At 40.4% G+C, this 288,358-nt stretch overlaps 1 protein-coding gene across 1 annotated transcript; it reads left to right on the top strand.

The window, feature by feature from the left end:
* The first annotated feature begins 46,862 nt into the window (after positions 1-46,862).
* Positions 46,863-252,391, top strand: LOC133982539 (anoctamin-1-like). Its single transcript, XM_062421594.1, has 25 exons — positions 46,863-46,961; positions 57,499-57,894; positions 63,135-63,233; positions 85,233-85,384; positions 119,110-119,164; positions 126,838-126,886; positions 140,656-140,711; positions 140,916-140,957; positions 147,519-147,583; positions 152,628-152,762; positions 171,180-171,340; positions 176,309-176,391; positions 181,944-181,955; positions 193,960-194,034; positions 201,124-201,192; positions 201,268-201,469; positions 208,090-208,201; positions 208,348-208,405; positions 209,536-209,636; positions 210,291-210,433; positions 222,873-223,025; positions 223,250-223,302; positions 229,030-229,214; positions 243,079-243,184; positions 252,149-252,391. The coding sequence occupies exons 1-25, from the start codon at positions 46,863-46,865 to the stop codon at positions 252,389-252,391; spliced, it is 2,904 nt and encodes a 967-aa protein (XP_062277578.1).
* The last annotated feature ends 35,967 nt before the right edge of the window (positions 252,392-288,358 follow it).

The raw sequence follows: 288,358 nt of genomic DNA, 5'->3' as shown, positions 1-288,358 counted from the left end.
TTACTCCTTTCTCACTCAGCCCCCCCCCCCGGCCCCTTTTAGCAAAGTTTGTGAAAATCCCCATTTTTGACTTTTTCGACACTACCGGCCCTGTCTTTTTTTTCAAATTTTACCCGGTTTGGAAAATCCTTCACAATTTTCACAAAACGCCCCAACTGTGCTTGATTTTGCTCCCTTCTCACTCAGCCCGTCCCCTTGGCCCCTTTTAGCAAGGTTTGTGAAAATCCTCATTTTTGACTTTTTCGACACTACCGGCCCTGTCGTTTTTTTTAAATTTTTGCCCACTTTGGAAAATCCTTCACAATTTTCACAAAACGCCCTAACTCTGCTGGATGTTGCTCCTTTCTCACTCAGTCCGCCCCCCTGACACCTTTTAGCAAGGTTTTTGAAAATCCACATTTTTGACTTTTTCGACACTACCGGCCCTGTCTTTTTTTCAAATTTTGCCCGGTTTGGAAAATCCTTCACAATTTTCCCAAAACGCCCCAACTGTGCTTGATTTTGCTCGTTTTTCAATCAGCCCGCCCCCTGGCCCCTTTTAGCAAAAATTTGGGAAAATCCCCGTTTTTGACTTTTTCGACACTACCGGCCTTGTCGTTTTTTTCAAATTTTGCCCGGTTTGGAAAATCCTTCACAATTTTCACACAACGCCCCAACTGTGCTTGATTTTGCTCCTTTCTTACTTAGTCCGCCCCCCTGGCCCCTTTTAGCAAGGTTTTGGAAAATCCCCATTTTTGACTTTTTCGAAACTACCGGACCTGTCTTTTTTTTTCAAATTTTGCCCACTTTGGAAAATCATTCACAATTTTCTCAAAACGCCCCAACTGTGCTTGATTTTGCCCATTTCTGACTCAGTCCGCCCACCTGGCCCCTTTTAGCAAGGTTTGGGAAAATCCGCATTTTTGACTTTTTCGACACTACCGGCCCTGTCGTTTTTTTCAATTTTTGCCCACTATGGAAAATCCTTCACAATTTTCACAAAACGCCCAAACTGTGCTTGATTTTGCTCGTTTTTCACTCAGCCCCCCCCTCTGGCCTCTTTTAGCAAATTTTGTGAAAATCCCCATTTTTGACTTTTTCGACACTACCGGCCCTGTCTTTTTTTTCAAATTTTGCCCGGTTTGGAAAATCCTTCAAAATTTTCACACAACGCCCCAACTGTGCTTGATTTTACTCGTTTTTCACTCAGCTCGCTCCCCGGCCCCTTTTAGCAAGTTTAGGGAAAATCCCCATTTTTGACTTTTTCGACACTACCGGCCCTGTCGTTTTTTAAAAATTTTTGCCCACTTTGGAAAATCCTTCACAATTTTCACAAAACGCCCTAACTCTGCTGGATGTTGCTCCTTTCTCACTCAGCCCGCCCCCCTGACACCTTTTAGCAAGATTTTTGAAAATCCCCATTTTTGACTTTTCGACTCTACCGGCCATGTCGTTTTTTCAATATTTCCCCACTTTGGAAAATCCTTCACAATTTTCACAAAACGCCCCAACTGTTTGATTTTACTCTTTTTTCACTCAGCTCGCTCCCCGGCCCCTTTTAGCAAGTTCAGGGAAAATCCCCATTTTTGACTTTTTCGACACTACCGGCCTCGTCGTTTTTTAAAATTTTTGCCCTCTTTGGAAAATCCTTCGCAATTTTCACAAAACGCCCCAACTGTGCTTGATTTTGCTCGTTTTTCACTCAGCCCGCCCCCCGGCCCCTTTTAGCAAGGTTTGGGAAAATCCCCATTTTTGACTTTTTCGACACTACCGGCCCTGTCGTTTTTTTTAAACTTTTGCCCACTTTGGAAAATCCTTCACTATTTTCACACAACGCCCCAACTGTGCTTGATTTTGCTCCTTTTTCACTCAGCCCCCCCCACTGGCCCCATTTAGCAAGTTTTGGGAAAATCCCCATTTTTGACTTTTTTGACACTACCGGCCCTGTCGTTTTTTCAAATTTTGCCCACTTTGAAAAATCCTTCACAATTTTAAAATAACGCCCCAACTGTGCTTGATTTTGCTCCTTTTTCACTCAGCCCCCCCCTTGGCCCCTTCTAGCAAGTTTTGGGAAAATCCCCATTTTTGACTTTTTCGACACTACCGACCCTGTCGTTTTTTAAAATTTTTGCCCACTTTGGAAAATCCTTCACAATTTTCACAAACATCCCAACTGTGCTGGATTTTGCTCCTTTCTCACTCAGCCCGCCCCCCAGCCCATTTTAGCAAGGTTTGGGAAAATACCCATTTTTGACTTTTTCGACACTACCGGCCCTGTCGTTTTTTTCAAATTTTGCCAACTTTGGAAAATCCTTCAAAACTTTAACATAACGCCCCAACTTTGCTTGATTTTGCTCCTTTCTCACTCAGCCCGCCCCCCTGGCCCCTTTTAGCAAGGTTTGGGAAAATCCCCATTTTTGACTTTTTCGACACTACCGGCCCTGTCGTTTTTTCGAATTTTGCCCACTTTGGAAAATCTTTCAAAATTTTAAAATAACGCCCAAACTGTGATTGATTTTGCTCCTTTTTCACTCATTCCGTCCCCCTGGCCCCTTTTAGCAAGGTTTGTGAAAATCTCCATTTTTGACTTTTTCGACACTACCGGCCCTGTCGTTTTTTCAAATTTTGCCCACTTTGGAAAATCCTTCACAATTTTCACACAACGCCCCAACTGTGCTTGATTTTGCTCCTTTTCACTCAGCCCCCCCAATGGCCCCATTTAGCAAGGTTTGGGAATATCACCCACCCTTCCCCATTTTTGACTTTTTCGACACTACCGGCCCTGTCGTTTTTTCAATTTTTGCCCACTTTGGAAAATCCTTCACAACTTTCACAAAACGCCCCAACTGTGCTTGATTTTGCTCCTTTCTCACTCAGCCCGTCCCCTTGGCCCCTTTTAACAAGGTTTGGGAAAATCCCCATTTTTGACTTTTTCGACACTACCGACCCTGTCGTTTTTTTACATTTTTGCCCACTTTGGAAAATCCTTCACAATTTTCACAAAACGCCCCAACTGTGCTTGATTTTGCTCCTTTTTCACTCATTCCGCCCCCCTGGCCCCTTTTAGCAAGGTTTGTGAAAATCCCCATTTTTGACTTTTTCGACACTACTGGCCCTGTCGTTTTTTCAATTTTTGCCCACTTTGGAAAATCCTTCACAATTTTCACAAAACGCCCCAACTGTGCATGATTTTGATCCTTCTCACTCAGCCCGCCCCCCTGGCCCCTTTTAGCAAGGTTTGGGAAAATCCCCATTTTTGACGTTTTCGACACGACCGACACTGTCGTTTTTTTCAATTTTTGCCCACTTTGGAAAATCCTTCACAATTTTCACATCAACTCTTCTTGATCTTGCTCCTTTCTCACTCAGCCCGCCCCCCTGACCCCTTTTAGCAAGGTTTGGGAAAATCCCCATTTTTGACTTTTTCGACACTACCGGCCCTGTCGTTTTTGTAAATTTTTGCCCACTTTGGAAAATCCTTCACAATTTTCACACAACGCCCCAACTGTGCTTGATTTTGCTCCTTTTTCACCTTTTGGCCCCTTTTAGCAAGGTTTGTGAAAATCCCCATTTTTGACTTTTTCGACACTACCGGCCCTGTCGTTTTTTCAATTTTTGCCCACTTTGGAAAATCCTTCACAATTTTCACAAAACGCCCCAACTGTGCTGGATTTTGCTCCTTTCTCTCTCAGTCCGCCCTCCTGGCCCCTTTTAGCAAGGTTTGGGAAAATCCCCATTTTTGACTTTTTCGACACTACCGGCCCTGTCGTTTTTTAAAAATTTTGCCCACTTTGGAAAATCCTTCACAATTTTCACAAAACGCCCCAACTTTGCATGATTTTGCTTCTTTCTCACTCAGCCCGCCCCCCAGGCCCCTTTTAGCAAGGTTTGGGAAAATCCCCATTTTTGACTTTTTCGACACTACCGGCCCTGTCGTTTTCTAAAATTTTTGCCCACTTTGGAAAATCCTTCACAATTTTCACAAAAAGCCCCAACTGTGCTTGATTTTGGTCGTTTTTCACTCAGCCCGCCCCCTGACACCTTTTAGCAAGGTTTGGGAAAATCCCCATTTTTGACTTTTTAGACACTACCGGCCCTGTCGTTTTTGTAAATTTTTGCCCAATTTGGAAAATCCTTCACAATTTTCACACAACGCCCCAACTGTGCTTGATTTTGCTCCTTTTTCACCTTTTGGCCCCTTTTAGCAAGGTTTGGGAAAATCCCCATTTTTGACTTTTTCGACACTACCGGCCCTGTCGTTTTTTCAAATTTTGCCCGGTTTGGAAAATCCTTCACAATTTTCCCAAAACGCCCCAACTGTGCTTGATTTTGCTCCTTTCTTACTTAGTCCGCCCCCCTGGCCCCTTTTAGCAAGGTTTTGGAAAATCCCCATTTTTGACTTTTTCGACACTACCGGACCTGTCATTTTTTTCAAATTTTGCCCACTTTGGAAAATCCTTCACAATTTTCTCAAAACGGCCCAACTGTGCTTGATTTTGCTCATTTCTGACTCAGTCCGCCCCCCTGGCCCCTTTTAGCAAGGTTTTGGAAAATCCCCATTTTTGACTTTTTCGACATTACCGGACCTGTCGTTTTTTTCAAATTTTGCCCACGTTGGAAAATCCTTCACAATTTTCACAAAACGCCCCAACTGTGCTTGATTTTGCTCCTTTTTCACTCAGCCCCCCCCTTGGCCCCTTCTAGCAAGTTTTGGGAAAATCCCCATTTTTGACTTTTTCGACACTACCGACCCTGTCGTTTTTTTACATTTTTGCCCACTTTTGGAAAATCCTTCACAATTTTCACAAAACGCCCCAACTGTGCTTGATTTTGCTCCTTTTTCACCCAGCCACCCCCTCTGGCCTCTTTAAGCAAAGTTTGGGAAAATCCCCATTTTTGACTTTTTCGACACTACCGGCACTGTCGTTTTTTTTCAAATTTTGCCCGGTTTGGAAAATCCTTCACAATTTTCACAAAACGCCCCAACTGTGCTTGATTTTGCTCGTTTTTCAATAAGCCCGCCCCCTGGCCCCTTTTAGCAAAGATTTGGGAAAATCCCCATTTTTGACTTTTTCGACACTACCGGCCCTGTCGTTTTTTTCAAATGTTGCCCACTTTGGAAAATTCTTCAAAACTTTAACATAACGCCCCAACTTTGCTTGATTTTGCTCCTTTCTCATTCAGCCCGCCCCCCTGGCCCCTTTTAGCAAGGTTTGGGAAAATCCCCATTTTTGACTTTTTCGACATTACCGGCCCTGTCGTTTTTTCGAATTTTGCCCACTTTGGAAAATCTTTCAAAATTTTAAAATAACGCCCCAACTGTGATTGATTTTGCTCCTTTTTCACTCATTCCGTCCCCCTGGCCCCTTTTAGCAAGGTTTGTGAAAATCTCCATTTTTTACTTTTTCGACACTACCGGCCCTGTCATTTTTTCAATTTTTGCCCACTTTGGAAAATCCTTCACAACTTTCACAAAACGCCCCAACTGTGCTTGATTTTGCTCCTTTCTCACGCAGCCCGTCCCCTTGGCCCCTTTTAGCAAGGTTTGGGAAAATCCCCATTTTTGACTTTTTCGACACTACCGCCCCTGTCTTTTTTTAAAAATGTTGCCCACTTTGGAAAATCTTTCACAATTTTCACAAAACGCCCCAACTGTGCTGGATTTTGCGCCTTTCTCACTCAGCCCGCCCCCCTGGCCCCTTTTAGCAAGGTTTGGGAAAATCCCCATTTTTGACTTTTTCGACACTACCGGCCCTGTCGTTTTTTCGAATTTTGCCCACTTTGGAAAATCTTTCAAAATTTTAAAATAACGCCCCAACTGTGATTGACTTTGCTCCTTTTTCACTCATTCCGTCCCCCTGGCCCCTTTTAGCAAGGTTTGTGAAAATCTCCATTTTTGACTTTTTCGACACTACCGCCCCTGTCACCTTTTAAACTTTTTGCCCACTTTGGAAAATCCTTCACAACTTTAACATAACGCCCCAACTGTCCTTGAATTTGCTCTTCTCTCACTCAGCCCCCCCCCCCCCTGGCCCCTTCTAGCAAGTTTTGGGAAAATCCCCATTTTTGACTTTTTCGACACTACTGGCCCTGTCGTTTTTTCAAATTTTGCCCACTTTGGAAAATCCTTCACAATTTTCACAAAACGCCCCAACTGTGCTTGATTTTGCTCCTTTCTCACTCAGCCCGCCCCCATGGCCCCTTTTAGCAAGGTTTGGGAAAATCCCCATTTTTGATTTTTTCGACACTACCGGCCCTGTCGTTTTTTTCGAATTTTGTCCACTTTGGAAAATCTTTCACAATTTTCACAAAACGCCCCAACTTTGCTTGATTTTTCTCCTTTTTTCATTCAGCCCGCCCCCCTGGCCCCTTTTAGCAAGGTTTGTGAAAATCCCCATTTTTGACTTTTTCGACACTACCGGCCCTGTCGTTTTCTACAATTTTTGCCCACTTTGTAAAATCCTTCACAATTTTCACAAAATGCCCCAACTGTGCTTGATTTTGCTCGTTTTTCACTCATTCCGCCCCCCTGGCCCCTTTTAGCAAGGTTTGTGAAAATCCCCATTTTTGACTTTTTCGACACTACTGGCCCTGTCGTTTTTTCAAATTTTGCCCACTTTGGAAAATCCTTCACAATTTTAAAATAACGCCCCAACTGTGCTTGATTTTGCTCCTTTTTCACTCAGCCCCCCCCCCGGCCCCTTCTAGCAAGTTTTGGGAAAATCCCCATTTTTGACTTTTTCGACACTACTGGCCCTGTCGTTTTTTCAAATTTTGCCCACTTTGGAAAATCCTTCACAATTTTCACAAAACGCCCCAACTGTGCTTGATTTTACTGTTTTTTCACTCAGCCGGCTCCCCGGCCCCTTTTAGCAAGTTTTGGGAAAATCCCCATTTTTGACTTTTTCGACACTACGGACCCTGTCGTTTTTTTCAATTTTTGCCCACTTTGGAAAATCCTTCACAATTTTCACACAACGCCCCAACTGTGCTTGATTTTGCTCCTTTTTCACTCAGCCCCCCCCCCAATGGCCCCATTTAGCAAGGTTTGGGAATATCACACACCCTTCCCCATTTTTGACTTTTTCGACACTACCGGCCCTGTCGTTTTTTTAAATTTTTGCCCACTTTGGAAAATCCTTCACAATTTTCACAAAATGCCCCAACTTTGCTTGATTTTGCTCGTTTTTCACTCAGCCCGTCCCCTGGCCCCTTTTAGCAAGGTTTTGGAAAATCCCCATTTTTGACTTTTTCGACACTACCGGCCCTGTCGTTTTTTTACATTTTTGTCTGTTTTGGAAAATCCTTCACAATTTTCACAAAACGCCCCAACTGTGCTTGATTTTGCTCCTTTTTCAATCAATCCGTCCCCCTGGCCCCTTTTAGCAAGGTTTGGGAAAATCCCCATTTTTGACTTTTTCGATACTACCGGCCCTGTCGTTTTTTCGAATTTTGCCCACTTTGGAAAATCTTTCAAAATTTTAAAATAACGCCCCAACTGTGATTGATTTTGCTCCTTTTTCACTCATTCCGTCCCCCTGGCCCCTTTTAGCAAGGTTTGTGAAAATCTCCATTTTTGACTTTTTCGACACTAACGGCCCTGTCGTTTTTTCAAGTTTTGCCCACTTTGGAAAATCCTTCACAACTTTAACATAACGCCCCAACTCTGCTTGATTTTGCTCCTTTCTCACGCAGCCCGTCCCCTTGGCCCCTTTTAGCAAGGTTTGGGAAAATCCCCATTTTTGACTTTTTCGACACTACCGCCCTTGTCTTTTTTTTAAAAATTTTGCCCACTTTGGAAAATCTTTCACAATTTTCACAAAACGCCCCAACTTTGCTTGATTTTGCTCCTTTCTCACTCAGCCCACCCCCCTGGCCCCTTTTAGCAAGGTTTGGGAAAATCCCCATTTTTGACTTTTTCGACACTACCGGCCCTGTCGTTTTCTAAAATTTTTGCCAACTTTGGAAAATCCTTCACAATTTTCACAAAATGCCCCAACTGTGCTTGATTTTGCTCCTTTTTCACTCAGCCCCCCCCCCTGGCCCCTTCTAGCAAGTTTTGGGAAAATCCCCATTTTTGACTTTTTCGACACTACTGGCCCTGTCGTTTTTTCAAATTTTGCCCACTTTGGAAAATCCTTCACAATTTTAAAATAACGCCCCAACTGTGCTTGATTTTGCTCCTTTTTCACTCAGCCCCCCCCCCTGGCCCCTTCTAGCAAGGTTTGGGAAAATCACCAACCCTTCTCCATTTTTGACTTTTTTGACACTACCGGCCCTGTCACTTTTTAAACTTTTTGGCCACTTTGGAAAATCCTTCACAATTTTCACACAACGCCCCAACTGTGCTGGATTTTGCTCCTTTTTCACTCAGCCCCCCCCCAATGGCCCCATTTAGCAAGGTTTGAGAATATCACCCACCCTTCCCCATTTTTGACTTTTTCGACACTACCGGCCCTGTCGTTTTTTCAATTTTTGCCCACTTTGGAAAATCCTTCACAACTTTCACAAAACGCCCCAACTTTGCTTGATTTTGCTCCTTTGTCACTCAGCCCGCCCCCCTGGCCCCTTCTAGCAAGTTTTGGGAAAATCCCCATTTTTGACTTTTTCGACACTACTGGCCCTGTCGTTTTTTAAAATTTTGCCCACTTTGGAAAATCCTTCACAATTTTCACAAAACGCCCCAACTGTGCTTGATTTTACTGTTTTTTCACTCAGCCGGCTCCCCGGCCCCTTTTAGCAAGTTTTGGGAAAATCCCCATTTTTGACTTTTTCGACACTACGGACCCTGTCGTTTTTTTCAATTTTTGCCCACTTTGGAAAATCCTTCACAATTTTCACACAACGCCCCAACTGTGCTTGATTTTGCTCCTTTTTCACCTTTTGGCCCCTTTTAGCAAGGTTTGTGAAAATCCCCATTTTTGACTTTTTCGACACTACCGGCCCTGTCGTTTTTTCAATTTTTGCCCACTTTGGAAAATCCTTCACAATTTTCACAAAACGCCCCAACTGTGCTGGATTTTGCTCCTTTCTCTCTCAGTCCGCCCTCCTGGCCCCTTTTAGCAAGGTTTGGGAAAATCCCCATTTTTGACTTTTTCGACACTACCGGCCCTGTCGTTTTTTAAAAATTTTGCCCACTTTGGAAAATCCTTCACAATTTTCACAAAACGCCCCAACTTTGCATGATTTTGCTTCTTTCTCACTCAGCCCGCCCCCCAGGCCCCTTTTAGCAAGGTTTGGGAAAATCCCCATTTTTGACTTTTTCGACACTACCGGCCCTGTCGTTTTCTAAAATTTTTGCCCACTTTGGAAAATCCTTCACAATTTTCACAAAAAGCCCCAACTGTGCTTGATTTTGGTCGTTTTTCACTCAGCCCGCCCCCTGACACCTTTTAGCAAGGTTTGGGAAAATCCCCATTTTTGACTTTTTAGACACTACCGGCCCTGTCGTTTTTGTAAATTTTTGCCCAATTTGGAAAATCCTTCACAATTTTCACACAACGCCCCAACTGTGCTTGATTTTGCTCCTTTTTCACCTTTTGGCCCCTTTTAGCAAGGTTTGGGAAAATCCCCATTTTTGACTTTTTCGACACTACCGGCCCTGTCGTTTTTTCAAATTTTGCCCGGTTTGGAAAATCCTTCACAATTTTCCCAAAACGCCCCAACTGTGCTTGATTTTGCTCCTTTCTTACTTAGTCCGCCCCCCTGGCCCCTTTTAGCAAGGTTTTGGAAAATCCCCATTTTTGACTTTTTCGACACTACCGGACCTGTCATTTTTTTCAAATTTTGCCCACTTTGGAAAATCCTTCACAATTTTCTCAAAACGGCCCAACTGTGCTTGATTTTGCTCATTTCTGACTCAGTCCGCCCCCCTGGCCCCTTTTAGCAAGGTTTTGGAAAATCCCCATTTTTGACTTTTTCGACATTACCGGACCTGTCGTTTTTTTCAAATTTTGCCCACGTTGGAAAATCCTTCACAATTTTCACAAAACGCCCCAACTGTGCTTGATTTTGCTCCTTTTTCACTCAGCCCCCCCCTTGGCCCCTTCTAGCAAGTTTTGGGAAAATCCCCATTTTTGACTTTTTCGACACTACCGACCCTGTCGTTTTTTTACATTTTTGCCCACTTTTGGAAAATCCTTCACAATTTTCACAAAACGCCCCAACTGTGCTTGATTTTGCTCCTTTTTCACCCAGCCACCCCCTCTGGCCTCTTTAAGCAAAGTTTGGGAAAATCCCCATTTTTGACTTTTTCGACACTACCGGCACTGTCGTTTTTTTTCAAATTTTGCCCGGTTTGGAAAATCCTTCACAATTTTCACAAAACGCCCCAACTGTGCTTGATTTTGCTCGTTTTTCAATAAGCCCGCCCCCTGGCCCCTTTTAGCAAAGATTTGGGAAAATCCCCATTTTTGACTTTTTCGACACTACCGGCCCTGTCGTTTTTTTCAAATGTTGCCCACTTTGGAAAATTCTTCAAAACTTTAACATAACGCCCCAACTTTGCTTGATTTTGCTCCTTTCTCATTCAGCCCGCCCCCCTGGCCCCTTTTAGCAAGGTTTGGGAAAATCCCCATTTTTGACTTTTTCGACATTACCGGCCCTGTCGTTTTTTCGAATTTTGCCCACTTTGGAAAATCTTTCAAAATTTTAAAATAACGCCCCAACTGTGATTGATTTTGCTCCTTTTTCACTCATTCCGTCCCCCTGGCCCCTTTTAGCAAGGTTTGTGAAAATCTCCATTTTTTACTTTTTCGACACTACCGGCCCTGTCATTTTTTCAATTTTTGCCCACTTTGGAAAATCCTTCACAACTTTCACAAAACGCCCCAACTGTGCTTGATTTTGCTCCTTTCTCACGCAGCCCGTCCCCTTGGCCCCTTTTAGCAAGGTTTGGGAAAATCCCCATTTTTGACTTTTTCGACACTACCGCCCCTGTCTTTTTTTAAAAATGTTGCCCACTTTGGAAAATCTTTCACAATTTTCACAAAACGCCCCAACTGTGCTGGATTTTGCGCCTTTCTCACTCAGCCCGCCCCCCTGGCCCCTTTTAGCAAGGTTTGGGAAAATCCCCATTTTTGACTTTTTCGACACTACCGGCCCTGTCGTTTTTTCGAATTTTGCCCACTTTGGAAAATCTTTCAAAATTTTAAAATAACGCCCCAACTGTGATTGACTTTGCTCCTTTTTCACTCATTCCGTCCCCCTGGCCCCTTTTAGCAAGGTTTGTGAAAATCTCCATTTTTGACTTTTTCGACACTACCGCCCCTGTCACCTTTTAAACTTTTTGCCCACTTTGGAAAATCCTTCACAACTTTAACATAACGCCCCAACTGTCCTTGAATTTGCTCTTCTCTCACTCAGCCCCCCCCCCCCTGGCCCCTTCTAGCAAGTTTTGGGAAAATCCCCATTTTTGACTTTTTCGACACTACTGGCCCTGTCGTTTTTTCAAATTTTGCCCACTTTGGAAAATCCTTCACAATTTTCACAAAACGCCCCAACTGTGCTTGATTTTGCTCCTTTTTCACTCAGCCCCCCCCCCCGGCCCCTTCTAGCAAGTTTTGGGAAAATCCCCATTTTTGACTTTTTCGACACTACTGGCCCTGTCGTTTTTTCAAATTTTGCCCACTTTGGAAAATCCTTCACAATTTTCACAAAACGCCCCAACTGTGCTTGATTTTACTGTTTTTTCACTCAGCCGGCTCCCCGGCCCCTTTTAGCAAGTTTTGGGAAAATCCCCATTTTTGACTTTTTCGACACTACGGACCCTGTCGTTTTTTTCAATTTTTGCCCACTTTGGAAAATCCTTCACAATTTTCACACAACGCCCCAACTGTGCTTGATTTTGCTCCTTTTTCACTCAGCCCCCCCCCCAATGGCCCCATTTAGCAAGGTTTGGGAATATCACACACCCTTCCCCATTTTTGACTTTTTCGACACTACCGGCCCTGTCGTTTTTTTAAATTTTTGCCCACTTTGGAAAATCCTTCACAATTTTCACAAAATGCCCCAACTTTGCTTGATTTTGCTCGTTTTTCACTCAGCCCGTCCCCTGGCCCCTTTTAGCAAGGTTTTGGAAAATCCCCATTTTTGACTTTTTCGACACTACCGGCCCTGTCGTTTTTTTACATTTTTGTCTGTTTTGGAAAATCCTTCACAATTTTCACAAAACGCCCCAACTGTGCTTGATTTTGCTCCTTTTTCAATCAATCCGTCCCCCTGGCCCCTTTTAGCAAGGTTTGGGAAAATCCCCATTTTTGACTTTTTCGATACTACCGGCCCTGTCGTTTTTTCGAATTTTGCCCACTTTGGAAAATCTTTCAAAATTTTAAAATAACGCCCCAACTGTGATTGATTTTGCTCCTTTTTCACTCATTCCGTCCCCCTGGCCCCTTTTAGCAAGGTTTGTGAAAATCTCCATTTTTGACTTTTTCGACACTAACGGCCCTGTCGTTTTTTCAAGTTTTGCCCACTTTGGAAAATCCTTCACAACTTTAACATAACGCCCCAACTCTGCTTGATTTTGCTCCTTTCTCACGCAGCCCGTCCCCTTGGCCCCTTTTAGCAAGGTTTGGGAAAATCCCCATTTTTGACTTTTTCGACACTACCGCCCTTGTCTTTTTTTTAAAAATTTTGCCCACTTTGGAAAATCTTTCACAATTTTCACAAAACGCCCCAACTTTGCTTGATTTTGCTCCTTTCTCACTCAGCCCACCCCCCTGGCCCCTTTTAGCAAGGTTTGGGAAAATCCCCATTTTTGACTTTTTCGACACTACCGGCCCTGTCGTTTTCTAAAATTTTTGCCAACTTTGGAAAATCCTTCACAATTTTCACAAAATGCCCCAACTGTGCTTGATTTTGCTCCTTTTTCACTCAGCCCCCCCCCCCTGGCCCCTTCTAGCAAGTTTTGGGAAAATCCCCATTTTTGACTTTTTCGACACTACTGGCCCTGTCGTTTTTTCAAATTTTGCCCACTTTGGAAAATCCTTCACAATTTTAAAATAACGCCCCAACTGTGCTTGATTTTGCTCCTTTTTCACTCAGCCCCCCCCCCTGGCCCCTTCTAGCAAGGTTTGGGAAAATCACCAACCCTTCTCCATTTTTGACTTTTTTGACACTACCGGCCCTGTCACTTTTTAAACTTTTTGGCCACTTTGGAAAATCCTTCACAATTTTCACACAACGCCCCAACTGTGCTGGATTTTGCTCCTTTTTCACTCAGCCCCCCCCCAATGGCCCCATTTAGCAAGGTTTGAGAATATCACCCACCCTTCCCCATTTTTGACTTTTTCGACACTACCGGCCCTGTCGTTTTTTCAATTTTTGCCCACTTTGGAAAATCCTTCACAACTTTCACAAAACGCCCCAACTTTGCTTGATTTTGCTCCTTTGTCACTCAGCCCGCCCCCCTGGCCCCTTCTAGCAAGTTTTGGGAAAATCCCCATTTTTGACTTTTTCGACACTACTGGCCCTGTCGTTTTTTAAAATTTTGCCCACTTTGGAAAATCCTTCACAATTTTCACAAAACGCCCCAACTGTGCTTGATTTTACTGTTTTTTCACTCAGCCGGCTCCCCGGCCCCTTTTAGCAAGTTTTGGGAAAATCCCCATTTTTGACTTTTTCGACACTACGGACCCTGTCGTTTTTTTCAATTTTTGCCCACTTTGGAAAATCCTTCACAATTTTCACACAACGCCCCAACTGTGCTTGATTTTGCTCCTTTTTCACTCAGCCCCCCCCCCAATGGCCCCATTTAGCAAGGTTTGGGAATATCACACACCCTTCCCCATTTTTGACTTTTTCGACACTACCGGCCCTGTCGTTTTTTTAAATTTTTGCCCACGTTGGAAAATCCTTCACAATTTTCACAAAATGCCCCAACTTTGCTTGATTTTGCTCGTTTTTCACTCAGCCCGTCCCCTGGCCCCTTTTAGCAAGGTTTTGGAAAATCCCCATTTTTGACTTTTTCGACACTACCGGCCCTGTCGTTTTTTTACATTTTTGTCTGTTTTGGAAAATCCTTCACAATTTTCACAAAACGCCCCAACTGTGCTTGATTTTGCTCCTTTTTCAATCAATCCGTCCCCCTGGCCCCTTTTAGCAAGGTTTGGGAAAATCCCCATTTTTGACTTTTTCGATACTACCGGCCCTGTCGTTTTTTCGAATTTTGCCCACTTTGGAAAATCTTTCAAAATTTTAAAATAACGCCCCAACTGTGATTGATTTTGCTCCTTTTTCACTCATTCCGTCCCCCTGGCCCCTTTTAGCAAGGTTTGTGAAAATCTCCATTTTTGACTTTTTCGACACTACCGGCCCTGTCGTTTTTTCAAGTTTTGCCCACTTTGGAAAATCCTTCACAACTTTAACATAACGCCCCAACTCTGCTTGATTTTGCTCCTTTCTCACGCAGCCCGTCCCCTTGGCACCTTTTAGCAAGGTTTGGGAAAATCCCCATTTTTGACTTTTTCGACACTACCGCCCCTGTCTTTTTTTAAAAATTTTGCCCACTTTGAAAATCTTTCACAATTTTCACAAAACGCCCCAACTTTGCTTGATTTTGCTCCTTTCTCACTCAGCCCGCCCCCCTGGCCCCTTTTAGCAAGGTTTGGGAAAATCCCCATTTTTGACTTTTTCGACACTACCCGGCCCTGTCGTTTTCTAAAAATTTTTGCCAACTTTGGAAAATCCTTCACAATTTTCACAAAATGCCCCAACTGTGCTTGATTTTGCTCCTTTTTCACTCAGCCCCCCCCCCTGGCCCCTTCTAGCAAGTTTTGGGGAAAATCCCCATTTTTGACTTTTTCGACACTACTGGCCCTGTCGTTTTTTCAAATTTTGCCCACTTTGGAAAATCCTTCACAATTTTAAAATAACGCCCCAACTGTGCTTGATTTTGCTCCTTTTTCACTCAGCCCCCCCCCCCTGGCCCCTTCTAGCAAGGTTTGGGAAAATCACCAACCCTTCTCCCATTTTTGACTTTTTTGACACTACCGGCCCTGTCACTTTTTAAACTTTTTGGCCACTTTGGAAAATCCTTCACAATTTTCACACAACGCCCCAACTGTGCTGGATTTTGCTCCTTTTTCACTCAGCCCCCCCCCAATGGCCCCATTTAGCAAGGTTTGAGATATCACCCACCCTTCCCCATTTTTGACTTTTTCGACACTACCGGGCCCTGTCCGTTTTTTCAATTTTTGCCCACTTTGGAAAATCCTTCACAACTTTCACAAAACGCCCCAACTTTGCTTGATTTTGCTCCTTTGTCACTCAGCCCGCCCCCCCTGGCCCCTCCTAGCAAGTTTTGGGAAAATCCCCATTTTTGACTTTTTCGACACTACTGGCCCTGTCGTTTTTCAAATTTTGCCCACTTTGGAAAATCCTTCACAATTTTCACAAAACGCCCCAACTGTGCTTGATTTTACTCGTTTTTCACTCAGCCCGCTCCCCGGCCCCTTTTAGCACGTTTTGGGAAAATCCCCATTTTTGACTTTTTCGACACTACGGACCCTGTCGTTTTTTTCAATTTTTGCCCACTTTGGAAAATCCTTCACAATTTTCACACAACGCCCCAACTGTGCTTGATTTTGCTCCTTTTTCACTCAGCCCCCCCAATGGCCCCATTTAGCAAGGTTTGGGAATATCACCCACCCTTCCCCATTTTTGACTTTTTCGACACTACCGGCCCTGTCGTTTTTTTCAATTTTTGCCCACTTTGGAAAATCCTTCACAATTTTCACAAAATGCCCCAACTGTGCTTGATTTTGCTCCTTTTTCAATCAATCCGTCCCCCTGGCCCCTTTTAGCAAGGTTTGGGGAAAATTCCCCATTTTTGACTTTTTCGATACTACCGGCCCTGTCGTTTTTTTCGAATTTTGCCCACTTTGGAAAATCTTTCCAAAATTTTAAAATAACGCCCCAACTGTGATTGATTTTGCTCCTTTTTCACTCATTCCGTCCCCCTGGCCCCTTTTAGCAAGGTTTGTGAAAATCTCCATTTTTGACTTTTTCGACACTACCGGCCCTGTCGTTTTTTCAAGTTTTGCCCACTTTGGAAAATCCTTCACAACTTTAACATAACGCCCCAACTCTGCTTGATTTTGCTCCTTTCTCACGCAGCCCGTCCCCTTGGCCCCTTTTAGCAAGGTTTGGGAAAATCCCCATTTTTGACTTTTTCGACACTACCGCCCCTGTCTTTTTTTAAAAATTTTGCCCACTTTGGAAAATCTTTCACAATTTTCACAAAACGCCCCAACTTTGCTTGATTTTTCTCCTTTCTCACTCAGCCCGCCCCCCTGGCCCCTTTTAGCAAGGTTTGGGAAAATCCCCATTTTTGACTTTTTCGACACTACCGGCCCTGTCGTTTTCTAAAATTTTTGCCAACTTTGGAAAATCCTTCACAATTTTCACAAAATGCCCCAACTGTGCTTGATTTTGCTCCTTTTTCACTCAGCCCCCCCCCCCTGGCCCCTTCTAGCAAGTTTTGGGAAAATCCCCATTTTTGACTTTTTCGACACTACTGGCCCTGTCGTTTTTTCAAATTTTGCCCACTTTGGAAAATCCGTCACAATTTTAAAATAACGCCCCAACTGTGCTTGATTTTGCTCCTTTTTCACTCAGCCCCCCCCCCCTGGCCCCTTCTAGCAAGGTTTGGGAAAATCACCAACCCTTCTCCATTTTTGACTTTTTTGACACTACCGGCCCTGTCACTTTTTAAACTTTTTGGCCACTTTGGAAAATCCTTCACAATTTTCACACAACGCCCCAACTGTGCTGGATTTTGCTCCTTTTTCACTCAGCCCCCCCCCAATGGCCCCATTTAGCAAGGTTTGAGAATATCACCCACCCTTCCCCATTTTTGACTTTTTCGACACTACCGGCCCTGTCGTTTTTTCAATTTTTGCCCACTTTGGAAAATCCTTCACAACTTTCACAAAACGCCCCAACTTTGCTTGATTTTGCTCCTTTGTCACTCAGCCCGCCCCCCTGGCCCCTTCTAGCAAGTTTTGGGAAAATCCCCATTTTTGACTTTTTCGACACTACTGGCCCTGTCGTTTTTTCAAATTTTGCCCACTTTGGAAAATCCTTCACAATTTTCACAAAACGCCCCAACTGTGCTTGATTTTACTCGTTTTTCACTCAGCCCGCTCCCCGGCCCCTTTTAGCACGTTTTGGGAAAATCCCCATTTTTGACTTTTTCGACACTACGGACCCTGTCGTTTTTTTCAATTTTTGCCCACTTTGGAAAATCCTTCACAATTTTCACACAACGCCCCAACTGTGCTTGATTTTGCTCCTTTTTCACTCAGCCCCCCCCAATGGCCCCATTTAGCAAGGTTTGGGAATATCACCCACCCTTCCCCATTTTTGACTTTTTCGACACTACCGGCCCTGTCGTTTTTTTCAATTTTTGCCCACTTTGGAAAATCCTTCACAATTTTCACAAAATGCCCCAACTGTGCTTGATTTTGCTCGTTTTTCACTCAGCCCGCCCCCCGGCCCATTTTAGCAAGGTTTGGGAATATCCCCATTTTTGACTTTTTCGACACTACCGGCCCTGTCGTTTTTTTCAAATTTTGCCCACTTTGGAAAATCCTTCAAAACTTTGACATAACGCCCCAACTTTGCTTGATTTTGCTCCTTTCTCACTAAGCCCGCCCCCCTGGCCCCTTTTAGCAAGGTTTGGGAAAATCCCCATTTTTGACTTTTTCGACACTACCGGCCCTGTCGTTTTCTAAAATTTTTGCCCACTTTGGAAAATCCTTCACAATTTTCACAAAAAGCCCCAACTGTGCTTGATTTTGGTCGTTTTTCACTCAGCCCGCCCCCCGGCCCCTTTTAGCAAGGTTTGGGAAAATCCCCATTTTTGACATTTTCGACACTACCGCCCCTGTCACTTTTGAAACTTTTTGGCCACTTTGGAAAATCCTTCACAATTTTCACAAAACGCCCCAACTGTGCTGGATTTTGCGCCTTTCTCACTCAGTCCGCCCCCCTGGCCCCTTTTAGCAAGGTTTGGGAAAATCCCCATTTTTGACTTTTTCGACACTACCGGCCCTGTCTTTTTAAAAAAACATTTTGCCCACTTTGTAAAATCTTTCACAATTTTCACAAAACGCCCCAACGTTGCTTGATTTTGCTCCTTTCTCACTCAGCCTGCCCCCCTGGCCCCTTCTAGCAAGTTTTGGGAAAATCCCCATTTTTGACTTTTTCGACACTACTGGCCCTGTCGTTTTTTCAAATTTTGCCCACTTTGGAAAATCCATCACAATTTTCACAAAACGCCCCAACTGTGCTTGATTTTACTCGTTTTTCACTCAGCCCGCTCCCCGGCCCCTTTTAGCACGTTTTGGGAAAATCCCCATTTTTGACTTTTTCGACACTACGGACCCTGTCGTTTTTTTCAATTTTTGCCCACTTTGGAAAATCTTTCAAAATTTTAAAATAACGCCCCAACTGTGATTGATTTTGCTCCTTTTTCACTCATTCCGTCCCCCTGGCCCCTTTTAGCAAGGTTTGTGAAAATACCCATTTTTGACTTTTTCGACACTACCGGCCCTGTCGTTTTTTTTTACATTTTTGTCTGTTTTGGAAAATCCTTCACAATTTTCACAAAACGCCCCAACTGTGCTTGATTTTGCTCCTTTTTCAATCAATCCGCCCCCCTGGCCCCTTTTAGCAAGGTTTGGGAAAATCCCCATTTTTGACTTTTTCGATACTACCGGCCCTGTCGTTTTTTCGAATTTTGCCCACTTTGGAAAATCTTTCAAAATTTTAAAATAACGCCCCAACTGTGATTGATTTTGCTCCTTTTTCACTCATTCCGTCCCCCTGGCCCCTTTTAGCAAGGTTTGTGAAAATCTCCATTTTTGACTTTTTCGACACTACCGGCCCTGTCGTTTTTTCAAGTTTTGCCCACTTTGGAAAATCCTTCACAACTTTAACATAACGCCCCAACTCTGCTTGATTTTGCTCCTTTCTCACGCAGCCCGTCCCCTTGGCCCCTTTTAGCAAGGTTTGGGAAAATCCCCATTTTTGACTTTTTCGACACTACCGCCCCTGTCTTTTTTTAAAAATTTTGCCCACTTTGGAAAATCTTTCACAATTTTCACAAAACGCCCCAACTTTGCTTGATTTTGCTCCTTTCTCACTCAGCCCGCCCCCCTGGCCCCTTTTAGCAAGGTTTGGGAAAATCCCCATTTTTGACTTTTTCGACACTACCGGCCCTGTCGTTTTCTAAAATTTTTGTCAACTTTGGAAAATCCTTCACAATTTTCATAAAATGCCCCAACTGTGCTTGATTTTGCTCGTTTTTCACTCATTCCGCCCCCCTGGCCCCTTTTAGCAAGGTTTGTGAAAATCCCCATTTTTGACTTTTTCGACACTACCGGCCCTGTCGTTTTTTCAAATTTTGCCCACTTTGGAAAAGCCTTCACAATTTTAGAATAACGCCCCAACTGTGCTTGATTTTGCTCGTTTTTCACTCAGCCCCCCCCCCCCTGGCCCCTTCTAGCAAGTTTTGGGAAAATCCCCATTTTTGAATTTTTCGACACTACTGGCCCTGTCGTTTTTTCAAATTTTGCCCACTTTGGAAAATCCTTCACAATTTTCACAAAACGCCCCAACTGTGCTTGATTTTACTCGTTTTTCACTCAGCCCGCTCCCCGGCCCCTTTTAGCATGTTTTGGGAAAATCCCCATTTTTGACTTTTTCGACACTACGGACCCTGTCGTTTTTTTCAATTTTTGCCCACTTTGGAAAATCCTTCACAATTTTCACACAACGCCCCAACTGTGCTTGATTTTGCTCCTTTTTCACTCAGCCCCCCCCAATGGCCCCATTTAGCAAGGGTTGGGAATATCACCCACCCTTCCCCATTTTTGACTTTTTCGACACTACCGGCCCTGTCGTTTTTTTCAATTTTTGCCCACTTTGGAAAATCCTTCACAATTTTCACAAAATGCCCCAACTGTGCTTGATTTTGCTCGTTTTTCACTCAGCCCGCCCCCCGGCCCATTTTAGCAAGGTTTGGGAATATCTCCATTTTTGACTTTTTCGACACTACCGGCCCTGTCGTTTTCTAAAATTTTGCCCACTTTGGAAAATCCTTCAAAACTTTGACATAACGCCCCAACTTTGCTTGATTTTGCTCCTTTCTCACTCAGCCCGCCCCCCTGGCCCCTTTTAGCAAGGTTTGGGAAAATCCCCATTTTTGACTTTTTCGACACTACCGGCCCTGTCGTTTTCTAAAATTTTTGCCCACTTTGGAAAATCCTTCACAATTTTCACAAAAAGCCCCAACTGTGCTTGATTTTGGTCGTTTTTCACTCAGCCCGCCCCCCGGCCCCTTTTAGCAAGGTTTGGGAAAATCCCCATTTTTGACATTTTCGACACTACCGCCCCTGTCACTTTTGAAACTTTTTGGCCACTTTGGAAAATCCTTCACAATTTTCACAAAACGCCCCAACTGTGCTGGATTTTGCGCCTTTCTCACTCAGTCCGCCCCCCTGGCCCCTTTTAGCAAGGTTTGGGAAAATCCCCATTTTTGACTTTTTCGACACTACCGGCCCTGTCTTTTTTTAAAAAATTTTGCCCACTTTGTAAAATCTTTCACAATTTTCACAAAACGCCCCAACTTTGCTTGATTTTGCTCCTTTCTCACTCAGCCTGCCCCCCTGGCCCCTTCTAGCAAGTTTTGGGAAAATCCCCATTTTTGACTTTTTCGACACTACTGGCCCTGTCGTTTTTTCAAATTTTGCCCACTTTGGAAAATCCATCACAATTTTCACAAAACGCCCCAACTGTGCTTGATTTTACTCGTTTTTCACTCAGCCCGCTCCCCGGCCCCTTTTAGCACGTTTTGGGAAAATCCCCATTTTTGACTTTTTCGACACTACGGACCCTGTCGTTTTTTTCAATTTTTGCCCACTTTGGAAAATCCTTCACAATTTCCACACAACGCCCCAACTGTGCTTGATTTTGCTCCTTTTTCACTCAGCCCCCCCCAATGGCCCCATTTAGCAAGGTTTGGGAATATCACCCACCCTTCCCCATTTTTGACTTTTTCGACACTACCGGCCCTGTCGTTTTTTTTCAATTTTTAACCACTTTGGAAAATCCTTCACAATTTTCACAAAATGCCCCAACTGTGCTTGATTTTGCTCGTTTTTCACTCAGCCCGCCCCCCGGCCCATTTTAGCAAGGTTTGGGAAAATACCCATTTTTGACTTTTTCGACACTACCGGCCCTGTCGTTTTTTTTACATTTTTGTCTGTTTTGGAAAATCCTTCACAATTTTCACAAAACGCCCCAACTGTGCTTGATTTTGCTCCTTTTTCAATCAATCCGCCCCCCTGGCCCCTTTTAGCAAGGTTTGGGAAAATCTCCATTTTTGACTTTTTCGACACTACCGGCCCTGTCGTTTTTTCAAGTTTTGCCCACTTTGGAAAATCCTTCACAACTTTAACATAACGCCCCAACTCTGCTTGATTTTGCTCCTTTCTCACGCAGCCCGTCCCCTTGGCCCCTTTTAGCAAGGTTTGGGAAAATCCCCATTTTTGACTTTTTCGACACTACCGCCCCTGTCTTTTTTAAAAAATTTTGCCCACTTTGGAAAATCTTTCACAATTTTCACAAAACGCCCCAACTTTGCTTGATTTTGCTCCTTTCTCACTCAGCCCGCCCCCCTGGCCCCTTTTAGCAAGGTTTGGGAAAATCCCCATTTTTGACTTTTTCGACACTACCGGCCCTGTCGTTTTCTAAAATTTTTGCCAATTTTGGAAAATCCTTCACAATTTTCACAAAATGCCCCAACTGTGCTTGATTTTGCTCGTTTTTCACTCATTCCGCCCCCCTGGCCCCTTTTAGCAAGGTTTGTGAAAATCCCCATTTTTGACTTTTTCGACACTACCGGCCCTGTCGTTTTTTCAAATTTTGCCCACTTTGGAAAAGCCTTCACAATTTTAGAATAACGCCCCAACTGTGCTTGATTTTGCTCGTTTTTCACTCAGCCCCCCCCCCCTGGCCCCTTCTAGCAAGTTTTGGGAAAATCCCCATTTTTGACTTTTTCGACACTACTGGCCCTGTCGTTTTTTCAAATTTTGCCCACTTTGGAAAATCCTTCACAATTTTAAAATAACGCCCCAACTGTGCTTGATTTTGCTCCTTTTTCACTCAGCACCCCCCCCTGGCCCCTTCTAGCAAGTTTTGGGAAAATCCCCATTTTTGACTTTTTCGACACTACCGGCCCTGTCGTTTTTTCAAATTTTGCCCACTTTGGAAAATCCTTCACAATTTTCACAAAACGCCCCAACTGTGCTTGATTTTACTCGTTTTTCACTCAGCCCGCTCCCCGGCCCCTTTTAGCATGTTTTGGGAAAATCCCCATTTTTGACTTTTTCGACACTACGGACCCTGTCGTTTTTTTCAATTTTTGCCCACTTTGGAAAATCCTTCACAATTTTCACACAACGCCCCAACTGTGCTTGATTTTGCTCCTTTTTCACTCAGCCCCCCCCAATGGCCCCATTTAGCAAGGGTTGGGAATATCACCCACCCTTCCCCATTTTTGACTTTTTCGACACTACCGGCCCTGTCGTTTTTTTCAATTTTTGCCCACTTTGGAAAATCCTTCACAATTTTCACAAAATGCCCCAACTGTGCTTGATTTTGCTCGTTTTTCACTCAGCCCGCCCCCCGGCCCATTTTAGCAAGGTTTGGGAAAATACCCATTTTTGACTTTTTCGACACTACCGGCCCTGTCGTTTTTTTCAAATTTTACCCACTTTGGAAAATCCTTCAAAACTTTAACATAACGCCCCAACTTTGCTTGATTTTGCTCCTTTCTCACTCAGCCCGCCCCCCTGGCTCCTTTTAGCATGGTTTGGGAAAATCCCCATTTTTGACTTTTTCGACACTACCGGCCCTGTCGTTTTTTAAAATTTTGCCCACTTTGGAAAATCCTTCACAATTTTCACACAACGCCCCAACTGTGCTTGATTTTGCTCCTTTTTCACTCAGCCCCCCCCCAATGGCCCCATTTAGCAAGGTTTGGGAATATCACCCACCCTTCCCCATTTTTGACTTTTTCGACACTACCGGCCCTGTCGTTTTTTCAATTTTTGCCCACTTTGGAAAATCCTTCACAACTTTCACAAAACGCCCCAACTGTGCTTGATTTTGCTCCTTTCTCACGCAGCCCGTCCCCTTGGCCCCTTTTAGCAAGGTTTGGGAAAATCCCCATTTTTGACTTTTTCGACACTACCGCCCCTGTCACTTTTTAAACATTTTGCCCACTTTGGAAAATCCGTCACAATTTTCACAAAACGCCCAAACTTTGCTTGATTTTGCTCCTTTCTCACTCAGCCCGCCCCCCTGGCCCCTTCTAGTAAGTTTTGGGAAAATCCCCATTTTTGACTCTTTCGACACTACTGGCCCTGTCGTTTTTTTCAAATTTTGCCCACTTTGGAAAATCCTTCACAATTTTCACACAACGCCCCAACTGTGCTTCATTTTGCGCCTTTTTCACTCAGCCCGCCCCTCTGGCCCCTTTTAGCAACGTTTGGGAAAATCCCCATTTTTGACTTTTTCGACACTACCGAGACCCTGACGTTTTTTTCAATTTTTGCCCACTTTGGAAAATCCTTCACAATTTTCACAAAACGCCCCAACTGTGCTTGATTTTGCTCCTTTCTCACTCAGCCTGCCCCCCTGGCCCCTTTTAGCAAGGTTTGGGAAAATCCCCATGTTTGACTTTTTCGACACTACCGGCCCTGTCGTTTTTTTTAATTTTTGCCCACTTTGGAAAATCCTTCACAATTTTCACAAAACGCCCAAAGAGGGCAGAAGTGAATTACCTGCCCTCACACCCACATGGTGAAACAGATGACACGCTTGAGAATCTGAGACTTGACCTAATTGCAGCCTGTCAGAGAAAGGACTGTCAGAGAAAGGAGCATGATATCATGGCCAGAACATACAGTTGGAGAAGATTGGAAGTGGTTGCCAAGTCTCCTGGGGTGGCAGAATTTAAGGAAAGATGGCCTGCCCTCTTGAACCATTCCAGGTAAATGATTTATCATTCTATTTTTGCATACCAAGTTTCCATTGTGACTTGGACATGACATACTAGACTCACTTTTTGCCTGAAAATGTGTACTAAAGCCCTTAATATCAGTCAACATTTGCTGTCTTACAGATTAATGAAGAGTTCCGAAGGTGCACTGCTGTTCCACTGGAATCAACATTTATGTCCCAGCTGGACAGGTACACTCCAAAGCTCCTGGAGCTCTTCAATGCAAAAGGAGGAGTGACTGGTCAGCGCATTAAGAACTTGTTGATGGAACTGATACAGGTGGGTTAAAAGTGGTTTAAAAGTTTAAAACTGACTGTAATCATGCTCTAAATGAATAATGGTATCACAGATTTGGAGTAAAATTGACAACAAAATTCATTTATTTATTATTATTCTATTAAGACTAGGACCCAAGTGCCTCTGCAGTGATGAAGAGAGATGTGACTCTGAGATGCCTCATAGAGTACATGGGAGAGAGTGGACAGGAGCTAATCTCTGACTACTGTGTAAGTATTGTTTAAAAGCAGGTTTGGATCAGTCTGATGTACAAGCTTCAATTGGGTTGACTTTTATGTGAACTGACTGAACCAGCAGTTGTCAGGTGGAGGTCGAGCATGAAGCTAGTTGGCAGGAGCCCCAGGATAGCCGATTAGCACGGCACCACAGAGTGATGCTTTCCTGTCTTGTGTTTCTGTTTGCCCTAAAAAACAAACAAACAATGCAAACAAAAAATACTCCCCTTAAACAAGCATTAAAACATTTTAGTATTAGTGTTTGTTTGTTTGTTTTTTTAATTTCTTGTGGTTCTATTCAGGTTTTTTAAATGCAAATTAAAAATGCCAATAAAAAGCATGTGGATGGACATGCATCTATTGTATCAAGTTTAATGTACAAGATCTCAAATTCAAATTCAAAAGTTTTCAAAATGGTCTTCACAAAAGTAATCATTATCTGAATTAAATCACACAACTTATATTAAATATAAAATTAGATTTTTTTTTTAAATTACTGTTTTTGTATCTCAAAGGGCAGAGACCACTGTGAAAATGAAGAATATGAGCATCTACATCTGTCGTGAGCCAAATGCAGTAGGAATCATCATTGAGGGAGTACCAGTTCTTACTCATCTTGGAAACCTGGCCAAAGCATGCTGCCTACTCCTTGGGTTGACATATGCACTTAATCTTGAGTATCCGTCCAAACTTTCCAAAACATTTGAGGTGTTTCAAAGACTTTTTGTGGGACTGGACACACTGCGCCCAAAACCAACCCCCAAATTCATGACTCTCAAAAACAAACTTCTAGCTTAGGCAGTCAGCCATGAATGTCAGCTTGCACTTATGAACAGCTATTTTCTTGTCTGTTCAAAATCATTATACATTGTACACTGAGTGTAATTCTTCAGAATGTTGTAACTGTTTGTCCTGTTCAGGTTTTATACAAAGCTGCAAGTCATCGTTTCTGGTGTTTAAATTGTTAAGTTTTTTATGTTTTATACACACTAAACTGTGAAGCTGCAACTGGTCAAAAGGTGGGATCTGTGAGTTGTTTATATGATTGTACACAGTAAAAAAATGTACTCTGAATAATCCTTGCCACTGTTTGGATGGTAAACAAACAACAACAAAAAAACTGCTGTGAAGGCGTTCAAATGTTTTATTAATAATATGTACACAGTATAAAAATAATAATAATCTGCAGGTCTTTTTAAAAATGTTTTATACACACTAAATTGCCCCACTGTGAAGCTCCAGCTGGTCACAAGGAGGGATCTGTGAGTTGTTTAAGTTAAAATGTTTTAAAATATACACACTGAAAGACACTACTGTGAAGGTGTTCTGCTTGTGAATTGTTACAGAAGTACAGATAATCTTAATGTTCTAAGTAAAACTTGAGATGCTGAGGTCATGCATTCTTTTATGCACTAAATACTGATGTTCTTGACTGTTAATACTGTCCAGCTTATTGACACGGTTTGGATATGACTTGTGAAAATGTTTTAATAATATGTATACGGTTAAAAAAAAACTACTGTGAAGGTGTTCTATACAGCACTTTAAAAAGTTGAGGTCATGCATTCTATGCACTAAATATGGATGTTGACTGTTCATACTGTCGAGCTCATTGCCACTGTTTTGATATGGTAATGATTTAATAAAGGTTGGAATTTGATATGTCTTGATTTTTTTATTATTATGCTTACTAATTATTTTAAGCAGTTTTCATTTTCAAAACAAAGAAAGGGTGAATTGGTCAAAACTAATAAAATAGAGTACAAAAATTATTTTTTCATTTAAATGTTACGTATTTTAATTAAGCCTTGTGTGTTTAATATGCTGATGTTTTTTTACATTGATTTTACTCAATTCCTTGGCTTTTTCTGTAAACGCAACTTAATCTTTTTGCTTACCTCGAAATGCATATTATTAAGTTCCCCTTACTCAAAATACCAATTAGTTGACTAAACTTACAAAAAGTGGTTGGTTAAAAATGTTGCCTTATTTTTATTGAGTTAGATCTAGGCAACAGTTTTTGCAGTGTATATTATAGGGAATGCAATTTTGTTTATGGTGATATATCAGTTTTTAAAAAGGCAATAAATATAATTGTATATCTAAGTAAGTAATACTTTGGCTTGTGACTAAAGAAAATATATTGATTATGGTATTATTAAAAAAATACTTAGTATTGAATCAGAAATTTAACTTGAGAAACATTTTAAAACATACGTGTAACAGAATTACAGCAATTCAATTAGTTTATTCCAAAGTAGAATTTATAATTGGATGTAATGGTAAATATTAGGTTTTCCCAAATTAAAAAAATATACGGAGCCCGTAAAGGATCATTCAATATATTTTTAATGTTGAAGGAATCGAGCGCACGTTTTATTAACTCGTTCACACAAGTTAATAAAACGTGAGCACATTTAATTAACTCGTGCTAACGTTTTATTAAGTCGTGTGCACGTTTTATTAACTCGTGTGCACGTTTAATTAAATTGTGACAAGATAGAAATGCATAACAAAAAATGGGAAAAACTTACTTTTGAATGAAGGTATACTAAGTAGTTACTGTTGATATAATTTTAGTAGTTTCACATCCTTTTTTTGTTGTTGTTGTTGTTGTTGTTGTAGTGTTTTGTGTGTTTGTCTTCTGTCTGTTTGTGTATTGGTCAGTGTATTGTCGGTTTATACATTGTATATGCCTGTTCCCATTAAAAAAGAAAAAAAAAAAATTAAATTGTGGCCACAATATAGCTATACGTGCGCACAAAATACTAATTTGTGGCCACGAAATAGGTATAACGTGTGCACAAAATACTATTAATAATTAATTAATTAATTAATAATATTAATATCATTCCTGGACAGCTGGGTAAACAAATCGAGCACACCTTCTATAGAACCTTCAATACCCTACGTCCGGACCAAATTCTGTTCAGTTTCAGCTTGAAATTATCTTAAAAACCCTTTTTCACTGATCATCTCCTTTGAAAGTAGCATCATGTGTGTCAGACTCTCAGCTGAGGGAATACACAGGTTATATGAACCGCAGCATTTAATGATGGAGTTACAGTAGCGCTCCCTGTATGTATCACGTTGCCAAGGGAACCTATAGCCTATCAGTGATCAGAATGTAGTTTGTATTGATTTGCAGGTTGTTGTTGCTCTGACTGAACTACTGAATGTGTCTGTAGTGTTCTCTGGACATTTGTCCTTCAATAAAATCACAGAAGATTAAAAGTTCACTATATTATTGATCAGTCTGATGAAATGTGCTATAATTCCTTTAAACCATTATGTTAACACTTTGATGATGTTTTATGCTTGGTCCTGATTTGCTGAAGTCGGTTTTACACTGCTATATTACAGCTAATAGAACCCTGATTAGAAAATTGCACAATCCTTTATTACCACAGATAATATCTGATAAATAAAAATCATTCCACTTTGATTTGCCAAAGACTAAAGTGATTTCATAGGACAGTGTCAGAGCTTGAGCTTAATGTTTAAATCAGCTGCATCAAGTTTAAAGTTTCAGAGATCTACAATGTGCAGCTGTCACCAGAAATACGGGAGGCATTGAGAGTAAACCGAGCACCCAGGAATGATATTAATATATTATTAGTATTTCGTGCGCACGTTATACCAATTTCGTGGCCACGAAATAAGTAAGCTATAACGTGCGCACGAATTAGTATCTCGTGGCCACGAATTAGTATTTCGTGCGCACGTCATTGCTATATTGTGGCCACAATTTAATAATTTTTTTTTTTACCATGATCCTTCACGGGCTCCGTAAAAATAAGTTGTAAAAGTGAAAAAAAAAATAGTTTATGGTCTTTGTAATGAATAATGTTTTTACTTTAATTGAAAGCAAATTTTTTGTTTTGTCTTAAAATACAAAATGTTTTTACATTAAATCTAAATTTACGTATTCAACCGAATCATAAATTTAATTTGTGAAAAACTAATACATTTAGGTATAACAAATTACAGCAATTTTTTAAAGTTGATCAAAAGTATCACTTTTTTCAGTGTGTCTGAGTGTTTTTTTTACTATATACCTTCACTGTATCCTGAATAAAGTTTGATTGATTGATTGCTATTCAGATACTGAATTTTATAATATTATTATTATTATTGTTATTATTAATAAAAATAATAATAATTTGTATTTATTTATTTATTCAATCAATCTTTATTTGTATAGCGCCAAATCACAACAAAGTTATCTCAAGGCACTTTACACATAGAGCAGGTTCTAAACCGTACTCTTCAGGTTTTCATTTTAAAGAGACCCAACATTCCCACATGAGCAAGCATTTAGCGACAATGGCAAGAAAAAACTCCCTTTTAACAGGAAGAAACCTCAGAACCAGGCTCAAAGTGGGCGGCCATCTGCCTCGACCGGTTGGGGTAGAGGGGAGAGAGAGGAAGAATAGGAGAGAGAGAGAAGCACATAGAAAATAAACAATGAAGCTAGAAGGTCCGGGACTGGAATCTGTCATCCGGACGTCTACAGGCCCAGATTGCCTGTGAGACGAGAAAGCACAGACAACTCCGGGGAAGAAGTTTAGGTTATTGAATTCATTAATAGTACATGAATGTTATTGGATATAGATGGATGGATGGATAGAGAGAGAGAGAGAGGAGGAGAGAGGAGCTCAGTGCATCATGGAGGTAGGAGTCCCCCGGCAGTCTAAGCCTATAGCAGCATAAACTAGGAGCTGGCTAACTATAAGCTTTATCAAAAAGGAAAGTTTTAAGCCTACTCTTAAAAGTAAAGAGGGTGTCTGCCCTCCGGACCAAATCTGGAAGATGGTTCCATAGGAGAAGAGCCTGATAACTGAAGGCTCTGCCTCCCATTCTGCTTTTAGAGATACTAGGTACCACAAGTAGGCCTGCGTTCTGTGTTCTAGTAGGTACATAAGGTACTATAAGCTCTTTAAGATATGATGGAGCCTGACCATTAAGAGCTTTAAAAGTGAGGAGAAGGATTTTAAATTCTATTCTAGATTTTACAGGAAGCCAATGCAGTGAAGCTAAAATAGGAGTAATGTGATCTCTCTTTCTAGTTTTTGTCAGAACGCGTGCAGCTGCATTCTGGACCAGCTGGAGAGTCTTTAGAGACTTGTTAGGGCAGCCTGATAATAATGAATTACAATAATCCAGCCTAGAAGTAACAAATGCATGGATTAGTTTTTCAGCATCATTTTGAGACAGGATATGTCTAATTTTTGAAATGTTACGCAGATGAAAATAGGCAGACCTTGAAATTTGTTTTATATGGGAATTAAAGGACAGATCCTGGTCAAATATAACTCCTAGGTTCCTTACAGTAGTGCTGGAGGCCAAAGTAATGCCATCCAGAGAGTTTATATCATTAGATAATGTGTTTCTAAGGTGTTTAGGGCCAAGCACAATAACTTCAGTTTTTTCTGAGTTTAATAACAGGAAGTTACAGGTCATCCAGGTCTTTATGTCCTTAATACATGTTTGTAGTTTAGTTAACTGGTTGATTGCATTAGGCTTTATTGATAGGTATCATTGAGTGTCGTCTGCATAACAATGAAAATGTATTGAGTGTTTCCAAATAATGTTTCCTAAAGGAAGCATATATAAGGAGAATAGTATTGGTCCAAGCACTGAACCCTGAGGAACACTGTTTCTAACTTTTGTTTGCATGGAGGATTTATCATTAACATTTACAAACTGAAATCTATCTGACAGATAGGATTTAAACCAGTTTAATGCTGTTCCTTTAATACCAATTAAATGTTCAAGTCTCTTTAACAGGATTTGATGATCAATAGTATCGAAGGCAGCACTAAGATCTAACAGGACGAGGACAGAGAGAAGTCCATTGTCTGATGAAGTTAAGAGGTCATTTGTAACTTTTACCAGTGCAGTTTCTGTACTATGACGAGCTCTAAATCCAGACTGAAAATCCTCAAATAAGCTGTTATTATTTAGAAAGTTACACAGCTGATTAGCAACTGCTTTCTCGAGGATCTTAGAGAGAAAGGGGAGGTTAGATATGGGCCTATAGTTGGCTAAAACCTCTGAATCAAGAGTAGGCTACTTAAGAAGTGGTTTAATGACAGCTACTTTAAAGGACTGTGGTACATATCCTGTCACTAAAGACAGATTGATCATATCTAATAAGGAAGTGCTAACAGAGGGAAAGACTTCCTTAAGCAGCCTAGTTGGAATCGGGTCTAAGAGACAGGTTGATGGTTTGGAGGAAGTAATCATTGAGGTTAGTTCTATAAGGTCGACTGGAGAGAAACAGTCTAAATAAATATCAGGTTTAACAGCAGTTTCTAAGTTTCCTGTGTTAAAGGATGAATCAGTGCTTATTGAGGGCAAGAGGTGATTAATTGTATCCCTAATAGTTAAGATTTTATCATTAAAGAAACTCATGAAGTCATCACTACTGAGAGTTAAAGGAATACATGGATCAGTAGTGTTATGACTCTTTGTCAGTTTAGCCAAAGTGCTGAAAAGAAACCTTGGACTATTTTTATTCTCCTCTATTAGTGATGAGTAGTAGGCGGCTCTGGTGTTATGGAGGGCCTTCTTATATGTTTTAAGACTGTCTTGCCAGGTTAGGTAAGATTCTTCTGATTTAGTGGAACGCCATATTCTTTCTAGTTTTCGTAAAATTTGTTTTAATTGTCGAGTTTGGGAATTATACCAAGGAGCTGTTTTCTTTTGTTTAATTACCTTCTTTTTTTAAAGGAGCGATAGAGTCCAGAGTTGTTCTCAGTAAGTCTGCAGCACTATCAACAATACAGTCAATCTGGGTGGAACTGAAATCAGAATAAGTCATCTCTGTTGTATTGATACATGGCATTGAGCTCAACATTGATGGAATTTTTTCTTTAAATTTAGTGACAGCACCATCAGACAGACATCTAGTAAGAACATGTCTGTCCAGTGGTGTATAGTCCAGTAATAGAAATTCAAATGTTATTAAGTAATGGTCTGATGAAGAAGGATTATGAGGGAAAACTATTAAATGTTCAACTTCAATACCATATGTCAGAACAAGGTCGAGGGTGTGGTTGTAACAGTGAGTGGGTTCATTCACATTTTGAGAGAAGCCAATTGAATCTAATAATGCAATAAATGCAGTGTTAAGGCTATCATTCTCAACATCCACATGAATGTTAAAGTCACCTACTATAATTATTTTATCAGTACTAAGGACTAAATTTGATAAAAGCTCTGAGAAGTCAGATAAAAATTGGGCATGGAGGAGGACGGTATATTACAGCAAATAAGACTGGCTGTAAAGTTTTCCAGGCTGGGTGAGAAAGGCTGAGAACAAGACTTTCAAATGATTTATAATTAAGTTTAGGTCTAGGGTTGATTGTTAAGTCTGAGTTAAAAATGGCTGCAACTCCACCTCCTCGGCCGGTGTCTCGAGGGATGTGGGTATTAATATGACTGGGAGGAGTAGATTCATTTAGACTGACATATTCATCCTGACGCAGCCAGGTTTCAGTAAGACAGAATAAGTCAATATGATGATCTGATATTATATCATTGATTAATACACCTTTAGAGGAGAGAGATCTAGTGTTTAAGAGTCCACATTTAACTCTCTTATTTTGATGGTCCATTACTGGAGTGGTATTAATTTTGATCAGGTTTTTATGTATCGCTCTTCTATTAAAAGCTGTTTTAATTGGTTTAGGAGGTCGGGGGACAGACACAGTCTCTATATGTAATTGGGTGGGTAACTGCTCTAGTGGAAGCACAGAGAAGCATGTAAGACTGCAGCTCTGTCTCCTAGTCTGGACTCTGGGTTGTCATGGGTTTGGGTCAATGAATTCGGACATATTTCTAGATATGAGAGCAGCTCCATCCAAAGTGGGATGTATGTCTCTCCTAATCAGATCAGGTCTTCCCCAAAAAGTTTGCCAATTATCAACGAAGCCCACATCATTATCTGGACACCACCTCGACAACCAGTGGTTAAATGATGACATGCGGCTATACATGTCATCACTGATGAAATTAGGCAGGGGCCCAGAGAAAACTACGGAGTCCGACATTGTTTTAACAAATGTACACACCGACTCAACATTAATTTTAGTGACCTCCGATTGGCGTAATCGGATGTCATTTCCACCGGCATGAATGATAATCTTACTGTACCTATGTTTATCCTTAGCCAGCAGTTTTAAATTTGACTCTATGTCGCCCGCTCTGGCCCCAGGAATACATTTGACTATGGTCCCTGGTGTCGCTAATTTCACATTTCTGACTATGGAGCTACCAATGATCAGAGTCTGTTCCTCAGCAGGTGTGTTGCTGAGTGGGGAGAATCTGTTTGAAACATGAAGTGGTTGGTGGTGAACCGTGGGCTTCTGTTTGGGGCTATGCTTCCTTCGAGCAGTCACCCACCCACCCTGGTTTCCCTGCTGCTTGGGAACTACCGGGGGATTAGCAGTTATGCTAACACTGGCTGTAGGACGGCTCGCACCGGTTACTGGGGCCTGGCTAATAACTGGAGCTAACTGGCTATCCTTGGTGCGGAGCCGCGTTTCTAACTCACTAAGCCTCGCCTCCAAGACTGCAAACAAACTACACTTAGTACAAGTATCATTACCGTCAAAGGAGGCAGAGGAGTAGCTAAACATGTGACACAGCGAGCAAGATAGAGCAGAAGAGTGAGAAGAGGGGAGAGAAGCCATGGCTAACCGCTAACCAAGATTAGCTGTGGAGCTAACCGGAGCTAACAATAGAGCTAAAGCAACAGAAGTTTAAACTGTAGGTTTTAAGAGATTATTTTAGGCAGTATGTGGATGGTTTGGGTGGGAAGGATCAGATTCTGTTTCTCAAGTAAGAAAAACAAGACGCTGTATCTAAATGCATTACCTGTATTGTTCTATCTTTCTTCAATAAAAATATGGTTAAAAATAAATAAATAAATGACTTATGGATTGAGATACCCTAGATCTAAGCAGAGCCTTGAATACCATTGTATCCTTGGACCATCTTGAAACCTGTGTGGGTATCTTAGACTATGAAAGCACTTTGCAAGAGCAGCACCCCTGTAATTTGTTTTGGTGAACTGTATTGTTGTTTAACTGAAATCAGAATCAAACTATTTAGTTTGCTATATGATATTTCTTTTCCTCTCTGTATTTGGAAGAAAGGGTGACAGTGTCTTATTACCTGAATTTGTTCAAAAAGTTACAAGACTGGTGTTACAATACAATTAGTTTGAAAAATAAGGCAAAACATGACTGAATACATTGAGAAATCCCACTTACCATCACCTTACTGAATAAAATATGTTATTAAGACAGTTTCTCACCTTCAGTGTCGTAGGTGTGGGATTGTTTATTAAAAGTATTTTTCTCCACTTTTGTCATCCCCACAGGATACTGGGCATGATTTTTACAATGTACAATTTGGTTGTACTTCACAGGATGAATATTGTGGAGTAGTTCTGTAATGAATAATATAATGACAGTATTTCAATTAATGTGAAACGTGATTTTTATACACACACACACACACACACACACACACACACACACACACACACACACACACACACACACACGTACATCCTAATGTGGACTTGGTACCACTGGAGGCATTAAGTTGTCTAGTTTCATATAACATCAGCATCTTAAGTCTAGTTTCAAGAATGGACTGAGGCTGCAACAGCCCTGATTAACAGTAAAGTGTTAATTGTGTTAATTTAAAAAAATATATTATTTCCAATTATTTTAGAAATAGGACATGAGTTCTTATAGTATGATTTCAAACCTTAACTGTCCAAATTTGCCAGGTGTCCCAAATGAACAATACTCCACCAATATTGCTAAAAGGGCAGATTAAGTTACACAGACTTACCCCAATTTGATTGTCTTCATTGAAAATGTTAATGCTCATTATGGTCAAGACACATAATGACAGGCTGAGCTCTAAGCTGACAGGTATGTCACCAGAGTGAATTTGGTAGCTGTAATATTTGGCATTTTTAATAGCCAGCCATCCTGAATCTAATGATGTAGCACCAACCACAGTCACAGCTGCCATAGCAATTGCCACAACAATATTTACAGCCATAGCAATAGCCATGTTCTGTCACTGGGACAGTGAGCGCAGATACAGAGCTCACCTGCCATTAGGTTCAGGATGTGTTAAACACCTGTGTTTCATGTTGTCCAGCTGCTACACAGCTGGCATGTTAACAATATTTACAAGTAACACATACCAGATCTGAAATGTAAGCTTCCAGTCATTTCCAATGTTTTCACTCATGTGACTAGTTTGTAGAACATAAAACTTGAGTTGCAAGTCACTCAGAACACAGTGAGGATAAAAGGTCACAAATGGCTGACCTGCATTTGATGTTCATAAATCCAAGTCTCTTAAGCTTTTTTCTGAGTCCTGGTTTACTGCTTTCTGTGTAAAATGGTATAGGACTCAGTTGTGTAGGTCATTAATTAAAATCCATCCTTAGCCACAACGCCCTACAGATAAAGGTATTTTGAGATGGAGTTATTTTGTTTCACCTGATAAGAGCTGGCTGGAGTCTTTGTGAAGAATTTTATATTTTGTGAAAATTTGGATGATATCCTGGTGCACTGTTCTCTACTGATAGAGCCCATGTAATTGTTGTCCAGATTAGTCCGAATTTAATTTGATTGGTGTACAAAAGTATTTTGGCCATTGTTAGTAGCAGACCTGAGTTATGGTTATGTGAACTCAAACACCATTTCCTTTGATTTCCTGTGAGACTTGACATTTGACCCCCAAATCTTGCTCCCAGCATTGAGTCAGACACATACTATCCCCTGGGAGCTTTGCAGCCTGTGCTCTACAAGGTCCTTGCTTTTCTTTGCTTGATTCTCTGTATATATTTTTTTAACTCTTAAAGTCTAAAAATACACTTGAGTGCGGATGTAGCTGCTGTGTTATATAAGCTTATGGGATTGAAGTGTCAGGAATGAGAGGCTGTACAGAAAGTTTCAGGATCTTAGTTCTTGCAAAGTAAACAATCATGGAATAAGGACAGTTTCCTGGAACAGCTTCACAGAGATACTACCAAGAATTAACTTCAGGCCTCATCTTTTGGTTACTTACTAAAATACTTGAGTCAAAAGTTTCCTGAGGAGAACACTAACAGTAATGAAGTATGAACTATAACTTAATTTAGTTCTAAGTTTCATACCATAGTAGTGTGATCATTTATGGTAAAAAAGAAAAGAAAAAAAAGATACAATTGTTATCTGGATATTATGATGCAGCTGTAGGCTTAAGGACAGAAGGCCGTATTTTTATTGAGGGTGGTGGTGCACAAGTGGGAGGAGAGGCACAACAGGTGGGAGGCTCATTCAACTGAAGCAGCACACAGACAGGATTAGTATCTAGGTTGAAATTTGGTCCCAGATGTCACGCTAAAAACAGGCATCTCTGTCCATGTGTGGCACAACATCAATCCATGGTAATGTGGGGATTATAGCAGGGGATAACAGGTTTAAACTAAATACTTGCTTCAAGACACACTGAAACAACAGATTAAAGCATTAACAGATTAATGCTTAAATTATAAATTATTTATTGAATAAATAATTTTTAGAGCCGACTGATTTATCTTTACACTCTGTGTTATCCCTTCCAGAAAGAGAGGTTAGTGAAACTCTGAGTCAGTCACCATGGTAACTGACTCTGTGAACATAACCTGCTCGCTGGCAGGTTTTCTATAAGGGACTCTGAGTTTCTACCTATCTCCTCCCACCTGAAGCAAGCTGCCAGACATGGGTTGTCCGTTTCTTCGCAATCTGATAGATATTGAGGTAGAATTAATTTGCAATGACTTATGTTGGGAGAGGATTTTCCGAGCTCAGTCAGATGTGCTCTCATTCCGAGATGAATATCTGTTAGAACGGTATCGCTAAATCATCACACGCAATTATTTCTTAACATTCTCTGGCCATACAAATTGAGTCTCACAGCATATTTTGTGCATCGTTTTAATGCAAATAGGAGCTTTCTGTACAACATTGGCGGCGCAGAACACTTTGGCAAGGCAACGGTGTGTGGAGCAGTCAGAAGGAATATATATATATATACACACACACACACACACACACACACACACACACACACACATATACATATACGTACATACAGTATCTCACAAAAGTGAGTACACCTCTCACATTTTTGCAAATATTTTATTATATCTTTTCATGGGACAACACTATAGAAATGAAACTTTGATATAACTTAAAGCAGTGAGTGTACAACTTGTATAGCAGTATAGATTTACTGTCCTCTGAAAATAACTCACACACAGCCATTAATGTCTAAACAGCTGGCAACACAAGTGAGTACACCTCACAGTGAACATGTCCAAATTGTGCCCAATTGTGTCGTTGTCCCTCCCTGTTGTCATGTGACTTGTTAGTGTTACAAGGTTTCGGGTGTGAATGGGGAGCAGGGCTGTTAAATTTGGTGTTTTCTCTCTCATACTCTCATAATGGTCACTGGATATTAAACATGGCGCCTCATGGCAAAGAACTCTCTGAGGATCTGAAAAATGTAATTGTTGCTCTTCATAAAGATGGCCTAGGCTATAAGAAGATTGCTAACACCCTGAAACAGAGCTACAGCACGGTGGCCAAGATCATACAGAGGTTTTCCAGGACATCTTCTCGGAACAGGCCTCGCCAGGGTCGACCAAAGAAGTTGAGTCCACGTGTTCAGCATCATATCCAGAGGTTGGCTTAAAAAAATAGACGAATGAGTGCTGCCTGCATTGCTGCAGAGGTTGAAGAGGTGGGGGGTCAGCCTGTCAGTGCTCAGACCATACGACGCACACTGCATCAAATTGGTCTACATGGCTGTCGTCCCAGAAGGAAGCCTCTTCTGAAGCTGACGCACAAGAAAGCCAGCAAACAGTTTGCTGAAGACAAGAATTACTGAATTACTGGAGTAATCAAGATAAAAGCAAGTTTATCTTGGTTTCATCAGACCATAGGACATGGTCTATGGTCTGATGAAACCAAGATAAACTTGTTTGGCTCAGATGGTGTCAGCGTGTGTGGCGGCACCCTGGTGAGTAATACAAAGACAACTGTGTCTTGCCTACAGTCAAGCATGGTGGTGGTAGCGTCATGGTCTGGGGCTGCATGAGTGCTGCCGGCACTGGGGAGCTGCAGTTCATTGAGGGAAGCATGAATTCAAACATGTACTGTGACATTCTGAAGCAGAGCATGATCCCCTCCCTTTGGAAACTGTGCCGCAGGGCAGTTTTCCAACATGATAACGACCCCAAACACACCTCCAAGATGACAACTGCCTTGATGAGGAAGCTGAAGGTAAAGGTGATGGACTGGCCAAGTATCTCTCCAGACCTAAACCCAATTGAGCACCTGTGGGGCATCCTCAAGCGGAAGGTGGAGGAGCGCAAGGTGTCCAACATCCACCAGCTCCGTGATGTCATCATGGAGGAGTGGAAGAGGATTCCAGTAGCAACCTGTGCAGCTCTGGTGAATTCCACCAAGAGTGTTAAAGCAGTGCTAGATAATAATGGTGGTCACACAAAATATTGATAGTTTGGGCACAATTTGGACATGTTCACTGTGAGGTGTACTCACTTGTGTTGCCAGCTGTTTAGACATTAATGGCTGTGTGTTGAGTTATTTTCAAAGGACAGTAAATCTATACTGCTATACAAGTTGTACACTCACTACTTTAAGTTATATCAAAGTTTCATTTCTATAGTGTTGTCCCATGAAAAGATATAATAAAATATTTGCAAAAATGTGAGGGGTGTACTCACTTTCGTGAGATACTGTATACATGGCGTCCATAAAGTCTCTTTACAATTTAACAAATGTATTACAAAAGCAAATGAATAGACAATTATGTGGAAATTGTATCATTTAATACACCTCTATATGGGCACCATTAGTTGTACGAAGCACATGAAGACGGTACTCGATTTCTTGCCATGTTCGCTGTAGCATAGCCTCATAAATGGTGGCAATGGCATCAGTGATCTTTTGCTTCAGGTCGTGGATGTCCCGTATCTTTGTTCGATGCACGATACACAAATGCAACGTGATTAAAAACTCTGATAACCACTGAGTACATAGAACAAATCTGATGTACATATCTCATCAATTGCTTTTGTAATGAATTGTAAAGAGACTTTGTGGACACCCTGTATATATAACTGCCATCTGACGTAGGCACTTGTTAAAAAGTATTTTATTGAGTGTTCATTTCTAAAAATCAGTGACTCCAATATGTTTAAAATAAATAAAATTGTGTTATATAAAAGTGTGTAAAATTGTGTAAAATGTTAATCTACTAAGGATATTAGGCGAGAGGACGTGTGTTAAAACAGCATTCTATTACATTCTTTTGCAAAATATATGGTCATATTCGATATAGGCCTGCAAGAGGACCTCCAGTTCTAGTGGGGTAAAGTAACTCAATCTTTTTTTTCTCAGCAGTTGCCATGGTGAATCGAGGTATCGGGCCTCCACTGATGATGGCTTTTTATACTGGCCGTGCGCACGCTTAACTCAAATTTAACACACTCAGAGTTGATTGAACTAATTCAAATATGCTGTTCTGGAACCGGATACTCAGAGTTTCCCATCTCAGAGTCAACTCAGAGTTCAGGGTTAGGAGTTTGTTGAACCTCCTTTCTGGAATACCCCCTAGGGGCCTGTTTCAGAAAGCAGGGGCCTGTTTCAGAAAGCAGGTTTAGTGAAAACTCTGAGTAAGTTGACTAAGAGTTCAAGGAAACTGTTTTTTCGGTTTCCCAAAGCCAGTTCAGCTTAACTCTGAGACAGTTACCCTAGCAACATACTCCGTGAAACTAACCTGTTCGCTGGCAGGTTTTCTTCAACTAACCCTGAGTTTCTCTTCTTTTTAAGTTGAAGCCTGCAGACTGAAGGAGGTGTCAGACATGGTGTGTCCTTTTCTTAAAGAGTCAGTTAATATTGAAGCATAAATACGAAACAGAAATCTCTGTCAGAGGGGGATCAGACCCCGCTGGGATGTTTTATCATTCTCTGATGATGTTCTGTTTGAGTGTTTCCGTTTTTCTATACAATCAATTATTTGTGTGAACAATATTCTAAGCCCTTGTATCGTCTGTTGTGTTGCACTTTGGTTTTTTCTGGTTGCTGCGCATGCCTCATAGTGACAGTGCCACTGGTTCTATGCCAGGGAGGAACTTTTGCTGCATGTCTTTCCCCACTCTCTCTCTCTCTCTCTCTCTCTGTGTGTGTGTTTCCTGTCGGCCTCTATACCAGCTACTGTTAAATTAAGGTGGAAGTGCCCAAACATAATGCTTTTTTTAAAAAGAAGAAGAAATGTGACGCTTGCACTGAAACGTTTATTCTTTTGTTGTATGTAAAAAGGCATTTAGGTGTTGCTTTCAAAAAGACAATATTAAATTCTGGCAGTGTTGGGATAGCTGAAATAGCTTTTTTGCTTAGAAGATTTCACTAACTACTGAAACATATCACATGTTGAATGTAACCACTGAATGCTGTTTAATGAGGGCAGGCTAAACAACATCACAATTGCTTGTAATGAAATTATACCTTACTTGTTTGAGCTATATTTTTATATTTCATATTCAGTTGCTGCCAAGTAGGCCTACGTTTTGTACTTGTTGGGGTCTGCATGAATATTAAATGCGCTGCACACACATATATACATAATATAAATGTTGATTAAGTGGAACGCATTGACTCAGTAATTTTTCTGCCACACCAGCTCAAGTTCTTTTGATACTGCTACTGTGTTTCTTTTTTCCTAAATATATACTCATCATTTGCAAGCATTCATTGATATTTCTATAATATTAATATTTCTAACTCCACTCGGGAGAAGTAGGAAGACTGAGCCCTTTTTTTCACCTGTTGCCATGGTGAATCATGTTACTGTATCTGTGTTCCACTTGTAACGGAGTAGATTTGTGCTTGGTAAATTATGGCAAAAAAGGTGCAACACTGCCATCTATTAGCGCAGTGGTTGGTGTGGGAACTGCACAGAGAAAAGAGGAGTTCACTTGTGGCGCTTTTCCACTACACAGTTCCAGCACGACTCGCCTCGACTCGCCTCGGTTCTTTTTGCGTTTCCACTAGGGAAAGTACCTGGTACTTGGTACTTTTTTAGTACCTGCTCTGGTGAGGTTCCAAGCGAGCCGAGCCAGTACTAAAATGTGACGTCGACACACTGCTGGCCGCTGATTGGTAGTTGTCGCTGGAAGCGTCATGAGCCGTCCCACACAAGAATCAAACCCGGCATTTTTAAATACCGGCAGCAGCGTTACAACCATAGTTACAGCCATACGGCTCAAATTTCTTGCTTTGTGTGACAAAAAGCCTCATACAGCAGCAAGTACACCACTGCCTCAATGTCCTCCATGGTTTTATGTGTTTTGTGTCGCGTATAAAACAAAGTCATGGCAGTTTCGCAGAGCCGGGCTATGACGACCCCGCCCACGTTGAGTAGGTACTTTTTTGTAATGGAAAAGGTCTGTTCTGGAACCGTACCGAGTTGAGGCTGGAACTGTGTAGTGGAAAAGCGCCATTGGGTAAAATGTTTCTCTTACATGGTCCGGGATAATTAATGCTTTTCTTAAAAGTTTCAGATGTTCATATTTCATATTTTGCTGTGTAATGTATTCATTGAGATTTGTGCTAACTGTTTTGAGCACTTACTGTGATTTGTTAAGCCATAAAGCTACTTTTTGGAGTCTTGTAATGATGCTAAACTAGTTTAAATGCTTACCTTCATTTCATGTGTTGTTCAGATTATCCTGAGGCCGATGATAATTTTCACACGCTATTGCTGTGCTGTATGCTGTGTTGCAGGTAATATGTTGTGCATTTTGTTATGTTACTTTTCATGACGTTTTATTGTATATTTTGTCTGTGTGAGCTGTCCCTTGTTCAGCTTAAAGGCTCACATTCATTCACCTAACTCTGAATTTAGTGTATTTTTATACTTACCTCATGGTAAATGTTAAAAGTGTTATTAAAATCTATTTAATGTCACATAATGGATTATGTGGGGGTTTTTACTTATTGTTGAATAATAATATACACTACAACGATCACACAATGTAATTTTTGTTTCTGTTTTATATGAAAAGATGTGTGTGTATTTTGAGCTGCACAGAGAAAAGAGGACTTCACTGTGATTATCCTGAGGCCGATGATAATTTTCACACGCCATTGCTGTGCTGTATGCTGTGTTGCAGGAGGGAACTGTGTGTAATAAACACTCCATAATCCACCTGGTCGTCGTCTGTGGTCTGTTGAAGCGACAGTAGTGTGGAGCTGTACAGGGCCGTCGCAGGGGGGGTGCGAGGCCCTGTGCGAACTTGAAATGCGAGGCCCTGCTCTTTGACATGGATGCGTAATTGCGCATGAATAACAGTCACACGGACACAGCTATTCTAATTCTACTGCACGCATAATCGCGCTACAATACATTTTTATCAAGTAGAATAATACAGCATAATCATACACAGTCTCAGCTATGACTTTTTGCTATTTATTTCAAAGGGGGAAAAAAACAACTGTGCAACGAGTGGCTTTACATCAAGTCGGCTCAGTCACTTTATTTTTGGCATCTTGACATTTTAAACAAGTAGGTTAGGCCACTTCTCATTCATAATACGTTTATTTCATTACAACTATACACAACTCATTATTTACTGCACTGTAACTCTAACAAATGAGGTGGACTCACCATGCGTAAATTGCACAGAAACTGATCATGTCAGAGTCACTTTCCTTGCCTTCTTGGCCGCAAACACAGCAATACGATCTTTGTAATCCAGTTTGGATGCAATGTCCATTTCAATTGATAGCAGGGCATGCCCGCACAGTCTGTCCTGTGACATGGAGGTGCGCAAATAGTTTTTTATTAGTTTCAACTTTGAAAAGCTTCGCTCGCCCGATGCTACCGTTACTGGAAAAGTCAATAGGATCCTGAGTGCCATCTCACAGTTAGGGAAAGTTCCTTCAATCCCTTTGAGGTAACGAAGTGTCTTAAGTGCCGTAGTTGTTCCCTTTAGGATTATCTCTTGAAGTATCCTCAATTCCTCGAAGAGGTCCGGTGCATGTATATCCTGAGATTCGGACATGCTCAGAGCATCACTCAGTCTTGTCCGCTGTCTTTGCAGGTCAGTCTCCTCCATTTCACACAGTTTGGTCAGATCAAAAAGAAATCCAAACATGTTGCCAAACTCCTTCAATTTTTTAAAACGGGTATCGAGAGCAGTGAGGGCCTGGTCCACTATCACATTAAAATAGTCCGTTATATAGCTCACACCTGCTCTGGGTCTAAGTATATTCATTCTCATTTTCATCACGTTTGCGTTTCACTCGCCGTGTTGCTTTTATTACAGGTTCAGTGTCCATATCAGAAGAAATCTCTGTTCCAGTAGCTTTTGCAGACACAAATCCAGTGTCTGTATTTTTGCATTACGTATTAATTTACATGTGTTTTTGTCAGTTGATGTGTGTCGCAGGAAATGGAAGAGCCTCAGGAGCCTCAGGGACACATATGAGAGAAAAGAGTAAGCGATCTCAGCCATGGTTGATGATTGAAGAAGCAATGTTGTTGTTATCTAGTGAAAATGGGCGGGCTCGCTACACGCGCACATTTTACATTAGGCTATGGTCACAAAATGGTCACGCGTCGAAACTCGAGCGATAGCGCGACAGATTCTCATTTGTCGCGCAATTTTGTCGCGTTCATCGTGTTTGGTCTGAACGCGGCTTTATGCGCACTAAATCACGTGCGCATATTTGGACTCAATTCACCATCATGGTTTAAAAAAGTGCTGCTGCTAACACATGTAAGGATTTAAGGATATAGCCTGACTAACCACCCCAGGACTGTTTTGTAGCAAGAACACACTTCATCTGGGCTTGGCTGTTTTGCATCCAATCAGACTGTTTCCTCAAGAGGCAAAGGAGGGATTTTGAAAACGATGCAGTAAGAGTGTAGTGGAGATTTGTCCTTAATGTGACAATAAAATGTAAAACAAAATTATGAAAAATTAATAAATAAACTCAAAATCAAATGGCCACTGAGGCACCTCAGGAAATAATCTTAAACAGGGAATAAAAGTTAATTTTCCAGGCAAGCACAAAGTTTCTTTTGGTCTATCTTACCATTTTCTGCAAGCAAACAGGGGGAAAAAAACAATAGTGTCTGCCACCTCTCTGATCTAGGGGTGCAAATAGCCTTTGTCATTATTAAATCTAACAAGAACAAATAGCTCAAACAAAGAGAACTTAGAAGACAATGGCAAAAAATTATAATACAAACAGCATTATAATACACTTAACTAAATAATAAAGACTGTTGAATGTTCTTCAGCTACTTATTCTAAGTGTTTATGTTCTCGTTTTCTCTCATGTTCTTTGAAAATATATCATATTAAAAATATATATATTTTATATGTTATTATTCATGTGGGAAAATGATAAAAGAGGACAATAGTTGCCTTTTTAATAAAATAAAAGGAAATATCCAGCTGTAATAAATATACTAACTACCTCATCACACCAAAATGACAGTTATATTTCGCACAACTTAATGTTTTGACAAAAAAAAAATTTAATGCACTATAATATATTCAGTTAAATGACAATAAAATAAAAGATTCATAGATCAAAAAACAGTTAACTACCGCCCACTGCATGACGTTGTTGAACCAGGGAATCTTTGTGTCCACCATGAAAGAGGCTCCTCATTGACTTTACACTGGTATTGTTTCCGTGGTGAGGACACGTTAATTTTACAAATTACGTGCTGCCACCACGTAATTATGTGATAAGAAGTCGTGCCCCCGTCACGTATTTCTGTGAGATCAGGTTGCATGAAGCAACTCCCGCGCTACTGTGCTTTGATTGGATAGTACTAGCGGGCTGTGAGCCTGAGCAGCTGTCTATCAACATGATAGAAAACCAACCATAATATGATCACTGGTTCATCTGGTTTTGGCGTGAGAACTGTTCGGGCAGCGTGAGAGTGTGAGATTGAGAGTGAAAGTGTGTGTCACACGCCAGAAGCATGAGAGTTGGCAACCCTGAAATAACGACCCCATCAGTGGGACCCTTTTAACATTAAGTCCGTCCCTGTCAACCACCATGTCACGCATGCTTTTCATGTTTGCCATCTCAGCCAGCTATAGTGTTTCCCCTGAACGCGTCTAACAAGAAAGCTGGCCCCAACCTGGCCCCTCCATTAAAACTGGTCTAGAACCGCCACTACACCCCTCTTTTTGCAGCCTTCTGAGTACCTTTGCATAGTCATATCAGAGCAAAATTTGAGAGTATACATCAGAATTATTGCTGAAATAGCATTGGTCTGACATAATCATATAATTGACCTTACCAAATGCATTTCTTTATTTTTCATTTCATTTTTTCAGCAAGTAATTGATGAAAACAACTTCTTTATCAGTAGCTGTATCTTGGTCCATCTGCTTTGCATCGCTGTGCACCTGCTGTGCTTTGCAATCTGTGACAGACCAATTCGACCAGTGATGGACCCAGCAGAAACCCTTTCCCATCTTGTACTGGGGGCCCTCAATCAGCCTGGCAAGCCTCCAAGCTAGCTAACCTACAGCATTTAAGCCACTGGCATGCTAGCCACCAGTTGGTCTCTCCTCCTGCTAGCCTTCAGTCTGCTAGCCTTCAGGCTGCACTGTGGACTGCTCACCACCTGTGTACTAACCTGTCTCTCAGGTTCAGGTTGGTGAATCTGCAGTCTGCCGGTTCTGGGCCAGCTCCAGCCCTGAGCCCATACCTGGGTAGCCAGTATTCTTAGTTAGCTTGTGGTGTTGTGTACTTGAGTTTTGTATTCTGGGGCAGTTTGATTTATGTTGTTTTTGAGTGGTGTTGTGTTTTCTGGGTTTTGGTTTGCTCTGGTTCCCATGTATGTTCCTTCATTCCTCCTGTGTTCATTTGCTCCTCCTCCCACCTGCCCTGCATCTTCATCCACATGCTCAAAAGCCAGTGTGGACTAGCATATATTGGTGAGACCACAAAGTCTTAATCTGTATTGCTGTACACAGTTGTACTATTAGAAATAAGGTAACATCTAGCACTGTGGCTAAAAATACACAACACTTATACTCTCAGATATGTATGTATCGTGGTAATAAAACACCCATGCAGAGAAGGTGACACCAACTCTATGCTCCTTAAATGAGAATTTTTTTGGATACACACAAAGGGCAATTTGGCTCTTAAACGTCTTCATGAGGAGTTTGACAGCAGACCATTTCTGTGAAGGGATACTCTCTGTGAATATGTCTCTTAATAACAGCTATGCCATGATGTGTTGTATTCCTCATTTCTTGGACTGTTCCTTTATTACATTATGTTGACTATATGGTTGTTTTTTATACCTTTCATATTAGTAATGTATTTGTAATGTTTTATATGTATATATGTAACCAGTTTTTATGATATTTGTTTGCAATTTGACAGACAATGTATGGGTGTGCTATGTCATGCAGGTTACTATGCACTATGGGTACTGCTAAGTCTGTGGAAGAGCTTCCGCCCCAAACGTCACACTATTTCAAATAAATTCCTTTAAGTGGGAGCTATTTTTGGTGAGCATGCGTGCACACACACACACACACACACACACACACACACACACACACACACACACACACACACACACACACACACACACACACACACACACACACACACACAAGCTGCTATTGACATATTAGAGCGTTTGTTTGGGAATGTTTTCAGTTAGTCTGCAATGTTGACATTTCTAACATAATGCATCACATTTCAGCATGCAGTGATTAGCACCCACTGGCAGCAGGGGGGAGGGGGGGGGGGGGGGTACAGGATACTGGGCTTGTATAGGGGTGGTTGATCTTGGAGTGATTGCAATTGAGTAGAGACAGAGAGAAAGTGAGGGAGGGCACCTTGTGTTCATCAGAGTTTTATCGTTATCTAAGTTTAGATGTTGGCTCAGAGACAGCTTCTCAAGTAACAAGGCTGCAAGCTCAGTTCAGTCACTCCACACTGAGACAGAAACAGAGCTACACACAGAACTTTCAACTGAGACAAGCAAAGAAAAGTTTCAAGTCACAGAGAAGGGTAGGAGACGATCCTTGTCTATTTCAAACAATACAGGCAGACATAAATAGAGGAGGTTTGCTGCACAAACTGGACTATTCTGTTTGGTACCAGCTCTTAACCAGTCATCATTTTTCTCTGCTTTCTACCTGCCAGACCTGGACAATGACAGAGGAAGCAGAAGAGGAAATTAAATTATCTCCAAAGACTGAGCAGCAGACTCCACATTTTCTGCAAAATGTTATCTTCCATGGCAAGTTTAGGGTGAGTTCCCACATCACAATGTCTAACACATGGATTATTTTAAGCCTAGAGCCTATTTTAAGATAAGATAGCTAATACATTATATCAGGCTGAATCTTAGGGTAATAATGTATAAACAGATGTATGAGATAGATCTTTTCATGGTGAAGTGGCATAAGACAAAATGAATATTTCACAGAGTTAAGTACAACATCCATTACTTGAACAAAGTTAATATTCCTGAAGAAGGTACATGCCAGTAGTTCTTTTTAAGCATGACCAAAGTATTTTCCTTATATATCTTCACATCTGTACCTTGTGCTGTCACAGCTACCTTGGCCTATGAGGAAGATCAAAACAAAATTAATTCTAGTATTTACAGGAGAACTCACACTGCACCCAACCACAACTTATTTAACACCCCTCTCTGGTGGTCTGCAACACTAAGGGCTCATAAAAGAAGAACTGAATTAGAACTGCAAGGAAAGAGGGGCAAGAGGGAAATAGTGCCTCATATAAGAAAATCTTCATCTTGAAGGATTTGGCTGGTGATTTTTCAATAATTGATTTTTATTATTGTCAACGGATCTCATGTAAAGAGATAAACACATAATGAAATAATCCACTAAATATTTTGCATGTAACTAAAGCTGATATATCTTATTGCTCTGTGCTTTAGACCTCCATTCCAAAAACTATTATGACAAGAAGCACTGTATAAGCACTGTATAGAGACTGGGCAGAGCACATTAACCAGACAAGATTGTTTTTAGACATTATATAATTCACATTCTCTGCAACTGATAGAATCTGAAACGTTCCCTCAGATCTGTAGCAGACATTTTTAGTAGACCTGATTTGGAGAAATACTGTAAGTAGTCTCAGGTCACAACACGTTTTTATTCATATATATATATATATATATATATATGTCTCATACAGAATTTACTCGAATCATCATCAATCATAGTTTTCATTCATTAGGTCTCCATACCATCCAAATCCTTCAAATGTATAGATATCCAGAAGTTATACCACTAAAACCCCTAGATAGGGCACTGTTCCAAATGTGAACTGCACAACTGCTTTCACACACAGCAAGCCAACCAGCAACTGATAGCCTGCTTCTCTATAAGCTACTTCTATAAGCAATGATTGTATAATAACCTTTTTGTGCAGTGCATTACAAAGAGGAATAGGACAATTGGTGACAAAAGGCATTACCAAAACAAAAAAACAAACAAAACTATTAGATGGTATTAGAGCAAGCAAAGATTATGACATTTAAAGAAGTACATTAGAGTGAAATATCTAACTTAAGAAATTATTGCTCTGTTAATAAGATTGAAATACTTTATATGGGTCAGGGGGTTGAGTTGTGCTAGTGTTTATTATATGAAATGAGGCAAAGATGGCTAGTGAAAAATTACAAAGAAAGAAGGAAAGTGACAAAGTAGAAAGAATAATGAATAATAATTAGAGGTAATAATGATGAAAAACAATGAAAACAGAATATATGAATGATGAGTCTTATGGGGTTGTAATTTTGGGGGGACAGACCACAGGGCAGGCCACAGGGTGGAAGCTGGGGGCAGTATTTTAAAAAGCAATGCAAAGCCTGGAAAAAAGTAACAGAGTTGAGACAAATGTTTTTGTGGGTGTTAATCGTGGTGGGCCACTCCCAGACCCATTGGAGGTGATTGACTTGTCCCAATGAATATTTCCATAGTGCGCCCCAGCACCACTACGTTCATCATATTCATGGCCCGTGTGCTAACAGCACGAAGGCCCTCTTGTATCCAAAGGAAATTATTAGGGCCCGAGCGCTGACTGGTGTGAAGGCCCTATTGTATCCAATGGAATTATTATTATTAGGGCCCGAGCGCCGACCAGCGCGAAGCCCTATTGTATCCATAAGGATTATTATTGTCCCTTCTATTGTTTTCAAAGGGATTCTTGTTATTATTCTCCATTTTAAATTGCATTTTTGGCAGTCGCAAACATCATTTTTTAAACATATTTTTATTAAACTTTTTTTGCAAAGCAGGTGTGACAAAGACAATACAAAACATGGCACTAGCAACAGTGCACCAAATACAGGCAATAAGACCTAGTTCAGAGGTAGGAAAAACTAATCACAGAAGAGAAAACAAACTAATAATGATAACAATACAATAAAAAATAAATAAATAAAATGAAAATAAATAAACAATGAATAAATTAGGAGTTCAGGGAGTCCAAGGAGGACAGCATAGTACATACTACATGTCAATATATCAAACTATGGCTCTACATCTTTTGTCCAGGCCAGATCTATAAGCCCTGATCTCAACCTACAAGATGCAGTGGCACCCAAGTAGTCGAGAAACGGGTCCCAGATCCGATAAAATAAGAAGGGTTTATCCTTCAATGCTGTAGAGAAAGCTTCAAATGGAATGACATTCATTACAGTTTGCTGCCACTGAATGAGAGTGGGAGCCTTATCGGTGATCAATAAGGCCATGATACATTTCCGGGGAAAGTGCAGGAGGATGTGCAAAAAGTCTCTGTTGCGAAAGTCAGCAGGTAACTCATCATTTAGTCCCAACAGGCAAGTCCTTGAGCCCAGATGTAGATGGCGCCTAAAAATTACATTAAACTGTTGAATATTGTAATCCAGAACTGCTGGACGTGAGGACAGCTCCACAAACAATGAATAAATGATCCGACAGAAAATTGATATTTAGTACATAGCTCTGACAAAGTTGGATTCATTCTATGTCTGGCTTCCGGAGTGATATAGAGCCTATGCAAAATCTTAAATTGCCTCTCCCAGGCAGAGTTAGACATCAGGACACTGGAGGGCTGGCCACACAGGGCATTCCAGTCTTCAGCCTTTATTATACCCACGTCAGATTTCCATCTGTCTTTCACCTTGTCAGAATTATCTGCATTAAAATTACAGAGGGCCCATTAAAGCTTTTTGGTGAAGAATTTAAGTCGCATGTCATTTACCAATAGGGATTCTATAGGAGAAGTAGCCAAGTCCTCCAGTGAAATCTTTCAAATTACACAGAATAAAATTTCGAACTTGTAAGAATTTAATTAAATCATTATTGGTGATACCATACTTGCTTTTCATTTGTTGGAATGTAAGGATTGAACCTCCCTGAATCACGTCCCCAATAACTTTAATACCCTTGTGCCTCCAGGCAGCAAAACCTGCCTGAAGTCCAGGTTGAAAGTCAGGGTTTTAATGAATAGGAGTTAATAGGGAGAAGCAATTACGGTACCCTTCCAATTTCCTGACTTTACGCCAAATGTTCAACATATTCTTTAGAATCATATTGTCTTTCACTAGAGTTGCAACTCTGTCAGGAGAGATATATAATAATTTCTGCAAGGGGATGCTGCCTAAAGAAGCTGATTCGCAACTGAGCCAGGTAGAATTGCGGTCATCTATGAACCATTCCAGAATAAACTTAAACTATGCAGCCCAAAGGTAAGATGAAAATGATGGCGCTGCTAAACCACCACCTTAACAGGTAGACAGAGGAAGCTGTATCTTATCCTGGGTCTCTTTTTACACCAAATGAATGACATGATCGCAGTGTAAAAACTTTCTTTGACACCATAAGTGGTAACATCTGAAAGAAATACAAGAGACGTGAAAGAATATTCATTTTGATCAGATGGATACGATCTAGAAAAGACAGGGGCATGCCACACCATCTATCAAGATCCTGTTTTATAGTTTGTAAAAGAGGGTCAGCATTTAATTTATATAAACTTTTAAACACTGCTAGACTTTTACACCTAGATATACGAATCCTGCTGGAGACCATCAAAAAGGTTGTGAGACGTTTGGATTTAATGTTTGTGAGGAACAAAGAGGCATGAATTCACTTTTAGAAAAAGTTATTTTATAACCAGAGAAAGAGCCATAGTTATTAATTAGCTCCGTCAATTTAGGAATAGAATGTGCAGGGGAATTTAAAAAAATCAAAACGTCATCAGCGTACAGCGAAATTTTAGGCTGACGATTATTTACAAAGATTCCTCTAATACTAGTGTCTTGTCTAATGGTGGCCACTAAGGGCTCCATAGCTAGTGCAAACAATATCGGGCTCAGGGGGCAGCCCTGCCTAGTCCCCCGTTCGATATTAAAATTACTAGACCTGAGTCCATGTGTGATTACCGCTGAGAGGGGTGATGTGTACAAGATCTGAATCCATTTAGTAAATACCTCCCCAAAGCCGAATTTTTGGAGTGTGAAGAAAAGATAGGGCCTTTCCAGTCTGTCAAAAGCTTCGAGAGAAATGACCAAAGATTCTGCACTGTACAAGGAGGAATGCTGAATAATGTTAAGCAAGCGTCTCACATTATGTGAAGAATACCTTCCACGTATAAAGCCAGTCTGGTCGTTAGCAATGACAGTGGGGAGAACATTTTCCAAACGTGAGGCCAGGATCTTTGCAAGAAGCTTCAAATCTAAATTTAAAACAGATATAAGTCTATATGAAGAGCACTCTTCAGACGGTTTCCCCTTTTTTAGTACCAGTGAGATATTAGCCTCCATTAAAGATGGAGGAAGAGCCCCAGCAACAAATGAGGACTGCAGCATTTCAAATAGAGGGTTGCTTAGAATGGTGTTAAACTTTTTGTAAAATTCTGCATTAAATCAGTCGGGGCCTGGGGCTTTGTTGTTGGGGAGTAGCTGGATACAATTCCTAATTTCACTCAGAGTTATTGGTTTGCACAAATCGTCTCTCTGCCCATCTGTACATTTTGGTAGATCCACCTTTGAGAAAAAGTCAATCATATCTTGCTTTAAGAGTGGATTGAACTGTGAAGTGTACAGCTGCTTATAAAATATTTTAAAAGTGTCGTTAATCACTCTATTATCATAATTATGTACGCCAGTTGGGTCCCTGATATACAGTAGTAGCCACTTCAAAGTTCCCATTCAAGCTGAAAGCCAGCTGAATGGCAGCCGACTCCCAGCGGCTTGAGCAACCCCCTCCTTCTCCTGGGAGTGTCTATCTTTTCCTGTAAACCCACCTATTCATTGTAATACAGGGTATGACCAGGAGATGGTGCTTCTGTCACAAAATAGCCCACATTCTGATGTTCTATGAATTTTTACTGGTCATCCGAACCAGTAAACTTAACTTACTACCTAACCTAACTTACTGACTTTTTATATGCACGCACCACAATTTATAAAAAAATATTCTAAATTTCAAGGAAGACCATGACTGAGCAAACAATAGTGTCCCATAGTGGGGGCACAAACAGTGTCTTGATCTTCGGTGGGGGAGGTGGAGGTGTCCAGGTACATGTAGGTGGGGGGATGGTTGAGTGGCTGTTCCATTGTATTTCAAAGCGACAGACACCGTATGAATGATGCAAACTCACGGTGTGTGTGTGTTTGTGTGACTAGCGTGTGAGAGAATTCAGTTATAGAAAAAGAAGAAATTGCTCAGTAAATGAAACAAATTGATTACAGAATTGGTACAGAAATTAATTTTGACGTCTGCGAAGGGAAAGATAACTTTGCCCTAAATGTATAAAGGGAAAAAATAAAATGTTATAGCCTACTGACTGATTATTTTGTTATTGAAACTAACACAAAAAAAACAAAAGAAAAAAGCCTTTTCATATTTCAATTTTAGGCTCAGATCAATAATACGAAATGGAAAAATGGGCCACAGGACTGCTGTTGATAATACGCAAAGCAAGGCGACGCAGCTTTATTTATACAACGAAGGTCCCCCCACCACCAACACTAGAAAGCCCCTGCGCAAAACGTCGGCTGACATGTGAGAGGACAGCCGGTTTTCAGCCTGCGCAAGGCTGAGAAAGAGCTCGGATGCCGCGACGGGGGGGGTCCCATTGTCTTTCAAAGCGAATGCCCCCTGTCCCAGAGTTGAATCAGGACGTCTGCTTTTACAGTTTTTTTTACACAAGTATCTAGTACTGCATACTACATGACTCAGAAGAACAAGCTTGCACTTTTTAATCATAATGCGTTGTGTTAATTGATCGGCTGTGTTGTGTTTTACCGGCGCACAGCACGCGAACACACACCTGTGCATTTTTTATGAGAGTAAACTGTCTATATTATAATACTACGTATTAAATAGCGCGTCCTGTTTTGAATCAATTGCATCCTTCTAATGGATTAACTATATTGCACCCTTCATTAGATAGATAGATAGATATACTTTATTGATCCCAAGCTGGGAAATTATAGTGTAGCAGCAGCATTACACAGACACATAGTGACGATACAGTGACAATAACAACAACATATAGTATAAGGCTACTTTATGAAGAAGAATAGAAGTAAATACAAGTTATATTAGTGTATAAAACTAACTCGGGTCTCCTGCACTAATACCTGCGCCTCCCCGTGGAAAAATGAAGCATTGCAACTGGTTTTCACTCAGGCAGCTTAGGGGCGTTTCCACTGAAAAAATAGTCCAATTGTGTTTTTAGAAATTCCTCAAATTTGGGGTCATGATTCAGAAATGTACTGTATCTCCAAGGTCTATTCTGACACATCAGATTTAAGTTATTTATAGATGGGTGCGTGATCTGATATAATGATATCTCCAATAGTGCAGCTCTTAACATTACTTAATGCGACTTTAGGGGTGAGAACGAAGTCAATTCTACTGCATGTGAACCCCAGAATAAAATGTAAATGCTTTATCATTAGGGTGTAAAACACGGCAGGTATCTGATACAGCTCTAGCTCTCCTAGACATTGAATTTTGTACTGAGGGTGACTTATCCATTACTGAGGAAAAGTAACAGTCAAAATCTCCAGCTATGACTGAGTCTTCACCAATCCAGTCAGCAAATAAGGACATAACTTGAGAGATGAAGTCATTAGACTGTACTGGGGGAAAGTAAACATTTAGGAGGGATACCAATTGGCCATGGAGATGGCCCTTTAACATTACATATCTACCAGATTTATCAGAGATAGTTTGGACATCAGACAGAGGTAGATGTTTATTTATCAAAATGGCAACCCCCCTACTCTTACTGGTAAAAGACGAGTTAAAAAACATGCCCGACCCAGTCATGTTTCAGCTTTGAGTGCTCATTAGCAGATAGGTGTGTTTCTTGTAGGAGGGCTATATGAACATGTTCCTTTTTTTAAAACTCAATCTTTTTCCGCTTAATAGGATTGTGTATATCCCCTACATTCCAACTGCAGATTTTTTTCGTGTGGGTCTGTCAATGGTCATTTTGTATTAAGAAAACTATGCTGGCTACATGTGAATGAGAATACTTAAAACAACTAGAGCTCCCTGAAGCTAGACTGAGACACAAGAGATACAAAGAAAATAGAAACACTGCTTTGCTAACATTTAAAACATAACTATGTACAAAGAACAACAAGCAAAGATAATGGATGCACATTGGGGTCAGACTTTGGTCTGTTACACCCGTCAGGGGTGTGAGCTAACTTCCTTACTCAAATAAAGGAAGATGCTGGACCAGCTATTAATCTCCTTTCAAACCTTGAACTTGTAACAACATCTCAACTGCTGGCCCGCAGCTCTAATCAATAAAAAAAAAATTATAGTCAACAGTGACTGTTTTAGCAACCGTCTATTTTGTGAGGAAAAAAGAAAGAAAAAAAAAAAGAAAATGATCCACACTCCAGCAAGCATTAACCTACCGACCGTGTAGATACAGAGACAGCATTAGCTATATGACAAAGGATATAGCTATGCCAGTCCCAGTATCTTGGTGTAAAGTTTTATGCTCACCAGATCCTCTAGTAGTCAAACCTGACATTTTCAGAGAAGTTCAGTAGATGGTCATGGTTGCCTGTAGTGTATAAAATGATGGGAGGCTCTCAGTCAGCAGGGGTCATGGAGGGAGATCCTCCACACTGTGGCACTCTATCCAAGAAAGCAGCCACCTCTTTACGATGCTTGAAGAATTTCTCGTGCCCGTTGTGTTTAATCCTCAACACGGCTGGGTACAGCATGCCAAAGGCGATCCCTCTCTCCTTAAACTGGTTTCACCGGGTAAAATTCCTGTCGCTTCCGTACAACAGCTATGGAGAAGTCCTCAAATATCATGTTTGGGGCGCTGTTGTAGACTAGGGACTGCGCTTTCCTTGCCGCCTGCATGATCCAGACTTTATCCTGGAAGTTGTGGACCCTCATGATAACAGCCCGGGGCCGCTGTCCGGGGAGGGGACGGCGTGTGAGGGCACGATGGCAGCGATCCAGTTTAAGGGACCCACCTTTGAAGCTCACCTTCAATAGCTCCGGCAGCTAGGTTTTGAAGAAAGCAATAGGGTTAGTGCCTTCGCTGTCCTCAGGTAGCCCGGCGACTCGTATGTTGCTCCGCCGGCTCCTATTCTCCAGATCATCGATCTTCTCCAGGGCCGCCTCCAGCTTGCTCTCCACTTCAGATAGCTTAGTGATGTGAGTTGCTGCGGCGTCCTCAGAGTTTGAAATGCGGCTATTAGCTTCTGTAATTCGTGTATCCAGTTTGACGATTTTGGACGAGCAAGCCTCGTGTTTTTCTTCAAAACCGGGTCAATCTTTTTGTCAAATGAAGCCTCCACACCTTTGGCCACTTCAGCAGTTATTCTTTCCACCAAGCTGTTGGCGTCAACTTGACCCAGAAGTGGCGGCGTGTTGTCCGCCATGTTAGCTTGGCTGCTCTGATCTTCTGAACTTCTACAGATTTAGCGGATTTCGCAATAAGGTTGAGTTTTCTCTGAGTGCCAGGCATTGTCCTACCTCTAGACTAGGACGTCCGCTCACTGTGACTATACCTTCTATGAGAAAAATGACTATAAGGATACTGAGCTGCGGGAGCACAGACAAGGTGCTGCTACTCCGCCATTTGGGTCACGTGACCCCCCCCCCCCCTTTTATAGGTCTTGCAGTATCATCTACAGCAGTGAATTTTGATCCTTCGTGATGAATTATGAAATGGCCATAAATCCAACATACATGATCCTAGGAAGCCCACACTTCTTGTGCTTGATAAGAGTCCCGCCATGAACAGATCTATGTGTCAATACTGGCTCTGAGTTATAGCGCCACCTACTGGCAAAAGGATGTTGTGTGTTTTACACTTTGACGTCCTGTGGGTAGCATGTTGATCAGAGCCACCTCAAATTTAGTCAGCAAAGCCTCAAGACCTTGGAGATTGTATATTATAAAGTTGGTGACTCTCTGTCAAAAGGTGTTGCCATGACGACGCAACACATAGCCATAAAGTCAAGCCTTATAACTTGACTGCACCGCTCTAATCTTTCCAAATTTCATATGCTTGTTCAGAGTCCTGGTGTAAAGACATGTACAGGGTCATATTTAGTGACAGTCATAGCGCCACCTAATGGAGACAGGAAGTGACATGCGTCATTCTTTGACTAATAACTCCCAGAATCTTAAGTAGATAAACCTGAAATTGAAGCACCTAAAACATAAGACCTTGGTGATGCTACATTCTGCAGCTCATGACCCATAATCAAATACTGTTGCTGTGGCGACACATTCTACGCCATGACTTACGATGATGTTTTTGAGGGGCAAGGGATGCCTCTACAGTGACGAAACTTGACACACATGTCTGGAGTGGTGCCAGGTAACATCCTATATAGGTCAAATGCATGGGCGTGGCTAAACACATCTATGCTTCGATATTGTCTTTTAGTCATAGCGCCACTGACTGGACACAGGAAGTCAGCCTTACGTGACAAACATCATCAGATGTACATGAAATTCACATGGAGTGTTCTTCATCATACACTACAACATGACTTATGATTAGTGGCTGTGTGTGTTACTTTGTGGCTGTTTTCTAGCTCCACATAGTGAACACAGGAAGTGATATTTCACCACTTGATGCGATGTCAAATAAAAGCCTGCGTATGAAGTCGTCTACGTGCACGCCCTCCAACTGCACCACAGCCCGACATGCATGGGGCACGAGGGCCCAATCATCACTGCTTGCAGCTTGAATTGTATTTATTATTACATGCAATAATATTTATGAGCATTTCTTTTTAAACTGCATATGCTGGCAATGATGAGTGTAACATTTGTTTTGCTGTGCAGATGAGAGTATGAGTGAATGATTGGATGCATTTATTTATTTTGATTTATTCTTGTTTTATTTTTGATCTGAGCCTGGTCCTTGAGTGTTCCTGAATTTACAAGAAATAATCTAATCCAATGTAACCCTTATTATGAAATCAGGTGTTGATCCAAAGCTGTGGCACCAGTTTTGAATTAATACTGCCATTTCTGCAAACCACCTGATGCGCATGAGTTCAGTGCCCCAAAGCTTAAAAATCGTCCAGCCCTGACAGTATCAAAAATCTTCATCTTTCACTAGCTATAGTCAACAGCAATCATGGTGAACTTTGAAACTCCAACGACAAAAAAAGATGGCTCTAAATCCTGCAACCATGAAACACAACAAAAACAAAATTGCTCATATAAACTAACACACATTTCTGCATCTATATGTTTTTCCTATATCCTAAATCCTTACCCTTTCCTGTCTGTTCTCATGTGTATGTTGTCAGCTGCTGAAGGCTTTAACCCCAGAGGAAAATACCTGCTGTCAACATGGCCTCTACTTCCAGGATGGTCAGAGGCGTGTTGATTACATCCTGACATATCCTGTGAAGAAGCCAGCAGGGGGACGATCCAGTCGACAGTCAATGCACCTGCTCACTGAAATTGCTGGTGCCCGCAGCCTGCGCTGTTCCCCCTGGAGTCGTGACAAACATGTCCAATACCACCAAGCAGAAATGGCGAGAGACTCGTCATTATCTCCACCATCATCACCAGAGTCCAATGTGGAGCTGGGCTGCCCAGGAGAGAACTTTGATGGCCAGGAAGATCATAAGTCATTCAGGAGGGAAGAATTTGAATGGAAACTACGAGAAATGGGGCTGGAGCTAGAGAAAGACGAGGATGTGAGTTCTTTGTATTAGATAATAATTAATGTCAGAAAATATTCTCTAGGTGAAAACCTCTTACTCTTTAAGACACCATGCATTTAAGCACTGCAGCTAGTGCTGGAGCAACAGTATCTGTGTATCCCAGAGACATCTGTTCCAGCTGAGCAGCTGATCCAACCGATCACCATTTAGATAAGCCATGCATGTTATTTTATATAAAATCGGTAGAACTGAAATTCGGGAGTGGGGAGATTGGTCCATGTACAAAGCATAATTCATCTGAGATAGGTTGTCTCATGTATTGTGATATGTATGTATGTATGTATATATATATATATACACATATATAGATATACATATGTTTCAGAGTTTCCATTAGCCGTTTTATGCCGGTTTTTGGCCAGTATGAAATGTAACTGGCCAGCAGATTAAAATGTCCGGCAGGAAATACACCAAATAAATACATGTATAAACTCATTAATAACATATTAAACAGTAGTATTATCATATAATATTATGCAATATAGCCTATAACATATGCTACCAAGAACAACAAAAACAAAAAAGTTTGGTTTTCCCTCCGTTTCATTGAGGAATTCAGAGTGTTTGATCATGTCACTGAGTGCAGCACTTCTAAATCCTGCCACAAATAAATGTGAATAAAATGTAGAATTCGGACCAGACATACAACTACTATAGAATAAAGTCTGCATGTAATGCCAAGGAAGGAAATTGTAGTTATATCCGCAGGGTCGGTTATGGGCTTATGGGTTATTTAAAAAAAGCTGGATCATATGCAGCGGTTCACACTGAGCCAATTGGCTGTGTTTATGGGCTTACATCAGTGCCGGTCCTGGCCTCCCTGGGGCCCCTAAGCAAAATTCTGTCAGGGGCTCTGACCCATGAGCCAGCTGCCATGTAAACCTTGCTAGGCTTACTAGTACATTATTCAAATTTGTGTAAAAAATATGAAAAGCTAGGGCTGGGGTCGGCAACCCGCGGCTCGGGAGCCGTATTTGGCAGCCCCTCTGCAGTGGCACCCTGTAAAAATAACAACAACAAAAAAAAAGAAAAGAAATGTTTGTTCTGCGAGAAAAAATGCATACTGTCAAATCACACTCTTTAAGGCAGCATTTTTCGCTGCTGTAAAGAGTGTCTGCTGCACATGGAGGGCTCAGCCCCACCCCCGCTAAGAAAGATGAGAGAGGACGAGAGGAACAGTAAGTCTGCTTTGATTTGTGTAATTTGTCAGTTATTGCATTTGCTTGAAAGTGTCAAGCTGATGATGAGCGATAAAAGAACGATTTCGCTGCAGCTGAGCAGATCAAATATAGGATAGGCTACTTGATAGACAAATATGGAATTTAGTCATAACTACAAACTAGCTTATTTTTTATGTTTACTCTTAAGATATTAGGCTGTAGCTATATGTTTAATTAAGTCAGCGTGAGACCCTATTGTTTCTGAAGTGATTATTATCACATTATTTTATGGGCCCCGCAAACAGGCAGGGCAAAATGGCTCGACAGTGCCCCCTTGAAAATTGAGCCCCTGGATACAGATTGTCGTAGAAGAATATAATTTGGTATCCATATATATCATAATTAGACGCACCAAAAAGTCTCTGGAAGCCATACTGTGTGGAAGAATGTGAAAAATCTCTAGGTGTGGCAGCAAACACTTCAGGGTGTCGGGTCAGGACACTAATTTTGATTATTCAGGTGAGAGTGTGGGGGGAAAAAAGATGCAGAGTCCATGTAGAGATTTGACTGTTCATCTAGTCATTTGAATATGTATGTGTGTGGTTCTGCAACAACAGAGAACAGCAATACAGATTGATTAATAATTACAATCTGACATAAACAACAATACAAGACATAATTACGGATATATAACAGCTAATATCAGAACTGAAAGCTATTAACCTTAGCGTAAAAGATAAAATAAGTAACACTGAATAAATGCTCAATAACAGTCAACAGTGTACATTCATATTAAAACATAAAATAACAAATACAATGTACAACAGACTTAACTAGCTAGCATAACTCTCATTAACTATCATCAATTAGCACAATCCAGCAGCTAGCTCTTAACAATGAAATATTTTGGATGGAAGAAACACCAAATTACTCCTTTTATTGCACTCATGGCGACAAATAAGCTATCACACAACATAACAAACTTAAAGGACCTTGTAACTTAATTATTCATGGGCGCACACAACAAAAAAAGTCTGTTTGACGTTGCCGTGGTGAGAAACTAAGGTCCTGCAGTCCTCTCTCTGTCTCACTCGCTTTACAGGTGCAGGCACGCAGAGTGAGTGATGCATTCGTGTGCACAGAGCAGCATCGGAAATCAGAGACTCAAGCGAACGGTGCATGGGAGCACAGCCTTTTTTACACATACCTTAAGTCCAACATGAAGTCAGCCATTATGGGTCAAAGTGGCAATTTTGACGCTGTTTTGACCATTTCCAGTTCGCATATTTTAAGGAGCTCCTCCTTCATATTTGACCTCAGCGACAGGAAGTGTTATTTTACCACTTGGTGCAGTGTCCAATAATAGCCTGCATATGAATACGTCTACCTGAGAGCCCTCCAGCTGCGCCACAGCCCGACGTGCATGGGGCGCGAGGGACCGATCATCACTGCTTGTAGTGTTGCACGGTCTACCAGTACCCACGGTATACCGCGGTGCCAAAACGTCACAGTGCCTACTATACCATAATTTCTACACAACGGTACTACCGTTGAACACGGTGCCAGTGGGACCCATAGTTTCTGTAAAAACAAATCTGGCTTGTGAGCACAGCTGCCTTGTCCCGCGCTCCTGCACTGTGGCACTCACGCCACATCTCATCTCTGCAGCTGCAGTCACTCACAAAACACAGACAGTCACGGCAGAGGCAGCAGACCTGAGCGGCGGCAGCTCTGAAGATACAACATGGCTTAGTACAGGTGCTAATGGGACCAACAGTGTATCTCCTAAATTACCCCAATAATAATGCCTGGAATGGTATCAAACTTCTACAGTAGTACAAATATGGTCTTTACTCATAAATCGATGCATTGGAAAGTTTGTAAGTACACCAGGAGTTTATGAAAATAACACGTACCTGATGGCTTCTATTCTGCTGCTACTGCTGTAAACATCGTCGAAATCTCACGGGATCCCGCACAGAGCACGAAATCTATTGCAGGAGATCACGCGAGATTTCGACGATGTTTAAAGCAGTAGCAGCAGAGTAGAAGCCATCAGGTAAGTGTTATTTTCATAAACTCCTGGTGTACTGGTTGTTTCAATTCAAACTTAAATAAATGTTATTCATAAAAATATTGGTTTGAGTCTTTTTATTTTTTACTTAACCAGTAGAGTTAAAATGTAATGCATTAAATGTATGTTTATCATGCAACAAACAATATTAAGCAATTCTAACTTGTGTAAATATATTGCACGTTCATAAAAATAATAATAATAATAATAAAACAGGCTGTGGTATCGTGATACTACCCGGAACCGTGATACTTTGGCTGGTATAGTATCGTGGGTATTCATTTTGGTATCGTGACAACACTATTCTATTTTATCAATAGAAATGATAAATAAGAATTAATAATAGCAGGGCACCAGCCTGGAAAAGATAGCCAATTGATTCAGTCTTGTTGAATGTATTGAGCTTTCAGTTTGGAATGCTGGTTAATAAAGATCTTAATGACTATAACCAAATCCAAAAGCATTTATTTTACAAAGATAACAAAGCAAAACACACAACCGGAAATTTAAAATTACCTAAAAGAGTAAAAACACACCATATCGAATATAACTAAGTGTACCTATACACTTAGGTGTGTGTGTGTGTGTGTTTGTGTAACATGTAAACTGCAAATCACATGGTGACCGAGCACACAGCATGCAGGCAATATTGCAGAAAAAGAAAACTACATAGACAAAAGGCCAGACTATTTGGACTATTAAAACCATGTGTGCTGCTAGAAGCAAAACTGGGTTTATAATGTCGTAACTGTATGAGTCTCTGTTTAAGGCCAACTGGTGAGGGATAAAGGTACCATGTTAGTTGAATGTAAGGTATGAATGCATAGACCTTCAAGGCTATTTTTGATTGTTTTTTGTGAGGGACGTACTCGATAACATCAGCTTGACATTGTTAAAACAACAATTAAAACATAATCATGGATTATATATATATCTCACACCTCTACGCCTTGAAGGTAGTAACTACAAACTGATAAGTATACTGCCAGTAGTTTCTGTAGGCTGAGAACAACTGACAACATGTCTTAATACAAACAATTTTGAACTACATCAACTTTGCAATTTAGCTTAAGAGCAAATCATTTCACCAAAACAGTATGTGATCTGTGTAAAACGTTCAATCTTTCGATCTTTCAATATCAAAACTGTCTAAATTTTATTTCTCATCTAGAGCACTGGCATAGGTTTCTTCATATTTATCGATTAGGTTGCAATGTGTTAAGATTTTGTGACTCACTGTCCAGTAACATGAAGTGCATGGGTGTTCCCCAATATATTATTGATTTCCATCAACAGTGTTATAATGTAGAACTGCAAATGCATGTAGATGACACTGTTCTGTACACAAATGCAAAAACAGCTGAGTTACCAGCTGCTAACCTAACAATTACATTGGAAAGGATCACACATTGGCTTGATCAATCATGTCTGACATTTTACAGAGGTTTGCGAATTTTAGACTATTTTTTCAAATTTGTGTGTGGTTTATAATACCCTTTCTTTGTATTACATTTGGGTAGTCAGCATTCTCTGTGAAAGCCACAACTCAATGGAATGCTCTACCTGATGACATGAGGAGCTGCAGTTTCATCAGTAAACTACTTTTAAAACCACATTCAAACGTTTCCTAAAACCTTCTCAGCCGTGAAAGCACTGACTCTTTTGACTGCAACTTTGTATTTTGGAGATATCTTGTGTTTTTATTTTTTGTTATTGTGCTGTTTATGTTTTAATATTGACCTACTGAAGATGCAGATGAAAATTAGTTACGAGCTAACTACTTCTAGTACTACTGAAAGTTCCCATTACAGCATTTTAAATGAAACTGTGGCAGTGAAATAATGCAAAAATTGTTGTTGTGACCATTTGGAAGAGAAAACAGTGCATCAGCCATAGTACACTTTGTAGTACCTGATGCAACTCTCCTTGTCTCACTTGGTACATAACTTTTTGCATACATTGTGCATTGTATGTCTCAGGCAAAGATTCCAGGAGTGTGCTTTGTGAAGATCCATGCTCCCTGGAATGTTCTCTGTCGAGAGGCCGAATTCATGAAGCTAAAGATGCCCACAAAGAAGGTAAGAGTTACTGTCTCTCTTCATTATTTCTAGGATCTACTTTTCTTTTATCACTATTTGCATTACTCAACTTACTGTCATGGACTTTTTTTGGGGGCTTTTTGTGTTTTGTTATTTTGGTGTTACTATGCTACACTTAGATCTTCAGGTCATTTGGCTTTTTTTTTTTGTTTAATTGACTTCTCTTGGAGGACTTACTTGAACTATTATTATGAATATTTTTTTAAACTTTTTATTTTTTTTATTTTGGGACAGCAAAACACAGAGCACCATATGAAAACAGCTTTCTGCTGTCACAAAATGATAACATATTTGATACAATACAAGACCATACACACAATCAAAAACAAACCACAAAACACAACAGAAAAATATCCGAATAACTAAAATAAAATAATCTTAATTTACTCCAATACTTGTTATTGCTGGCCACTAACAACCAAAATAAATACTAAGGGGGTCACACTTTTTAAAAATCCTCTAGGGTTGCGTGCAGTATATGAGATAACCATTCATAATTTTCTCCATTTCCACACATCATATTTGAACTACTGAAAAGTTCATAGCAGATGTGGCTCCATATAGAAAAGTAAAGTGCATAAGATCTGATAACGGTACAGAGTTTACCGGGCAGGAGTTCCAGTCTTTACTAAGGAGTAACGGGATAAGGCATGAGACTAGTGCATCCTACTCACCTCATCAGAACGGAACTGCCGAGAGGGGTTGGAGAACCTTATTTGAGATGTCCCGATGCATGCTATTGGAGAGTAACCTCCCAAAGCAATTATGGACATATGCTGTACAGACAGCAGCTCAGATCCGTAACAGGTGTTACAGTAAGCGACTAGAGCAGACACCTTACTGTGTTTTCACAGGAAAAACACCTAACCTATCTCACATGAACATATTTGGCTCAGAATGCTATGCATACAAGCAGGATAAGAAGAAGCTGGATTCTAGGTGCACAAAGGGAATCTTTGTAGGCTATGATAAATATAGTCCAGCATATAACGTGTACTATCCTGAGACAGGAAAAGTCCTAAAACATGGGCTGGTGAAATGTATCACCAAAGGTAACGCAGACAGATTTTGACTTTGGGGACAACATTGAGTGTTATGGAGATACAGCACCAAAGATAGCCAACCAGGGTCAGGAACAACCTAAGGGGTGTAAGTCCCACTCAGACAGAAAATACTCAGAAAGAACAGGAAGAAAGCAGGTATCCTACCAGACAAAGGAAGGCTCCAGGCCACTTAAAGGAGTACCAGTGTAAAGCTGAGTGTAACAATGATGAGAGTGAAAATGTTGATTATTTCTACAGAGTGACTTATGGTGTACCAAAAACACTTAGAGAGGCTATGGACTCTAAGAAGTCAAAAATGTGGGCTGACGCGATGGAAGAAGAGATGAACTCTTTAACAGAGAATGAGACTTTTACTCTGACCCCACTGCCACAGGGCAAGCAAGCAGTGGGAGGTCGCTGGGTATGTGCAGTAAAAGAGAGCTCAGATGGATCTGAAACGTGTAAAGCCAGATATGTCGCAAAGGGTTATGGTCAAGTGGAAGGGATTGACTATAAAGAGACTTTTTCACTGACAGCCAACATGACCTCTGTCCGAGCATTGATGCAGGTGGCTGTACAAGAAGATCTCCTCCTACATCAAATTGATGTGAAGACTGATGTGAAGGTTTTGAAATCAAGTCAAAAACAGGGAACACTTGGTATGTAAACTCAACAAGTCACTGTATGGTTTAAAACAGTCCGGGCGCAACTGGAACATGTTACTGCATGATCACCTTACAGAAAATGGTTTTGTACAAAATGATGCTGATCATTGTGTCTACAGCAGAGAATCTGAGAAGGAGAAAGTGATTCTGTTAGTATGGGTAGATGACTTACTCATAGCAGCAAGTAACAACACCTCACTCGGTGATGTAAAAGAGATGTTGAAGAGAAGGTTTAAGATGAAAGATATGGGTCCACTTAAACACTTCCTGGGTATCGATTTTAAACAGAGCGAAGGAGAGATCAAAATGACATTAGAGAGAGCTATACACATGTCTTTGAGTGGGAGTGTTGAGTATAATACTGAATGGTGCAAAGCCATGTTTAATAGCCTATATTACGTCAGCGTGCGTGCCTGCGTGCACTGCTAATGTCATGTGAGCATGCGCAGAATAAACGGTCAAGTTGAATCCCAGACCAAAGTGATGATGGCGGCTATGTGTTTTCCTTCCGGTGAATTAGCCACTAGATGGTGTTAGCTAGCCACTTTGGATGACTGTAACTACGCGATAGACTGCTGCAAGAATGTCTAACGTAACAATCCCACCCACTTCAAATTGGCACATAATCATCTTGAGACAGCTTTTTCCCCCGTCATTCCTGGTTGCCGTGGCGACACAGCGAATTTCGATGTCTTGCCATGAAATTTCAAACCTTCATAACTTGACTCCACATGGTCTGAGCTTTTCCAAATGTCATATGCTTGTTCAGCGTCCCGGTGTGAAGACATGTACACTCTCATATTTACTCTGTCATGGCGCCAACTAATGGCGACAGGAAGTAACTTGCGTCACTCTTTCACTAATCTTAAGTATTTACACCTGAAATTGACTCAGCTGATACATAAGACCTTGGTGATGCTACATTCTGCAGCTCATGACCCATCATCAAATACTGTTGCCATGACAACACATTCAACGCCATGAAATACGATTACAGTTTTCAGGGGCAAGGGATGCCTCCACGGTCACGAAACTTAACACACACGTCTGTAGTGCGACCATTTAACATCCTATATACTTCAATGGGAAGGGGCGTAACTAAACGGCTCAATAGCGCCCCCTTGAATATTTCAAAATTGAACCTCAGCCTTCCCGATAGAAGAATGAAATTCGATAGGTTTATGTATCATCTCCAGATGCACAAAAACGCCATTTGGACCCATACCCTAAGTCCAACAGGAAGTCGGCCATCTTGGGAAAAATTCTAAATGTTGGCATTTTTTTGGCCATTTCCAGGCCACATATTTTAACGAACTCCTACTCTGGATTTTATCCGACCAACTTTAAATTAGCTCAGAAACATCTTGACACATAGGAGATGAAAAGTTATCAAAATCTTACTAATTACTTATTCTTGTTGGGCGTGGCTGTGCGGACAATTTCGATGCTTCGCCATAAAGCAAGAAGTCCTTATAACTCCTACAGACATTGTTCCATCGACACTAAATTGATCATGCAAAGGGTCCCGCCCTGAACACATCTATGCATCAATACTGGGTCATATCCATAGTGCTCACCTTGATACTAGCCTGGGAGACTTTTGGGTCATTGGATTCTATATTGCAGCACCTCTCTCGCTCGGGCAACTTTGAACTCCTCACTAAAGCTGTTAATCAGGAGTGTTAGCTTATTTGTGCTGTGAGCGATGCTGCTCAGGGTTCTTGGCAGTCCCAACGATTGAGGCGGTGTCTTTCAGAGTGTAGTCATTTGTTGGGATCAGATGGGATGCAGGTACCTCCAAGAGAGAATTGGAACCGTTCAATCACCTTCCCTCCCTTCAGCACTAGGGACCTGGATTTTTCCGGCTTGAAACACAAGTTTTTAAAGTGATTAGCCTCTCCAAACCCTGGAGGATCCATCTGGTTCCCGGAACTGACAATGTTGTGACTGTCAAGTCATCCATAAAGGCTCTTATCGGGGGCTGCCGGACTCTGCACTCTAGCCGACTTGACCAGCATGTTCATGGCCAAGGAGAAAACGGTCACCGAAATGGTGCACCAGGTGATGATCCCCTTCTCCAGACGGTGCCACCCAGATGTGACGGTCCCAGAGGTGAACCTCAGATTAAAATTCATATCATAATAATCCATGATGAGGTCTTTGATGTTGCTGGAGCCTCTCTGATCAGCTGTGTTACCACCCAGTTGTTCTCCAAGCATCCTGGAACCCCTGGGATCCAACATTTGCTGCAGGGCTCGTTGTCTATAAATGTATCTAATATATTGTCCATTACACAGTTCCAATCACCACCCACAATCATAAATGAACAGCTATATTTAAGCAATAAATCATTCATAGTAGAAAAGATGGATATATTTATATTGGGAGCAGCATACACATTAAGAATAGCAATTTTTGATTGATTGATTGATGATTCATCACATAGCAACCATTTGAGTCAGCCTCAAAGTGATCAATGATGAGCGGTCATTTTTTATGTATTAGTATTGGCACTTTCTCTACTTTTACTATTAAATGAATAAAAATACACTTGTCCTACCCAGTCTTTGTAAGCATTTTATGTTCTTCATCAGTTAAATGTGTCTTTTGTAACATTACAATAGAAACATTTTCTTGCCTGAAAATGGATAATAACCTATTTCGCTTAACTGGATTTTTACAGCCCTTAATATTAAGGGAGCAGATTTTAATAGAAGATTGAGATATTATCATGGCACACTGAGTGTAAAATATTCCTTTGACCAAAAGGCCTTTTGTAAACCATCTGGTACCAGTGATCCCAGAATGAATCTCCCCACCTCGGTTTATGTCAGCCGGTATATGGCTATTGTTGGAAGATTAAAGTATTGACGGCTATAATGTCTGGCTATAAATATACCAGATAAATGAGTTATAAACCCATTAACACCAGAAGCGCTGGAATTTCATAATTATAGAACTGCTCATTTTGACAGCTAGATTCCTAACTCTATAATCTTTCATAGAAATTCCGTAACTACTACCACAGAGCGAACAGTTTGACCCTTCTCAAAGCCTCTGAATGAGGCTATGACATCACCTCCTGCTCCCTCCCACCACACACACTCACAAACACAATCCTGTGTAAGGGCGATAACTATAGGCCTAAATGTACAGTTTTAATGTTGTTCTAATTGGAGTGGATGGAGGAGTCAACACCACAACTATAACGATAGAGGAGAACGAAATCGTTGGAATCACTTTCAGAGCGATTTGATGAACGATAAAAACTCTGACTGTCAATCAAAATCCTTATTTATTTATTATAATGCAGCTTTGCTCCTCTCTCACCACGGACTGATGCACTGTAAATTGGAGCAGGATGATAGAGGTGATTTCTTTAGAGAAGTCTTTATTATTACAAAGATGCTGGAACTTTGTTCTCTATTATTATGTTAAAAAAACAAAACAACATAGTTAGTGGATCTCTGTAAGCAGATCTGTGCTCATACTGTGTGTCACTGCTGCAGGGGTGTACTTTCACACACTGCACTTCAACATGTGCTGTGGGTCAGTTTGGCCTGTAAATACTGAAACATCACAGCAACTAGTGTCTGAAATACTTCTGATCAACACACTGAATCAGCACACACCACTGAACACTGTTGCTTTTCTTTTTATTTCTCCTACAACATACTACAACAGTAACAGCTCATTAATATTTAGCTGCAGTCACAGCAGGAGTGTGCAGCAGATACTGGACACGAGACCTATGCTACAGTGTAAGAGCCGAAATATATATATATATATATATATATATAATTTATATTATATTATTAATATTTTTATTGTGATTAGAATATATAAATATCCTATAGGCCTACTTGGTGTGGCTGTAAGATTGCTCCTCTGCAGTGCGTACGTTTTCTGAGAAGTGAAAAAGTTGTTTTAGAAAGGCTAAACACCAGCAAATATGGATTAAAGCAGATCATTTTGTCAGGTAAAAACATGTTAGACATTTTGGTAATGATTAGGCCTACATCTAGGCTATATTTTTTCATTAAATATTAACGTTTTAACTTTATAATGCTAATGAAAGCCATGTCTTGTTCCTTAGTATGAACTCACTTTCTCATAAGGATCCATTTACCCAGGAGAAGTCGCTGTTATTTTCCACCTCTGATAGAAGGTTTTATTTTTTTATTTGTAAGCAGTAACAAGAAGTAACAACAGAGCTCGAGACCGCTAGTGACGTTTCTTTGACACAGGCAGTTGCTAAGGAACCAAATTGCAACATTAACAGTGGGAAAGCTGTCCTGTGGAATAGGCGAAATCCTGTGCTGTCAATATGATCGTCTATGGCAGAAATGTAGATATGATTATATCTTCTTTGCCTTTAGTCTAATTCATTAAAAACATTTAAACTATTTTAATCTAAAGTACAGACACTTTTAGTAAAAGTCAGGTACCGAATTGTATTTTTTTTATTCAACAAAGTTATGACACATCAAAATGACCTTGTGGCTGTTCACATGAAATACCATAAGATTGACATAATCTTAAAGATATTTTGTCAATAAAACTTTTTTTAACGTTTTGTTTTTCCTCAGTTTCTTTGAGAAAGTCAGAGTGTTTGGTCACATGACTGATCCACCCTGAGCTATGAATAGCTCAATAGGTCATTAAAGTCCCCTGATTTCGAAAACGAGGCAAGTTTATATAGACACAATGAAGTTGTGAATGATATGGAAATCAACATGGAAAAAACAATGATTTGGGAATTGGAAGACAAAATCGGGAAAATTGACTGTTATGGTCTGATAATTGACGAAACATTTAACATTACTGTAGATAAAAAACATGGTCTCATCATGTATCTGAAATTGGAAAGGGAGGGGAAGACCGAAACAAGTTTCCTGGGAAATTATGACATGTACACAAGGACTGCACAGTGTATTTACGGCAAAGTTGTGGATGCATTCAAGGAGAGAGGGGTGGACAGCAGTCGAGTGACGGGTCTGTGATCCGATGGAGCCAGTGTCATGACAAGTGTATACTCTGGAGTTGGCTCCCTCGTGAAAAAGGAGAGTCCCTTTGCCATCCAAGTGCACTGTGTTGCCCACCATGTGGCACTGGCAGCAGCAGATGCATCCAAAGCAGTCCAAACAGTGCACAGTGAATTCTGTGTACTCTTTTTACAAGTACACTGCAACCAAGACAAATTGGCTTCGTGACCTCAGTGCCACCTTAACCGATGAGGACATGAAGAGTCTCAAACAACAATGTGCTGTGCGGTGGCTCTCTCTCTGCAAGGCAGTGGATGCCATAAAGAGCTTTGACTTATGCACTTTCAGATGTCCTGCCAATAATGAATACGTTAAATCTGTGTTTCCAGAGGGAAGACATTAATTTAGCCAACATAAGACCAATGGTGCAAGCCTCTCTAGCCGACAACCCAGGCCCAGAGGAACAGACCTTAATGCTTGGCTTTGTTGACGGCGAGTTCAGAGGCATCAAAGTGACACAGGCCACTGAGAAGTGTGCATTTAGCTCATCGAGGAAGCAGTACATTGAACCCCTGATTGATGCTCTTGAAAAAAGATTCCCCAGTGATAACCTGGACATCCTCAACTGCTTCGACACCATCTTCAATCCTGCCAGATACCCAGGAACTGACTGGTGGGTCAATATTGAATATTTTCTTTTAAGTATTTAAAATTAGTAAAATTAAAAGTATATTACTTGCTTTGTTAGTCTTCTTGTACATGAATGTTTTGAGTTCATGGGACCGAAATAAATCAAACAAAAAAATATTGTGTAACCTAGATAACTGAAGATGATTATGTTTTCCACAGACCTCCAGCAATATGCTGAAAAAGCAATCGAGTTGTATCTGTAGGAAAAGCTCTGAGTTTTTTTCTTTCAAAACAAACCTGTTGAAAGACCTGGTGAAAAATGTAATATCTTATGGGTCCCAGAAATGGGCATGGCAAAATGGCTCCATGGCGCCCCCTAGGACACCTTAAAATGTGAATTTCTTAAATCCAGATGGATGTAGGAGAACGAAATTTGGTATGCAAATGTATCATGTCCAGATGCACAAAAATTGGGGGGGACAACACCGTCCGTCCAACAGGATCAAAAATTTTTACATTTTTCCTTATTATACAAAGATATTCTAAAATGGCCTGGACAGTTTTGTTGGTACCCCGGAAATATTCTAAATAATTTATATTCCAAACAGTTTTCTTTATTTAGCGCCACATATGTCTTCAATCTTGTGATCAGTCATTAGGCCCATTTAAATGGAGAAAAATAGTAACTCTACTGTTCAGTATCATTGTGTGCACCAAATTGAATGTGGACCAGAGAAAGCAAAGGAGGATATCAAAAAGAAAATTATAGACAAGCATGTTAAAGGTAAAGGCTATAAGACCATCTCCAAGCAGCTTGATGTTCCTGTGATTACAGCTTCAAATATTGTTAAGAAGTATAAGGTCTTTGGGATTGTAGCCAACCTTCCTGGACGTGGCCAAAAGAGGACAGTTGGGCCCAGATTGAACAGGAGGATAGTGGGGGTGGTCAACAAAGAACCAAGGAAGGAAAACTTCCAAAGAGATTCAAACTGAACTTCAGAGTCAAAGTGCATCAATGTCTGATCACACCATCCGTCGCTTTTTGAGCAACATGGCTCCATGGAAGAAGACCCAGGAGGACTTCATGTTGAAAGAAAAATAAAAAGTCACAATTAGGGGTGTGACGATACACTCAGTTCATGAGACAAGATGATACACAATATTGGGTTAATGAGAATGAGACGACAACATTTTAACGCTATTTTTAGGAAAACTTCAATGATTGGAAAAATAGTCCTTTATTTGACTGAAAGTCACACATGCAAAAAAATGCAGGTATATTTTGAAATGTTTGAACTAATCATCTTGTTATGGGTGTCACTTCAGTTCTACTTCCTGTATATGAATTATCATATGCAGTATGTAATGTGCAAGCACTGTAAAAGCTCCCCCATAGATAGATAGACAGACAGACAGACAGACAGACAGACAGAAATAATAAAATAATACCAAAATTATATATAATCATAACAATCACAAATACTAAAAATGATGTATGAGGAATAGAAACAATTCTAGCATATTTTAGTATGTGCTAAATATAAATAAAATAGATAATCAAATTATCACAAATTATAATAGGGTGACTACTTAACATCAGTCCAGAGACAGCAGATGTAAAATAGCCTTTTGGCTAATTCTGGCATGTTTACATTTGTCAAAATGTTTTATTAATATGCATTGTCCCTGCTCATTAAACCTTTAAATAAATAAATAAATAATATATTGCTAACATTATTTATTTTTTAAAAACACATAAATAAGAGTACATTGTACAACCCATATATCACACAAATACACCACTAGAACAACAAATGTAGTAAATAAATGTATTTTAAATGGTAGTGTGACTTATTTTACTTTTTGCATCAGTAAGTTACCATGCAGAATTAGGTGCACTAGATTATCCTGCTTGTGAGGAGACCTGAGGTAAACCTACCCCTGCCTACACTCTAACAAATGATGTGCTGGCTCAACGCAAAAAAATTGAGGTAAGAATTTCCATGGATATTTTTAAGTTATTTCAACTTAGCTAGTATTAAGTACATGCCACAAGACTTTTCTAGTTAGGCCAACTCAGTTACTTTAGTTCAATGAACATGATTTGCCTATTCCTCTACAAGTTTATTTAAGTTAAACCAACTTAATTTTAATTGTTTTAAAATTACTCCTTTTAGTTAATCTAACTTATTTATTTTCCTTTCATTCTACTCAGAAATGTCCATGGAAATTCTTACCTCATTTTTTTTATGTTGAGCCAGCACAATTTTGTTTGTACAATAACTTATTTATCTAAGTCAGAAAATATCACACATTGAAATTCCACTTTTATGATCTGTTTATTCAAACAGCCAGCAAGGCCTATACACATTGCAAATAATGTAACATGTCCTCTTGCAGAAATTTGAGGATGGCATACATGTCTTAACTCTCAACACTACACATTAAGTACAGTAATTAAACAACACACTGCAAATAATGCAATACTTCCTCTTAATTTGAGACTCTGAACTATTGTATAGTTTAGAGTTTAGACTCTAAAACAGTCTCTGAACAGTACAGATACTATACAGTATTTAAACAACACATTGCAAATAACGCAACATTTCCTCTTACTTTGAGGACAACCCAAATGTCTAAACTCTCAACATTAAATACACAATACAATATTAAACAGCACACAGTAATCAACACATTCCAAACAACATGGCAACATTTCTTTTTTTAATAAGAGGACATCTTAGATGCCTCTTTCCTTTTCAGCACAACAGCTTATTTTTAAGCATCATTACCTTGGGGCTTGCTTTGAGATCATCCAGCTCAAGAAAGATCTTTTGAAAGACTTTGAAAGTGCTTTTCAGTTCTTTTGGGTAGCTGAGGTTGAGTGCATATATTAGCCCCATTAGCAAGGCACAGGCTCTGGGAATATCCATGTCATCCATTAGGACCTCGGTTCCCTCCAGGACAATCTTTGCATGGGCTCAAACACTACAAGTTTTAAATTAATTTGAAAGAAACAAAGTTAACCAGTGCCAATCAACATTTGCAACCTAAAAAACAAAACTTAGCAGCCAATACGGTTAGACCTAAGCTATGATGCCTACAACTTGCAACTTAATAACAATACATTTGATTTAACTGTTTTTTTTTTCAAGATGGAAAACAAAAGAAAATTCACACAAATTACTGCAACGAAATGGGCAGGGAGAAATACACATGCGCTGTTAACAACAGCAACTCAATATTCTCGTCGTCAATGTGGATTTTGGTGCTGCAATGGCTGACTAAACCAACCTAAAAAACAAAACTTAGCAATACGGTTAGACCAAATTACTAGGAGTTACTGCTAGCTTACACAGTAGCACTGCTGACCAAGAAAAATCAGTGTTGTGTAAAACTATTTCTTATACTGACTACTGATTAGCTGCTGTGACTAATATGAGGCAATTTTTACTCACCAAACCGCAAAGTTAGCAGATGTGTGCTGTGCTCACTCGTGTCCTCCACTTCCATCTGGCAATGCCGCATGGTCTGTTCACGCTCAGCCTTGTACTCAGCTAATTAAGTAACATGGACATGGATTTTTAAGTTGTGCAAACTGAATACACCTACATGTTGAGTTGAGGCAGAAATATCCGTTGAAAATCCATGCATTATTTTTTATTTATTTTCAGTTAGACAAACTTATTAAATTAAGTTATCAACTCATTATAATGTATAAACATAACAAACTTATTTTTTTATACAGAAAAAGCTGTTGATTTTGAGCTGTACCTACTAAATCCATGAATCATTTCTTAGAGTGTACACATCTCCTACTGCTGATTGTGATATCTTCTCAGCAGGCAGAAGACTGCTAGTTCACAAAACAGAACGAGGACACTGACTGCAACAAGGTTAATTGACTCACACAGTGACATTATAAAAAGAAAATGTGACTGCAAATGAGCAATAGAAAACCAATGGTTTTTGTTTTGTTTTTTGGTACACTGAAAAAAATGTTTTGTTGCATGAACATATTTTTATTATGTCATGTGGTTGCACAAATTAATTTTATCTGAAACTAAATATTTTTATTATGTTGACTGGACTAATAATCTTTAGGTAAATTTCAATAAATTATATTATGCAATTCTTTCTCAACTACTTTGAGTTCATTTTACTCAAATTTCCTTAGTAAATCCAATTAAACCCACTTTAAATGAACTTAAATAAAGTATGTATGTTTTCTTCAATTATATTGTGCTCTTTCAAATCAATTAAAATGTTTAAATACTAATTTTTTTATTGAGTTGATTCTAATGAAATATTTTAGCTATCATACACGACACAGAACCACAAGATGTGTTTAGACAACAAACTCACATCAGAGCAGTCTAATGACCCAAGAATATTTTTTCTAAGATGAACACCTGTTAAATACTCAGTACAAACTTTCTGTACATCCTGTAAGTTGCTGAGAGTCCAATAAACAGCGCAGATTTTATGCCTTTTACGGGATGTGCCAAGCGGATTACAAATCTCGAAATCATCCACATACAAAATAAGTAACACTCTCAATTGGCTTCCTGATAAAAAAGCTGTTTTCTTTCAAGAACAAACCATCTCTGTAACACCTGTATATCACTTCTGTTCCTTTTTCTTCTGATGTGAGACTGTCTAATACTTTATTAAGAATGTGACAGTCTGTGAAAAGCTGGTGCAGAACTTTTAACACTGGAACATATTGCAGTGTTCTTTTGCCTTTTTTATCCAATATGTATTCTATGGGCTCTACAACTTTAAAATTGTCTTTGTAGTATTTTTTCCGCTTACACGATGTTGCCAAAGGACAGCCTTTACCAATTGACTTGTATATGGGATTAGATAAACAGACAGTGGATGCAAGTTCTTTAATGACAGACTGATCAACAAGCTGTAACTACTGAGTGTGTCTTGTATCACATTTGTTGTAGTACACAGAGATGTTGTACTCAACAAGTACTGAAGTTCTTCCAGCAATTCATCAATTGCAGCACTTGGTACATGAAAAATATTTTATAGTTTTAATAATAATGCTGCAAGTTTTTGTTCAATTATATCCGTCTGATCCTTTGTTGTATTCAAATCAACATCAGACTGACTGCTGTCACAGCATTCCTCATTGTCTGAACCACCAAGCTCTGTAGTTTCAATCATGGACTACACCATCCTTAAAATCCACTAATGAATGCAAGCTGTGCTTCCGACTTTTGTGAGACTTGAATGTACTATATACGTTGGTTTTGTATTCACAGTCTTTAAACATACAATTGACAGTCTCGTTGTTTTTTAGATGATTGTTTACATTTACAAAATAATCACGCTCAGTTCCAAGTTCACTAAAACCACACAGTTGGCAGGAAAATGTAAATTTGTCCGAGTGCTTTAAGGCATTGCTATGACTGATGATGAGGTGTGTCAACAGTGAATTCCAAGTCTTAAAGATGCATGGACAATCTGGATGTATGAACTTAATATGATGGCCACGCCCAAAATGACTATGTATTTGTCTGTAATGTTTAAGAAGTTCTGAGCGTCTAGACACTTCAGCACCACAGTCTTTACACTGCCACATAAACTAGACAAACAAAAAATACATAAAAGTGAAAAGGAAAAAAAAGAGATAATCAAACATTACTTTAAGTGTTTTACAGTCAGCTCGGTCACTAAACAACTTACAACCAGAGAATTTTTTTTTTTGTAAGTTTGTAACTTGTACCTTGAAAATAATTAATGTGAGGGAATGCAATATTAAAACCCTTTCTCCCAAAAGAGAGTAAGGCTGTCCAGACATGCTTGATAGAGATTTTAATTATGCAGCCCATACATCAATGGAGAGAGTAGACAGGAGTCCAGGATGTCTTGCATTTAAGGTTTAAGGAGAAATGAACGAATGATCAGTACACGTTATGTTCTGATGCTCCCGTCAATTCTGAAGTTTCTCTCCTCCGGGGATAGACTTTAAACCACACAGATAATGCCCAAGGTTGAGCCATGCCCAAATATGGGCAGCTCCAACACATCTACAATATACAGAATGTAGTCTACTGGTCTATAGACAAAACATTGCTTAGACCTCACTCAGGACCTTTGTCCTACATCTAACACTATATCAAACCTTTGACTCCAGTTACCTTTACCCCATTCAGGGAAACTGTCAAACACATATCTGACCTTGGCTGCTATAGCAACACTATCAGAATGCCTCCTGTTTTCCCCAAAAGGAGCAGACTCACTGCGTACCACTATCTCAAGGGGAAACCGTGTCTAAACCCAATATTTGGTGTGGCCTTGCTATGACCGCAAAGCCTAGTTTGACCCAGTGCATATTAGTTATGGAAAATTCCCTAACAATGCTAATAAGGTGTTACTGTCCCATAGAGAAAGCCATGACATAGAATCATACAGTACAGGCACTTCAAACAACTCCATGTGTATAAGAAATCATAAGTAAACCTTATGGTGACCTGACGATGATCTTATGAACACTTTTAAAGGCACAACATTCTTGTTTGACCCATTCTTTGCTAATGACCATGGTGAGACATACCACTACACACGTATACACTCCTAAATTTGATTATATTCCCTTGGCACAATTGGCAGTTTTATTAATGAAATTCATGTTAAATTTAAACTGATCATTACATGACTTCTAAGATTAAACTGTCAGTAATTAATCTGTTTGTTAAATGTTCTTACCTGAACAATATAAAGTTCCCGAGCTTGCTCGAAAATCAGATGCGTTAAACCTGTGAACACACGTACACACAAAAAAACATGATAACAACTTTGTGTCTGTAAAGAAATGTTAAGCTTATCATCAAGTACAAAATCATGAGTGAAAGTCAACATCTCAACTGTGCCTCAGCATGACTGAAATATGCATGACAGATTAGAGTTAGGGGGAAAAAATTGTTAATTTGTTAATTATTCACTACTAGATTATTAGGTTACTTTCTGTGTGCTATATTACTATAGTTAACTCCACGGAATTCAGATACTGCATATTTTTATTTTTTATTAAAAAAACAAATTTAACTTAACATTTTTAATAATGAATTTAAAGAAATTAATTGATAGTAACGTTCAAATATGTTCTTGTTGGCATTGCAGTTTTTTCATCCTTTCTGGGAAACCTACTGTACAGTGAGCAGATGCTCACAACACGTTTATTGAAAGTCAAGCCTCAAGTTATTTTTTTTTACTTTTAATAAATGTAAAAAAGAAAAGAAAAGAAAAAGGCATATGTCTGACTAAACACAGTATCACCATCACCAGCATGAGATTTATGCAAAAGTTCTTGCAAGACGCATACAAATTCACATGCCTGCATTAGTTCATTGCCACCAGACAGGGTTTATTAAGACCAGGGTGGCTGCTGATAATGTTAGCAGCTCTTATATATAATAGATGCCACAGCAGCTAAGAATACACCATCGGCAGTTCTTTCATTGGATGCGATGAAGGCCTTTGATAGGCTAGAATGGCACTTTTTATGGGCTGTGCTAGAAAAAATGGGTTTTGGGGGGAATTTTGTACATATGGTCAAGGTCCTGTACTCTAAGCCTTCTGCTCTAGTTCTCACTGGACAACTGACATTTGCTTTGTTTCCTGTCTCCAGGTCCTCTCAGCAAGGTTGTCCTTTGAGCCAGGCACTGTTTGCGCTTTCTCTAGAACCCTTAGCCCAGATGATCCGTCAATCCGTTACCATGAAGCCTAATTCAGTAGGCCGTACCTCTCATCATTTGCCGTTATATGTAGGGCCGGGACTTTAACGCGTTAATTAAGATTAATTAATTACACAATTACCGCGTTAAAAAATGGACAAATTTTAATCACACTTATTTTTGCACCGCGGAACGTTTCTCACTGGATGAGTTTCAGGCGGACCGATTATACTGGAGCACCAACTAGCGTTAAAAAGAAGATAGTGGGGGTCTCCAGGAAGTTAACTGGTTTAGAGTGACAAGGTATGGTGAGTGTGTCCCGATTAAAGAACACGGATACAGATGTACGGAGTTATCTGCTTTATTACAGCTGTGGTCCTTATACATTCACACACAGCAGGAAATCAGGGCAATAAGGATGCAAGATGCAAAAAGGCAAGGGAAAAAACGTCAGCTCTCTAGCGCATGGAGAAGGAGAATTGCACAGGTGTGGTGCGTTCAAGAACATCGGTAAAACTCAGCTGCATTCAATAACGTAGGACAAATGAAACCTTCAATGCAAACAGACTATAAACAGGTAAATATCACTCAAAACAATATGGGCTTTCTAACAAGCGTAGTTCAGACAACAACAAACCACAGTGAACATGAAAGTAGCTGATGAGACCGCTTTGGTTGGCCCCGTGGATGGGAGTGTGGATAAGAGCATGGTTGTGTGCAAGCTATGCAACAAGGAATTCACATATCACCGCAGCACATCGAGCCTCAAGTATCACCTCAATGCTAAACATATAGCAGCTAGCATGGAAGCTAGTGTGGTAGCTAGCTAATTTCTGAAATGTACTATATTTCTAAATATGCTATTGCTACACTTAATGGCAAAAATTGCACTGGTCTGTTGGACTTGAACAAAAATAAACAATATTTGTGTTGCTTAAGCTTATGTATTCAGTCATTATTCAATGATACTAAAAATCCATGTGAAAAAAATTACTTCTCACTGTTCTCAGGTCAAATATTTATATGCGGTTAAAATAGGATTAATTTCGATTAATTAATTATAAAGCCTCTAATTAATTAGATTAATTTTTTAAATCGAGTACCGGCCCTAGTTATATGCTGATGACGTACTTGTATTTATGGAGAACCTGGTCCAATCCCTCCAAACTCTCCATCTGTAGTCAGTTTGGTGATCTATCTGGTTTCAAAATCTCAAAAAGTCTGCCTTGTTACCCCTTAATGACACAGCTAGAGCACTACAATTCCCACCTAATATCCCTGTTGTACAACAATTTAAATATCTGGGAGTACACATTTTCCCATCTCTGAATCGCATTGTTTCCCATAACTACTTGGAAATTTGGAATAAAGTTAAATCAGATCTAGATGAATAGATTGGCCTTTCCAATTCTCTTCAAGCCCTCATCTCCATTATTACCCAGGATTAATTTTGTATTTATTATAGTATTTCACCATTTTTTTGGAATAAAAAGCGGCCTCGCTTGAAACTGGCAACCTTGCAGAGAGGTAGAGGAGACGGAGGACTGGCAGTTCCTGATTTTAAATTGTATTTTTATTCCTTTGTCCTTAGACCTCTTTTTGTGTGGGCTAATGCTGATATGTCTGTCTCTTGGCGTGAATTGGAGGAAGACATTGTTCAACCACTGACGTTGCAAGGGGCACTTTTTTCCAACATGTCCGACTCACAATGTAAGCTTCGTTTTGGTCCAATAGTCTCCTTTCTTATCCAGACCTGTCACACAGTTAAATCCCTGTCTAAAAAGTGGCACACGCTCTCTCAGCTACTCCACAATAAGAGTCTTATGATTGGAGGCAGACCCATCACAGCATCTCCTTGGAGTAACAGTACTATCCGTCATCTAGGTGACATTTTTAATGAGTCAGGGTTGCGCTCCTTTCAAGATGTGAGAGACACCTATGCCTTACCGCCTTCCTCATTCTTTTTTTATTTACAACTAAGACATGCTCTTAATGCACACAGTATTCCCCTAAAGCAAGCTTTATCTATTCACCCTCTTTATAAATTGATCATATGGAGAAGGACCTGGATAGATGGATGCAGGTACCTATTTCACTAATAGGACGCGTGAACTGTATAAAGATGAATGTGCTGCCCCGATTTCTATACTTGTTCCAAAACCCTTCCCATATCAATTCCAAATAAATTTTTTAAGAAATTACAAAGCGTGATAACTAGATTCATATGGAGGGGGAAGGTACCCAGAATAAAAATCAAAACCCTATATAATGCTCTTCAATATGGAGGACTGAAGCTCCTTAATTTTGAATTTCGGAGACCTTAATGAAAATAATGTACTCAGATCGTTCGAGCAGTTACGAGATGCCCTCAGCCTCCCTGCTGCACATTTCTTTAAGTACCTACAGGTTAGGCATTACATTAGCACACAACAGGGCGGCCATCCAAATCCTTTAGACTCTCCTTTAACTGACGAGATCTTTAAAAACATCCAACATCCAAAGGGTATTGTATCCTTAATCTACGGCAGAATATTAGATATCTCAGCAAACAAAACCCTCAAATCTAGGGCTAAGTGGGAGACCTTAATTTCACTTTTGAAGACTGTGATTGGGAAGAAATTTGTCTGTGAGCTCAAAATTTCTCTTATAATAGCCGCCACAAACTTTTACAGATAAATCTCATTCATAAAGTTTATTTAACACCAGACAATATCCACAAGATAAACAGTTCCATATCAGAACTGTGTCCTAGATGTAAGATAGAAACGGGAAGCCTCATCCATATGTTTTGGATATTTTGGATACACCAAACAAGATCACTCACCAAGATTGGTTTTGTTAGGAGAATTGTCAGCCCTGCCAATTAACAGGAGGAAATATGTACGCTTCATCAAACTCTGATTGCTGGAAACAAATGCATAGCTATATTATGGAAGAGTGAGGACCCTCCTACTGTCTCTATGTTGCTGAAAGAAACTGCTTCATATATGGCCTCTGAAAAGATTATGTTCAACTTAAAAAAAACAACCCATCTTTTTGATAAATGTTGGAGTGGCTTTAAGCAGTGGCGGCTGGTTAATGCGGGGCGCCGCCCCCTCCAAATATCTAGAGAAAGTCTGCTTAAATATATTAAATATAAATGATTTAGATAATGCTAAATAATTATGAAATGAAAAGTATTTGCTTGTAAAATGCGCCTGTTAGTCTCTCAGCACCTGTCAGCATTCATTATGAATTGATTCCAAATGGTATTAATTTCTATATGTACTTCCTGTATGCGGGGCGCCTGCCTAATAGGATTCAATGCAAGACCTCAAACTTTTGACAAGCACATGACCTGAAGCTGCTCTCTCATTGGCCTCCTTCAGTTTTCCCACGGGGCGCAGCTCAGTGCGCCCCGGACACGCCCACTTTTATTTGCAGCGAATTGTTGTTGTTTTATGTTTTTTAATCTACTGTGATTGGACAGTTCTGGCTGTCATTCACGCCCTCCCGTCAGCTGCTGTCACCCAAACTCCTGCTGACAGTAGTTTCAGGAGATGACGTTAAAGTGGAGCCACGGAAATTAAAGAAGATTATTTGGTAATTTCTCTACAAAAACATAATTTCACAAGACTTTTACTTGAAAAGAGAAAGAGGATAAAGCAGTTTGGACCGGACCGGCTTCAACAGCAGCAGGTGATGGAGGAGCTGAGACCCCGAGTTTCTCCCGCTGCTGTTATGATAAACGGAGCTGGCTAGCTGGATGCAGTGTGAGTTATTCCTTTTATTGCTTTATCTGTTTGCTGTTTCAAAGTGTCAGCACCGAAACGTTGTGGACAACGACAGGGGAACGAGACCTAAAACATCTCTCTGAAAAAATGCAAACACTAAAGTAGCTGCAGCAATCAAGACAATAGCATGAAGCTAAGTTGTTTTTAGCAGACTTAGCATTGCTGAGCTCTGTCTGCAGCTGTTTCACCACATCTGGCCACATGTGGCCCTCCGCTATGCCAAGCTCCACAAGAGGAACATAAATTAAGTCCATATCAATGGCTACATCCAGCAGCTCCAACAGGACATATAAAAGATCAGGTAGTAGCTGCATTCCTGTTATTAATATTGTAAAGTCTTAAAAATACTTTATAAAAGACATAACTATGAAGTGTAAAAAACTAAAATGCATAAATGCAGGATAAGAAATGATGGAAGTAATTTTGATTATTACAGTTGATTTGGGGTACATCTCATTATTAAAATAAGAAGTTTCATAAGTTATGCTTAATCACAGCAGTGTATAGTGCTTAATGTGCTTAATAACTCTGCTTTAACTGCTGGTATCTTTAGGTGACGTGAGTGAAATGGGCATTTTATCATGTCTATATATAATGTTTTATTCCTCTCTCTGTGGGTCAGAGATACTATACTGGGACCAACCAGGTATCATTATAGTGTGTTGTGTTGTTTTTAGATTGGTTTCCCTTTCTTATTTTTATTTTTTTGCTGCGGTATGAGGTGGTGCTACGGTTTGTTTGACACTAACCCTAAGACCACCAAACTGTGCCCCCCCAAACATTTTTGTCACCAGCCACCAATGGCTTTAAGGGGTACTTAGAAAACATCACACAGTCGGTTGGGCAAAAACCACTAATGGTGTAACAACAACTGGTACCAGATAACTTTTTCTAACATGATGTATTTGATGAAAAGACTGTACTCCACTTGTCTGCTACTGCCCGGGATTTTCCGTCAGCTGCGCCACGGTTTTGCTCCGTCCTCTGCCCAGCATCAAATCATGCTCTGGGAGAGAAATCTGCCTTTTAAAATGAAGTTGCACTGTTAATACAGTAATTACGGTAGCCCAATCAAATCCGAACGAGTGACTTTAGTCTACCGTAATAACTGTAGTAGCAGCACAACTAAACGGCCCGATTTTTTGTAACTTGCTCAAATTTAGTTGATGTGGTCATTTTCTTTGATTTTTGTGCTTATATCATGTGTCAGTAGGCTACATAGCTAGATGGTGTCTTTATATGTCTGTTTTATTCATGTTTGTTGCTTAAATACGATCGTGAGGCTGCACGGGTTGTTTTATTTTGAAAGACGGACGTTTTATTATGCCGATTCTGTGTCTGACTTCCTGTCTGGTGCAATCTGCTCTGTTGAGCTTGTCGCGAGATAGAAACGGCTCCGTCAAAAATAAAAATGCTGCGGATTGATAGCGCTGCGGCGCGGAGAGCTGCTGCTGGGACGTTGCTGACACGCTCCTGGTGGAAATACACTCATTGATTAGTGGCACCTATATAGTGGCGGTGCAGCCGTAACGTTCCGGTGACGGACCCAGTGGAAATTGGGCTTTACCCTCTGCTTTAATTAAATTTTTTTTATTTTTTATTATTATTTATTGTACTTAACTCCTTACCACTCTTATAATTATCCACTTTTTATTTTACTTTACTTAATTTATTTATTTATTTATTATTATTATTTTTTAAAATCTTTTTAAAAAACATTTATTTGTTTGCTTTTTTGTGGGAAGCGATTTATTAGCTGGGGAGGGTGAAGACTGGCAGGGGTTGGTTTGGGAGGGAGGGCTTTGAAAATCTCTTTATTTTCCCTGTCACAAATATTGCGTAATGTCAATGTATATGGAAAAAGTCAATAAAGAAAAAAAAAACACAGCCTATAATGTTTTATATGTAGTCAAACTTTAAATAAAAAAACTATATTTCATGTTCTATAGTTTCATCATGCATTAATGAAACTATAGAACTACAATAAAGAAAACTGTTGACATTGTATTGCTATTTTTACCTGTTATAAAAAATTAAAACACTTATAGAAAGGAAGGGGAAAACCCCACTGGCATGCTTTGAAATAAATTAAACTCAGAACTATATGCAGGCCTATTTGAATCTCCCCATATTTATTGAAAATGAATAAAATGAAAAATAAATTGACTGTACTTATATTGCGCTTGTCCAGTCTTTCGGCAGTGCATTCACCCATTCACAAATACATTCATATACTGATGACAGGGGCTACCACACAAGGGTGCCAAATCTGCTCGTCAGGAGGAAACTAACATTCACACGTTGGTGCAGCCATCAGAAGTAATTTAGTATCTTGCCCAACGACACATTGACATGTGGTAATAGAACCACTGCCACCCACTTTAAAATAGAGCCGATAGGAAACAGGAGAGAGAGAGAGAGGTGTATGACCTGCATCAAAGGTCCCTGGCCAAATTTGAAACAAGGAACATTGCGATTATGTGGCATGCTCTCTAAGCACTAAGCTCCATCAGCTTGACACTTTTAAGCAAATGTTATAACTGTCAATAACTGACACAAATCACAGAATACACTGACACTGAGGTGGGCCAGTTTATTCTCCAGGGTTTGGACATGAGCCAGAGGAATGCTGGGCAAAGGTATTTTGTGTGCCTGACCCTCAGCTTGTTCCATACTGTGCGACCTCCACTGGCTTTAGGTGGGGCAGGCCTGGGTGTGCTGAAAGCTTGCCCTAATAACTAAATATTGCATAGTTCAGAAGTGTGCAGTTTGTTTTTTTCTCTCATTTGATCAAATGCCTTCAATAAGATTTTTTTGTTGTTGTTGAGAAATAATCTTTTATATACAGCAAAAAGGGCTTGATCCTCTATAGCCATTCTCCACAACTATGGAAAGTTAAGAAATGTTAATTAAATATTATTATACTGGAAAAATCATACATTTATGTGTGATTGTGCAACATATACATTGTTATTTTGTCCAGCACATATATATAGTTTTTTGTGATCAGTTGTGTTTTTAAAATCTTTTGAGTGATTCTAATCTGTTGGAAGTATGTCTTTGACGTTTTGGTATAGTTGACAGGTGGTTAAAAAGTGAGGCTCATTTTTCACCTCCTGCTGTATGCAGTGGGTGAACAGTCTGTATAACACACAATAACTGTGAATGTGTATGTTTTTGTGGATTTCTAGGTATATGAAGACAAGCAGTCGAACAGTGTTGTGGAGAAGATCTGCTCTCTTGTCAGTAAAGTTCTGGAGCCTCTCCATCCCCATGTCGAGGAACACCAGCCTAAGAACATCAAACATCTGTCGCACACTTTCTCCAGGGAAAAACAACATCTGTAAGTACACCTGTTAGATAATAGACTTCTGTAGCCTAACATAATCAGGTCAAACAATAGTAAAGAGGAATTAGGCTATTTTGTCTAGCGAAAAAAGAATAGAAGTGTATCCCGATTGAAGAAGAGGTAGAGTGACGAATTGTACTCTCATCAGGGTACACAAAAACCAATAAACTGCAACCCATGATGGCACTTTGAGTGTGAAAGAATCTCATGATGAGCGGACACTGCTTGACCTAATTGAGTTGGAGGGGCCAAGGGCAATGAAAGCATGAATGAAAGCCACTTGTCTGATGCAACAACCAGGATTGCAGCGTTACGATTACCTGGAGTGTTTATTGCCAGTAGGTACAAGACAGGCAAGGTGGAACGAGCTGTGTTCAAGAGTATGTCAGGTGAGAGCCAGAAGGATACTATGCACATAGATATAATGGCAGCAGTTGAAGCTGAAATGGACTCCTGTCTGATTTTTGTACTAAACGTCATGCTGAAATCATGCTCATCACTACTAAAGCTGCAGTACTAGCAATAATTAAAGCAGAGCAAAAACAACTTATAGTATCTGTGGATACTTACAAACTTTACAAAAACATCCTGGAAAGCATGCATAATGCATAAATTCCACCGGGTCCGGATCTGCTCCGGAACAGCTGCGCTGCGTTCCGGCTCCGTCCTCCGCCATCTGTCAACACCCACCGCCTCCGTCTGTGTTGCGGCTCCGCCCGGCTCCGGAAGGAGCCGTGAGGACCCACGAGATCTCCCGAATTCACGGATAATCGCGGGATGTACTTTCTATATAGATAACCACAAAACCAACACATCCATTCGGAGGAGTAGTAGGGGTGCATGAAAACCGTGACTTCAGGTCTGGCTCCGCCCATTATGACGTTTTCAAGGTATAGTGCAGGGAAATATGATCCGCCGTGAACACGCTGTATTTTATTTTGAAAACCGGAAGTTTTTTATTTTGTATTTGTGCTCGACTTCCTGTCCTGCACAATCTGCTCTGTGCTGAATTGCTGCGCCGTGATCCAGCATCTGGCAAAAATAGAAGCTCTGCATATGTCCTCTGGAGGCCTCCGGACTGTCGGAGCCGTTCTGCAGCCGGTGGAAGTACACACATTGACTAGAATGGAAACGGATCGGCTCCGCCGCCGTGCCGGAGCGGACACGGACCGCAGACGCATGCAGTGGAATTTACCAGTAAGAAGGATGAGCTACAGCCAGAAAGAAAAGATTTGTATCGGTGGGACTGTATAATTTCGAAGAGAGTGAGGATCAACTGCAGAGGTGTGTAAATTTGCTGCAGTTGCAAGCACAAGTATTAAGGAAAACAATAGTGTTATGATTCAGTCTTTTTTCTGGGGTCTGTAGGTGTGATGTAGTTGAGTGACATGGTCAGACTAATGCACATGTGAGGGCGACGTGGTGTTTTGGAGCTCATCAACCCAAATTTGCGGCAGCTGCTCCTAAAAGCATGATGGGAGATTGGGCTGCTCAGGTTTTGGGGAAAATGCTCTGAGAGACTCCACACAGGGAAGCAGACACCTGTACACGACAAGACTGAAACCATCACTTGCTTTGTACCTCAATAATATAGAATATAGTTATAGAATGTTTATTGTTATTGAACAGCAACTGTACAATGACATTTTGGTGCTTTGCCTTTCAGTGGCATATAAAAGAACAAAGAAAGATCCTGTCGACATTGGTGCACGGATTGTGAGAGGAGCGCTTAGGAGAGAAAGAGTTTTTAGGGACAGATGCAATCTTTTTGATGTCCCCGATGACATCCTATACGAAAGGTACAGATTTTCAAGTGACATTAAGTTAGTTTAATATTCAACATTCATTTGACATTCAAAATACAAACCTATTATGCGCTTCAACCATTTGACTGAATAGTGTCAAACCAACAGTATAACATACAGACTAATATCCCTCATGTGCCACAAGGCTTATTTTTCAAATATATCTTTTCGTCAATTTTGTACAATTAAAATAGATAAATTGATCGATGATCGGGCCCTCGACCCCCCCCCCCCCCCCCCATGCATGTCGGGCTGTGGCGCAGTTGGAGGGCGAGCAGGTAGACGTTTTGATACGCAGGCTTTTATTTGATGTTGCATGATGTGGTGAAATATCACTGCCTGTGTCCACTATGTGGCGCTAGAGATCACCCACCAATTATATGTCATGTTGTAGTATATGATGTGGAGAACACACTCTGTAAATTTCATATAAATCGGATAATGTTTGTCATATGAGGCTGACTTCCTGTGTCCAGTAGGTGGCGCTGTGTATATGACACAGTATTGATGCATAGATGTGTTCAAGGCGGGACCCTCTACATGTGTGATCAATTTGGTGTAGATGGGACAATGTCTGCAAGAGTTATGAAGACTTCCTGCTGTATGGTGAAGCATCGCAATTGTCCCCGCTGCCACGCCCACCAGGAATAAGTAATTAAAAAGATTTTGATAAATTTCATCTCCTATGTGTCAAGATTTTTGTGAGTGAATTTGAAGTCAGTCGGATACAATCCCTAGGAGGAGTTTGTTAAAATATAAGTCATGGAAATGGGCAAAAAAAAAAAAAAGAAAAGTTTTTCCAATATGACTGACTTCCTTTTGGACTTAGGGTCTGGGTCCAAATGGCGTTTTTGTCAGTCTGGATATGATACATAAACCTATCGAATTTCATTCTTCTATGTCAATTGGGAAGGCTGAGCTTCAATTTTGAAATATTACAGGGGGCGCTATTGAGCCGTTTAGTTACCCCCATCCCATTGAAGTACAGATGAAGCCCCTTGAAAGTTCCCATTCAAGCTGAAAGCCAGCTGAATGGCAGCTGACTCCCAGCCGGCTGCCAGCCGACTCAGCAACCCCCTCCTTCTCCTGGGCGTGTCTATCTTTTCGTGTAAACCCACCTATTCATTTTAATACAGGGTATGACCAGGTGATGGCGCTTCTGTCACAGAATAGCCCACAAGTTCTATGAATTTTTACTGGTCATCCGAACCAGTAAACTTACTTACTACCTAACATAACCCACTGACTTTTTATATGCACGCACCACAACTTAGAAAAAATATTTTAAATTTCAAGGAAGACCATGACTGAGCAAACAATTTGTAGACACAGATACATGACTATCTTGAATAAAAAATGCAGAGTGTCTATTTGCACCCTAGACGTAGCCTATAACAACGTGAAAACATGGCGGGTATTCATCTTCCACGCCAACAGAAAAGGGCGAATTTAGAAAGGTTTCATATCTTATGTTTGTTCTAAAGACATTTCTGGCGGGAAAGTTGTATTATATTTTCATAATCTTTCCTCAGTGAATGCATACAAGCGTAACTTTGTCAGTTAGACACATTACAACATCAGACAGGAGCGGTGGCGTAACGGGCAGCGTGTCCGTCATTAGTGCGGGAGACCTGGGTTCGAGTCTTTGCAGTAGCAGTTACTTATTGACAATGTTTTCTGCTGCATTTCCATAACTTAAGTGAATGCATACAACCCGAAAATAACTGACTTTACAACCTTCAGGTTGTTATATGATGGAAATCAAATCTTGACCGATAATTCTATGGTTCTCTGCTATGTGCCATGAGTTTAATATGTGTTTAATGATGTTCTCTTGGTTAACAGGAAGTGTGTTTGCCTGTAGAGTATTTTAAGAGTGTTTTTATTGTTTAGCAGTGAAGAAAGGAAAATGAATGGGATGTTTGTGCTAGAAAGAGAAACAAAGTGTGCGTGACAGGATTTGGCAAGAGTTCATACTGCAAAAAATCGGAACACATTTTCAAATCAAAAAATTAAATAGCCTACTGACTGATTATTTTGTTATTTGTTTTGAATCTAACACAAAAAGAAAGAAAAAATGCTTTTCATATTTCAATTTTAGGCTCAGATCAATTATACGAAATGGAAAAACGTAAACGACTGTATTTGATTTTAGGCAAGGCAAGACAAGGCAACGCAGCTTTATTTATATGAAAATAAACATTTGACAGTGAGAAATTAGAAACAAACGTAAAAACAAGGAATTTACAGGATGATTAACCTTTCATTTGATGCTGGTTTGAATATTCTCACACAAATTATGCCAGAGTGCTAAAACTGAGAATGAGTAGTTCAGCGTCTGCTAATTTGTGAATTGTAGAATTGTTGAAAAATGTGCAAGCCAACCTCGGTCTATTCAGTGCATGCTGTAAGTCAGGTAAGCCCATCCACTTTATTAGCATTATCATTGCTTAACTTTTTGTTTGGGCTTAATGGGCTATTTGGTTCCATTGCCACACAAATCACGCAAGAGTGTTCATGGCCGTTGCAACTACAGTACTTTCTGAGAAGGGGTGCGGATTTGGCGGGTGATGATGGGTTTGGGGGGATGGTTGGGAGCCTGTTCCATTGTCTTTCAAAGCGAATGCCCCCCTCCCCCCACACCTGTGCATGTCTCATGGCAAACTGTGAATCCTTTGAATTTTTCCTCCCACGGCTCTATTACGCCTGCTCTCATTATGATCAAATTATTTTAACTATTATGTTTTATAACATATTGCCAATAAAATAAAAGTATTGAACAGACTCACTGGAGCTGAGGTTAACGTTAGCTGCACAGACAGAGACGTGTTTTCTCAAGCGAGTTCAAAGTTTTATCTATTTTACTTTCTTTTGACCCAGTATCCCAGTATCAGTGTCAGAATATAATAGCAGCAATAAGAAAAGAATAAAGAACAATAAATAATAAATACAAAAAAACAAACGAACAAACAAAAAACTATAAGACAATAATAGTAAGAAATATGTAGTAAAATAGTCGTGACATTATTTACATTATTTACACCGTCCATTGAAATACTATGTATTACAGTAAATAGCGCGTCCTGTTTTAAATCACTAGACGGGGTATGTCACATGGGCTATTTCTTGGTTTGACAGTGACAATGATTTGTCAGAGGTCCTGTAAAATGTACGGTATCTTCAATTGCATCCTTCTAATGAATTAACTCAGTTAATGTCCATGGACATTATAATGAAAAGGCTAAAGGCTTAATATTAGTTTGCATCCAGCGTGCTGCGTGGACTTCATTACATCTGCTGCACCGCTGCTACCACAATTATGAAATGCTAAGTTTATTGTCAGTGACTGTGACCTTCATAAAAGTAATATTTTACAAATGTGCATTATATAAACTAACGAAATTCGTTAAAGTAAGTCATTTGGCGACTTCTAAGTCATTAAACTAAGTCTTACTTTTACTGGCGTAAAGAGTTGAATCAGGACGTCTGCTTTTACTAGAGTCTTTTTTACACAAGTATCTAGTACTGCATACTACACAGGCAGGACTCAGAATAACAAGCTTGCACTTTTTAATCATAGTGCGTTTTGTTAATTGATCGGCTGTGTTGTGTTTTACCGGCGCACAGCAGCTTCAATTGCATCCTTCTAATGGATTAAACTATATTGCACCCTTCATTAGATAGATAGATAGATAGATAGATAGATAGATAGATAGATAGATAGATAGATAGATAGATATACGTTATTGATCCCAAGCTGGGAAATTATAGTGTAGCAGCAGCATTACACAGACACATAGTGACGATACAGTGACAATAACAACAACATATAGTATAAGGCTACTTTATGAAGAAGAATAGAAGTAAATACAAGTAATTTTAGTGTATAAAACTAACTCGGGTCTCCTGCACTAATACCTGCGCCTCCCCGTGGACAAATGAAGCATTGCAACTGGTTTTCACTCAGGCAGTTTAGGGGCGTTTCCAGTCGGGGCCTCATTGACACGTCATCGCATTTCCCCCCTGCTTCCATTATCGGCCAGTCAAGGACCTATCAAGGGGCGGACAAGGAGCCATCACGGAAACAGGGGAAATTTGGAGTGGCTTCATCTGTATATAGGATGTTAAATTAACCCACTCCAGATCAGGAATGACGGGGGGAAACACTTTTGATAACTTTTCATCTCTAATGTCTCAAGATGATTCTGTGTGAATTTGAAGTTGGTGTGATAAAATCCCTAGGACTAGTTCGCTCAAATATGATGCCAAAATCGGCAGCAAAATCGACAATTTGATTCAAAATGGCCGACAGGCCATTCTGTCCTGTCTGGTGCCCTGCTGTCCGCCTGGTCATCATATCAAAAACTGTATATTACTTCATATAACACACACATTAATCTTATGCATATCTTAAACTTAACATTAGTTTAATAAGCTATGTTAGCATTCATGTAAGCAAACGTTCAAATCTCTCTCTCTCCAATTCTTACAACACTATATATAGTTCCTAAAAAAAACTCCACTTATAAACAAATGGTCAGTCTGGAAAAACAGCCTCTGGTCCATCCTTTATGGCTAACTTTAATCTTTAACCTCAGTAAACGTCTGTTCAAGTGTCACAGGATTTTCCAGGATGTCATAAAATGTCACAGACAACCAAGGACCAAGGCAGAACAGACACCTCAGTAGCTTTCTAGCCACGTTAAGTTTAAGCTATGTTAGTGTTAGCAAATGTTAGCTTTCTAACAGCTGTAACAGCTAGTTAAAAGACACATTCACGTAGCTTACTTTTCTTTGTGGGTTTTGTAGTGACGGATGAAGTTGGATGTTGTGGTGGTCGTGTCACTGATTTTTGAGCTGCAGACCTTGCATACAGCTCTACGGAAGTGTATTGCTGCCACACCAGAGAAAAAAAAAAAAACGGATCAGTATAGCGTGATAGTTTCTTGTTGTAACGTAAAACTTTTCATGTAATAGTGATAGTTTCTTGTTATAACATAAAACTTTTAGTGTTATAACATGATAATTAGGGCCCGAGCACTAAAAGTGCGAGGCCCTATTGTATCTGTACAGATTCTTATTAGGGCCCAAGCACTACAGTGCGAAGGCCCTATTGTAATTGTACCGATTATTATTCTAGTTCTTAAACAAACGCCTTTTTGACAGCCTAAACGTGCCCCAAAACTCATGAAAAATGTTCTGATTAGGGATTCGGTTTGGGCGTGGCGGTGCCGACAATTTCCTTCGCCATTCGATCTTTCGCCAAAAAGCAGGAAGTCCTTATAACTCCTACAGACATCGTCCGATCTACACCAAATTAATCAAGCATGTAGAAGGTCCCGCCCTGAACATGTCTATGCATCAATACTGTGTTAGCTCCATAGCGCCACCTACTGGATACAATAGCGCACCCTAGAAATCAAAAAACAATTGAGCCCCTCAACTCAGATTGACATAGATAAACAATGTTTATGTAAAGACGCACAAAAAAGTCTCTTAAACCCATACCCTCACTCGAACAGGAAGTCGGCCATTTTGAAAAATATGTGTGATTTTGGCGATTTCCACGCCTCGTATTTGAACTCCTCCTCCTAGAGATTTAATCTGACCAACTTCAAATACACTCAGGAACATCTTGAGACATTGGAGATGAAAAGTTATCAAAAACTTTCTGATTAGGGATTTGGTTGCTTCGTGGCGATGTGAGGAATTTTGCCGTTTCGCCATTTAACAGGAACTGCTGGCCAAATGGGGGAACTGCACCCCGTAGAAGATTATGGAAATTGAGCCCCTCCCTCCAGAGTGACGTAGACAAACGAAATTCGTTACACATATGTATCATCTAAAAACGCACAAAAAAGTCTCTTGGACCCATATTCCCACTAGGCAAAATGGCTCAATAGTGCCCCTTATAATATTAAAAAAATCGAGCCCCTTGACTCAGATTGACGTAGACAAACGAAATTCGGTACACATATGTATCGTGTAAAGACGCACTGAAAAGTCTCTTGAACCCATATCCCCACTAGGCAAAATGGCTCAATAGCGGCCCCTAGATTATTAAAAAAATCGAGCCCCTCGACTCAGATTGACGTAGACAAACGAAATTCGGTCCACATATGTATTATGTAAAGACGCACTAAAAAGTCTCTTGGACCCATACCCTCACTCCAACAGGAAGTCGGCCATTTTGAATTGAATTTGCGACTTTGGCGCTGTTTGTTTCCATTTGAATTAGAAGATGCGTCGCGGCAAGTCTCGCTCATTAGTGGCGTGGCGAGGGAGCTTGGGGCCGGTCATCGCTGCTTGCAGCTTTAATTAGGGCCCGAGCACTAAAAGTGCGAGGCCCTATTGTATCTGTAAGGATTATAATTCTCTTTCTACGAGTTCAATGGCCTTTTTGCCCCTTTAAACGTGCCCCAAAACTCACCAAATTTTGCATGCAAGCCAGACCCGGCGAAAAATTTGATATTTAATGGTTTGCATTAATGGAAGTGGCAAAATGGCTCAATAACGCCCCCTAATGTATATAAAAATGTGAAAGATTGACGTACATGAACGAAATTTGGTATATATATGTATCATGTCCAGACGCACAAAAAAGTCAATGGGACCCATGACGTCACTCCAACAGGAAGTCGGCCATTTTGATAAATATGTGCGATTTTGGCGATTTCCACGCCCCGTACTTTAACAAACTTGTCCTAGGGATTTTATCACACCAACTTCAAATTCACTCAAAAACATCTTGAGACATTGGAGATGAAAATTTATCAAAAATGTTCTGATTAGGGATTCGGTTTGGGCGTGGCGGTGCCGACAATTTCCTTCGCCATTCAATCCTTCGCCAAAAAGCAGGAAATCCTTTTAACTCCTACAGACATCGTCCGATCTACACCAAATTAATCACGCATGTAGAGGGTCCCGCCCTGAACATATGTATGCATCAATACTGTGTCATATACACAGCGCCACCTACTGGACACAGGAAGTCAGCCTCATATGACAAACATTATCCGATTTATATGAAATTTACAGGATGTCTTCTCCACATCATACACTACAACATGACATATAATTGGTGGGTGATCTCTAGCGCCACATAGTGGACACAGGCAGGAAATCCTTATAACTCCAACAGACATCATCCGATCTACACCAAATTAATCACGAATGTAGAGGGTCCTGCCCGGAACATATCTATGCATCAATACTGTGTCATATACACAGCGCCACCTATTGGACACAGGAAGTCAGCCTCATATGACAAACATCCGATTCATATGAAATGTATAGGATGTCTTCTCCACATCACATACTACAACATGACATATAATTGGTGGGTGACCTCTAGCGCCACCTACTGGACACAGGAAGTCAGCCTCATATGACAAACATTATCCGATTTATATGAAATTTACAGGATGTCTTCTCCACATCACATACTACAACATGACATATTATTGGTGGGTGACCTCTAGCGCCACCTACGGGACACAGGAAGTCAGCCTCAAATGACAAACATTATCCAATTTATATGACATTTACAGGATGTGTTCTCCACATCACACACTACAACATGACATATAATTGGTGGGTGCTCTCTAGTGCCACATAGTGGAAACAGTCAGTGATATTTCACCACATCATGCAATGTCAAATAAAAGCCTGCGTATGAAGACTTCTACGTGCGCGCCCTCCAACTGCACCACAGCCCCGACAAGCATGGGGGGGCGAGGGCCCGTTCATCGCTGCTTGCAGCTTTAATTTCTTGTTATAACATAAAACTTTTCATGTTATAACATGATAGTTTCATGTTATAACATGATAGTTTCATGTTATAACATGATGGTTTCATGTTATAACGTTATAATTAGGGCCCGAGCACTGAACAGTGCGAGGCCCTATTGTATCTGTAGAGATTATTATTATACTTTTTCTACGAGTTCGACTGCCTTTCCCCCCCCCCCTTAAACGTGCCCCAAAACTCACCAAATTCTGGACGCAAGCCAGGCCTGGCGAAAAATTTGATATTTTAAGGATCTCGGAAATGGGCGTGGCAAAATGGCTCAATAGCGGCCCCTAGAAAATTTTAAAAATCGAGCCCCTCGACTCAGATTAACGTAGACAAACTAAATTCGGTAAACACATGTATCGTGTAAAGACGCACTAAAAAGTCTCTCGGACCCATGACGTCACTCCAACAGGAAGTCGGCCATTTTGAAAAATATGTGCACTCAGAAACATCTTGACACATTGGAGATGAAAAGTAAAAAAAAACTTTCTGATTAGGGATTCGGTTTGGGCGTGGCAGTGCCGACAATTTCCTTCGCCATTCGATCCTTCGCCAAAAAGCAGGAAATCCTTATAACTGTAGCGCCACCTACTGGACACAGGCAGTGATATTTCACCACATCATCCGACGTCAAATAAAAGCCTAGGAATGAACACGTCTACCTGCGCGCCCTCCGACTGCGCCACAGCCCGACATGCATGGGGGGGCGAGGGCCCGTTCATCGCTGCTTGCAGCTTTAATTTATATTGTTATAACGTGAAACGTTTCACGTTATAATGTGATGAATTGGTCTACCCAACAGCTATCAGTGAACTGAACTCACACCCCTCCACCCCCACCTCCCCCCGGTGGACCCCGGTTAATCAAGTTGTGAACTGGCACTTGGCCAAACATGGATACCCCACTGTTGAGATTTCTACAAAATTATTCATATATTTATTTTTGGTCTGATAGAAAATTTCACTTTTGTTTTTTTATACGTATTTGTGTTCATCAGCGGTGGAAGAAGTAGTCAAATCCTTTACTTTTTTTTTATAATTGTATCTTTATTTGGAATGGACAGAGAAGTACATTCACATGGCATCAACAGTAAAGCAGATATAAATGCCATTCCAGTTTTTGTTTTATATACAGAAATTGTGCAACATCAGTCAAACAGGGCTTACAAGTCCAAAGAGTGTACAAGCGCAAATCAGGGGTCTGCAGGTCCCACTCTCCAGAAGTAACATAGACTATGTGAGATTGGTGTTATAGTCATTTCAGCGGGAGCAAAGTTATCACCTTAGGCCCATGTTGACACGTTGCCCAGACTAGTTCACTTAGGGAAAATTCTCGTACAGCTTAATAAAGAGTAGAACAGGTAACTATACACAGAGCCCATGGGGGGGGGGGGGGGACCCCTGCCGCCGCTGTCATATAAATAATTTTCAGAAACAAGTCAGAAACTAAATGAGCGAATTACAAAGCAACAATACCAGTGAGATCAGATAAAGTCTGCTCTTGTGGGGGCAATGAATGAAATCCAGTTGTTCCAGATTTGGTAAAATTTGTCCTTTTGAAGTCTTATTTGGTAGGTCAATTTTTCCATTCTATATATCTCCAGAATAATTCCAATCCAGTCATCTTGAGTAGGCGGAATCGGGCTTAACCATCTTCTTGTAACTGATTTCTTACTTGCCACCAAAAGAATTTGCAGCAGCTTTATCTCTCTCCTACACTGGAGAAAAGGAAAGTGACCCAGGTACATGACATCAAAGCTCAGGGGTATTTGAGTGTTAAAGACTGTGCTTAAAGAAACCTGGATATCCCTCCAGAAGGTTTTTAACTTGGGACAATCCCAGAAGATATGATAGTGGTTAGCAGCAGCCGAGCCACACTGCCTCCAGCACGGCATAGTTGCACCTTTATACCTCTCCTGATACGGTGTTTTGAAAAATCTAATAATATTCTTCCAGCAATGTTCCCTCCAGTCCATAGAGCTGGATGTTGACCACTGAAAGGACCAGATATTATCCCAAGCCTCCTCAGAGATCTCAATCCCCGATTCCGCTTCCCATTTATTTTTAATGTATTGAGTGTTATTATTGTTAGCGTTGGAGAGAGCTGTGTATAGCTTTGAAATTAATTTAGAAGGGATCATGGTCGTAGCATTTTTTAGAATGTGATAAAATTCTGATTCAACTTCAGAGAAATTAGTTAATTTGCATTCATGGTCGATATAGGAGCGTAGTTGAAGGTATCTGTGGAATTCGATCCGTGCTAGGCCATGCTTGTCCCGCAAGGTATCAAAGCTGCACACAGTACTTTTTTGAGTAAGTGAAATAAATGTTGTAAGACCATACATTGTCCATGATTTAAAGCTGGAGTCGTGTCTATTGGGAGTAAAATCAGAGTCAAAAGCAAACCATCTGAATATTCTCAACATTCTATGTATCCCACAAATACTAATCACCTTCTGCCAGACTCGAAGAGTGTGGTTCAACCAGGGGTTCCTTAGCTTTTCCAAATGACAAATTAAGCCTTTATCCGCTATTACAGCTTGGATGGGGAACTGAGTTGATAGATTGGACTCCAGCTCCTTCCATTTTGCTTTATATGTTTCATTACACCAGTATACAAGGGGAGCTATCTGTGCAGCATTGTAGTAATTCCTTAGGCAGGGGAGACCCAACCCTCCACTTCCCTTAGCGAGTTGAAGGGTGAAATATTTAATCCTTGGCCTCCGTCCCTGCCAGATAAATCTGGAGATCCACTTGTCCCACTCCCTAAATTGATTTTCACCCACCTCTATAGGCAAATTCCTAAACAGATAAAGTAAACGTGGTAACACATTCATCTTAACTGCACTTATCCTTGCACTAAGACTCAGGAAGGGGACCAGGTTCCATCTGTGTAGATCTGCCTTTATACTTGAAGATATTGGCTCATAGTTTGCTCTGAAGAGCCCCGCGAGGTCTTTAGTCAGGTATATTCCTAGGTATTTGATGTTTTCATTTTCCCAATTTAGCTTGAATTTCTTACGTAGAGTCACCGGGGCTGAATAGTTAAGAGTCATCACCTGGGTTTTTGAAATGTTGACTTTGTAACCAGACAGCTTGCCAAAATCATTCAAAGTAGACATCAATTCACTAAATGACCTCTGGTTCCCCCAGGCAGACCAGCACGTCATCAGCGAACATTGCTACCTTATGTTCAACTCCTGATAATATGATACCCTTAATATTTTGATTTTGTCTAATTAATTGGCCTAATACTTCTATAAATAAGTTGAAAAGGAGGGGCGATATTGCACAGCCCTGCCTGCACCCTCGTTTTAGGGTAAAGGCCTCTGATAGATCACCGTTGATCTTGATGCGGGCTGAAGGTCTGTCATACAACGCCTGGATTACTTTGATAAACCTGTCCTGAAATCCAAACTTACCCAGCACCTTGTAAAGAAATGCCCATCTGACGGAGTCGAAAGCTTTCTCAGCGTCTAGACTCCCTATGATTACTTGAGTTTTGTCATTTTGTATCTGTCCAAGGATGTGTAGTACTCTTCTTATGTTATCGGTTGTTTGTCTGTGATGTATAAAACCAGTCTGGTCTAAATTGACGAGTTCAGGCAGCAGGTGTTCCAATCTGCGGGTAAGAATAGAGGTAAATAATTTATAATCTAAATTGAGGACACTAATTGGTCGATAATTCCCACATTCTCGTTTATCTTTCCCCTCTTTTGGGATAACTGAAATGGTGGCCTCCCTCCAAGAGGGAGGGATTTCTCCCTTTTGCAGGACGTAATTAAATGTCTTCAGCAATAGTGGGACTAGTTCTGACTTTAGGATGCGATACCATTGAGAGCTGTACCCGTCGGGCCCCACTGCCTTGCCTGATTTTAGTCTGGTGATAGCAGCATTGATTTCCTCTGTCGAAATCGGTTTTAATAAATTATCATTTTCAGAGTCTGATAGTGAGGGTAGGTTCACGTAGCTGAGAAAGGCATCAAAACAATCTTCCCCTGAGGCGTCAGGTTGAGTGTAAAGGTCCCTATAAAAGGTCTCAAAACATTCCTGGATCCTTTCCAATTTGGTTTCCAGTATGTGAGTTTTAGGGTTCTTAATTTTATATATAGTGCTTTCCTCCTGTTGCTTCCGTAGTTTGTATGCCAGGTATTTTGCTGATTTCCCTCCTATCTCATAATATTTCTGTCTCAGGAAAGTTAAATTCCTCTGGACCTCCTGTGTGTAAACATCATTGATTTCTCCCTGTAGTTTCCTAATTTCCTGCTTTACAGTAGGGTTTGGGTTATTAATATCTTCCTGTTGTTTCCGCTTTAGCTTCGTCTGAAGATCTGCTAATTTTTGCCCTTTGGTTCTTTTTAGGTGAGAAGTAATAGAAATTAATTTGCCCCTCAATACCGCTTTAAGTGTGTCCCAAATAATAATTGCTGATATCTCACCTGTATCATTAATTTCTAAGAATCCTTTTATTTCTTCCTTTATTTCAGAAACTATGGTAGGGTCATTGAATATATTTGAATTGAGTTTCCATAAGGTGTTTCGTTTTTTCCTAGCCACCTGCAGAGACAACGAGATAGGACTGTGATCCGATAAATCCCTTGTTAGTATATCACAATCTTTAATCTTGAAACTATCCACCTTGAACATAAAGAAATAATCCAGCCTAGCGTAGACTTTAAATGAGCCAGAATAGTGAGTGTAATCTCTGGCGGACGGGCACAGCTCTCGCCACACATCTATAATCCCCATTTCTACCATATAGGAGTTGATTTTCCTTATGAGTGGATTAATTTGACTCGTCGGGTTGGATGAGTCTAGTTTGGGATCAAGTCTAAAATTAAAGTCCCCCCCACAGACAACCGTGCCCTGAGAGTCCACCATTAAATCAAAGATATTCCTATAGAATACCCAATCACTCCCAGGTGGAGCGTATACATTTAGTATTGTAATTTCAGATCCCTCTATCCTACCTGTTACCCTGACAAATCTGCCTTCCTCATCACTGATTTCTGAGATATGTTCATAGTTAAGTCCACCAGAGATAAGTATTGCCACTCCCCTCTTGTGTTTGGATTTGACAGATGATGAAAACACATATTTAAAGCCCTTTCTCTTTAACCTCAAATGATCTGTTTGGTTCATGTGTGTCTCCTGGAGTAGGGCAATCTGGGCTCTTTCTTTCTTTAATTTAGATAAAATCTTGTTCATCTTGATCATATTCAAAACCCCATTTACGTTGAAGGAAATAATTTTCACTGGTTCAATTTGCATGTATTTGTATTAACTGACAGCAAGACATTCCCCCAACAGCGGCTGACCCCCCCCCCCCCCCCCCCCGAAAAGAAAAAAAACAACAACCACAACGAACGGAGTAAACACAGAATGAACGGAAGTGTATGGTGTGTAACTGAAGCATAAAAAAGCTCCTAACCAAACTTCCAGCAGTGAAGCTCTTCCACTGCTTCCCTTAGTCTTTGAAGGAATACCCCTACTTACTCCCTGAGATAGGGGGCCTTCCGTTGTGATGACGTCCTCAAAAAAGAGAGTCCCCATCCATATTGGCTCGACGTTAATTAACTTTTAACCATATCGTCCAAATCACAATCATATCAGAACATTATTTCTCTTGTCGCCTAAATACTTGCAGTCTCTCCTTGTATCCTGCAGCTCCTCGGTTCTGCCGCGGGCGCTGGTCCCCCGCCCCCCGCCACGAAGACCATCTCTGTAGTTTCTCTCTGGGGGTTGCCGGTGGTTTAATCACTCTTACCGGGAGCCCCCGGCTCGCCAGATCCGCCGTCGCCTCCTCCACCGAGTTGTAAATTTTCACTCCTTCCTCGAAAAACACTTTAAGGCGGGCTGGGTAGAGGGTCCGGAACCGCAGGTTCTTCTCCTTCAGGATCCTCCGCGTCTCGGTGTATTCCTTCCTCATGGCCATGATCTCCGGAGGGTAGTCGTGGTCGAGGTTGATCTTGTTGTTGTTCCATGTGAAGCCTTTCTTCTGCCAGGCCAGCCTGAGCACTTCTTCTTTAACAGTGAAGCACAGAAACTTCACCAGGATCGATCTGGGCTGAGAGCCGCTTGGTGGGGGGGGAGATAACGCTCTATGCGCCCTCTGGATCTGTAGTGCTGTTGCCGGGGGGATGTTTAAATTCTCCCGGAGTAGCTTCTCCACAAAATGGATCATAGATTGTGACCCCGACTCCGCTCCCTCCGGGACCCCGTACAGTCTGAGTGTCTCCCTTCTCGAGTAGGCCTCCATCGCTGTCAGTTTCAACTGAAGTTTTTCCTGTGTTGTTAACATCTCGGCCAGTATCTCGTCTGTGCTTTGGAGCTTATCTTCATGCCCAGCGACCCTGGTTTCCACTTCGTTGAGCCTCGCGTTTGTTTTGTCCAGCTCACCTCTGATGTCTTGTAGTTGTATTTTTGTGTCCATTCGAAATTCTTTCACCTCATTCCCAACGCCTCTTAGCACTTTCAGGATCATCCTCAAGTTAACCGGTTCCTCCTCTTCCTCCGTATCAGCGCCATCATAGCTAGGAGCGGGGGAACCACCCCGGCTAGCCCCGAGGGAGCTAACGTTAGCTTCTTCTGTTAGCTGCACCTCGTCGTCTGCAAGTTGTTCGATAAATGTTGTTTTCCCCTTTCTGTTCTTTCCGGACGCCATCTGTGCCCCTTTTACCTTCTTTTCGTGCAATTCGCTAAATAATTTAATCGCTTTGGGGCAGTTTTATTTACTCTTGTCGAGAGCTCTCTCACTAAGCAGCCATCCCCTCTAGACCAGAACCGGAAGTCCTCAAATCCTTTACTTAAGTAAACGTACCAATACAACAATGTAAAAATACTCCATTACAAGTAAAAGATCTGCATGAAAAATCCTACTTAAGTAAAAGTATACAATTATTAGCAGCAAAATGTAGTTAAAGTATGAAGGTAAAAGTAGTGGTTTGGTTCTTCTGATTGATATGACATCATTAGATTATTAATACTAAACGGGGCTTAACGTTCTCAGGCACCATGCCTGATTTCAGGCATAGAGCAGTTTTAAATTCATATAATACTTAATTCAGTACATTGTACACATTTCCTCCTGGACTTTTCGGGCTCACAAATATTTTACTGCATTTAGCTCTGACTGAAGCATCAGTGTGTAAGCAGCATGTTACTGTTGTAGCTGCTGGAGGTGGAGCTAGTTTAGTCCACTGGTTCCCAACCTAAGGGTCGGGTCCCTCCAAAGGGTCACCAGGGGTCCTGAGATGATTAATGGGAGAGGAAAGAAGAAAAAACAAAGTTCTGATACACAAATCTGTTTTCAGTTTTTTGACTTTTTCTCTTATCTTTGTTTTTGGTGAAATGTTGGATCATTTGAACATTTATTGAAATTGAACCATGTGAGAAGTTTAGAGGGAAACTCACTATTTGGTGGAGCTGTTAACAACTCATAGACATCTGAAATGTGACCCCGACTACAAACTGCTTTTTGTGAGATCAAATGACAAAAAGGTTGAAACCACTGGTTTCATCTTTAACAATGTGTTGTATTTTAAAAGCTTGTTATATTTTCCATTGTGTCAAATCTGCATCTGAAAAGTAACTAAAGCTGTCAAATAAATGTAGTGGAGTAGAAAGTACAATATTTCCCTCCGAAATGTAGTGGAGTGGAAGTATAAAGTAGCATCAAATGGAAATACTCAAGTAAAGTACAAGTACCTCAAAATTGTACTTACAGTAGAGTAAATGTACTTAGTTATTTTCCACCACTGGTATTCATAGGGGGTGGGGCATGAGGCATGAAACCATATCAAGAATCAAGACTTCTCTTTTGTTCTCTTTAGATGAAAATAATGACAAAGAAGTTACTTGCAAATTTTTTTTATTTATTCTTAAATTCTGATATTTTTTAAAAACTATTTCAGCAGGTCACAAAATCTGTCAGTAGTGAGCCTGTTAGTACTTTCACTGAATATTGTCATCCCAAATTAAAACAATATAACTTATTGCAAACACAAGAGTTGACAAATGTCTTTGGTATAAGCAGTGAAAGAATGTCTGTTTTATATTGTGAACACGAAAATAAAGGTATAGGAACTCTGTTGTTAGAGAAATACAAGGAAGAGCCCTCAAGTTCAGAGCAAGCCAAAATCACATGGTATTGACAAACATAACTGTACTAACACACTTTTGCACATTTTGAAATACCTTGGCAAACCACTTCTTATTCCTATATCATATTCATCCCTCTTTAGTGAACTCATTATTAAGTCGTAAATTAAAAGTCTCCCTCCACTCAAAAATGAGTTTGACACTGGAAGGTTGTTTTCACATTCAACTGCTGAAAGTGGAAAGTTTCTCTGTGCTCATTGAAAATACCATTTTGAGGAGCGGGCCAACTAGCATGATTTGTAACATCACAAATAGTTTGGAAGCCAATCCTGGTCCAATATTCAACTTACACAAGTGTGATGTGGAAGCTTAAAGCCTCCAGCGCACATACACTGAGAATGAACTTTACAGTGAACAAGGAGACATCTTGTGTCCAGCAGGAAAACCTCTTAAATGAAATATAATTACATATTCATAGATTCTGGAATTTTCAATGAGGGAGAAGGAATATGTAATTTTAAGGATTTTAACAAGATAATTATACTTTTTTGTGGAAAAAACACATCAGACACACATTATTATTCAAAGGAGAGTATTTTGTTTACATCTTAAAACATCCCAAATAACTTTGTGATCACCATGACATCACCGTACCTCAAAGTACACACTAAGGGCTATGGGGGGGCTTCCCAAATGGTAATATGGCAAATTAAAGGCTAGCATCAAGCACTTGGACAACATTTTCTTAGAAAAATAACAGGAGGCAAAAAAGGGCTGTAGTCTTTATGTTTCATTACTTCTAGGTGGATCCACAACAGTCTCAGAGTTTGGGGAGGCAAGGCCCTCTTCTCATGTTGAGCAGGACACAGCACTGCATGAACTTTACTGCCATGTGAGACTAATTGTTGACCTCAGGGACCTGGCCCCATTTTGATAGTTTTAAGTGAGCAGATGCACAGGGTAGGCAAAATATTTTGTCAAAACCCATTTAGGCATTCTTTTTTCTCTGCACAGATCAGGAAATGAAAACAAAAAAACATCCCAGTTGTGATTAGTTTTTGACATTTTCTTCACAAATAAAAATAATGTTCAAAACTAACCAAGATAACAGTTGACATAATGTAGTCTTGCCTTAATGCTCCAGAGCTATTGGGGTAATTTATAAGTCTTTAAGTATGTATGCTCTCAGGAAGAGATACAGCTCTATGGCTTCATAAGAAGTTTTCTGCCATTATAAGGCAACACAAGCTGAATACTGTTTCATCGCAAGGATAAGATCCTTGCTGTTGGCATTCTTGTATACAAGCTTCCACTGCTTCCTGAGAGACCTCTTTCAGGTGATCTTGTCCTCCAAACAGACAAGGGATGGTGTACATGAGAATTGGACGTCCACTTGGAGCCACTGCATTTCTGCTGTTGCGGATAATGTGGGTATTCCACAAATGTGCAACTTGCTGCAGCTCTTCCTGTAGAAGAAAAATACCAATGAGAACAAAGAATAATGTAATGCTTCCTATTTTGAGTCATTATAATATATGCAGACACATGTTCTCTTATGGATAAAGGGGGTGAGTGGGCAGTGGGGAAGGGGCCTTTTTTTGTCCCACAGGCAAAATGTTTAAATTAGGAATAAAAATATCTCTGCATCCAGCAACGTGCAGCCATTTATATGAAGATAGCCAACCCTTTGCAATTATTTTGCCTACAAGATTAATAATGTTGTCTAGGATGCCATTGTGCCAACATTGTGTTGTGAAAAGTAAGCTACAGGACTACTGCTTACATTATAACAAATGGTAATATCTTGTAGCGTCCCAGAGGGATTGCTAATGGTTACTTTACCAGCATGTTATGGGATTGTTACTGTTAAGTGTGTTTTGGTTTATGTGAATCAATGCCATATGTGAATTGTTTGATGACAAAACGTCAAAATCATCTTTATGCTTCTGCAGCATTGTGACGGTGATTCAATGACAATCTCACCATGATTTAGGCTTGCTAAAATATGTACCATCAACAAAGCCGGCATGTTCCGGTCGGGTTTTGGAGCGCACCTATTTTTTGTAGGCTGCAGCCTACCAAAGACGTTGGATATTTTTTCCGTAGTATCTGGCTGTACTCAGTTTGCCCGGGCCCGGAACCACTTAGCTGTTGTTTCAGAACCATAGACAGCGCTGTTTGTTGTGTGTAGGGGGTGCGTGCGCTGCAAACAGCTGTTTTCTACGCGCCTCCCCCTGCTGATTTTGACAAAGAATCGTTCATAAATTCAAAAGATATTTAGCGTTCTGCTAGTGCTACGTTCTTATGCAAGTGCTCTGATTAATATATGTATTGTTTGATTTTGGAAAAGCCGTGTTATGTTGTTGTTATTTAGCCTTTCTGAGGCTATTGCATGGTGAAATCAATTAATTGTATTTTATGAAAAAAAATCCTGGCACCAGGCCTGAGCTTGCATATATTTTTGGTGCACATACTTGCTATAAAATTAAGATAAAGCAAGCAGGGTGGGTTTCATGAAGGCATACACACACATACACACGGACAGAATGAGAGATAACATGAGAGAGGAACATAACATACCTTAATGATGTTCAGACAAGTAAACAATATGAGCTGCTTGTCCAAGAAGTCTCCAGAGAAACAGTCAATGTCTTTCAGTTCCTGGAGACGATTCATCCAGTACTGGGCATGATGAGTTCTTAAAAAGCCCCACCAGCTTTCGATCCGCTGATTGTGATTACTGGAACCAGTAATATAACAATTACTGGCGTGGCGATTCATACTCCATCGCAAGAATCTCTGCCATTGTGGCATTTTCTGTTCCCAAATCTGCGCGAATTCTGGCAGCTGTCCCCATCCTCTTCTCAACTTCTGCAATGAAATAACCAGCAATGATCTTATACATATACCAAATGGTTTTAGTTTGTCGTATGAGTCAACATGCCACAGAAAATTAGGCCCAGGGTTAACGTATATGTGTCGCATCAGGCGATTTCTCCGTCTTTGCTCAACACCACGGGGGTCTAGAAACTTTAACTCACTGTTCTTTGCGTCACAACATACCCAGCTTGGATGCAGCTGAGATGGTGTAGTTTGTATCCATGGAGCCTTCCGTGCCCCTCCAGCTGATCAATGAGAAATGACGCTACCTCCAGAGGGTCAGACTCATTCTTCCTTCTGTAGAGCCCCATGCATTTTAAAATCATTCTTAGTGTACGCAATCATTCTTATCACAATATCATTCACCGCATTCAATAACAGCAGAATCTCGCTATGTCTCAACCCAAGCATGAAGTAGAACTTGATCAAATCCTGTAAATGAGCCATATTCCTCAATTAATCCGTTCCACACAGCATTTCCTCATTCCCACAATGTGAAACATTTATGTTATAATGTTATAACATGAAAAGTTTTATGTTATAACAAGAAACTATCACGTTATAACGTGAAAAGTTTTATGTTATAACAAGAAACTATCACATTATAACTTGATACTGATCCGTTTTTTTTTCCTTTCGTGGCAGCAATTTCTTTCTTTTTTTAAATTATTTATTTCTTTTTTTTAAATTACATTTTATAGTGCAATACAAGTGTTCACCAACAAAACATACAAACAGACCATAACACACAGCACAGGACAGCGGGGAGAACAACACTTGAACAGGACCGAAACAAGAGGGGAAACAAACTTTGTGGATAGAGAAAGCATAGAAATAAGACAAGAATAAAGCATGGAAGAAGAAAATAAATTAGAAATAAATAAATAAATACAAATTTTAAAAAAATAAAATATATATATATATATATATATTAGGGCCGGGACTCGATTAAAAAAATTAATCTAATTAATTAGAGGCTTTATAATTAATTAATCGAAATTAATCGTATTTTAACCGCATATAAATATTTGACCTGAGAACAGTGAGAAGTAATTTTTTTCAGATGGATTTTTAGTATCATTGAATAATGACTGAATACATAAGCTTAAGCAACACAAATATTGTTTATTTTTGTTCAAGTCCAACAGACCAGTGCAATTTTTGCCATTAAGTGTAGCAATAGCATATTTAGAAATATAGTACATTTCAGAAATTAGCTAGCTACCACACTAGCTTCCATGCTAGCTGCTATATGTTTTGCATTGAGGTGATACTTGAGGCTCGATGTGCTGCGGTGATATGTGAATTCCTTGTTGCATAGCTTGTACACAACTATGCTCTTATCCACACTCCCATCCACGGGGCCAACCAAAGCGGTCTCATCAGCTACATTGTTCATGTTCACTGTGGTTTGTTGTTGTCTGAACTACGCTTGTTAGAAAGCCCACATTGTTTTGAGTGATATTTACCTGTTTATAGTCTGTTTGCATTGTAGGTTTCATTTGTCCTACGTTATTGAATGCAGCTGAGTTTTACCGACGTTCTTGAACGCACCACACCTGTGCAATTCTCCTTCTCCATGCGCTACAGAGCTGACGTTTTTTCCTTTGCCTTTTTGCATCTTGCATCCTTATTGCCCTGATTTCCTGCTGTGTGTGAATGTATAAGGACCACAGCTGTAATAAAGCAGATAACTCCGTACATCTGTATCTGTGTTCTTTAATTGGGACACACTCACCATACCTTGTCACTCTAAACCAGTTAACTTCCTGGAGACCCCCACTATCTCCTTTTTAACGCTAGTTGGTGCTCCAGTATAATCGGTCCGCCTTAAACTCATCCAGTGAGAAACGTTCCGCGGTGCAAAAATAAGTGTGATTAAAATGCGTCCATTTTTTAACGCAGTAATTATTGTGTAATTAATTAATCTTAATTAACGCGTTAAAGTCCCGGTCCTAATATATATATACACACGCGATGTCATATAAAATATGTCGAAATATAATAGTAATATAAAGAGTATACATATATATACATACATATACACACACATACACATATACATATATATACATATATATATATATACAGTATATATACATATATACATGCCCATATACACACATATACCCTAAGAAAAAAACAAACAAAACATTAAAAGAACAAAAAAAACCACATAACATAACAATAATAACCGCAATCAAATGGTTGCGTTTATTTATTATTTATATTTATATTGGTAAGATGAGCATGACCCAACCAGAGAGCCTGGGATGTATGCGGGGCCCCCCAGCTCCGGCCCACCGAGGAAGTTAGTCCGGACCCCCAGCAGGAGGCAGACAGACCCGATCGGCGAAGCCCAGCCCCCATTATTTTATTTTATTTTTCATTAATCAATTATATTATTTTACTTTTTTCTTTATTCTTTTTTTTTCTCTCCTCTTTTGGTTGGAGGGATCTCTAGTAGTGAGCCGTGCCCAGGCCCTCAGGAGGGCACTGGTCCACCACATTGCCTTGTCCTATATTGGGCCACCCCCAGATCAGCCCAACTAGGAGCGACACTCCCAATCTCCCAAAATATTTATATTTTTCCTTCCCATCCAAAGAGAAGAGGGGGGTAGGCCCCGCCAACCACGCCCCCAGCCACCCCACAGGGGCCCCGGCCATGCCCCCAGGACGCCGGGCAAGGAGCCACGCCCCTATCCCAAGCCCCCACAGCCCGGTCCCGCACCCTATCGCCTTATTAATTTCTATTCATCCCATTATATGTCACTTTACTAATAAATATTATCAATATATTATGTATGTATATATGCAACAGAACGTCATCATATATATTAATATTATCACCTTATTATCATTATCAATAAAAGTTACAAGAAGATGTGGTAAGTTGTAATAGTAATATTAATGATAATAACAATAGTAACAATAATAATAACAATAGTGAACAAATAAGTAAATAAATTAATAGAATAAAATAAATTATAATTGTAAATAGAATTAAAAATAAATAAATAAATGATTAATAATAACAATAATAATAATAATTAACAAAAAAAGTAAAATAATAAAAAAAACAAAATTAGTCAATCAAATTTCAAAAGAAAACAACAACATTGGGACAATGATAATATAATTGCCAAAAATAAATAAATGAATAAAATACATTCCCTAATTAAAGAAAAAGACAAAATATTTCTCTCCTCCCTCCATGTAGGTAAGTGTTTGTGTGTGTGTGTGCAAGCGGGGTGAAACGTTGAGTGTATGGCGTGCATCCGTCTGCGTGTACATGCTCAGAGACCTGAGGCCTGTACTACGAAGCTGGATTTTCTCTTATCGAGGTAACTTCAGGGTTAACCCTGGGTTTTCAGTCCTACGTTGCTGGTTCACTTCTTACCGGGGTAAATCACCATGGTAACTTATGCTGAACGGCTAACCTGCTCCGGAGCAGGTTATGTTCTGGATAATAGATCGACGAGTATAAAAGCACCACCTCCTGACCAATCAGTTCTCTTGGAAAATGGCCCATTCATAGAAGATCCTGTCCACATTGGTGCGCGGATCATGAGAGGTTAAAACTATCCAAAAGGTTGGCTACAGATTTTCAAGCAACATTAAGTTAGTTTAATATTCAACATTCATTTGACATTCAAAATACAAAACTATTATGCGCTTCAACCATTTGAGTGAATGATGTCAAACCAACTGTATAACATACAGACTAATATCACCCATGTGCCTCAATGCTTATTTTTCAAATATATCTTTTCGTAAATGTTTTAACAATTTAAATAAATAAATAACCTTACCACCACTCCAGTTTCAGAACTTGTGTCAGGAAACCTGACAAAAAGTCTCAATAAGAACATCTTGAGAGTAATCGCTGCAAAAGTGCAGAAAAACAGAATTTTATTCATATTTTTTAATTGACCAAAATATATATTTAAAAAATAATCCTTGAGGCACATGAGGGATATTAGTCTGTATGTTATACAGTTGGTTTGACATCATTCACTCAAATGGTTGAAGCGCACAATAGTTTTGTATTTTGACTGTCAAATGAATGTTGAATATTAATCTAACTTAACGTCGCTATGAAAGGAAGGACACTGAGGAAGCGCTCTGCCCGAAACATCTGTGCCGTAATAAAGTGAAATTGAATGATCAGAGTGCTGTCTGGACTCCGTTTATATTGTCCGATGAATTAATATTGTCTCACGAATTTACGCATTAAAAGAGTTGGCAATGTTCTGCCAGCATTCCTTCCTGGCTTTTGCTGCAGCAACAGTGTTGCTTTTGGCCTGGATGATGTGTTTGAATTGTTCATATTTGTGAAGAATAATTGTGTGAAGTTTTCCTATTTTTCAAACATGGTGTTTCCTGCTGTTATATCATTGGGTGTTCGTGGCGCGCTTTAGCAGCAGCAGTACGCTTTGTATTTCTTCTTCTTCGGTGGTTATGTTTATTGTTACTCGGTTTTTGACCGGTGAAGTTGAGCTGGTGAGTTGATATACAATGTGATTGTAACTTGTTTTAAATATCTTAAATATGTCCGTGCCATTAACGCAGTTATGTTTGTATGTTATGTTTTCAGTTGATTACCTGCTGACGGCACGATCACTGTTTGAATATGTAAAGAAAAGCATGTGTGGAGTTGCTAATAAACACGTGGAAAAGACAGATTGAGTGTCGGAGCTGAGTGTGACACTGTTTTCGCACTGTTGGTGCGGTGGGATTTATTGATTTAACACAGTTAGGTTAATAAAAAAACGTACAATAATTGTCTGCTCCTCCATCATGAAGTACGCTGCTCTGCAGGGTTTCTCCATGTTTGCGATTGGTCAGACGCTGCAAACACCTTTAACCCTTTTATTTGAACGCGCACTGATCAAGATTGGAAAACCCTGGGTTGAATTACCGAGTTGATAACCAGCTTCGTAGTACTGTTTATCAGGATTGTGAATGTCTGGGTAAATCAACCAAGGTAACGGAGAGATATCCAGGGTATGTTAATCCAGCTTCGTAGTACAGGCCTCTGGTTTGGATTAGTTTAGTTTAGTGGCATTCGCTAACAGGCAAACATCGAGTTTGAGATTGTGATAAATGGAGTCCAAGTTATCAGGAAGTAAGAGATTTGTTTTTTTCTAAAAGCATTTATTTTTTCCATTGATATGTATTCTGTGAGTAGGTTTAACCAGTGATTGATATTTATTGTTTGCTTGGTTTTCCAGTTTGTAAGGATGACTTCTTTGGCGATAGCTAGGGCAATTAGTGTAAGCTTTATGTATTTTGGTGAAAGTTCAACTGATGATAAGTCGCAAAGTATGCAAAATGAGGGGGAGGGGGGAATGCTGCAACTCAAGATTGAGGAGAGTTTCTGTGATACCTGAAGCCAAAAGTGCTGTACAGGTGAGCAGAGCCATAGGGAGTGGAGGTAGTCATCTGTGGTGCCTAAAGTGCATTGTGAGCCTTTGTCTGTGTTGGAAAGACCCATTTTATGTTTTTTACTTTGAGTGATGTGTGTCCTATGGAGGGTTTTGAACTGGATTAGTTGTAGATTTGTGTTTTTTGTAATTTCAAATTAATTTCTGCAGACCTGAATCCAGAAGCTGGTATCAGAGGGGAGCGATAAATCTCTTTCCCATTTGACTGTTGGTAGATGAATGGTATCGTCCAAGTTGGAAATTAATCTATATAAGTTTGAAAGAATTTTTGTGGATGCAGTATATTTCATGATTTGTATTGCTGGTTGGGGTGGTTGAAGTGGGTTATTTATTATGTTAATTGTGTTCTTAATGATTAATTTAATTTGAAAATACTGGAGAAAGTCTCCCCCTCTGACCCCATACCTCTGGATCAGGTCTTTAATTGGTGTAAATGAATTATCTTGAAATAGGTGGTGGAGATGTGTGATTCCCTTTGTTTCCCATGTGCTGAAGTGAAGGGAGGATTTATTGTATTGAAAGTCCGGGTTGTGCCAGAGGGGGATGTACATGCAAGGGGGTGATTGTGATTTATCAATTTTGAGTGTTTTCCACCAGGCTGTCAGAGTTGAGGAATAGAGTGGGTTTTTGAAACAGTTGTGACGTTTGATATTTGGGCCGATGAAAGGTAAATTAGAAAAAACATAATTTCTAACGTAATCTAACTTTAATAAATAGTTGCAAAAATACAAATATTTAAATTAAAGTCCTTTCGAGTCATCTGTCTCAAGTCTAAGTCAAGTTTCAAGTCATGAAGACCAAGTCTAAGTCAAGTCTCAAGTCATGAAGACCAAGTCAAAGTCAAGTCGGGTCTTTTATCAGTGTTAGTCAAGCAAGTCTCAAGTCCTCAAATTTGCGACGCCAGTCTGACTTGAGTCAAGTCATGTGACTCGAGTCCCCCACCTCTGGTTTGAATTCTTCATATTTTTGAAGAATAATTGTCTGCTCCTCCATGGTAAAGTAGGCTGCTCTGCAGGATTTCTCCATGTTTGCGATTGGTTAGACGCTGCAAACACCTTTAACCCTTTTATGTGAGCGTGCAGTGATCAAGATTGGAAAACCCTGGGTTCAATTACAGAGTTTATAACCAGCTTCGTAGTACCGCTTATCAGGATTGCAAATGTCTGGGTAAATCAACCCAGGTAAGGGAGAGTATGTTAATCCAGCGTCGTAGTACAGGCCTCTGGTCTCACGTTCACATTAACCACAACATGTAGGAACCTGCAGGCTTTTGTTAGGTGTTGTTAGGTGTATGCTGTCTAAACTGAGCCTAGGTTACCTTAGCAGCATAACAATAGCAAAACAGTGGATGACTATCAAAGTGGTCTGAGCGGGTGTCACCTGTATTTGACTATACAGTCTACACAAAAAGAAGGAGATTGACTATAAATCACTAAGTCCATGCCTTCAGTACTGTGTTGTGGGTAGAATAGTATCACTTGTATTCTACTCATCCCGTGGCTTATTATCTTATAGTAATTTTATTTAGCATTAAGAATTTTGACCGTGTTATCTGAGTTAGATTGTCACTGTTTAAAAGTATCTCTGTCATAACATAATGTGTAGTGTTGTAAGAGGCTGCAATATATTTGTACCCTTGAAAAAATAACTATTTTCAGGTATTTTCTAAGAGAAGCCCAAGGTAACAAGTTGTTTTGAGTAAACCTACATTAAAATCTTCTCTGGATGCTGACATTTACCAATACATTTGCGTACACAAGTTTGTGTGGCTCACAGAGTTAGGTAGGTACTTAATTTTGTATGGACTTTTTATTTTGAGAAATGTTTTTTTTAAAATGTATTTTTCATCACAGTTCAGAACAAGGTACAAATGCCAGCATTCTTTTACAATGTATGAGACTGTAATATAACAAACATATCACCCTCACCTAGAGGCCACCCCCTTCTGAGGTGTACCATAACTTTAATTAATTTGGGTTCTCCAACTGTAGAAGCTCTGCTATGTCTTCATTTTTAATAAAGTCATTAAATGGCTTCCAGATCATTGCTTTAGGACAAAATGGTCATCATTTTATCCATCACCTCCCTCCAGAATTTCCTGATCGTGTCACATTCCCAAAGACAGTGTTTAATGTTTCTTTAGCCTTATTGCATTTAAAACATGTATCAGGTATATCACTGGTGTACCTATGCAGCTTGGCAGGGGTTATGTAGGTCTGCATTAACCAGTTGTATTGGAGTAATTAGTGTTGGCTGTGCCTCTTTACAGGCTATGATCCAATCATTATAGAAATGTCCATTTTTAATTCTGTGCTCCATATCGAGTTTGAATGTTGATGACTCTTTAGAACCAGATGCAAGCCAGTTGTATATTAGTGAAATCCAGCCTTTATTACAATTGTTAATCATAATTTCCTCTAAAGATGTAAGTGTGGGACTTACTAATGACTTATTTTGCATAGAAGAGCTTGCCTGGGTTAAGTGAGACATGACCCCAAATTGGGCTAAATTGTGACAGAGAATGTAATATTTTCTTACCTCACACCATATATTAACCATATTTAATACTTAGGATGGGCCATATTCACTCGCAGATATTTTAGTTCAGCTGAGTAGAGTTATAAATGTAATGGTATCTGAGCACATTGTGATTCTATGTCCTTCCATGATGTCATATCATCAGAAAAATAAACCCTAAACAGGTGCAACAGGGTGGAGAAAGCAGTATTTAAATTAGGGTTTTGCATGTCTTTATGGAGAGTTTGGATGAGCAGAAAGCTGCAAGAACAAAATGAAATGTGATCAGGTTCTAGTGTAAGAGGTTAACTAATATATTGAGTTATAACAAAAACTAATATTACCAGAAAAACCCACATATGGGAGAGTACTTGTGACAAAGTCAATGCTGTTAGTAAAACCAAAAATATTCCACTCCAAAAATATTAACACAGGTGGAAAACTCAGTCCTGTGTGTATTCTGTCATTGTGCCTCCGTCTCCTCCTCTCTACAGTAACAGAAGTCATCTGTGCGCAGTGCGCAGCTGGTTGATACCTGTCCTTCAAAGATATTATTTACAGATGCAGTTACCGTCAAAAATTACCTTCAGGTTTGTTAAATCACAATGCGTGTGCTAAATAACATATTTGTACACGCCCTCCCACTCGAACACCTGTGCGCCATGTGAGGAGTCTTTTAAAATGTTTTTGGCTCTGGAGAGGAAGAAGTCCAGGATCCAGGAGCAGAGATGTGAGGAGAAGCCGAGATGGAGAAGTTTTCTAATGAGAATGTCCGGGATAATGGTATTAAATGCTGAGCAGTATCCGGACATATGTGTGTCTCTGTTCCAGGTGTTGCAGGGCTGTGTGAAGGGCAATGCTTATGGCATCCTCCGTGGATCTGTTCTGTCTGTATGCAAACTGGTGGTTGTCGAAGGATGGATGGGGGTCGGCTTTTATATGCTGTGATATCAGTCTCTCTAGTGTTGTGGTCTGAGCTATACTACTTGCTAAATCTTTCTCTATGTGTGAGCTCAGTCCACGTGTTCGTTTTGATGAAAAAATAGGAGAAGAATATTCGGTCTCAACACGCTATTTATTTAACAGTAAACGTATAAAGCATATACAGAGCTCCGGGTCAATTTACTCTCCCTAACATTCAACAGTGTTTCTGTCAGCGTTCGTAAATTTCTGACTTCTCTGTCTCTCCCTAACCCTCTTAAATACAAACACAGAATGCAAATTGAATGTGCGAGGCGTCGTCTCTTGTCTGTCTGGCTCCATCCTTCATTTTGGCTTCCAGGATGTCTCCTCTCCCTGTGCAATCCCCCCACAGGTGTGATGTCCTTACAGAATCACCAGACGTCCCATTTTTAAGGGTTCGTTCTGCATTGTCTTAACAAAAGGTTCAAAGTCAGCTGATCCTGGACGAATACTTAGGGCTATGCTAATACAGTCACCCCCTTCAATCACACCCATCTCCTGCTGTGCATTCCTCTGACATGATACACACATAATGTTTTTCAAACTATCATACATTGTACCACATTATGAAATTAAACAAACAATAAACTAATAATTCTCATTATCTGAAATATGTTTGCTTTTCAATTCATAGCATATATCTACACTAGGCATTTAGTGACAATGGGTGTGAGGGCGACCGGTCTGTAGTCATTTAAGTTATTTATGTTGTGTTTTTTGGGTACCGGAATGATTGTAGCTGTTTTAAGGCAGGAGGGGACTGTGGCTCTGGCAAGGGACAGGTTGAAAATATTTGTGAGAACCTGTGCTAGTTCGTAGCTGCAGGCTTTAGGACCTTCCCAGGTACTCCGTCTGGACCTGTGGCCTTTCTTGGGTTGACAGCTCTGAACACTTCCTCACCTCATGTTCCTTAACTATCAGAACACTAGAGTCTGTAGCAGGGATGTTTGTGTGTGAGGGTGGTCATTTTACCTTAAACCGTGAGAAAAAGCAGTTCAGCTCATCTGCCAGGGAGGCACTGCTGTCGGAAACAGTGGCAGTGTTGCCCTCATAGTTGGAGATTTGTTTCAGTCCCTGCCATGCCTGTCTTGCGTTGTTATCACTGAAACGATCCTCGATATTCTTTGAGTGCGTCCGAGGGCCTGGTCTCCTGACTTGAAGGCCCCATCACGAGAGACCTCCTTTGTAATCCATGCTTTCTGATTTGGAAAGGTCCGGACCCGTTTCTGCACTGTGACACTGTCTACACAGCAGTTGACGTAAAAGAGAACCTGCTGTGTATATACCTCCAGGTCGGGATGGTGGAATAAATCCCAATCAGTCCGTTGGTAACGAGAGCTCCCTGGGGCCAGGTTTTAACCGTCTTTGTCACAGGCTTTGTTTTCTTCTTTTTGATGGTGATGTCAAGTTTGCACACGTTTTTACACATGCAAACCTTTAGTAACTCAGGCCCAATGATGTTAACACCTGTAGTTCATACATCACTATGTGTGTGACAGGTTGACCTCACTCAGCACCTAGCTAAGTTAAGGGTAAACAAAAACATTCACAGGGGGTGCACAGGAGAGGCTGGGTAAACATCCTAAACCATTTGCCTGTGTCCCCAACACAACTTTATAACCCTAAACCGGTAATGTAAAGAATGTGTGTATTTTTCCTAATGCACAGACTGATCCAACTTGCATGAAATTCATCCCGGCAACTCATAATAAGACTCAGTAGTGTGTATGGCTCCCGCATGCCTATATGCACTCCTGACAACATATGGACATGCTCCTGAAGTCAGCAGATTCTGTCCTGCAGGATCTCCTCTGAGGCCTGGATCAGGGCATCAGTGAGCTCTTGGACAGACTGCAGTGGTATTTGGCAGCATCGAATGCTTAATTTCCTTCCTTCGGAATAATCTATCTATCTATCTATCTATCTATCTATCTATCTATCTATCTATCTATCTATCTATCTATCTATCTATCTATCTATCTAGTCCTATAGTTGCTCAATTGGATTTAGGTCAAGGGAACATGAGGGCCAGTCATGGCATACATTGGTACATGTCTCATAAATTGCATCCACGTTTCCCTCAATTGCGTCTTTCCATTGCGTTTTAGTCCCGCGCACCATGGATGCATGGAGAGATGCAAGGAAACCACTTGAGAAAAGAAGAGACAAGGAAAAATGTTTTTAGAGAAATTAGATGTTGTTTCCTCTGAAGCGTCACGTGAAGCAACGTCTGTTTCTGATGACTGATCACAGCTGGCTGATCACAGCCGGCTTCAACAGCTGCAGCAACTTTTGATGGAGTTTGAGTCTGCACACCTGCAGTGTGCTAATACTAATAAAGTTGCACAGTTATCACTGACAGATCAGCAGTGTTTTCTCTCTGCAGACTGTTATATTATATATTATAATACCTGTTTGACAAATACCTGCACATAGATACAAACCTGCATTCCTACTGTGTAGTCTTCTGTGTCATCAGGGACATATAAACTATTCCTACTGGCAGAATGTGTTTATGTTATTTATTCATTATTTGTGTCTATGTATTTGTGTTTATTGATATTCTGACTGTGAATGCATAATTTAATAACCCAGAATATGATAATAAGGGTGTTTTTTGAACACTGAAAATTGTTTATTAGACTTAATGTTTCCGGAAAAATGTATATGATGTAGGGTATCATGTAACTTATATCAAACCTGATGCTCAGGAATTTTCAGCCTCACATTGAAATTGTGTAAATATAAATTTGTTCAAAATGTGACTCTCCCATGCGTTTTTATCTATAACAACATATAATATCCATCCATAATAACAGTTAATGGGGAAAATAACACATCATGTAAAGAAAAATCTTCCTATAAATGAAGTTATTTTTTGTTCCTTTTTTAATTAGACTGACGATTTACAGATTTTTAACTAGCTGGTGAATCAGAAAAGAAAATGTGTACACTTGAGTTTATTCTGTAATCTGTCTCCATTTCTGTGTCAAACCGCAGTGATTTATCTGATCAGTCCAATCAACTGCAGTGACCAATCAATAAATAAAGGGGCATGTTGGCTCATTTTCTCGCCCTGCGGCCCGCGTTGTCTAAATGACAAATGCACTTTCACCTGTCTGTGCGCATTTTGATCTCAAAATGAGGTGTGGTCAGGCGCATTCAATCAATCAATCAATCTTTATTTGTATAGCGCCAAATCACAACAAAGTTATCTCAAGGCACTTTACACATAGAGCAGGTTCTAAACCGTACTCTTCAGGTTTTAATTTTAAAGAGACCCAACATTCCCACATGAGCAAGCATTGGTGGCCTGTTGCTATTTTAAGGCAGAGGAAAGCAAGTGCGCTACTGACAAAAAAACAAACATGTCTGAGGTCACTGGCAAATATTTCACTGTTATTTTAAGGGCGCGTCATCAAAAGTTTAAGCACCTTGTGTTTTTAACGCGTTAACTTTGACAGCCCTAATATATATATATATATATATATATAATACACAGGTGTGCAGATTCAGCTGGAAGTGAACTCTAAACCTCTAAATTCCTAGGCAAGCAAAACACAAGTCTTTCAAAATAAAAGCACATTCAAATGTATGCTTTAAGGCAACACAATTGTATTTAATGTTTGTTGATATTTTTAAAAAGCCTTTTACTATATTGGATGTGATTTGTTTGTTGATATTTGCATATTTTATATTTATTTGTAATCATCTATCAGTGTTAGTAATCTTCTGTACTGTCTTTGCAATATCGTTTTCTGATGTCATGCCAATAAAGCTTATTTGAATTAGCCTTTGTCTGATCACATGGTTGAGGCCCAACAGAGGATAGATGAAGTTTTTTTATCGTGTTTAAAAATGATGGGTTTTGTCCATTATTTTTTCCCCCTACTTACAGTCTTGTGTTCATGGTTTAAATATTATATTTACATAATGTATTTACTTCTTATTAACATTTGTTTACACGTCTATTTCACTGAGCTCTATTTGATACCATATTTTTGCTCCCAATTTTGAACAGGCTCATCTTGATCTATCCAAAATCTAGGCTAAGAGGTCAATTTTGTGGGTAAATGTTTTTTTTGTTGTTTTTTTTAATTGTAGACTGTAATACAGTATATGCTACTCTGTGTAGATATCTTTATGTCTGTTTAGGTTAACTTTAACAAACAGTAACAAATATGTGTGCTTTTGTGTTTTTTTGTGTGTATAGGTTTGACCTCTCAGACAAAGATTACTTCTTCGACAGCAAAACCAGAAGTTCAATAGTAAGTCCACTGAGTTTGCTGTGAATTAACATAGACTGTTTGTAAAAATGGAGGCAGAGCGGTATGATGTCACCCAACGATTTGCATTGGAGTTGGTTTGAAGCCCAGTGTTGCTCCTTATGTTAGTGTGTTTAGAGCCAGGATCTTTCACACTCATGACACATGCCACGCTACCTCAGACCAAAGGTACGCTAGCTTACTGGAAACACAGGGTGGTGTACACTTATGCTAATGTTATTTCAGCTAAATTGCGCCAGCAGGGCAGGTATGGTCATCAGGTAACATTAAACTTAGTGAAATATTGCAATAGTCCAACTCAGTTAAAGGTAGGGTTGGTAATGTTGGAAAGCTAGCAAGAGAGCTAGCAAGATTTGAAAATAGCACCTCCTGTCGCTACCCGATGTGAGTCGCTACCCGATCTGAGTCACACATGCGCAGTAGTGTCCTCCATCGTCCGCCATCTTGGACTGTCATGTACGGCAACTCCGCTTGGAAAAAAAGTCTCCAGACTCAAAACGCGATATGCGAAATAAATATATAAATATAAATAGAATAAATCAATCGTATAAATATATAAATATAAATAGAATAAATCAATCGTATAAGGGTCATTCCACGAAATCGGTACCTTTTCAACTTTCAGAATTTAAAATATAAAATCATTTTTATCACAATTTTAAAAGTATCTATGGAAAGAAGACATATTAAAGTGACAATAAATTATATGGTGCCATCTCAGGCTATTTATTTTTATCTATTTTATGACATGTTATCCACTCCATGATACAATTTATCTGTCAACCCTGTTACGGACAAAATGGTTACTATATAATATATTTGGAATTAGAATTGTTTAACAGTTTACACATGTATGGACAGTATTTCAGTCCCTCATTAAACTGGGATTATTTCAGATTATGAATATATTTTTAAAATTTCAATTTCATCCTTCAGATGACCAAGAAAATAAAAAATTTAAAAAGAGACCACATATTAATTAAGATATATATGTATTTTTATGAGAGAAGTATTGAATAAAAGGTAGTTTCCAAAACATTTTACAGTCTTATTTGGATTGGTAATACCTGGGTGGCCCTTCTAATTATCATTTTTACATTTTTATCAAATTAATGACAGTAACAGGACTGACATATGAAGTAACAGGACTGACAAGAGTAACAGGAATGATGGGACACATTGTTCAGCACACTGTACATATTTGTATCTTTTAAAAACATTACTGCATTTATTATTATTGTTGTTATTATTATACCTTATAAATAACTATCTTTTAAATTGCAGTAGCATGGAATTTGCATAGTTATATTAGTGAAGCATATTGAATTCTAAGAAATGTAATGTTTTGAGGGGTTTGTAGTCGGGATCATGAATTCCAGACAAAGTTCTTTTAGCTGGTATTTGGTTTCCTTTTCTTTAACATTACAAGATAGGGGTGAGGTTCTGTAGTGAAGTATTTACACAAATACATGATTAACAAGAGATTTAGAAGAATGTTACTTTAATTGAAACTGATCCTCACTACACTGGTCAGAGAAATCAACTGGCATTAAAACCAGGCCATAAAGACCTATCACACATCACAAGTCTCTTTGAAGTAGGTAACAAAATTCACATTGAGTTAGGTAAAAACTCCATCAAAGTTAAATAGGTAAATAATAACAAGTGAATGCAAAACCACATTAAAGTAATACTTTCCTGTCACTGAGGGAGGTAGCACTATAGGAAAATGAGATTCAAAACTTAGAATGTAACCATACTATAATTAATGTTAACAAGAAACGGAGATAAAGTGTTGAAAACAGAACAGGAGAACTACTTCACAAATAAATCTATGAATGTGATATGCACATTCAATGGAGAAATCTCTCATTGTACTTTGTAAGATCCAACCATATATCGCTTTGGATCGCCACATGGCGACCAGTGATTGGTAGTGGGGCTGGGATGAAGCGAAGCACATCGTCATAGAGGTACCAGATTACATCATCATGAATAGGCCAATAGAATTAATTTGGACCTCCACTGTGCATACATTTGACCTGGATGTTAGTGTCATCTGTTGCAATGACAATACCTGGGTAAATGTCACCATCATACCTGACCATACACCACTTTCCAATGATGTCTGTACTAGTCCAATCAACTGCACTAGATTGGCTCAGAGTTTGGTCACGCATACTAATAGCATCTGTAAAAGTGTATTGAAGTATACATATAAACAATTTAATCAAAACAACAATATTACATTATCTTTATAATAAGAAAGCAACCTCAATAAAATGTTAGATGCATATACAACAAATGTTACTAAGACTGTAATAAATGCTCATATGTCACCCACATTTCATAATATGGGCATCAGCTCAATGATACAAACAAGATAACTTTTAAAAATGTTAGCAATTTATCTAAATAAACTTTTTAAACTGTGTGACTAGAGTGAAATCTAATCAGTGTCACTCCTGTTACTCTGGAAAAGTAACAGGTTTGACAGTAACAGGATTGACGATTTCGAGCTACTTTGCCCCTAGCTAGCTAATGTCCAAGGTCACAAGAGCACATGTCATACAGTTTGAAAGAATATTACTTGTAGATATGGTAAATATCAAGATATACAAATTATTATTTTAATTAATATGTTACAAATTGGTAACAGTAATGACGCTGTATGATGTCCCCCACCCCAACAATCTCATAAAACAACAAAATTATACATTATAGAAGAGAGAAACTTAGTTGTGTTTTAACTGTTGAAAATCCTCTTCCTGTAAATGATTTAACTTCCTGTGAATGATGTCACTGTTGGAATGTGCCTTTATTTTACAGAGGTTTTTTTGTGTCAGTAACAGGGCTGACATGAAATCAGGGGACACTGATAAAATGATTAAAATTTTATAAAGATGACATGTATTCATGCTGAAAACCTTGCTTAACAATGAGATTACTATTAGAACAATATACAAATGTGAAAATTGTATAATTTTTCCAACAACAAGTAACAACTAAAAAGACCTGAAAAATAACTTTCATAGTGAGGGACAGGCGAAAATCCCTGCCTTATCAACATAAATGCAAATTTAACTATGGAAAGTAATATTTAATTTACTTAAATTTGAGGTAGTGTTGATGATAGAAGACATACTAATGTTAAGTTTTTTAATTATGTGTGTATTTGGTATTATAGTGATTTTATGACAGATTATTTCTCTGGGACGCAAAATGTACCGATTTCACGGAATGACCCATAAATATATAAATATAAATAGTTTTCAGAGGTTAAGAGTAAGTATAAGTAAAGAGTAAGTATAGATATCATAATACTAAATAATAGTAATAATAATTATATCTATCTATCTACTATCTTATCTATCTTTTTTATTTATATATTTATATTATTTTACATTGCATATAATATTACATATTATTTTATATTACATATATATACATATATAACATATATACAACATATATACATCGGGTAGCAACAGCACACAACGCGCAGACTCACACCAGGCAGCGACATTGCGCGAAAAACGTGCTTGTGTATTAATACTTCCAAGGTTACATACAGATGCACAAACTGGTATTGAACTTATATTGTTTCTATACGTTTGTGCGGACTCGCATCCAACTGCTGAAACATGTATGAAATACATCTATCCAACATATAGGAGGTAGTTTGTCCAAGTGGTGTTGCCGTAAGTAGCTGTCCAAGATGGCCGACGATGGCGGACGCTACTGCGCATGTGTGACTCAGATCGGGTAGCGACTCACATCGGGTAGTGACACCTCCTCCTGCCTCCTCTAAGTTCCACCCCGCTGCTCCCCCTCCCGTCACTTAGTCTGTTCAAGCCATGCCCCCACAAACCGGCAACAGCTTGCTTTTCGGTGCGAAGAACATGGATTGGTCGGAGTTTTATCAGTCCTGTGGCTGCCACTGAGGTCTGATTTTTTCCGTTCCTTTTTCTAAAGACATAATGTATTGATACCTTTGATAATAGAAGGACCATTTCACCCAGTATAACAAAAAGGGCTTCTGAACAGGATTACTAACCCTACCTTTAATCCCTGCACCCAGAATCAATCAATCAATCAATCAATCTTTATTTGTATAGCGCCAAATCACAACAAAGTTATCTCAAGGCACTTTACACATAGAGCAGGTTCTAAACCGTACTCTTCAGGTTTTCATTTTAAAGAGACCCAACATTCCCACATGAGCAGCACTTAACGACAATGGCAAGAAAAAACTCCCTTTTAACAGGAAGAAACCTCAGAACCAGGCTCAAAGTGGGCGGCCATCTGCCTCGACCGGTTGGGGTAGAGAGGAGAGAGAGGAAGAATAGGAGAGAGAAGCACATTGAAAATCAACATTGAAGCTAGTAGGTCCGGGACTGGAGTATGTCATCCGGACGTTTACAGGCCCAGATTACCTGTGAGATGAGAAAGCACAGACAACTCCGGGGAAGAAGTTTAGGTTATTGAATGCATTAATAGTACATGAATGTTAATGGATATAGATGGATGGATAGAGAGAGAGAGGAGGAAAGGAAAGTTTTAAGCCTACTCTTAAAAGCAGAGAGGGTGTCTGCCCTCCGGACCAAATCTGGGAGATGGTTCCACAGGAGAGGAGCCTGATAACTGAAGGCTCTGCCTCCCATTCTACTTTTAGAGATACTAGGTACCACAAGTAGACCTGCATGCTGGGAGCGCAGTGTTCTGGTAGGTACATAAGGTACTATAAGCTCTTTAAGATATGATGGCGCCTGACCATTAAGAGCTTTAAAAGTGAGGAGAAGGATTTTAAATTGTATTCTAGATTTTACAGGAAGCCAATGCAGTGAAGCTAAAATAGGAGTAATGTGATCTCTCTTTCTAGTTTTTGTCAGAACGCGTGCAGCTGCATTCTGGACCAGTTGGAGAGTCTTAAGAGACTTGTTAGGGCAGCCTGATAATAATGAATTACAATAATCCAGCCTAGAAGTAACAAATGCATGGATTAGTTTTTCAGCATCATTTTGAGACAGGATGTGTGTAATTTTTGAAATGTTACGCAGATGAAAATAGGCAGTCCTTGAAATTTGTTTTATATGGGAATTAAAGGACAGATCCTGGTCAAATATAACTCCTAGGTTCCTTACAGTAGTACTGGAGGCCAAAGTAATGCCATCCAGAGTAGTTATATCATTAGATAATGTGTTTCTGAGGTGTTTAGGGCCAAGCACAATAACTTCAGTTTGTTCTGAGTTTAATAACAGGAAGTTACAGGTCATCCAGGCCTTTATGTCCTTAATACATGTTTGTAGTTTAGTTAACTGGTTAATTTCATCTGGCTTTATTGATAGATATAATTGAGTGTCGTCGGCATAACAATGAAAATTTGTGTTTCCGAATAATGTTTCCTAAAGGAAGCATATATAAGGAGAATAGTATTGGTCCAAGCACTGAACCCTGAGGAACACCGTGTCTAACTTTTGATTGCATGGAGAATTTATCATTGACATTTACAAAACTGAAATCTATCAGATAAGTACGATTTAAACCAGTTTACTGCTGTTCCTTTAATACCAATTAAATGTTCAAGTCTCTTTAACAGGATTTGATGATCAATAGTATCGAAGGCAGCACTAAGATCTAACAGGACGAGGACAGAGAGAAGTCCATTGTCTGATGAAGTTAAGAGGTCATTTGTAACTTTTACCAGTGCAGTTTCTGTACTATGATGAGCTCTGAATCCAGACTGAAAATCCTCAAATAAGCTGTTATTTAGAAAGTTACACAGCTGATTGGCAACTGCTTTCTCGAGGATCTTATAGAGAAAGGGGAGGTTAGATATGGGCCTATAGTTGGATAAAACCTCTGAGTCAAGAGTTGGCTTCTTAAGAAGTGGTTTAATGACAGCTACTTTAAAAGACTGTGGTACATATCCTGTCACTAAAGACAGATTGATCATATTTAATAAGGAAATGCTAACTGAGGGAAAGACTTCCTTAAGCAGCCTAGTTGGAATCGGGTCTAAGAAACAGGTTGATGGTTTAGAAGAAGTGATCATTGAGGTTAGTTCTATAAGGTCGACTGGAGAGAAACAATCTAAATAAATGTCAGGTTCAACAGCAGTTTCTAAGTTTCCTGTGTTAAAGGATGAATCAGTACTTATTGAGGGCAGGAGGTGATTAATTGTGTCCCTAATAGTTAAGATTTTATCATTAAATAAACTCATAAAGTCATCACTACTGAGAGTTAAAGGAATACATGGATCAGTAGTGTTATGACTCTTTGTCAGTTTAGCCAAAGTGCTGAAAAGAAACCTTGGACTATTTTTATTCTCCTCTATTAGTGATGAGTAGTAGGCGGCTCTGGTGTTATGGAGGTCCTTCTTATATGTTTTAAGACTGTCTTTCCAGGCTAAGTGAGATTCTTCTGATTTAGTGGAACGCCATATTCTTTCTAGTTTTCGTAAAAATTGTTTTAATTGTCTAGTTTGGGAATTATACCAAGGAGCTGGAAGAACAACAGGTGAGCCAATACCGCACTGCCATGTATTGTTTAGGGTCACAATGAAGAGTTCACATGTTTACAGCTCAATATAAACACTAATCAAAAAAGTTAAATGTAATCAAATAACTGATGTGTGCAACAAAGGGAAAGACTGGGTGTAACTGAAACAATAAAAACAAAGTTTCATTTCCTAATCCCACAGAAACTTTATCATTAACATTTTCCTCTCACAAACAAAACACTGTTCACACCCGGCAGTGATTGTTACTTATCACATGATAATATCTGTTACTGCATACACTCAGGTCCATTTGGATCTGTACGGGTATTAGACATATTGACATATAGACCTGAGTCCCACAGCATTAAAGGGAGACCTGAACTGGCCTGATTAAACAGAGTAGAGTTTGGGATTAGTTAAAGTCGGGTACTGGTGTTGGGTTCAGTTCCTCAAAACTGAGTTGACCTTTGAAAACCTCTCATTCAGAATAGACAGATGGGCTATTATGTGTGGTCTCCTGGGGCAAATATGGTGTCATGTGCAGTGACAGCAGTTCACACGGTTAACATTATGACAAAAGGCAGAGGCAGGCTGCTCAAAACAAACCACAGCTGCCATGCTGAGGGAGTTCTATCAGTTAAACTGACTATAGCACTTGGTGGTTTGGGCTGGTGACAGGGAGAACCAGTTGACAATGGATTATACACCGCACAGGTGGGTGGTCCAGAGGTCCACAGTGATGAAAGTATAACATAATGTACAGAGCTGACAGAAAAAGGCTGACAGGGCACAAGTGCCCACAAGACATCAAAGCAACTTCATTTCTTATGTATACAACATTCACCTTGACCACCGGCACACTTATTTGAGGGCCCACATTTTAAGACCATAATGACTCATCTAGAAGAAGGATTGATTTAGTATTTCTAGAGAGAAGTTGGCATATTTTGAAAGGGAGTCAAAGGAGACAGGGCCTTTTTGTGGACAGCATCTTGCAGCAGTTGTTGGCATTGTTCAATTTAACAACCAGACCTCAAAATGAGTTCATTATTTTAATTGCAGATTAGATCTTAGATTTACTATACACAGTTTTTTCACCTGAACATGTTTTTCAGCAGCATGTTGAATGACTTTTTTTTTAATCCACTTTCAGGTATTTGAGATACTCAAAAGAACAAAATGCAAAGCCAAGTACAGCATGGGTAAGTCTGGATCTTTGTCTCTCACTGCTTGACAAAACAAAGGTTTGTGTGTGTAAAAACGTGTGCAAACTTGACATCACCCACAAAAAAATGTGCAGGCTGATCACACTGAGGCTTGCATCTTTCAAATGTGCAAGATAATACATACTGTTCATTTAGTATGTTTGCCATAATGAATATGCAATATGGATCGTTTTAAACCCCAGTGTGTAAAATACAGGGAGGAGAAATGCAAATATGTTATTTAGCACACGCATTGTGATTGACCAAACCCGAAGGTAATTTTGCTGACGGTAACTGGGCCTTTAAATAATACCTTTGAAGGGCAGGTATTAACAGGCTGCGCACAGATAACAGCTGTTACTGTGGTGAGGAGGAGACAGAGGCACAGGGACAGAATACGCAGAGAACAGATTTTTTCCACCCGTGTTTTTCCAGCCTCTAGCTCCCTCCTTGTTCCTCTCTGCTGCGCTGCAGCTCTGCCTTCTAAGCCCCTCCCCACAGTGGAACTGCACCGTGCACGCTGCACGCATTTGAAGGCTCGTCCCCACAGTAAGGGCTGATACATAGTTGACGCAAAGGCACGCAAACTCATCTCGATGCATCAAGACGCATTGGCCCCCATGATGCATCACGACGCATTGGCCGCCATCATGCGTGCCTGCGTCACAAAATGTGTAGTCAGATTTTTGAATACGCGACGCATGTAATACCATCCGTCGCCGTGGGAGGTGGTAATGCATGTAATGCACTTAATATTAACCACTTTGTTATACAACAGAAGAAGACTGTATGAAACATGGAGGGTGAAGAGGACAAATTATGCGAACTTGTGCGGGCATACCCACATTTATATGACACTTCCACATCCCTACACTCAAATAAGATTGCCATAGAGAATGCGTGGATAGAAATTGCTGTCGCAATGGGAAAGAGCGTAGAAACTGTCAAAAAAGACTGGAAGAATGTGGGGGACATATTCGGTAGGGCACATAAAAAGTGGAAGGCGGCGTGCAAAAGTTGTGCGGGGCAAATTAGTTTTGGCTATCCTAAAATCTTGACTCGACTCAGTTGGCTTAGTGAACATATCAAGCATCGGACTTCTGAGTCCAATTTTGCGGTATGTCTTCAACCAGTTATCTGTCCGTTTTGTGTGTGGGCGTGCGTGTGTAGTAGGGATTAATATTTTTCCCAAAAATATGACATGACATTTTAAATCCCAGGAAAATAATCCAGTTTTCCCAGGAATCTTTAGTTTAGCCCTGGTCATTGCAAGCAACACTGAATGCAACAAGGTGATATGCTTATATTATACATATACACTCACCGGCCACTTTATAAGTTACACCTTGCTAGTACCGGGTTGGACCCCCTTTTGCCTTCAGAACTGCCTTAATCCTTCGTGGCATAGATTCAACAAGGTACTGGAAACATTCCTCAGAGAGTTTGGTCCATATTGACATGATAGCATCACGCAGTTGCTGCAAATTTGTCGGCTGCACATCCATGATGCGAATCTCCCGTTCCACCACATCCCAAAGGTGCTCTATTGGATTGAGATCTGGTGACTGTGGAGGCCATTTGAGTACAGTGAACTCATTGTCATGTTCAAAAAACCAGTCTGAGATGATTCGCGCTTTATGACATGGCGCGTTATCCTGCTGGAAGTAGCCATCAGAAGATGTGGTCATAAAGGGATGGACATGGTCAGCAACAATACTCAGGTAGGCTGGGGCGTTGACACGATGCTCAATTGGTACTAAGGGGCCCAAAGTGTGCCAAGAAAATATCCCCCACACCATTGTACCACCACCACCAGCCTGAACCGTTGATACAAGGCAGGATGGATCCTTGCTCATGTTGTTTATGCCAAATTCTGACCCTACCATCCGAATGTCGTAGCAGAAATCGAGACTCATCAGACCAGGCAACCTTTTTCCAATCTTCTATTGTCCAATTGTGGTGAGCCTGTGCGAATTGTTTGTGTGATTGTGCCTCAGTTTCCTGTTCTTAGCTGACAGGAGTGGCACCCGGTGTGGTGTTCTTCTGCTGTAGCCCATCCGCCTCAAAGTTCGACGTGTTGTGCGTTCAGAGATGCTCTTCTGCATACCTCGGATGTAACGAGTGGTTATTTGAGTTACTGTTGCCTTTCTATCAGCTTGAACCAGTCTGGCCATTCTCCTCTGACCTCTGGCATCAACAAGGCATTTGCGCCCACAGAACTGCTGCTCACTGGATATTTTCTCTTTTTCGGACCATTCTCTGTAAACCCTAGAGATGGTTGTGCGTGAAAATCCCAGTAGATCAGCAGTTTCTGAAATACTCAGACCAGCCCGTCTGGCACCAACAACCATGCCACGTTCAAAGTCACTTAAATCACCTTTCTTCCCCATTCTGATGCTCGGTTTGAACTGCAGCAGATCGTCTTGACCAAGTCTACATGCCTAAATGCATTGAGTTGCTGCCATGTGATTGGCTAATTAGAAATTTGCGTTAACGAGCAGTTGGACAGGTGTACCTAATACAGTGGCCGGTGAGTGTAGGTTCCTAATCTGACCTTATTGGGGTAATATTTTTCATCATTATTAAGGCAGGAGAACACAATTTATGTCCATCAAAATTATAATGAACAGACTATAGGTTTAAGATTAGATTGCATTCAGCGCGCTGCGTGGACTTTGTTACATCTGCTACTCTGCTGCTACCAGAATTATGAAAGGCCAAGTTTATTGTCTGTGACTCATCATAAAAGTGATTTTTTTCAAATCGAAATTCATTCAATTCATTAAAGTACGTATTTTGGTGATTTCTAAGCCATTCAGTTAAACTAAATCATAAATGTTAAATAAATAAATAAATACTGAAAATACTTTTCAGATGGGTTTAACCATAAGGAGATAGGGTTACAAACAGATGGATGTTTGATTTTAAGAGTGGACTATGTAATTTATCCACATATATGTCTGTATAGGCACTAGATGAGGGAAACGATGAGGGCTATGAGGAGGAGGATGAGGAGGAAAGCGTCAATGCTCAGGGATATCACTCAGCTCTATCTGTCCCCAACCCCGCCTCATCCCTATCCCAGTGTTCTACCTCATCCCTTCCATCACCCTCCCCTCCCACCACCACCATCCTGACACCAGTGGCTCCGACCTTATCCTCACCATCTCACTCTCCAATCATTAAGACAGTCGTGGCTTCAGCCTCTTTGCCATCCACTTCATCTCACCCCCTACCACACCCACATCATCAGCCTCCTGTTGTAAAAGGAAGCGCAAGAGCAACAGGCCGACTAGGGATCCATTTGAGGAAGCCCTCCTCAAGAGGCTGCAGGAGATACAGCAGGAGACAGAGAGGGAAAGAGAGAGGGAGAAAGAGAGGCAGAGCGAGTGGAGCGACATACATTTCACCTTTTGCAATTACCTGTGCACTTTTTTACAAGATCTCACTCGAGAACAGAGCACTATATTGATGCGCGATAACAAACAGCTGATGCGGCAATATGAACCCTTTTAGGCTGCAGGGATTGTCATTTGTTATATATTTACAACGTTCATAAAGTTCCGTCTTGCCGAAATTAAAATGAATTGTCTTTCACGTCCACTTCCATTTCAATATTGGACAGGTTACTGTTCAGGAGCCTATGGTTTCTAAATGTGTGGGATGATGAGTTGTGCTTATTATAAATAAATAAACCCCTTTTCATAACATTTCAGACTTCTGGGTATTATTATAGGCTTATTATACCTCATCATTATAGGCAGTTGCCGTTATAAACAAACCTAAACAGGGAGCGAGAACTTCGGTAAATGCGCTTCCTATCTGGTAGGTTCTTGCCTTCAATGAGAAGAAAAATACGTGTCATGCAGAAACTAAACAAATGAATTAATAACAACGTAAATTAACACATAGGCCTAATTGTATGGTTTAATTTTATTTATTTATTGTAAGATATAGCCTAGTCCTAATTTTTCTAGAATTTCTAAATGTAATACAGTCATTGTACAGGCCCAGGCTATGGAAAGGCCAACTGGCTACAATTGCACACACGAGTGTGCGGCAGTGGGTATGTGCATCAATTTGAGGCAAATGCCTCATCACCCAGGAAAACAAAAGGACCGGGCGTTGTGGTGCCTGGTAGAAGGGCAGGAGCAGGGAGATGGAGTTTACCCTCTGTCAGACTAGACCCAAGGGTGCTGCGGTGAAACACTCCATCGCTCTCCTGCCCGTATGCGGCAACATCCACATATAAGAAGCGGTAGTTCGCATCAGCGGCAGCCATCAGGACAATTGAAAAAAATCCCTTGTAATTAAAGTAGTCACTGCCAGATTGTGCTGGTGCTCTGCTGCGAATGTGTTTCCCATCTATCGCTCAAACACACAGGGGGAACTTCCACTGCCTACAAAAGTCCTCCGCGAGCTTCATTCACTCAACCCCCAAAGGAAAGGCCACGAAGTCCGCCTAAAGGGCATCCCAGATGGCACAGCACATCTCTTCTGTAATGGCCCAGACGGTGCTTGTGCCCATCTTATAACAGAGAATGCCTGCTGGCTGAAAGCAGTTGACAGGTATCTCAAAGTCAAAGCCAACTTTTGAGCGATGCCAACCGGGTTCCGATGATTCCCCGGGGGCTCCGGAAGAAAGCGGGCCACTCTCGCAAGGAGGTCATCAAATTTTGGCACTGACATCCGAAAATATTGGAGATGCCTCTTCTCGTCCAGGCTTCGCATGGGTTGAACCAGAGACACAAAGTCACCATCCTGGTCCCCACTGCAATTAAGAGGGTGGACATACCACCGTCTCTTATTGTGTCTCGCATGCTTGTTTTTTGGCCGGTGCTGATTTAACAACAAAATAATCCACTCCTCCTAGTAGCCATTTTGCGATGTCACCAGTGACTCTGCTACCCCCTGTTGTGTGAGTGGTGTATTGCATTTCATGTATGGCCCTTGTGGCTTGTGTCCACTGTGTACACTATGAAAGGAAGTGCGTGGCTTGCGTTGCTTGCTTGCGTCAATTATGAATCTGGCCTAAGAGAGGAAATCTGTTTGACCGAGTGAGAGCAAAGCAGACGCTGCACGGGGGAGGAGCTGCCGAGTGAGAGCATGCGCTGTGCGGGGGAGGGGGGCTGCCAGCAGCGCGTCTACAGCGTCATGACACTCCTCTGGGCTCTGATTGGTTTTTTCACTCAGGAGCGATGGATTCTTGCAAATCATTTTATGACCACTGGATGGACCCAGAGACAGTGAATTAAGTCACAGTTTATCTGTATCTTATTCTACTGTCAGATTATAATGACAATTTTAGCAAATACAACAAGAAAATAGTTACAGACTGCAGCTTTAAGACACAAAACCCTCATTTAAATAATGCTGTCTGCACCTGTTGCACTTTACGCAGTTATTCTTAGTAAATCACCCACAAAACGCATGCTAACTAAACGTGCAATCTATTGCACTGCACATGCAATTTAGTACCCTTTATTTGGGATCTTAGTAAATCAGGCCCTGTGTGTATGTGTGTAAGTATTAAAACTTGAATACTATGAGTAATGCTTGCTAATCATAATCCAGGTCTCAGGTATATGCTTGTATTTCGATTTAATCTAAGACCAAAAGTATTTATTTAAAAAATATATTACCCATATGCCTCGTAGACCTAGTTCTGGTCCTCATTCATTTGCTTCAATGACACTACTGTGTTACGTAGCCATTGACATTTTTTTCTTTCTTTTTGAAACAGTCTTATTTTTATGTATCATTATCAAGAGTTGGTTTAAGTGTTTTTTCACCCATCACAATGTCAAGTTGTATAAAATTGGGGATCACAAAACAAACATTGCACAACCAGAAGAAGTACAAAAACACTGAGAGATATTTGAGACTATTGACAATAAGCTAAATATCAAAATAATGACTACAAACAGATTGAAAAGGGTAATAAAAAATGTGATGAACAACTGCAGGACAAAATCAATTATATTGTCCATAGTGTTTTCCAAGGGAATTTTTGTCTAGATGGTGGTCTGTTTGTAACAAACTACCTCATGCCCATGTTCAACCGGTAAAAATCTTGATTTAAAAGTCAGAAGAGGAGGTTGGGAAAGACTGGCAAATAGAAGGCTTTAGTTCATTGATCCTGCCTGATGATCAGCTTCATTCAGAACTATGGAGCTGATCAGATTAAAATGTCTACATGATATGAATCAAAGTTTAACTGGGAGATTTTTTAATTGATGTGAGGTGATCAGCTGATCTTTTCTCTGGAGAAGGGACTTCATTATGTGGTTCTGGCTGTCATACAGTGGTGTTACAGTGTGACGTGCCTTTTCACTCACAAACACGCTTTCTGAACGCAGAAAACTGCTGCAGAGAACACATTAACCAGAAACAAACTTTCTATTTTAGCTGTTGCAACAGTAATCCAAAGCGTTTCTCCTTCTCTATTAACTTGGCAATGCTTACTGGTCATAGTATATAGCATAGCATTAGCATAGTATAGCAGACCCTCTATCTTCTATCAATGTATATGTATCTGCTTTGTTTTAATGTGATTCACACACATACTGGAGGTACTCGCTGGAGATGGGTCCAAAGCAGAATTTTTGCTTCTCTTTTAAATCAACCATGTCTACCATGCTGCAGAGGAAAAAACGACATGACAAAAGACGAGCAGCAGCACATTTCAGGTGTGTCTGAGTTTACGGTAATGTGATGTCTGAAGCACCTGATGATAGACGGTCTCTATATTCCAGCTGCAGACGTGTTGCAGCAGCAGTGAAACCCGTCGCTCTTTTACAGTCGTGGTTTTTAGTTTTTGTAGAAAAAAGCTGCTCAGGTTAACTTCACAGACTTTTTTTCTGGCCATAGTCATGGCGCTGCTTGCATTTTGTTTGGAGGTGTGCGCACTTCGGCGGAGACAGACGTGCCAGGGGAATTTCAAAATAAAAGCCTGTCTTAAATGATCTATGTCTGATCGATGTTTTCATTTTGCATCGATGCTATTGGCTTGTTGCTCATTAAATCGATGTATCGGTGAAGATTGGTGTATCGTTACACCCCTAGTGTCAGTCTCGTCAGCCCTGCCCTGTCTCCAGTGTCTTGCCAGCCAATCACTCCTAGCCTACTCTTGTGTCTTGTCATCTGTTCCCCATTCCCTCGTTAGACATGTTAGTTTTTAAGTCTTAGTTTTCTTTTCAGTCTTTGTTGGATGCTTTATATAGTTTTGCCAGTTCTTGTCAGGTTCCTGTCAGGTTTTTTTTTATTGATTCTGATCTGCTCAGCGCTCAGCTCTTTTGCTTTTTTTACACAAGTCCTGGAAGTGAAACCTTTTTCTGCAGCCCTGTCTTCAGTCTCCTGCATTAGGGTCCACCTGCTCCATTCCCTTACATGACAATATAAAGGATATTTCTTTGTTCATATTTCCTTTGTACAGTCAAAATTTAATTTCAAGTTTAATATCCCATTTTTAAACTTTGTATTCATTCGGCAAATTAAGATTCCAATTTAATTTTAATATTACTTCATTTCATTATTATTACTTTAATCTTTTCTATTTTCATTCTCTGTTGTCTTATTTGGGTACAAATACCAAGACCCATTCTTTGTATGCTTGCACTACCTTTGGTACGGTTTGATAGATAGATAGATAGATGTAAACTTTAATGATCCCCTTGGGGAAATTTAGGGTGTTTGGTTTCACATACGCATATTTCTAAACAAACCAAAATACGTAATGACTACTCCTCATAGATCACTTTGGTGCCTATCATCTTCGTTTCCCTCTTTTGTTTACGGAGCCCCTCTGGTGTCATGGTCAAAAAAAAAAAAATTGTGGCCACAATATAGCTATAACCTGCGCACGAAATACTAATTAGTAATATTAATATTAATATCATTCCTCAGTGCCCTCGTATTTCTGGTGACAGCTGCACATTGTAGAGCTCTGAAACTTTAAACTTGATGCAGCTGATTTAAACATTATGCTCAAGCTCTGACACTGTCCTATGAAATCACTTTAGTCTTTGGCAAACCAAAGTGGAATGATTTTTATTGATCAGATATTATCTGTGGTAATAAGGGATTGCGCAATTTTCCAATCAGGGTTCTATTAGCTGTAATATAGCAGTGTAAAACCGACTTCAGCAAATCAGGACCAAGCATAAAACACCATCAAAGTGTTAAAATAATGCTTTGAAGGAATTATAGCACATTTCATCTGCAGGTAAACGTCAGACTGATCAATAATATAGTGAACTTTTAATATTGTTGTCCAAAGAACACTACAGACACATTCAGTCAGATCAACAACAACCTGCAAATCAATACAAACTAGATTCTGATCACTGATAGGCTATAGGTTCCCTTGGCAACGTGATACATACATTGAGCGCTACTGTAACTGCACGGCTTCGTCCGGTGGCATCATTAAAAGCTGCGGTTCATATAGCCCATGTATTCCCTCAGCTGAGAGTCTGACACACATGATGCTACTTTCAAAGGAGATGATCAGTGAAAAAGGCTTTTTAAGCTGATTTCAAGCTGAAACTGTGAACAGAATTTGGTCCAGACGTAGCAGGTTCTAGAGAAAGTGCGCTCGATTTGCTTACCCAGCTGTCCAGGAATGATATTAATATTATTAATTAGGCTAGTATTTCGTGCGCACGTTATACCTATTTCGTAGCCACGAATTAGTATTTTGTGCACACGTTATAGCTATATTGTGGCCACAATTTAATCATGACACCAGAGGGGCAAAAAATCGCTGGACAAAGTCTAGTTTTGCTGCAAGCCAAATTTCAGACAGAATTTATATAAATATAGAATATAAATATTAGGGCCGTCAGCGTTAAAGCTGCAGTCCGTAACTATTTTTGTGTTATATTTGCTAAAATTGTCATTATGATCTGACAGTAGAATAAGATACAAACAAGCTGTGACATAAGTCTCTAGGTCCACCCAGTGGTCGTAAAATGATTTGTAAGAATCCATTCGCTCCCAAGTAAAATAACCAATCAGAGCCCGGAGGACTGTCAATGACACTGTACACACGCTTCTGGCAGCCCCCCTCCCCCGCACAGTGCGTGCTCTCACTCTGCAGCGCTCCTGCCCCGTGCAGCACTTGCTCCCACTAGTCAAACAGGTTTCCTCTCTTACTTTGAGGATGAGTCTTCACGTGTGTGCAGCATGCACAGCAGGTTCCTCTGTGGGGAGGGGCTTATAAGGGAGAGCTGCAGCACAGCAGAGAGGAAGAAGGAGGGACCTGAAGGCTGTACTCGTTTTCTGGCTAAGTCCACTTTTTTTCTCAAAACTACAGACTGCAGTTTTAACACGTTAATCGCGTTGTGATTAAGGAACGAGCATAATTTTATTTTGTTTAATTGAATTAATCTCTCCTCACTGACTCACTCACTGTCTCAGATTGCTGTTATAATGGACCTCTGTAAACTGTGCACAGTGCACAGCATGTGTTCATATGTCAGGAGTCTCACTGCTGCTGTCATATTCCTGCACTGTCTGCACACATTGTTGGGCCTTTCTTTGTTGGAGGATTTTGATATGAACAGGGCAGTATGGGGCGCAAACACCAAAAGAAATAACAAAAGGTCGGTTTTCAATAACTTATTTGCAAGTCAGGTTTTCTTTTTATAATGTCACTGAGGTTGAAACAAGTAACGAGCCTGTTTTGACAATGTAAGGAGAAGAAAGTCCAGATACTATTTGTGTTCAAATGTAGGTAGGAAAAGTAGAAAGTCGTCAGAAAAATATAAAGTAAAGCACAGATACCTGGAAAATCTACTGAAGTACAATAACGAAGTACATACTTACTTCCCACCTCTGCTAATTTTTGGCAAATATTACTGTTTGAAAACGAGGTGCGGCTGCGACTGGAAAATAATCTGAATTTACGGGAGTCGCCGAAGACGCATTGCACATCACTTCAGGAAGAAATATAAATGAAATATAAAATACACTATATTGCCAAAAGTATTCACTCACCCATCCAAATTATTAAAATCAAGTATTCCAATCACTTCCATGGCCACAAGTGTATACAATCAAGTACCAAGGCATGCAGACTGTTTCTACAAACATTTGTGAAAGAATAGGTCGCTCTCAGGAGCTCAGTGAATTCCAGCGTGGTACTGTGATAGGATGCCACCTGTGCAACAAGTCCAGTCGTGAAATTTCCTCGCTCCTAAATATTCCATAGTCAACTGTCAGTGGTATTATAACAGAGTGGAAGCAATTGGGAACGACAGCAACTCAGCCACGAAGTGGTAGGCCACGTAAAATGACGGAGCGGGGTCAGCAGATGCTGAGGTGCAGAGGTCGCCAACTTTCTGCAGAGTCAATCGCTACAGACCTCCAAACTTTATGTGGCCTTCAGATTAGCTCAAGAACAGTGCGTAGAGAGCTTCATGGAATGGGTTTCCATGGCCGAGCAGCTGCATCCAAGCCATACATCACAAAGTGCAATGCAAAGCGTCGGATGCAGTGGTGTAAAGCATGCCGCCACTGGACTCTAGAGCAGTGGAGAAACGTTCTCTGGAGTGACAAATCGCGCTTCACCATCTGGCGATCTGGTGGACGAGTCGGGGTTTGGCGGTTGCCAGGAGAACGGTACTTGTCTGACTGCATTGTGCCAAGTGTACAGTTTGGTGGAAGGGGGATTATGGTGTGGGGTTGTTTTTCAGGAAGTGGGCCTGGCCCCTTAGTTCCAGTGAAGGGAACTCTTAATGCTTCAGCATACCAAGACATTTTGGACAATTCCATGCTCCCAACTTTGTGGGAAGAGTTTGGGGATGGCCCCTTCCTGTTCCAACATGACTGTGCACCAGTGCACAAAGCAAGGTCCATAAAGACATGGATGAGAGAGTTTGGTGTGGATGAACTTGACTGGCCTGCACAGAGTCCTGACCTCAACCAGATAGAACACCTTTGGGATGAAATAGGGCGAAGACTGAGAGCCAGGCCTTCCCGTCCAACATCAGTGTGTGACCTCACAAATGCGCTTCTGGAAGAATGGTCAAAAATTCCCATAAACCTTGTGGAAAGCCTTCCCAGAATAGTTGAAGCTGTTATAGCTGCAAAGAGTGGACCGACGTCATATTAAACCCTATGGATTAAGAGTGGGATGTCACTTAAGTTCATATGCGAGTCAAGGCAGTCGAGCCAATACTTTTGGCCATACAGTGTATATGAAATTAAATGTATAATTGTATCCACAATTCAGTGCCCCCATACACATAATTCATTACAACCTCTTTTGGTGGTCTCGGACCAGTTAATTTGGTGCAGACCTGAGTGCGATTGTTGCATTCTGACCGACGCAAACAAATCGAAACAAGGGGTCAAACGAACTACGGTTGGATTAAAACGCCCTAAAACTGTTAGCCTTAACATTAACCTATGGTATTGTTGAGTTATCAAGGACACTTTGTGTTGAGAAATTTGATAGAGATCATTAAAGGAAAACATTAACATGGTGACATTGAGGTAATTACTTCCAGGAAGTGGGTCCTCCATTCAGCCAATCGCAAAGCTTCAAATTCTCAATTTTAAATTCAGTTGATCCCTGGCACATTCTAAAAACTGTTTACATTCATGAAAGAAGGGTTGAGCTGCATTCACAGTGCGTAATGGAGACCATAGCATCAACCTGGAACGCCTGAAGATAGTGAAGTTTGATTAGGACTGAAGCAGAACCCGTAGGAAAAGTTTTGTTCTATTGAATTGACATAATGTAATTAATTTCCTTTAGACACATGTGCACTGACAAATTTTGAATGTGACATAGAGTTTACAAGAACAGTGTTGGGTAAATGTTGCAGGGAACCTAAACTGAATCAAATTATTTGCAAAAGTAACACTTCACTGAAAGTTTGTTAATACCATGTGTTCACATCAAAAATGCTTACTCAGAATTTTGACTGCTGGGATGCACGCACTAGTCGCAAAATTTGAGACACATAACCATCCAGAGGTAGCTTATTAATAAACAATAGGATTCAGATGCCTCCAGACTCAATTCATTTGTTGTGGTCACGTTCATTGGGTACATTTCAAGTCTTAAATTGCATCCACGTTTCCCTCACTTGCGTGTTTTCCTTGGGTCTTAGTCCCGTCAAAATTGGATGCATGGAGGGACGAGGAAGGAAACAACTCGAGGAGAGAGGAGATGAGGAAATATGATTTTAGAGACACAATCTGAAGTGTCACGTGAAACCATGTCTATTTCTGATGACGCACAGCTGGATAAGCTGTCAGTCGATTTCTGCTGCTGTAGCGACTTTTGATGGAGTTTGTGTCTGCACACTGTGCTAACACTAATGTTGCACAGCTACCACTGGCAGAGCAGTAGTGTTTTCTCTGCTGCCTGTTATATTTTATATAACCTGTTTGACGAACACCTGCACATAGATAAAACCTGCATTCCTACTGTGTAGTCTACTGTGTCCTACATAGAGACACATGAACTATTACTATTGGCAGATTGTGTCTGTTATTTATCAATCAATCAATCAATCAATCAATCAATCTTTATTTGTATAGCGCCAAATCACAACAAAGTTATCTCAAGGCACTTTACACATAGAGCAGGTTCTAAACCGAACTCTTCAGGTTTTAATTTTAAAGAGACCCAACATTCCCACATGAGCAGCACTTAGTGACAATGGCAAGAAAAAACTCCCTTTTAACAGGAAGAAACCTCAGAACCAGACTCAAAGTGGGAGAACATCTGCCTCGACCGGATGGGGTAGAGGGGAGAGAGAGGAAGAATAGGAGAGAGAGAGAAGCACATAGAAAATAAACATTGAAGCTAGAAGGTCCGGGACTGGAATCTGTCATCCGGACGTCTACAGGCCCAGATTACCTGTGAGATGAGAAAGCACAGATAACTCCGGGGAAGAAGTGTAGGTTATTGAATGCATTAATAGTACATGAATGTTAATAGTACATGAATGTTTATTCATTATTTGCATCTGTATTTATTGATATTCTGGTTGTAAATGCAATAACCCAGAATATGATCAGTGTGTTTGTTTGAGCCCTGAAGATTGTTTACTGGGCTAAATGTTTCCAGGAAAAATTTAAATGATGTAACTAATCAAACCTGACACTCAGGAATGTTCAGCCTCACATGGAAATTACGACAAATTATTCAAAATATAAATATTTAAATGTGTTACTTGCTGACAAACTCACCCTTATGTTAATTTGATCCATTATAACACATCATTTACATCCATATTTAACAGTTAATGAGGGAAATAACATCATGAAAAGAAAAATCTTCCTACTAAATGAAGAAAGTTGTTAATGGACCTTTTGTTGATCAGATTGACGATTAACATATATTAACTAGATGGTGAATCAGAAAACAAAATATAAAATTTGGGAGTGATACACTTGAGTTTGTTCTGTAATCTGTCTCCACTTCTAATTCAAACTGAAGAGATCCTGTGATGTATCAGATCGGTCCGATCAGCTGCAGCTGCCAATCAATAAATAAAAGGGTGTATTAGACTTCAGTGGAGGCTGCTCTCGTGTTTCCTCACTCATAGCTGCTCAGAGATCCCTCCTTGCTCCTTGGAGCCAAAATAAGAGACTCAGGAAGGCATCAAAATGGCATGGTTCGGAACAACTTTTGGTTCAGGCGAGAAGCGAAGAAACATCAATCAGAGAGACTTGAGATGTACTTGTATTTTGAATTTAAAGATGTGACACCTGCATTAACACCTGTATTTGTGTTCTCTCTGTAGGTATCACCAGTCTCCTGGGTAGTGGTGTCTACACAGCAGCCTATCCCCTTCATGATGTAAATAGTATCCTGGTACTATAAATCTTATAGGTGGTACTAGTTACAAATGAATTGAAGTTGTTGTTATCAGTTACATTTGTATTAGTTGGAAAACATGCCAGCACTAGGAAACTACTAACAACTAAAACTACTGAAGTAGTTCATCTCCGATTAAGAAATCCTGGTTTAATCTGCAGTCAAGTTTCGTCTCTCCTTTTTTAGGGAGATATTGATGAGGAGAGTGCTGAGTCCAATGACAGAAAGGTAAGTAGGTTATTTCTAAACTCACTGAAGCCAGTATAAAAATGTTCAGACTGGTATTTATATTTTACATTTGTATCACAACAGCTTAACGCATTTTCCCATACTATAAAATCCACATGGAGAAGCCCACTCAGACCATAAAATAAACTCACCTCTTTAATCCTGGGACACAAACAAATTGGGTCTGTTTAAATATGCTAATTGTGTGCGGTTCATTAGATTTTAGTTTCTTACATGACACATACATGTGGATCCAACACAGTATCACAGCTCGTGAAACAGTCAAAATATTTAATCTTTGAGGTAAGAAACAATTCATCTTTAGATCTGTAATTTTGGTAAGCATTTGAACTGCAGCTGCATTAAGTCCCTTAGACTTCTATTGTATTCAACTTTTTAGGTCATGTAACCAAAATACAGCATGTTCACCAGCAGACGCAAGTCCTACTTGGCAACAATGTAATCATGCATTTGGTTCAAGTTCTTATTGAGGCCATATTAAGTCAAGGTTGCCTATTGTGACCCTTAAAAAAATTTTGCATTTTTTTTTTCCTCTGCTTCAAGTGTATGTGCAGAAGAAAACCACAAGTTACAGACACTAAAAATTGATTGGTTGCAAAATCCACCTACTACTCAGGCATGTATGACGACACACATTGGCCTCAATGTAACGCTGTAATATTCAAGTTTACAGTATTCAAGTTACTTTGATGTCCATGAAATTCATTGGGATCTCATCATTCTCTGAAGGAGTCAGCCATTTTGTTTTTTTCAAATTAAATTTTTATTTTACGAACCCATGTTTGAGACATTTAGGATGCACAAAATCCCCTAAATACTTTAAGCATGCATTGGAAGTAGCGAACTTCACAAATTATACAGGTCTTGGTCTTGTATGTGGCAACATTTCAAATTAAAATCCCCCACCTTTTAAAATGTACATACTTGAATGAAGTACATAAAAGCCTATTGGAGCTCTAGTCCAACAAGGTCATTTTTAATCTGCCGCCAAGAGTAACAAGTTGCAGAAATGGACGCAGACATCTTTACCTCTGCCTCTGAAGGTGACGGGAAATCATGCAATCTTTGCAGCAGAAGTTGGTCTTCTTCATGTGTCAATTATGGCGATAAAAACAAAAACACAACCGCAAATCAAAAAAAAAAATAATTTACTTATCTTAGAACATAATAGGGAATTTAATGTCAAAGCAATAATAAAACAGGATTTAAAAACTACTCCCAAAATCAACTTATTTAATCAACTGTGGGCATTGCTTCTGCTGCTTCTTCAAGTTTTCCCTTCAACCACAGTACATGTAAAATAAGCTAAAGTTAGCCTGAGCAGTCAAGACTTGTCTCACCCCGCCCTTGATTCTTGGATATTTTAAAGTCTGATAGAATACATGGAATTAACCTTTAAAAAACACAACACATATGTAACGGGTAGAGGTGGTAGGACCCAGTTGCAGCACAGAACACCAGAGAGCAGTTTCAAATTATCTTTATTACAGTCCTCAAGGTAACTGAACAGGTATAGACAGAACGTATAGGGCAACAGGCAGGGCTCAGGGTCACTGATGACAGAGTTGGCAGCAGGTAAGACAATGCCAGTAACACTCAGACATGAGGTTGACCAAGCTGGAGTTTCTGGGCTCTCCTAACAGGATCGAAGCCAGAGGACGCCACACAGCCACAGGCAAACAGGAACAGGCGATACTCGAGGTCAGGGACAGAAGGCTGGTGCGTTTACCGGGGAAGACACGAGGTCCAAGGCAAGCAGGGTCTAAACCAGGGAATCAGTCCATGAATTAGTGCTGGACGGTCTGGCATAGTAGTATATATACTGGCTTGATTACAGATGGGGTGCAGCTGAGAGTCCAGCTGAGAGTCCACTGATGAAGCCCAGGTGAACAGCATTATCTGATGAGGTGGGTGTGGCTGATTAGCAGGAGTAGAGCAGGGGTGTGGTGAATGGAATTTTACCAGCAGCAGGAGAAGAGCGGAACAGACAAAATATCATTAGTAGGCTCTATGTCTTACCCCTGTATAGTCCTCTCCACCCTTTATCTGTGTGCTACTTCACAGGAGAAAACCGCATGAAGAAGACCAACTTTAACTGCAATGCTGGTGTAATTTCCAGTCATTTGCAGACAAAAATGACACAAAGAAAACAAACTTCCGCTGCCATTATTATTATAGTCACACAAAGGAAAACAGGCAACACAGAGGATGTATGCCTAAATGTAAACACATTAGTTCATACGACCTTAAAATAAATCAATGGACAATCTAAAGCATCACCACTTTGTTTCTCAATTGCTCAGAAATGTATTAACAAAAAAAAGATAAATCATAAACAAAACAATTTCCACTTCAATGGTATTAGGAGATCATTTTTTCAATCATATTAATACTTGTAGGTCATGATAAGACAAACAATTGAGTTTTAGTTTGATCTTTCTACGACATTCCTATCAGGCGTAGTGGACCTCTAAGTGTTTCAAAGTGGCCAAAAATCGGCAATAATCCTATATTTAAGGGCAAGTTGTGCACTTCCTGTTGGATTTAGGTCAGGCATGTCAGCACGTGATTTGAAGGTCTTGATAAGACAAACAATTGCGTTTTGGTTTGATCTTTCAACGACATTCTTATCAGGCGTAGTGGCCTTTCTAGTGTTTCTAGGTGGCGCTAGAGAGCACATTTTGGCACTTTTGGGGTTCATTTTTCCATTTTATCAAATTTATGGCCAGTCCTGATGTGCGTGGTACATTTGGCAGTTCTGGAGCATGTTTAGGTGGTCAAATTTAGGGTCAAAGTGGCATTAGACTCTCCTCCCATTCATTGTCTATGGGAGCGTTTTGGCGACAGTTTTTGGGCACTTGACCTTTGAGGGCTTCTAAAATCCAAACCGGACAAGTAATCAAAACGTTGTTCAGAACTTTTGTTCAGCAGGGTGTGCTTAGTCAGCTATTTAAGTTTGAAGCCGCCATGATGAACGCCCTAGGACAAGATATCGTTTGTAGGAGGCCAAGAATCGTCAAAAATCATACATTTAAAGGCACAATGTGCACTTCCTGTTGGATTTAGGTCCGGGGTGTCAGCGTGTGTTTTGTATGTCTTGATAAGACAAAAAATGTAGTTTTGGTTTGATCTTTCCAGACATTCCTATCAGGCGTGGTGGCCGTTTTAGTGTTTCTAGGTGGCGCTTGAGAGTTTGATGTTGTTTTTTTTTCCATTTTATCGAATTTTTCGCCAGACCTGATGTGCATCCCAAATTTGGTGAGTTTTGGAGCAGGTTTAGGGGCAGGAACTACCCCTCCCAGCCTCCCCCCACTCCCCACCTATGCTCATCTTCCTACCTATGATGAGCTGCAGGTAAAGCTACTTACCTACCTCCGGAATAACTATGTGAAAGAACTAACCTTCTATCCTTAAGACAGAGAGTGCTACTGAGTTTATATATGAACAATTAACACACACCGTCAGGAACACCGAAATGTCGGAGAAAAAATAAATAAATGAAATGAAATAAATAGCAGATTAATCAGGGCACAGTCTCCTTTTCCTGATAGAAAAAAGGCTTAACCCAAAAGTTATCTTTCTTACTTAGTTTAACCAACATGAAACATCATAAACCGTAGGGTTAATTATAAAATCAAAAGAGAACATGTTATGCATACACGCAGTTGCGCTCATATATACACACACTGCATCGTTACCTTAATAAAGTTTTGTTATCCGGATCCTGATGTGAACATAGTCTGGGAAAAGCCATGAATTTCAAAGCAGGATACAGTCTGTAAATAATGTAATCAGCGTGGAAACATGCGCTGCCAAAGGAGTGAGAAAAGAGAGATAGAGAAAAAGAAAAAAAGTCCCATCATAATGTCCAAGATCCGATGGCGGACCCCTACGTCCATAATCCAAAACAGGCACGTTGGTTTATAATCTAAAATCACAAGTTAGTGCTGTTCCAAGGAGTTTGATGTGAGACTCAGGAGCCGACATGTACAGTCAATAAATCACAATATCCATCGTCACATTCTCATTACCGCTTATTTTGCCAGATGTCGGTTGTAGAATTATTCGGCCTCCTCTGCTGTATGGAACTTGTGCTCGGTGTTCTGGTGCCAGACTGCGAGTATAGCTGGATGGCGAAGTGTGAATTTACAGCCTCTCTTGTAAAGTTTAGATTTGATTTCCTTGAACGCGGCGCGCTTCCTGGCAAGATCAGTGCTCATGTATGGAAAGATAAAGATCTTGTGGCCCTGGTAAGCAAGCTGTCCTTGTTTCCTCGCTATGGCAAGCACCTGTTCCCTCTGTTTGTAGCGCAGAAAGCGGATGATCATAGGTCGGGGCCACTTACCTGTATCCGGCTTCGGTCTCAACGTGCGGTGCACCCTGTCAGAGGTGAAACGCAGATTTAGGTATAGTTGAGGTTCACTATCGGTGTGATAATCATTGGTTGAAAGAATCGCTCCGGAGCTGCTCTCGTGCGCCTGCTTCACTCGGCTCCCATACCGGAAGTCACCTCATGAGTTTATTTTATGATAAAATTATAACTATTAAAGATGACTTTTTTTCTTCAGTTGATCTTACTGAATTAACTTCAATGATTACTTCATCTAAAACATCACCCCGTCTCTTTCAACCCATCCCAACTAAGCTGCTTAAGGAAGTATTTTCCTCAGTTAGCACTTCTTTACCAGATCAGTTGTCTTGAGTAACAGTAGACAAACTTTGAGCCTGATTTACTAAGATCCCAAATAAAGGGTACTAAATTGCGTGCACAGTGCAATGGTTTGCACGTTTAGTTTGCGTGCGTTTTGCGGGCGATCTACTAAAAATGACTGCGCAAATGAAAACAGGTGCAACAGGGTGGACAGCAGTATTTAAATGAGGGTTTTGCATGTCTTAATGGAGAGTTTGGACAAGCAGAAAGCCTGAAAGCTCAAAATGAAATGTGATCAGGTTCTATATGGGAGAGTATTTGTGACAAAGTCAATGCTGTTAGTAAAACCAAAAATATTCCAAAAATATTAACACAGGTGGAAAAAATCTGTCCTGTGTGTATTCTGTCATTGTGCCTCCGTCTCCTCCTCTCTACAGTAACAAAAGTCATCTGTGCGAAGTGCACAGCTGGTTAATACCTGTCCTTCAAACGTTATTATTTATAGGTGCAGTTACCGTCAGCAAAATTACCTTCGAGTTTGGTAAATCAGAATCCGTGTGCTAAATAACATGTTTCCATTTTCTCCTCCCTGTATTTTGCACACTGGGGTTAAAACGCCCGATATTGCATATTCATTAAGGCAAAGGTACTAAATGGACAGCGCGCACCTTCTTGCACAGTTGAAAGATGCAAGCCTCAGTGCGCCCCATTAGTAGATCAACTTGCAAATTTTTTGCGGGTGATGTCAAGTTTGCACACGTTTTTACACAAGCAAACCTTTAGTAAATCAGGCGCCTTGTCTACTAATTTTAAAATTATTATTATTTTCCTTATTTATTATGTTTTATTTCACTCACCACTATTAACAGAATATTCATTTTGATGTAGTATTCCATAGACCACTACTGCAGTGATAAAATTTAAATAAATGAAAACGAGGATAAAATCTTGTGACTAAATGCTTAGTGATGTAGCAGTGATAGTTGAAAAAATATTTTATGCTCCTGTGTCCGGACTGTGAGAAAAAAGTGCAGGCATTAAAATCTTTCAAATTTAAGTACATTAGCTTTGAGGGTGTGTCTTCACAAAAAAGACAAATTGTATCCATGTACACAAATCAATGGATTACTCCCCCTGCTCTCTCCCATGTTTCCTGTCTGTCTACTGCTAAATAAAGGCGTTTATTCCAGAAAAAATCTTTAAAAAAAAAAATCAATAGATTAAATTTCATGGCTATTCCACAAACTGCTGTGGTACTGGGTTGGTGGATCTCTTGCTGCTGAGGTGAATGGTTTTGTTTTGTGAAATGTACTTATTTATTTCTTTTGTTATAAATAAAATTTAAAAAACTCAAATGTCTTTTTCTTAGCTTCATTCATACGTGAAACACAGGCAAGATCAAGAATGAACTTATATGCTCCGAGTCTTTTTTCAGGCTTACATTTTTAGTTTTTTATAGATGATAAACAATTTTAACTGATGTTTAAAACTTTAATTTACTATAGCAGTTCATTTATTTGGTTGTAGTTATTTTAGAAAAGGAAAAATAATTTAAAAAATTTAAGAATAAGTCAGGTGATATTCTATATTTTTCTAAAATTGAACAAATCTAATGACAAAACCCACAATTAATTAAAGGACTTTTTTCATTTTACATTGATCTGGAAAAAAAATACAATTTTAGGAAATTAAACATAATTTTCCTACTGTACTTCCTAAGGCTCCTCCAGCTCAGTTTGCACATCCAAAGTAGCTTGATTTAGCTAACATTTAACTCTCCCTTTACTGTCATTGAGAAGGGAACTTTTGTATTTATATGTCAGAATAAATCCTAAAGGCATGGTAAAACCGGAGAAATAGTGGACCTAAATACTTTTTGTCTTCCTCAGCTTTTGTATGAAGAGTGGGCAAACTATGGTGTCTTCTACAAGTACCAACCCATCGGACTTGTGCGGTAAGGCTGTGTACTTTATAGTATATTATTTACCCTGTTTAACAACTCTAATATTGATTGTCATGGTTTTTGTCAGTCTGTGTGCTGCACTTCTACAAAATCACTAAAGACCTTTAATTTTGAGTCTGGCCTTTTTAGTGATTTTTTATTTTATTTTTTTATTTCCTCACCTCCAAGTCCAGTACAGGTAACATTTCAGGTGGTGTAAGTGCATCCTTGGCAGTGGTCCAATAGGAACAAAGGGTGAGGAAAGCGAGAAGAGAAAGGGAGAGATGATGGAGGCACTGGGGGAGAATTAGTCACGGTGCAGGTGCCTCCTCTTCCTCTGCATTCCCCTGGCTACCTCAGTCAGCGGAAGAGAGACCGTTGTAAGCAGCATCATATTGGTTAGAAGTGAAGGTGTAGGTGTAGGTGCCCAGCATGGGGACCTGCCACAAGACGTAACAGCAGCAGCAGTGTCAGCACAAGCTGGATACAAACCAACAAAACATCAGTGGCAGTAGCAACATCTAGGCAGTCAGCAAGATGGACAGGAGGAGGCAGAGCTGGGGACTCGGACTCACGAGTTGAGTTGCACTTAAGTCTCACTAAACTGTGACTTCAGACTCGACTTTGACTCGACCTCTAAAGACTTCAGACTTGACTTCAACTCGAGGCTCGAGACTCACCCAAGACTCGTGAACAACCTTTATTTCAAGTTATTATTATTATTCTCATTATTTATCTGTCATTCATCTTTTTGTATGATCTCTGGCTCTGAGCTAGATGTAAACACCAACGTCATGCCACGCGCATGCGCCATGTGTGAAGCGCGCATCTTCAGTATCAGACATTGACAATGGCGAGTGCGACAAGTTCACCAGGAGCCTCAGATCATTACGTTTGGATACAAAGCCTTCACACTCCCGTTTTTCCCTGGTTCTCCCATATTTCGAAACCATCTCCCGCCGCCCTCCCGTCATTTCTCCCGTAATTGACAAGCCCCAAATGTATTTGTTAATAATAATACGAAGCGCCCAATAGCAAAGGTTTTATTTTGAAAGCTCAGACAGGAAACCACCGCAACTCTTATTATGCTTAGTGCCACTAACTTAGTGGCTCCGCTACTAATTATTAAAAAACACAACGTTGCGTTAACTATGGTCATTTTATATATATATATATATATATATATATATATTTTATAATATCCCCACACATTCCCTGCTGTGTGTTGTGTTAAGCAGCAGATAAAAGGTGTGTTTGTACCACAGTGTTAAACTGCAGTGTTTCTGTGATGTTCATGTTTTGTTCATTTTGTTATATTTTACAACATTGTTAAAATAATTATTTTTTGTTGAAGAAAATACAGTTATGGAATTGAAATAATTCTTAGTGTATATTTTTTCACATCACATTGCAATAGATTCTCTATAGTGAACCTACAATTGATACATTTTCATACTGTCCTATATCAAGGTTTAGGTCAAGGTAACTTTATTAATACCCGAAGGTAGATTTGGTTTCAGGAGAGGGTATCTCAACATACAAACAGATACATACATACAAACTTCAGTGACAGCAGACAGTTTAAACACCACAAAAACAGACATGGGAAGGTGCTTGCAAGGCTAACTGATCAGGATGAAGGATTGTACAGCTCTAAGGTCAGAATTTGAATTTGATTCAGTGTTGGACTTGAGACTTGACTTGAGCTTGACCCTCAAAGACTTGAGACTTGACCCTCAAAGACTTGAGACTTGACCTGGACTCTAGCTCAAAGATTTGAGACTTGACTTGGACTTGTAAAAAATGACTTGTGAACACCTCTGGGAGGACGTGGAGGCACCTGCACCGTGACCAGTTCTCCTCCCCCGTGCCTTCACTCTCCTCATCCCTTGTTCCAATCAGACTCCTGCTGAAGATGCGCTTGCACAACTGACTATGGGGCCTATTTAAACTATTTAAGCACATAGTCTAAAATGTGTGGCACGTAACATGCTGTTAACCAATCAGTGTCATTTCCCATTCCCTTCAAAAGCAAGGTGTGCTTGACATTTTAATGGTGTATTTGCCAAGTAGTGAGAAGGAAACAGATCTTGTGTGCATAGTGAAAGTGATCTGCTCTGTCAGCAGAGCTGGAATGAGTTTTGAACTGGGGGGACATCCAACTTTGATGATGTAATAGTCATAATCAGACTGTTTTCAGCTATAATGGCCTATGTCACCTCCTGAATGGTCACATCACAGTTTAGTTATAATGTAAAACAGTGTTTGTACTGTAATGTGTTTCAAGAATAAAACATGAGTTACTTTTGCTGAAAAGAAAGTTGGAAAGGGGGGTTATGAGCTGCTAACCTTATGTGTCATTCATAAAAAGGAAGAATATGGAAGTATAACTAGGGATGCTCGATATTGACTTTTCTGCCAATATCCGATATTACGATATTCCCCAACTCTTAATTTCCGATACCGATATCACCCGATACCGATATTTGCAGGCTTTTTAAAGCCAAAACTGTTAGATAACAACATAACATATCTCCTATTGTTGAATTAACACATTATGCCTAATTTTATTGTGAGGCCCCACTGGATGCAGACATAAATGCAAAATGGCTTTCCAAATTTAAACACTGTCTTTGCAAAATAAGAGAACAACTTCAACTTAAGTTATGAAAAAAGTGTCAATATATCACTGCCATATTTATTATGCTGCTTTGCAGTAATTGCAAATTATAAATTTACTATCCGTAGGGAACACTTGGAAATAGTTCCAAACCACAGACATAAGCCCCGTTTCTGGAGGCGGGACCTTTTATAGGAACGTCCTCTCACTCGGTCCTCTCAGCTGTTGTGTCTCTAGCAGAGTAGGACCCAGATAGGACCCAGATAGGACCCACCAGACTCTGACGGTGACGTCACAGAGGTGACTCGCCGAAAGCATAACAGAGAAAACAACGAGGAGGTAAACCTCGTTTCTGTTTGTGTGTCCGTGTACATGGCGGTGGACGCTATGAACTTGTTATAATATCGGAGGGCCGATAATATCGGACATCCCTAGTTATAACCAACCAGTCTGATGTGATTATACTGTTTTAATGAAGATAAACACAGTGAATGGCTCTGCGTTATGGCATGCACTCTGGTGCAGAATCTCAGAGGCTGTGATTAACAGACACTGTAAGAATCATCCACATTCATTAATAGATCAATAGACACTTTAACCACAGATGTTCAGATGCTTTTCTTGTTGATTAAATCAACAAGTGGCAAAAGGAGTGTCTTTCCTCCAGAAACAGAAGTGGGCTCTGAGACCTATTTTCCACAAAAACACCAAAAATGTGCTTGCACTGGGCAACATAATACCACACAGACATTGTGGTGATCCCAGCCTGCAAACCCGAGGAGAAAGAAGACCACCAGTTTAAGATCTTGATCATTTAAGAACTGTAATAATATGCGTTAAACATTGTTAAAACTGTTTTAATCAAGTTATACATACCCTTATACAGTTGTTGGAACTGTTGGCAGTAGTGGAAGACTCATTCTCATTTCATCCGTCATTACTGCAGTTAATTAATTCTGATAAATATTATGACTAACCATTGATATGTGTTTTTAATATGTTGATGTAATCCTTTTATTTCTAATACTTTGCAGGTTTGTGTGTTACTGTGCGTCTGAGTGTGTGTACCCACGTTGTTCACTTGCCTATTAAAATGTTGATAATAACAAATGAAATACTGCACCATTGACTTCAGACCAGGTTTTTCTTGGTCAATGGCGCTATTGCTTTCCACTGCCTCAAGATGGCAATGTGCCAACAATGCGCCTGACCACACCTCATTTTGAGACCAACATGCCCAAGGGAGCTTGGATAGGCGCAAGTGCATTTGCTATTTAGACAATGTGGCGCTGGAAAGGAAAATGACAACTGCGTCCGTCTTAAACTAGAAAAAACATTTGTGTCGTGCTTGGAGGCACTGAGCGGCAAGCATAAGATAGATCCCTATGTGAAATTGTATAATAACTTAATTTATAATAACCAAAAGTGAAAAAAGGTGCAACCAAACAATGTGCTGGTGTGACTAAATGAAAGGCCTGTATCACCAGTGTTACTAATGGAAAATTCAGTCTGGAGCCCAGCATTCCAGGATTAGGTTGGGCTAGGAGACGTTGAAGCTGATGAACCTGAGGCACAGGAGAGTGGATTAGTTTAATGTCAAAAAAAGACATGAGGATCCAGTACGCAGAAGTGCACTTACCACACCTGGTGAACAGGCAATCTGGTAAAAACTGTTGATATACATACACTTCAGGTCTTGATTACTGCGTAGGAAGCAGCTGAGCTGTATTTGAGGCAGCTGAGCAGGATCTGATAGACCACACACCACACAGAAAAGACAAATTGGGGAAACACAGAAACACAAGGGAAGGGGAAAACACAGGGGATAGGGAGGGGCACAGCCACTGCCACGACAGTTTTGTAGAGAGAATCACACCCTACTTTTGCTTTATGTGTGTTAAATGTGACCCAAAGCATACTTTTACATGTCATGTGTTATTATGGTTCTTTTTTTGTGTTGGGCTATGAGTAGACACAGGCTGAGGGCTAAAGCTGGTACTTAGTTAACATGCTGTCTTAGACGTTGTGTAAGACGATAAGGTTATCTTGATGTTATGTTTGAAAACAAGTTACATCCCAGACGAGGACAAGACATTAACGGATGTCTTTTAAATGCAGCAATAACATACAACCAAGGTCATCTTGTATCAGGGCCAATTGTTAGTGACCTCTCCAAGTTTCGCTTTTATGTTTTACTAGTCTACAAATCTCAAGAAAGACATTCCAGTGTTGGTTAGGGAAGATTCAGCCTTGATCTGTCCTCTAGCGGATATATTCTTTAATTCTCCAGATTCAAAGTCCACAACCTTGTATGTGAACACTGCTGCTCGTCTCACAGCTGCTAGTCTGTGTATGTGCAATTCCATTGTCCTGATACTAAGATATTACTTTTGTCTAAAAAATAAAATTCTGATTTGCATTTTTTGTGTTACTCAGGAAGTATTTTGGTGAGAAGATTGGCCTGTACTTCGCATGGTTGGGTCTGTATACCCAAATGCTGATTCCTGCATCTCTAGTTGGAGTCATTGTCTTTCTGTATGGCTGTGCCACAGTTGATGACAACATACCAAGGTAAACCACGCAAACGTGAAAACAAATACACAGAAATTAATCAAAGTCTATGATCCCTTTTATTAGGAAGAGATGATTGCCAAGTTATTTCATTCTTTAACCACTCTTGTCTTGCTAAAACATTGCTGCAAAAAAGATGCTTTATATAACCTAGACATAATTGTCATTAGTTGAGATAATAGCTGAGAACAGCTGGATTAACCAGCCCTAAATTATGTATTTAATCATAGCCACAGCATAGTCTGTTGAGGGTTTTACAGCTGAAATCATATTTTCTAAGTTGGCTTTATGTTTGATTATTATGGATGATTAAACAATATACACAATATAAATACACCAGGGCCCTGTTCCATAAAGCAGGATTACCAAATAAGCTAATTTTATTAGACTGGCTCATTTTCCAGCAGATCTGGTTCCATAAAGCAAGCTCAGCATAGTTCAAGCTCAGTTACCACAACAATTTATGTTGGCAAACCAACCTGGTCCAGACCAGGCTAATTGTCAGACTTAGCCTGAGGCCTGAGTTGCTGCTTAGCCATGACACTGATCTGAAAGAAAAGAGATGATTTACTTTATACTGTGTGTGTGTGTGTGTGTGTTTGCGTGTGTGTGTGTGTGTGTGTGTGTGTGTGTGTGTGTGTGTGTGTGTGTGTGCGTGTATGTATGTGCAACCCACATATGTGTTCATGACATCTCACATTGAGGCATATGCTTAGTGAATCTAAATTGCCCTGAGAGAATAATATCCTCATAAATATTGAAAAACTGCAAACATATTTTGGACAAGAAATGTAATATTTAAATCCATATGTCTATTTTCTTGGTAGGAAATGCTGTTTTTAAAAGGTATTTGTTATCGATTAGTACAATTAAAATAATGTCTAATAAGTAAACTAAGATTAGTGGATGCGTGTCTAGGTGTTTCCCTTTTTCTTTTAACTAATTAAGGTCTAGTCTATATAATGACCTCTTTTTGTGATCCTATGTTTAAATTCTTCATATGTCTCCACCTGCTTTGTTGCTCTTTTGTGGTGGATTTTTCCATTGTGAATCCATTTGATCTGTGTTCGACGTCATGGGCTGCTTATAAATGATGTGTACACGCAGTTAGTCTGAATACTCAAGCCTGTCTTGAATTAGTCTGATTGCCCGAATGTGGATTGGACTTTATTGAACCGCTTTAGCCTGATCTCATTTGTTACGCTCTTTCAAGTCAGGTGTTTGAAAATAAGCCCCGCTTTTCTGAACAGGCTGTATGGAATGGATCCCAGTAGTGGTAGGTTAGGCAAATGAAAGACAATCATAGGCATAGATGACCAATTAACAGAATTGGCATCTGCAGATATTTTTGTAATCCCTCACTTTTTGTTTGTTTGACTGCTGCATGCATGCAAATGATGTACTATCTGATACATATAGTTTGCAGAAGTGGAACTCATTTTCAAAGAAATAAGGTTATAGAGGCTAAACAACCCATCTAAGCACAACATTCTGGTGAGAGGAGAAATTACTTATACTTATGAATATAACATTCCATTTCTGCCAAGGCCTTTCTGTTATATGCTACTGAATTCTGCACACTGCATTTTGATGGTAATCGAGATTGTCTGATCCATTGGACTCATATGCCTCCAAGCTTATCAATTCCTCTTACCGATGCCCAGGAACGGAAAAGGCAGAATAATCTGTGAGGGCAGTGCAGTCTCCTGGCGGTGAGCGAACAGTAGCAAACGAGACCAGCTGACCAACACACACCACAGCATACAACCGCAAACAACTTAAACCAACTCTGAGGTGAAGACAATAAGTCTGTGCTCAGTGTGTCTCACTTCACCCACAACCCTGCAGCCACTTAGCATGTTGGAGAGTAATGTCTTTCCTGGAACTAATGGTGTAGTATAGAGGCTGCACTAGGCTGCTGAATATATAACTTTAACATTAATAACAGCGAAGCACTCCACCTCCCCTCAGTTTGTTATTCTTATACTAATTATTTTTCATATATATTTATCATCATGCAAGGTCATTGATAAACAGTTGAGATAAAACAGTTGTGTAGTCACTCAAAACCTGTGAAGGCCAACTTTTTTCCACAGAAAAAAAAAAAATCAGAAACTGATGACGGATACAATAAAGAATCGGATTGATAAGCAGAATCGATAATGGCAGTGGTATCAATAAAATCTTATCAATTACAATCCCCAGCACTGCACCTTTTAATAATGGAAAAAGGAAGTCGCTTGTATGGGCTGTTTAACAATGAAAGATATAAAGAAAATCAAAGTAGAAGGAAAAAAAGCCAAGAGGAAGAACAAATACAGAGAAAGGGAGACAAGGAGAAAAGTTGATTAATGACTTGAGACAGTAGGGCCTCTTCTCCTTCTAGTCTGCTTCTCATCATCCACAGGATATTGTGAAATATGCTGCCATTTGAATTCTGGCACACAACCAAACAGAAAGACAAGCCAGACTACCTGTCTGTCTGTTTCAGAATGGTCTCATTGTGTCCACAGTGTCAATATTGTGTTATCATATTATATTAAACATATTTAAATATACATATAATATAGTAAACATATTTAATACATTAATAATATAATTATATAATTATTAATATTAAAGATGATGAGTATGTTTTAATTAGTGCATAATGATCTGGAAATAAGAATAGCTGTGTTTGTATTATCTGTGAATGAGCTATTTAAATCTACATAAGGAGTGGGTCGCCTTCCACAGAGGCAGCCATGTTGCACTGCCATGTTTCTACAGTAGCACAGAGTGGGCCTTGCGCCAGAAATACACCAGTTGGAAGACAACAAAGATGAAGAGAAAGTTGCTGCGGTTGCCAACCAAACACTTTGTATTGTGAGAAGTTTTTGAAACAAAAATGTGGTAAGTGGAAGATCATACTTTAGTATTATTTAGTATAAGAAAAAGCATCTCAGTGTCTCAGAGCTGCTTGTAATATTAGCATTAGCAAGTCTGATAAGAGACAACAGAGAGGTGTCGTCGTGCTAATAACTCAACAATCAATTTATTTTCTGTGGCAGTAAGACAACACATGGACCGATAACAAAGATATTTAGGGCTGGCAATGTGTTAAAGACAGTAAATCAGAGTACAGAATAACTGAGGAAAAGGCTGCTCATCACTTAGTTAATACATTCTGTGAATATTTCTCACAGTCCTCCACAATGTTTTTGTATCCTGTTATTTTTTGTCATTTAGAAGCAGATGTACACATTGGGGGGGAAAGTCATCTTATAGTCCAACACAAGTTTTTATGCTTAACAATATGTCATTTCTACAACGTACCAAGATTTTAATTTTACATTCATCAGTCAATAAGAAGATTTTTCTATTATTTTAGTATCGTTATGTTTATCCAGGCCAGCCAAGGCTCCCAGCATCTTAGGACATACAAAGTATTACAGGGGTTCATGTAGCACTTATTTTCTTACTGTTTGCTGTTGTTCTCCAGCTATACCCATGTCTTAAATTATGATTTAATATATATATTAATATAAATAATATTTTGTTTTTCCCCTTAAGGCAACAAAAGGAAAGGACAGTCCATTTTTTTTTAACTGGCTGAAATCATTATAAACCATTTTTGGTGGTGTTGTAAGACAGCTAACACAACCGAGCAATTTCTGGTGAGTACATAACATATGATTTCTAATAGTTAATTCATTCATTTCTACATTATGGGACATTTACAGTGCTGTTTTATTTTCTCAGGCACAATGGGCTGGCATTGTTCACCACGTCTGTGACATTCACACCTGTACTATGGGAAGCTGCCAACATGGGCCCCTAGAATTAAAACAACCTGAATAGGAGTGCCACAAAACTTTAGTGGAAGTCATCCTCAATGACTGTCGACAGAAGGATGTAGATAAATATCTGTGCTTCAGTGCTTCAGGTAAAGTGTGACAACATATTTCACACACATGTGCATCCCAGTCAGGGCGGGGTAAAACATATCCAGTGTGGACCCTTATGCAAGGTTCTTGCTTCATGCTACCGGCCTACCTCAGGATGAGTCAAACCACAAACTTAGGGGCCACAACAGCTTGGACATCATCCGGGTCAACAAGGTCCGTGTCAGGTGTGCTACTGGAACACGACATCGGTGGAGTAGGCCAGACAATATGGAACTGTTGGAATGCTACTATACAAGTAACCCCAGCGAGAGGGGTTAAATGTAGAGGATGTGGGATATATTGGATACTTCAAAACCCAACATTTAGGCTAACAAAGAAATAACTACTAGCCCAGTGTTCCAACATCCTTAAATGGCAACTGCTATCACAACTAGAGATTGATGAGGTACAATGAACATGCTACGGCAAGGGGCAGCTAGGACGATAGGTCAGATGGGGGATAACATCATCATCCCCACACTCTGAGATTGGGTACCAAGCCCGAAGTAACTACAGCTCAGAAGCCCGAAGTAACTACAGCTCAGAGACCCTTAACACAAGGCGACTGACCTGAGATTGAAAATAATGTAGATGATTACCACACCTAAGTGACAAAGTACCCTTTGAGGATCTGCTAGAGGATGTGAATGCAGCGCTACGTATTATCACTATTAGGGCCATAACTGGGACCAATCAGCTGATATACAGCACAGCTACAGTGATCCTAGAGATGCTTGGCTACAAGATGAACACCATAAGCCACAAAGGCCATTACTCCCCATGGACTAGGAGGCTAGAGGCCAAGACCAAGGCCAAACGGAGAGAAGTTAGTCAACTCTCAGAGCTACAGAAAGGTGTGGGGAAAAAAGGGATACCCAAGAAGTACATTAAGCTGTCTGTACCTGAGGCATTTGAGTATGCCAAGCAAAGGCTCACAGCTCTGGCTGCCAGCCTGAAGAGATACACAGGACAAGAAGAAGCCAGGAGAATAAACAGGATGTTCTCCTCCAAACCATCGAAAGTGTAATCTCAGTTGCAGGGTAATAACACAAGAACAGACCCAGGGCTGAGACTGAGCAGCACTGGAAGAGCATATGGGAGAAGGAGGAATCACATAAGACCAATGCTCAGTGGCTAGTGGATCTAAGAGCAGACCACACCAGTCTCCCAGAACAAGAGCCAGTAACCATCACAATGGCAGACATAGAAGGAGTGTCAGGTATGAAGAGCTGGACAGCACTGGGCCCTGCTATGATCCACACCTACTGGTTAAAGAAGCTAACTGCACTCCATATGCGCCTTGCAACACAAATTATACAGCTGGTTAACTCAAGGGCAGACAGTCCAGATCATGAAAGATCCCCAGAAGGGCGCAATTTCATCAAACTACCGACCAATAACCTGCCTCTGTACAACATGGAAGCTCCTGTCAGGTGTCATGATGAGTAGGCACATGGCCCAATACATGAGCTTGGCCCAGAAATAATTGGTAGCAATACTGGGGGAGTCAAACACCAGCTACTGGTCGATAGAGCAGTCACCCAAGACCAGACAAACCAATTTGTGCACAGCCTGGATTGACTACAAGAAAGCCTATAACTCAATGCCACGCATATGGAAACTGGAGTGCTTGGAAATGTACAACATCAACAGGACACTAAGAGCCTTCATCAAGAACTCAATGGGGCTGTAGAAAACGACTCTGGAGGCCAACTCAAAGTTACCATCAAGTGCGGCATATACCAAGGTAATGCACTATCCCCGCTACTGTTCTGCATAGGCCTGAACTCCCACAGCCAGATCATCACAAAAAGTGGCTACGGATACTGGTTCTGAAGTGGAGCCATCAACCACCATCTACATGAATGACATCAAGCTGTATGCCAGGAATGAGTGAAACATAGACTCACTGTTCTACCTTACCAGGATCTACAGCAACAACATCGAAATGTCATTCGGACTAGACAAGTGTGGTTGGATGGTAACAAAGAGAGGTAAGATGATTGGAACCAAGGGGGTTGAACTACCAGAAGGCAGCATTGCAGATGTACAGGACAGCTACAAATACCTTGGGATCCCGCAGACAAATGGGAACCATGAGGAGGCCACAAGAAAGTCAGCCACAGTCAAATACTTACACAGGGTAAGACAGGTCCTGAAAAGTTGGCTGAATGGGAAGAACAAGATCTGAGCAATCAACACGTATGGCCTGCAAGTCATCAGACATCCCCCTGGTATACTAAGCTGGCCAAAAGGGGAGATAGAGGCCACTGATATCAAGACAAGGAAGCTCCTTACAATGCATGGAGCATTCCATCACAAGTCCAGCACCCTGTGGCTGTGCACCAAGTGCAATGAGGGAGGCCGAGGACTGGTGAGCGTCAGAACCACTGTCCAGGATGAAACAACCAAGATCCAGGAATAAATCAGGAAGACAAGATGCTAAGTGAATACCTCAGGCAGCAGAAACCCGATGATGCATAGGAGGAGGATGAACCATCATGGAGGAACAAGCCCCTGCATGGCATGTACCACCGACAGATCGAAGAAGTGGCTGATTTCAAGAAATCCTACCAGTGGCTGGAAAAGGTTGGACTGAGAGACGGCACAGAAGCACTAATCATGGCAACACAAGAACAGGCACTTAGAACAAGATCAATAGAGGCAGGGGTCTACCACACCAGACAGGACCCCAGGTGCATGTTGTGCAAAGGTATATTATTAAGGGCCTCTGTTATGAATTCTTTGTTCCCATTAATGATATATTAAATGCAAATCACACATTACTAACTAAAATAAGGCGTGAAACTATGACATCTCCTTTGGCATTTTGGCTTAAAATAGCATGATGTTTAATTTCTGGACACAGAGGTAACTTCTTGCCCAGGTTAACCTAACATGGTGCCTAAGTAGTGCTTAGCGTTACTATTGAAGAGCTCGATTAGCATGCTATTAAAAACTAATCTGGTTAAAACTTTGTCATAAGACAGGCAACACGTTACCATAAGACAGACAGTGTTACACATCTTAAATATGAATTATCTTCTTTGTCCATGACAATCTAAAAACACAACAGTAGTGACTTTGCAAACTAGCTTACATTTAGGATAGCTTCTTTAGTTTTATGTTCAGTGACTAATGCTAGCTGAGCTGATACATCACAACAAGACAAAGTTGCAAAGAAAATTCCACATTACTAACCGGTTATATAGTGTTTCATACCTCTGATCTGTTATTCCCTGAACTGTTATGACAGCCAGTTGTAAATGACAGAAATATGGAATCAGATTTGTGTCTTAATAATTAGTTACTTAATAAAAAGTAATTATGTGAGAGAGGATAAAACTCACTGAACCACAATACTCAAAACACAGCAGCTGGGGATGTCAAGTCTGTTCCCCTAGCCTAAAGATAATGTCACATCCTGTTGTCTCTGTTGTTTAGTTTGTGTCTTATTTTGAAAGATATGTTCTCCTTGTGTATGTAGTTAGTTTTACTTCCTGTGTTTCCCCACCTTAGTTAATTTCCTCGTGTTTTACCTGTGTCTTGTTTCACTCACCTGTGTCCTGTTTTGTAACACCCCATGTCTATATAGGTTTTGGTTTTCAGTTCAGTGTTTGTCCTAGTCTCTTTGTTAGTTTGCTCTGTGTTTTTGCTGTCTTAGTTCTGTGCAATTTGTCTCTCTCCTGCTTGCTTACTGACTTGAGTTTCCCGTGTTGGCAAATAAATTACCTTTTCAAGACTCTGTCAGCGAGTGTCTGCATTTGGGTCCACCTGCTCCCCGACTCTGTGACAGAAGACTCGGACCAACTATGGACCCAGCGGACAAAAACCCATTCTCGGGAACACGCCTGGCTCTGGGAAGTCCTTGCAGCTTGATGAGAAGGACCAGAACCAAGCCCTAACTGCCTCGCTACCAGGTCAAGCCCCAGCCAGAGCCTCAGCCCCAGCTGCCTCGCTACCTGGTCAATCCTCAGTCAGTGCTGCATACCCAGCCACCTTTTGTTCCTACTGACATACAGCCATCCTCTGTTCCGGCTGGCGTGCAGTCACTTCCTGTTCCGACTGACGTGCAGCCTCACCCTGTTCCAGCTGGCGTGCAGCAATCCACTGTTCCTGCTGGCGTGCAGCAATCCCCTGTCCCTGCTTGCGTGCAGCTACCCCTGGCCCCTGCCTCTGCCCCTGCTAACGAGCAGCTACCCTAATTCCCTTGGGCCCAGACAAGTGGTCTTGGACGCCGGCCTCTGCCTCTGCCTCAGCTGCCGGCCTCTGGAGAGGTCCCGTCTGCGCCTCAGCCGCTGGCCTCCAGAGAGGTCCCGTCTCCGCCTCTACCTTCGCCACCAGACTACAGAGAGGTCCTGTCTCCGCCTCTGCCATCGCCACCAGCCTACAGAGATGTCCCGTCTCCATCTCTGTCCCCATCAACGGCCACCAGAGGGTTCCCTTCTCTGTCTCTGCCCCTGTCAACGGCCTACAGCATGGTCCCATCACTGTCTCAGCCTCCTTCGACGGCCTCCAGCAAGCTCCCGTCTCTGTCACCCCTATATATAGGTCTATATAGGTTTTGGTTTTCAGTTCAGTCTTTGTCCGAGTCTCTGAGAGTAGTAGTAGTAGTTAGTTTGCTCTGTGTTTTTACTGTGTTAGTTTGCTCTGTGTTATTTGTTTGTCTCCTGCTTGCTTACTTGAGTTTCCCGTGTTGGCAAATAAATTACCTTTTCAAGTCAGCGAGTGTCTGCATTTGAGTGCACCTGCTCCGCTACTCCGTGACAGATAAAATGTCTATGGTCAGCATAACAATACTCTGTCATCCCCAGGTGCCCTGGTTGAGCCAAATACTGTAATGTCATCCTGCTACTGCCTGTGAGTGTGTAAAAAAAAAGCCTTCATCAGGACAGTACTGGGAGAAGAGCAGCATAAGGCTCACACAATCTGCAGGGTCCTGGCAACAGTTACCACATTTACACGATGATGCCCCTGGCACTCCAGGGAAAAGCGGGTCATCATGTCTGCAGTGATGCATCATCAAAGCATCAAAAATTAACCCTGGCTGTCTCTGAAGGAGTACTTCTCTCTGTAACAGATATCCTACCATATTGCTGTCCTTTTACAAGGATGTACACTTTCTATACCTTGAGATTTAAGGGAACAAACATCATGGCCAGCTGAATGGAAGTGTCTAGCTACAGGGGATTTTCATCTTTATTCTGTATGCTACTTTTATATTCAGAAATCCTAGTTTTTAACTCATGTTTAATTGTACCCCTAAATGCTAACCCAAAAGGGCATTTCAAAGGATACACAACATATTTGGTTCTGCAAATGATCCTGTTCTTAATGTTGAACTTTTTACCAGTATGAAGATGTAAAAAAAACAAACTTGTATCACTTGTAATCATAGCACTACACTGGGCACAGTTCACAACATAGAAATTATCACATGGTAGGTTCGACAAAATATGTTGAGGGGGAACACAGCAATCTGCCCTAATTTAGGTGGATAGGCAGGACATTTATCTTGGTTTTGAAATTGTTTAATCCCTACTTAATGTCCTTTTTCAGTCGCTTTTGAAGTAATTTACTTTCTGTAGTTTTTGTATCGCATACTCAGGCTTTCAGCAGCTTTGACAGCGGTAAAGTTCCACACCTTGCTAGCAGGCTCTTTCCTTTCTTTTTTTTTTTTTTTAAAGATTTTTTTTATTAACAGATATTCATTATTACAGCATATTTGTGGTGTACAACATCAAGCACTTCCAGCTTGTGCAATGAAAAACAAAATAAAATAACAGCTTTTCGAGTCTGTCCGTTTCCAAGGAAAAGAAGAGAAAAAAAAGCATGTATCTATAAGAATATATGCCATCAACTTCCATTAAAATAAAAACAAATAAATATATTTATATATATACATATATATATACATACATATATATATTTATATACATACATACATATATACATAAATAAATAAAATAAGTAAATTTAAAATAAAAATAAAAATAAATAAAATAAATAATAGTAATACGAAAGAAAGAACAGACAGTAAGCAGGACATCTATAGTTCCAAACACAACAAGGATACATCACCAGGTATACATGTATCTAGAACAATGACAGTGGTGTAAGTCACGCACTCACCCAGTTGTACAAACCCACAAACATACCAGGCATAGGAAGTATTGTAACAATTACAGTAACAAAACAAAACAAAAAATGTACAGTGGTTTTCCCCATCCCACCCCCCACCCTCCTCCCTTGTATGGTCCTCAGTTTCCTTCCGTTTACATACCTACACAATCTGTGTACACGCACCCCTCTGCATACATTACATCAATGAGGGAATTCTGATAAGATACTCCATGCAGTACAGAGGGTTAAGCTGGAGTCGGTCCAGGAAAAGTCACATCACAAAGAAGGTAGAATGTTGATAAAGGTGCCCCAAATTTCCTGAAAAGTTGCAGGTTTCTTTCTCACATTATACAATATCTTTTCAGGTGTGCAGTAAGATACAAGCTCATTTATCCAGTGTCTCAGTGATGGCGAATATTCAGATTTCCAGTTGATGAGAATGCATTTTTTCACTGCAGTACTGGCCAGTAAAATAAAGTACCTCTTATAGTAGTTCACATTAATCAAGCTGGTGTCTCCCAGAATCCATAGTTTAGGATCCTGCACAATTTAAATTCCTATTACCTTTGAAGTTAAATCAATAACCCGTTTCCAAAATTCTTCTATCACAGGGCAATTCCAGAGCATATGTATGAGATCACCGTCTGTCACTTTACATCTCTGACACTTGGGGGAAATGTTGTTGGCAATCGTATGTAGCCTGTAAGGAGTGTAATATGTCCTATGAAATATATTGAATTGAATGTGTCTGTGTTTTGTTGAGATCAACATAATCTGTGCCTGTTCCAATAGATGACGCCATTCCTCTTGGTCATAAATAAAGCCCAGGTCCGTTTCCCATTTTCCTCTTGTAGACATTTTATCATAAACAGGCATCAATGGCAAACTTGTCATTGATGATAGCATATATATAGAGGATATTAGTCCTTTAGTCGTTCGGCCTGGGTCACATAAATGGATTTCAAGAGGAGTTTCTTTTGGAATATTTGGAAATATTTCTTTAGTATTCCCTTTAACCCAGTTTCTAACTTGTAGGAATTAAAAAAAAAAAACTGTTCAGGAGGGTTGAATTTCTCTTTTAGTTGTTGGCAAATGTATCATTAATGTATAAATCAGCAACCGTTTGAATCTTTTTATCTTTCCATCTTAGTAGTCTTGTGTCAGCGATGTGGGGTGAGAGGTTAGGGTTACCCCACAAAGGGGTCCTCCCAAGAAATGATATATTTAGATCCAGAAGTGTATGAGATTCTTGCTAAGCGGCAAATGTGTTCAGTATTATAGGATTGCTTCTGACTGCGGCCAAACATTTTTTTGTGCCTATAAACGGGACATATTTTAGGTACACGTCCCATCTCATATTGTTCTATTGATACCCATCTGGCCTCACTTTTCTCTGCATGCAGCCAAATCCAAATTGTTCTGAACTGAGAGGCGAGATAATAATTCCTCAAATTTGGCAAGTTAAGCCCTCCCCTTGAATATAGGGCCTGCAGAGAACTGAGTTTGACCCTAGGGTTCTTCTTTTGCCACAAAAAAGGGGTAATAATTCTGTTAAGTTCTTTAAAGAAACTATTGGCAACTTTTATAGGGAGACACTGAAACAGGTAAATAAACTTAGGCAGAATATTCATTTTGATGGTATTAATCCTGCCTATGAGAGACAGTGGAAGATCCTTCCATCTTTGAAGGTCAGGTTTGGTTTGTTCCAGCAGTTTTTTAATAGTTATATTTAAATATATGCCCGTCTGATTTTCAAATTTCTATACCCGAATATTTAAAGCCGCTGTTGCACCATTTTAATGGGTCAGTGAGACTAATATTGCTATCCTGTATATTTAGTGGTAGAATCTCACTTTTAGTGTAATTTAATTTATACCCCGAAACTGCACTGTATTCTTTTAGACATTAAATTAATGGGGGGACTGATGTGTGTGGGTCAGTTATGTATAACATGAGATCATCCGCATATAAGGAAAGTTTATGTTCACTTGTGCCAAATTTAATTCCGGTTATGGACATATTGGATCGGATGGCGACGGATAATGGCTCTATCGCGAGTGCAAAGAGCAGGGCGGTGCTCAGTATGTGGAGCAGTCGCTGCACATTATCTGCCCCATGCCTGTTTTTTACGAACCCTGTTTGGTCAGCGTGGACTATCTTTGGTATAACATCTTCCAGTCTACAAGCAATTCGTTTGGATAATATCTTATAGTCTGCGTTTAAGAGGCTAAGGGGTCAGTATGAGTCACATTTCTGTTTGTCCTTGCCTGGTTTTGGGAGCAGTGTGATCGTTGCGATTTCCAATGAGTCTGGCAATTTTTGATTTTCAAGTGCTTCTTTAATCATGTTCGTGAGGGGGGTTAATAGCTTTTTTGAAAATGCCTTATAATACTCAATGGGGAAGCCATCTGGCCCGGGTGTCTTGTTATTTTGTAAGGAGTTAATAGCTTGGAATACCTCCATCTCTGATATATCTGCATCGAGTAGTTTTCTATCATCATCTTGTAATTTGGGAAGAGTTATACCATCCATAAACCTTCTCGCTCCACTATTATCACCGTCCTGCCCAGTTTTATATAATTCTTCATAAAATTGTTTGAATTCTGAGTTTATGGATGCTGAATCGTCAAGGTGTCTACCATCCTCTGTTAATATTGAATCAATAAATTTATCAGATGCTTCCTTCTTAATTTGCCTGTTTTGTTCCCAAATTCGTAGTAGTGGTACCTTGTCCTGGCCATAGTTGCTTCCTCTTTGTTGGTGCACAGATTATTATATAGTATCCTTGTTTTAGTTAGGGCATTGAGATGTTCTTCATTTTTGGTGGTGACGTATTCTTGCTCCAATTTCTTAATATCATTTTCCAATTTAGTCAGTGTTTCTCTAATTTTTTTAACCTTATGTGCACTATATGATAAGACATGCCCTCTCATATAGGCTTTAAGTGCTTCCCAAATATTAGTATGTGAGGCAGAGTTTGAATTGGCTTCAAGAAATATTTCTATATATGTAGTCATATATGAAATAAATTCGGGATCTTTTAACATGTAATTTTTGAACCTCCACCTACGGGTTGTGGGCTGTGATGTATTAATCATCCAAGTGAGCATAATGGGATTATGATCCGAGAAGGTCGCAGCTAAATAAGAGCATTCTTTTACTGTGGACGTCATATCTTGTGATACCAGGAACATGTCAATTCTGGATTGTGTCTTATGAGCTTCTGAAAAAAAAGAAAAATCCCTCTCTTTTGGATGAATGAATTAAACCTATGTCTCTCATACCTTGTTTTAATGTTGTGGCTGCTTTTGATAGGTAGGTTGTTTTTGGTGATGATCCGTCCAATAAAGGATTTAAGACCAAGTTTAAGTCTCCTCCCAGAATAAGCTGGCCCCCAATTGTAGCCAGTTTCATAATCAGATTGTTGAAGAATAATGGGTCATCGTAATTAGGCCCATATATATTGACCAAAAATATTCTGTTCATATTTAGTAAGCAATCTACAAGTAAAAATCTCCCATTTTTGTCTTTTTCAACAGAATTTAATTCAAAGTTAAGGCTTTTATTAATGAGCAGGGCAACACCTCTTGCTCTTGAGGAGTAGTAGGAGTAAAAAACGTTACCCACCCAGTCCCTACGCAATTTCAAATGTTCGGCATCAGTTAAGTGGCTCTCTTGAATAAAGGCGATATCTACCCTCTGTCTCTTTAAGTATGTCAACATTTTTTCTCTTAATTGGTGAGTTGACCCCTTTAATATTCCAAGATTAATTTACCCATAGTGTAAACTCTGGGTATAAATGTTATAGACAATCAACATGGATGAAATGATACAACTCAACCTGGACCAGACAGTAGTATGTACATTTATGTAATTAAAAGCTCTAGCTTTAGTGAGAGACCATACATAACCCCAAAACTCTAATCTAAAAACCTGCTTAGTAAAATCCCTGTAACTAAACCACATTAGGTAGGTAACTTTCTTAAACCACAGTGATGGCCCCAGCAGCTGCTGAAATCAAAACTGGCCACTCATAACATTATACGTTTAGAAATGTTAAAGATAAGATTGAGAGAAGTTTGTAAAATAAGATATAATCAGTCTGTGCCATTGGGGTGCAATGTATGACATTGTATGACAAAGTTTCTTACAGTGTTATAAATGTAACCATATAGGCCGTTAATAGAACAATTGGCCATGTATCAGTGATCAAATGCAGGCTTATCCTCAATCTTGGTCCTAATTATTTGAACATTTGAAGAGAAGAGGAGCAATATGTCACAGCATGATCTTAGAGCAGTGTCTTTCTTTGTGCCGCTCAACTCTCTCAACTTAACCGTGAGTCCTTATTCTAATAATAACCTTTCTCATAAATGTGTATAACGCTAGCCTGTGTACAGCAGTCACATTAGTTAGTATTACTCACTCGGCAGCTCTTTCAGAAAACTTTCTGCTTCGGATGGAGTGGAGAAGAACTTGACGGATTCCTGATGCTTAATGCGCAGCTGGGCTGGGTATATCAGCGCATACTCCACTTCTTTCTCTCGCAGCATATTTTTCACACCAAGGAACTTGTTTCTCCTGCGCTGCAGGTCTGCGCTGTAATCTGTATAGAATGATATCCTCTATTCTCATATGTCACCTCTCCTTTGCTTCTGGCAAGTCAGAGGACCTTCTCTTTGTCCCTGAAGTTCAGAAACTTGGCGATGAGAGGCCGCGGTCCGTCCGATTTCTTCCCGACGCGTTGCGCTCTTTCCAGGGTAACAGGTGAGGAGAAGTTGTCACTGCCCAGGGCTTGCGGTATTAACCTTTCCAAAAATGTTACGGCATCCCGACCTTCTGCCTGGTCAGGTACATTCAGGATCCTGATGTTTGATCTTCTGCTGCGGTTCTCTAGGTCGTCAGCTTTGCCTTTGAGATGCTCGATCAGTTTCTCCATCTTGCTAACACGGTCGCGGGTATCTTTGATATCGTCTTCGTTAGCACTGACTCGTGTTTCCATTTCCTGGACCTCTTCCGACAACGTCGCGAGTGAAGACTCTAATTTCGTTAATTTAGCTTGTATGTCATTTGTTTTCTTGTCAATATGTTCTGTTAGGTCCTCTTTGGTTTCTTTAATAGCATCCAGAAGTTTGTTCAGGAGTTTCTCTGTTTCGTCCTGTCCGTCCACCATCTTGGGTGCAGCGTGCAGGTGGAGTGAAGTTGGAGTCAGAGTTTTCTGTCGCTCTTTATGCCGCTTTTTATGCCGAAGATTGTAGCTTGCCATGCACAAGTGCTCTTTGCACATGCCTATGCTTGTGGCAGGGCCGGCCCAAGCCTCCATGGAGCACTAAGCAAAATTTGATTTTGGGGCCCTCTATTACTGCAAATAAGAAAGATTATTGATCATTCACGCACCTACTATGAACGTATTACGAATACACTTTTAAAACTAAATGTGAGAACTTGTTGTTGTAGTTAGATTGTAAACCACAGTGATTAATGCCATGGAATCAGACACCAGATTTGCAAATTTACAGAAAAATCTTTCAATTAATATTTGGCAAAGCCAGCAACTCCCCCTACTGGCCGCACATAGAATCAATACATAAAACCTCAAAGAGCAGCCCGGCATGTTTTACCAATATATGGTTTTTAATCTGAAATGGTAGCAAATTCAGCTACAAGAGCAGCCTGGGGTTGATTGCACTTAATATTCAAAGTGATATAGTACTAAGTGGGATACTGAATGTCATCTAGGGCAACTAAAAGTAACAAAATAAACCAATCATTTACTGTAAACACAATCTGCTTTATTATTTTTTGTTTTAAATAAACTGCAACAGTAAATGTACAAAAACAGACAGTATTAAATACAATTAATTTAAAAAATATCAGACAAATACTTAAATAATGATGTAAATCAACAGGGGCACCTGAAACAAGGTAACACAAATGGTTTATAAATAAAATATAAAGTAGTCTGACAGGAAAGAGGGACACTCAGCTGGGTCTACTGGCGGAGCTGCTGATCCCTGCTGCAAACTGGATGCTGAAGAAGTAGATGAAACATCAGTCTCGATGACCAAAGATGAAGGACCTATAGGGAAATTAAATTAATATTTTTGGACAAAATTGTTCATCTCAGAATATTCTGCAGTACACTGAGCAATTATAAAGGCTGTTTTGTTGTTAACTTACCAGGTACAGCTGAGGTTGCAGAAGACACAGAAGGGACAGTGGGCACAGTGGATGGAGCAGAGGATGGAGATGGACCTAAGATGAAGAACAACAACATAAAAGCTAGCCATGTTATAGTCATATTACACTTGAAAATTATGCAGCTTATTTTCTAAATAAAAAAGTACAGCTATAGCTTGTAATAAGAAAACAAACTGCCAGTGGAACAACTGAAAATGGCTTGAGAAGTTTTGAAATAATATGCATTTGTCTAAAAACATGTCCCTTGTCATATGATTATATCTTATATTATTACATCTTAATGAGATAATTTGACTAGTAATTAAATATATATGGTAACAGTTTTTCGATCACCTGAAGCTCCTGGGCTGAGTCAGTGCCTCCTCCAAAATACTTTAACAGTGCTCCTGGGGAAGTTTCATATAACGTAGGAGCATAATAGGGAGTTGATGTAAAAGGAACATGTTTATTTACTCACATAAATGACTGTGCTCTGCAGCAAACAATTGCAAACAACATACCTCAAACTATAAGTTAACTAAGTTAATTCATTAATGCAAAACCATATTGCTAGCAAACGTCACCGCATTTGTAATTAACGTTAGTTATTAAACATTTGCTACCAAAGTTGTTATCAAAAACGTTGTTTAGATGCCAAAAAGTGACCCAGAATAAAACTGAGAATCAACTTATTCAAAGTATTACACAAACACAAAAACGTTAGCTAGATAATTTGCTATTATAGGATAACGTAGTTGGAACAAAATATCAACAATAATTAGGGACTTTCCTAATTTGAGGAAACTTTTCAAACTTTCCTTGACACCAAATGTAACATTACCAAGACATACCTTTTTCTCGTCGTGTTTCCTCCTCTTGCTCTTTCTTCCTTTTTCGTTTTTCTGCCCCTGAAGGGTATGTCCTTTTTTGTTACATTATTCACCTGCTCCTAGCTCCTAGATGCTCAGTGTGCACTGCACGGTTGGATGCACTGCACACGTTATTAGTGGAGCTCTGACATTTCGAGCTGAGAGGCAGTAGGAAACTACACTCTGTTAACATAATATTGTTGTTGTTTTTTTTGTACAAGAACGTACATTTGATAATATATGAATCATCATCACTCACACATGGAATTGGCATTTTTTAAGTTAATTGCTCTTGGGGGCCCCCTAGTGGTCACAGGGCCCTAAGCAACTGCTTAGTTCGCTTATGCCTTGGGCTGGCCCTGGCTTGTGGTGTTGACTAACGGAAAAGGCGGAACTCATCTGTGAGGGCAGTGCAGCCTCCAGACTCTCAACAAGTTTATTTCCAAGAATGGCGGTGGTTGTAGTTTTTATTACTAAATAATTACCCTCGTGAGATAGACGTGAAGTTTACTGTGAACTTTTTTACGCCATCATTTAAAGGCTAAAGTTAGCAAACTTACACTGCAGTATTAAACAGTGTAAACCAACTCTGCGGTGAGGAAAATAACTTTAACCACTCAGCTTGTAGAACAGCAATGACTTTCCCCAGGCTAATGGTGTAGCAGACAGGCTGCTCTCCATTGCTGGATATACAACGTTAACATTAATAATGCAGTTAACTTTTGGCTGTGGACCATTTATCTTACCTATCAGTTATGTTTCATATATTGATCAGTATGCAAGGTCATTGCAAAACTGGAGATAATCAAACAGTTGTGTTGTCACTGTAACCCTGTATAGGCCCACTTTTTTTCCACACAAAAATAATCGGACTGATAATCATAATCGATAATGGCATTGGTATCAATATAATCTTACCAATGCCTATCCCTAACCTTGGCACAAATTGCCCCAACTTGTGGCTATTTGCCATAGGCTAACTGCAATACCGTTTAGATGTGATACTCCATGGTAACTAAATTCCCCAAAGTTAGGGATGCCAGCATTTGATACAATTTCACCTGTAAGTGGCATTAAAGGATTTTTGTTTTTTTAAATAATAATGGCTAGCTTTTGACCTGCAGTGAGCATTTCTAGATATGTTCACCTCAAGTTTTGGAACTCTGCACATGTTTAGCATATATATACATCACAACATATAAATACCTGAAATACAATAAAAGCAAAAATTATTTTTTGCATTGCAAGCAAAACATTAATTAATCTCACTAGCTCATTGTGTGTGTATGTGTATATTTTTGTGTTCCTTTGTTTTTCAGTATGGAGATCTGCCACCCAAAGAACAACATCACCATGTGTCCTCTGTGTGACAGAGTGTGCAGCTACTGGAAGCTTAGTACTGCTTGTGGAACTGCCAGGGCTAGTCACCTGTTCGACAATCCCGCCACTGTGTTCTTTTCTATTTTCATGGCTCTGTGGGGTGAGTGAACACACATCAGCTCACTCAAAAATACACAAATTAAATCAACTAAAACAATGCCCAATGGGCGTTGGGCGCTGCAGCATGTTTACTTGCCAGAAGACACACGCTCATAGATTAGAGCAGTGAGAACTATGTTTATTTGTATATGAAGGTAAGTGAACCTGCTTGCAGGTTCCTAAGCAGCATGACTGGAGCGCCTAATTTCAGTTTCATTTGATGGTCAGGCATCCCAGAGGGTTTCAATGAGTTTAGAAACTCAACAGGCAGTGCATCCTTGTGATTGTCCTCCAGGACTGAATCAGCTGAAAAGTAGACTCTCTCTTCTGCAGGGAACACAGACAAACACATGTCATTGATGGCTCTGATATCCTTGTTAAGAGGTGTGTATACAGTGCCTTTAAGAAGGTTGTCTTTGTCACCACATCCATTCTGGAGGTTAGGGAAGGTCTCAGAAATGCCACAGAAAAAACAATCCACACAGTAGCTAATGCTAATGCTAATGCTTGGCCGTTTAGTGGTTACGAACATGAATGCAGCCTCTTGTAAAAAATGTTTTCAGGTGTTTGCCAGAGACGAGATCCAATCAGAAGGTAGAGACGAGTTAGGAAAATGCGGGACAACTTGGGAAGAGATCCAATCAGAATTAATTGCTTTCACTGTCAGGAGGTGAACCACACATTTAACCTATCCCCGGGAAGATGGTGCAACTGGCACTAGCAGCCACGCTATGGATGCTTCTCAGTTCTCTTAAATTGCATCCACTTTTCCCTCACTGAATCTTTTCCACTCGAAGAGAGGAGACGAGGAAATATGATTTTAAAGAAATGAGACGACCTTTCCTCCAAAACGTCACATGAAGGGACGTCTGTTTCTGATGATGGATCAGCTGATCAGCTGTCAGTCTGCTTTGACAGCTGTCGCGACTTTTGACGGAGTTTGTGTCTCCACACATGTTCACTGTGCTGATACTAATAAAGTTACACAGTTATCACTGAGAGAGCAGCAATGTTTTCTCTTTGCAGACTGTTATATTATAATATATCTGTTTAACAAACACCTGCACATAAATAACAACCTGCTTAGTGTACCGTGTGCTGCTCAGAGACGCATGAACCATTCCTGCTGGCAGAATGCGTTTGTAATTTATTCATTATTTGCATCTGTAGGCTATTTATTGATATTCTAATTGTGAATGAATTATTTAATAACCCTGAATATGACTAGGGTGTTTTTTTAAATACTGAAAATTGTTTATTAGGTTGAATGCTTCAGGAAAAAAATTATATGATATGATGACAATAAACTAAGTAGACTCATATCAAACCCGACGATCAGGAATGTTCAGCCTCACATGGAAATGTCAACACATTATGAAAAATATAAATGTGTTTAAAATGTGTCTCTGACAGACAGACTCCAACTTATGTTATTTTTAATTGGGGAAATAACATCATGAAAAGAAAAATCTGTCTGAAAAATGAAGAAGTTGTTTATGGTTCTTTTGTTGATCAGACACACAATTAACATATTTTTAAGTAGATGGTGAATCAGAAAACAAAATATAACAGAGTGACACACTGGAGTTTATTCTTTAATCTGTTTCCACTTCAAGCATTTGCAGGATTATTGTTATTGAGATACTCTTTTATCAAAAAACCAGGCCAAGCCAGGTAAATAAAGATATAAGATAAGTGGGAAGCTTTATTGTCATTGCACACAAGATACAATGAAATGTCGTTCGGCAGAAATCCTTGTAGCAGCTACAATCAGAATAAATATAAATATATATATATATATATATATATATATATATATATATATATATATATATATATATATATATATATATATATATATACATTTAAATATGTCTGTGTTTCAAAACTTATCTTGAAATCTGTGTCTGTGTATTGCACATTCAAACCTTACTACCATTCCATAACAGCTAAATATAAGATTAATTTCATCTAGTAATCATAAGGACAAACTTAAAAACCTATTACACTTTATTATATTTAAGTCGACTAAACTTACGGTAGATTTAGTCGACTATAACCCAATGATATTTAGTCGACTAAAACTAGACTAAAACTAAAACAATGTAGATGACTAAATTATGACTAAAACTAATTGATATTTTAGTCCAAAGTGCATGAAATTTTTAATGTCATAGGTCTCATTGGTATACCTGGAAATGAATTTTGTGAAATTTTTTTACCCAACATGAAGTCGGCCATGTTGAATGGCGTTCGCTGATTTTCATTTTTCCGACACTGAATGTTCACAGACTCACTAAATTTGGCACATAGGTTCAAATTCATGAGTCCTTAAATTTGATAACACAACCGACCATGGGCGTGGCACAATAGCTCAGTAGCGCCCCCTAATGCCTTTTCCCATTTTGTACATACTGACAAACTCCTACACCCGCCAAATTTAGCAGATTCATCAAGAGTCATAAATATTAATTTCTGATATGGTCTGGGACCATTTTAAGTTGCAAAATGGCTCCACAGTACCCCCTGGACCATTAAAAGTTGAAGCCCCGCCTCATACATGCACCTACATGAACAAAATTTGGTATGCAAATGTATCATGACCGGTCGCACAAAAAACTTTCTTGGACCCCTACCCTAGGCCCAACAGGAAGTTGGACTTTTTTTTTTTCAAAGTTGCGATTTTTCACAATTTCCATGCCTCGTACTTTAACTATCTCCTCCTAGAGATTTGATCCACAGACAAATTCAAATTCCGTCAGTATCATCCTCAGACCTTGAAGATGAAAAGTTGTATAAATCTTTTGCCTGCGTTATACCTGGTGGGCATGGCAGTCGATGGATTCCATAAAGCAACAACTCCTTATAACTCCTCCACACATTGTCAGATCTTTACGGTTCCTGATGGCAAACGTCACACCTGGTGAAACCTATTTAGTTTCAAGGTGATTGGGTGTGGGTGTGGCTTCTCAAATCTGCATGACATTTCCAGGAGTCATAGATTATTTGGGAATTTGGGAGTTTACGATACTCACAGAGTCATGAAACTTGGCACATAGGTTTCAACTAATGAGTTCTTTCTTTTGATACCACATTGTCTTCTGATATAAGCTTTTTCTTTAAAGTGGCAAGATGGCTCGATAGCGCCCCCTGGAACATTGAAAGTTGAAGCCCCGCCTCCTACATGCACTTACCTGAACGATATTTGGTGTGCATATATGTCATGACCGAACGCACAAAAAAGCCTCTTGGACCATAAGACATGTTACAGTTTCAGAATATTGCAATAGATTATGAAGTCAAGCAGTCATCCAGATTCATTTGTGGTCTGCAGTCATCCAGATTCATTTGTGGTCTTAGTGTGCCATCTAGTGGAGACAACGTGTATTGATTTAGGATACCAGATCAGCAAAAAGGTGCCTCAGGAAACTGTTTCTAGTTCAAGTTTATTGACAGTATTATTACTATGTTCTTACACTACACTCAACCAATGACGCATAGAGATTAAAGGCTGCAAATCAAACTACTGTCTCCTTCATCCTTGTTCAGATGCCTGTGATGGCTGTAATTCTGCATTCAAGAACTTCGCTGTTTCAAACCTTTGGAACAATCAGATTTACATGAGCTACAAATGGTGTGTTTTGCACAACATACACATGACTTATGATTGGTGGCTGTGCGTGTCACTTAGTGGCTGTTTTCTAGCTTCACATAGTGGGCACAGGCGATGACAATTAACCTCATCACATAATGTTCAATTAAAGGCACAGAGCAAACACACCTACATGCCCGCTGTGACCGCCCTGCGACTTTGACATGCACTGACATGCACGTACGGCACGTATTGTGGTTTTATTTTAGAGTGGGCTTGTTGTGTTTTAGCAGTGTGAGGCATATGATCCGTTTTTTTACGTGCAGCAGCTGTAAATAAATCAATGCGCATATAAAAAAATAACTGACGCAGAGAAAAAAAAGTAACACGGGACATTTCTAGTAACTTCATCAAACTAATGAATGTATTATGGAGCATGCACCATGGTCTTCATGTGACAGCTCTCTATATTGTTATAATCATTTCCTCCTTCAGTTAGGGTCAGTCAGCTGGGAATCCCTCCTGATGACGTGTTTCTCTGGGGGGAATCCCAGACCCCCGCCTGTGTTCACGCTGTCATTGTCTGTAAAATAATGTTCATTCATCTGAGGCACTAATTTAAAAGTTTCCTTGCTACATGACTGTTGGTTAGTGTTAAACTACTAAGGATTTAAAAAAAAAAAATCTGTATTGCACTCTTGCCTTGATGACGTCATCCAGTCTAAAAATATGAGAAATAAAGTGTAATAATTTCTCTTTTAATAATTTATTAATTATAGCTTATAACCAAACGTGCTCATATAAATCCTCCAACAACACAAGGTAATATCAAGTGTATACACAAATGTGACCATGAGTGTCTTACAAGCCAAGATGAGGTAAAGGGAATCTGCAGCCACGTCTTTCTTCATAACTTTCCCTCATGCATCCTCTTGAGCCCCGTTTATTTATTTTCATTGACTGATTTTATTAATTGCAATCAACCAGTAAACTTAGGCCTGAAACATAACTGATGTGTAGGGGAGAAGACACAACAGGTATGAATGTGTTCTAAACTAAGACGCCACGCTGATATGTTGAACAATAGTTCCCAGGAAGGAGAAATGCAAGGGCAAATGATGATCCATAGTCATGCTGAGGTCATCATGATTCTGTGATATAAGGTCATTCCCAGTTAATGTTACTCAACATAAAACAAAAAACAAAATTGATATCAGGACAAAGAAATAGAAGGTAATCAGCAGTGCCAGCAGCAGAGCTGAGCCTCTATCCCAGAAACTTATAATTAAACTAAAGATTGTAGTTGAACCATGTTCTCTGAAAGATATTTCAGTGTCTTTTGTGTATTTGTGTAATTGTATTCTCTGTGATCCAAAGCTGCCATGTTCATGGAGCATTGGAAGAGGAGACAGATGAGACTGAATTATGAATGGGACCTGACTGGGTTTGAAGATGAGGAGGTGAGTGCCCAAATCACAATAAACGTTTTTTGATTTAACAAGTACAAATAATGAATAAGACCCTCACAATTTAAACATCAACACAATGAATGTATAGATTTTGAGTAGTGATCGAGTCGGAAGAAGTGAACAAAAGCTGGTTCATGCATAACATTTAAAATTCCTGTGTTGTAGACGTTCTGAATCGTCCCCTTACAAAGCATAAACATTCATCATAATCCTTCTTTTTTTTGTTTTACAAGGTAATTGTATTTTCTAGATTTTCAATTTTAAGAATTCTGGTAAAAGACAATAGAGGGAATTTTCAACTATGCGACTAAGGCTGGGCGATCAAATGATCTCGATATAGGATAGTAATAAAAGTTATGTTAATAATGATGATGCAACTTTGGACATTTTTCACAACAATCTATACACAACAGAAATAACATGACAACAGCTAGTCAGTCTGTAATTTTTGGGTTGTGTCTCAATGATCACGCCCATATCCTACCACAAGGCATTGCATGAGTTACCAGTTAAGAACATGGATGTCCTCGGGAGATGAAAATGAGTGGAAGTAGACCTGACGGACACAAATGCATTATGATACCACAGCACCCTCTGATTAGACTATGTTGGAGTCTGCCCCCCAGATAAACAATGAACCCAGGCTAACGAAGAAAGACAAACTTCAACATAATTGCTGATGAAGCTACGCTAGTGCTAACGCTAGCAGGGCTTCAGCCAGAGTGCTCGTCAGGTCTAAAACAACCCTAGCTGAAAAAGCTAGTCTAACTCAAAGACACTTGTCTCTAATGGAGACATTTTGTCTGCGACTGCAAAACAGTCATCATACATCATTGTTTTAATGAAGCTGCTTTCACTGTGGTGAGCAGAGTAGCAACAAAAGGCTACCCACTAAATACTATTGTTGTTTCATAAAGAAAATTAGTGAGTCTGGTGATGTGTGAACTTGACAATGAAAATAATGTAGTCAGTAATAAATAGCATAATTGCTGGTTTACAATTTCACACTTTTTACTCAGATTTCTAACTATAAAACTGAGATATTGCAAAAGGAATTTGATGTGTAGTAGTCACGGCTTTTAGTTTTATTTACATTAGGTTGAGTTACAAGGCAATTTAACTTACATTGTTGGGTAGATAAAGCATGTTTGCAAAGTTAAATGTTGCATTATGTGACAATGTTTTATGTTCTTGAACTATAGTCTAACTAATGAACTCCATGGTTTCTTCAGGCTTCAATCATTATCAGCATACTTTTTAAAAGGCAGCATTATCAAATTATATACCATGATAAATATCAATATTGATCAATTATGGGGAAAAATAGATCATGATCATATTTTTGGCCATATCAATCAGCCCTAATCTGATTTGGAATCAGGTGTTTTTTGAAAGTTGTAGGATCTGCATTCAGAACATCACGTTTGATGGAAATATGCCTAGAAAGATAAATAATAATATAAACCAGTAGATTTGCAAATCTACCAACTTATCCTTGTTCTTTGCTATTTACAATTAAAGCAAGCACATTAGGCAATAATCACTGTACCATAAGATCATAAAACCTGCTGTTATTGTTATATTTCTGATAAAAGTAAATATGGCATTCAGACATTCTGCCATGTCTCAACTTGTGTTAAACCAATGTTAATTCTAGTAATTACCCATTCAGTGCTGAGTTACTCCTAACTCACATCATCTAATAAAAACTGTTTGGGAAATGGTTAAACAATATTGAAAATATAATTTCTGTTGTGCTTTTATTTCATTGCTTAGAACTGGCAAAATAACAATAACAATATGTGCATATTTGTATGACTTGTGTATCTTGTTCTTACCAAAGAGGTTTTTGGAAAAAGGAAAGATTTCATGAATGTCAAATTTCTTAAGTAAAACTTTACTAATGAAATAGTTTAACCCTTTGGTAAAATCTCTCTATAAGCATGAATCATGTTTTAAATCTCATCAGCACAATCCTTTTTTTAGATTATTATACTGGATTTCTTGTGAGGTTTTTTTTACTCGTGCAAATAAATGCATAACTAAAATAAAGGAATTTGTGTATACACACAAATTAAGATACAATATGTGCAAACACTTGATGAATTAGGCATTTGTTTCAAATTCAACTTAATGTTCAAAGAATGACACAGTCTGTCAAGGTGTTTTTACACACATTTTATACAGTATATGAACAGCATCATAGTCATAGTGTGAATTTCTGAGATCTGGGAACATGCTGACATCACTACTGTCTGAGAAGTCAACACAAGCAGTGTAAACAAACAGTTTATCCAGAATACTCAAACTAACTCAATTTGGACAAACTAAAATTTGTTAACAGTCCCTCATTCCACAGAAAAACTGTGCATGTACAACGACAGTACAGTAGTCTCTCATTTCACTCTGCCAAAGCACCACAAAGCAATCTATCTTGCAGTATTAATGCTGCAAAGTCTGTGTGAAAAGGGGGGACGCTAGAGGGCAGCAAAGGCTTTGCATAGTACCACTGGCCAGTATGACAGCTTAATCTCAGACTGGAAATTACTGTTTATTGTATTGTGACTGCAAAATGTCCTCCTTCCCTAACTAAGTGATTTTCATTTCAACTTCAGTCCAACTACTGTTTTACAAGTATAATCATTATGAAATAATGTTTTTACTCATTTAAATCATTCTGTTGTTTGACAAAGGAAACAGGGCATTGGAAACGGTAAATACGAGCATATATTGGCTCTTACTAGTGGCACCTGTTGTGGTTTATTCAGGGAGGGGCATTTTCTGTCTCTGAATTAGAATGGCAGATTGATATGAGATAATACTGTAAATACAGTAGGTCAAAGAAACAGGTAATGTTTATAAACATTAATGTACATTCATTTTCAGAGGTTAAAATGAGAATCAAATCCCGTTCAGATATTAGTTTGTTACACAAGAACAACCCAAAGTGTCCACGGAGTATATAGTTGAGAGCTGTATTTTTACTCTTAATCTTCCTACACCTATATAATATTCATTCATGAATGTACAAATCCAACACCTACATGCCCTAAAGTCACATACATCCCCTGAGCCGGAGTGGAGTGTCTTTAAGTGTAAAATGTCTGTGTGAGATGTACCTATGTGGTACTTTGGTCTGTATATAATGCCTGAATCCCAACTCTGTCAGGACTATTCAAAATCCAAAGCAAATACAGCATGTCAGTATGTCATGCAAAATTATCTAGAACTAAGTGTCAGTCTTTCTTTTTTTTCCTTTTTTCTTTTTTCCCCCCCTTGGTTATTTGAGTTGTCTCATGTCCTGTAGTACTGGAAATAATACACATATACACACAAGGCAGGTTGTAGCATGTTCAAGGACATCTACTTGTGTCTGGATCTAATCATCCAGAACATAAAGCAAGGTTATTATAGTTAGCTTAAACTAAACCAAAGCAGACATAGAGAACTTAAAACTAATTGATCAAAGACATTTGAGGTTTTCAAAGTAACAAAAAAAAAAAAACAACAGCAAATACAGTTCCCTAAAAGGCTTTTTATGTTCATTGGAGTGTCACCTACGTCTTTATATTAGTTATACTCAAGAATAAAGCCAGTATTGTATTTGTATTGTGTATGATTCATATGAATGTACCTTAAAATTCAGTCATTCATTCAGTATAACACTAAGATTTGTTTAAAAAAAGAGACATTTTATGTCAATTTCTCATAATCACATGGTTATATATGTATAACTACACATAAAAAATGACATTATTTCATTTTGAATACCACATATTTGATGTGTCATTGGTACAACTCTAAATTTGTTGAAGGTTTTTAACAAACAATGCAAAAATATTCTTTTTACTTTATTCTTTGAGATTTGTTTTCGCCTCCATGAGTCACAAAAGAAAGTTATTGTACTTTAATATAAAATACTGGTATTGTGTACTATATGACAATATTTCATTACATTGAATGACGCATATCAAGACAGCCCAAAATATTGATTAAAGGTGGTTCCTTTAAAAACAACAATAATGATCCTATGAGCAATTAGCAAAGGCAGCACCAGTATTTTTCTTTTTTTTTGTTTGTTTGTTAATTGTTCAGTTAAAAACTGTAATAAATATCCATTATTGATACAACAAATAAATATGAATTGTATGACATGGGATAGAAATGCTACTGTCATTCAGTGTAACGAATGACAGTGTGGTATAACCTGGTCTACACTCTTGAAACTGCTGAGTTATTTTTATAACCCTGCAGGTGTGCAGGCTGCTGTGTTATAGGTTGGGTGAGTTTGACCTAACATTGGGTTAAAACCAGTGACCCAGCACAATGGGTTGGAGATGAAACCTAAACTCATTGCTTATTATTCTTTACAGTCTGTCATTTTTATGCAGACAGAGATTTTACCTCACCTTCAACTCTCTTTGCTCCAGCATATCATAGGAAACAGTAACACGGTAAAACTATGATGAAATAAAAAAAATGTTTTACATAAAATGTAAAATAGCTCATAAGCTATTGTGTAAATGATTTACCGTTTTAAATCATTTTATTTTAAATGAATGGCCTTCGGACACTACATTTACACATGCCGTCTTTGACCCTACTATATAATGAGCCTCCACCGCTGGAAATTCAAGTCTTGGATATGATGAATTATTGGACTACACTGAGTAAAGGTTTATTTTGTTGACTCGTACAACTCTTTTCCCTATGCTATCTCAGGCTGTATGGTTTATCTTCTGTGGTTTCTGAAAATAAACCATACACATATATTAATATTTATACCTTTTCTTAATTTAAATGGAAGCTCTACTAATAGTGATGATGATGACTTTTTTACTCATCACACATGTGCTCAACTCAGAATATACTGAGATTTGACTGGACTGACTTTGATCAGCTGCTCTGGAACCCAAAACACTCGAGTTTCTCATTTAAGGTACATCAGCTTGTGAACCCCAGATACCCTGGTAGCAACTAATAGGGATCCAATTGAACAAATAAACTCAGAGTTCAGGGTCAGGCTCAGAGTTTGTTAAATATGCTTTCTGGAATAGACCACTGCTTCAGACTTCTCAAGAATGTCAGTGTTCTTAGTTCTCAGCTATTAAATTGTGGAGTCTGGTGTAATTGTTACAAATAGAAACTGGCTAAAAATACAAAAAACATTTTGGATACAGCAAAAACATTTATTCTATTGAAATTCTTAAGACAGCAAATCACTCTGAAAGAGTTGAAAGAAAGACAAACAGAAAATCAGGTCACCAATCTTAAAAATGATCAAGTGCAGGACATGTTTTCAGATACTGAAGAAAGGTAAAAGCCCTGTTAAACTGTTAAACTGTTATGTTTTTGTTCATGTTTTGCTATTTAAAAAAAAAAAAAAATGTTTATACACGTTAAAAAAATATTTTTAATGTCTCTTCAATAAAGTAAAATCAGATAGTGAAATTAATGTTATGTATAATGTTAGTTAAGGTTATCTATGTTGTTTTTACTAACCCCCCCCCCCCCCCCCTCTCTCTTTTATTCGGTTTTCACAGGAAGCTCTCAAGGTTTGAATACATTCCTATTACTTATAACTCTCCTCAACTCTTTACTCTTTATGTTCTTCTGCTACTGCTACTTCTGCCAAATTCTGATCATAATACATCACACAAAAAGTTATGTATGTCAGTGTAAGTGGCATGTGTATTGTTTGTTCTACTTACATGGTGAGACAGGGTTTGCAGACTCTAAAGTAAAGAACCCTGGTTTCTTTTGAAAGGGAAATCTTTGTAGTGATGATGATCCAGTTGTCTTCCAAGTGTTTCTCAAAATTTGATTCAGAACTTTCATATGACCTCTGCACACAGCTAGTGAGATGTGCTTTGGAGAAATCTGTGTTAGCGTGTGCAGTATCTCGCAACATTTAAGACAGATTAGCCAAATGTTGTTAAAAGGTGTTTTTCCATTTAACCCATCATCCTGATATTGTTGGTCATGTCTGGGAAGTTTAGTTTGCATCTATGGCCACTGATGTTGCAGCAGAGAATAGACAACAAAGAGGCCTTCATGTGGCATTGTATGTGACCGAGTCATTTTTCAACCATAGTCGTGCACAACTCAAATATGAAATTACTCATCCAGCAACATAATTTATATTAGAGTATTATAATACAATGGAAATAATTAAGTGACAAGCACAACAAAAGACAAACGAGTTCACTGAGTCAAATCAACAGTACAACTTATTTCTGAATTGACAATTGAAGTTACCAATTATGTAGTCTGGATCTTGAAAATTAGGAATTGTAGGCCGGTCTGGATTTGGAAAGATTCCATTTGGAGGAGAGCTTCTGGTTTAGGCTCTCCTAGTTTGGATTCTGAACTCATAACTCTAGATTTTGAGGTCTCAACCTACCTTGTTTCACTTGAGTTGTTGCAACTAGCTTTGTTTGACTCACTCACATTTCCTGACTAGCATTGATTATCATTTTTAAGACTAGCATTGTTTCAGCTGGCTGTCATTTTCTGAAGGCATTTTCTTGACTGACATTTTCGGACTTTTATTTCCACAAGTCTCATTGATTCAACCAGCAAAAAGCATGGTTCCTCATAAAGAAGAAGGCCAGTAGAAGGCCTCACTGATCATTCAGAATTTCAGTGCAGAGAGTCTAATCCTCCTCGTATGCTAGAACTGGTCATTTTAAGATGAAGTGAACTGACTGAATTAGCACCAAACTTAAACTGTATAGCACACAAACCATCTACACTATGCACAACTATTAAAAACGATATTCTGTAAAACTTTATTCTCTACGTTCAAGACCTTTCAAGAACATTTTTTGTATACTTGCATAATTGGCTAGAAAAACAGATTCTGAATCGATTTCAAGTGTCTGTCTCAGCTTGCTCCCTGGCATGTAGCCACTTTTTTTCCATCACATGGTTGTCGTTGCTTTTGCCTTTTCCTCGCACACCTATTCACTTCTGCAGCCTTCAAACCAAGATTTGGTTATTGATTGGCTTGACTGGTAACTATTCTACAATTTCTAATATGTTCTTCATCTCTAAATCAATTTCCTGTTTATTTTACTGATACACACATAAATACAATACACACATAACTCTCTCTCTCTCTCTCTCTCTCTCTCTTTCTCTCTCTCTCACTCTCTCTCTCTCTCTCTCTCTCTCTCTCTCTCTCTCACACACACACACACCCACACACGTTCTCTGTTTTTATGGGGATTTTTCTGAGGTGTACAAACATGAATGATTATTCTATCTTCATTAAAAAAAAGAATGTACGCTATCTAGGAATTTCAAAATAAAAGCCCCAGATAATAGTTGTACCTTAACAGGGAGTAGGATGATGCAGTTTTTCAAAATAAAAGCCCAATAGGGTAACTTAATCATAACAGGAACTTCAGGATGAACTGGCCGTCAACTATCACTGTATGTTAACAGTAATTGAATTGATCCAGGAAACTCAGGATGAAGCGGTTATTTGAAATTAAATACCTGGCAAGTAACTATTTTAATAAGGAGTAGTGAATTTTAGATAGCATAATAATACAAAGAATTTCTTCTTTTGCAGTTTTAAGGCATTTTATTTCTACTTAAACCTTTGGAAGTATATAATTTGCCTTTCAGCTGTTTCAGCAGTGATTCAGCACTCAGCTTCTTCAGTTAATGAACTTCACATCCCAGTTCTAGTTTTACCTTTAAACTTCCAGGTTTTCAAAGCAATACATTTCAGTTGATATCAACAGTTTTTTTCCAGATATTGTTAGCATTGCTTCAGCAATTTCTTTAACTTTCAGCTTCCAGTGTATTTCAACTTTCATCATTCACTGCAACCTGCAGGGGTAGCAGCATCTGCCAACGGCAGCAGCTGGGAGATGCAGTAGTACTGGCTAACAGCTTCCAGCTCTCACTCACAACTATCACAATCTAGTCTATTCTTATTCTTTGTCTTCCAACCGGTGTATTTCCGGCACATAGCCACACACCCACTAAATTTGAAAATGTGAAATGGCCTTGCCGATGTTAGGTTTGTCCATTCATTGCTCCTGTAGAAACATGGCGGTGCAACATGGCAGCCTCCGAGACCCGCTCCTTATGTATATAAAGTGCTCATTCTCAGGTAATACAAACAAAAGTCTTAAAGTGACTATACACTAATTAAAATATACATATGATATTCATAGACATGTATATTATGTATTTAATTTTTTACCAAGTCTTTTCTGTTAGATGCCACTAGTATTAAGTTGTAAGTGCATGGGCAACTACTGGCTTGAGTTCTTTTCTGTAGTATTTATGAACCCAATTCAGATAGGCTGGAGGCAAAAGTTCAGTTGATCTGAATTTTCAAACATTTTTGAGCAAAAAGCATTTTTCTGCTAAAATTCAGTTTTGACACACGTTATGTGTATTATTGGAAAAATCTCCTTTGTTAACATCATGTGACAGCATAAGCAAACAATGTAATTATGTATACAGTGTATTAAAAATAGTGTGTGTTTTTCCTTTAATTTAAATATTTCTTGGCAACTTTACCATAGAATTTTTCTCGTATCACAATCATGAGTCAGTGCATGTAGCTCTTGGAACAAGCTCATTCAGAGGTAACTAAAACAGCTGACAGCATGACCGAGGGTGCTAGAGAACAAAGCTAAATGTCCTGAAATAATTGGAAAAAATATCTTTGCCCACTTCACTGTCTTAAATAAAAGTGAAAAACCCAATGACACATTAGTGCTTGATCATCACTTGATCCTTATACTTTATCACTGTACTTCACATTGTACCTAATTTCTGTACTTCATCAGGTATATGTAAACAAGGTCATGTAGAAGGAAACAAATATATTGTACCAACAGTATGTGAGACTGTGCATATTTCACTTTTGTTTTATGTGTTCTCAAATAAACTTTGTGTTAAACTAACCACCTGTACTGCAGCCATAAAGAATAAATAAATAAAAACAACCATAAAAGCCATAAAGCAACAACATGGAGCAATATAAAAGATAATAAATACATAATAAATACTCAGTGCCAGATAGCAGCTCTAATAGATTACACAGAAAGATTACGGAACCAAACTGTGATGCCGTACCTGATCAGGCTCTCTATAACTGCCAGATAAAATATCAACATAAATTTACTGCCAACACCATGAACTCTCAATGTAAAAAATGCAACTGTTGTTGTAGTCTGCGACAGAGGTTATCAACATGTGTGCTCCAGGTAAGTGAGTTATCAAAAAGGAAAGTTTTAAGCCTACTCTTAAATGTAGAGAGGGTGTCTGCCCTCCGGACCGAATCTGGAAGATGGTTCCACAGGAGAGGAGCCTGATAACTGAAGGCTCTGCCTCCCATTCTACTTTTAGAGATACTAGGTACCACAAGTAGGCCTGCATGCTGGGAGCGCAGTGTTCTAGTAGGTACATAAGGTACTATAAGCTCTTTAAGATATGATGGAGCCTGATCATTAAGAGCTTTGAAAGTGAAGAAAAGGATTTTAAATTGTATTCTTGATTTTACAGGAAGCCAATGCAGTGAAGCTAAGATGGGAGTAAAATGATCTCTCTTTTTAGTTTTTGTCATTACATGTGCAGCTGCATTCTGGACCAGCTACTTGTTAATACAGCCAGATAATAATGAATTGCAATAATCCAGCCTAGACGTAACAAATGCATAGACTAGTTTTTAACTGTCATTTTGAGACAGAATGTGTCTGATTTTTGCAATGTTATGTAGATGAAAAAAGGCAGTCTTTGAAATTTGTTTTATGTGTCAACTGAAGGACAAATCCTGATCAAATATAACTCCTAGGTTCCTTACAGTGGTGCTGGAGGCCAAAGTAATGCCACCCAGAGTAGTTATATGATTAGTTTCTAAGGTGTTTGGGCTAAGCACAATAATGATAATTTTTTCAGAGTTCAGTAACAGAAAGTTGCACGTGATCCAGGCCTTTATGTCCTTAAAGCATGCTTGTAGTTTAGTCAACTCATTGTTTCCCACAGACCAGGTAGCAATGTGTGGTGCAGGGTCGTACGGAGACCTTTTGAGGGGCAGGCGGGAGGCGGGACGGAGGCGGCGTTGCCGTTGTAGCAGCGATGCTATGTGTCGGTAACCTAGCAACACTAGGGGGGTCCGGGGGTATGCTCGCCTGGAAGAACATTTTGAAAAATAATAGGGTTGCAACTAACGATTATTTTGATAATCGATTAATCAGTCGATTATTTTTTCGATGAATCGAATAAAACATTTTTTTTTTTAAATTTCCACCCCTTCATTCATAAACAAAACATTATTTCAAATTGACATTGCAATAAAGTTCTCAAACAACATGTTGCTGCTTGGACGTCCCTGAGCTGTTAAAGTAATATTAAATTATAAATAATAATTTAAACAAAACAACTAAATGTTAATGTCTGATAGCTTTAACAAAATAACATACACATGTATGCTACACAAAAAGAGGTATTTTCTGTAAATAAAAGATAAATAATAATAATGGTTTATTTTTGTAGTTACCAGTTTTACTTTTACCATCATTAGGCTTCCATACATAGCTACTAGCTGCTGCTCTCCTCCTCTCCTACTGCTGACTGTGAGATCTGAGCAGGTAGAAGCTGATAGTTCACTCACTATAACCAGGGAGCAACAAGGTTAATGATCCACACTGTGACATTATATCATTGATATGATGCAAAAGCGATAGAAAACCGATCGTTTTTTGTGCATGTGCATACATGCACACACTTTCTAGTTTTATGTAGTGTGAACTGCTCCTACACTTTAGAAGACTTGGTGCGATTGGTTTAATAAGTGTGTGTACGAGAATAACAGGGAGAAAGAGTGCTATGCGGAGATGAATGAACGGAACAATATTTATATTTAAAAATCACGTTTAACAAAAAAAAAACAACAACAACCCAGAATCAATTCGTGGCGCTCGGTGTTGATTCTGTAGCGCCGCGCCACACATTGGTCTATGTATGGGAAACACTGGTTAACTGGTTGCTTTCATCTGGCCTTATTGATAGATATAATTGAGTATTGTCCGCATAACTCTGTGATCTCCGTGAAGATCGATCTTATAGAATAGAATAGAAAGTCTTTATTGTCATTGTACGAAGCACAACGAAATTGAGATGCCGTCTTTAAAGTGCAGAAACAAAAATAAATAAATAATTGCCATTATTTAATGCAGTTTAGTGCATTTATGGCTTTAGCGTAAAAGCTGTTGTGTAATCTATTAGTGCGTACTCTCAATGTCCTGTAGCGTTTGCCTGAGGGCAGCAGCTCAAACAGCGAGTGTCCTGGGTGAGATGGGTCCCTGAGAATATGGCGAGCTTTCCTGAAACAGCGGGAACTGTACAGATCTTTCAGGGAGGGGAGAGGGCAGCCGATAATCTTCTGGGCTGTGGTGATGACCCTCTGGAGCGCTATCCTCTCTGCAGCTGTGCAGCTGGAGAACAAAACACACACATGGAGCAACAATAAAAGGACACGAGCAGTTTTTGTGAGAGTTGGTTATTCCTGAGTACTCTCAGGAAGTACAATCTCTGCTGTGCCTTCTTAATAATAGCAGTGGTGTTGATGCTCCAGGTCAGGTCTTCCTCTATGTGAACTCCCAGAAACCGGAAGTCTGTGACCCTCTCCACACAGTCCCCGCTGATGAACAGGGACGAAGTGTCCGTTTTATTTCTCCTGTAGTCTATGACCAGCTCCTTTGTCTTGGTAGTGTTCAGCGCCATGTTGTTTTCTGTGCACCACACTGACTGCTGCTCCACCTCGTCCCGATATGCAGACTCATCCCCCCCAGAGATGAGCCCCACCACAGTGGTATCATCAGCCAACTTGGTGAAGCTGTTGCTGGAGTGGACGGAGGTGCAGTCGTTTGTGTGGAGGGTGTAGAGTAGGGGGCTCAGCACACAGCCCTGAGGTGATCCAGTATTTAGGTTGAGCGCTGAGGAGATGTGGGGGCCTACTCTCACCCTCTGGGAGCAGTCAGACAGGAAGTCCATGATCCAGAGGCAGATGGAGTGAGATATTCCCAGGTCTGACAGCTTGTTCACCAGTCTGTTGGGGATGGGGATGGTTAAACGCCGAACTGAAGTCCACAAAGAGCAGCCGCGCGTAGCTCCCCTGCTGCTCCAGGTGGGACAGAGCAAAGTGGAGAGCTGTGGCTATAGTGTCTTCTGTGGACCTGTTGGCTCTGTATGCGAACTGGTGAGGGTCAAACCTGGGTGGAAGATTTGAAGTGATGTGCTTCCGGACCAGTTTCTCAAAGCACTTCATAATGACAGGTGTAAGAGCTACTGGTCGGTAATCACTCAGGCTGCTGGTGTTGTTCTTCTTTGGGAGTGGGACAATTGTGGAGGACTTCAGGCAGGAAGGGACGGCAGACTGAGACAGTGACTGGTTAAAGATCTTGGTGAAGACCCCAGCCAGCTGGTCTGCACAGTCCCTAAGCACCCGTCCAGAGACGCCGTCAGGTCCTGCAGCTTTCCTCGGGTTCACAGCCTTCAGCGTGGACCTCACCTCATGCTCCTCCACCTTGAGGATGTGACTGTTTTGGGCTGGTGGATTTAGTGTGGCTGCCTCCGGTGACTCCACCTCAAAGCGGGTGAAGAAGTGGTTCAGCTCCTCTGCCAGTGAGGCGTCACCAACAACAGACAAGATGTTACTGGGTCTGTAGTTGGTGATGCGCTGGACCCCCTGCCACACCTGCCTGGAGTCGTTGCTCTGGAGACAGTCCTCAATCCTCCTCCTGTAGGCAGCCTTGGCCTCTCTGATGCCTCTATTCAGATTGGCTCTAGCAGCACTGTACAGCACTCCATCACCAGACCTGAAGGCGGTGTTCCTCTTCCTGAGCAGGCACTGCACTTCTTTAGTAATCCAGGGTTTCTTGTTGGGATAAACCCGGATGCATTTGTCAACAGTGACAGTGTCCATGCAGTGCTTGATGTAACCCAGGACAGCTGTTGTGTACTGTTCTAGGTCCTGATGTTCGAAAACATCCCAGTTTGTTGACTCAAAGCAGTCCTGCAGCTGTTGAGAGGCACCTTCAGGCCAGATTGTAACAGTTCTAGATGTGGTATGAGCACTTGTTTTGAGGGGGGGGGGTATATGCTGGAATTAAGAGCAGAGACATGTGGTCTGACTGGCCCAGGTGTGGTAATGGCTTAGCCCTAAAGCCCTTCTTGATGTTAGAGTAGACCCTGTCCAGTGTGTTTGCTCCCCTGGTAGCACATTTAACGTGCTGATGGAATTTAGGGAGCATTGCCTTTAAATCAGTATGGTTAAAGTCCCCTGTAATAATGTGAACAGCCACAGGATGCAATAATGTGAACAGCCACAGGATACATACATGTTGTTGTCATCTAGTGAAAATGGGCGGGCTCGCTACACGCGTGATGACGCGAAATTTACATTATGGTCACGTGTCGAAACTCGAGCGATGGCGCGACAGATTCTCATTTGTCGCGTTCATCACGTTTGGTCTGAACCCAGCTTTAGTGTTGGTACACCAACTGTAGTTCACATACATACATAACCCCCCTCCTCTACTCTTCAAGTCAAGTCAAGTCAAACTTTATTTATAAAGCACATTTAAAAACAACCTCAGTTGAACCAAAGTGCTTTACAGTTATTAAAATACAATATAATCAGACACAAATATAATAATAAATAAAACAGTAAAGGAATAATAAGAGCTCAATTTAAAAAAGAGTAAAAGTAAAGATAAAAATACAATAAAATAAAATAAGAGCCAAGGATTCTCGCCTAGCTGTGGCTGAACGCCAAGGAGAAAAGATGGGTTTTCAGCAGTGTTTTAAAGTGCTCAACAGACTGTGCAGCTCTGACCTGGATAGGTAGGCTGTTCCACAGCTTTGGGGCCGCCACTGAGAAGGCTCTGTCCCCACGGGTACAGAGTCTGGACCGAGGTACTGCCAGGAGCAGCTGGTTTGCCGACCTAAGTGCTCTGGACGTACTGTGAGGCTGCACAAGCTCTGCTAAATAAGATGGTGCCAGACCATTTAAACACTTAAAAACAATTAATAAAACCTTGAACTGGATCCTAAAATTAACAGGCAACCAGTGCAAAGATGCAAGGACGGGACTGATATGATCACGCTGTTTCTTTCCAGTCAGCAGGCGGGCAGCTGCATTCTGGACAACCTGTAACCGGCGCAGTGCTGACTGGTCGAGACCAACAAGTAAAGAGTTACAGTACTCTAGGCGTGATGTAATAAAGGTGTGGATAACTTTCTCAAGATCCTTTCTAGGGAGATAAGCCTTTACTTTAGCTACTAGTCTTAGCTGGAAGAAGCTCGTTTTAACAATAGAGCTTATCTGTTTATCGAACCTAAAGTCACTGTCCAAGATAACACCAAGGTTCCTTGCAAAAGGGTGACAGTGAGACTTCAGGATGCCAATGGCGCTGTCATAACCATCTAGGAGATTTTGTTGGCCGAATAAAATAATCTCAGTTTTATTTTTGTTCATGGAGAGAAAGTTCACTTCCATCCAAGATCTAATGTCATTGAGGCAGTCTAATAAGACCTGGACAGAGGCTTGCTCATTTGTTTTTAAGGGTATATAGATTTGTACATCGTCAGCAAAGCAATGAAATGAGACATTGTGCTTTCTGAATATGGATCCCAATGGCAACATATATATTGAAAAGAGGAGGGCGCCCAAAATAGAGCCCTGAGGCACCCCACAGCTCAGCGGCGAAGTGGCCGAAGAATACTGGCCCAGCTGGACAGAGAAGCTCCTATCTGAGAGATATGACTGAAACCACTTAAGAACGGTACCCTTAATGCCCACACAGGTGTTTAAGCGAGACAGGAGGATGTTGTGATCCACTGTGTCAAAGGCAGCTGTCAGATCCAGAAGGACCAGGACAGCAGATTTACCAGAGTCAACTGTTAAAAGAAGGTCATTTAAAATTCTTAAAAGTGCTGTTTCAGTGCTATGGCGTGACTTAAAGCCAGACTGGAACTTCTCTGAAATGCCATTTAGATCAATAAAAGACTGCAGTTGTTCGTTAACCACCTTCTCCAAGACCTTAGAAAGAAAAGGAAGTTTGGAGATAGGCCTAAAGTTGGATAAAACTGTGGGGTCAAGATTATGTTTTTTGATGAGGGGCTGGACCACAGCATGTTTAAAGGCAGCTGGGACACATCCAGACATCAAAGATGAATTTATCAGATCCATAACACAGGGCCCAATAATATGGAAAACGTCCTTAAAAAGACGGGGTGGGATGCTGTCAAGAGGACAGTGAGAAGGCCTGAGGTGCTGGACAATATCAGTTAAAGCTGAAAGAGACACTTGCTCAAATGTGTCAAAAACATCAGGGCAAATGGGAGAGACGGCAGGATCCAATGCAGACGGCAAAAGAGAGGACCTAATATCTGAGATCTTGTCAATGAAAAACCTTAGGAAATCTTCACACAGCTTAAGTGAAGGAACAACACCATTGTGGTTACAGGGGTTTAAAAGAGTATTTAAGGTGTTGAAAAGGAACTGAGGTTTATGGCTATTAGCAGACACAAGATTGGATAAGAACAGACTCTTGGCAGTTTTAACAGCTTTCTGATACTGCAATAGACTGTTTTTTAAAATGTCCAAAGAAACGTGTAGATGATCTTTCTTCCACTTCCTCTCGGCGCGTCTACATACACGTCTTAAAGTGCGAGTGGTGTCATTAAGCCATGGCTCTGTTACTGGCTTGGGGCGTTTACACCTAAAAGGCGCCACCAAATCCAATATGTCAATGCAAGTACAATTAAAAGTGTCTAAAAGTTAGACTCTTACCAGAGTCCCTGTCATGACGGTGTACTGTGAAGCCTGCTAATTCAATAAATGCATCTGGAATGAATGAATGAAGCCAGGTCTCTGTGAAGAGCAGAATGCAGCTGTTCTTCACAATGTTGTTTGTGGTGTTGGAATCTGAGCTATCTGTACTTGCTAAATCTTATACTATGTGTGAGCTCAGATCCGTGTGTTCGTTTAATGAAAAAATAGGAGAAGATGATCGGTCCCAACACGCTATTTTATTCAGCAGTAAATGAATAAAGCGTACAGAGCTCTGGGTCGAGAGCTTCCTTTCCCTGACAAAGCAACAAAGTATCGGTCAGTTTACGAAGTCTGACCCCTATGCTTTTCCTGGCACAGCCTTATATACAATCCAGAATGGTTATGCAATGTGAGGTGTGGTCTCCTGGTGGGCCTTCCTCCTCCTTAAGCAACGTCCAGTGTAGTGTGATAGTTCCTGTCTCTGAAACTACAGAATCACAAGACATCCTGTATCTCTGAGTACAGAACAATTTCCCCTGAGTACAGAACAGTAGCCCCTGAGTACAGAACAATAGCCCCTGAGTACAGAACAGTAGCCCCTGAGTACAGAACAGTAGCCCCTGAGATAACTACTTCCTAATCATCATTATTGATAGAAGCACTGTTCTGTCTTTAAGGGTTACTCCTGCAATGTGATAATCATGTCTTACCAAAGGTCAACTGTCTTCCAGCTTGGATGCATTCTTATTACACAACAAACTTACTGCTTTCAAACATAGCACCACATTTTTATATGGAACAAACAATAAAGTAATTACTCCCATTATCTGATATTTTAGCATGTGCTAATTCATAGCATATACAGTATCTACAATTGCAACCTGTAGCTTCAGTTCATCCATCTTGTTGGAGAGGGATCTGGCATTGGTGAGGAAGATGCTGGGAAGCGGCGGTTTGTGTGGCCGCCTCCGTAGTCTCACCAGCACATCTGCTCTGAAGCCTCTCTTCTGCCTCCTCTCCGTGCGTCGTCTTCACCGCCTTCCCTCAGGGATGGTTATCCACGGAGAGCCGGGACGCCGAACCATCGCTTTAACTAAGCTGCAACTGGTTTGGTGTTATCTGCTCAATAATTGTCATCCAAATTTTACTCCACAATTCCCATAGCATTTGTCCAGAATATTTTTACCTCTGGTATTACAGTCCACATATTGATTGAACCCAGGTAACACAGCCTCAAGCTTACAATGATTAAAATCACCTAAAATAAAACTTGTACTTTAGGAGTGTGTTTCAATTGCCGGGGGGACACAGTCTACTATGGTGGTAGCTGTGCTTTCAGCGTTTCCACTGGGTGGGACATAAACAGTGCATAATAACATGTTCCCAAATGCCATGGCATGGCATGTTACGAGCCATACAATTAAAATCACAAGCAGTATTGCAATTTTTAAGCATCGTGTAACACATCGAAGGTTAAAAAAGATGCCACATACAGATGAAAAACACTTTAAAGAAACACTGAGGTTGCAGCAGGGTCGTACCACCGGAAGGACTTGTCATCATCAAAATGTATTGTTATATCATTATTGTATTTTGTTTAAATTCCTTTTCAAAATGCCTCTTTGATGGAGTAGTCCTCAACTACGGGTAAACAATACATATGCATCCACTAATTCCACTGTGATTTGGCTACTCTCCTATATTTACACCTTCTTATGTCTATCTTTTTATTGTGTGATTTGCCATCACAGGACCACCCCAGGGCTGAGTATGAATTCAGGGTCATGCAGAAATCTCTGAACAAACATCAGATATCACATCAAAAGGTAATTATATGGTAGGCTCTTAATATTTGCATCTTTCAAGTTATGTTTAGTTCATTAATATGTTTGTTTTAGAGCATTTGTTTTTCGTTTGTTGGTTTTTACAAACAAGTGTGTGTTATGTTTATAAACATAACTAGAGGTGTTGAAAGAAATCGATTTTATTGATACATCGCAATGGGGACATTGAGGACTGCATCGATTCACAAAGGTCAAGAATTGATTATCTAATGTTAATCTAAACTGGCCATCTGGTATACTGGGCAACATTCAGAGAAAAGATCATTGCGTTGCAGAAACAAGGAAAAGGATACAAAAAGATAGCAAAGGCACTGAATGTTCCTAGAAATACAGTTGGAAGCATAGTTCACAAATTTAAAGTTAAAGGAACAGTGGCTACACTACCTGGACGTGACAGAAAAAGGAAGCTATCAATGGCTGCCACCAGATTCCTGAGGAGGCAGGTGGTCAAAAACCCTCGACTGACTGCAAAAGACCTGCAGCAAGACTTGGTGGCAGCAGGCATTGAGGTTCCAGTTTCCACAGTAAGGCGCATACTAAACGCTGAAGGGCTCCATGCCCGTACTCCAAGACATACACCACTACTGACCCAAAAGCACAAGAAAAATCGGCTCAAATTTGCTCAAAACTATAAATAAGCCAAAGAGGTTTTGGGATTCTGTTCTGTGGAGCGATGAAACAAAACTGGAACTTTTCAGGCCTATGGATCAGCGGTATGTCTGGAGGAGGAAGAATGAAGCATACGCTGTAAAGAACACCACTTATAATATTACTTGTGTTGAGCTATTTAAATTGTTCTTGTTTGATTTGTTTATTGCAAACAGCTGCTAGTTTGTACATTTTGACAATTATTTGCAGTGGGGGTTGAATAATTTTGATTGCAACTGTATATATATACATATATTATTATTATTATTTTATTTACATTTTTTATATAATATATTTTTTAATTATACAGTTACATTTGGTTTGAGGATTTTATGTTTCTACAGTTAAGGAGCTAGGAACAGAACTATGCTCGTTGCATTCTATATGTGTCTTAGACAAATAAAGTTTAGTTACTTGCTTAAGTTTTGCTTCTTTCCCTTTCAGTTGGGGAAAGGTAGAGAGGGGTTAGGGGTATGTTCTTGTTGGGTTTTCTGTGTTTTTGCAGTCTTGTTTTTTTCAGGTAACGCTAGCATTAGCAGAGCGACGCAGCTAATGAGAGCAGCAGATAACTGTGGTCAGTCTGTCTCACTTCAATGCTGCACCTGCTAAGCGTGTTGGACAGTGATGTCTTTCCCAGAGCTAACAGTGCAGCAGAGAGGCAGTGTGATGGTTGGGCTCTGCATGCTGGAGACATGACGTTAATAACAATTCTCGTACAGACAGGTGAAATTCACCCCTACTAGGTTAGCAGTGTTTCATTTTGTTTAGCAGCCTGATAGCAGCTGGGTAGAAGCTGTAGGTGAAGCTGAAGGAAAGAGGGAGAAAAGTCTATGGCAGGGGTGAGTGGAGTCTCTAAGAATGCTGGTTGCTTTAGCCAGCATGCGCTTTTGGACCATGACTTCTATACGTGGCAGTGTGACCCAAATAGTCCACTCTGCTGTCCTCACCACTCTCTTCAGGGCCTTAATGTCTGAAGTGTTAGAGTTATCATACCAGAGAGAGATGCTGCTGGTCAAAACACTCTCTATGGTGCCCCTGTAGGAGGTGGTGAGGATGGATGGACTGAGGTTAGCCCTCTTCAGCCGCCGCAGGAAATGTACACACTGGTGAGCAGGGACCAGGACGGGTTGTCAGCCACATGCACCCCAGGAACTTAGTGTTCTGTACAGTCTCTACAGCAGTCCCGTTGATAAAGTTTGGGGTATTCATGGGCAGTTTCCTCCTGACATCTCTTTGGTTTTTTCGACACTCAGTACAAGGTTGTTCCTGCACCAGTCTGCAAAAAGCTTCACCTCCTCTTTGTAAACATTCTGATTGTTCTGGATCAGGCTCCACATACGTTATGATTTGATTCATGCTCCACTTTGCTGGTCATTAATGGGGCTGTAGAGGGTGTTTAAGGCCACCTTGGTGTCTGCATCCGGGGGTATGTAAACAGCAGTGATGATTATGACAGTGTCTTTCCAAGGGAGTTCCCTTGGAAGATAAAAGGGTCGGCATTTAACTGTCAGAAGCTCAATGTCCACTTTAACAGTGTGAATAAATCCTGTTTGTGGACGTTGAGATGCATCGAGATGCATCGTAGAATGGAATGGAATCGTTATCAGCTGAATTGTAATCGGATTGAATCGTGAGGACAGTGAAGATTCACATCACTATACCCTATTCCCTGTGGCAGAAAGTGCGTTGTTTAAATGGCTAGTTACTTGGTTATGTATACACGTACAGTGGGATACAGAAGTCTGAGAACAATTTTCCATTCACTAGAATGGAAAAGTGGTCTTGGAATTTGTATATGGTCAGTGACAAATAAGGGTTGGCAAGATGAGCAATTCAAAAATGTCTTCAAAAAAATTGTTTTAAAAGCAGCCTCAGGTTTGTTAATATGTACATTTTGTGTTTTTGTTGGTTTTATGTCATTTGAAATGACATTTGCAACATTTATTTTTAACCAAAAGTAAGACTGAATGCTCCTGAAAATGTTCAATGGTGTAACCACCAAAAGAATAATACAAATTTAATATTTTATCAACCTTGAGTGTCTTTAAGTGCTTTAGTTACTTCATTTTAAAACATCAAATGAAAAGGAAACATTTTTGAGGATTACTTTATTTAAACTATGTTTTGTCAATATTGAGCAGGACTAACCCTAACCCTAAAAACAATAATTTCTTCTAAATAACTGTGACAAGTGATGTAAAATTAGTTAAAAAACAATGTTGCAATTCAAAAGTAGATTATATTTATTCCACATTTTAGTGACCATTTATATTCCTGTACATCAGGGGTCTGCAACTTTAGGCACCATGGTTGGCACGCCGCAGCACAGTCATTGGCACACTGGAGAAAGCACTACCGTCTCAGCAGCATTTAAAATCACCCATTAACCATGGCACCTGCTGGCCTGTCTTCTTTAGTTTGATTGACAGCACGCTCTCCCACCCACATTTCCAACAGCTCTGTGCGGCCGCACTCCCGCACACACCTCCCTCTGAGGGACACAGTATAGATGTGGTAGCTGATGGCAACGCTGCTAGCCACGAAAGCTAAAGTTAGGGCATTCCAGCCCTCATGGACAGAAGAATTTGGTTTTGTTTATCAAAAGGGCCATGCTGTGTGCACTTTATATTTTGAGTATGTCGTGTGCAGAACATCTAGTGTCAAGCGTCATTTTGACCCAAAGCACAAGAAGACTTTCAGAGATGACGGAGACAAAGCATGAAAAATCAAACATACTGTGTCCAGGTATGAGAAACAATCCAGCACCCTCAATGTCTTTGCCACCACTAAAAGTCATGCCACTGAAGCTAGCTATCGCATTGCTCATTGCATTGCTAAGCATGGAAAGCCGTTCACAGATGGCGGATATATAAAAGAGGCTTTTCTCAGTTGCTCAGATGCTCTTTTTGAAAGCTTGCCAAACAAAGAAACAATCAAGTCAAGAATAAAGGACATTCCTGTGTCAGCTAGAAGTGTTCAGCGACATATTGATGAAATGGCAGAAAATGTCAGAGTTCAGCAAACAGCTTGGTTAAAAGATGCTACGGTATTTAGCATTGTAAGTGTGGACGTGGATTACATCCCGCGTTTGGCAGTCATGGTAAGGTACTGTGATTCAATTATAAGAGAGGAACTGTTGATTAAAGCTAATGCCTGACACAACAAAAGGTGAAGACATAGCCAAGGTGTTAATCAAACATTTTGAGGAACGAGGGATTGACATCAGGAAAGTGTTTGCAGTGACAACAGACGGCGCCCCCGCCATCGTTGGGAGACAAAAGGGAGGTGTCAGATTGATCGAAGAAAAAGTCGGCCACCCTATCATGAAACTCCACTGCATAATACACCAAGAAAACCTGTGTGCAAAATGCCAAATTCAGATCTTAATGAAGTTATGGCTACAGTTTCAAAGGTTGTTAACTTCATAGTTAAGCGATCTGCACTGACACACCGACAGTTTCAGTCACTGCTCGAGGAGATGGACAAGCGCATACACAGATCTCCCTCTCCACTCTGCAGTTAGATGGCTGAACAGCGGAAAGATTTTGGAACAATTTGTCAGCTGCTTTGACACTATCAAGGCCTTTCTGGCTGAAAAGGGCCAAAACTATCCAGAACTGGAAGACGAGAAGTGGAGTTTGAAGCTTTTGTTTCTCACAGACATTACAGGACACCTCAATGAGCTCAATCTCAGACTGCAAGGTGCAGGACAAACTGTTTTGGACATATTTGACATATGGATGGCTTTTGTCGGTAAACTAGTAGTATTCTCAAATGATATTGCTGCCTCCACTTTCCGCTACTTCAGACCCTTGAGAGAGCTGTCCTCCCAGCGCAACATCAGCACCACTGACATAGCCGCATACATGCGTGAGCTTCAATCTGAGTTCACAACGCGACAGGACTTAGAAATGCAGCTGATCGAGCTGAAGAGCTCAACACTGTGGGTGATGAAGTTTTCAGAACTATGAAAACAGTTAGAAACCACAGCACTGAAAGATCATGGAAACTGCATCTTCACCTGTTGGACATATGCACCACAGAAATTCAGCTGTCTCTGGAACGTCGCACTGGCTCTGTTGTCAGTCTTCGGGTCAACATACCTCGGCTAACAGATATTCTCACACATGAAATATGTGCTCAGTCCCTCCCGCAGTCGTTTAATGACAGACCACTCTGAGGCATGTTTTGCAAATTACAATCCCCAGATTATGGAGCTCAGCCAAACAAGGCAGGGCCAGGGATCACACTGACTGGTAGGCATCTGTGTATTTGTAGTAGCCTCAGTTTACACTTGGGTTTTAATAATAATGAATATGTAAGTGTTTGCCAGTGTCCTTAAAATAGGCCTATTGATGTGGATAAATAAACTCCGTCTCCGTAGTATGTTTTAAATGAGTTATTGAAAACTGTGTTTTGTAAGCCCTTGTTGTTGAATAACGGGGAAAATATCTTTAAAATGTTCTTGCATGTGGCCTAATAAAAGTCCACATCTGTTGGAAATGTTTTTGTATTTTGTGTTACAATTTATTATGGCACACTCGTTAACAAGAAAATGTCAAAATGGCACTCCATGTCAAAAAGGTTGCCTACCCCTGCTGTACATAATCAGATTTGTCTTTGTCTTTTCTAACATAGGACTCAAATAATATAAGCAGTTATACCATTTCGACATTTTGTTTTAAAATCAAATTTGACACCTGTGTAAGCACATGGCTTTGGTCTCAATATTTGAAACGTAATTCTTAAAAGTAAATATTAATTTTAATGAATTCTTGTGAATTATCAATGTTTTTCTAGGGTCACACTATTTTACATGTAAACTGAGCAAACCTGACAAAGTCCTAGAAACGTCAATTTATAGTAATTAGAGTAATTGTTCAGAGCTTCTTACCTTGTCAGGCAGCAGTTGTCATCATCAGGGGTCCTTCTCTGTAAAACCACTTCCTGTTATATGGCCGTCTTCACAATTTTAACAAAATGGCCTTTTGTGGTTACACTACTAGACACTTCGTGTGATTTGACATGATTTTCCAAATTAAATTTAGCTAGTTGATTTAGTGTTTTATTGAGAATTTGAGGGGTTTTAAGCTAATTTAGTTATTTGGTTCAAGTTTTTATGGTTATACCATTTAGACATTTTTGCCATAATCCTCATATATATTCTCTCAAAAGGGATTAAAAGCAGAAACTATACTGGACCCAAAAGAAAATAACATGTGCAGGTATTTAAACCCTTTTAAATTTGACTAAAACAATATGGAAACAAAAATAGCAGTGTCATGTCATTGACCCATATACAGTACATACTATGTGTAGATACATTGATTTGGCTCTGTAAAGGCTAAGGGGGTACTGTATAGATCATGGTGATCCATTGTAGAAATACTGTTAAAATGCTGCCACTTCCAGATATGAAGAGATGTTAAAGTAGGCCGATCTCCTACCAGTTCACCTCCTTTGAATCTTCGCTTTCGCTTCTCTCTTCATTTCTTCTTTTAGAATTTCTTTCTCTTTAGTTTATTTCTAGTCTCTTTGTAGTAGTCACAATGGATGGTGGCAATCACATCGTGGAGGTTGAAACATAGTCAGAAAAAATGTCCCCAGGAAAAATATTGAAAAGTTATAAAAGACACTTCCTGGCGAGCCATAAATGGGAGAGTAGCTTTTGCTGTGGTTAAAAAAAAAAAAAGAGGAGGAGCTTTGGGTTTTGGTATCTACCTAAGTAACTGCAAGAAGCTCTGACCAGGTGGTTTAGAATTATTGCTTAAAAATATCCTACTCAAAGCTTACACAACTTAGGTAACTTGTGATGTCACATAATGCACTGAGATTGTACAAAATACTCTTTAAACTCTATTAATACAATTAAGATTAAGTTTGTCATTTTCTTGTGTACTTGCGTACACAAAAATAATGAATGCTGTTCCTTCTAACTCACAGCAGTACAAAACAAAAAATGAACAAACAATTAGTAGCAGGGTACACTGAAGTGCATTTGGAGAGAAATTGCATGTCTCAGTTTTGATGTTGATACACGCTAGTACACATCACAAGTATCACAGCACTGATGAGGTAGGCACCCTTCAGCTCCATATGTGTGTCAACAATACTGAGACGTGGTGACAGCACTGCTTCTCTGCCTGAGCGCATATCAGCCAGTCGTCGAGGTAATTCAATACCCTTAGACCCTGCTGCCTCAAGGGCCCCAAAACCGCATCCATACACCTTGTGAAGGTGCGGGGGTCCAACGAGATCCCGAAAGGGAGTACACAAAACTCGAAAGTCCTGCCCTTCCAATAAAAAGCTCAGACCCAGTTGAACAGACCCCTCCTGTAGGGATCTGACCTGTCATCGTCAATAAATCTTCGTGTTTCAGTTGTACTGAAAATGGTTTTGTAATAAATTAATCTATTTTTGTAGATGGAGAAACTCACATGTCAAGACCGTCTCCCTGCCTACATGACTAACATTGTCATGATGTTGTTAATGGTAAGAAGAGCCTTATTCATTTAATTCACAATCTATATATTCTATTTGTAATCTTGCGCCCCTTTTCATTGTCAGATTGGTGTTACGTTTGCTATTGTATTTGGTGTGATCCTCTACCGGATCTCCACCAAAGCTGCTCTTCATATGAGCTCCAATCCAACCACACGGAACCATGTACAACTAACAGTCAAAACTACAGCAGCTATTATCAACCTGGTGGTCATCCTCATACTGGATGAGGTCTACGGAGCTGTGGCACGATGGCTCACTGTGTTAGGTACGTTTTTTATATGTTGGTGGCTGAGATTGTGTATGTTATAGTGTGTGTCTGCGATGTCCTAAAATTGAAGTTATACTTAAGAAAGGTTTATGAATTAATTTGCACATTGTGGGGTTTGGTAACATTTTATCCAATCTGAATACTACGGTAAAAACAACAACGACCAAAGAAAAACACAAGGACATTGACAAAATCACAACAACAAAAAGAAAAACACAACAGGTACTTAACTCCTAACAGAAAGGGTAGGTACCTGCTATAACAAGGATCATTGCTGATTGGACGAAAGCATGTCCGTCTTTTTAACAGGTGGGAAAGGCTGCTTTACGCCTCATATGTATGCCCCACGAATCAAAATAATGCCTGATAACTTCTTCTGCGGTAGCCATGTTTGCATCCGAGCCGTAAACTACCTGGGGGGTATTCCAAGTAGGAGGTTCAACAAACTCTGAGTCTAACCCTGAACTCTGAGTTGACTTACTCTGAGATGGGAAACTCTGAGTATCCGGTTCCAGAACAGCTGATCTGAATTAGTTCAATCGACTCTGAGTATGTTCACCTTGCGTTTGGCGCGCACGCGACCACTATAAAAAGCCATCAGCAATGGAGCCCCGATACCTTGATTCACCATGGCAACTACTGAGAAAAAAAGCTTGAGTAACGTCACCTCACTGGAACTGGAACTCCCCTTGCAGGCCTGTGGTGAATATGATCATATATTTCACAAAAAGTACCGCTTCAGACGCTAAGGATAGAAAAGCGTCATGGGAGAAAATTGCTGCCCGAGTCAATTCTTAAGTTTTAATGCACTACTCCACTGATTTAACTTACCTCACTTAAAATTGTAGCATACAGGTGAAAAGTGGTGTAACATATTTGGAAGCAGCTAAAAATGAAAAAAAAACAACATAATTCAGAGATTGGGGGGCGTGGCCTGGCCGCAATGGAGTAAGCTGTGTTTGACACAAGCTCCCGTCGAGACTCTATTTTAGGCGAAAAAGTGTTATCCTTCCCATGGAACGGCAAACTGTTACAAAGCCCCGTCGGATGGTGGAACAAAGCTGCGGCGGAATCCAGATGGACAAGAGGCTGAGGAAATTTAAATATACTGGATCCTCCAAAACAAGGCCCGACGCCTCCTTGGACCAGAGTACTGCCAAGAGCCCAATTAAAGTGACCCCGCCCTCACCTGCTTCGGGAGAGATGGACTTGAAGATGGGTTTGAAGTCGGAAATACTTCTATCTCTGAAAGTGGACATTTCAACGGTGATAAAGTCAGAGCTAAAAAATGCCCTCGCTGATGACTTTGAAAGTCTCAAGAAGGAGTTGAAGGCGGTGAAAACGGAGATAATTAACAACACCGCAGCACTGAAGTCCGAGATTGACCAGGTGAAAGTTAGCGTCAAGGAGGTAGAGGGCGGACTATCAGCATGGTCGGACGAAGTGGCTACTTTACAAAATACTGTGAGCGAGATGAAGGCAGAAATGGCAGATCTGAAGACGAAGTGTGAGGATATGTAAGGGCGGATGAGGAGATGCAACATAATAATCATTGGTGTACCCGAAACACCTGACTCCAGCACTACATCCTCTGTATTAAAGCTGCTAACCGAGGTGCTACAGTTGGATAAAGAACTGCTGATCGATCGCTCGGGCTACATTTACAGAGGTGAGGAAGACGCTTTGCGAGTCCGGTACGGGATTCTGTTTCCAGCGTGGTTTCGGGTCACATATGGAGGGGAGGACAGGGAGTTCAATGACCCGGACAAAGCTATGACTTATGTCAGGAAGAATATTATCCCAGCCTCGGAGGCCAGAGAATGTCTGTGACTGTGAGACTGAACATTTCAACTGAATTATTCTCTGTTCACCTACGGGTATGTTGACCATGTGTATATCACAGTGCCAGATGTCATCAGGTACAAATTCAACACAATGCTTAACATTTTCTTTATACTGTTCCACTTTTCTATTGATAACGCTGACCAGCTTGAACTATGTGCTCATAGGCTGAGCCCATTTTAGTTTTAGTTTTACTGATAGGGTATTTTGAGTTAAAATGAAAGACATGTTATCTCAGTTTCTGATCATTATTATTATGGGTTAAATTGGTCAGCCATAATTGGCTATTTGTAAGAGAAGTTACATTTGATAGCATGCAATGTTTATTAAGGACGTTAATGTTGTATAGTCTTGATACTCGGCATGATTAATTTATTCTTTCCAAAGAATCATAACTTAAGTTTGCTGTGCATTATAAAAAAAAGAAAAAGCATTTGATCGGGTGGAGTGGGACTATCTTTTTAAGACTTTAGAAGCGTTTAAATTCGGCCCTAAATTCATTTCCTGGATCAGGATCCTATACACGCTCCCAGTAGCTGCAGTATGGACCAATAATAACTTATCCACATACTTTGAGCTGAGGCGGGGTACGAGACAGGGGTGTCCTCTTTCACCAATTTTGTTTGCCGTTGCGCTTGAGCCACTTGCATTAGCCCTGAAGCAGTGCTCCACCATCAAGGGGATACACCGGGCTGGTTCGGAGCATAAAGTCTCACTTTATGCAGATGAAATGTTATTATATATTATTTTATCCGACCCCCTTTCAAGCCTTCCTGCATTATCAACTTTACTCACTCACTTTACTCACTCACTCAATCATATGTTTGTCCCATCAATGATGGATGAAACTTTTAATGTCTGGGTAAGAAATGGAATAGGTACACTATCTGACCTCTACATTGAAAATAGGTTTGCCACTTTTATACAGTTACAATAGAAATTATCTTCCTAAATCACATTTCTACAGGTATCTACAGCTTAGAGGTTTTGTGGCTTCTAACTCTGACTGTTTCCCGTCGAGTCCTCCTGAATCTCTACTTGAAACAATTTTAAAATGTAACATAACACAAGTAATAGGCAGAATTTACACATTGCTCAATACACATAACATGAACAGTCTCGATAGCCTCAGAATCAAATGGGAAACAGACCTAGAAGAAACAATTACAGAAGAGATATGGCAAAAAATTATACAGCAAATCTACTCTTCTTCTATATGCCTTAGACACACTGTGATTCAGTTTAAAATAGTGCACTGTCTTCATTGGACCAAGGAGAGATTGTCTAAGATTGGGATGGGTATTGACCCTTTGTGTGATCGGTGCAGGCAGGCTCCTGCCACACTGCTGCATGCACATGTTGTGCATTGGTTGTGCCCTAAGCTATACGATTTTTGGCAGTCTATCTTCCAGGCATTCTCTACAAAATGTGGGAAAACAGTACACCCATCTCCCAGTGGCGGCTGGTGACAAAAATGTTTGGGGGGGCGCAGTTTGATGCCGTTTCAAACAAGCCGTAGCACCACTTCATACCGCAGCAAAAAATAGAAATAAGAAAGGAAAACCAATCTAAAAATAACACAACACACTATAATGTTCCCTGGTTTGTCCCAGTATAGTATCTCTGACCCACAGAGAGAGGAATAAAACTTTATAATTAGACATGATAAAATTCACTCACATCACCTAAAGATACCAGCAGTTAAAGCAGAGTTACCAATAAGGTAATATGCTTAAAAAGAGACACTACCTATATTTTAGTTATTGTGTCTTCAGTCCTGATTTCACTGTAATCTGTTAGTTGTTGCAATACCTAAACATGACAATAGATGGTGCATTAAGCACTATACACTGCTGTGATTAAGCATAATTTATATAACTTCTTATTTTAATAATGAAATGTACCCCAAATCAACTGTAATAGTCAAAATTACTTCCATCATTTCTTATCCTGCATTTATGCATTTTAGTGTTTTACACTTCATAGTTATGTCTTTTATAAAGTATTTTTTAAAACTTTACAATATTAATAATAATAAGAGGAATGCAGCTACTACCTGATCTTTTATATGTCCTGTTGGAGCTGCTGGATGCACCCACTGACTGAATCTATGTTCCTCTTGTGGAGCTTGGCATAGCGGAGGTCCACATGTGGCCAGATGTGGTGAAACAGCTGCAGAAAGAGCTCAGCAATGCTAAGTCTGCTAAAAACAATTTAGCTCCATGCTATTGTCTCGATGGCTGCAGCTTTCTGTTAGCATTTTTTTAGAGATATGTTTTAGGTCTCGTTCCCCTGTCGTTGTCCACAACGCTTCGGTGCTGACACTTTGAAACAGCAAACAGATAAAGCAATAAAAGCAATAACTCACACTGCATCCAGCTAGCCAGCTCCGTTTATCATAACAGCAGCGGGAGAAACTCTCAGTTCCTCCATCACCTGCTGCTGCTTTATCCTTTTTCTCTCTTCTAGTGAAAGTCTTGTGAAATTATGTTTTTGTAGAGAAATTACAAAATATCTTCTTTAATTTCCGCGGCTCCACTTTAACGTCATCTCCTGAACCTACCGTCAGCAGGAGTTTGGGTGACAGCAGCTGACGGGAGGGTGCGAATGACAGCCGGAACTGTCCAATCACAGTAGATTAAAAAACATGAGACAACAACAATTCGCTGCCAATAAAAGTGGGCGTGTCCGGGGCGCACTGAGCTGTGCCCCGTGGGAAACATGACGCAAGCCAATGAGAGAGCAGCCTCAGGTCTGTGCTTGTCAAAAGTTTGAGGGCTTGCATTGACTCCCATTAGTCCGGCGCCCCGCATACAGGAAGTACATATAGAAATGAATAAAATACCATTTGGAATCGATTTATAATGAATGCTGACAGGTGCTGAGAGACTAACAGGCGCATTTTACAAGCAAATACTTTTTATTTCATAATTATTTAGCATTATATAATTAATTTATATGTAATATGTTTAAGTAGACTTTCTCTAGATTATTGGATGGGGCGGCACCCCAGCGCCCCGCATTGACCAGCCGCCACTGCCATCTCCTCTGATTTCACTGTTTGGTGTGGCTCCGGTGGATGCCACTTTTTCTGGGTGCCACCTAAGCATGATCGCCTTCTGCTCTTTGTTGGCTAGGATGCTTATCCTATTTAAATGGAAAGATGCTCTCCCCCCAACATAATGTCAATGGGTTAGGGGGGTCATGAGCCATGTTCATTTAGAAAAAATTTGATATACTGTAAGAGGATCGACAACATTTGGCAGCCATTTATTTCCTTTGTAGAAGACACAGCAGCTACTAACTTCTATGTAACCCAACTGTGTGTACGTACCCCTTTTTAAAATGTATTTATTTTTATGTGATGTGGGTTTTTTTGTTTTTGTTTGTTTGTTTGTTTTTTTGTTTAGTTTAGTTTTCCTTTACACCTAGATATTTTAATTATGTATGTATGTATGAATCTGCAAGCTCAGATCTGAATATGTCTGGATGTATTTAAATTGCAGGAACTAGATTTGACTATTTCGTGAGTGAGTTGTGTATCTTTTGTTTGTTATATGTTTGAAAAAATAAAAGAGACCTTGATCAAAAAAACCCAACATAATTCAGAAAAGTAAGGCACATTTTGCTGGGCTATGATTGTACCTCACTTTGATTTTATTCATATTTGACGTAGGCTATTAAACAAAGTAAATATTAATTCAGTGGCTATTTCAACATGTAGGCCTACATCTCCCGACATAAAGCATTGCAAATTAATTCTACCTCAATATCTATCGGATTGCGAAGAAACGGACAACCCATGTCTGGCAGCTTGCTTCAGGTGGGAGGAGACAGGTAGAAACTCAGGGTTTCTTAAAGAAAACCTGCCAGCGAGCAGGTTATGTACACAGTCAGTTACCATGGTGACTGACTCAGAGTTTCAGTTACCTCTCTTTCTGGAACGGATAACATGGAGTTTCCCTCATCTCAGGGTTAACTTACTCTGAGTTTTCACATAACCTGCTTTCTGGAATACCCCCCTGGTACGGCGTAAAGTAGCCTTTCAAGACTACCCTTTCCGTTAGGAGTTAATGTCGTTGTGTTTTTGTTAATGTTGTATCTTTTTTCTTTTTGTCGTTGTGTTTTTGTAAATTTCGTTGTGTTTTTCTTTTTGTTGTTGTCGTTTGCCCTTCAGGGCCACCCTAGAATACAGTACTAAACTGCTTAACACATTTTAATATGTGTAATACCTTTAATATCTTTAATACCTGTTATTCAGTATGTTTAGGTTATCTGTTCTAGCCATCTTTTTTTAATGTTTCATCTTCCCGTCTGTGTGTTATAAGCACTGCTGGAGTCAGGATGTGGTTAACTTAGAATAATGTCTGGAAACAAGGGAAAACCAACAGTGGTAACTGACAGAACTAAACTCTGCTACCAAGATATCTGCTCACCAAATGTGGGTGTGTATATCTAGTATGTGTAGTTAGTAAGAGGGGAAAGGGGTTAGGGTAGAGAGATCTTCGTATTCGTGGGAAGGCACAATAATTACTTGTGTGTCGCTTAAGGAAGTGCTCTTTTGTTTGACTCTGCTGGATTTCTCACCTAAGTGTGAGTTGAGCAAAGCATGGTGGGAGATGAAGTCTGTTTTGTTCAACTTGGCACCATTTCTTTATCAGGCTGCAGTGAGGCGTTATGTGTGTGCAGGCCTGACTTTGTCTCATACGCAGGGCATATTATGTTTTCTATTGCACATTGCAGGAAATCAAAGACACATATGTATTCCTTTTTAGAGGTTCCAAAAACAGACAAGAGTTTTGAGGAACGACTGATCTTCAAGACCTTCATTCTCAAGTTTGTCAATGCTTTCAGCCCCATCATCTACATTGCTTTCTTTAGGGGAAGGTCAGTGACCTCATTATATTTGAAATTGCATTTGTGTAGCTTTCAGTTAATTGGTTTCTCTGTTACTTTCTGTCATGCTTTCATTCTAATTTGTTTTACCAAACTTAATAAATTTCATTAAATGTTCAATTCATTTTTCCCACTAGACTGGTAGGCAGACCAGGCAGCTACCTGTATGTATTTGAATCCTACAGAATGGAAGAGGTAAGGCTTACTTCTACAAACTATCAGTTTTTTGTAACCACACTCCTGGGATTAGAGTTGAAGTGTTCCTTGCATTCTCTTCTTATATACTAGGGGTGTAAAGATACATCGATCTACGTAAATACATGGATTTAAAATAGAGATCAGAGATCATCATCTTTAAGGCATTTATTTTGAAATTCCCTTGGCATGTCGGTCTCCTCATGAGCGCGCACACCTCCTAACAAAATGCAAGCGGCACCACAGCAATTGAGTGAAGCTGACCAGCCTTTTTCCACAACAACCCCCCCCCCAAAAAACAAAAAACAAAAACATTGCAGCAACCAGCAACACGCAGGTAGCCGGATTAAAGGTAAGTATATCATCAAATGCTTTGACATAAAGTCACTGTAAACTCGGCCACACAGAAAGGCCTGAACCTTCATGTGTGTTACATACAAACCTATTGAGTCTCTTTGACTGCCAAAGCACAGTCTCAACCAAGTATTGGAAATTCAGAACTTGGACTTGGACTTAAGTTTGCATCATTTCAATAACTGGCATTCAAAGTTCTGCCAATCCTCTTCCCTTCATCCAATTTGAACAAAACTCAGTGTGTAATGTCAGGACAAAATGTCTTCAGTGAGTTTAATCAGGATTGCTTGAAGGCATGTTGAGCTATGGACAAATATGTGATAGGCCATGCCCACAGGCATCAATCGGTAATAGGTCTTCAGATTTTGGTTATTACTTGATCCCAGATGCACACCAATTTTGCTGAAATTCTTCCCCCTGTGGGTCGTGCTCAGAATACTTTGGCAGAGTTTCCTACCTAAATCATGGTTTTATGCTGGTTTTTTCATACAACTAAGATGAAACTGGTTTGTTTTGCAAAAGCAATACACTGCTTGTATGCCATGTAAATGTTTGTGTAGGAGGTGTATCCATAGAATCATGCAGAATCTGATACTTTTTTATTCTTGTAATACAGGATAGAAAATGTGTTTTGAAATAAAAAAACTCAGCATCTGGTCAAGAGCTGTCATTCATAAGCTATTTATCCTGATCAATTTTAAACCATCACATATATGTTGTAATTTTGCATTACTTATTAAAAAACATTTTTGCTGTGGTGGACTGCTGTTTTACAGTGTGCTCATGGAGGCTGTTTGATGGAGCTGTGTATCCAGCTGAGCATCACCATGTTGGGGAAGCAGCTAATTCAGAACAACCTTTTTGAGATTGGAATACCGTAAGTATGCATCAAAATTTAACTTTCTTTTACATTGTGTCATGAAGTGTGGAATGCTGGACATGAAACCTTTTTTAAAACTGCTGTTCCTTTTAGGAACAAGGGCTCTTATATTAAATACATGTGTTAAATTTATCCACATGTAGCCCACGAGCACATGCAATATTGTATCTTTCTTCTCAAATTTGGGCAAATTCAGACATTCCTACAGATGTCACTTTGGCTATTATGAACAGAAAAAACAGTCTGGTATCCCTTTTATTAAACACCATTGTGAAAAAGCAATAACTTTAAAAAAAAATAATACGTAAGCACTTATTTCTCATGGAATGAAACTGCCTTATGTATTATCACATCCCAAGTATGGCACGTTGATACCATGGTAACAAGTGGTTGTATATGGAAGGGAGATCATTGCCCCCTTTCTTTTCAAAGACACTCTGCTGTCAGAAGTCAATCAACCTATAAAACAGTAGCCAGCATATCTGTTTTAAGAAACAAAACTAAAGCTAAATTAATCTAAACATATACCTGTCCAGCATCAGCAGGTCAGCATGGCAAAATGAGAATAGAAGAAAGACAGAAAATATTTGCATGCTTGCGTGTTCACATTTCTTCTACATATGTACATGTCTGTCTACGTATGTTTCTCAGGAAACTAAAGAAGCTGATTCGCTTCATCCGGTCAAAGCAAGGGGCTTTTCAAGAAGAAGAGAGACAGAAGAAGCTGCAGAGATATGAAATTGACCACTTCCTTGAACCATTTGCTGGGTTAACACCTGAATATATGGAAATGAGTCAGTACTACACACGAACATATCCGTGCACATGAACCTATCACACTTTGTGTGTGTGTGTATGTGTGTGTGTGTGCGCAAACTGATGCCTTAGCCAAAAACAAATAAAACACTCGAAGAAAAACAAAACACTTGTGTTGATTAAAATCATCTATATATACTTGCTAACACCTAATATTGAATTTTATTAGTCCCTCTGAGTCTGAGGGATTATTCCTCTAATCATATTAATTTTTAAATTGTTCACTGTTCAAGGTTAAATGGTCCTGCATCTTCCATATCTTCATATATGGGTTAGTGACAAATAAGGGTACATATATATATATATACACACACATATACACACACATACACATATATGTATATATATATATCTATCTATCTATATATATATATATATATATATATGTCTTGAGACCACCTTGCTTGTATAAGTGTTACCATTCAAATTCAGGGAGCGCTTTTCACTCTATTTAGCCTGTTGAATGTCACCCGTGATCATCAGCATCATCAGCATGATCAACTGCACTAAAGTGTCCATATACTGTTTATTAAACCAAAGTTTCAGGAAAAATATAAACAGATATAACAGAAATATATCAAACCCAACGCTCAAGGAATTTTCAGCTGACTTAGACACTCTACTTTGCATTAATTTTATACATCATAACATAATATACATCCATAATAACAGTTAATGGAGAAATAATAGATCATGACAAGATTTTTAGGCATGGGCCTTGAAGTGTTGACCCTTAGCATCGTAAATTGGCTCTGGGAATGTGGAATTCACCTCACTAAAGGGGAAGGAGCCGGAGGAGCCGAATACTCACAAGTTCTTGGCTGAGTGCCACCATGTTGGCTTTCCCCCGCAGAACGAGAGGGTCACCTCCTTGCCACTTTGCCGATAGCCAAGGCCACTTGTCTGCATACTGGCCCAAGAAGTATAGGGAACTAGACCTTGAGGGGGTGGCTGCGCGTCAGCAGAGGCAGGTGCCGAGGGTTGCGGTGCACCAGTCAGAACAGAGGCTGAGGGTTGCGGCGCGCCAGCCGGAACAGAGGCGGAAGGTTGCGGCTCACCCGCTGGGGCCTGGGGTTGCAGCTCGTCTGCTGGGGCCAGGGGTTGCTGCTCGTCCATTGGGGCCGGCTGGTAGCTGCGGGCCAGCGGGAACAGGGGATAGCTGCGCACCAGCCATAATAGGGGATGGCTGCACGTCAGCTGGAACAAGAGGTGGCAGGGACTGAGGCACTAACTGAGGTAACAACACACATACATATTGCACCTTGGCAGCATTGGACCCAAAAGAAACAGGTCGGAGCTGAAAAACAGTGTTACACTGGAACAAAAAAACCTCTACAGAGGAGTGGATGACCTGTAAAAGGTTCTGGATCTGGAACTCTGGAATCCCGTGGTTCCGCTATAGGTGAACCTGTGGGTGCTGCAGCTGAAGGAAGAGCAGAAGCAGATGAATAAACAAGAAGACTGGACTGAAACTAAAGCAGAGACCTGGGAGGCAAGTTCTGATAACTGGTGACTTAGAGATTGATTGTGTTAAGAAAAAGTCCGGATGTGCTGATCATGAAGACCGATCATGGAGCTTTGGTGAAAAAGAGCTTGGTGAACCCGGGAGGGACCAGAGCCAGTGTCTGCTAGGTCTGAATGTTGGCCAGATTGTTCTGTCATAATGGTGAATACTCAGACCTAAGGTGCAGACACAGTAAATCAGAGATTAAGGTGGTGAACACAAAACCGGGTTTACGTATATGACAATTAGGAAGCTCAAAGCAGGTAGGTTCAGGGGGTAGCAGGAAGAACCTGGGGTCTGGGTACTTAGCGTGGAGATCTATAGTGGTGTTCACAACAGGCAGGAGCGGCTGGAGCCAGGAAGCTGGTTTCTTCTTGAATCCAGTGGCAGTTCTGAGTGGAGGTTCTGGGATCCATGGAGTCGACAGGGAACGGTTGAGTTTTGCTGGTGTACAAGGTGGAGCGGAGATCAGGAGACAAGGAGCAGTGGATGAATGAAGAGCTGACAACCGGAGATCTGCACATAGAGTGTAACGTTAGGATAACGGAGACGCAACAGTGAGAGTGAGCCAGAGCACAGTACCACGCAGGCAAAACTTAAATATTGGTGAGTAGTAGTAGACAGCCGAAAACAAGACACACCCACAGAAAGGAAGGAGGGAAAAGGGGAAACAAAGGGAAAAACACTGGGATCCTGACAACAGTAAGTCAGACCTGTTCTTGGTGGGTGTTGGGCTCAGCCAGGGCTGCCCCATGTCTCCGATCCTGTTTGTGATATTTATGGCAAAGGGGGAGGGGAGTGTCCAGTTTGGGGACCTCAGAATTGTCTCTACTGTTTGTGGATGATGTAGTTCTGTTGGCTTCAACACACCAGGACCTCCAACAGGCACTGGGATGGTTTGCAGCCGAGTGCAAAGCGGTCACGATGAGAGTCAGCGCCTCCAAATTGGAGGTCATTGTGCTCTGCCCCCTCAGGGGTGGGAGGCATTTGCTGCCCCAAGTGGAGGAGTTTAAGTATCTTGGGGTCTTATTCACGATTGAGGGTAGGATGGAGCGTGAGATCGACAGGCGGATCGATGCGGCATCAGCAGTGATGCGGGTGTTGCACCGGACTGTCCTGGTGAAGAAGGAGCTGAGCCTGAAGGGGAACCCTCAATTAAGCGGTCAATCTACGTTCCAACGTCCAAGTTTTTTGTAGTGACTGAAAGAATGATATCATGGATACAAGCGGCCAAAATGAGTTTCCCCCGGAGAGTGGCTGGGCTCAGCCTTAGAGATAGGGTCAGGAGTTCAGACATCCGGAGGCTATGAGTAGAGCCGCTGGTCCTCCGCATCGAAAGGAGCCAGCTGAGGTGGTTCGGGCGTCTGGTCAGGATGCCTCCTGGACACCTCCCTTTAGAGGTGTTCAAGGCAGGAGGGATTATATATCTCTCCTGGCCTGGGAACGCCTTGGAATCTCCCAGGAGGAGCTGACGATTGTTGCTGGGGAGAAGGATGTCTGGGTAACATTGCTTAGCCTAATGCTGCCGGGACCCGGCCCCGGATAAGTGGCAGACGATGGATGGATGGATCTGCTTGTGTTAGTGTAGAACTGCTCTTATTATTAGGGCCCGAGCGGCGACTGCAAGTCGCCTGGCGAAAGCCCTATTGAAATTCGTTCATGCCCCAACGTGCAAGTGACCCCAAAGTGCAAGTGACCCTAAAGTAATCAAGTAATCAAGTAATCATGTGGTATGGAAGACCCCCGGGGAAAAATGCTATATTGAAATTGTAATGTTTATTATTAGGGCCCGAGCGGCGACTGCAAGTCGCCTGGCGAAAGCCCTATTGAAATTGTAATGTTTATTATTAGGGCCCGAGCGGCGACTGCAAGTCGCCTGGCGAAAGCCCTATTGAAATTCGTTCATGCCCCAACGTGCAAGTGACCCCAAAGTGCAAGTGACCCTAAAGTAATCAAGTAATCAAGTAATCATGTGGTATGGAAGACCCCCGGGGAAAAATGCTATATTGAAATTGTAATGTTTATTATTAGGGCCCGAGCGGCGACTGCAAGTCGCCTGGCGAAAGCCCTATTGAAATTGTAATGTTTATTATTAGGGCCCGAGCGGCGATTGCAAGTCGCCTGGCGAAAGCCCTATTGAAATTCGTTCATGCCCCAACGTGCAAGTGACCCCAAAGTGCAAGTGACCCCAAAGTAATCAAGTAATCAAGTAATCATGTGGTATGGAAGACCCCGGGGGAAAAATGCTATATTGAAATTGTAATGTTTATTATTATTATTAGGGCCCGAGCGGCGACTGCAAGTCGCCTGGCGAAAGCCCTATTGAAATTGTAATGTTTATTATTATTATTATTAGGGCCCGAGCGGCGACTGCAAGTCGCCTGGCGAAAGCCCTATTGAAATTGTAATGTTTATTATTATTATTATTCTTCCGACATTTCGTGCCCCAATTTCGCCCCTTTCCCAAATGCGAAAATGCTTATACTTTTGCACGGACGTCCGGCCTCATCCGAAACTCGATATTTTTGGGTGGTCGCACATGGTCGACGCAGAATGGCGGAATAACGCCCCCTACAAAGTCCAAAAATGCCCATAGGGAATTTTGCTAACTTTATCCTATGCTCACAAAATTCGGTGAGCATATGCAAAAAAGCCTCTTGACCTCATGACCTCAACCCAACAGGAAGTCGGCCATTTTGGTTTTGATTTTTCTCGCCTAAAATTAACTCCTCCCACAGCGTTCACCCGATCAAGTTCAAATTAGGTACGCAACATCTCCAGACCTAGCTGAGCTTAAGTTGTGCTCTGCGCATCCGTAGGTCAAAGGGCGTGTCTGCCAGGGCTCAACTAACCTTGGCGTGCGAACCATGTACATACGAGTGGCTATCACGCCCACATACTTCATCCAATCAGCTTCAAACTTGCTGGACATGATGATGGCTCCGCCCTGAACGTCCCGATATATTAACTTCCCACGTAACTCATAGCGCCCCCCGGTGGTAACAGGAAGTGAACTTAAATTCATGAAAAATACATAGTTGACACCATCAACTTCATTCCACTTCTCAAACATGCAGAACTAGTTGGTGAAGCTACATTATGAACACTGTGAAGCTACGAGTAATGGCGTCCCTGTGGGGGCGTGGCTACCATCAATTCCTCGCCATGAAAATACGTTTGGCTTTTTGATGGCTTTATTGAACTCGTATCATCATGAAAATTGGTACACAGGTCCAGGGTGCCGACCTCAACGCCTCCATTCGCTCATAGGCGATCTCACTCGTGTCGCCCCCTAGTGGAAACAGGAAGTGCCATATTTTACATCATCATTGTGCGATTTCCACAAAAGTTCACATGTGTAATGACTGTCTTACCCTGAACGCAACCGCTTGTGTTTTGTTACACTCTACTGCCCCCTGGTGGATGAACCATCAACCTCTCATAACTCCTTCATGCTTTGTCCAATTCACTCCAAACTTCACATGACTGATGAGCTGCCGCCCTGAACACACCAGACCACACCAGACCATATGTGTAACTACCTGTGACTGCCCCCTACTGGATGAACGAAACATTGCATTTTTGGCCTCCTTCCAGGTTTTTTCTCACTTTCTGCTTCAAGCCACAGCCCCGCCATGCCTAAGGCCCCGCAGTGGCATGGGTGAGTGAGGGCCCGCCATCGCCGCTTGCGGCTTTAATTAGTATTGTTATATCAGATCATGCTCCAGTTTCATTTGAACTCATCATACCATGTCATTGTTTAAGCCCTGGAGACTGGAGACCACTTTTACTTGCAGATGATAACTTTGTACAGTTTTAGCCTCTGTAATAAAACTCTTCCTTGAGATGAATGACTCCCCAGAAATCTTTATGGGTGACTCTCAAAGCACCACATCTGGGGCCTGATTATCGCCTACTCCTCTAACATCAAGGAGCAGGAGACCACAAAACTCACAAAACCCTGATTTATACTAAGAAATGTTGTCTCAAACTGAATATGCAAGATCAAACACCCTTTAGCTCCATCAGTTACCGGAGCAATTACAACTCTGCCCCGTGGCCAAGGTCTGCATGGGTTCACTTTTGAATATTCAAAGAAATTTCCATGTTACTATCTCCTTTACTTCTTGCCATGTTCACCAAATATTTTGACCACGGCTACCTTCCTGCAGTTCTAACCCAAATCTCTGTAAATCTTAAAGTCGTCTCTCGCTCCTCAACATAGATCTCCTTATTTTCAGCTCCAGCGGGGCACAAGAAAGGGCTGGTCAAACACAAAGATCTATTCATGGCCTGTTACCACATAGTGGACATGCATGACATGCAGGTCTACTGGAAGAAAGTCAGAGGCCACTCTTGTGTCCCTGGACAGGACAAATAGATCAATGACCTGACTGACATTTTAACTAGCAGGGTGCTCTTAATGGGACTCCCTGGCAATTTGACCTTCACCTGGCCTTCCTGCCCTTTCCCTGTTGTCTGCTCTGGCGATAGGATAAAAAAAACCTCCCCTGCTCTTCATCTGCTTTTAATGTAGAAAAATTGGTGTTGGTGAAATTCTCCAGTTACATTTTTTGTTAAGCTAATTACCATTGCTATTTTTCCAGTGTCTTTTCTGTGTGTCCTCCTAGCACAAGTAAAAATGAAGGGCCATGTTGCCCTGTTCATCAGAATCAAGATGCCTTTATTGTCATTGTACTGTTGAAAACCATACAACATACAAAAGGTGCTGCAAGTTTTAAAACACATACTCCACAAATTCGTTCAGACATATTAATTACACAATAAATGATAATAAATAAAAACAAATGTTATGATGGTATTTGTAGACTGGGCTGGTGTACAGTCATATGTGTGCAGTGAGTACAGTGTTGGGCTCAGTACACAGCCTTATTGTGAACCGTTGCTGAGTGTGATGGTGGAGGAGAGATGGGGTCCAAGCTTTACAGTCTGTGGGCGGTTTGTTAGAAAGTCTAATCCAGTTGCAGGTGTGAGTGGGGAGGCCAAGGTCAGACAGCTTGCTGATCAGTATATTCAGGATGTTTGTGTTGACTGCAAAGCTAAAATCAATGAAGAGCATTCTCACATAGTTCCCACTGTGTTCCAGGTGGTTGAGTCCTGAGTGGAGAGGTATGGCAATGCCATCTTCCATAGATCTGTGGGGGAACACCGGTAGTAAAACACCTCCAAACCAGGAGATACTGGTTGTTTTAGTACCAGTCTCTCAAAGCACTACAATATAATGTGCAACTGGCCTGTAATCATTTAAACCTGTGGCAGCAACTGGCTACCCGATAGCAATAATAACTGGCCTGCCAAATCATTATTATTAGTAGTATTTTTATTTATTTTTTATTTATTTTTACAATGGCTTCAGGAAGTGGACTGTGCCTTGCTAAAATAGCAATGCTCTATGTGTGGTATTGTAGCCGGACATGGGGGTCTGTTTTCAATCAATCAATCAATCAATCTTTATTCATATAGCGCCAAATCACAAAAAAGTTATCTCAAGGTTCTTTACACATAGAGCAGGTTCTAAACCGTACTCTTCAGGTTTTCATTTTAAAGAGACCCAACATTCCCACATGAGCAGCACTTAGCGACAATGGCAAAAAAAAACTCCCTTTTAACAGGAAGAAACCTCAGAACCAGGCTCAAAGTGGGCGGCCATCTGCCTCGACCAGTTGGGGTAGAGAGGAGAGAGAGGAAGAATAGGAGAGAGAAGCACATAGAAAATAAACATTGAAGCTAGAAGGTCCGGGACTGGAATCTGTCATCCGGATGTCTACAGGCGCAGATTACCTGTGAGACGAGAAAGCACAGACAACTCCGGGGAAGAAGTTTAGGTTATTGAATGAATTAATAATACATGAATGTTAATGGATATAGATGGATGGATAGAGAGAGAGAGAGAGAGAGGAGGGAGGAGCTCAGTGCATCATGGGAGGAGGAGTCCCCCGGCACAGCTGGTCCAGGACAAGCCTGGCCGGCCCTAATTATAAACTTTATCAAAAAGGACGGTTTTAAGCCTACTCTTAAAAGTAGAGAGGATGTCTGCCCTCCGGACCAAATCTGGGAGATGGTTCCACAGGAGAGGAGCCTGATAACTGAAGGCTCTGCCTCCCATTCTACTTTTAGAGATACTAGTAACCACAAGTAGGCCTGCATGCTGGGAGCGCAGTGTTCTGGTAGGTACATAAGGTACTATGAGCTCTTTAAGATATGATGGAGCCTGACCATTAAGAGCTTTAAAAGTGAGGAGAAAGATTTTAAATTCTATTCTAGATTTTACGGGAAGCCAATGCAGTGAAGCCAAAATAGGAGTAATATGATTTCTCTTTCTAGTTTTGTCAGAACGCGTGCAGCTGCATTCTGGACCAGTTGGAGAGTCTTTAGAGATTTATTAGGGCAGCCTGATAATAATGAATTACAATAATCCAGCCTAGAAGTAACAAATGCATGGATTAGTTTTTCAGCATCATTTTGAGACAGGATGTGTCTAATTTTTGAAATATTACGCAGATGAAAATAGACAGTCCTTGAAATTTGTTTTATATGGGAATTAAAGGACAAATCCTGGTCAAATATAACTCCTAGGTTCCTTACAGTAGTACTGGAGGCCAAAGTAATTATATCATTAGATAATGTGTTTCTGAGGTGTTTAGGGCCAAGCACAATAACTTCAGTTTTTTTTTAGTTTAATAGCAGGAAGTTGCAGGTCATCCAGGTCTTTATGTCCTTAATACATGTTTGTAGTTTAGTTAACTGGTTGATTGCATTAGGCTTTATTGATAGATATAATTGAGTATTGTCTGCATAACAATGAAAATTAATTGAGTGTTTACGAATAATGTTTCCTAAAGGAAGCATATATAAGGAGAATAGTATTGGTCCAAGCACTGAACCCTGAGGAACACCGTGTCTAACTTTTGTTTGCATGGAGGATTTATCATTGACATTTACAAACTGAAATCTATCTGACAGATAGGATTTTAACCAGTTTAATGCTGTTCCTTTAATGCCAATTAAATGTTCAAGTCTCTTTAACAGGATTTGATGATAACACAATAGTGTCGAAGGCAGCACTAAGATCTAACAGGACGAGGACAGAGAGAAGTCCATTATCTGATGAAGTTAAAAGGTCATTTGTAACTTTTACCAGTGCAGTTTCTGTACTATGATGAGCTCTAAATCCAGACTGAAAATCCTCAAATAAGCTGTTATTATTTAGAAAGTTACACAGCTGATTGGCAACTGCTTTCTCAAGGATTTTAGAGAGAAAGGGGAGGTTAGATATAGGCCTATAGTTAGCTAAAACCTCTGAATCAAGAGCAGGCTTTTTAAGAAAGTGGTTTAATTATAGCTACCTTAAAGGACTGTGGTACATATCCTGTCACTAAAGACAGATTTATCATATCTAATAAGGAAGTGCTAACTGAGGGAAAGACTTCCTTAAGCAGCCTAGTTGGAATCGGGTCTAAGAGACAGGTTGATGGTTTAGAAGAAGTGATCATTGAGGTTAGTTCTATAAGGTCGACTGAAGAAAAACAGTCTAGATAAATATCAGGTTTAACAGCATTTTCGAAGTTTCCTATGTTAAAGGATGAATCAGTGCCTATTGAGGGCAGGAGGTGATTAATTGTGTCCCTAATAGTTAAGATTTTATCATTAAATAAACTCATAAAGTCATCACTACTGAGAGTTAAAGGAATACATGGATCAGTAGTGTTATGACTCTTTGTCAGTTTAGCCAAAGTGCTGAAAAGAAACCTTGGACTATTTTTATTCTCCTCTATTAGTGATGAGTAGTAGGCAGCTCTGGTGTTACGGAGGTCCTTCTTATATGTTTTAAGACTGTCTTGCCAGGCTAAGTGAGATTCTTCTGATTTAGTGGAACGCCATATTCTTTCTAGTTTTCGTAAAATTTGTTTTAATTGTCTAGTTTGGGAATTATACCACAGAGCTGTTTTCTGTTGTTTAATTACCTTAGTTGTTTTTCAGAGTGTGACCCCTCTCTCACTTCTACTCTGCTGTAAACATTGTCGAAATCTCGCGGGATCCCGCACAGAGCACGAAATCTATTGCCGGAGATCCCACGAGATTTCGACGAAGTTCACAGCAGTAGCAGCAGAATAGAAGCCATCAGGTAAGTGTTATTTTAATAAACTCCTGGTGTACCTACACATTTTCCAATGCATCGATTTATGAGTAAAGACCATATTTGTACTACTGTAGAAGTTTGATACCATTCCAGGCATTATTATTGGGGTAATTTAGGAGATACACTGTTGGTCCCATTAGCACCTGTACTAATGTTGTATCTTCAGAGTTGCCACCGCTCAGGTCTGCTGCCTCTGCCGTGACTGTCTGTGTTTTGTGAGTGACTGCAGCTGCAGAGATGAGATGTGGCGTGAGTGCCACAGTGCAGGGACAATGCAGCTATGCTCACAAGCCAGATTTGTTTTTACAGAAACAATGGGTCCCACTGGCACCGTGTCCAACGGTAGTACCGTTGTGTAGAAATTATGGTATAGTATAATATACCATAAACGTGACGTTTTGGCACCGCGGTATACCGTGGGTACTGGTAGACCGTGCAACACTAGTGTTTGATTATGGTCTAAGCTAAACTAAGTAAAAATTTAACAGACAAGTACATTAAGAACTTAGTTACAATGAATAATCTAACACTTATTTTTCTACTACAATTTTATTTTTCAATTTGTGAACATGTGAGAAGTGCAGTGTCCTTATGTAATGTATAAGGAGCACAGGCTATTTTGACTACCACTCTGGCCCAACGTTGTTTGATTACAACATAGACATAACAAGCTCTAAGTCAAATTTGATGAATGATTTCCAAAATAACTAAGTATGTACATGTTCTAGACATTGTAATAAACACACAAAAAGATATTTGAGGAATTTTACTTACTTGAATATTGACAAATCCAGTTGTTCAAAATGAAGGAGATGAGCTCAACGGGAAGTTTGCAGGTAGAGTGAGTTCATGGCCAGATGACCGGACCTTTAAACACTTCTTCTATCCAATAGCATTGTGAGGACAAACAATAGGACCCATTAACTATGTAAATGTGGTCTTGAGGAAAAAAAACATTTGCAGACATTTTTTTAGAATTGTAAAAAGTGATGTTGTAATTCTGTTACAGTGGGTCTTACAGGGTTAATCCTGTTGGTTTTCATCTGATCCATGGTAATACTGATATAACTCAAGTATGTCATTGCATATTCCCGCTGAACTCTGCCAAAATCCCAAACCATGGACAGCTGACGGTTCGTCTTCTGAAAAGTAGGCTGACTCAACCATTTAATCGGGCTGGTGTTAGGTTAAGAGCTTAACTGAATTAAACCTAAAGTATTCATTCACTTTAATTCCCCTTTTTAATATCGTTACAGTAAAACCCAAAACCTCCGTCTAATTCCACCATTCATCCAAATGTTCCATTTATTAGATTGTATAGCATATAGTCAGTTGTTTATTCCTTTTGTTTTGTTCATTATTCACATTTTGCTTTTATTGATTGTTTATTATTGTTAGTTAATTAACCTTATATAATCATACTTGGTCGTCGTGTGTGTATTGATTTGGAATGAATATCAGGATTGTGGTAACTTCAGCTTAAAAAGAACCATTTTGGCAAAGTGGGGCCTGAGGGAGGACCCACTTTGCAAATTATGTGGGAAGAAATGTAAACTTGCCCATATCCTGGCCAGTTGCCACAAGGCTCTCACCCAGGGGAGGTATAATACCAATTTCCTCTGCCTTCGATTTATGCTAATTTCTAAAGTTTGTTTTGGCCATTCTCGCTCTACTTGTCTTTTAATAGAAGTAGCTGGATAGCATACCATGTTGAATTGGAAATTGCATGCTGCTGACATGCAGAGGGTGGCAGCAGACTAGGTAGGTGGTGTCTGGTAACTGGATAGATGTTGTACATTGGATGATGGGTGTCTGATAACTGGATAGGTAGTTTACAGTTTGGGTAGGGTTTTGAATAATACAGCTTTCCATACTCAGGTGTTGCTGCACACTGCATCAAAGCAAGAAGGTCCTTGGTTCGAACTCCCAGGTCCTTCATTTGTGGATTTTGCATGTTCTCCCCATGTTTCGGCTGGGTGCTCCGATTTCCATTAAAGACATATGGAAGGGATAATACTCCTCTCAGTGCCCCATGCAAAATAACTTGAGTTGGTCCGTGGGTGCTGCACTATGGCTGCCTACTGTTCTTAGTGTGTGTGTTTATAGGATGGTTCAAATGCATAGTATCAATTTCCCCACAGGGATTAATAAAGTACTACTTCTTCATCTTGATCTACACATCAGAGCCTCATTCAAGTAACTGAACTTGCTGCAAGTGGTTTGTTATAAGTATGGCTGTGCCTCAAGTTTCCAGCAGACTATAGCTTACTAAGTAGCATTTAATATAGCATCAGAACTAAGACAAAGTGTGAGACATCAAATTACAAAGAGGGACTCTTGTCTGTGTCAAAGCTGTTTCTAAAGCTGCACTGCGTTGAACTCTGAAATGCTTTGCAGAAAGTGGATTAGTTGTATCCAGTTCACCATCAGCAGACCAAAAGTGGCCTCACCATCAGATTTATACATAAGACTCAAAAGTACTGTCTATGTAATGTAGGTCTATGTAATGCCGATGTAAAAAAAGAAGTGCCACTATGAAACAAAAACTGTTTTATCCTGTCTCTCACCTTATTATTTATCTCCATTGTATGCATGATGTGCGCACATTCTCATTGCAAATTCTATGTACACATTGTCTGGCCACATTTCTGAACTGGAATAGTTTCCAGTACAATTGATTGTATCATGATCACAAATATAAGACTGATTTATTTCTCTTCTAATATATTCTTTTGTCTTGTTCTGTGTCCAGTCATTCAGTTTGGTTTTGTCACATTGTTCGTGGCATCCTTCCCCCTGGCTCCGCTTTTTGCTCTGCTAAACAACATAATCGAAATACGACTTGATGCCAAAAAATTTGTGACTGAATTGCGACGACCAGTGGCAGCAAGAGCCAAAGACATTGGTGGGTTATATTCAACATAGCTCTTATAAAAATGCATAAATGCATGAATGTATCCGATAGTAGAAAGAATACAGTTGGATCCTGGTGAAATGTTTTAAATGTTTCTGTAAATACATTTCTTCCAACCAACAAGATGCAGTAAACATTTTCATTATCTTCACAGCGCAAGCAATAAATCATTCTTCTTACTTATCAGCAGTTAATAAATATTGTTATGTCTACAGGTATATGGTACAACATCCTAAGAGGGGTAGCAAAAGTGGCTGTCATCATAAATGTAAGTAAAACATTATAAATGAATTCTTACAAATGTCTGTACTGTAGTAGTGATTCAAGCGTTTTGGGGGCTCTGTTGTCCACCACATTTGATTTCAAATGATGCAGGGACGAGCACATAGTGTTGAATTTCAGCTTCGGTTTGAGGATTTTTACATTCACATCCATAAACACATTGTAAATGTTTTTCTACACCCTACCCCAAACAATAAAAAGTGTTCCATACTCCCCAAACCCTGAAAGCTGGAAGTTAGTACTTTAATCCGAGAATGATAGTTAAATGTTTCAGTTGAAACTACAATTTTCGACAGTGTTTTGTAAAGCTTTTATCAGAGGTGGAGGTGGCCAAGGAGTGTCCAAGCTTTTGGGGGTTCTTAAGAAGAAAACTATCACTTCAGCTCAAATTCCAATGAGCTGGAATGAGTTAGAAACATGAAACTTGGTCCCCTACCTGAAAATGTTGTGCAACTGCTTCCCAAAGACATATGAGTATTTCTTAAGCTTGCCTATACCCCAGGATGAAGTGGAAAGGCAAAACAAGTGGTTTCATACACAAATGACAATCTATAAATGACTTTGTAGAAAATGTGAAAAAGTGGCTTGTTGATGCTGGTCAGCTATATGCACAACCTGATGTTGAGTGCTCTGAACATGTTGATGTTGATAATGAGGAAATTGGACCTGAGGATAGTGTTTCTAACATCTCACGCTCTAAATCAAGCCATGTAAAAGCTTCATCTCAGTTATCACATATCTCTAAAACATCACGCATCAAGGCTGAAGCAGAGAGAGCAGCTCTTATGGAACATGCTGCAGCATTGAAGAAAAAACATCGAGGCACAAGAGGAACAACTGAGGAAGGAAAAGGAAAGACTGGAGTTGGAAACTGAGATGGCAGCTGCTAATGCTAAAATCAGTGTATTGGAAGCTAATGCATAAAGGAGTGGTTCTAGAGTGTCAGATGGAATGCACTCTTATTTTGAAAAGGTGAAGTGTAATTTTAATAGGTAGATTCTTGATGTGTTGATGAAGAAGGAAACCACCGCTGACACGTCTCACTTTTATATTTTAAAGGTTTTATTACAAAGAGATCAGTGTCACACGTCCAATCTGAGAGAGTCCTGGTCCCAATCTGAATCTCTCTCTCTGTCCATTCTTACAACACTGTATATAGTTTCTTGTCTCCAAAAACTAAACAAATGGTCAGTCTGGAAACCCTGCCCTGACCCCTCATTTATGACTAGCTTTTAACAAATGGTCAGTCTGGAGAAATAGCGTCTGGCCTGTCCTTTATGGCTAACTTTTAACCTTTAACCTAAGTAAACATCTGCTTTTGGAAGATATACAAGACAAAGACATGACGTCTCAAGTTATCACAGGATAAGGGCAATCCAGACACTACAAAGGCTAATGCTAAACCCATCAGTAATCTCAGTCCTACTGCAGCTTCTAACATTCCTGAAAAAGAGCTAACTGACATCTTACCTCCACCACTGGTTGTTCGTCCAAAGGAAAGGACACAGGAACAGATTCCTAAAACATCAGTAAAAACCAACGTCCAGACTCAGGTGACAAATCAAGGGCAAGTTCACTGAGGGAAAAACAAACAACTTTGGCGACTGCTTGCACCATCTTGAACAGTACACCAGGGGGCAGCCACGAGATATAGTGCAAAGCTGCCAATATCTTACTCCAGATCAAGGATACCAGAGAGCCACAAATCTTCTCAGAGAACATTTTGGAAATGAACAAAAGATAACCTCTGCTTATATGGACAAAGTTTTCAGCTGGACACCTATTAAAGGTGAAGATGTTCAAGCATTGCCAGCCTTTGCTCTCTTCTTCATGGATGCTGCAATGCAACAGAAAATATCATCTACAGCAGTGGCGGCTGGTCAATGCGGGGCGCTGGGGCGCCGCCCAATCCAATAATCTAGAGAGAGTCTACTTAAACATATTAAATATAAATGAATTACATAATGCTAAATCGTTATGAAATAAAAAAAGTATTTGTTTGTAAAATCGCCTGTTAGTCTCTCAGCACCTGTCAGCATTCATTATAAATCGATTCCAAATTGTATTTTATTAATTTCTATATGTACTTCCTGTATGCGGGGCGCCGGCCTAATGGAAGTCAATGCAAGTCCTCAAACTTTTGACAAGCACATGACCTGAGGCTGCTCTCTCATTGGCCTGCGTCATGTTTCCCACGGGGCAAAGCTCAGTGCGTCATGTTTTTTAATCTACTGTGATTGGACAGTTCCGGCTGTCATTCACGCCCTCCCGTCAGCTGCTGTCACCCAAACTCCTGCTGACGGTAGGTTCAGGAGATGACGTTAAAGTGGAGCCGCGGAAATTAAAGAAGATTATTTTGTAATTTCTTTACAAAAACATAATTTCACAAGACTTTCACTAGAAGAGAGAAAGAGGATAAAGCAGTTTGGACCGGACCGGCTTCAGCAGCAGCAGGTGATGGACGAGCTGAGACCCGGAGCTTCTCCTGCTGCTGTTATGATAAACGGAGCTAGCTAGCTGGATGCAGTGTGAGTTATTCCTTTTATTGCTTTATCTGTTTGCTGTTTCAAAGTGTCAGCACCAAAACGTTGTGGACAACGACAGGGGAACGAGACCTAAAACATCTCTCTGAAAAAATGCAAACACTAAAGTAGCTGCAGCCATCGAGACAATAGCATGAAGCTAAGTTGTTTTTAGCAGACTTAGCATTGCTGAGCTCTTTCTGCAGCTGTTTCACCACATCTGGCCACATGTGGACCTCCACTATGCCAAGCTCCAGAAGAGGAACATAGATTCAGTCAGTGGCTGCATCCAGCAGCTCCAACAGGACATATAAAAGATCAGCTAGTAGCCGCATTCCTCTTATTAATATTGTAAAGTGTTAAAAATACTTTATAAAAGACATAACTATGATAAGTGTAAAAGATTAAAATGCATAAATGCAGGATAAGAAATGATGGAAGTAATTTTGACTATTACAGTTAATTTGGGGCACATTTCATTATTATAATAAGAAGTTAAATAAATTATGCTTAATCACAGCAGTGTATAGTGCTTAATGCGCCATCTATTGTCATGTTTAGGTATTGCAACAACTAACAGATTACAGTGAAATCAGGACTGAAGACACAATAACCAAAATATAGGTGGTGTCTCTTTTTAAGCATTTTACCTTATTGGTAACTCTGCTTTAACTGCTGGTATCTTTAGGTGATGTGAGTGAAATGGGCATTTTATCATGTCTAATTATAATTTTTTTATTCCTCTCTCTGTGGGTCAGAGATACTATACTGGGACAAACCAGGGAACATTTTTGCTGCGGTATGAAGTGGTGCTACGGATTGTTTGAAACAGCATCAAACTGCGCCCCCCCCAAACATTTTTGTCACCAGCCGCCACTGGTCTACAGTATATGAAGGAATTGGATTTGCCATCAAACATGAGAAACATTGTGCTGAAGTTGCCCTATAAGCTTCGAGAAAAGTTGAGAAATACCGCCTGTGACCTGCAAGAGCGGTGAGGGCACAGGTTGGTGCTCCCTGAAACTAATGTGTTTATTTTTGTTTTTATGGCTTATTTTGGTGTGTGATATTAATGCACACCTTGTCTATAGCCGCCTCGAACTACTAAGGATCGGCAATTCATCCAACCATCTTACTGTTGATTATCCATGAATACCAGCGGAGATCACAAGACCACCAGGCTCAGTCTGGGCTACCATCCCAGTAGGGAGATGTCTGCGGCGGAGAAGAGAGTGACGTCAGAAGCGTGGGAAGCGATCCGGGCTTCAGGCAAAGCTACAGGCTACACCACATATACTACCTCTCCCGTCCCTTCTCCTCGCAAATATGCGATCTCTTTCCACTTGATGGATGCCCTAACTTTGGACAGTCTGATCACCTCTCTCTGTTAATATTACCAGCTTACAAACCACTCATCAGCAGAGCTAAGCCAACTAGCAGAGAAGTTAGAGTGTGGCCTGATGATGCAACAACACAACTACAAGATTGTTTTGAGAGCACTGATTGGTTGATGTAGACCTTGATCAGTACACCTCATCGGTACTATCATACAGAAACTTTTGTACCGAAAATGTCACAACTGCTAAGAAAATACGTGAGTTTCCTTTATCACCCCCATACAGATCCTTAAGTTTGACTTGGGACATCTGTAGATATCAACAGAGCAGCACTCTAAGCAGTAGACAGTTAAGCTGCCTTAACTTTTTTTAAAATAAAGGATTAAAAACCACTGGGATCTCACCTGATGTGTATGCTCCTTTACGTTATATCTTGGCATTGTGGAGCAAAGATAACTTTGTCAGTAACTTAATTTTTTTAACTTTTTGTATGCAGTAGCTGCAAAGGTTATTGCTCTTTATTTGGAAAAAAGTTGTTAAAGAGAAAGAAGCCCTGTAGGGAAGCAAATGCATTCTACATAATTAAATTCAGCTGAGGTAGGAGGCCAAGGTGGGTTAACAAAGCATCAGACTTTAACACAGGAGGTCACTGTTCTTTTCCAAACTTGAGTATACACAGGTTTCTTTTAAAACCATGACAATGCCTGTCCCATAACCTGATTTGTGTGGTTATAATTGTAACCATGACAAAAAAGGTATCCTTATTGAAAAAAAATAGTCATTTTAACCCAGACCATGATCTTTTTAGGCCTAATCCTACTAGACATTAACCATAGTATTGTCACAAAACATATTCCTCCTCCATACACACCTAGCCCGTAATGGGCTAAGACCAAGCTACATGGCTAACTCCCTTGTTAACTATTTGCCTTTAAGAACACTGCGATCATCTGCAGCTGGTTTATTGAAGGTTCACAGCAACAGAAAGAAAATCAGGGATGCAGCCTTTGTTAATTATGCCCCAAAACTATGGAACAAACTACTTTTAGATATCAGGAAAGTCGGCTCACTATATATTTTTAAGAAAGCTACTTTTAAATAAAGCACTTCGGCTTTTAACTAGTTTTTCTATCAGTAACTACTACACTTTTATAATAGTTGCATTTTATGTGATTTTATATATGTTTTTACTCTATTTCTTAGCTTCTACTATGTATTTTAAAATGATTGTTAATGTTTCTTTTTCATCTTACATTCCATTAATGTTTTTATTTCCTCTTTGTGTTTTGTTCTTTTTCAACATTGCTCTATGCTCCTTTTATGTTCCTTTTAAGTGAAGCAGTTGGTGTATGTAATTTAATTTGTTGTAAAGCACTTTAAGCTGCATTTAGTGTATGGAAACTGCTATACAAATAGAGTTATCAGTATTATTAGTATTTTATTGATTAGTATTATTGTTATTATAATTTTCAAACTGTAATGTATACACAGTTTTGGAAGTCAAACCAGAAAACATTTATATCGTTTTGAAGTGCATGAACCAGCTACATTTTTGTCATTTAATTTGGAGGATTTGTTGGGAGTCCAAAGCAGCAGAACATTTTACTCCCTTGGATGGACTCTCGATCAATAGAAATGGTGAAGCCTCTTGGATGAGTGATGAAACATCTTTAACTCTACTACTTATAGTCCAGTGAATTGTTTCATTTCAATGTGACACTATGTTGTTATATTCTACATCGTCTTGTTTATACATGTAACATGAATTGTTTATTAATAATAATCTGACTCCCATTTTTGTCCTTAATCTCCCACTCCCACCCCTACCACCACCTACACACCCACAATTCCTAGGCATTTGTTATCTCCTTCACCTCAGACTTCATCCCTCGGATGGTCTACCAGTACATGTACAGCCCTGATGGTTCCATGCATGGATTTGTCAACCATACTCTGTCCTATTTTAATGTCAGCCACTTCCAGGATGGCAAAGAGCCCATGGATCCATTACATCTTGGCTACCCGGTTGGGATCTGCAGGTGGGAAATCAATCAGTTGTCAAATTATTATCATGAGTGATATAACATCACACACATATATATACTACCTTAATGTCTAACTTGTTATAATTAATCAAGTGAAATCAGTGTTGAAGCCAACGTTACTGTTTATTGAGAGGTTATAAGCTGCTCTGCTCTCGCAAACAGGTCCTTGTAATAAGCATTAATTCATATGTAATAAGGCCTTTATAAGTCCTTATAAGATGTTTATGAAAATGAAAAGATAATTCTTTATTAGTCCCAAAATGGGGAAATTAGCATTATCACAGCAGCAAGTGGACAGACAAATAGAATATAAGCGCAGCAATAAGAAAATAATAAGAACAATAATAATAGTAAGTACAAAAAGTAAAAATATTCAATAAAAATAATCGTGACATTATTTACAAGAGTAATCGTATTAAGTGGTAATATACCAGAGGTGAATATATATATATTATATGTGTATTGCACACAATGGAAAATTAGTACTATACATGGGGGGGGGGGGGGGGGGGGGTTTACTGGGAGCAGTGCTGGTTGTACAGTCTGACAGCTGCAAGGAGGAAGGACCTGCGATATTGCTCCTTCACACACTTTGGGTGAAGGAGTCTGTCGCTGAAGGAGCTCCCCAGTGCAGTCATGGTGTTTTTCATGGGGTGGGAGTCATTGTTCATCAGAGAAGACAGCTTAGCCATCATTCTCTCTCCCACCACCTCCACCGAGTCGAGGGGGCATTCCAGGACAGAGCTGGCCTTCTTTATGAGTTTGTCCAGTCTTTTCCTGTCATTCTTCCTTCATTTGTTAATAAGACAACATAAGTGTTAATAATAACATAAAAAACAAATGTATTGTTAAATTATATGATATTCATAAGCTGTTATAAGAAGCCTGTTAACAGTTCAAAGGCTGCTTAAGAGCGTCAATAAAAGCCTTATTTAAAAAAAAGTTATTCCTTATAATTCTTTATAATATTTATTGAGTTAAAATTTCATATTGTCATGTCATTTGTTAAACCTTTTTTTTTTAAGTCTCTTTTTTATTAACCAAGAACAACAAGGTTACACTGTGAAAGGAAAAGCAATTTGTTTTCTTTCTTTTACAAAATACAACCCCCCCTTCCCACCCTCCCTCCCCAACAGAACCCCTATGCGTCTTCAAATGTCACCAAACAGAATACATTAGTGAGTCATTAGTACACCTATAACCATCACATACCATAATAGAAGAAAAATAAATAAAAAATACACATGCGATCACACACCTACAGACATAGTAGAAATACAAAAAAAGAAATAAATAAAAAAAAGAAATAAAAATCCAGTACTGTTCCAAAAATTGAGGTATACACATTGGGCTCATATTCTATTTCTATCATTTCTGATAACGTTTTGTATACGCCTGACCAATTGACATTGAAAAAGATAAAGAAATCTAGGGAGGACATTCATTTTAATACAGTTAACCCTACCAACCAAAGACAAATTAAGGGCATTCCATCTCTGGAAGTCAGCCTTTACTCTACTTACTAGTGGAGTGAAGTTTTTATGGTATAATTCAGGGAAGGTTTGAGTCAAATTAATACCTAAGTATTTAAACCCATCTCTGGACATACAAAATGGTAACTCTGAGTCCTGAAGAGATCGGGCCAAGGCATTTATAGGAAAACACTCACTTTTAGTTAAATTCAATTTATACCCAGAAAATACACTAAATGTTTGCAATATGTTCAGCACATGGGGAATACAATGTATAGGATCTGACACATACAATAATAAATCATCCGCATATAACGATACCCTATGTGTCAGTCCCCATCTCTGAACTCCACATATTTCCTGCTTTAACTTAAGCATTATAGAAAGAGGTTCAATAACCAAAGCAAACAACAGTGGATTTATTGGCGATCCCTGACGTGTCCCCCTTGTCAAGGAGAAGAATTCTGATTCTATTGGTGACTACTGAAGCCTTTGGGCTAAAATACAAAAGCTCAATCCATGACCTAAAACTAGGGCCAAAACCAAACCTGCTCAAGCACTCAAACAAAAAACTCCACTCCACCCTGTCAAATACTTTTTCAGCATCTAAAGAGATGACAACTTCAGCCTCCCTACTGGATGCAGGAGAGTATAGCACATTTAAAAGGCGACGCACATTAGAAAAAGAGTGACGCCCAGTCATAAAACCTGTTTGATCTGGGGAAATCACCTCTGGCATAACTCTTTCCAAACGGCGTGCAAGAACTTTTGCCAATATCTTAATATCGCAATTGAGGAGAGAGATAGGGCGATAAGACCCACATTCCTTTCCTCCATCCTTGCCTGGTTTTAATAGTAAAGTTATGGAGGCTTCTGTTAAAGTCCTAGGTAAAGTACCATTATCTTTTGAGAAGTCAAACATCCTTAGTAAAAGTGGAATTAGTTGCTCAGAAAATGTCTTGAAAAATTCAATTGGGTATCCATCAGGACCCGGTGCCTTTATTTGTTAAACCTTTACTCATCTTTTTTGTTGCTATTTTCAGATTAATATATCTTTTTTTATTAATTAATTAGCAGTTAATTATGCATTTTAGAGTTAAGCTTTTTGCAGCTACCGGATCTGAAGTGGAACAAATACATTATTAAGGTTAATAAATCCTTTACTAACCACTTATTATAAGGTTAAATATGTTTTTTGCAAAATGTAAATAAAAAATAACACAAATGCATTATTTTAGTGGCGATGCACATAAACTCACATTTAAAACAGCTTTTTGGAAATAAAAAAAACAACCTTTTAATCACTTTCATGTAGATGGCAGCAACGTGTAGCCACAAAGAGAATGTTCCATAAAACATATACTGCATGGGCTGAATCAGTTTGTTAATATAACCCTCTAAACTAAACTTAAAACAAAAAGACAATCAATAAATCAATTTCAATTAGTTTTTATAGTGGTAAATCACAACATGAGTTATGTCAAGTGAATGAACAAATACACCACCTTAGAACTATTAAACAACTTCAGCGCACAAAAATTATTAACTTACCAACAGGGGAAAAAACACCAACGTCTGACTGAGCGTATGACGGACCAAAGCCAAATCTCCCTTCAGTGACTCAATGATGCAATCAGCCATTGTAAAACAGACTTAATAATGGTAACCTAGGTTCTCTGAGTGGAGAGACTATCTTCCCATCCTACATATTCCATATGTACGGAGATTGACCCCGCTGGGGCAGCTATTGTGGATTACTCCTCAAGACACATCACCTGAGGTGGCCACACAGTGATTGGCAACCTGTGGCTATATAAGCACCATGCCTGTGTGGTGTTTCGGAGCAGCTAGTAGCTGGAGAGATAGTCTCTCTGCTCAGAAAAAGGATGTTACCATGTACATCTCCATTCACTATTGTGTAAGACACACCACAAGGAAACCAAGCAGACCAAGCTGCAAAAGTGGCAGATGAGCCTGAATGAGACGTCACCACCAGAATCCCCCACATGCTCAAAAACTGCTAACGTTAGCGTCTGAGTGAGGGTGTAGAAAAGTTCACAGTAAACTTCTCATTTGTCTCACAAAGGTAATTATTAAGTCATTAAATCAAAACATGTTTGCAAAGTGTGCTGTTTTTGAAGATGATGCTGCACTGCCCTCACAGATAAGTTTTGCCTTTTCCGTTCTGTCAACAGATTAGAATAGGATCTTGAGGAAAACCTTAAATGGTCAATTTCAAAACCATATGCCATAACAGGGTCGGGGTTGTGGCCAAGAGAGCAAGTGGGTTTATTTACATTTTGAGAGAAGCCAAGACCAAGATTTCTGGCATTATTTTAAATTGTCTTTACATTAGAGACCATTGATCAAGAGTTTTATTAGAGTTGATTGATCTCATAGTATTGTTGTTAGACTGCTTTGTGTCAGTTTGGTAACCAAAGGTGCTGTTCCGATGCTGTGTTTTAGTTACAAATGATAAAGGTCAAAAGTCTAATTAAACCAAGAATCATAGAATAATAATAATAATTAAAGCCGCAAGCGGCGATGGCAGGCCCTCGCTCACCCATGCCACCGCGGGGCCTGAGGCATGGAGGGGCTGTGGCGTGAAGCATAAAGTGAGAAAAAACCTGGAAGGAGGCCAAAATTGCAATGTTTCGTTCATCCAGTAGGGGGCAGTCACAGGTAGTTACACATATGGTCTGGTGTGTTCAGGGCGGCCACTCATCAGTCATGTGAAGTTTGGAGTGAATTGGACAAAGCATGAAGGAGTTATGAGAGGTTGATGGTTCATCCACCAGGGGGCAGTAGAGTGTAACAAAACACAAGCGGTTGCCTTCAGGGTGGGACAGTGATTACACATGTGAAGTTTTGTGGAAATCGCACAATGATGATGTAAAATATGGCACTTCCTGTTTCCACTAGGGGGCGACACGAGTGAGATCGCCTATGAGCGAATGGAGACGTTGAGGTCGGCACCCTGGACCTGTGTACCAATTTTCATGATGATACGAGTTCAATAAAGTCATCAAAAAGCCAAACGTATTTTCATGGCGAGGAATTGATGGTCGCCGCGTCGCCACACGGACGCCATTACTCGTAGCTTCACAGTCTTCATAATGTAGCTTCACCAACTGGTTCTGAATGAAGTTGATGGGGCAAAGTATGTAATTTTAATGAATCTTAGTTAACTTCCTGTTACCACCGGGGGGCGCTACGAGTTACGTGGGAAGTTAATATATCGGGACGTTCAGGGCGGAGCCATCATCATGTCCAGCAAGTTTGAAGCTGATTGGATGAAGTATGTGGGCGTGAGAGCCACTCGTATGTACATGGCGAGCACGCCAAAGTTAGTTGAGCCCTGGCAGACACGCCCTTTGACCTACGGATGCGCAGAGCACAACTTAAGCTCAGCTAGGTCTGGAGATGTTGCGTACCTAATTTGAACTTGATCGGGCGAACGCTGTGGGAGGAGTTAATTTTAGGCGGGAAAAATCAAAACCAAAATGGCCGACTTCCTATTGGGTTGAGGTCATGAGGTCAAGAGGCTTTTTTGCATATGTGGGTATAATACATATGTGTACCGAATTTTGTGAGCATAGGACAAAGTTAGCAAAATTCCCTATGGGCATTTTTGGACTTTGTAGGGGGCGCTATTCCGCCATTCTGCGTCGACCATGTGCGACCACCCAAAAATATCGAATTTCGGGTGAGGCCGGACGGCCGTGCAAAAGTATAAGCATTTTCGCATTTGGGAAAGGGGCGAAATTGGGGCACGAAATGTCGGAATAATAATAATAATAATAATAATAAACATTACAATTTCAATATAGCATTTTTCCCCCGGGGTCTTCCATACCACATGATTACTTGATTACTTGATTACTTTGGGGTCACTTGCACTTTGGGGTCACTTGCACGTTGGGGCATGAACGAATTTCAATAGGGCTTTCGCCAGGCGACTTGCAGTCGCCGCTCGGGCCCTAACAAGAGACGTGCCATCACTTATTTTACCTGATATTTAGTACACACATTTTAGAAACCTTTTGAATTTGATCATATTTCTGAAGCTATATAACCGTACAGTTGAAGAGAGGAGAGAGAGAAAGGATAGGAGAGAAAATCAACATTGAAGTTAGTAGGTCCAGGACAGCAATCTGTCATCCCTACGTCTACAGACGAGAAAGCACAGAGAACTCCGGGGAAGAAGTTTAAGTTAGTGAATGCATTTATAGTGCATGAATGTAAATTCTATTGTGAAGCCGGATAAATTGAACACACAATTTCAAATGCTATTTTTGTGCGGACTTTATTTTTTTCCCTGTTATTCTTTATTTTCCCCAATGTTGGAGAGTAGCTCACAATTTTGGTTTTCTAATTTACAAACAGAAAAAATAATAATAAACAAACAAAATAGACTCCGTATGATTTCAGTACACATAACCCCTCTCGTGACAACTTGGCATAAATGTGGCTCGAAATACAGCTTAACTGCGGCCTAAATACGGCAGTGGCTCCTCTACAAACAGAAAACACAGAAACACATTCAACACACTGCACCCTAAAGTCTCAAAAATATCTGTGCTAATGTATCAGATTTAGCAGCCATTTCAGTTCACATAAAGGGTAACATTCATTCTGCTTTACACATTTGAACAAAAATACAAAACAGGAAAAACACGAATAATCAAACTACATGCACTCCATTACCTGTGGTCTTCACAGCATTAGCCATCTATAGGAACAATAGTAACAAGTTACATTGACACTGCCTGACCCAATGTATACTCTACAATAATGGAGAGAGCCAGTGGGGGGGAAATAAAACAAAGTGACCAAAAAGAGGGGCAAAACAAATACAGCATTCCAGTATAGATTGTGACCACCCCGAGGGCTACACCCAAAACAAGGAACAATATCTGAGCTCTCCAGCTCACAGCTGAACCTAACTTCTGGGGTGTCTTCCCTTACAGTAACAGTTAATTGACCCCATAAGTCCCAAAGAGATAGTCAAGTAAACACAAAATCAAAAACTGTATTCCAAACAAGGTGTGCAAACAGTTCAAAAAAGTAGACAAAGGCAAATAAGCGCCTGAATCAGGCACATATACATCTATGGCTCTATAAAATGATTTAAATCATCAAAACACCCTGCATGTGTGAAACATTAACTTCCATCATGAGGTAGAACTGGTTAAATAGTATTAGTAACACTTATAACTTCAGTGAAGGCCCAAACCCTGGTGGGTAAACAAGTAACACAAGGCAAAAATACCCCAGATAACCTGGTGAAGGCAAGTGGTAAATGAGGGAAAGAAACTGAAACAAAGTGAGAGCAAAAGCACCAGTGACAGTAATCTCCATATGAAAAATAAAATTGCTATGTTAAACCTTAAAGTCAATTAGAAATCATAAAAAGTCAATGCGATGTAAAAGGGAGTTTTTTCTTGCCACTGTCGCCAACTGCTTTCTCATGTAGGAATGTTGGGTCTCTTTAAAATTAAACCTGAAGAGTACGGTTTAGAACCTGCTCTATGTGTAAAGTGCCTTGAGATAATTTTGTTGTGATTTGGCGCTATACAAATAAAGATTGATTGATTGATTGATTGATAGCCTATGTTTTGTTCGTCTAATTTCACTATTCCATCTCAGGGCTCTAAAGTGCGACCAATTTGGTCGCACATGCGACCTAATTTCTCAATGCTGCGACTAAAAATAATCTGAGGTCGCACTGGTGCGACCAGCTGTTCAAAAAAATAATAATTCTGCGACTCTGAAACTCTCCCTGTGGTTCAACCTTCAACAACAGACACGCATTAGGCCCATATCGTGGTCTAAACCAATCAGAGATAGTGAAGGGCGGAACCCCCCCCCCCCTCGGATTGGCCGTGGTCCAGATATTCCTGTGTGTAATGCGTGTGCTGCAGTCAGACAGAGAGAGTGGATGTAGAGTGCATGTAGCTGCGGATGACAAGATGAAAAAAACGATTGACAACTTTTCCGTGAAGAATTTTAAGTTAAGGTTTGATCCGTCCGAAAATCACAACGAATGCTCTGACACAGAGACATCAACCTCCCAGGTTATGTCAAGCCCTAGTCAGGAAATGGCATCAGATAATGAGCCACATACGATCGACTCTGTATGGAAGCCCATATCCGCCACTGTGATAAAAAAAAAAGATCCAGTAATAATGAGAAACTATCTCAAAATAATGACTGTTTCATTTATCTTGAGATGTTTTAAGTTTAAATTTCAGCTCAGTGAAGCACTTTAAGCACCAACACTTTTCAGTGAAGTTACCTTTCTTGTGGAATTGTTCAAATAAAGAATTTTATGTTGACCAGATTGTTAGTTAATCATTTACAGATGAAGCCAGTACAAATTTCCCCTGTTTCCGTGATGGCTCCTTGGCCGCCCCTTGATAGGTCCTTGACTGGCCGATAATGGAAGCAGGGGGGAAATGCGATGACGTGTCAATGAGGCCCCGACTGGAAACGCCCCTAAACTGCCTGAGTGAAAACCAGTTGCAATGCTTCATTTGTCCATGGGGAGGCGCAGGTATTAGTGCAGGAGACCCGAGTTAGTTTTACACACTAATATAACTTGTATTTACTTCTATTCTTCTTCATAAAGTAGCCTTATACTATATGTTGTTGTTATTGTCACTGTATCGTCACTATGTGTCTGTGTAATGCTGCTGCTACACTATAATTTCCCAGCTTGGGATCAATAACGTATATCTATCTATCTATCTATCTATCTATCTATCTATCTATCTAATGAAGGGTGCAATATAGTTTAATCCATTAAAAGGATGCAATTGAAGCTGCTGTGCGCCGGTAAAACACAACACAGCTGATCAATTAACAAAACGCACTATGATTAAAAAGTGCAAGCTTGTTATTCTGAGTCATGCCTGTGTAGTATGCAGTACTAGATACTAGTGTAAAAAAGACTCTAGTAAAAGCAGACGTCCTGATTCAACTCTTTACGCCAGTAAAAGTAAGACTTAGTTTAATGACTTAGAAGTCGCCAAATGACTTACTTTAACGAATTTCGTTAGTTTATATAATGCAGATTTGTAAAATATTACTTTTATGAGGGTCACAGTCACCGACAATAAACTTAGCATTTCATAATTGTGGTAGCAGCGGTGCAGCAGATGTAATGAAGTCCACGCAGCACGCTGGATGCAAACTAATATTAAGCCTTTAGCCTTTTCATTATAATGTCCATGGACATTAACTGAGTTAATTCATTAGAAGGATGCAATTGAAGATACCGTACATTTTACAGGACCTCTGACAAATCATTGTCACTGTCAAACCAAGAAATAGCCCATGTGACATACCCCGTCTAGTGATTCAAAACAGGACGCGCTATTTACTGTAATACATAGTATTTCAATGGACGGTGTAAATAATGTAAATAATGTCACGACTATTTTACTACATATTTCTTACTATTATTGTTCTTATAGTTTTTTGTTTGTTCGTTTGTTTTTTTGTATTTATTATTTATTGTTCTTTATTCTTTTCTTATTGCTGCTATTATATTCTGACACTGATACTGGGTTTCCGTTATCCGGTAATTACAAAGTCAAAAGTCAAAATGAAATGAATGACGTTGGCGCACAACGGGTTATGAATGGAGGGGGATCTCCCACTCGAGGCACCCCCCGAAACGTCACTTTCTCGTAGCCAATCGTAAGCCCTGTTGAGACCGACTGGTTTACACAATCCTTCTCCTGTCGGATTACCTCCGAAATCATCATCCAGCGTGTCATTGTCAAAAGAAAGTAAAATAGATAAAACTTTGAACTCGCTTGAGAAAACACGTCTCTGTCCGTGCAGCTAACATTAACCTCAGCTCCAGTGGGTCTGTTCAATACTTTTATTTTATTGGCAATATGTTATAAAACATAATTGTCAAAATAATTTGATCATAATGAGAGCAGGCGTAATAGAGCCGTGGGAGGAAAAATTCAAAGGATTCACAGTTTGCCATGAGACATGCACAGGTGTGGGGGGAGGGGGGCATTCGCTTTGAAAGACAATGGAACAGTCTCCCAACCATCCCCCCAAACCCATCATCACCCCGCCAAATCCGCACCCCTTCTCAGAAAGTACTGTAGTTGCAACGGCCATGAACACTCTTGCGTGATTTGTGTGGCAATGGAACCAAATAGCCCATTAAGCCCAAACAAAAAGTTAAGCAATGATAATGCTAATAAAGTGGATGGGCTTACCTGACTTACAGCATGCACTGAATAGACCGGGGTTGGCTTGCACATTTTTCAACAATACTACAATTCACAAATTAGCAGACGCTGAACTACTCATTCTCAGCTTTAGCACTCTGGCATAATTTGTGTGAGAATATTCAAACCAGCATCAAATGAAAGGTTAATCATCCTTTAAATTCCTTGTTTTTACGTTTGTTTCTAATTTCTCACTGTCAAATGTTTATTTTCATATAAATAAAGCTGCGTTGCCTTGTCTTGCCTTGCCTAAAATCAAATACAGTCGTTTACGTTTTTCCATTTCGTATAATTGATCTGAGCCTAAAATTGAAATATGAAAAGCATTTTTTCTTTCTTTTTGTGTTAGATTCAAAACAAATAACAAAATAATCAGTCAGTAGGCTATTTAATTTTTTGATTTGAAAATGTGTTCCGATTTTTTGCAGTATGAACTCTTGCCAAATCCTGTCACGCACACTTTGTTTCTCTTTCTAGCACAAACATCCCATTAATTTTCCTTTCTTCACTGCTAAACAATAAAAACACTCTTAAAATACTCTACAGGCAAACACACTTCCTGTTAACCAAGAGAACATCATTAAACACATATTAAACTAATGGCACATAGCAGAGAACCATAGAATTATCGGTCAAGATTTGATTTCCATCATATAACAACCTGAAGGTTGTAAATTCAGTTATTTTCGGGTTGTATGCATTCACTTAAGTTATGGAAATGCAGCAGAAAACATTGTCAATAAGTAACTGCTACTGCAAAGACTCGAACCCAGGTCTCCCGCACTAATGACGGACACGCTGCCCGTTACGCCACCGCTCCGGTCTGATGTTGTAATGTGTCTAACTGACAAAGTTACGCTTGTATGCATTCACTGAGGAAAGATTATGAAAATATAATACAACTTTCCCGCCAGAAATGTCTTTAGAACAAACATATGATATGAAACCTTTCTAAATTCGCCCTTTTCTGTTGGCGTGGAAGATGAATACCCGCCATGTTTTCACGTTGTTATAGGCTACGTCTAGGGTGCAAATAGACACTCCGCATTTTTTATTCAAGATAGTCATGTATCTGTGTCTGCAAATTGTTTGCTCAGTCATGGTCTTCCTTGAAATTTAAAATATTTTTTCTAAGTTGTGGTGCGTGCATATAAAAAGTCAGTGGGTTATGTTAGGTAGTAAGTAAGTTTACTGGTTCGGATGACCAGTAAAAATTCATAGAATATGTGGGCTATTCTGTGACAGAAGCGCCACCACCTGGTCATACCCTGTATTACAATGAATAGGTGGGTTTACAGGAAAAGATAGACACGCCCAGGAGAAGGAGGGGGTTGCTGAGTCGGCTGGCAGCCGGCTGGGAGTCAGCTGCCATTCAGCTGGCTTTCAGCTTGAATGGGAACTTTCAAGGGGCTTCATCTGTACAAGTCAATATTGCCTATATGGACAGATATTTTAAAAACGTGAACCTGTAAAACTGCAGTGTTGAATGCGATATGGTCGAAAATTTGGGTGCACCTAACTTTTGTGCTGGTGCACCTAAGAAAAAAAGTTAGGCGCACCAGTGCAACCACTGAAAAAAGTTAGTTTAGAGCCCTGCATCTCTTAGCACCTGGTTCTGGTATACATAGAGCTCTGTATATCTCAAACTTTGGGTCTAAGCCCCCCTGAACATAAAATCCTAGTGACGTCCCTGGTTACCAGTAACACAGCTGGCAGCCAGAAATGAAAACCCAAGGCACCACTGATCGCTCAAATGTTTTTTTTTCTTTTTGCCATGGTTCAGTATGTCATGCAGATTTTCAAGGACAACCTGTGTACCAAGTTTTATTTCATTAAATACAACAGAATTGCAAGAATATCATGTTATAATTTTACTTTAGTGCCCCCTGTGAGTAAAGTCATCTTAAATATTACACACTTGTGTAATGTGACTTAGGGCCTGATTTACTAAGATCCCAAATAGTGGGTACTAAATTGCGTGCACAGTGCAATAGATTGCGCGTTTCGTTTGCGTGCGTTTTGCGGGTGATCTACTAAGAATAACTGCGTGAATGAAAACAGGTGCAGCAGGGTGGAGACAGCAGTATTTAAATGAGGGTTTTGCGTGTCTGAAAGGAGAGTTTGGACGAGCAGAAAGCTGCAAGCGCAAAATGAAATGGTTCTAGTGTAAGAGGTTAACAAATATATTGAGTCACTCTAACACACCTGATTCTAATAATCAACTCGTTATCAAGCCCTTTGACGAGCCTCAGCTGCTTGATAACGAGTTAGAGTGAGGAGATACCTAAAACATGCAGGGCAGTAGCTCTCCAGGAGCAGGGTTGGAGACCACTGGTCTATATCAATCTGTTTTCGAGGGGCTCAATTTTTTGAATTTTCTAGGGGGCGCTATTGAGCCATTTTGCCTCGTGAGGATATGTGTCCAAGAGACTTTTTTGTGCGTCTTATGATGATACATATGTGTGCCGAATTTCGTTTGTCTACGTTAATCTGGAGGGAGGGGCTCAATTTCCTTAATCTTCTACGGGGTACAGTACCCCCATTTGGCCAGCAGTTCCTGTTAAATGGCGAAATGGCAAAATTCCTCACATCGCCACGAAGCAACCAAATCTCTAATCAGAAAGTTTTTGATAACTTTTCATTACCAATGTCTCAAGATGTTTCTGAGTGAATTTGAAGTCGGTCAGATTAAAATCTCTATGAGGAGTTCTTTCAAATACGAGGCGTGGAAATCGCCAAAGTCACACATATTTTTCAAAATGGCACTTTCTGTTGGAGTGAGGGTATAGGTCCAAGAGACTTTTTTGTGCGTCTTCACATGATACATATGTGTAGTGAATTTCATTTATCTATGTCAATCTGAGTTGAGGGGCTCAATTTTTTTTTTGATTTTCTAGGGTGCGCTATTGTATCCAGTAGGTGGCGCTATGGAGCTAACAAAGTATTGATGCATAGACATGTTCAGGGCGGGACCTTCTACATGCGTGATTAATTTGGTGTAGATCGGACGATGTCTGTAGGAGTTATAAGGACTTCCTGCTTTTTGGCGAAGGATCGAATGGCTAAGGAAATTGTCGGCAACGCTACGCCCAAACCGAATCCCTAATCAGAAAGTTTTTGATAACTTTTCATCTCCAATGTCTCAAGATGTTTCTGAGTGAATTTGAAGTTGGTCGGATTAAATCCCTAGGACAAGTTTGTTAAAGTACGGTTTTTGATTTTCTAGGGTGCGCTATTGTATCCAGTAGGTGGCGCTATGGAGCTAACACAATAATGATGCATACACGTGTTCAGGGCGGTACCCTCTACATGCGTGATTAATTTGGTGTAGATCGGACGATGTCTGTAGGAGTTATAAGGACTTCCTGCTTTTTGGCGAAGGATCGAATGGCGAAGGAAATTGTCGGCACCGCCACGCCCAAACCGAATCCCTAATCAGAAAGTTTTTGATAACTTTTCATCTCCAATGTGTCAACATGATTCTGAGTGAATTTGAAGTCGGTCGGATTAAATCCCTAGGACAAGTTCGTTAAAGTACGGGGCGTGGAAATCGCCAAAATCGCACATATTTTTCAAAATGGCCGACTTCTTGTTGGAGTGACATCATGGGCCCCCCCCGAGACTTTTTTGTGCGTCTGGACATGATACATATATATTCCAAATTTCGTTCAAGTACGTCAATCTTTCACATTTTTATATTCGTTAGGGGGCGCTATTGAGTCATTTTGCGACGTCCATTTTGGCGAACCATAAAATATCAAATTTTTCGCAGGGTTAGGGTTAGGGGGCAGGACTCCCTTCTGGAGTCCTCGCCCTCTTGCCTTTCGACTCGGTCCCTAATAAATCACAAAAAATAAAGACATTTAAAAAATATGAATTCAAATTTTAATGACTGTGACAAATCACAAAGGAAAGAAAAGAAATGTGCTCTCTTGCAACAGGAATTCTATCAGCCCCGCCAACAATTAGCTAGTGATTAATTGAACCTCAATAAACATGCTGCAAGTGATAGTGAGTGATATCTTACAGAGAAGGATAGGGATGAGGTCTTGATCAGAAATGTTTATGTCTTATCAATAAATTTCAAAATTGAGAACCAAACCCAAAAATGTGTTTTTGTGTCTAAAGGTATAAGGACTACAGAGAGCCTCCTTGGTCAACCACTCCGTATGAGATCTCTAAGGAATTTTGGGCAGTGCTTGCTGTTCGACTGGCCTTTGTCATTGTTTTCCAGGTAAGATGAAAAATGCATGAATGAAAAGTAGGCAATATTATATATATATATATAAGTTATAGCAACTAAAACGTTTCTATTATGCCTATATATGATACAAATACAAATAATACTTGTTCAGTAAAACATGTTTATTTTAACATTAAACACAACATACAACAGATCCTAAAAACATTCTGTTTTGAAGAAACATGTTAAAACAGTAAACTACAACACAGTTCAAAAGCACTGTAATAACAATCCTGACGTTAGACATTACTTATGCATGGCAGTTTTAGCTTCAGATGATCCCTTAATGTTAACATTTTTAATCGAGTGAAAAAAAAGTTATTTTTTAAAATAAAAATAAAAGGGCCAGTTAGCTCCTCCTCCGTGCCTCAGACGATGGTGTTTAAAGAGAGCCTCTTGGTTTGTGCAGGCAAAATCGCAAAATTTGCACCTCATAAGACAACTGCAACAAGAAATAAAAGTCCAGTTACTTGATAAAATAAACAAATAAATAACAAAATATACACTCAAAAAATGTGCAGCATAAAAGACACATAAACTTGTCAGTCCACCAATTTAACATTTAATTTAATATTTAGATTGTTTCTCTGTTGGTGCTGTCTCATAGTATAGTATGTGTTGTCATACATACTGCGGTGTAAACTGATTAAATACATGGTTTCATGTTTCATCTCCTGAACTTTTCACTCTGGTCCAAACAACCACATCACTGACAGAGCGTCATGTTTCCATGACGACCTACCGGAACAAGACGAGCAGTATGTCATGTTTACATGACTCCTGATTGTAAAAATGAGTCTCTAAAGTAACACTAAACTTTAACATCAAAGAAATACATGCGCAGTATACCTGTTATTTGTAGCACTGCTTATTTTGTTTAATAAATGAGCTCCAGTTCGACTGTAGCCGCACTAACGGAGCCAACGGACAGTATGGGAGGCATATCTGATACTGGTATTGGAATCGGAAAAATTCTAGTCTGGTCCAGTGTTATATCTTGATGACTCTGGCTGTTTAATTTGAACTTGGTAACACGTTTTGAGTTGCTAACAGGCTACCTTGCTAACACGACATACACAACGTGTACACAGCCCTCATACAACAACCACAGGTAGCGAGTGAGCTCAGTGTGTCTGTGTGCTCCCCTGTGCGCGTTCATACTAGGCTGTGCACCCATTTGTTTATTTAACAATGGTTAAGTTACTGGCATATTTAAACGAGTCCTTCCCATTTAATTTATACATGATTTATGCATTGAAAGAACTCTCTTTAGCCGTGAGAGGGATACTTCTCCGGATCCCAAAGTTAAAAGGCCAATAAATATATAATAAAATAAAGTATATATATTAAAGTATAATCTACAAGCGTGAACCCTGACTTTTAATACCATATTGAGCATAATACTCACCTTGAGAGAAAAAAATCTCGAAGAGATGTCGGCAGCACATGGACAGTGTGGTTTTGATGGAACCCTTTGCAGATATGCATTGGAGACCCCCAGTTCTTGTTCTCTAGTTTTCTAGAATTTGTCCTGACCTCAAATGCACAGTTTTGAGGTTTGCTAACTCAAATTATTAAGTGAGACCAACTTTAGCCAAGAAACTTGAAAAAGATAGTTGGAATACATAGGTTGATTAGTTTACAACACAACTCAACCTTTTTTGTTTAGTTAGCTGAAAAAATATGGTTAGGCCAACAACTTTAAGTTTTCATTTTTAGAGTGTACTTCCTCTTTCTTGCCAGCTCTATTTTTGCAAGATATACTCTCAAAAGAATCAAACTTGATTCAAAAACTCAACCAAAACCTCCACAACCAGCAACAGTACAATATTTAAATTTAGCAAACTGTCAAACTCTCATCCAGATATGTAATCCAAAATAACTCATTCGACATTCAAATTGTCAATGAAGATACCATTGAAAAATATAAAGCAGTACACAAAATTAGGTTGTTGGTATGTAGCTAATATGCACATGTATTCGTGGGCGATAAGTGGTATGTGTGGAATACTATTTAGAGAAGCATACCACTGTAGGAAAGAGCATATGCCACTGGACCAGGAGTGCCATACCATCAGCCACTTTTCAACTGCTGCACTATGGGATTAGTGTTATAGCATTCTTATATTTGTAATAGTAAACAGAACTGTTACCACTGATTTTACTTATACAACACTGAACAGAAAGACTCAACATGCGTGATCAATTTGGTGTAGATGGGACAATATCTGTAGGAGTTATAAGGACTTCCTTCTTTATGGCGAAGCATCGAAATTGTCTGCACAGCCACACCCAACAGGAATAAGTAAGTAAAAAGATTTTGATAACTTTTCATCTCCAATATCTCAAGATGTTTCTGAGCAAATTGGAAATTGGTCGGATAAAATCCCTAGTAGGAGTTCGTTAAAATATGTGACCTGGAAATGACAAAAAAACCCACCAACATTTTGCATTTTTCCCAAGATGGCCGACTTCCTGTTGGACTTAGGGTATGGGTCCAAATGGCGTTTTTGTGCGTCTGGAGATGATATATAAACCTATTGAATGTCATTCTTCGATGTCAATCAGGAAGGCTGAAAGCTTCAATTTTGAAATATTCTAGGGGGCGCTTTTGAGCTGTTTAGTCACACCCATCCCATTGAAGTATTTAGGATGTTAAATGGTCGCACTACATACGTGTGTGTCAAGTTTCGTGACCGTGGAGACATACCTTGCCCCTGAAAACTATAATCGTATTGCATGGCATTGAATAAGCTGTCATGGCAACAATATTTGATGATGGATCATGAGGAGAAAATCGCCAATTTCGATTCAAAATGGCCAACTTCCTGTCGGTGTTAGGGCATGGGTCCTTGAGCTTTTTTTGTGCGTCCTGACATGATACATATGTGTACCTAATTTTGTGTTTCTCCTTAAATGTGGGGTGAGGGGCCCAATTTTAAAAGGGGGGGGCTATTGAGCCATTATGCGACCACCTTTGACGAACACTATGAAATATCAAATTTTTCGCCAGGCCTGGCCTGCGTGCAAAATTTGGTGACTTTTCAGGCACGTTTAAGGGGCAAAAAGGCCGTAGAACTCGCAGATCGAGAATAATAATAATCCTTACAAATACAATAGGGCTTCGCCCGCCATTGGTGGGCTCAGGCCCTAATAATACAAATCTTTTCAAATACAATAGGGCTTTGCCCGCCAATGGCGGCTTGGGCCCTAATTACTATACACTTAATTATATATGAAAACACCGATGTTTAATATCGTCAAACCTCTCGTCTTTATCTTACCATGGTTCATATTGTGGGCCCTGTTTGTACAGCTCAGTGGCTTTTTGTACTGACAGGGAGTGCACCTCCACTAGGCTGTAGATAGCTGTCTGTAGCAGAATTAAATAACTCAATAAGGGTAAGGCAATATACCAGTTTCTACCAATCTGGATCTGAATGATGAACAATGACATTTTACCTCAGGTAAAAGCACGTCAAAGACAAAGGCAACAGGATCTAGAGGTTGTCTCGCTCCTGGTGTGTCCTTAAGGATTCCAAATAAAAAAGAGACCACGTATCGAAGTAGGTGGTGGCCCTCTCCTTTTTCCCTCTCACAGTGAATGCAGATAGCCAGTGGTGATGGCCTGCAAATAAACATCACTTAAAAATTACTTGAGATTGATCATCTTCTGATAAAGGCTTTAAGATGGACATGCAATGAATGCCATGACTGCCAATGCATTTAGTGTTATATAGTTACCTAAAGGTGTTGTCTTAGTTTAGTGTTCCCTGTTAAGAAGTCAATCAGTGCTGAACACTTCTATGCTAATGCTGCTCCATTCCTACCCATGGTTTGCTTTGCCATATACATTTGGATATCCATGTGTCTATAGGCTAGTGGTAAAAGTGGTTGTTGGGACATAAACAGGAATTGATTGAAAAAGAAAGAGCAATCTTGGTAGAATGTTCATTCTTATTGTTTCTATCCTCCCTATCAAAGAAAGGGGCAGGATTTCCCATCTAGCAAGGTCTGCTTTTATGTGGCTCATCAGCTTTCCATAATTGGCTTTTAACAATTTCGATGAGTCTGTTGTTATAATAATTCCTAGATATCTAATTCCTTGGGATAAATGAAACTTAAAGACCGTGTAAAGTGAATTCAGACATTTTCTTCTAAACACATTAAATAGGTCATAAAAGTATTTCTAAAAAATGTGTAAAAAGCATTTCAACTATTTAGATTTGAATTGTGGAGCTAGGCTTCACAAACTGTGTTTCAAAATGTCTGTGTTCAGGATTTAGTGGGCAGGTCTGACAATCACTGCCACGTTACGTAATGCGGCAGTGATTTTGCGTAAACCCGACCCTGCCAGTGTTGCCAACTTGGCGACTTTCTCGCTAAATCTAGCGACTTTCCAAACCCTCTTAGCGACTTTTTTCCTCAAAAGCGACTAGCGACAAATCAGCGACTTTTTCTGGTGTTATTGGAGACTTTTCTGGTGTTTTTGAGACTGAAGTGAAAGGACGTATAGCTCTGCAGTTACTGTCCTCAACGAGCAGCGGGTGCTGCCGTCAGCCCCTCCCCCGTCCCAAAGCACGCACAGGCAGTCAGGTTCACAGTAGCCACGCGCAGCAGACCCAGCTGCAGTCAGACAGAGAGGAGACCCACACCACTCCGCATCCAGACTGCAAATTCCACCCCGCATAACAGTCTTTTGATTAAATGTAATATTCTGACATTTAACAATACAGAACAAAATTGATTTAAATTTTAAAAAACAAACCAATAATCAACATAAGAATATTAATTTGTAGATCTAAACATATTTAGGTTTTTTTTATGTTATTCCTCTCTCCTACAGCGTCCATTATAATTACACGCAAATCGAAAATTATGCAAATTATGTGATGACGTCATTTAGCCACTTCTAGCGACTTTTAGGACAGCCAATAGCTACTTTCCTTACTGAGGAGTTGGCAACACTGGACCCTGCTGCTGTAGCGGTATAAAAGCATTCAGCGCAAACTATTACTACTACAGTCTACAGTTAGCCAGTTAGCCGAGCTAGCAGCAGAAAGCTCTCAGACGTAGCGTCCATGTTTCTGGTAGAGGTGGTGACTTTGATTGACAGATGACACTTGGTAGGCGGCGGGGTTTCAGCGAACTCGGCAGGCACGACAGCGTTTGGGAGCAGAGACAGAGGCTTACTTTTACACAACTTTGAAGCCTAATTTCATATATTTGGCAATTTTTTTAATCATTCAAATTTGGCAGGGTGGTTAACAACACACTTTTCCGTAGTATGTCAAACTCAGAACACATATTTATTCTTACTTTACACAGACTTTAAGCTGCTTTATTACCTCCCTGACCTGCTTGCGCTTTCTCTGAATGTCAGACGTGTAGTCTTGATAAAAGAAGATTTTTTTGTCCGTTATATGTCACTCCTCCCTTATGTTTCCAGGCTTCCTGAAGAACCAATTCTTTGGTTCTGTAATCCAGAAATCTGACAATGATCAACCTCAGGGGACTCTCTGGGTCTTTTGGATTCATGGTCAAAGATCAGTGTGCTATCACTATATTTAAGTCCAGGTCTGTTGGTAATGCCAGGGAGGTTCGGACGAGATTGTTCATGAAGCTAAGCATTTTGTTGTTTCTTCACCCTCTTTTATTCCGTATATACGGAGATTGTTCCGTCTCACTCGAGACTCCAGGTCGTCAAATTTGGCTGAAAGGCTAGCTTCTCATCGTAACAAGTAGCAAAAGGCTCTCTCATTTCGTTGGGTTTTGTCTTCTGCGTCGCCCCAGCCCTTCGTATTCCGTCAGTCGTTGCTCAAGCAGTGTTGTCCTTTCAGTGACTTCGCTAAGTGCATTTTCTACCTTCACTAAAGAGTCTTTAGTCTCTTGAGGCTTCAGAGTGCTCCTTCCTCAGTGTACGCAGCTCGTTCAGCACTGTTGCCATGTTCCCTTCGTTTTCCATGTCTTGGCTTTGTTGGTCCCTGTTAGGTTTAACTGGTCTGCCGCCCTTCTTCTCCAACTCTTTTCGGACGGTAGCCATTATAGTTGTTTGGTATGAGTGGTTTATGCTGAAAATAAAAATGCAGTTAAGTTTTGGCCAGTTTTAAAAAGTTCTCCTCCCAGAGCCTCGAGATCAGGCTGCAACCATTGTCCTGACGTCACCGGAAGTTGTGGTATTTTTTATTGCAACCATTTGATATAAAGCAGTCCAATATTTTCTAAAAGTACTGCATCCAAAAGCAAATCTTTAAAATGGAGTCTTGAATTAACTGGTGATACTCCACTGCATGATGTGCTGAATAGTGTTAAGAATATTGTTGTAATTGGAGAGATACATGTGTGCAGCTTTAACATAAAATATAATCAATGGTATACACATGGCACAAGTTAATCTGGACAATTCACGCTTTGCCACAGCTGACTCATACCATTAGCATTACTCACATACTCGAGACTGTATGTTATACACTGTAAGAAAGTATCAACAGTTTTGACTTGACATCAGATTAATAATGATATTTAATACAAAATATGAGACCTTAAACAAGAACATTTGGTAACACTTTCTATGAAGACCACATCTATAGTGAATTATAATGCTCATCATAATCAATCATAATGCTTTACGACTACACTCATAAACATACATAATGCTTTATGATGCACTATATCAACAGTTATGAATAACTATAAATCTAGCTTATAATGACTTATAAATCCAAGGGTCTTATGAGTGCTCTTGATTGGTTATAAACTACAGGCTGACTTATACCCCTCTATACACACACCTCAACAATCAACTGTTATAAGGACTCATAGGATGCTATAATACTCCATGAAGGATAATAAGTTATCTTGAAAACAAGAACAGATCACTAGCCCAACGGATAAAAACCTATATATACTGTATATTCCATATTACATGTATTCCATTGTCCTCTACTCTCATCTTGTCAATGCCAGTCTTGTTAGCTCTCTCTGTGTTGTGTGTGTCTTGTTTTTTATTGTAATGCTTTTGCTTGCCTTGTCAGTCAAAGCATTTTGTGAACTTTGTTATTGAAAGGTGCTATATAAATAAAGTTATTATTATTATTATTACCATTATCATTATTATTGTTATATATACACACATTGTGTGTTTTGCAAAATACCTATCATACATCACATATCACATATCAGAATATTCTATTACTGTTAAGCCCACTATAAATATTAATATACGCCAAACCATGTGTCCTGTATCATAGCTACATGTATGACGTTTGCAGCAAGAAAACCTGTGTGAAAATCAGTTAGTTATTGAAGGAGTAATGATTGATTAAGTGTGCTGACACTTCATTGCACCTGCCAAACAGATTACACTGCGTGGAGCGGGTGACCGTTCCAAGATGGCGGCCCCACGGCTCATCAGCGCCAATAGGCAGTAGCGGTCAATTCGGCGTCTACTCTTTATTATGTCTATGACCGAAAACACTGTGACGTTTGTATTTTTGGTTTTTTTCAGAAGTTACGTTGCATCTTGGGTAATTTGAGTGTGAATAGTCAGCTCTTGATGCATACTCTGCATTTCTGGCGAATACCATTCGGGAACTTTTCGCATACTCTAAATCGCATACTACGCAGTCGAAACACATTACATACTTAAAATTACGTCAGAGTTAGTAAGATTAGTAGGAAAGTATGTGGTTTCGAACAGACCCCATGTGTCCTTGGGCAAGATACTTAACCCCAAATTGCTCAACGGTGTGTGAATGTGTATGAATGGTTAGTTTCCTCCTTATGGGAAGGTTGTCACCCTGTGTGCTAGCCCCTGCCTTCAGTGTATGAATGTGTGTGAATGGGTGAATGAGACGTAGTAGTTGTTGTGATCTGAGCTATACTACTTGCTAAATCTTTCTCTATGTGTGAGCTCAGTCCACGTGTTCGTTTTGATGAAAAAATAGGAGAAGAATATTCGGTCTCAACGCGCTATTTATTTAACAGTAATTGTATAAAGCATATACAGAATTCCAGGTCAATTTACTCTCCCTAACGTCAACAGCATCTCTGTCAGCATTCGTACATTTCTGACTTCTATCTCTTTCCCTGACCTTCTTAAATACAAAAACAGAATGCAAATTGAATGTGAGTTGCGCCGTCTCCCGCTGGGCCGTAGGTCTGGCTTCATCCTTCATCTTCTGACTCCAGGATCTGTGACCTCCCTGTGAAAATCCCTTACAGGTGGGGTAAGGTGTGATTCCCGTGTTGACCCCTACAGAATCACCAGACATTCTGCGGGGGGTCTTTCAAGGGTTCGTTCCCATTGTCCAACAAAAGGTTAAAAGTTACCCATACAAACAACCCATATGTTTTCTGACCCTGTTGTTACCAGCTGACCAACAGATGGAGGCTCAGGACTATGTTAATACAGTCACCCCCTTCCAATCACACCTCCGTGTGACACTGGTTCCCATGCTCTTCACATGTATTCCTATCCTTATGACACACATCATGTTTTCACTGTTATACATTGTACCACATTTAACAATTGAAACAAACAATACAGTACTAAATCACATTATCTGTTTTTTTAGCATTTGACAATTTATAGCATATATCTACATAGTGTAAAAGCGCTTTGAGTGGTCATAACGACTAGAAAACCACTATATAAATACAGTCCATTTACCATTAACAGTGCCCTTTGTTTTGCTTGAGCACCTGCCCCTCAAAAAGGCCGTGCATTACTCAAATCTCATTTCCTTTTATAAGAAATGTTCGCAACTCATTCATGTCAAAGGGACACAATGCTGATCTTTAGTAGTTATTTTTTGTTTTCTGTAACTTCATGTTTTGTACAATACATCACATATGTTCCAATATATATTATAGAAGAATATATGTAAAAGTTTCCTGAAACTTTTTTTAAAACAAAAAAAAATAACACATTTCCCTTCCATTTGTCTCTAACAGAATGTTGTGTTGCTGATGAATGACATTGTGGACTGGCTAATTCCAGACATCCCTAAAGACATCAGCCTGCAGATCCACAAGGAGAAGATTTTATTGGTGGATCTCTTCATGAAGGAAGAGCAAGGCAAGATCCACACCATTGAGAGGAGAGCCTCTACTGGAGGAAAGGAGAACAGCAGCAGGAGCAAAAACAACAACGCAATGGCTAACCCATACTTCGGGCTACACACAAACAGCTTCTAATGCTAGTTAACAGTGAATTGAATGGGATATCACTTGGCTAACCTTGCTAGTAGCAAGCTTGCTCAGGCCAACTTAAACTTAGTTTTTGTTCTTGCTGAGAACATTCCAAAAATTGGGTGAGCATCTGGTTAATAAGGTAATTGTATGGGGCCAAAAATATTGTAAATGTGTGTGGAGATTTGTGAAAATGCATTTTATATTTGACCATGCCAAATTGGTGAATATCCAAAATATAAGAATTTTGAAGAGGTACATGAATCTGTATGCATGCTCAGATTTGTGTTTGTGTACACAAATCTCTGTGTGCATATGATTTGTACATGTATACGAATAAGAAAATGGGTGCTCCAAAAAGTGTAAGTGGCCTTTTACACTAGGGGATTATTTATTAAGCCTGTTGCAAAATACAGTAAGAGGCACAACATTTTGCATCACAGTTTTTAATTAAAGTTATAATTATATATAATATTAAGCAACTAAGTTAAAGTTGTAATGCATTTTTCAATTATTGTACTCTGTCTGACTGAAACTGTTTCAACCTGACTATAGTAGCTCATCCTTCATTGATTCACAGATTTAACATGCTTTTCCCACAATGCCTGACAATTGCAAAGATTTCCCTTGCACTCTCAGTAACTTCAAGATTAATTTGCCATGAGGTGAGGTTCAGAGGGTCTCACTACCAGGATGACATTTCTCCTTCACCTTAATTGCTACAGGGGAGCATCTGAAACAGCAATGGCATGGTGCAGCATAGCTGAAAATATAACTCTGCTGCTCTTAACTGCTCTCACAAGTAGTAGTAGAGTAGAGTAGATAATTTGTTGTTAACATTACAGTGGATATGGACAAACCTCATACTGCATTTTACTGCTGCTTACATTAATGACTAATTGTTTCTGTAAACAAATGTTTAACATGTAATGTGTGACATTAATATTACAAATGTGTAACACCAGAGCCAGCAGGGAAATTAAAGGTGTGTATTATTAGGCTCATACAGTAAGTCCCTTTCATGAAATCACCTTTTTAAGTTACTCTGTGATTGATCATACTATATTTGGATCTATACCTTAAATCCAACAAGAAGTTGACCATTTTTAATTTAATTTTCAATTTTTGCACAATTGTTGCCATTGAGGCCAAGTACTTGAACAGACACCTAGAGTTTTAATCCCAACAACTCATCTGAAATTATCAAAATTGTGAGTAGTCGTTGAAAGCGGTGGCCCTGGCATTGTAGTACATTTTAATGTCTCGCCATGAAAAATGCCTTGCCATGTAACTTGGACATACATTATCCAACCTGCCCCACATTTCTCATGCTTGATAAGAGTCCCAGTCTGAACGCATCAATGTATCAATACTGAATCATGTCATATTGGCAACAAGAAGTTACAGGTTTTGTACTTTTATGACCCATGCCTAGCAGGTCGAACAGATCCACCTCAAATTTGGTCAGAAAACCATAAGACCTTAATGATGCCATATTGTATAATTTGTCAGTTTTCATTCAACGCCTTTGCCTTGGCAATGTGGTGAATTTAGTTGTTTCACCTTAAAAAAGAAAGTGTTGTAACTTAACTCCACTAAATTTTACATACATGATAAGAGTCAAAGTCTGAAGGCATGTACAAGTCCATATTGAGTCATACTTACCACCTGCAACAGGAAGTCATAAGTGCCTTTTTTTTATTTTTTTTTACCAACTATTCATAGCAAGTTAACCAGATCCATCATTTAGTCAGCTAAGTTGTCAAACCATTATGATGCTAAATTGTCAAATCATCAAAAACTGTTGCCATGGTGACACATTGTTCATCATGAGCGGCTAGGGGTGTTTCAAAACTCATGAAAGTTGGCAACACATCAGAAGTTTCAAACCTTGATATTCAGTATGGGTCTTGGACTGTTTTGTGATCCCTCAACATTTGTATACACTTTTGCGATAATACTCTGAAAAAAAGAAGGAATTATCAGAGAGAGCAACATCAGGCATCAGAACTTTAGAAATGTTAAGACCCTTGGAGATGATTAAGATGTTAGAGTTTAGAGTGTGCCCATTTTTTATGTGGGCTCTGTCACATGCTGAGAGAGTCTATAGCAGCAAGAACACAGCATAGTTCTTTAGTCCTCTGTCCTTTTGGTTGTCAACATAGACATTAAAATCACAGAAAATAACTAGTCAATGCAGCAAAGTCATCAATTAGATTGAACAGTATGTAGGTAGCCTGTACATTAAGGAACATAGCTTGAGAAGAGGAATTCAACTGAGCCATATATTAAGGAGTAGCAAAATTTCCATTTGATATCTGCTTGCATAGGAGGGAATCTTTAAACCTAATGGCAACCCCATCTCCTTTCTCTACATTCATTAAAGAAGCTGGGAGGGGTTGACGTGTTATCATGGTCTAACCAAATTAAATGGTTAAAAATGGTTTTCTTTCCAAAGACCTGCCATTTAATAAGCCCAATTGCAGTGACAGGCTGTGGCTGGAATGGGTGCGAAATTTGATACGTTTACACAACTGGGTGAGTGCTTCCTACAGCAGATTCACCTTTCTTTTTACCTATCATGACAGGAACTGTGGAAGCTAGGCTTGTCATGGAATAGTGATTAGTGCCATCGACCTTGTAGCTTGGACCCAGCACATATCAGTTAGAGCTTGCTTGAAAGGTAGACTGGACAGGAGAGTGACCTGGATGGGGTTTGGGGTGGTGAAGCTGAATCCTCACAGGTTTGTGAGGGGTGTGGAGACTCCTCTTCCTCTTAGTTCGGATAACTCTCCTTAGGCAGGGGCACGTTGTGTTTATTATTGTGCATCTTCTATTTTTACTTTTGTGCCTCTGTGCTCCTCTGCCTTATTTTTATCTGCCCTGCCTTGGTTTTATTTTCACTTTGTAACATTGTTAAGAAAAGTGCTACAAAAATAAAGTTTATTATTTTTGTGTATTGTGTTCCTCCCGTTTTGATTCTTCTTATCCCTTGTCATTGGCAGAGGTAACAGATGGGTGACACATAGTTCACACATAGACACATAGAAATAGTTTTGAGGTGAACAATTGGACTCCTTGTTAGGGCAAAGTCCATCTGCTTTAAAAAGATGGCTGTGGTCGTAGAAAAAGTCAAAATTGTCAATAAAATGCACTGAACAAACAGTACATGCAGTTGAAAGCCATGTTGAATCACTCAACTTCTGACAGGTGGTAGAGGGCCACTAAGCTGTGTTCATCAGATCAATAAAGTCTGGTGTTTTAATAAAAAAATATCAGTGCACAGTCCCCAATTTTTTATAGTTGGATGTGCAGCCACGATATGCAGGATATTGATCTCATGACAGAAACCATTTCCCTGGAAAAACAGCATTTTTGGGTTTTTTTACTGCACGTTTCTTTTATTTTCTTGTTTTTTTTTTTTTTTTTTTTTTTTACAGCATAGTCACTCACAATCAGAATCTAAGGGCCAGTTGTATGCTTTCCTTGTAGCCTTGTACATTTAGATTTACCCTCAGGTCCCTACACTGCTTTGTGAGATAGATCATCAGATGGACATACAAGATCATACAACAGTAGAGCAAATATGTTCTCTAGTTGCATCCTTGGTTGATAGGGAGGCTGCAGAGAACACCCATCTCATATGTCATAAGATAAGATTTTCCTTCATTACATTTACAATGTTACAGCAGCAAGTTGATAGCAAAAATAGAAAGAGCATCAATAAAAGTAATAAAGTACAGTAAATGAATAAAGTACACAAGCAATAAAAACAATAGTAGTAAAAAATTAGTAACATTATTTACAACTGTCACTGTCATGCAAAACTGACAGACTGAGTAATTCATTTGTCCCCAGGGCCGTACATCTGGCAATAAAAGGACAGCCACAGCCTGGACTAAATTCACAAAAAATTGTATATTGCACTATATTTTTATTTTTATTGTATTTTATTTTTGCACTTTATCACACAGCCTCAGCCTTAGACCTTGTTATTTTTCTTATTTAGTATTTAGTTTTTTCTTATTTAGTATTTAATTTTTTAGTATATTGTTCTTTGATGTCTTTGTGTATTAAGCTGCTGGACCCTAAATTTCCCCAAGGCGATCAATAAAGTTTACATCACCATCATCATCACATCATGTGACAAAAAATCCTCTCAGATCTGCATGTCATAGCTCTCATCGGATCATGGGGAAATTAATTTTGTGGAATTTTTTTACCCAACAGGAAGTCGACCACGCTGCATGGCATACAACAATTTTCATTTTTCCAACACCGTTTTGGGGACTTTACGATGTTCACAGAGTCATGAAACCTTCCACGTAGGTTCCAAATCATGAGTTCTCTCATTTGATACCACATTTTTACCCAAAGTTTGCCCCAACAGCTCAGTAGCGCCCCCTAATGCCTTTTCCCATATAGTACGTATTGACAAACTCTGACACATGCCAAATTGGGCACATTTGTCAAGAGTACTGTACTTATGTATCTAAATCTTAATTAAATGCTAAGTTTGATTTACATTTTTAAATTTCAAGTTGTACTGTAAATAAATCTGGCTTAAATATGGCAAGTGGTCCTTCTTGGGATTGGGATTGCTACTGAGGTAGCTGATTGCTCAAAGGGGAAAATAAATAAATCACAGATTACATGACCTTGTCAATGGAGATGATTTCATAGAACTTTGTTTCAAACGGAAGGATGGACACAATTATTCATCCACCACGGTCATAGTGACGAGCTTAACATCAGTGTAACAACTTTGAGTACATAAACTCCATAAACTACTTTACTGTCCAGTCATGCTGGATTCTTAAACCCACACTGAATGTATTTATGTCATCAATTTATAAAAATGGAAGGAACGTCCTGTCCTCCACCAAAAAGTGAGACAGGTTTCTCAGTTCTCTGGGGGAGAAGACTGTCTTGTATCCAAGAAGCTCCAGAAAAGTTTAGCAGGCAGTCTGAGTGTAAACCACCATGTCGAAGGACAGCTTCACCCTCCAGTTCTCTGCATTAGCTGCAGAGTCCCAAACTGTGGTGAACTACTGCCAAGCAGAAAGATCACTGCTGCCCTGGGTGTTGTTGATAATCCAATCCTTTAAACTGTGGTCCAGAACTAGACCAAGAAAGCTGTAGAGCTCCCTGGTCTTCTGGAGGGGAATTCTGGCCAAGTCTTCATATCTGACCAAGGACAGGAAAGATATAAAAGATCATTCAGTTAAAAAAGAAAAAATACAGACAAAATAATCCTTCCAAGACCCAAAATTCAATGTACTGGTATCATCTCTGTGGGCAAATTCTAGTTGGGATTTTTAAAATTCCTATACACCCCTAGATTATGTTTTGATTTGATAGACCTTGCTGAATGGTATACCCCCTTACAGTATTGATTGCTGTCATTAAAAACCGGGACAATGCTTTCCCTTGAAATAATCTTTCTTTTATTATTTCCTCTCCATGGGATGTGTCTGGACTACTGACTGTTAGTATTACATATAGAAAGAGGTTTTAATTTGAGCACAATTAGGAAAATGCAAACAAACAATCAATCAATCAATCAATCAATCAATCAAAAACAGGAATTGAGGAAATGCTATCATAATTCTTATGAATCTGCATTGGGGAAACACCAGAGGTAGGATGAAAATGTAAAAATGAAGAATACCCAATTAAAATAAAAGTTAATAAAATATTCATAAAATATAGTAAAGAGGCAATACAATTAAGCCACTTAAAATAAAGTGGGTTAAACCAGAAATGTGAGGAGGGGTATTAAAGACAAACAAAAATAAGTTGTTGAAATGGATCCTGAGGAGTTGAGAAAAACAAATGTAGATTCTTTTTGTATCCAATGTAGTAGACTGATTTTAATTAGGGCGTGGGTCAGATTTTGGTTATATAGAAAGTGGGTTAGGTCGGGTACAGAATTTAATTAGTGATGCTGTTGGATAACGGGTTTGGTGCAGTTTTAAGCACAGAGGGCACAAAGGCCAAAAGCCAGGGCACCATAAAATAAAACAATGATTTTAAGTCCACGTCCATAATGAATTTAATTTATGGACTAATGACACTTCTGAGGAAGATTGGAGTCTCAGTCGAAACTGTCAAGCAGGTAAAGAAACATCTCCTACACTTTTTAACCACAAGAGGGTGGGGGGTGCGTTTGATGAAGTCTCCTGGTCTCCCATGGGCACTCAGATAAGTCCAATTAATTACTATGACAAAGTGGGCACTGGAAAATGGGAAATGACAACTGTGTCAGTCTCAAAATAGCAACACCTGAAGATAGGTGGCAAGTTGCTTGACTTTTTCAGATAAACTTTTGCACTTGCAGTTTCCAGTCAGTAGTGTTTGCAGAAACTGAGTGATGGAATCAGGAATGATGAATTTATCTTGATCTGCTATGCTCAAATTCCATATTCAAGGAGTATACAGGTTTGACAAGATCAGTCATTGATTGATTTATTGATTGATTGGTACAAAAGGAGCTGTGGTTGTCATCAGAAAAGACTTGGATGGATCTGTCAAGCTTGGTTTCCATCCTACAACAGAGGTGTTTCTTGATTGAGTCCTTGATCTGAACTCAATCATCCATGAACCAAGACTTTATGGATGATTGTAGTCTTGATGATAGATATGTCGGAGGTAGTACTTCTGTATTGGAAAAGAGTTCATTCCTGATGTATGAGAACAGCTCCTAATAGGTTTGTCTCATAGGCAAGCATCTGTCACAGACTGCAGTCATCAGCCACTAGACTAAATCACTGAACATGCAACTCACGTGTTAAAGAGATCCTACAGAGATGGAAATTCCATGGTATTTCCACAGAAAAGGGTATTTCTGTGAAAAAGTCTAAATATGAATTACTTTACCCTACAAACAATTTAGTATACATATGGTTTTGCCCACTCAGTTGATACTGATATCTTGTCTGGACATGGACTATTTTATTGCTATAATAATTCCTCCCGTTCATACTGACCATTGAAAGATACCCTCCAAATGCACTTGTGACAAAAACAGGGATTTGGCACTATTGGTCACATGGTGACACTGTGCTTGAGGGTTAGGGTTATGGCGCTTTTCCATTATACAGTTCTAGCACTACTTGGCTCGACTCAACTCTACTCTGTTTTTTTGCGTTTCCATTAGGGAATGGGAAGGTACTGGGCTCTGGTGAGGTTCCAAGTGAGCCGAGCCGATACTAAATGTGACGTCAACAGACTGCCGGCCACTGATTGGTCAGAGTGTCTTCACTGGGAGAGTCAGGAGCTGTACGACACAATAATCAAACCCGTCATTTTTAAATACTGGCAACAGCGTTACACAGATTCAGCTCTCTTGTCTTGCTTAGTGTGTGACAAAAGCCACAGGCAGAGCAGCAAGTACACCATCGCCTCCATTGTTTATATGTTTGTGTCGCGTATAAAACAAAGTCATGGCAGTTTCATGCAGCCGTGCTATGACGACTAGGGATGGGCATGATTAATCGATTATCGATAATTGATCGTTAAAAATGTTGTCGATCACATGACATTTTTATCAATCAAACGCTGGTTTCAAATAGAAGTTGTGTTGCGTAGTGTGAGTCTTGAAGCAATGCAATGAATTTCACTATGTGGCAGCAATGAGACACCTTACCAACGGGAGGAAATATTTGACAGAGAAAAGGGCTCAGCTACCTACCAGCTGCGAAGTTTGGCGTGGGACCTCTTCAATCTAAAAATTAGTTCATTGTACCTTGGCCAGGCTACCCAGGATAGCGCGAGAATGCCTCTGCATCCCAGCTACTTCGGTCCCGTCAGAGTGTTTCAGCTGCTGGACTGACTGTCACCAGGCTGCGCTCACTGATCCCTGAGCATGCTAAAATGCTAACATGCTAATATCAACAAGAATCTGTAGGCTGGAGTTACTTTACTTTGTTAGCAGTGGACAGTCACCACTGTAGCCTTTAGGTGAGAGCTTTACAAGGCTCTAGTTAAATAAGCATAATTGTGAAGTAACACTATCTCTGTCACTCACTCTCCCTCTTTCTCTCTCGGCTTGGCGCATTTTGGAGTCCTTTAACGTTATATTTTGGCAAAAACTGTCAGTCCGGAGTAATATTCTGTTTTTTGATTAAGTTGTTATTAGATTTGATTGTTTTTTTTGGAAGTGTTTCTAAAATAGGCTCAATCGTGTTTAAGAGCGCTGTATTGATTGATATGTGAAGAGGTTTGGCTCGGAGCTTCGGGCTCAGCTGCTTTTACAAGCGTCCCGTATATTTTAATTTTTAAGATAAAAATAATGATTAATCGATAATTGATCTTAATTTTCCAGATGATCGATCAAGAAAATGTATTTAAATGTCCATCCCTAATGACGACCCCGGCCACGTTGAGTAGGTACTATTTGTAAATGGAAAAGGCTGTCCTGGTACCGTACCGAGTCAAGTCAAGCTGAGTAGTGCTGTATAGTGGAAAAGCGCCATTAGAGTTATTGTGCCTTTCAGATCCAGCCCAACTGAACCTGCCTTGAGAGCTGAACCAGATCCAAGGTTATGTTTTTTATTAGTAGTATTTTTCTTCTTCAAAGGCAAAGTTGTTTGATTATTTTGGCAAGGCTTTCCCAAAAAAAGAAAACAGACCAATACAGAATATGGTGGCCCACCAGCACAGAACATACAGCATTACACCATTTTAAATAATAAATTAGCCTTAAATGTCCACCCAAAATGTCAGTCCAAACTGTTATAATCAAGACCGACTTTGTACAGGTGATCATGATGCTAATTAGGGTCGACGATCCGGCACATTTCGATGTCTCACCATGAAATTTCAAAGCCTTATAACTTGACTCCATTTGCTCTAATCTTTTCCAAATGTCATATGCTATTTAAGCGTCCTGGTCTGAAGACACTTACAGGGTCATATTTAGTGACAGTTGTAGCGCCATCTAATGGTGACAGGAAGGGACTAATTACTCCTAGAATCTTAAGTAGGTACACCTGAAATTGACACATCTAAGACACAAGACCTTAGTGATGCTACATTCTGCAGCTCATGACCCATAATCAAATACCGTTGCCATGGCGACACATTCTACGCCATGACTTATGATGATGTTTATGAGGGGCAAGGGATGTCTCTATGGTCACGAAACTTAACACACACATCTGGAGTCAGCCATCTTGGAAAAAACTGCTCAATTTAGATATTTTTTTGGGCCATTTCCAGTCCTCATATTTTAACAAACTCCTCCTACATTTTTAAGTCGATGGTCTCCAAATTAACTCAGTGTCATCTTAAGGTCTTTGTGATGATAAGTTATTAAAAGCTAAAGTCTGCATCAAATGCCCTTACCATGGTGCCCATCAAACTCTGATGATTCGCCAACTGGCAACAGAAAGTAACATGCGTCATTCTTTGACTAATTAGTTCCAGAATATTAAGTCAGTACACTTGAAATTAACATATCTAAGACATAAGACCTTGGTGATGCTACATTCTGCAGTTCATGACCCATAATCAAATACCGTTGCCATGGCGACACATTGTATGCCTTGACTTACGATTATGTTTTCGAGCGGCAAGGGATGCCTCTACAGTCACAAAACTTAACACACACGTCTGGAGAATTGCCAGGTAACATCCTATATAGGTCATTGGCTAGGGCGTGGCTAAATGGCTCAACAGCGCCCCCATAAAAATTTCAAAATTGAAGCCCGCCTTCCAAATTGACATAAAATTCAATTCAAAATGCAATTCAGGATGCATATGTATTACCTCCAGATGCACAAAAAAGTCTCTTAAAGCCATACCATAACTCTAACAGGAAGTCGGCCATCTTGTAAAAACTGTTGCATTTTTGGCCATTTCCAGGCCTTATATTTTAACAAATTCCTCCTACATTGCTGACTCATCTGTCACCAAATTCATTCAGTGTTATCTTAAGCCCTTTGTGATGATAAGTTATTAAAAGCTAAAGTCTGCATCAAACGCCCTTACTGTGACGCCATGCCAAAGTTTGCTCATTCGCCATGCTGTAACCGTAACAGATATGTTCCAATCATTTGTGGTCTTAGTTTGCCATCTAGTGGAGAAAACTTGTATTGATTCAGCATACCTGATAAGGAACAGGTGCCTCAGTTTTCTGTTTATGGTTCAAGTTTATAGACTGTATTAGTATTATGTTTTTAGACCACACTCCAACTAACAACTTCCAAAGCCACCACACTAATGCCATCATCATTTACACACTACAAATGTTGATAAAATGTACACCCACATTTAATAACAATGTTTAATAACTTTTTCTCAATCATGCACATTTATTTACATACAACATCCTTACACAACGCCCTAAACATAACATAGACATATACATTATTACAAGTTACACTTAGGCCAATTGCCACAATTTTTCCACAACATTCGGGCAATTTTCATACCAGCTACATCATCAGAAACATGGTTTACAAGTCAAAACACACTTTGAAGCAGCTTAATCCATGCATAAATACCCTACATCTTCCTCAGTGTCCAACTAAACACCTTTATCACATCATATTCATGACTTACCTTATGTACCTTATGTACCTACTAGAACACTGCGCTCCCAGAACGCAGGCCTACTTGTGGTACCTAGTATCTCTAAAAGCAGAATGGGAGGCAGAGCCTTCAGTTATCAGGCTGATCTCCTGTGGAACCTTCTCCCAGATTCGGTCCGGAGGGCAGACATCCTCTCTACTTTTAAGAGTAGGCTTAAAACTTTCCTTTTTGATAAAGCTTATAGTTAGCCAGCTCCTAGTTTATGCTGCTATAGGCTTAGACTGCCGGGGGACTCCAACCTCCATGATGCACTGAGCTCCTCTCTCTCTCTCTCTATCCATCCATCTATATCCAATAACATTCATGTACTATTAATGCATTCAATAACCTACACTTCTTCCCCGGAGTTGTCTGTGCTTTCTCGTCTCACAGGCAATCTGGGCCTGTAGACGTCCGGATGACAGACTCCAGTCCCGGACCTTCTAGCTTCATTGTTTATTTTCTATTTGCTTCTCTCTCTGTCCTATTCTTGCTCTCTCTCCCCTCTACCCCAACCGGTCAAGGCAGATGTTCCTCCACTTTGAGCCTGGTTCTGCCTGAGGTTTCTTCCTGTTAAAAGGGAGTTTTTTCTTGCCATTGTCGCTAAGTGCTTGCTCATGTGGGAATGTTGGGTCTCTTTAAAATTAAAACCTGAAGAGTTCGGTTTAGAACCTGCTCTATGTGTAAAGTGCCTTGAGATAACTTTGTTGTGATTTGGCGCTATACAAATAAAGATTGATTGATTGATTGACTGGTGTGATTTTCCTCTGAATTCCCTTATGATTAGTGGCTGTGTGTGTTACTTAGTGGCTCTTTTCTAGCTCTACATAGTGAACACAGCAAGTGTTATTTCACCAATTTATGCAACGTCCAATAAAAGCCTGCACATGAAGATGTCTACGACAGCACCACAGCCTGATGTGCCCGTTTATCGCTGCTTGCAGCTTTAATTATTATTCAACATTTTAAATTGCATTTTTGGCGGCCGCAAAATACCCTTGAACACATGAGACTATGCACGCACGTCAGGTTTGGTGAAAATTTCGATATTTTATGGGTCCCGCAATTAGGCAAAGCAAAATGGCTCAAGAGCGCCCCCTTGTAAATGAATAAAATTGAGCCCCTCGCTACAGATTGTCCTAGAAGAATGAAATCCTGTATGCATATACAGATATGACCAGACGCACGAAAAAGTCTCTTGGAGCCATACCTTAAGTCCAACAGGTAGTCAGCTATTTTTGGGTCAAAGTTGCGATTTTGACGCCGTTTTGGCCAATTCCAGCCCGCATACTTTAACAAACTCCTCCTTCATATTTAACCTCAGCGACTTCACATTGAGTCAGTATCATCCACAAAAGTTGTTAAAAATGGTGAGTTTTCCTAATTCCCAGGGGGGTGTGGCCGGGTGCTGAATTTCGATGATTCGCCATGAAAATTAAAATGGTCATAACTCAGACCATGTTGTATGTAAATGAACGTATGAGGTCCCAACTTTGTGTGCTTGATAATAGTCCCGTCCTGAACAGATCCATGTGTCGATACTGGATCTGGGTCATATCACCACCTACTGGCAACAGGAAATTACATGTTTTACACTTTTGGACCCTGTGGGCAGCACGTTGCTCAGAGCCACCTCAAATTTAGTCAGCAAAGCCTCAAGACCTTGGAGATTGTATATCATAAATTCGTGACTGTCTGTCAAAAGGTGTTGCCATGACGACGTAACGCATTTCGATGTCTTGCAATGAAATTTCAAAGCCTTATAAGATTCAAGAACTTTATTTGCCATTTGTGCTTGCACACAAACCGCACATTTTTGAGCTTTTTGTTCAGAGTCAAGACAAAAATTTAAAAGACACACAAGAAGGACACATTCATAAAACACATACACATACTAAAAAAAGTGCATAGAAACCCTGTGTAAGGGAAAAGTTAGGAAGACAATATAAATAAATATAATAAATTAAATATGGTATATATAATGTGAGGTAGTTCATCTTGTTTTGGCCGAGAGTCTTACCGTGGCAGGGAAGAAGCTGTTAAAGAAACGTGTTGTGTTTGTGATGATGCTGTCCGGTCGTCTGTGTCTGAGGTTGTATGTGCATTGTTTGTGTTTGAGCAGGGAGTGAGCTGGATGTAGTGTGTCTCTGGTGATTCTCTCTGCTCTTTTTTGACAGCGTTGTGCGTAGATTGTGTCCATGGAGGGGAGTTCGGTTCTGGTGATCCTCTCTGCAGACTTTATGACTCTCTGTAGAGCCTTCCTCTCTGTCTGTCTGGTATTTCCATACCAGACAGTGATGCCTGTGGTGAGGATGCTCTCTATCAGTCCTTTGTAGACCTGGGTGAGAGGGCGACAGTGCAGACCAGCTTTTCTGAGCAGCCTGAGGAAATACAGTCTCTGCTGGGCTTTTTTCACTGTGGCAGCAGTGTTCAAAGTCCAGCTCAGATCAGATGTTACCTGTAGTCCCAGGAATCTGTAACTGTCAGCCCTCTCCACCTCAGTCCCCTTGATGATGAGGGGCTGCAGGGGGGGTGGTTTTTTTCTAAAGTCCATTATTATTTCTTTTGTCTTCTCTGTGTTGAGGCATAGGTCGTTCGCCTCACCATAGACAAGAATGTCATTCACCAGACTCCTGTAGCCCGACTCGTCCCCCCCCTTGATGAGGCCCAGGATGGTGGTATCATCCGCATACTTAATGATGATGGTGTTGTCCTGGGTGGAGACACAGTCGTATGTGTACAGGGTGAAGAGTTTAGGACTGAGACAGCAGTCTTGTGGTGATCCTGTGTTGACGGTGAGCTCTGCAGACACCCTCCTTCCCATCCTAACCACCTGTGGTCTTTCAGTCAGGAAATCCAAGATCCAGTTACAGGTGGGAGTCGGGACGCCGAGGTCTGACAGCTTCTCAGTCAGCCTGCCCGGGCGGATGGTATTAAAAGCAGAACTGTAATCCAGGAACAGCGCTCTGACGTATGTTCCTCTGCTGTCCAGGTGTCGCAGGATGTGGTGTAGAGCAAAGGCCACTGCGTCGTCCACTGATCGGTTGGGGCGGTAGGCGAACTGGAGGGGGTCGGTTGTGCTCGGCACTGTGTGATTGATGTGTGTGAGAACCAGTTTTTCTAGACACTTCATGACGACTGGCGTGAGTGCCACTGGCCTGAAGTCATTCAGCGTGGATGGGTTTGTTTTTTTTGGGACTGGTACAATGGTGGAAGATTTAAAAATACGGGGGACTGCTGCTTGGTTTAAAGACAGATTGAAGATGTCTGCATATACACCAGTGAGTTGTTCTGTGCAGGCCTTCAGAACTCTAGGAGGGACGCCGTCTGGTCCAACAGCCTTGTGGGGGTTCACCTGCCTCAGAGCTTTCAGGACCTGAAAGACAGTGTCCGTGGGGTTGCAGGGGGCTTTTGAGGGGGTGTCTGTGTTCAGTCTATCAAACCTGGTGTAGAAGGTGTTGAGGCTGTCTGGGAGGGTGACATCCTGGGGGTCTGTGGTTGGCACTGTTTTCTTGTAGTTTGTGACTGCTTGGATTCCCTGCCACATACTGCAATTACTCAGGTAGAAGCTTTCAAGTTTTTGGGAATAAGCCCTCTTTGCAGCTCTGATGGACTTCTGTAGCTCGTACCGGGCTTTCTTATACTCCCTCTGATCTCCTGACTTAAAAGTTTCCTGCCTTTTCCTGATCTTCTGTTTTGTTTCCATTGAACCAGGGTTTCTGGTTTGGAAACACACGCACAGTTCTGGGAGGGGCACATGTAGATGTGCACCAGCTGATGTAGTCACTCACAGCCTTTGTGTATTCATGGATGTCATCTGTAGCCACCTTAAAGATGTTCCAGTCTGTAGCCTCTAAACAGCCCTGCAAGCCAACCTGTGCACTGTCAGTCCAGGTGTTAACAGTTCTGACTGTGACTGGCTGTGCCTTGAGCCTCTTGATGTAGGTGGGCTTGAGCCGGATGGCCAGGTGGTCACACTTGCCGAAGTGAGGTTTTGGTTCAGCTGTGAAAGCATTTCTGATATTACTGTAGCAGTGGTCCAGTATCTTATTTTCTCTAGTTGGGAAAGTCACAAACTGATACAGTTTTGGTATGTTTTTCTTGAGGTTGCAATGATTAAAGTCTCCCAGAATAATAAAAGCAGCATCAGGGTATTTGTTTTCATGCTCATTGATCATGTTATGTAGCTCCCTGAGTGCAACCTCTTCTTTGGCGGAGGGGGGAATGTACACAACACTCACAATACATTGCAGTTCTCTGGGTAGATAAAACGGCCGTAGCTTCAGAGTTAGATACTCCACATTTTCAGAGCAAGATTTAGAAATCACCTTACAGTCGGTACAACAGGTTTGTTTGACGAGGACGGCCGTTCCTCCGCCGCGTGTCTTGCCGCTGTCCGCTGCGCTCCGGTCCTCCCTGAAGGCCGTGTAGCCGTCTGGTGTTATCGCCTCGTCGGGTGTCCTTTCCCCCAGCCATGTTTCACAGAAACACAGCATGGAGCAGTCCTGTAAGTCCCTCTGCGTGGAGATCCGAGCATGGAGCTCATCCATCTTATTGAGACTGTACGTTAGCAAACAGTATGACCGGGAGGGCTAACCTTCCACTGCTAACCAAGCGCCGGAGTCGTCGTTCGGCCCCACCCCGCCTGCCTGTTGTTGTCTGTGTGTCGGCCTAGCGTCGAGTCGCTGTAGCGTGTTAGTTCAGGGTAGGGGTTAAGCGTGCTCGGGTCTAAATGTCCAAAAAGACTGCACTCTCTCAGCCGTAGTAGGGTCGCCCTGTCATAGATGATGTTTGCTGACCATGCTGTTACCGTAGTATGGCACAAAATAACAAGAGACAGACAAAGAGAAAGTTTGACTCTGAGAGCTCTGCAACGTCGCCCTCTCAGGAGCGCCATCTTGTCTAATTTGACTCCACATGCTCTAATCTTTTCCAAATTGCTTATGCTTGTTAGGCTTTCTGGTCTGAAGACATGTACAGGGTCATAGTTAGAGACAGTCATAGTGCCACCTAATGGCGACAGGAAGTAACATGCGTCATTCTTTGACTAATTACTTCCAGAATCTTATATACACCTGAAATTGACACATTTAAAACATAAAACCTTGGTGATGCTACATTCTGCAGCTCATGACCCATAATCAAATACCGTTGCCATGGCGACACATTCTACGCCATGACTTAAAATGATGTTCTTGAGGGTCAAGGGATTCCTCTACAATCACGAAACTTAACAGACACGTCTGGAGTGGTGCCAGGTAACATCGTATATAGGTCATTGGCTTGGGCATGGCTAAATGGCTCAACAGCGCCCCCTTGAATATTTCAAAATTGAAGCCCTGCCTTCCACATTAACGTAGAGAAATGAAATCGACAATGCATATGTATCATGTCCAGACGCACAATAAAGCCTCTTGGAGCCATACCGTAACTCCAACAGTAAGTCGGCCATCTTGGAAAAACTGAATAATTTTGAAGGTTTTTTGGCCATTTCCAGTCCTTATATTTTAACAAACTCCTCCTACATTTTTAAAGCGACCGTCTCCAAATTCAGTCAGTGTCATCTTAAGACCTTTGTGATGATAAGTTATTAAAATATAAAGTCAGCATTAAATTCCCTTACCTAACGCCACAAGCTGCTGTACCTTTAACAAACATGTTCCAATCTGCACCAAATGTCTCATGGTTGATAAGAGTCCAGTCCTGAACACATCTATGCTTCGATATTGTGTTTTAGTCATAGCGCCACAGACTGGACACAGGACTTTAGCCTTTCGTGACAAACATCATCAGATTTACATGAAATTGACATGGTGTGTTCTTCATCATACACTACAACATGACTTATGATTAATGGCTCTGTGTGTTACTTAGTGGCTGTTTTCTAGCTCCACATAGTGAACACAGGAAGTGTTATTTCACCACTTCATGTGATGTCAAATAAAAGCCTGCGTATGAGTGAGGACCAACATGCATGGGGTGCGAGGGCCCGATCATCACAGCTTTCATTTTTATTTGTTGTCCCAAAAACTTCTGATTGTTTTTACAATGCAATAACCCTCCCTGAATCTTTAGGGATTTTTGGACGCTTCCCCTTCACAAGTTTTTGCTTAATTTCATCCATTACTGACCAGGGCACAGGTCAGGCTGCTGAAGGCAAATGTTTTTCAGCTTTTCAGAGTCAAAAAAACAAAAAAACAGAGTTGGAAATAAGCATATTTCCCCTTTAAGTCATCCTGCTGACTAAAGAATGGATCAGAGTGGCTCATCAGAACTGAGCACTATGGCTTACACCATGTAAACAGACTGTATGTCCACAAATAAAAGTTCCTGTCCTCACCTGAGCAGCATGTACCTCACTCTGAGCCAGGCCGGTCTGGCAAGGCCTGTTGACACAGACCTGCGGAAGTCCTCACAAGCTGTGTTGATATGTCCCAAGTCCAGGTTGTGTGGTCAACGTCTGGTTGCTCTCAACAGGCGACACAGCCTGTAAGTGTCTCGAAATGTCTCAATACGAGATGCCAGAATGCCTTGTGGTTCTCGAACCAGCTGGACCACCTGATGATGATGAAACTGGGTGGTTACAACAGTACAGATGTCTCTTATGTCTCCACAAACCAGTATGTGTTTAAAGGTCTCTGAAGTGACAACAGCACTCCACTGTTGTTAGTAGAAATATTAATAGTCATATAATGAATAGTATGAATACTGGAACAAAATTGGAAATTATTGGAATGATTCAAGGGAGCTCTTCTCCAGCTTTGATCATCACATGCAACAGATGGAGTTTGTCTAATGTTAGTTTGTAAAAGTCCAAATTTACATTCAAACTCATATTAATATTGAACAGTGTTTTAAGAATATATTTTCTTTCACTACACTTAATGTTGTACTTTTTATATGCAAACGGGTAGATGAATCATAACTAGTTGTCACACATCCCCTGTGAAATGAGTGATTATATAAAATTTGATGTAAACTCTGATGTCATAGGCTGACACTTTGCACAACCAAGCTCCTCCTGAAGAATTTTTTGCAGCCCCTTCATAGGATTTTTTCATGGCACCCCTTCTGGGAAACCATCAGCTGTCATCACCATTCTTTTTTTTTTTTTTTAAACTTTATTTTTATTGAGTCATTCAATTTACAATATAATGGAGAAAAAGAAAAAGGAACAGGAAAGAAGAACAAGGAAGAAAGTGCACAGACGGAAAAATGTACGCAAATATATCGTTACACAGAGAAAGATATAACAATATGTATATAAGCGGTAGATCCAAGGTTTAGAGTTACTTCAATCATTTTTGTTCTGTTTATCCACAGTCTACTCTTCTTGTCAAAACAGGACTAAACCATTCACACACTAGTGTACAACAAGACTGAGAGAGCACATCAAATAGGACAGTAGAGGGCACTGTACTCAAGCAAAAAATAAAAAAGTAAATAAATAGAAAAGTAAAAAGATAAAACAGAGCACAAGTTGTGATAGTGTCGCTTATTCAGGATGAGCTGTCCATTTCCTCCATAATACAGTGAATTTGTCCATGTTCAAGTTCAAAGAAAAAGTCAGTTTTTCCATGTTGTACATTTGTTTTACAATTGCGGTCCACTCTTCTTTAGATGGAGACTCTTTCGATAGCCATCTTCTCGTAATAGCTTTTTTAGCGGAGACCAACATTATTTTAATCAAATAATTGTCAGTAACAATGATTGTGGGGGAAATATTACCAAGATAAATTGTACAAAAATCATGTTTAATCTCAAAGCCCAATATTGAATTAATTTTCACCACTACATCCCGCCAGAAAGAATGTATAATCGGACAGTCCCAGAAGACATGGAAATGGTCCGCCTGTGCGTTTCCACACTCTCTCCAACACTTTCCATAACTTGTCTGACCTTTCTGAAGCTGTTTGATTTTGGGAGTGATAAAAAATCGGATTATATTCTTCCACGAAAATTCCCTCCAATAGCCAGAGCTAGAAGTGCTCATTTGAGTTTTGCAAATGTTCAACCAGTCATCTTCTGAAATGGTTATTTTGGCTTCTTTTTCCCATTTGGATTTAACATAAAGAGTAGAAGTACCATTAAATGACTGTAAACAGGTATAGATTTTAGAAATCAATTTCCGGTTTAATTTAGATTTATATGCCTCAATCAAAATGTTTATTAAATCAGAACTGCCTTCCTCTGTTGTGCTTACATCACAGTTAAAATGCGCTCTAACTTGAAGGAACCTGAAAAAGTCTTGATTTTCTAAGGCGTATTTATCCTTAAGTTTTTGAAAACAGTCTAGTGTCCCTTTGTCAGAAATGAGACAGTATGTTGTGATACCTTTGGAGAGCCACTGTTTGAAGCGTCCATCCATCTGGGCAGGTTTAAAATCCTTATCATGTGTTACCCATCGTAATATTTTCATATGGTTTTCCAGTTTGTTTTTTCGGCATTCACCAAACCAAATATTTAGGGGAGTTCTTGTCCAACCACTTAAGTTTTGTTTATACAATAAATATAGATTTCTGTCACCAAGCAAGCTCTGGAGGGGAATATCCAGTTGGCTTAATTCCAGATTTTTCCACTTGGCGTTGTAATATGGGTCGCACAAATAGATCAAGTATCTGAGCTGTGCAGATTTGTAGTAGTTCTCTATGTTCGGCAAGGCCAAACCTCCTTTTTCTTTAGACAGTTGCAATGTTTTATACCTGATCCTTGGTTTAAGGCCTCTCCAAATGAACCCAGATAGCATTCTCTTCCATTCTATTAATTGTTTTGCGGTATTTCTATTGGTATTGACAGAAAAAGGAAAAGCAATCGTGGTAAGATGTTCATTTTAACTATATCTATTCTGTTATGCAAGTCCAGTGGTAATAAACTCCATTTGTTCAAATCTGCCTTTATCTCTGTTGTAATTGGGGGATAATTTGTTGCGTAAATGGTAGATAAATCCTTTGGGATTTTTATTCCTAAGTATTTAATAATGTTATTTTCCCATTTAAAATTGCACAGGTTATTTATTTGAGGTGGGGGAATATAGTTAAATGAGATAACTTGTGTTTTATGAATGTTTAATTTATAACCCGAATAATGACCAAATGTTTTCAGGGAAGACATTAATGTTGGTAAACGTGGGGTTACAGTGTAACCCCGGTTCTCTGAGAATAGAGAATATCTCTCCACCACATATAGAATATATGTTATGGGATTTACTGACATTCTAGCAGCTGACGTGAAAACTTCTTTAAGACACACCACGCCTACCGTGGCTTCCCCTGCGCCCTATAAATGGACCCAGCTGCGCAGGGATCAGCTGATTCACTCTGATTTGAACGGGTCCCGAGCGGCCTCGATGTGGAGAGATATTCTCTATTCTCAGAGAACCGGGGTTACACTGTAACCCCACGTTCTCTATCGTATGAGAATATCTCTCCACCACATATAGAATATATGTTATGGGCTCTGTAAGACACACCGTGAGGGTCCCAAGGAGACAGAGCAGACACCGCCCCCATAGTAACCCCATGAGGTAGTTTCGAATGAGACGTCCCCACCCCGGGTGCACTAAATTACAGTGTGAAAATCACCCCAAACTATATACAAATGGATGTACTCAAGGCGGCGACACCGCAAGACGCTACGTGCCACCACCCCCTGTACATGATCCCCGCATAACCAACCCCGCCAGACGCAAGGGCTGGGTGCAAGGAAGAGGCCACTCAGATGGCCGGCACTCTGCCAGTCCACTGACAAGGATCTTGACATCACCCTGGCCAGGCCCGAGGCCAACTGGCCCAGGGGCACGGTGAATCAATCTTCAGGTCGACCTGGCCCCCAGCACACGCTCCCCAAAGGAGGTACTGGTGGCCACGTTCAAACTATAAAACCTGGTAAAAGTATTTGGCGTTGCCCATGTGGCGGCTGCACACACCTCTGAGAGGGCCGCCCCCCGCCACAAGGCCCAGGACGTGGATACGCCCCGCGTAGAGTGCGCTTTCACTCCCTCCGGCACTGGCTCACCCGTCTCACTGTATGCACGGTGGATAGCATCCACGACCCAGTGAGAAAGCCCGGCCTTAGAAACCGGCTTCCCCCGACGCTGAGGCTGGAAACAGACAAACAACTGATCAGTCGTCCTGAATGCAGCTGTACGTTGAATATAGATCTTTAGCGCCCTAACCGGGCACAGAGCTGACCATTGCAGCCCGTCTGCCCCCTCGGAGGGCCTAAGGGCTCGCAGCTCTACTGATTGATTCAAGTGGAAATCAGTGAGCACCTTAGGCAAGAATGCTGGATTCGGACGGAGGATAACCCCTCCATCCTCTGGCAGGAAGCGGCAGCAACTCTCCTGCACTGAGAGAGCCTGCAGTTCCCCCACCCTCTTTGCAGATGTAATTGCAAGGAGGAAAGCCAGCTTGAGTGACAGCCACTGAAGGCTCACAGTTTCCAGGGGTTCAAAGGGCTCCTTCCCCACAGCTGACAGGACCCTACTCAGGTCCCATGTCGGGATGGTCAGCCTACTGCGTGGCACCAGCCTCTGTGCCCCCTTGAGGAATTGTGCTATGAGGCTAGCATCCTGTGCAGTCAGCTTAGCCTCACCAACACGAGAGGCTTTTATAGCTGCTACCACACCCTTTAAGGTGGAGCATGACTTACCTGATTCCAGGAGCTCTTGCAGGTATCTGAGTACCTCTGGAGCCGAGCATGACAACGCGTCAAACTGGTTGGCCTTGCACCATGACACAAAGAGCTCCCACCGATAAGAGTACGCTGCCCTTGTCGACGGGGCCCGAGCACTCTGCAGGGTACGAACCACCGAACCTGATAGCCCCATATCTAATAAGCCGGCCCTCTCAGTGGCCAGGCCCAGAGATTCAGCCCCTGCGGGAAGGGGTGGAACAGGGTCCCCTGCGCCTGACTCAGCAGGTCCCGGCGAACCGGGAGCTTCCATGGTGACCCCTGCACCAGTGGTGTCACCCATGAAAACCACGTCATGTGTGGCCAGCCCGGCGCCACCAGAATCACCTGGACGTCCTCCTGACTGATCCTCTGCAGCAGGTTGGGCAGGAGGCTGAATGGGGGAAACGCATAAAGCAGCCCCTGAGGCCACTGGTGTGCCATGGCATCGCAACCCAGTGGCGGCGAATCCCTCCCGATGGAGTAAAACAGTGGGCAGTGAGCATTCTCGCTCGAGGCGAACAGGTCGGCCACGGCCACTCCAAAGCGGCGCCAGATCTGCTCCACCACTGCTGGATGCAGCCTCCAGTTCCCTGGATGCGGCCCCCTCCTGGAAAGGAGGTCCGCCGCCACATTCACCACTCCAGGCACATGCATTGAGTGAAAGGAACCGTTTGTATGCCCATGTCCACAGTCTGTGTGCTATCTTGCACAGGTGTAGAGAGCCCATGCCTCCCTGCCTGTTGACGTACGCAGCTGCTGTGGTGCTGTCGGTTCTTATAAGCACGTGGCAGCCCTGCAGTACTGGCAGGAAATGCACCAGGGCCAGGTGGATTGCCCTCAACTCCAAGGCGTTGATATGGCGGCCCTGCCATAGGGCTCCCCAACGCCCACTGGTCCCCCTGCCTTCGTGGATAGCACCCCACCCATCGAGGGATGCATCCACCGAGACCACCTGGCGGCGCAGCACTGGGCCCAGCTTGCTGCCTCTCGCCAAGTTCTCTGGGACCTTCCACCACCTGAGAGCTGTGCACAGCTCCCCGGTAATGAGCACCGACGCCCGCAGATTCCTCTGTGGGCAGAGCCCCAAACCGTACAGGTACCTCTGTACAGGCCGCATGTGCAGGAGAGCTAGCGGCACCACCTGTACAGCAGCGGCCATGAGACCTAGAAGGCGAAGACACAGCTTCCATGTGACCCCGGCCCCCAGGTGAAACCTCTCCAGACAATCCTTGAGGGAATCCTGTCTGACCTGAGTCAACGTGACCAACCCAGTCCTGGCATCCAGCCACATGCCCAGGAACTGGGTGGCCTGAGATGGTTGCAAACTGCATTTCTTTTCGTTGATGCGCAGACCCAGGTACTGGATGTGCACCAACAACATCTGGACATGACGGCGACACTGCTCCTCTGTCTGAGCCCATATGAGCCAATCGTCCAGGTAATTCAATATCCTGAGGCCCTGCACCCGCAGAGGCCCCAAGGTCGCATCCATGCACCTGGTAAAGGTGCGGGGAGCCAGCGATATCCCAAAGGGGAGGACACAGAATTCGAAGATTTTGCCGTCGAAGGCAAACCTGAGGAATCTTCTGTGGCCCTCCCAGATTGGAAACTGGAAATATGCGTCCTTGAGGTCGACTGTTGCGAACCAGTCTCCCACAAGAACCGCCTGCTTCACCCGTGGAATGGACAACATCTTGCACTTCAGGGGTCGAAGAAACTTGTTCAGACCCCTGAGGTCCAAAATAGGCCGGAGTGTCCCATCGCGTTTTGGGATCAGAAAATAACGTGAATAGAACCCTGCCCGCCTGTCGCCGTGATCCACTTCTCTGATGGCCCTCTTGTCCAGGAGAGTGGAAACCTCTGAGCGCAAGATCTCTCTGCGCTGGTGATCTGCAACCATGGTAAAAGCAGGCACTGAAGTCACAGGAGGGGCGCTCAAAAACTGAAGGCGATAGCCCTGGGTCATTGTTGAAACGACCCAGGGGTCCACCCCTAAGGACTCCCATGCTTCTGCATGAGGCCCCTGAGGGTTTGGGCCGACAGGGGAAAAATTGGCGTCAGGACTGGGACTTGGGGCCCTGGGGCGCTTTGCCCCCGCGCCCTCTCGGTCCTCTCCTGCCACGCCGCGCTGCATCCAGCCGGACCCTCAGATCTGGCTGGGCCTGACTGGCTTGTTGCTGCTGTTGGTGCCCTTGCTGTGGCCTACGCACCTCCTGCCAGCCTGTGGTCTGCCTCAGGGCATTTGCCATCTCTCGAGCCGCACGACGGGCCTCCTGCGCCTGCTGGATCATGGCTGTCGCATCCGGCCCAAACATAGCTGTCGGTTCCACAGGCAGCCTGAGAAGACATGCCCTGTCTTCCGGCTGCAACTGGGACTGTGACAACCACAGATGACGACGTGCTTGCCAGAGACCTGACAAGGCCTTGCCAGCTGCCTCCCCTTGCTCTCTCATGAGCTTGGGGAGAAGTGAGGAGACCTGCTGCAGTTCCTCTACTAGCTGCCCCCCACACTCCTCTGAAAGCTGCTGGACTAAGTGCCGCTGATACAGGGACAATATGGCCGCCGTGTTGGCCAGTTTCGTCTGAACTGCCATAGCCCCATGCATCCTCTCTAGCAACCCATCCATCGCGTTGCAGTTTTTGCTCCGGCTCTTCCCTTTCCCCAGAACTGACTTTGAGGGAGCCACCAGAGCTGCCAAAGCTGCGTCCACAGAGGGTGGCGGCCCACAACCAATCCTCTCTGGAGCGTGAACCGCAGTCATGGCCCGACAGAGGCCGGACCAGTGACCCATTGCCCGTGGCGTTTTAAATTGCTTCCTGACCACCTCCTCAAAGTCTGAGAGGAGGGGCACCAAGAAGCGCGTTGAAGGTTGAGACCCCCCTTTGTCATCATCAAATCGTGAAGGGCCGAGACCCTGTATAGTCGGCATCTCCACACCAAGAGCAGTTGCTGCCCTACTAATAAGACCTTGCAGGAGAGGCGACCGCTTCTCCTCAAGCTCCCCCTCCTCTCGCTGGTCAGCAGCAAACACATCCTCCTCATCTGAAGGAAACAGGGAAACACTTGCATCCTCGTCATCACCCTCCACATCTACGAAGGGGGATGCGGGGCGTTCCTCATATGAGGGCCCTGGGGGCGAATGCACCACCTCGGCTGGGCCAGCCCTGCACACAGACCGCACCCCCCCCACTGTTCGCACAGTGAAGGGGCCCGGAGCGGAAACCATGCCAGCCTGCCCCATTTCTGCAGCTGCAGGCTTGAACCGCTTGGTGGCCTGCAAGCCTACACTAGGGGTCTCCCTTATTATGCCCTGTTTCTGAAACAACCGGCAGCGTGCTTCCCTTTGCCTTGCTGACATGCAAAAGCAACTCATACATGCAGCCGGATCCTCCCGTGCTGCCCATGCATGCTCCCCCCCCAAGCAATAAACACACAAGTCATGGGAATCATCTATGGGGATCTTCCCCCCACAGCCCAGGCATAATGGACTCTCCCGGCTCGTCATGGCGGTGACGTCACCGTCACGTGACCCGGAAAAGTTTATGGTGGAAAAGTTTGTTATTGTTTCACTTCTTGTTCGTTGTTGTGTATTATATGCTACCCACAAGAATTAACTTGGATATAGGGAGGGAACGGACGCTTTTGCCGCTGTTGTGCCGCTCCCCGACACAACACAATGCACGGAAGCGTTTTTTTTTTTTTTTTTTTATATGGCAAGAAAGCCGCCCAGGAAGAAAGTGCTGGCCGTGCCCGCGACTTGTCGCTTCTCCGGCCAGCTGTACCTACACGGCACAATCCTCCTAATGGACAACTTCCCCACACAAAAGGGAAAAAGGAGATATGAGAGAGGACGCTGGCTGCACCCGCGACTTCGTCGCTTTCTCAGACCAACTGTACGCTCAGTACCCCCAGCTCAACTCCTCTTCCCCAAGAAATGTAAGGGAGCAAAGGCGACTTTTCACCCTGAGAGGAGTCCAACACAGACCAGCTCTCTACCCGAAGGTATGTGGATGCACAAAAAGCCACCGATCAACTCCCTCTCTCACACAATTCGTCTCTTCTGTCTCTTTCGCTCTCACGCCGTCTGATCTGCAGTGAAAATCAGAGGATCAGCTGATCCCTGCGCAGCTGGGTCCATTTATAGGGCGCAGGGGAAGCCACGGTAGGCGTGGTGTGTCTTAAAGAAGTTTTCACGACAGCTGCTAGAATGTCAGTAAATCCCATAACATATATTCTATATGTGGTGGAGAGATATTCTCATACGATAGAGAACTAACTGTTTTAACACAGACTTTATTTCTAATGGAGCAATGCCTTCAAGAATTATATGCATCATATCCTGAGGTGTTTGTTCGATCAGGTTAAAGGCTGGAAATTGTACCAGCTTGCTCCTTCTGTTAATGCCAAATGTAGTCTTTAAACTGTTTCTAAGATACTCAGTATTTGCCCTCTCAATGTCATCACACTGTCGAACATGTCTTTCTAGTGTCCTTAGCTCAAAGTTGCCTTCATCAAAATACATTTGCATGTCCTCAAACGAACATTCACACTGCCGGCACTTACTATAGGCGAAACCAACACCCTCTTTAAATCCACAAAGCTCATGTTGTGCTAAGGTGTCTCCACATATCGAAACTAATGCTCCAAATATTTTACGTTCACCATTCGCAGTTTGAATATTAACACCATCATATAGCATTTCTAGGTCCTCATACAACCTGCCCAAAATTCCATCCACTCCACATTCAGACAACTCCCTCTTCTTGGCAATAGCAAGTAGACGGATTGCAGCGAGTTTTGATCTATATTTTGGATTAATGTTTCCTAAGGTATAGTAAACCATTAGCAACTTATTCTTGGAAGCATGAGAACCAAGTGGGTTGCAGATTTCAATGTCATCAGAGTAAATGATTATCTGTAAAGCAGAAGGCCGTGCTGAAAATAAAGGGTGTGATTTCATGAGCTCTCCATCTATGATGTCATACAGATAGCCACTTCTGTATTTTTGCGGCTGATCTATCATTTCTAAAACTTTTGGATGGGACAATAACTGTTCTAAACTTTTAATCAGAGGTACATAATGAAAACATTTGGTTACTGTGGAGAGGACCCTTTTTGTCCCTTTTTTCTTCAAGCAGGCCGTATACCCAACAGAAACCTCCTCTGACTCCACAAAATTGAAATTTTCCTTTATCACATTGTCCTGCCTGTATGTTGTTGCAACAGAGGAAAATGGATCCTCAATCCGGTCAAATACTGCCATCGCTTCCTTTTCAAGTTCACTTCCTTGATGTTGCTGGAATACAGTTTGTAGCTGACTCCTCAGATTAGTCACCAACAGAGCTTGATATTGCTGCATTGCTGCCAAGACATCATTCACACCTCTCTGAAAAACAGGCAAGAAAGAAGAGAAAATTAAATCCAAACAGTCCAGTTTTAAAATTATTAGCATACAATCTCTTTTATAAGGAATAAGAGTAACATCAACACAATAATGCTTTTCAATTAATTTACAGGACATTAAAAGTAAATTCAAAATATGAAGTTATCATAACTAGATAGCAGAGAGCAAGGCATTATTAAATATCAAATCTCATGGATAGATACAAGTTAAGTTGCAGCTAAGGGAGACTAATAAGGTAACTGTGAACTGACTTGATTTTTTTTCATCACACACTATTTTAAACTGCAGGCACCAGCCCAGATGTGCAAAATTCAGTGAGTGAGAAGTTGACCTATGCATAGTACAGTTCACAACAAGAGCACTCAACATTACCACTTCAGATCTAATTTCCAAGCTTGGACTTATACAGATAATCAACAGTGCCACAGATGTAATAATTGTAATAATGTTGTATGTAGACAAACCTGTGAAAGATGGTGTTTTTCTCTTGCAGTCAACATAATAGCAGTAGCTTGTCTGCTCAGAGTATTACACCTCATGTCATCCTTTAAAAAAAGAAAAGAAAAGAAAAAGAAAATTAAACGTATAATAAAACACACTGTTGTCACACACTGATATGCTGTCATAAAAAAATAACATTTTATGACAATTCAGTTGAGATTTATTTTGGAATTGTGAGAAGAGTGATGATAGGATTTAGCTGGTTGTAGTTGTGTACTGAAGGAAACAACAAACTTAACGTTACCTCTGACTGACATGCAGAAGAGTCCACAGCAGGACATGACACAACAGTCACTGCATCTTGCACCCTGTTTTCCACCACTGCTTCCTCTGTTGGATGCTCTCTGTTTTCCACCGTCGCATCACCTGGCCTGTATGCCCACACGTTTCGGTCCACTGCTGGTGAAGCTTCACGGCTTGAGGTCGCTGTTGTCCCCTCTCTCGGCGAGTTGCTGCTGCCACTTTCCAGGTGTTCGTGGTGGTTTCTTCGAATGTGATACCATAGTGAGTTGTAGACTCGATACTCTTTGGTGCATCCATCAATTCCACAAACAACGCGAAAATCTGGACTGCGACTGTGAGCAGTGTTGATATGACTCAATAAAGACTTGAGAGTGAGAGCCACAAACACAAAACAAATAACACAGCGCCAAATCATTTCCCCGTTTTTAGCCTGCTTTAACAAGTCCGACCACCTTTGCCGCCAGTGCTCTAGCTGAACCGAAGATGACCTGGTGATACATCACGTGATAAAGGTACGTACCATAATTCCGTGTCTCATAACGGCAGAAACGACTTTCCATTTATCAATTATTCCGTAAATGTGACTCGGTTTTAATAATTACAAAGTCATATGAACTTATTTAGATACATATAGTTGGTATAAATGCAAAATAAATGTATTTAGCCTGAGCGTCCACCCCGCACCCTCTTGGAAGATGGTACAATCCACCCTGTCGCGCTTTTTTTTTTTTCTCTCTCTCCCCACTTGGAGGAGTCCGTTAATTTGAAACGCACAGCTACTCGGAGGTCACCTGCGGCAGCTCTAAATTCATTGTTGATTGAGGATATTAAAATCAAAAAAATATGGACAAACTGGACGAGGTTGCAATTGCCACACTCAAAGGTATGCTACAAGGGTTACTTTTATGTTGTGCTGGTGTTATATTTAATGTAGTTAGTTAACCTAGCTTAACGAGTTGTGGATTTGCGGCTAATGGGCTAAAGTTTAACTAGCCTAAACTACATTTAAAAAAAACAGGCTGGCCTTGCATGATTTCCATCTAGAAATAGGTTTAGCCTAATTAAGCTTTGAGACCAGTTTTTTTTTTTTTAATATCAAGGGCTGTAAATGCTGAAAATGTAACTGCACATGCCCAGGCCGGAGCCGTAAGTTAGGCCTCCCCTCCCCCCACCCTTGTGGATTCCCGGCTAATGGGCCAAAGTTTAGCCGCTAAACTACATGTTTCTTGGCCCTGACTGTCACTTTTCTATATTCCAGCTGCTAATATTGGAGAAGACTTGTTCCTCTCGCTTTCCCGAGACGACATCAAAGACCTCTTTCCTGGTCCTGAAAATTTCTTGAGGCGCAGGGCTATATGGCTTGTTGTAAATAATGATGAAAAGGTCAGTCTTTCACAGTATAAGCTGCTGTTTAACAGTACCACACTTTTCCAATATCACAGTCATTGTTTTAGACATTTCTGCTTTGAGTCCCTTTCAACAGTGGATATAAAATAAAAAAATTTCAAGTTTTTTTTTAGTTCCCAAAATGATAATGCATGTTTATTATGTCCAACCCAGAATACATAGTCTTCACAGACAGTGAGCTTGAACAGGTGCGGTGTTCCTTCTTTGAGCAGAAACGGCTGGGGACTGAGGACAATGTAACCTTATCCTCTTCTGCCGACTGATAAGAAACACTATGACTAATATGATCTCCATCGCAAGAGCCGCAGAGGACTCCAGATACCCCACCAGACATGAGGTGAATGCCATGGCAAAGCGATTGGTGGAGTACTATCCAATGATAAAAGACAGGTCATCAAACAGTGAGTGGGTGAGTAGATTTTTGTCACTTTTGCTTGTTGCTGGTATTATGTTAATACTGAGATTTAGATAATTTCTATACAGTGCTAAATCAGACAGAAAGTTCAAATGGAGCTAGACATTACCAAAAGCTGTAATTACAGTATAAGAAAGCTTAATCTTTTTTGAATGTTTGCTATGTATGCCTTGCAGGAGCATGTTGCCAAAAAGCTCAGGAAGAGACTCTCAAATGTCAGAAGTCCAAGGAAGGCCAAAGGTCCTCCTTCAAAGAAACCACGACAAGAAGTCAGTTCAGACATTTCAACTACTGACTATGATGGAGATTCCAGTGCATCCACCGTTATTCTGGAACGGTCACCTGTTAGTCCCATGGGCATCCCAGTAGAGCGGTCACCTAGAACCAGCACCCCAGCACAGAACCGGGACAGCAGTGATGAAGAAAGTATGTATTGTGTTACGTAAATATAATTTGTTAGTTTGGAAATCTCATGTCCCCTTTCCACCATAACGTCCCTGTAATGTCTTCAGCTTGTTCAGTTGACGTCATGGACAGCCAGAAAATCCAAGCAAGACACTACAGGACCCTCCAAGAAATGTACAAGTCAAAAAAGCCAAACAAAGCTGCTGTAACTCATTTGCTGAACCTGGAATTTGAGTCTCGAAGACGCTTCATCACCTCTGATGTTTTAAAGGAGCAAGACAGAGCAACAAAGATTCTAGAGGCCTACCCTTGTTTCAGAGAACCGGATCACGTAAGTAATGTTGGTCCCACTTCGTTCACATTTTCAGCTCTTCTAAGGACTCAGTTTAGCATGACATAATTAGCATAATGTTTATATATCTTGCAAATTATAGATTTTTAGTCTATTAGATTTTAGTCATCAGAATGTAAGACAAGAACTTTTTTTCAGTAATTTTTCTTTCTTTATATGAATTTTACTATTTTTCAGGTGCTGGATGAGCTGCAGCGTATACTCCAACCGACCAACTCCCAGTACATATCAGAGGTCCAGAACAGATGGGCAACCTTCTTCTCCAAGGTCCAGTTTTATGGCGTCATGAAGAAGGCAATGAAGCCTCCTAAATCTTTGAATGGAGGTGAAGTCACAATACATTGACTTGCTAATTTTATATAATAATGTCTTTTAATTATTTATGTAATTTTGTGTTACAGTTACTTATGGTACCACCTTGTTTTGTGCTTTTTTCATTAAACCAGTGGAGCATATCACAGCTGTCTTCAGAGCCCTGCCACTGCTCTTTCCATCCAGCACTATGCCACCGAAGAAACTGGGCTCAAGCAGCGAGGCTCTTTTCCATGTCCTTGCGGTGAGATTTACAGACTTACTGAAACATTTCATAATATATGTTCCAGTTTTTCAGGCATACATTTTATATTAGGTTTAGTACATTTTAGATAAACTTTTATCATTTCAAAAGGTCTAAAGGGAAAGTCTGTACTTAATTTAGTACTAACTTTGTTGGAACTTGCAGTGCTGAATGCTGAGGGATTACTCTAAGTGTTTTAAAGTACAATATGATTTCACTAATGTTCTATTCCAGGTCAAAGGGTATGTTATTTGTAATGTTTTTCTAATCTTCTTGATTGTTTTTTGTCATCTAGACTTCTGAGGATCCTGATGGTTTCATGCGGCAGCGACTCGTCTTCTCCGGTTCTGCTCATTTCTGAGGACAACTGCATGATCGCCATTGGAAACACACCAGTGACCACCTTCACCATGGACAGACTTAATGAGGGACTGCTCTACCTCATGGCATATTACTATGCCATGCACATGACCTACCCAAAGTGCATTTCTACACTACTGTCAGTACTGCAGACTGAGGTACTTCAGGATTCAATTCATGAGCAGGATTTGACCCACCAATAAAAAAAAGCGATTGGTGAGTGGAAGTCATTCAGTGAGTGAGTCCCTTTGTTTGTCACTCTGCCCCACCCTGCCTGATGTAAGAATTTCAAAGAAAGTTGATGTTCTGTTTAAAAAAAATGTTCATCACAGTTAGACACATTGTTGGGTGAGATTGAAATCCTTTCCTGTGGTATTTTATGCTGCAAAGCAGCTGCAACATGATGTTTAGTTGCAATGGTATGCTGCTACTGCTGTAATGTAGTTTTATGAGCTGTTCCCTCAGTTGTCTTCTAGTGATGTAACTAATTTTCGAATTCACATAATACCACCCCCACCTGGTAGCAGTAGAAGGGGCGGGGCAAGCAGTGGTTCGTTTGCATTTAAAGGGACAGGCACTGTCTTGATGTTCTGTTTAAAAAAAATGTTCATCACAGTTGGACACATTGTTGGTGAGATTGAAATCCTTTCCTGTGGGATATTATGCTGCAAAGCAGCTGCAACATGATGTTTAGTTGCAATGGTATGCTGCTACTGCTGTATTATTATTTTGATAGTGAAGTTCAAATCAAAACTGGCTTTTCAATCTGTTTGATTATGATGGATCTGGAATGTGTAAGTGAAGTGCTCCTTTTTATGATGTTGAATTGAGCAATTGTGTTGCAAAGTTAATAAAAAAAAATTAATGAGAAAGTTTTGGTATCTTGATTTAAGACAACATCACTTATATTTGTTATGCTGTTTTAAGAAATGATGTCTTATTTTAACTACTTTTCTGCTCATTATCAATCCCAGATTAAGACGTCATTTCTTAAATTTAATGTAGTGAAGAGACTTAAATTCTAATTTTGAGTAATTTTATCTTACATTAGTGTTTTTTCATTGCTTGTTTTAGAAGAATTTGGATTAATTTAAGATTTTCTGTCTAGTTTAAAGTCTCATTTTAGTCTTTTGGAGCTAGACTTAAATTCTAATTTTGAGTAATTTAATCTTAAATTAGTGTTTTTTCATTGCTTGTTTTAGAAGAATTTGGATTAATTTAAGATTTTCTGTCTAGTTTAAAATCTCATTTTAGTCTTTCTGAGCTAAGAAATTTGGGCTTATTTTAAGAATTCTTGTCAAGCAAAAAAAGCTTACCCCATTGGCAGATTTTTTTGCTTGTTACAAGATAATTTGATTGAATATAAGAATATTTTACTTATTTCTAGAAGGGCTGTTTTTGCAGTGTACGTGTTGGCGGGTGTCTCTCCCTTTTTGGCAGCTGGTAGGACAACTCCTCAGATTCAGCAGCAGCACTTGATGGGGGAAAGGCTGGGGGTGAGTGTTCATCAGGCAACTTTCCTTCACCTGGTAGAGTTTCAGCAGGTGCATTGGACTCCTCCTGCTGATCTCCTCCTGGAGACTGTGCTGGTGCTGCAATAGGAGCTGGTGTTTCAGCTCTCACCGCTGGTAGGTTCCTGTGTTCAAGCTGCATCTCTGGGTTATCAAATGTCTCATGTCTCTCTGCTTGCACTGTGGGGGCTCGCAGTGGCTCATAATGCAGTTCATATTCATCCCCACTGTCCTCATCAGATTCCTGAATTTGAGTCACAAGCTGGGGTCTCTCTTTCTGTTTCCTTTTTTCATTTCTAGCCAAGTCTGGTTGTGTCTCAAAAGGTAAGTGATTACAGGGCATTAGCAAATTTCTGTGTAAAACTCTCGAGCGTACCTTACCCTGTTCTGGTCTCACTTCATAAATTGGCAGGTCAGAGCCCATTTGTCTCACTACAGTGTGAATTGTGTCCTCCCAATAGTTCCTGAGTTTACCTGGTCCCCCTCTGGGTGTCAGGTTTTTAATCAAGACGCGCTCACCGGGTTGTAACACTGAACTCCTCACTTTTATGTCATAGTACCTTTTACTCCTTTCAGCAGCTTTTTGAGCATTTTGGTTGGCGATGGCGTATGCTTCCTCCATACCTTGTTTCCATCTCTCCACATAGTCTCGCTGATTACTGGAACCTGACTCTGTATGTAGCCCGAAGAGCATATCAACTGGAAGTCTGGGTGATCTCTGTTGAAGCGTACCTCGACTTGCTTCCCCGAAGTTCGTTGATGCAGAAAAGAGTACTCAGAAGACCAAAGTTTGTTCAGAAAATCACCCGTTTATTACGCAGTCTGCAGAGTGCGGAAATCTCATCAATCACAGAGTACAACAGCACTTCTCCTTACACCAGAGAGATCTGACCAAAACAGTTCATTCATATTTCTTATACACATCTTCGCTATTCCCCACCCACATATCTTGTTTACCATGTAAGGCGTTTGGCCTTGATTGTTGCACCACTGTCTTATCAGTCCCGATGAGGTAATGACCGTACCACACACACACACACATAGTGTTTCCTATTTTTCACCTCTTTTGGTAATGCACTATCTTCCTTTTTAATCACGTTGTACATCCTGTTCTTACACATGTTAATACCAATGGTTATATAAATATAACAAAATGTGTTTAGCATGAAGCAAGCTTATGTGGCATCACTCTATAGTAAATAACATCACTCTATAGTAAATAACATCACTCTATAGTAAATAACATTCCTTCACAATCCCCCTTTTGATCTCTCTTTAGAGATCAACAAACTGTCTGAGCTCCAAGGTTTCCTCAGACATGCCTTCCTCCACTGATGTTTCCACCAGGGGCATTATCTGCCCAGGTGTTCTTCTGCCCAGAGAATGAGGGCTTGGCCTCTTACTGTTTCACGAATAGGAGTGTTATTAAAATTGTCTGGAGTCTCTGGTTTGGTCATATAGATAGCAAAAATATAAAAGTATAAAATGTTTGTAGTTTAGCGAGCTAGACCTTCTCGATGTGCTGATCTGAACTATTTCTGTGTACCTTAGGTGGGTTTACCCCTAAGGGAGCTTTCTACTTTCCTTAAAATCAGTACACCTCAACTCTTTAGCAATTTAGCACAGTTTATTCAATATATAAAAGTGGACTAGTTACTACTGGTTTTACATTCACAGTTTGGTATGTCCTGTGGTAATCAATCTACTCAAAGCCCAACAAAACACAATCATAACGACAATCCAACATGCAATACAAATGTTGATTTGAGTACTAGTCATTTTCGCGGAATCTGTTGTTTTCTTTCGTTGGTAGCTTGGCACACTACTTGTAGGAGAGGAGCGCTCATTTCACCTCCTCCCTCCAGGCGTTCTTGTTCTTTGGGGGAACAGGGGTAGACTACCCTATTCCCTCTTTGCCACTTAGAGGATTATTCTGCCTCTTTGTCAGTGGTCTTTTCGTCCGAGCTATCCAGCTCCGAGCTTTCCCTCAGGGAGTCATGTATTTCTGTTAAGGAGCGTTGTGGTTCATCCGTGGCAGCGCACTGGCTCCAGTGAAACCAGGTGTCTCCTTTACCCTTTAACCTTACTGCGTGGGTCGTTCTCTCGACCACCTGGAATGGTCCTGTCCACCTTGGTTCGGACCACTTTCTTTTGATGACTCTCAGAAGGATCCACCCCGTTTCTGGTGTTGGTGGATCAGTTTCTCCTTTCTGCCACCTGTTTTGAGAATGCTGAAACGAGACCCTGTAATTCGTGGAAATAAGCTTTATGGGTTAGTTGTTGGTCATCATCTTTTGTCCCAGGCAGTTTGGACTGTGGACCTGGAAACGCCCTCCCTGTTTGGAGTTCATGGGGAGTGAATCCTGTGCTTTGATTGATTGCACCCCTTATGGACATCAGAGCTAGTGGTAATGCGTCTAGCCAATTCATTTTGGTCTGTGCACAGATTTTTGCCAATTTGTTTTTAACTGTCTGATTCATTCTTTCCACTTTACCCTGTGACTGGGGGTGATACACAGTGCCAAACTTATGTGTCAGTCCCAGCATCGTCTCCACACTTTGTAGGTCTTGATTCTTAAAATGGGAACCATTATCTGACCGGATTCTTTCTGGAAATCCGTGTCTCGGAATGTATTGATTGATCAAAAACTTGATCACCGACTTACTATCTTCTCGTTTGGTGGGCCAGGCTTCTGGCCATCCTGTGTAGGCGTCTACACACATCAATACATATCGATACCCTCTTACACAAGTTATCATATCTGTATAATCGATAATGATCTCTTTTCCCACTTTTACCTCTAAGGGGAATCTGCCCGGTGATGGCTTGATGGTCGGTCTGGAGTTGTGTTTTGTACATATTATGCATGTTTTCACAAAACTTTGTACCATGTCTTTGAGGTATGGATGCCACCAATTCTACAAATTCCTCATTATTTGAGCCACCCCCACATGTCCCACTCCATGCGCCTCCAAAAATGTGTTCGGTCTTAGGCCTGGGGGTAGGATGGGGCGTCCATCCGGACCCCTCCATAACCTTTCTACCTCTGTGGCTCCTCTGGCCTTCCACACTGTCTTTTCCTGTGGTGAGGCCTGTGCCTGCAATTCTTTTAACTTTGTCAAGTCAGATGTCAAGTCTTTCTCTATGTCTGGGTCTGAACACATCATTACCGTTTTTACTTCATAGCCCGCTGCCTGTTTGGCTGCTTTGTCCGCTGCGTCGTTTCCCTTTGCTACTGGATTATTGGTGTTGTCATGTCCTTTACACTTGATTACTGCTACCTTTGTTGGGAGTAAGAGTGCGTCAGCTAATTCTTTCATTTCTACTTCATGCTTAATAGGTTTGTTAGTGGCTGTCAGAAATCCTATTCTCATCCACTGTCCTAGTTCCACATGAACTGCTCCTGCTGCGTAGGCGGAGTCTGTAAAAATGTTGATATTTTGTCCTTGTCCTAGTTTGAGGGCTTCAATTACAGCTACTACTTCTGCTCTCTGTGCTGACTGCTGTCCCTCTAGCTTCTCTGCTCTTCTGGTGATCATATCTCCCTGTACCTCTTCTACTACTGCAT

The sequence above is a fragment of the Scomber scombrus genome, chromosome 6 (assembly GCF_963691925.1).
Source record: "Scomber scombrus chromosome 6, fScoSco1.1, whole genome shotgun sequence".
NCBI lineage: Eukaryota > Metazoa > Chordata > Actinopteri > Scombriformes > Scombridae > Scomber > Scomber scombrus.
The sequence above is the reverse complement of the archived record's forward strand: the minus strand, read 5'-3'. Positions and strand labels throughout refer to the sequence as shown.

Bases quoted from the DNA above. Each gene is read 5' to 3' on its own strand.
- LOC133982539 (XM_062421594.1), top strand. From the start codon at position 46,863: ATGACAGAGGAAGCAGAAGAGGAAATTAAATTATCTCCAAAGACTGAG. The intron at 147,584-152,627 runs GTAAGGCTGTGT...TGTGTTACTCAG, and splicing joins CAACCCATCGGACTTGTGCG to GAAGTATTTTGGTGAGAAGA. The intron at 229,215-243,078 runs GTGGGAAATCAA...TTGTGTCTAAAG, and splicing joins TACCCGGTTGGGATCTGCAG to GTATAAGGACTACAGAGAGC.